General features: G+C 39.0%; 1 protein-coding gene and 1 pseudogene across 1 annotated transcript; both read left to right on the forward strand.

Moving 5' to 3' along the window:
- Nucleotides 1–34,212: 34,212 nt before the first annotated feature.
- Nucleotides 34,213–219,842, forward strand: SVEP1 (sushi, von Willebrand factor type A, EGF and pentraxin domain containing 1). Its single transcript, XM_067743688.1, has 49 exons — nucleotides 34,213–34,322; nucleotides 34,967–36,448; nucleotides 66,130–66,385; nucleotides 69,597–69,773; nucleotides 99,696–99,854; nucleotides 100,690–100,869; nucleotides 109,272–109,451; nucleotides 115,647–115,844; nucleotides 118,646–118,764; nucleotides 121,197–121,326; nucleotides 124,842–124,949; nucleotides 125,716–125,847; nucleotides 126,476–126,670; nucleotides 128,156–128,277; nucleotides 130,641–130,749; nucleotides 134,225–134,389; nucleotides 134,913–135,146; nucleotides 137,389–137,550; nucleotides 138,859–139,020; nucleotides 144,432–144,593; nucleotides 145,280–145,371; nucleotides 146,424–146,520; nucleotides 148,113–148,226; nucleotides 149,457–149,570; nucleotides 150,375–150,576; nucleotides 153,460–153,617; nucleotides 154,891–155,092; nucleotides 156,942–157,117; nucleotides 160,119–160,243; nucleotides 161,199–161,322; nucleotides 162,103–162,273; nucleotides 163,653–163,826; nucleotides 164,291–164,410; nucleotides 165,987–166,163; nucleotides 166,388–166,472; nucleotides 167,308–167,499; nucleotides 169,152–169,319; nucleotides 180,930–181,602; nucleotides 183,267–186,058; nucleotides 188,187–188,412; nucleotides 190,128–190,283; nucleotides 195,405–195,468; nucleotides 196,840–197,013; nucleotides 199,941–200,117; nucleotides 204,270–204,440; nucleotides 207,819–207,914; nucleotides 209,704–209,799; nucleotides 214,090–214,183; nucleotides 219,564–219,842. The coding sequence occupies exons 2-49, from the start codon at nucleotides 35,912–35,914 to the stop codon at nucleotides 219,583–219,585; spliced, it is 10,719 nt and encodes a 3,572-aa protein (XP_067599789.1). The 5' UTR covers nucleotides 34,213–34,322; nucleotides 34,967–35,911; the 3' UTR covers nucleotides 219,586–219,842.
- LOC137228490 (U6 spliceosomal RNA) lies at nucleotides 214,410–214,509 on the forward strand (annotated as a pseudogene).
- Nucleotides 219,843–242,842: the final 23,000 nt, after the last annotated feature.

Raw genomic sequence — 242,842 nt, forward strand, 5'->3', positions numbered from 1 at the left:
AAAAGTAGAAATGATCTAATGGCCCCCAAAAGGAAATCTTTTGAAATTATAGGATTTTTGTAGAATATAATATTATGCAAAAATATTAAAAATCATGTTTTCAGAAATTCAGGCTATTAGATTTTGTCCGTTACTAAGTTTTAAAATGTAAGAATAAAACTTGCCATTTATAGTTGGCTTGCAACATGCATATATGTAGCAGGAGGAAATACACTGAAATGCTAAGATTTTCTTTTTCATAGGCAGAATTACAAATGATTATTTCTCCATACTTTTTTGACTCCTTAAATTACCCACCATAATTTTGTATTACCTTTTTTTAAAATTTATTTTATTGAAGTATAGTTTATTTACAATGCTGTATTACTTTTAAATATACATATGTATGACAAATTCATAAATAAATACAATTTTCATATTTGTACCCATTTTTGTAGCTATACTTACAACACTCTTTAGATAATTCTATATATTATTCATGAGCTTATCAGTTCTATGTGTCTCAGAATCATCTTGTGAATTTTGATTCATTTTTCGATTGAGTAAAATATTTTTCTTCTTTTCGAGAAGGGTGCATAGGAGGTGTGTTTGCTGAGGCCTTGTATAATCAAAGAATATCTACTGAAGGCTCTCCTGGTAAAAGGCAATGGATTTCACTGTAGACTTTTCTTCAGTGTTGTCTGACATCCAATATCACATAGAAGTTTGAGGTAAATCTAATTTTTATGTCATTAAAAGTTACCTGTTTTGTTTTATTTTGTTTTTGCCTAGTTAGTCTAACAGAATTTCATTTAAGTATCATCAAAATTCAAAAGCCTTTGGGTCCGTTGGTCACTAATTTTACCCCTAAGAGAGAGGCTTGTTTTAATTTGAGGGTCAGTGTCACTTGGAATATGGGAAGTTTGGTACATCCTTGGTGGATGTACCAAGGCTCTCAGAGGTATGCTTTCCCTAAGATCACACAAATCTCAGGGCAGTTGACAGAACTAGGGCTTCAACTCTGCAGCTGAAATGGTAGATGTTCACTCTGACTTGTTTAATAATCATTCATAAAAAACTACCATGTGTAAACCATGGGTGCTTCTTTTTAAATCCTATGTTAGCTGCTCTTAATCATACGCAGATGCTTTAGTGAAAAGACTTCTAGACTCAGGATCAGGATAATAGGATCTAAGGCATCACAAAGCATTGTGGCCAGGTGTGAACCATGGCTGTGCAAACCAATCTTTTGATTTTGCAAATGTAATTCCTGCCAAGTGGGTTACACTGCCTTTGCTCTGTCAATATTGCTGCCCCTCCCACCCCCAGCCCATAGAAGGATCCTGTATTTCCTAGGCTGTACTAGCAGACAGGTAGAAGTACGGCAATTTGTCAAGAAATAAGCAAAATCTTCTGCTTTTAACTTCGTCCCCTCCTGTAGAATCAGGTCTTTTCTGGACTCTGTCATATTCATTGCAAGTCCCCAGGGGGTGGGGGTGGGGTGCACTTGAATTCACAACTGAGTCTTGACCTGCGCCATCTCTGCTTCGGTCTTGCTCTTTTGCGCCAGCCCCTTCCATTGGCATCTTGTCAAGCCTGTTGTAAGTGCGCTTCATCACTGTCTTTCTATTGCTCACCATAATACTGTCGCCAGGCCTGCCAAAGGGACTGTCTTCTAATACTCCTTAAGCTGTCGAAACAACCTCCACTGTGGTTGCCGAGGTGCTGCCACCAGGCACCAGCAGTATTGGGCCGTACACCCTCATCCTACAAAGTCGTAAATAAAATCATCACTTTCAGGTTTTGCTTGCAGGCCTCTCTCTCTCTGGCTTGGTTGTGGAAATAAAACCACAAACTCAGATGTTTTTGTTGTGTGGGTTTGGATCCTGGTTATCTTACCTTGGGCAAATAACAATCTCTCTGTTCCTCATTTCTAAAAAGTTACAGTAATAATACAATAATGATAATAATAATATCTACTTCACGTAGATGTTTTCATTTATTTATTTATTTATGTCTGTGTTGGGTTTCGTTTCTGTGCGAGGGCTTTCTCTAGTTGTGGCAAGTGGGGGCCACTCTTCATCACGGTGCGCGGGCCTCTCACTATCGTGGCCTGTCTTGTTGCGGAGCACAAGCTCCAGACGCGCAGGCTCAGTAGTTGTGGCTTACGGGCCCAGTTGCTCCGCGGCATGTGGGATCTTCCCAGACCAGGGCTCGAACCCGTGTTGCCTGCATTAGTAGGCAGATTCTCAACCACTGCACCACCAGGGAAGCCCACCATGTAGATGTTTTGTTGAGTAAATACACCTATCCTGAAAACCCTGTCAGAGTGAATGCCATTATTTTAAAAAATCCATTGATTTACATGAGAAATACTCTATTCCAGTTAGGCAGCTCCCTAAACATTAAGTGCATAAGAGACAGTCACATCCTCTTTTATAGCATTTATATTATGGAATTCAAATTCTATTAATTTATAATATGGAATGACATAGACCTGTGGGACAGTTTGAAGGAAGCCATTGAAAAAACAGGAAACATTATGAGTAAAATGTTTAAAGCTACTGAAAAGATCAAACTTTTCAACCACTTTAGAAGCATCTCTTAACTGATATACAATTGATATATTAATTAGGGAGTATACCAAGTATAATTTGAATTTTTTTAAAGAGACAACTGAAATAGGGTAGAGGGCTTTCTTTAAGCTAAAATGCAAAATCCACACTAAAAATATGAGTTATAAGCTTTAATGCATCAAATAATATAATGATAAAACATAAAAAGAAAAAACAAATGTGAGTAAAGAGAAACATAATTGTTGAAAATTTTAGCATCTCTTCTCCATGAGAAATAAAGTGGTCAAAGATAAATAACATATAGAGAATTAGAGAAATATAACAGGATTGTAAAATTTGAATTCTAGAGCATACAGATATAGACTAACCCTTTCATAACCCCTGGGGACACTTATTAAAATTAATTATAAAATAATACTCAAAAAAAGTTAATAAACTTTACAAAGAAGAAATATTCTTTCTAAAATAAAATAATGCTCTCTTAAATAACTCTGGGGTTAATGGTATTGGGCTATTTAGTGGCAATGATAACCTTAATGTATAGAGTGCTTACAGAATAAGCAGAGAAATTATGACTTGCTCTATTTTTAAAAAGGGGTAAAAGACCTGAATACGAATTTCATAAAAACCAAGCAGATCATAAACCTATTAAAAGTTAAAAATATTTAATAAAAGACAACATTTGCTTTAAAGTTAACTTTTGTTCCTATTTTGAAGCAAATGCTTTTTAATATATTCAGTGTATGTGAATCAAAGCAAAAAGGAGTGTGTAAATTAGTATAGCCTTTCTTGTGACCAATTGGAAAACAGTACTTTGAAAATATAGATATATTTTGAAACAGAAGTTGTACTTCTAAAAATTTATCCTGTTGGGAGACAATTAAGTATGTGATGCTTATAATTAAGGAATTAGGCACAAGGATGTTCACGACAGTGTTATTTATGAGAATAAGAAATTGGAAATAGCCTAGATTTCAGACAACATGTTATTAGTTAACCAAATTATGATATAGTTTTATAGGCATAAAAAATCATGGTGCTGAGAAAGATGACATAGCGATTTGTTTATAATACATTATTCATGTAAAAAACCTAGTCACTAAGCTCTTGTGGGATATATTCCATTTTTGTTTCCATGTGACCATAAAAACTGGCGATGCATTAAAATATTCATAGTGAATTTACCTGTTATTTATCTGATTTTAAAATTTCTTCCATCTGCTTAACTTTATTTTCTCATTATTCTTCAATACACTTGTGTAATGAAAAAATAGTGACTGTTAATAGTTTTAAAAAGTCACATCTCCAAATTTTAGTTCATCTGGAATTGGTTCCTCAAGTTAGCAGTGCCATCTGCTGATCGTCTTGGGAGTGTTTCTTCAGAACAACACCACCAGCAAAATGTTTAGAACTTAGGGAAGGCGGTAGTTATCAAAATTAAACATTATAAAATTTTAAGAAAAAGAGGGATACATAAGGAAAAATCTTGTGGAATTTCCTTAGTGTAGTATATATGTGGTACCGTTAAGACAGTTTTCAGAATCTGAATTATGAACTTTCTCATTCTTTTATCCCTTCATTTTATTTATAGTTTTATCATCTTTAATTTATAGTCATCCCTTTTCATAGAAGTAATCAAAGAGAGAATATGAATTCCAGCCAAGCGTAACTGCTAGCCAGCAACTTGTAATGAGCAATAGTTCCAAGGCTCAAGTTAAAGTCGTAAATGGGAAAATGAATCAGGTCAGAAGTTGGGGTAAAATAAACATGAAACAAGCAAGGGAAAATTGTTTACAATATGGTAGTAAAACGAATGTGTTCTTGGACCTCTTTTATATGGTGGAGTGAGCACCTGACACAAAGATAGGTCTAATAGCTTAGAGGAAGCAAGAAAAAGATGATATTATAATACAGCTTATATTTTCCATTTTGCCCAAAAGGATATAATAAAAGATTTGTCAAATGTCTTCTTAATTCCAGATACATTATATTCACATAATTCCCAAATCTACCCATACTTTCAAAAAAAAAAAGGAGTCTAGCTAACCTGATAGTACTTCTTCACAAGGAACCCATGTTCAACCTGAGCTTCATCTGAGTAACCCCAAACGACCTCTTAAATAACCATCCTAGAACACTATTTGGGCTCAAAGTCAAAATTGCTATAGTTATCTTACATAATTCATCTTTCACATTGTGAAAATTTCAACAGGATTCACCCATTTGCAATATCCTCGCAACTGTTCTATGTCTCTTTGGTATCTCAAAGATCATTAGTGGTGATTCCAGCATCTCAATAGCAATTCTTTTTGGAGCACAGGCTTGAAGAGTTAGATGTGTCTTTCCTGTGAAGCGACTCATGCGACTTCGTAGGATTTTTTTTTTTTTGCTTTAAAAAATACTCCTTTTCGAAGTTACTTTTAATTGACAATAATATATTAAAATCTACCACTTAAAATAAAATTGGGGGAACTTAGGGAAGCTAAAGCAATGGCAGGGAAGCTAAAGCAAAGGAAGCTATCACACAGTGTTCCAAACTGAATTAAGTATTCTCAAACAAGCATTTGGGAATTTTGTTTTTAAGATTTATTTATTTATTTTTGTCTGCGTCAGGTCTTAGTTGCGGCACGCGGGATTTTCGTTGAGGCATTCAGTAAATTCAAATCTCCCAACATATCCTCTTAAAAAAAGTCAGAACAACAAGAACAAATAAAAGTATGCAAAATTCTAGTAGTAGAGAACATCCAGACTTCCAATTACTTGTAAAACTGGAAAAATAAAAACAAAATACCAGTGAACTACTCACATTCCTGACAGAAGTGTCCATGGAGAGCAAAAGCAGTCTATTAAAAGCTGCATGAAAGAAGAGGGAAACTGGCAGTGGGCCTAAGGTTAATCTAGAAATTACTTCCAGAGAAAGAAAACCAAACATAAGTGTAAAAATATTGGAAAAGAGTACTGATCTCATGGAAGGGACTGAGAAATGTACAGCGGATGCAAGGGGGCAATTAGAAAAGAGTAAGTTTGCGGGGATGTAGGGGTTAAACAGATGGGAGAGACACAACTTGGAAAATTCAGAGTGAATGAGAAAAAGAAGCAAACACAACTTGGAAAATTCAGAGTGAATGAGAAAAAGAAGCAAGAGAGGGAAATTTGAGATCCTAGAAAACAAAAGGAAATTAAAATATCAAAGAGCACATAATCATTCTCCTTATCCCCTGCAGAAAAATGAAAGCCGTCTAGAGAGAAGTTATATTTTGCTATACAGACTGAAGAAGATACTTTTGAACTAAGAATCTGGTAATCTACCCCAAGCAGGGATACAGTCTTTGTCTGTATAGATTACTATTAAAATAAAACAAATGAAAATCAAAACAGTTTTCTAATGAACTTTCCCTTAGAAGAAAAGCAAAGGAAAAGGAAACTAGCACACAATGTTCCAAACTGAATTAAGTATTGTCAAACAAGTATTTGGGATTATTTTTTTAAAAAATTTACTTACTATTTATTTATTTATTTTTGGCTGCGTCAGGTCTTAGTTGCAGCATGTGGGATCTTCGTTGAGGCATGCAGGATCTTCATTGTGGTGCCCAGGCTTCTCTCTGGTGTGGCATGAAGGCTCCAGGGTGCATGAGCTCTGTAGTTGGCAGCACGCAGGCTCTCTAGTTGAGGCATGCAAGCTCAGAAGTTATGGCACGTGGGCTTAGTTGCCCCGCAGCATGTGGGATCCTAGTTCCCCAACCAGGAACCAAACCCACATCCCCTGCATTGTAAGGCAGATTCTTTACCACTGGACCACCAGGGAAGTCCCTTGGGAATTTTTAAAACAGCACTTTGCATCAAAAATTCAAAAGTTGGGGCTTCCCTGGTGGCGCAGTGGTTGAGAGTCCGCCTGCCGATGCAGGAGACACGGGTTTGTGCCCTGGTCCGGGAAGATCCCACATGCCGCGGAGCAGCTGGGTCCGTAGGCCGCTGAGCCTGCGCGTCCGGAGCCTGTGCTCCGCAACGGGAGAGGCCACAGCAGTGAGAGGCCCGCGTACCGAAAAAAAAACAATTCAAAAGTCAAGAATAATAAGAAATGAAATAGGAGTTGATTGAATTCAGTGGGGGAGGAGGGAATCATGGAAGAAAAGATACGAGTGAAAAATTAATAAAGTGCAATGAATAAAAGTAAGACAACAACCATGGGAATGAAAAAATAGTTTTTAAATAGTTTTTTCTTTAACCACCAAAGAAAAGTGATTTAGATGGTATTCAAGCAAAAAAGAACTAATTTATGTATTATTGGAGTTTCAGAAGCAGAAAAATGAAACAGAACTAATACTAAAATGTATAATCTAAGTAAAGTTTCTAGAAATAAACAAAACCCATATTTACATAGTGAAATGATCTACCAGGTACCAGGGAAAATTGACCTACAATGATCAATGCTGTGACATATTCTAGTAAAACTATTAGACTTTAAAGATGAAGAAAAAAATTCTCAGGGCCATCAGGTTAAAAAAAAAGTTACAAGGACAAAATTAGACTAGCATCAAATTTCTTAGAAAAACATACGTAAAGCAAGGCATCAATGATGCAGAATTTTCATATCCTTTCAGGAAAGGATGTGCAAACCAAGAATTTTATAAAGCCAAGTTGTCTTTGATAGCAATGCTTTAAATATGCAAGAGATCAGGACATTCTGTACTCGGTAGGTAGCCTTTCTTGAGGAATTCACTAGAGAATGAGCATCTTCTAACCAAGATCTGACTGCTGAAACCAGAAAAAAAGACTATTGGTATACATTTCATACATTCAGTTGTATATAGATCTAAGTAAGACTATAGTACTATAAAAATGAGGACAATGGTGGTAAAATAATGTTATACACAATGTCAGTTATGTGTTGTATCTTTTACAAGTATAAATAACACAACCAACATATCAGAGGAGAATGGAGAACAAAAGAGGAAAGTAGAATAATTTTACTAATTTTTTTATACATATAGTGAACAGGTGAGAATCAATGATACCAGAATAAAACAACAGAGTATTGAGTAGAAGTTTAAATAAGGAAACGGGACTAAGGGCGTTAAAATATACATAAGGATAAAGTTAAATCACTTTGTAAATAGCAAAGTTTAAAAGGTAGAAGAGCAAAACATATCTATAGTGTGTAGAAAAAACTCAGCAAATATAACAATAATAATTATAAAATAAAATAATATGATAGACTTGAGACCACAAATATCAGACTTATAGTAAGACAGATCTTAAGGATATATAAAGCTTCAGACTCTGATAATAGAGTGTACCTACTTAAGGGCACATGGAAGTCATGAGAATTGATCATATATAATGTCACAAAGAAAAGATCAATAAGTACCATGAATAAGAAATATTATACATTTATCACAAGGCCAAAAAATGAAAAATTATTAACAATAAATAAATGTATGTCCAACTGGCAATTTAAAAGCCTTCCATTAAACAATTTCTGCTTCTTGGGTGAAAGGGGAAAAACAAATTACAGAATTATTGAAAACCAGTGACAAAACACTATATTTCAGAATCTTTTGAAGATATTTAAAGTACTGGTGAGAGGAAAACTCAAAGCCTTAAACACTTTCATGAATAAAAATGAAAGAATGAAGATAAATGAATTAAATGCCCAGCTCAAAAATGCAAAAACAAACCAAAAATAAAAACAAAGGAAAAAATAAAGGTAAACAACAAAATAAACCAAAGAAATAAATAATCAAAGATATCGTAAGGGTAAAAGCAGGTATTGTTGAGGTTCAGAATAGAAAACAATAAATCTAATTCACGAATAAAGTGCTTATTTTGAGGTGAAATAAAACAATAGACAAAGTACCCCTAACTTAAGAGAGAAAGTAAAAAATGAAGAACTGAGTGAAAACAAAATGAAGCAGAAGCAATTACAAATCCTAAGAGACTGCTTTATAGACTTCTATACAAATAAAAATTTAAAACCTTGATAAAATGGATAATTTCCTAAGGAAATTGTATTAGTTTCCTAGGACTGCCATAACAAACCTTAACAAACCACAACAAACCACAAACCTGTCTTGAAACAATTTCTCACTATGTTCTTGGTTCGCTTTTCTTGGAACAAGAATGGAAAGCATCCCAGTTTGGCTGTTTTCTTTTGTTTTTGTGCCTGTATCTCCATAAAATTTTTGGAAGTGTTTAGAAAATTATATTAAAGTATATGTTGAAGTTTAAGGCACATTAGGTTAAAGGCCTCATGAAGAATAATGAGAGTTGGGACATTTTTGGTTATAGATTCTTATGATAACAACCACACCACAGATAAAATCACTGTTAGTAGCTTAGAGTATATTCTTTCAGACATGTGTGCATATAACACATAAACACACATACACACAATACATCCATGCACATCCATTTCTAAAAATGGAAAAAAATACTTTTTTATATTTTAACTCACAAAATGTCCTGTAATTTTAACTTGCTATTTTATGGACTTGTAACAAATAAATATTTAAAGAAAACATAATTTTAATTAGTGAATATTATTGCATTTTATGATGTCACTGAATTTATATAACACATCTCCTCTTAATGGACATTTATTTCAGTTTACTTATTCTTTTTAAACGCTTCACTGTTATAAAAATGCTTTGGTGAGAAAATATTCTTAGGATTAGTTCTAAAAAGAATTTTTCTTTTATAATATTCCCAATATATTAACTGAAAACAAGTTGCAAAAGTACAGTGAAGTAAAAAGTAGAAAAATTACACAATTGTTAAATAAACCCGAGCTTATGAAAACATCAATAAAATACACAAAATTCTAATCTAATTGATAATAAGAAAAACACAAGTAGTATTATGACAGATAAATGGGACATACATATTACAGAAAAGGAAGAAATAACGTTTAAGTAAGACACATAAAGTAAGAGACTATGATTCAAGACGATAGATCGTAGGTGAGCAAAAAATGGAAACAATCACACCACCTAGAGGTATGGTGGCAGACTAGGAAGGAATTTAGAGACTTCCTTGGGTACGACTGAAAGGAAATTCCAGAAGAACTATAATAACAAGGGAAGGTAAACATTTAGAGAAGTCATCTAGGAGATAAATCAGTTGGAGATCATTATCTAAAGCCCCAGGACGAGGCCTGAAGCACAGGAGATCTGGCAGTTAGCTCCTAGCCAATGTCAAAAACTCCATATTTTTGGAAACAAAAGTTTTCTCCTGCATCTACTCTAGTAACCGGTTGGATTCAGGATATCACTCTCACAGACCAGGGCAATACAAAAATATAGTTCTGTAGTTCACCCGATGGCAGAACTGATATTTGTAATGGTATTTGCTGCAAAGTTAACATTTTTCTATCGTACTACTTTTAGATTACATGTAAATTTAGAGTCCCAGGCTGCTCATAGGGTATGTCATTTATGTGAACCCTCATGCCTAATAGCACATGGCAAGGCTATCACCTACTTTTTATAGTAACAAGAGGCCAGAGCTATTTCTAATAAAACAGTTGCAGTTGGTGTCGTCATTGACACCACTATTTCTTACAAGAAGTTTTATGTGATGACACGAAGAATCTCTGTAAACTGTGAACATACAAATGTTAGTGTTTATTGACACTACCTATTACTACTGCTGAAGTTTAGCCTGCAAATGGGAAGAGATGGATAATGCATTTGATCTTGGGGATTTAGTCTGGATCCGCCAAGGTAATATTTCAGAGAACAAATACAAAACTGTCCACGAAAAATACCAAGCCCCCAAACCTGGACATTCATGCTCCTCTCAAATAAGGATCTGAAAATGAAATGCAGAAAATGAAGTCTTTCAGAGTTTAACCTTTGAGCCACTGGAGGGCAGCAGAGACAGGATTTTAATACACAAACTTCATTTAACATTCATTGACCAATTCATAGATTTATTCATTTAACAGTTAATGAGTGCTCACTATGTGCAAGGCATTTCCGTTTATTATGACTAAAGTCATATGTAAACTTTTTCATTAATTATTTCTATCGTGATAGAACATTTCACAGACATTTCTAGTTGAATCCCTACTGTATCTAGTATGGATTAAAATCTACATGTTTTTGCATAGTACAATTGAGAAGCCATAAAATTATAGAATTTTAAAGGTAGCAAGAAAGTCACAGATCACCCATATTACTAATCTGTCTTTGGTACAATGTAATTATCTTCCTGTTCTTTCCTGTGTATAAAATATTTATTGGTTTCCTTTTTGACCTGCTCATTGTCAATGTTTAGGACAACATGGGAGAGTAAAAAATGAAAGTAAAAGTCAACCAGAAATAACTATTGTTAGTGCAACTCCTTCTTACCCTGCTTTAAAAAAAAAGAAAAGAAAAGAAATTTAAGTTGATTTTGGAGTTGCCTTGTATTTTGACTCATCATGATACATCAAAGCAAGACTAAGCCACTTAATCTTCTCAGTAGGAAAGACGGGAGCATTACTGATTTCAGTACAAAACATTTAATAATAAATTAAAATTAAAACGTGTGAAAAAGGAGAGTGTGCTTAAGTGTGTGCATTTACCATCAAATATTTCAATCCACGTAGTCAAGTAGTGGGACCAAGGATAATTTCCCTTACTTCACACACATGCCACTGTAAAATGGCCTCACCAAAATAAATGGAAAAAATGTATTTCAATTTTCCGTTTACTCATTCAGCCAATTATCACCAAGGCCCTATTTCACGTAACGAGATTTCCAGAACAAACAATTGTCCTTGAGGGGTAGCCAGTCCAGCAGAAGAGGCAGACAAGTGAATAACTTGCTGGGTTAGGTGCGAAGAGGTGGAAGGCATGGCATGTTAAACGTGGTTCATAAGAGACACACCTGATGGAGAGAGCTCAGGTGTAGAGTATTTGACTGCATAAGAGGCTCACCCGACCAGGCTTTATTCCTTAGAGAAGTTTTAGCCAAGGAGATATTTAGGCCAGAAACTAAAAAGCAAGGAAGGAGTCAGAAAAGGAGAGGAAGAAGATTATCTGGGCAGTGGAAATGCATGCAAAGGCCTGACTTCTGTGAACGCTTAGTCGTTCAGTGTGGCTGGAGGGCGAGGGCGAGCGCAAGGCCAGAGAGGTAGCAAGCGTGAAACCATCAGGTTTCTGTAAACCCCATTAAGGAGTTTGAACTTTATTATATAATTTTAACTTCACAAAGTTAATTCTGGTTAGTATGTGGAAAATGGACCAGAGAAGAAAATACAGGAGGAAGGGAGTCCAGTTCTATCTGTAAGATGATGAATCAATTTCATTTAAAATTATTTAGAAAATTATTGATTCATTACAGAAGCTTGTAGAGAATCTAGACACAGCAGGTGTTTGATGTATATTGAATAATGGTTGAAAGGTTGAACATATTTGTAAACAATTGAACATCCATATTTAGACTTCTCCGAGGAGACTGTTGGCCTATTGCTATTTCTTCTACCACAATTTCAGCATCACTATTTTAATACCACTTATTTCTATTTCTAAATCAATATCAGACTTGAGTTGTACACAGTGCAAAAGTGAGCCACTTAATCTTCCATTACTGCTGTCCCAAACTGGAAAAGTCTGATTTTTATCTAAACGTGTGCTTTAAGTTCATCGAGGAAGAGTCTATTTACTTTATCGGATTTCTTTTACTGGTATTATTGCTTGAGTCCATCAATGGCCCTTGGAGAATTTATTTTGGTAATCTAGTCATCTGTTAAATGTTTATCTATAAAATGAATGAGACTATATAGCAATTCATCATATTTAATGGTACAGATTATAAAACCAGATCTGCATATTTTAAAGAAAAATTATTGCACAAGTTGTGTACATAGCACATAAAATACTGTTTCCTCAGGCACAGCATGGTCATAAGGTCAGAGGGAAAATCAGAAGGGAAGTGTCTGATTGTGACAAAAATTATGCAGCTCTATGTTTCTTGAGTAATTTGTCTGCTGTTTGTTAAGAAACAAGCTAGGAGGAATGGAAATTCTTTTTCCGATTTATTTCCTTTACGAAACTTTCATGGAGGTATTTCAAGACTGCAGAGTCTGGGAATGAAATTTTAAAAGCATGACAAAGTATTACAGAAGCAGACGGCGCTAAAGGATTTTTTTTTTAACGTGGAGGAAAAATTACATAAAACAAGACAGTTAAGTCAAAGAAACATTTGAGTCATCTACAGCTATTAATGTTTTAGTTTGATCATTTGATATCTGTGATGTTCACTTGAAATTGCTTAAATATAAGCCTTTCCAAATTTTTCTCTTGAATTGCAAATTAGTTGTAATACACTCAGAAAAACAGAAAGGAAAAGAAATTTAGCAAATAGCATTCCTAAAGTAATTTTTAAAGATCAAAATCAGTTTCCACATATAATTATCAAAAACACACGACATCTCCAAGACCCAGATGGCTTGAGTAAAAATATTAATGCTTTCTAAGCCAAAAGTTACAAACTTACAAAGGTGAAACATTTTGCATGGTATATGTAAATACATTAAAAAATAGTCCATCATTTTAAATTCACAAAAATATATTTGAAAAGGCCTTAAAATAATTATAAAACCACTGCTGAGATAAGTAGATGTTATTCTTCCTACTCATATATGCAGAAGATGGTGATTAATGAGTAAAAAGACCACATGGATCAAAGAATGTAGGCGCTTCTGAATTTCACATGGATAAATTAATACCAGTGATTATTATGGGGTGGTGAGAAACATCGGAAGGTAATATTTTGGGGAGGTGAATGATGGGAGAGAAATGGATAGGATGAGAGATCAAAGGATTGTCGAGGATGATAACTTCATTTGGACATGTTGAGTTTGAAATGCCCATGGAAACCTGGATGGATGGATCCAGGTTGTACGTGACTGAACAAGTTGAGTTTGGAGGGAGGTCTGGACTGGAAATGGAGATTCGCATGGCATGAATACTTGAGAGTGGGTGAGGTCACCAAGGAGAATGTGTAGAGATGACAGTATGTGGCCAAAACCAGGAATATGCATAAAAGAAGCTTTTAAAAAATGATGGAAGGAGAAGGCAGAAGCCTAGAAAACTAAAAAGAGAAAGCAGATGATCACAGTGTGAGCAGTTTCCACGACCTATTGACATTAATTTTTCGTTACCCATTGACATTCATGACAAACATTTACCAAATAAGTTTGGAGTGTCGGTCTTTACCAAAATGGTGTCCTTTTCTTCACAACCTTGCAATGAACATTTTGAAGTGGTAATTTTCTAGCTAGTTTCATATTCAGTATGAAACCAGGATGAATGGAAAAGAAAACAAAGTACACAGGTCTAGAACATAAAATAAGGTTCAGTTTGTAAGCCACGTAGCAGGTTCTTGGCAAAACCCAAAGATAAGAAGGAAGCCAAATGGCAATGTTGGAGCTATGTCAGGGAGATGACAGTTCTGGTCAGAATGGCTGGTAGAAGGCTAACGTGGCCTCTGGCTAGCCGCCCCTAGTTTACCCTGTCCAGAGTTCCCATTAAAATATTGACAAAATCCAGACAATAGTGACAATCCAAAATAACAAACAGTAAAAATTAATATTAACAGAATGTTGCTAGAATCTGGAAGAAATTTCTAGTAATTATTGGGCCAATGAAGGTAAATTTGTTTTTAAAAAATGGTTTGTGTTCTACATGTTCTTCACTGCATGAAACAAATCTGTTCCTTGCTGGGAACAGCCTTTGGGGCTCTTGGGAGCTACCTGAAGTCTCAGCTTCTTCATTAGTAAAATCTTTTTATTGGGATTTGTTAGGATGAAATGAGCTAATGCAGACTAATTGCTTATCAGAGTGCTTGGTACAAAACAATTCATAAATAGTAGTTCCAGAATGGCTCCTCTCCCAAGTTGGCAAAAAATACTGATTAAAACAAAAAAGAATGAACATTCCAGATAACAAAAACTGATGATGAATATTGACAGACAGCCTGTTGCCAGAATCTGGGAGGAATTTTCACTAGTCACTAACCTGAATGAAAGTCCAGTTTTTTAAACATTTATGTATTTTTGTTTATGATTTTTGGCTGTGTTGGGTCTTCGTTGCTGCACGCGGGCTTTCTCTGGTTGCGGTGAGGGGGGGCTACTCTTCGTTTGCGGTGTGTGGGCTTCTCTTTGCTGTGGCTTCTCTTGTTGCAGAGCACGGGCTCTAGAGTGCATGGGCTTCAGTAGATGCGGCGCGTGGGCTCAGTAGTTGTGGCTTGCGAGCTCTAGAGCGCAGGCTCAGTAGTTGTGGCGCACGGGCTTAGTTGTTCCGCAGCATGTGGGATCTTCCCGGACCAGGGCTCGAACCTGTGTCCCGTGCATTGGCAGGCGGAATCTTAACCACTGTGCCGCCAGGGAAGCCCTGAAACTCCATTTTTAAAGTGTCTTTTTTTCCTCATTCTTCAACTCATGACACAAAGCTATTATCATCATCACCATCATTTATAACTTATGACATGCCAAGTACTCTGTGGGCTCTAGGGATCCTTACCCATTAGTCATCCTCAAGGATCTGGAATCTATGGAAATTGTATGCAAAATTCTGAATTTTTCTGGAGAGAGGATCCATAGCTTTCATAAGCTTCTCAAAGCATTTTGTGCTCCCCCCTCACCCCAAACAGACTAAGAAACAGTCTAGTAAAAACTTCTCGTTTTAAAGAGCCCAAATGGGCTGTCACCACATCATGCCATGTTCACTTGTGTTAGTCACCACCCGTAGCTTCTTATGCCTTCAGATATGAGCTCTCAGATTGGCGAGAATAATTCTAATTTGGAAGAACCAAATGTACATATTACTGATTTTATTATTTTTTACTAAAATCTGCTAAATAGCTTATTCGTAATTTTGAAAGATGACCTTATCAAATTCTTTAATATTTTCTGATATTTCCTCTCTCTTGTCACTTTTCATATCTGTCACTTCCTTTAAAACCTAGCATCTTAAATCTAGGATTTAGCTCTCACACTACAATGCCATTTTGTTTGGGTATTTGCATGTTGTCTTAGAATTTGGGAATGTCACATTCTGATGTTTCAAAAAATTCAGGAGTTCCTGAAACTGAAGCCATTGCTTTAATGTGTGTATGAGTACTTGATGGGAACCAAATGTTCTCTCTCCACCTTATCGTAAGACCCTCATCACCCAAGGCATAGAAAGAAAGTACTAAACAAACTTCAGAAACTGATTTGTCATTTGTGTAAAAACGGATAAGCACTTGCAGAGTAAAAAGAGTATAAAAATTATTAACCCTAAGTTTAAGCCTAGAAGTTAAAAAATATAAGGTGGTGAGCAGACACAAAATTGTTATATTAGAACTCTTTTGTGGAATTTACCCCCAAAACAATTATTCATGACCCTGGTGTTTCCAGTTCTTACTCCAACAGGCAATTTTCAGACACTGATTTTTTTTTTTTTTTTTTTTTACAAACTGCCATAAAAGTTATATTATTATTTCAAGATTCTTGGCATTTGGTTTTCTCTTCCAAATGACCTCACTTAATAGTGGATCATCAGAAAACCGTCAGGCCTTAATAGAGATCGCATTGTATTTTAGAGGGGCTGGTTGTACATTTTCGAGTTCAACAAAAGGCACTTACAGTCACGTAACCCTGTCACCCCAGGTAAGAAAATTGGGAAGCTCCACCAGTATGGTAGCAAACTAGTTCCATCACAAACAGAATCTTTTTTTTTTTTTTTTTTTGCGGTACGCGGGCCTCTCACTGTTGTGGCCTCTCCCTTTGCGGAGCATAGGCTCTGGACGCGCAGGCTCAGCAGCCATGGCTCACGGTCCCAGCCGCTCCACGGCATGTGGGATCTTCCCGGACCGGGGCACGAACCCATGTCCCCTGCATCGGCAGGCGGACTCTCAACCACTGCGCCACCAGGGAAGCCCAGAATCTTTATGTGTTCTTCTTACTTTTCAGAACAGAGTCAAATCTGAGACTGTTTATTATATACTTAAAAGCAGAAATGTGAGTTACTAGTTTACTTTTCCATTCTTGGTTAGGACTGATCGTTTGCACTTGCAAAAAAAAAAAAAAAAGACGTAAAAGCTGAACATTAATTTTTAAATATCACCAGAAAAATAACTATATATGTATTGATATAATGCTGATAGGATTCTATAATAGAGGACAGACATGATGCTAAATGAAAGAAGCCAAGCACAAAAGACCACGTATTGTGTGATCCCGTTTGTCTGAAATGTTCAGAGTAGGCAAGTTATAGAGATAGAAAGTCAATGAGTGATTGCTTAGAGCTGGGAGAGTAAGGGAGATGGGGAGAGACTAGCCATGGGTATGGGGTTTGTATTTGGAATGATGAAAATGTACTAAAATTAGATTAGGATGATGGTTGCACAACTCTGTAAATATACTAAAAACCATTGAATTGTACACTTTAAATAGATGAGCTTTATGGTGAGTAAATTATATCTCAGTAAAGCTGTTAGAAACAAATATTCATTCAATACTGTTTTTTCTGGAGGGGGCATTCTTGAACATTAGACACTTTTGCCTTAAAAATACTCAGGGTAATTTTGAATTTCTCATTATATGACATTATCCATTTCGGGGGTAATTTCTCAAAGATCATGAAATTTTTATCATGTATCTGTATAATGATATTGAAATTACTATTGAAAACTTCCTTCAAATCGGTGCTTTGGTACTAAATTTTTTCCTCTTTTCACAGAATCATATTTATTTAATGAATACTCTTAATAGTTGACTTCCTGTACTCTAATCTTTTGCTGTAAAAGTATGGTCCAGGGATCAGCAACATTGGTATCATCTGAGAGCATATTAGAAATGCAGAATCTTAGGTCCAATCCCACACCTACTAAAGCAGGCCTGCCTTTTCACAGAATCCCAGGCACAGAAAAGTGACTCTGATGCAAAGGAAAGTGCTCTGAAGCAGCGGTTCTCAAAGTAAGGCCTCCAGGACCACAGCATCAGCTTCAGCTGGGAATTCATTAGACATGGAAATTCTCAGGCCCGCATCCAATCCAACTGAATCAGAAACTCTAGCCATGGATATTTTATCAAACTCTCCTGGTGATTCTGATCCTGTGGAAATTTCCTACACGATAGAGTCCGTTTGGTGCACAGTACAGTCACCTGGGGAAATTTTAGAAATCTTGATGCCCAGGCTGCAACTCATACAAGTTAAATCAGAGTCTTTGTGGATGGGATCTGTGTATCAGTAGTTTAAAAAAATTTCTCAGGTGATTCCAATGGGTGCTCAAATTTGAAAATCGGTGTTCCAAAGGAGAAGAACTAAGCACATTCGTGTTATTGGTTACTCCAACTGGCTACAGTTCTCAGAGTTACTTTAAGCTATGGGATGACATTACGTTTTATCTGAAAATAATTGATCTGTCACAGGAGAGTTTTTTTCATTCTTCATTCCTCTCACACTCCATTTTTTTTCTTCACTTAATCTAATATAAATCCTCTAGTGACAGTCACGCTACAAGTGTGGGAAACATTTCAAAGTGAAAATCAAGTCCTAGCTTTTATATTCCTAGCTACTTAAGGGAAACAAGAGAACAAAAAGAAAACTGCCTGTTTAGAGAAGGGGCAGAGCATAAAGAAAGAGGTAATTATGTGAAAGAGGGGATGGTAAGCAGGACCTGCTACTGCCAAAAGAGAAGAGGTGAGTAGGAGTTACATATTTGCTTAGAAAGCAAGATGAGTCCTTGCCGATTCTGGTTCTGAAAAACAAACAGAAACAAAGATGGGGCAAGGGCTCAGCTCAGAGAGGCGTTGGTGGCAGCATTCGGGTGTTTCTGCAAAGGTGGGGAATCACTTCAATGAGAAATTGGTCAACATGTAACTAGGAGGAAAAGTCCAGTTTTGTTGAGACCACAAACACCATGACCTGCTGGTCTTAAGGGAAGGTCTTGGATGAGAGTTAACGTTCCCAGGGAGTGTGTGAGAGGAACGAGGCCCAGCTCTGGTGGTTTAAAGAAATCCATATTAATTATGGGGGGTGGCTCTTGGGAAGTTCTACATTATAACTTTTGGGCTTAACTGTTGAATCTATTGCACACTCCATTGCTTTTGTATTCTCTCAAAATGTTGCCAGGAATGCACCTTGTCACGCCTGTCAAGATGCTGGCAGACGCTGCCTGGAAGTATATATTTGTCCCTCACAGGCAATGTTAGTTTGGGAACACCAGCTCCAAAACTGTAAGAAATGGGTAAAAACGACTTCATCACTTTCAGACAGAGTTGAGAACTATGCTTTGGATGTGTGTGTTTTCCATTTTATAAACGAAGAGAAACTAACTGGAAAGCTGACAAGAGAGGAAGGGCCCTAGATGTTAATTCCTAAACCATAAATCTACAGACATAAGCTATACAGAAACACATTGAGTTCTCCCTTAAATTACAGTGAAGAGCTGGAGCAGATGTACTTTTAGGGTCCTAACCTTGCAACAGTTATTGGAACAAATAACAGTTAGTTCCTCTGAGGACTCTGTTGGTCCTTAAAAGAAAAAAAGCTCATGAGAAAAGCCACATACTACTGAAAACTAGTTGATTTGAGGAGTGTTGCTGGATGAAGACAGCCCCTTGACAGAGGGCTTGGCCATGTAGAGAGTAGCAGGCAAGTGCTTTGAACCTTCCTGAATGTGCACTAATACAGAGTACACACATGCTGCTGAGAAAGTTTTGGCAGAGGGCAGTGGGGACAGGGGCTCCTAAGAGAGGCTAATCAGATTCTTCAAATTTTTCTGCAAAACCTAAGCTATCCAAGGTTCCTAAAGATTGTATTAATTCTCCTCTCAATATAGATATTCTGGGAAGGGGAGAGGGATGGAATTAGAGGTTTATAGCAAAAAGGATGGACTAATGAAACAATGATCAAGATTCAGGACTAAGCTTTGATGGTAGCTGGAGTTATGGAGATGAGAACTCAGCCTGAGGCTGGAGAAACAGCATACTGGGAGCAGGCAGTGGTCCTGAATAAAGCCCGGAGAGCCTCCTGAAATAGATACCCTCTATTCCCCCCAAATTTACTTTGGGTGACTTTTGGTAGTTTGTAGTTTTCAAGGAATTGGTCCATCTCATAAAAGTTGTTGAATTTGTGTGATAGAGTTGTTTGTAGTATTCCTTTGTTGTCCTTGTAATGTGTGTGCGGTTTGTAGTGATATCTCCCCTTTTAGTCCTGATATTGGTAATTTGCATCTTTTTTCCCCCATGGTCTGTCTGACTAGTTTTAATCAGAGAACCATTCCTTGGTTTCATTGATTTTCCCTACTGTTTTTCTGTTTTCCACTTCATTTATTTCTGTTCCTTTATTTAGGGAGTATACTCCCCTAATAATGCATTCATTATTTCCTTCCTTCTACTTGTTTTGGGTTTAATTTGTTCTTTACTAGTTTCTTAAAATGAGGTTAGAAAATCAACTTGAGACCATCCTTCTTTTAAAATACAAGCATTTGATGCTATAAATTTCTCTCTAAATACTGCTTTAACCGCATTCCATAAATTTATGATATGGTGTATTTTCATTTTCATTCAGTTAAGAATATTTTCTAATTTCCCTTGAGACTTTTTTCTTTGGTCCATGGGTTGTTTCATTTCCAAATGTTTGGGGTTTTTCCAGATGTTTCTCTGTTTAATTTCTGATTTCTAGTTTAATTCCATTATAGTGAGCACATACTTCATATGGTTTCAATTCTTGTAAATTGATTAAGGCTCATTTTATGGCTCAGGATAGCATCTATCTTGGTGAGTGTTCTATGAACACTTGAAAAGAAGATATATTCTGCTATAATTGTACAAAGTGTTCTATTAATGGCAATTACTGTTGCTGAAGTCTTCTGTGTCCTTGCTGATTTTCTATCAAGTTCTTCTATTAATTACTGACTAGAGAGATCTCCCACTATATTTGTTAATTTCTCTTTCTTCTTTCAGTTCCGTCAGTTTTTGCTTCATGTAGTTTGATGTCTGTTGTTAGGAGCATACACATTTAGGATTATTATAGCTTCTTCTAGAATTCACCCCTTTGTCAGTATTTAATGTCCTTTGCTGTCCCTGATAATATTTCCCTGTTCTAAAGTCTACTCTGACTGTGATAATATAGCCACTGAGGTATCCTTTTGATTGGTGATTGATTTCACAGTGTATCTCTTACCTTCCTTTCACTTTTATCAATCTACTATATTTACATTTAAAATGGGTTAACATATAATTGAGTCCTTTTGAAAATCTAACCTAAAAGTCTCTGTCTTCTTATTGAAACATGTGGAAATTTAGAAGCCTTACATCCACATAGGTTCCTTACATCACTTTCTTTATGTTATAGTTGTAATACATATTCATATACTCACATTAAAAATACCATCAGACAGTGTTGTAAATTTTGCATTTGATAGTTATACTGATTTGAAGAGAATGTGTAAAAGGAGAAAAATAGTCTATTTACCTTGATATTCACCATTTCTGTTGCGCTTCCTTTATTTCTGTAGTTACATTTTACCCCTTGTATTATTTTTCTCCATCTTTTAAGAGCTTCCTTCAGCAGTTTTTTAGAGCAGGTCTGGTGGTTTCTAATTCTTCTAATTTTCCATCAGCTGAAAATGTCTTTATTTTGCTATTATTCCTGAAGGACATTTCGTTGGCTATTGAATTTGAGGTTGACAATTCCTTTCCTTCAGTGCTTGAATGTTATTTAACTACTTTGGCCTGCATGATTTTTGATGAGAAATCCTTAGTTACTCAAACTGTTGTTTCCTTGTATGTAATATGTCATTTGTCTCTGACTACTATATGTATAATTTATATATGTGTGTATATATAGAGATAGATAGATATAGATTTAAAAATACATATAATTTAATCTTTGGTTTTTGATAGTTTGATTATGATGTGTCTAGGCATTTTTTTTTTTAGTTTGTCCTGTGATGGGTCTCAGAACTTCTTGAATCTGTACATTTATGTCTTTCACTATATTTAAGGATTGTTCACCTGTTATTTCTTAAAAAAAATATATATATATATATTTGTACCAATCTGTTTTTTCTCTCTTCTGGGACTCTAATGACACAAAGTTAGAACTTTGATACTGTCCCACAGGTATCAGAGATTTTGTTCTTTTTTCCCCCCTAATCTTTTTTGACTCTTTGTTCTTCAGATTGGCTAATTTCTATTTATCTATTTTCAAGTTCACTGAATATTTCCTTTGTCATCGTCATCCCCTTCTGCCATTGAGCCCATCTAGTAATTTTTAAAAAAATTTCAGATATTGCATTTTTCAGTTTTTAAATTTCTATTTGGTTCATTTTTAGTTTCTCTGCTCAAAACTTTTTTTTTATACATTTTTAGAGTGTTCACCTTTACCTTATGGGACATGTTTATAATAGCTGTTTTAATATCTTTGATAATTCAAATATCTAAACAGTCTGGGGGTTTGCATTTGTTGATTGTCTCTTCCTGATAAAAAGTGATCAGATTCTTCTTTTTTCCTTTTTTGTTTTTTGAAGTAATTTTGAGATGTATCCTGGACATTTTGAATATTATATTGTGAGATTCTAGGTCCTCTAAAATCCAGAGGATTTTAACAGGACACCAATTTCTTGTCTTCTGTTTTGTTTTAACAGTGAATAAACCCAGTTAGGTTTAGACCACACATTCTGTCTCTCCTTCTGTAGCAAGTCTAAGGTAAGTTCAATTTTCAAAGCCCTTTCTGTGCTGTTTAGGTCTGCTCCACACACACACCTCATATGGGTGAGTCTAGAATAATGGATACAGGTTTATATTGTAGTCTAGTTCTCAAAGCTATGGTTCTTTGTGTCTGTCCCTGAATTTGCAGCTCATGACTGAGGACTTGTCTCAGTTCATACACAGAATTGGAGGATCTCTTTCTCCAGATCTTTTCTCCCTAGAATTTCCCCTACATACTCTGTCCCTTATGGTTCCTTTCCCTGGTTTTTGGACCAGAAAACCAGAGTTTCTTTCAAGTTGTACAGTCCATGCTACTGAGAAGGCCATCAGGATGAAGTAGCAAGAGAAAACATGGAGGGAAAATAATGGTGATTCCCTCCAAACTCTTTGAACCACAGGGGCCCTTTTATTTGTTCCTCTAGTCAGAGACATGAGTTTTCTTTATGGGCTTTAGGTGCCCGCATTGCTGCTGCCATGGTAAATTACCCTAAAATGCAGTGGCTTAACACAACAAACATTTCATATCTGACATTTTTTATTCATATCTGACATTTCGTATCTGACATTTCATATCTGACATTTCCAGGTGTTGCTAAGCTGGGTTATCTGGCTCAAAGTGTCTTGCAAAAAACTACAGCCAGGATGTTGCCCAGGGCTACGGTCATCTTAGGGCTTGACAGTGGCGGCTCTGCTTCCACGCTCACTCATACGGCTGTTGAAAGGTTTCAGAAGCCCCACTTCGAAGCTTACTACCTGGCTGTTGACAGACTGCAGGCCCTTGTTGGCTCTTGGCCAGAGACATCAGTTCCCTGCCCTGTGGGCCTCTCCATCAGGCATCTCACGACATGGCAACTGGCTTTCCTCAGAGGAAGAGAGGGGGAGAGTGAGCAAAATGGAAAACAGAGTCTTTTGTAACTTAATCTTGAAGGTGACATCCCAACACTTTTGCCGTATTTTATTGTTGGAAGTCGGTCATTAAGGACAACCCACATTCAAGGGGAAAGAATTACAAAGACACGCATATCAGGAGGCAGGTGTCATTAGAGGCCATTTCAAAGGTTGTCTACCACACTTTCTTAAATGCCTGGTGTGCATGATATTTTTAAATTGCAGTAAAATTGACTTACACCATTAGTTTCAGGTGTATAGCATAGTGACTAATATTTTTATAGATTATACTCCATGTAAAGTTATTATAAAATATTGGCTATATTCCCATGTGTATATTATATCCTTATAACTTATTTATTTTATATCTATTTGTCTATATCTCTTAATCCCCTTCACCTATCTTGCTTCTCCCCGACCCCTCTCCCCTCTAGTTTGTTTTCTATATCTGTGAATCTGTTTTATTATATTCATTCATTTTATTTTTTAGATTCTGCATGTAAGTGAAAACATACAGTATTTGTCTTTTTCTGTCTGACTTATTTCACGAAGCATAATACCCTCCAGGTCCATCCATGTTATTGCAAGTGGCAGAAATTCATTCTTTTGTATGGCTGAGTAGTATTCCATTGTGTGTGTGTGTGTGTGTGTGTGTGTGTGTGTGTGTGTGTGTGTGTGTGTGTGTGTGTGTATTACATCCATTCATCTGTTGATAGATACTTAGGTTGCTTCCATATCTTGTCTATTGTAAATAATGTTGCTGTGAACATTGGGGCACATATATCTTTCTGTATTAGTGTTTTCATTTTCTTCAGATACATACCTAGGTGTGGAATTTCTGGGTCATCTGGTAGTTCTATCTTTAACATTTTGAGGAACCTCCATACTGTTTTCCATAGTTGCTGTAACAGTTTACATTCCCACCAACAGTGTATGAGGGTTCCCTGCCTTTTCCCCACATCATAACCACCACTTGTTATTTCTGGACTTTTTGATGATAGCCATTCTGACAGGTGTGAGATGATATCTCATTGTAGTTTTAATTTGCATCTCCCTGATGATTAGTGATGTTGGGCATCTTTTCATATGCCTGTTGGCCATCTGTATATGTCTTTGGGAAAATGCCTATTCAGCTCTTCTGCCCATTTTTTAATTGGGTTGTTAGTTTTTTTATATGGAGTTGTATGAGTTCTTTATACATTTTGGATATTAACCCCTTATCAGATATGTCGTTTGCAAATGTCTTCTCTTATTCAGTAGGTTGCCTTTTTGTTTTATTGATGGTTTCCTTCACTGTGCAAAAGTTTTTAAGTTTGCGGAGGTCCCATTTGCTTATTTTTGCTTTTGTTTCTCTTCCCTAAGGAGACATACCCAAAAATATGTTTCTAAGACCTACGTCACTGAGTGTACTTCCTATGTTTTCTTCTAGGAGTATTATGGTTTCAAGTCTGAAGATACAATATACTCTTAAAAATCATGCACACCAGCATGATTTTTAAGACTATATTATGTCTTTGAGCTTTTTCCATATGGCATGGAAAAATATAAAGTGCTGTCACATGTTTTGTTTTCTTTCTTTCCTGGCAAACATAGATTCCATCTGAGTTCAATAGAAATTAAGGATGTTGAAAAATGCAAGGCAGATCTAGAAAGAGCCAAGGATATGGAAAATGAATGTGGGTATGTTTGGTGCATCCTTTTAATGCTAGAATGGTTTTCTAGTCTGAATATTGTTAGGCAAATTAAGTATAAGAAACATCTGGCTGGAGGAAAACAATGCACAAATTAACAGGATAAACAGAAATTAGTGGAGTATGTTGCTTCATTTTAAACTGTATCAGTTTGCAAACATTGTAAGTCTGAGATCAAATCACATTCCACAAGGGATAAATTATGCCACTGCAAATTGTTTCTTTATAAAGTAGTGAAATAAGAGAGAAGTTCCTATTTTTTAGACCTACATCAGCTGAAGACCCACTGAATATATTAAAGCTCTCTGAAGAGTTAGAATTCTCAAGTATGAGACTGGCAAGTTGAAGAGCAGGTAGGAGATTCCCAAAAGCGACAGATTTGCTTCTAATATTGAGTGGTAGAATGTATTTTCCAAAGAGGTCCACAATAATATTTTTCTTCCACATGATCTTCTGCCACGTGATCTCGCTACTCCCCTATCAAGAGGTAGAGTCTGTTTCTCTACCCTCTCAACATATAATGAATGAAATAAGAATTGATAGTTATTGTTCTACCTAAGATAAATATTATTACATATTTGTATGTTTCCTTTTATCATGGTTTTCTATGTGCATATTTTTTAAAACAATTCACATGACACCAGTGGGTTTTTTGCCTCCCCCATCCCAATTTAACAGGATGTACTGAGTATTTTTATAGCATTAAATTTTTTTGAAACTATAAGTATAATGACTAAATTTTCTTTTTATGTATTTAATATGCTTCATCTAACCATTCTCTTATTTTTTTTAATTAATTAATTTATTTTTGGCCGCGTTGGGTCTTCATTGCTGCAGGCAGGCTTTCTCTAGTTGCGGTGAGCAGAGGCTACTCTTCGTTGCGGGCTTCTCATTGCGGTGGCTTCTCTTGTTGCAAAGCATGGGCTCTAGGTGCGTGGGCTTCAGTAGTTGTGGCATGCAGGCTCAGTAGTTGTGGCTCGTGGGCTCTAGAGCACAGGCTCAGTAGTTGTGGCGCAGGGGCTTAGTTGCTCTGCAGCATGTGGGATCTTCCCGGACCAGGGCTCGAACCCTTGTTCCCTGCATTGGCAGGTGGATTCTTAACCATTGCGCCAGCAGGGAAGTCCCCATTCTCTTATTATTATACGTTAAGATTATTTCCAATGTTCCTAGCATTTTACTTTTATAATTAGTACCGTAAATTCCAGCCTTGTACATAAAGGTGTGTACTCGGCTCTGATTTTCTCCTTAGAAAGGATTCCTAGCTAAAGGATATGATCGTTATCATACCTTTAAAAAAAATCATATTATTGAATTAGGCTGCCAAGGGCTAGCCATGTAGAATAGCTCCACTTTCATTAAACTTTAGGAATGGCAAATACATTCCATTGGAGTACTAGCATCAGTTAGTTAGTAGTGGTGACTTGGTACTCCTTGATGGGAAGGACTGCAAGACCACATCTGGGTCCAGCAGCAGAGAATGCTGAGATAAATTAGTGGTGTTTAACCTCAACGAGGGATTGGAGAATGAAAGCACATGTGCTTTGTTTCTGCCAACCCAGGCTTAGCCACTTCCAGGGTTGAATATATATTCATTAATTTTTGCCAACATGAAATGCAGAAAAAAAAAGTTTCTTGTTTCTGTTATAATGCATATTTCCATAATTAAAAATGTGGTTCAGTAGTTATTCATATGCTTGGTGTCCATCTGAATTTATTCTTCTCAGAATCGCCTTTCCATTACCCTTTGTCTATATTTTCAGTTGTCTTGCTAACGTAGACTTAAAAAGAATGCTTTTTATACATAAGGATGATAAAATTTTTTCTGCCATTTTCCAGTTTGTCATTGTCCTTTTAATTTGTTTATGATATTTTATGATGATAAGAGTGTTCATTGCTACGTGGTCAAATTAATGTTTCGCTTTGTGATTTCTTCCTTCGTTTACATGATTAAAACCTTCCACACGCTACAATCTTATAAATGTTCATCTGTGTATTCTTCTGGCTTCTTTATGATTTAATTCATATTTGTCTCTTTAATCCATCAGAAATCTAATATCCTCCTCCTAAGACATTTCAAAGAGAGACAGAGAAGGAGATAAAAAAGACTGAGTAAGGAAATATCAAGCGAATTGAAAACAGTGATATCGATAATGATCATGATAATATAGTTGTAGTAAAGCTGAGGTGCCATCCAGACATAGTAAAATTCAAGGTAAATATATTAAATGAATAAAGCTGATTTTATGTTGTTGAAGTTATGAAGTTAGCTTGTTAATGATGTTATTCACAGAATATAACGATTACAAACATTTATGCATAAAATTTAATATATCACAAAAATATAAAGCAAACCCCCAAAACATAAGTAAAAAGTGTCAAAAAATGACTGTACCAGATTTTAACGTGCTTACAGTCTTGAACAGATGGAACAGATTAAAGTGAATGCGGATATGGAGTATTTGAGTAATGTATACAATAAAGTTGATTTATAAGATAGATGAATTTATATCTTACAACCAAAAATGCTTATTTTTTTCCCCAAAATCTAATGGTATGTTTTACTGTATCCTAAGAAATTTCAATAAGAACAAAAATGTGCAGTCCTGTTCTCAGACCTCAATGAAAGAAACCTGAAAATTAACTTAAAAATAGTTTAACAAAACGTAGAAACACTGAGTTAAAATAATAACATTAAAATAAAATAAATTCCCCACTTCAATAATTTATGGGCCAAAGAGGCAATAAAAGTCTAATTACATGTTGTTTAGAGAACAATAATGACACTACACATGAGATTGAGCTAAAGTTATGCTCAGTGGAAATGATATCTGCAAGAACTCTATTTAAAAAACAGAATAGGGCTTCCCTGGTGGCGCAGTGGTTGAGTCCGCCTGCCGATGCGGGGGACACGGGTTCGTGCCCTGGTCTGGGAGGATCCCACATGCCGCGGAGCGGCTGGGCCCGTGAGCCATGGCCGCTGAGCCTGCGCGTCCGGAGCCTGTGGTCCGCAACGGGAGAGGCCACAACAGTGAGAGGCCCGCGTACCGCAAAAAACAAACAAACAAACAAAAAAACAATAAATGAAAACAAATAAAGAAAGGACTCAAGTTTTGGAACTACAAAAAAAATTATTCAAGATAAAAGCATAAATTAATGTATCAAAAAGCAAAGAGTCCAAGTGTTCTGTAAAAGGCACCACAAAATAGATTAAATGTTTGTGAGAGTAATCAAGAGAAAAAAAAAGTCAAATTACCAATATATAACATTGGAAAGAAACTAATACCATACATATGGAGGAGAATATAATAATTGACAATGTATGCTACTTAAACCTTTACGTTGATAAATTTTAAGTCTACATTTAAATTAAGGACAATTTCCTAACAGAATTTAAATTACTAAGACTTTCTTAAGAAGTATAAAAATTTAAATGAACAGATAACCTTGGAAGAGTAATGAAGGAAAATAAAATCGCTATTCAAATATAAAGTGATGGTACTAGTTCTAAGTAAGAAGGTGTAAATACATTCCACCCTGTCTAATGACAACTATAAAATCTATAGGGTGCGTGGAGCCACTATTTGAGGACTCAGAAAGTTAACAGTAGCAGGTAGCTTGGGGAAGAAGACCAGAATTTAAAGTACCACTGAACCAGCAGTGAGTTTACCATTTTCTTCCCCTTCTAGGATCCTCTGGGACTCCGTGCAAGAGTCTGAAGCCCATAGGTAGGCATAGGTGCAGAAGAGTGGGAAAGAGAGAGTGTATGTGTTTGTTTTTCCTCTCCCTGTTTTTGTACAATATTTCCCAAATCTCAGGCAATGTCTTGGCAGCAGCAGTGATGGCAGAGGCTGCAAAGCAACATCAGGACCCAAAACTTGGAGGAAGAAGCTTCCTCTCTTATCAGTGGATTTGTAAACTCAGGAGGATGGGGCAGAACCTCACTGTCCTCCTACCATTTGGCCCAAATGCAAAACATAGTCACAGAAGTAAGCAGGAGAGTGAGGCAACTAAAGTCTCAGTTTTTCGGGGCAAAGGACTGAAAAGGGGAACCCCCAGAAAAGTGGCGTGTCATGGGGGAGATCAGGAGGAACAGATGGCTTTGGAGCTTCTGAGCTGCCCATGCAGGCATCTGAGCTCAGTTAGCCGCTGAACTATAAAAGAGAATACCCCCCAGATCCCAGATTGACCGCTGGGGCCTCACACACAGGAAAAATCTTAATAGCATTGCAAAAACTTTGAAATCTGAACTAACACTGGAGCCAGATCCCACAGAACTGCCAGCTCAAAAAAAAAAAAAAAAAAAAAATCAATTCTTTCTATAGGACTTAAATAAGACTCAGAATTTCATAACATGATATTCAAAATACTCTGGAAACAATTCAATTTGCCATCCAAAAAAAAAAGAAATCACAACTTTTATGGGAAAAGACAATGCCAGCTGACAGATATTGGAATTATATCACAAAGCAGCTATCATACAAATGCTTCAACAAGCAATTATAAACTCCCTTGAACAAATGGAAAAATAGAAATGTTCTTCCAACAAATAGAAGATATAAAGAAGAATCAAATTAAAATTGTAGAACTGAAAAATATAATAACTGAAATTTAAAATTTGCTGAATGGGCTCAATAGTGGACTCAAGATGACAGAAAGAGGACTATCAATCTAGAATTATATATATTATATATATATTATATATATGTACCCATACAATTATATGTGTACACACACACACGCAGTACCGGGTGCTGGATGGGATGCAGAACCACTAGAACTGATACATTTCTATTGTGAATGAGCAATGGTACATGCACCACTCTGAAAAACATTTGTGCAGTTTCTTAAAACATTAAACATACTTTACCATATGATTTAGTAATCCTATCCCTGGGTATTTATTCTAAGTCAGTAAAAATTTAACTTCATATAAATACCTGTACACAAACTTAGATGAATTTCAAAGTTCTTTTGCTGAGTGAAAAAAGCTAGTCTCAGAAAATTACATACTGTATGATTCCGTTTATATGATTCTTGAAAAGACAAAACTATAGTGATGGAGAACAGATCAGTGGGTTGCCAGGGATTAGGAGTGAGGGGAGGGTGTAACTGCAAAGGGAGTTTTTTGGAGTGATGGAACTGTTCTGTCGCCTGATTGTGGGTGTGGCTACATGAATCTGTATATGTGTTTGAATTCATGGAGCTGTACACCCACAAAAAGTTAATTTTACTGCATGATAATTTAAAAATAAATTTTATAAAGTAACTATAGTTATAGCTGCCTCCAGAAGGGAGTGGTGGTGTCATAATTTGTCAACAGGAAATTATCTTTACTGATCTCTTTGTATTCCACACACTGGTGGGAGAAAGAAAAGATAAAAAGAATATGCCTTTTAAAAACTTTTATCATTATTATTATTTGTTTTTAGCAGAGCAACCTCAAGAATTACGGTGAAAATCACAAATGGAGTTTGGTTCAAGCCTTGACCTTGGATATAATATCTAGAAACATAAATGATGCTATTTTATTTTTTACAGGTTGAAGATGATGAAAGATGAACACACTATGCTGTACTTCTAAGTGGACATGAGGGCTGGTCCTGTCAGTGAATCTAAGAGTCCTTCAATGCGTGTCCTGGAAGAGAGCACCTTTGGAAGGCTGGTTCATAAATTCAAGAACACAGGCAATGTTTTGGGCACACTGTTTTGTGGATGACTGTTTCTGAAGAGGTAAAGGAAATGGTCACTGCGGACATAATAGGCAGCTCAAAGAGCGTTCTAGAAACTGGGGGTACTTCTCAGTACCACATGAAAAATTCTCAATCCACGTGCCTTTCACCAGTTCAAGATGTTAAATCCTACAAACTTTAGCTGAGGATAATCCCAGTTGTTGTTTGGAAATGTGCCCAAGGAGCTCAGATCTCCTGGATAAGAATGCCAAAGACTGAGACCAAGCTACTTCTTATGTAAAAGGGGAGGCAAACAGTAGAGGCAATGCTGGGTCCACAGGTCATCAAGACAAGCCACACTGAACTTCAGCCACCCAAACACAGGGCAAAGGTGATGGTGTGGTGTGACCTGTGGAAAGCACGTGTCTTGGGACCATTTTTCTTTGAAGTAACGTGTCTGAAAAGATGTATTTTATCATGTAACCAGTTAATGCCAGCATATGACAGGCTAGGGGAAGGGTACCAGGAGTGGTTCCAACAGGCTGGCACACTCACCACCCATTAAGCCAGAAGGTGAGGGACTGGTTGGATAATTTCCAAAACTGGTTTGGCTGACATGGTTGTGTGAAGGAAGCTGTCAGCTCTGAACTCCCTTGATTCCTTCCTCTGGGGCTTGTTAAAGGCTCAGGTTTTGTCCACAGAAATCAGAGACCAAAATTACCTGAGGCAGTGCACTGTACATACAAATGCAGGGACGGACACACGTGATGTGTTAATTGCCACCTTCACTGCAAGCTTGCGCTGCTAGCAAGGGACAACACGTTAAACACACCATGCATTGAAATGTAATAGCAATAAACCATTTTTATTTCCAGACTTTATGGCTACCTCATATAGCTTTATTTCTTCACCCATAAAAATGGAGTACCCACTATATTTCAGGATTTATGGCAGGATTAAATGAGACACATAAAATGATATGTATTTAAAACCTTTATCTGTATCTAGCGTTAGAACATTTTCTTATGTTTACTGCTTTTTAATTGTTTACAGTGTCCACTGCTAAGACTTTTCCATCGTGAACTCCATCTTCAGGTACTTCTACTTAAAGAAACAATCTGTGCAGGGGAGAATGTCTTTGTTAAATTCACAACTGATAGTCTTATAAAATACAGTCACAAGGTGGCATCTTCCTACTGTCCCTACTGCCTGTCGCTGTGATTCACTAACACTGTGTGATAGATTTTAAAACAAAACAAGATACTGTGCCCAACATGCATGGAAACTGAAACTTCTCCTGCCTCTGCTTCCATTTACGGGACTTGATTCTTGACATCTCAGAAGGACCTTTGCCGGCACCACTCTCTTCTTTCTTCCTCACTTCCCCTTCTGTCTCTCCCCCCCTACAATCTGTCCTGTCTTTTTACAGCACCTGCTTTAATGTAGGAAGGTGGTTGCAGTGAAGGGTGGGGTGAAGGTGGGTGTCCTTTACACAAGTCCCATTGGATAGACAGGGATTGAGGTTCACTTTCTTGTTGATCAGGGTGCAGGTGGTGAGAAAAATATAAGGCATGCCCCATCCCTTACACCACCAACACACGTTTTGTTTTGTTTTGTTTTCCACGTAAGTCTTTATGTCATGAGATGAATCCCAGGTAGTTTTCTCTCAGTCTGGCTCCATGTTGTCATTTCAGTACCTTTAGGTTGCTTCTGGAACATTTTTCATGGGATGAAAAATGTAGAAAAGAAGAATTTAATCAAATGTCCATAGCTTCTCAATTACAAACTCCTGCTAGAGTCAACCACTGCTACGTAATTCATCACGGTTATATGTAATACAGCAGGCATCAGGTGAATTTACTATCCCAAACTAAAGATCAGAAAGTCCTTGCAGAAATTGATTTATAACTTTCCTATAGGAACCTCCTCAATTTTAGGGCAGACTAAGCTTCCCAGGGTTTTGTCTCCACTTTACTTTTTGAACTCAACTGTCTTCCCAATTCAGGTGACTCAATATGGTCATTATTTGCTCTGTTCACTAAATATTTCTACTTTCTGCTTTCTAGGACTATGGTAGGATTGTACTTCCCAACCTTTGGAATTGGACATGGCCATGCATCTTTTTTTGGACAATGAAATGAAGCAGAAGTGATGTGTGTCACTTTTGGGGGTAGTGAGTAACTCACTATGTATGTCCTCTTTTCTCTGCCGTAGCATTTATGAAAGCATATATTGAGAGGATAGCTTCCATGGCTACAGGTTTGAGTTTATTATGCAGGATCAAGTTCAGCTGAATGTAACAGGAAAACTCAATTAAAAGGGGTAGATAGGCAATCTGAGATGACTGTGGTGGTTTTCCTCCGTGAAGTCTGCAGGAACCCAGGCTCGTTCTAGATTACTACTCAGCTGTTGCTATAATGTGACCATTATTCTCATGATCCAAGATGGCTGCTAGAGGTCTGACACCATATTCATGTTCCAGGCAGAAAATGGAATAAGGGAAGAAAGGAGACAACCAACAAAAGAAGCAGCTGTCTTTTAAAGAGGTTTTCTCAAAGCTGCCACACAGAACCAGGATTTATATGTCATTACCCAGATTCTAGCATCATGGCCGTATTCATCTGTAAGGGAGGCTGGGATATGTAATCTTTATTTTGGGTACCTTTGTGCCCAGCTAAAACTCAAGAGCTCTATAGCTATTCAAGAAGGGGAGACCAGATATGGTAGGTAGGTGACTAGGAGTCTCTGCCACAGTGAGCATATGACCTAAGTTAGGACAATTATAATGGCCCATCCCCTTCATCACAGTGCTGGGCTAAGGAATGGGCATATACCCCATGCTTGCTTTAGTGGAGTCTTTCTTTAGGGTCATGGGGGTGGTGGTTTTTCTTGATTTTTTTTTTTTAACTTGAGCTTAGGGGGAAGAGTCTTTCCTTCTCAGGTCATAAATCCAAAGACAGAAACTTAATCCAACATGCAAAGAGAAGCAGAAGAGAGAGAAAAATGGAAGACTTACGTAGTTCTTGATTTCCTTTTCCAAGGCTTTTTGAGACCAGTCCACCACTACCTTTTGTCCAGTTTAGTTACTGAGCAAAGCAATCCCTTCTTGTTTACAGCAAGGAGAAGTTGGGTGCCTATTGCTTGCAACCAGAAAGTCCTAAAGCAATCGTCTACATCCCTGGGTTTCTTTGGGAGCATATGAGCAAATACACATAGTGGCTGCCACAGTGCCTGGCACATAAAGGTCCTAAAATGTTAGCTCTTAATGATGTGTTCGAAATAACACCGAGTAGATGAAATTTGGACAGACTGTCTCTTTTTTTAAAGTCTCAGCTCAAATGAGGTCTTGCTTGTTCCCGGGGAAGATCGAGAACTTTCTCTTCTTGCTCTCTCCATCCTTGCAATCATCCTACTGCTCTGTAATTGTTTGCAAGTCTGTGTTCTCTTCTGATATCCTTTGAACTTCTGGAAGACTGGAACTGAGTCTTATTCAGCTTTAAATCCTCAGTATCTAATATTCTAGCATGGTAGATGGTCAAATAGAAAAATCCTAGAAAAATGAGGATTTGAAGAGTATTTATGGTTAAATGTGGCAATAATAGCAACCAGCATTTGTAGAGTACATGCTATAGTCTAAGCACTAGCCTAAGAACTTTGCTTTTATGATTATATCCTCACAATAACCTTTAATATGCTATTATTATTACTCCATTTTACAGATGAGCAAACTAACGTCAAGGTCATACCACTACTGAATGGCAGAGCCAAGACTTCATTCTGGGCAAACAGACTCCAAGAGCCCTAACATTTCAACCAATATACTGTGAAGGTATTTCACTAAATATAGATGGAATTAAATCATCTAATATTAGAGACAAAGGAAACTCTGAGATCATTGAATTCCATCATGAAACAGATGTGGAAATTGAAGCCAAGCGTTGGAAGTGTCTTGGTTCAGAGGATTTATATAATTGCAGAGGCATATCTACACTGGGCTCCTGACTCCTAGCTAGAATCATTTTTACAAAGTTTACTCCACCTCTTATGCAAAGTTTACTCCTTCTTTGCACTTGCACCGTCCCTTTCGGGGTTTTGTTTTGGAAAAACTACCCCCAGGTGGCAACTTGTGTTTCAAAGTAGCTATGTGCCAGGTACCATTCAAAGCCAAGGAAATAGCCCTCTATGGGTCTCACCTGTTGAAACAGACCACCGGGCACATGAAAGAGGACTGGGGAAAAGGGACCCTTGTTCATCATCAGATTTCAGCTCAAACTTTATGTCCTCCGCAAATGCTTCCCTGGTCTTCTAAGGTCAAATCTATCTGCCTAAGATCTCCTTCATAGCCTTAGCATGGTCAGCTGTAATTATATACATTATTTGTGAAATATCTGGTTAATGGTCACGTCACTTGTTACCCTATAAGTTCCTCGGGGACAAGATCTATATCAATTTGTGTTCCTCCTTATATTCCAGGTGTCCTGGCACACAATAGGTGCTCAAAACTATTTGTTGACTGAATGAAGGAGTGACCAAATGGATGAATAAATAAATGCATGAATGCAGCACCATGACGAATCATCCCTATGGGCTGCATAGGGGTAGATGCAACCCTTATATGGTGTGATCTGAGGCGACCCTCAAGAGGACACACTCACACAACCAGAAAGCCCCACCAGGAAAGTCAAATAAACATCCACTTGGTGAGGGCTTTGAGGAACCGGAGAGGGAAAAAGAGACACAAAAGGTGAGCAAGCAATTTTCAAAGGATGCTTTCAACTCCCTGGCCAGTCCGTGTGTGTTTCCTCTACGAAGTGTTTCCAATTACTGTGGCACTCTCGGTATCTGGATCCATCTCCAGTGAATTCCTCTGCAGCTCCTGCCAGACATATGGGATCAATCAGGGCTTCGGCGCTAGTGCGCTTGCTGCGGGAATGTTGACAGCCTGACAGACGTGGGGTTCTGGTGTCATGGAATCTCCGAGAGTCTTTGGCTTGAACTCGGGAGGAGAATGAGAAGGGGGAGGAGAGAGATAGAGGCAGAGATAGAGGAAGGAGAGGGGAGAGGGAGAGACAGAGATAGGAGGGAGAGAAGGAGGGAAGCGGGAGATTTTTCTTGACTGCCCCCTTTCCTTCAAACATTTTATAGGCTTCAGGGGGAGCGAGGAGGAGGAGAGAGGGGAGAGAAAAGACGAGAGCGAGAGGGGTAGCGAGCGCGCGCCGTTCCATCCCTTGTCCCCGGGCGGCCGGAGGAGGTTGGACTGTGTCCCCAGTGTCAGATGAGAGGGCGCTGAGGCTCGCGGCCTCCGTCCCGTGCCCCGAGCCCCGCGCCGCGCACGCCCCTCAGCGAGCCGGGCGGCTGAGCATCTCTCCGCGCCGGGCCGACGCCTGCGCCCCGGGCGGCCGCTCCGTCTCCAGCGCAATGTGGGCGCGCCTGGCCTTTTGTTGCTGGGGTCTGGCGCTCGTTTCGGGCTGGGCGACCTTTCAGCAGCTGTCCCCGTCGCGCAATTTCAGCTTCCGCCTCTTCCCCGAGGCCGCGCCCGAGACCCCGGGGCGGCTGCCCGCTCCGCCCGCGCCCGGCGAGGACGCGGCGGCGGAGGAGAGCAAAGTGGAGCGGCTGGGCCAGGCTTTCCGGCGACGCGTGCGGCGGCTGCGGGAGCTCAGCGAGCGCCTGGAGCTCGTCTTCCTGGTGGACGAGTCGTCCAGCGTGGGCCAAGCCAACTTCCTCAGCGAGCTCAAGTTCGTCCGTAAGCTGCTGTCCGACTTCCCCGTGGTGCCCACGGCCACGCGCGTGGCCATCGTGACCTTCTCGTCCAAGAACAACGTGGTGCCGCGCGTCGATTACATCTCCTCCCGCCGCGCGCACCAGCACAAGTGCGCGCTGCTCAGCCGCGAGATCCCGGCCATCACCTACCGCGGTGGCGGCACCTACACCAAGGGCGCCTTCCAGCAAGCCGCGGTAAGGTGCCCGCCCCTCCCGGCCCCGGCCCCAGCCCGCGCCCCGGCCCTGCCCACCCACCGCTGCCTCTCCGGCTCGAAGCCCGGCTCAGCCTAGGGCAAGCCACAGCACCCTGAGTCAAGCGTCCCCATCCCCAAAGTCAGAATCATACCTACCCTTCTATTGTTGGTGGGTGGGGTCCCTTGGGATGATGGATTTTAAAGGCTTAGGAAGATGTCAGGCTCCTTATTAAGTGGTCTTTGAGGACCCTCTTAGGAAGAGGTCCTTGAGATGCCCTTCACAATTCACGCTCGTAGGGACAAACCGTGGCCAAACTGGAACAGGTGAGTATGTTTTATGAAGTGTCTCTAAAGGTAAGAGGTGAAGTGACCTGAGCATTTCGCCAATTCTCTGGTACGTGACTTTATGCTTTCAATATGAATTTCGTTGCTCTGAGTCTTTTACAAGATTTTTAGCACCTGGTAGAGGAAGTCAGTTTAAGATGCTGGACTTTTACTTTTCCAAAATTTAACTTTTTCTAATTACAACGTGACACATGTTCAGTTGAAGAAAATTTGGAGCATACAGAAATGTCAGACACATGATAGCAAGCCAATTTTTGTGAAATGAATGAAATCAGAGGAGGAAAAGGGGGTGGGGGAACGAAGCCTCTGATCCCATCACCCTTATAAAGCCACTGTTTACATGTTGTTGAACATTTGCCCAGTATGCACATCTGCACATACTTCAAACCAAACTGGTGTCTTGCTCTTTTGTAGTCTACATTTTTCATTTGTTATATCATGAAATGATCTACATCATTATATATGTAATATAATATAGTTATTATATACCTACCTAAGTTGCATACTAGTCTAATGGGTGCATATAACTATGATCTATTTTACCTGTCACCAGTTGTTGGACACTTAGGTTTTTATTGTCATGGTAAACACAAATATTTATGGACCCCTTTGATTACTTCTGTAGGAAGAATTTCTGTAAAGTTGCTGAATTAAAGATACGGACATTTGTAAACTACTTGATACATATTTCCAGTTCTCCCTTGGAGGCTTGTATAGATTAACATTCCCACCAGCAGAGTTATCACAGCAGTAAGTTTGCCACATGGTCACCAATAACATGTGCTCATATTTTTAATGTCTTTGCCAATTTGGTAGGTGAATAGAGGTATCATTTTAGCAAATTCAATTGTTTTAGTTTTACTGGGGAATGAACATTTTCTGATACATTTACTGGGCATTTGTATTTTTCCTTTGATAATTACCGGGTCATAATTTTTGCCCATTTTGCAATTATGGTACGTGTTTGTTAGTTTATTTTAATGATTTGTAAAAGCTCTTTACATAGTAAGACTGGTAACTCTTTTTTATACATGCTGCAAATGTTTCTCCAGTTCACTGCCTTTTACTTTTCTTTATCACAGTGTTGTTAGATGGATGATTTAAATTTGTATATAGCCAAATCCATCAAACTTTGTCTTTAAGATCCTACATTTGCTTATGTTCTTAGAATGGCTTTCTCATTTCCCAAATCAGAGAAATATTTTCCCATCTAACAGTTTAATCTGTCAGGAGCTTGTTTTAGTGTATGGTATGACAAAGATGTCTAACTTTATTTTTTAATAACTAGTTAACCAATCGTCCCAGCATCATTTGTTTACTAGCCATTCATCCTTTTCCAATTTAATTGAATGCCACTTTTATCATACACTAAAAGCTTATGGGTATTTGATCTCCTCCTGGCTTTCTATGAATTTTTTATTATCCTGGATGATAGGATAGTCTATCCTATTATCTATCTATTATTTTTAAGCTTTCAAAAAGTGATTTAATTATTATAACCTTACAATATATTTAAATATCTGGTAGTGCAAATTCTCCTTTTTCTTACTTTTTCTCTTTAAATCAGTTTTTGTATATTTATTACTTAATATGAATTTTTAATTCACTTTCACATATTCGAAATGAAACCAGCCAGGATTTTGATTTCAATATAGAAAATATAGAATTAAATTGGGGATTATTTACATTTTATAATAATAGTCCTTCCAAGTCAAAAATATGGTATGTCCATTTATAACCAGTTCTTTTTGTATCCTTCAGTAAAGTCATAGATTTCTAGTAATTAAGTCCTGCATATATTTTTCAAATTTAGACCTAAATGTATTCTATTCAATACTGCTATCATGAATAGCATCTTTTCAAATTAAATTTCAAACAATTATTCCTCTTTTACTTTTTAAAAATTTAAAAAATTTTATTGAAGTATAGTCAATTTACAGTGTTGTGTTAATTTCTGCTGTACAGCAAAGTGACTTAGTTATACATATATATCCTTTTTCATATTTTTTGCATTATGGTTTATCACAAGATATTGAATATAGTTCCCTGTGCTATACAGTAGGACCTTGTTGTTTATCCATCCTGTATATACTAGTTTGCATTTGCTAATTGCAAACTCCCAATCCTTCCCTTCCCCACTCCCCCTCCCCCTTGGCAACCGCAGTCTGTTCTCTATGTCTGTGAGACTGTTTCTGTTTCATAGATATGTTCATTTGTGTTGTATTTTAGATTCCACATATAAGTGATGTCACACGGTATTTGTCTTTCTCTTTGTGACTTACTTCGCTTAGCATGATAATCTCTAGGTCCATCCATGTTGCTGCAAATGGCATTATTTCATTCTTTTTTATGGCTGAGTAATAGTCCATGTATTTAGGTCTTATTCCCATTTTTCGATTGGGTTGTTTGTTTTTTTGTTATTGAGTAGTATGAGCTGTTAGACAATTATTCTTGATGTAGAGAAACGTTGGTTTTTTTAAACATGACTTCTGTATCTGAATTCTTGTCCAAGTCTCTTTGATTCGTTTTTTAAGACTACATTTTATTTTACTGATAGTGTTTATTGTAGAAGATAAAATAATCAGAAAAAATTTCTGTAAATACACTGTAATATTTTGGTACATATCCTTCTTTTTGCAGTTGTCAAGGTAGTAGGTGTGTTTTCATATGTGTACATATATCATGCATAAATAATGTTTACTCAAAAAAGGATTGTATTGTATGTTCTCTTTTTTAACTTGACTTTTCCATCATATTTTGCAGTCTTCTTTTCATAATAAGAAACACACTTCTACTTTGTCATTTTTCATGGTCACACAGTATTCCATTACAGGATGTGCTTTTATTTTTATCATGTAATTACCTATTATTGTATATTTAGGCTGTTACAAACAATACTATCATATTTCTAATAATTTCCCTAATACAAATTTCTGAAGTGGTAGGTATTATTCCTTCAAAGAGGATGCCTGTTTTTTAAGGCCTTTGATACGTGTGCCAAGTGGCTCTGTAGAAAATGGGTACCAAATTGCACTCCTACATGTAGTGCCTGGGTCCGTATATAGGACACAGCCAACACAGGTTAGTATCATTTGAACATGACACCCCTAATTTATATGTGAAAAGGAGAATCCCTTTTTTTTTTTTTTTTTTTTTTTTGCTGCGTTGGGTCTTCGTTGCTGCGTGTGAGCTTTTCTGTAGTTGCGGTGAGCAGGGGCTACTCTTCATTGCTGTGCGCGGGCTTCTTGTTGCAGTGGCTTCTCTTGTTGCAGAGCACGGGCTCTAGGCACGCGGGCTTCAGTAATTGTGTCACACGGACTCAGTAGTTGTGGCTCGTGGGCTCTAGAGTGCAGGCTCAGTAGTTGTGGCGCAGGGGCTTAGTTGCTCTGCAGCATGTGGGATCTTCCTAGACCAGGAGCGAACCTGTGTCCCCTGCATTGGCAGGAGGATTCTTAACCACTGTGCCACCAGGGAAGTCCCTAGAAACCCATTTTATATTGTTTTTCCTCATTAGTGAGGCTGAACACTTTTTTCATGTACTGTTGGCCATATATAGCTCTTTTTTTGAATACCTCTTAAAATATTTGGGGATTATTATCCATCTTTCATTTGAGGGTGCTTCTTTTTCTTAGTGATTTGTAAATGCAGTTTAAATCTTAATGATATTAACCCTCCTGCTGCCAAGTCTGCGGCAAGTATTTTTTCTCTGTGTTTCACTTGCCTTTGAATTTTGTTTATGATGCTAGCATCTACCATTTTATCAATCTGTTGAATCTACTTTTAATTTGTGCTTTTTTTCCCCTTTCCTATGAAGTTTGAAAGGCTTTTGCCTTTAAGACACAGAAGAACTCCCTAAAGATGTCCTCTCTTGATTGAAGTAGTTACGCCAGGCAGGGTTCAGCTTTGTAGACTCAGTCCTCTGTTGGCCTCCACTCCGAGTTCTCATGAGGTCCCAAAGGCTGGCCTTATTCCTCATGTCACTGCCCACTCCATCAGGGAAGAACCCCTCTGCATCAGGGAAAAACTTGCCATAGACCAGCTCCTCTGTTTGGCTTGGCCAGGTCTGCCCAGGGCCTCTCAGTACTGTTGATCCAAATCAGTTCAATGGGTAATGAGTTGAGTATGAACTGCTTTCCTCAAGACCTGCTCTGTCTTCAGCTTTCTCCTTCCAAATACTACATCCTGTCTTGGAAAGTAGAATTGCCAATAGGGGTCCCAGTGCCTTTCTTCAGTCTGGATCCGTTTGTAATCTAACAAGCAGAAATTTCTCAAAAGTTTGTTTTAACTGAACTTTCCCTTGACTTTATTTCCCTTTTCTCATTTTGGTTGGGTTATGAGAAGGTACAGCAGAGGGTCAGCTGGACTCAGTTCCTGTCTAACCTGGAAACCTACATGTCTTTATTGTAACATTGCCAAGCCTCTGATGAGTATGCTTAGGTATAATTAGAATATGATATTTATGGAGAAAATTGGTAGAAGATGACTGGTGTTTAGAAATGGTATTAGTAGAAGTTTGAATGTGAATTTTGGCAAAGAGATCAAGCAAGCCTGTTTTATCACAGGATTAGTTTGAAAATGATAAACTGTGTGGTTCTGTTTGGAAATTTAGACATTTCTTCAGGGAGATGAAACAGTTCATCAGATTCCCATGTGTGCATAGAATGGTAATATTGGAACTGATTGTGATCTGGCCTTTACGTGAAATTGAAAATCATGGGGACATTTTTGAGGTTATTCATTATTTTCCCCAGAAAAATGAGTTTTTCAAACCTTTTCCATTTGACACTGAATGACCGCACAGCTGTCTGCAGCCACAAACACAGGCAGACAAATATGCAAACACATAGATACACACTTGCAAGTACATGGCTACCCCTCCCAATTCAGACATCTTCTCCTCTTATGTAAAATTTCAAGATAGAGAATTTCCTTTACCAACATGAAATTTGCTGTTATCTACTCAGCACATATGATCGACTAAACAAAAAGGGTAACAGTATTGCTTCATTTTTTATAGGGTGTCAGAATTGTACCACTTGATGGGGGGAGTGTATGCACAGACACACTTTATTTGAATGGATGAACTTCAATGTAGATGTTTTCTTTTGGGGCGCCATCCCGACGTCATCAAAGAGTATAGGGCAAAAGCAGTGAAATCTGTAGTTAGTACAGTTCCCTCCAGAGACACAATCGATAGATTGGGGGAAAGATTTAGCACCTTGAACTTAATTACATGAAAGCCTTTGACAAAACAAACGAAAAGCTCTTCAGCTTTTCCTTTCCAAGAGATGACTGTTTCACAGTGACCTTTCTTTTGGTTTTTCTCCCTGACATGTAGTTATAAATTGCCTTTCCTAAAGTGCATATTTTGGACTGGCCCCTCTATGAATGCAAAACTCTTCAACTCCTAAGCATTTCACATCATAATAAAATCAGAGCCCCTCATCCCACTTCACTTTTGCTAAATAGCTCTTACACAAACATAGCATGGAGCTTCCGTTGGAAAAAACTGCTGCTTTCTTTATTGTTCCAGAGTTCCAGAAATATGATCTGATGGTGGGGAACGTGCTGCCTTGCCAAAAATCTGAGCTTTAGGTGTGGCCCGAAGACTGGGAATAGACAGGCGGAGACTCTTCCTAGCTTCCAGGGAAGGGCATCGTCATTATGTGTCCACGCTGCTACACGTTCACACCTTTACCTTTTAAGTGTTCTGATAAAACCTGGAGTTGTGTGAGATGCCACCAGATTAAAACCCTGATGAATAAAATTAAGGCTATTTTATTTCTATACGATGAACCAATAATAGCCTATGAAGCAGTCTTTCTGATGGCCCAGATGCTGAAGGAATAAGCAAAGTTTGGGTTCTCCTTCCCTATTGGAAGAGGTAGAGGGGAGTCATACAATCTGCAGTGGATTCAGCTGTTCCAAACTCAGAGCATGATTTAGATGTCAAGAATTACTCACCGTTGAAGGAGCTAAGTTCTTTTTTGATGCTGGAAAGATGATCTTGCTAAATACAGCTCTGGAAGTGTTCTCTCTTTTGTGCTTCTTAAACTTTAAAACAATTCTCCTGTTGCCTTGGTCTTCTGTAGGAACTTCTTTGGTAATCCCATCTGTACTTTAGAAGTGTGAATGAGGAATGAAGGAATGAATGAATCCTCAGTGCATAAAATAGATCCAGACCTCTCGTATATTTCCCAGGCAAAGATGGTACTGAAATTTATTTGGAGAGAGAGCAAATAATTGTCAGATATTGAATTCTAATTTCTTCTTAGTCTGGTATCTGTGTATTTTATTTATTAGTTTTGTTATGCCCAGCATACAGGACACTGTGATATGTATTAAGAGGGTGCAGTATGCTACTGTTAAAGACACTTATCACTGTTGGCTGCCAGTATTGTATGGTGTTTGGTTGGAATGCATCATGAGGGTACTTGGTCAAAGACTGAATGCTGAAACACAGAGGAAGGGCAGACTGCTCTGTCCTACTTCACTTCTGTGGTCAGAGGATAGGAAAGCCTTCCCCAGTGTCCTCTTGGTACAATGTGCTAGAGAGGATTTCTCTTAACAGTGACCATGAAGTAGAATTATTAAATGTATTCATTCTTGACCAGATACACCTTTCATTTGTAAAGTGATCTGTAATTTATGAAGCGCTTTCATGTTATGATTTTACAGAATCAGTTTTACAGAAAAGGCCTGGATACTAGGAGAGGTTAGGTAACTAAATGGTACTGACGGGGCTGAATAAATGCCGAAGGTAGAGTCAATCCAGTGTCCATTTTGTCATCTGGTCTTTCTCCTCCCCACCACCCCTCACCCCACCCACATCTTACGTATTACCTCCATTTGTTGAGTTGTGTCAAAAGCCAGGGAGAAGAAGGAAATCCCGTCTCCAGAGCTTCTAAAGTGTTACATAAGATATAATGCCAGTTTAACCCAGAAGACAAAAACCATGGCTTTAAGGCCATAGTCATTCTGTGGGTGCTTTTCAATTGGCCCTTAATGTGTGTGATATATATATGGCCTATGTGTGTGTGTGCAGGTGCATATATATATATATATATATATGTGTGTGTGTGTGTGTGTGTGTGTGTGTATGTATTTGTATATTTTAAAATACACATGTATATTTAATGTATGTTTTAATTTTGGCAAGCATTTTAAAATCAGGAGATAGCATTTTTTAAAAATCTGAGTTTGGGGCTTACTCTTTTTTTTTTTTTAACATCTTTATTGGAGTGTAATTGCTTTACAGTGGTGTGCCAGTTTCTACCCTACAACAAAGTGAATCAGCCATACATATACATATATCCCCATATCTCCTCCCTCTTGCATCTTCCTCCCACCCTCCCTATCCCACCCCTCTAGGTGGTCTAGAGAGACCAAGCTGATCTCTCTGTGCTTTGTGGCTGCTTCCCACTGGCTATCTATTTTACCATTTGGTAGTGTGTATATGTCCATGTGGGGCTTACTCTTGACAGATTGGGGTGTGTAACAATTCTGGGTGTGATTTCTCTCCTCAGCGTCCCCACCTGGCACTTAGAATTCCATTTTGTGATCCTTGACTGTGTTCCACGCTCTAACAGGGACCAATCACTGGCAGAGCCTGAGATGGTATAATCCCTTCTGGTTTGTCCTCTGAGCTTCCTTTTTAACCCAATATTAGCTGAGATTAAATTTAGCTGGATGTAGTAGAAAAATCTAAAGTACCACTAGCTTAAACATGATAAACAGTTGTGTCTCTCTCAAATTAAGTCTTGAGTAGAAAAGTCAGAGCTAATATGGCAGCTGTCTGATGTCTTCAGGGACCCAGAGTCCTCTCTTTCAGACCTCTGTTCTATCATCTTCAGGTCACCTCATGGTCCAAGATAGCTGTTGGAGCTCCTACCATCAGGGGCTCATTCCAGGAGGCAAGAAAGGATAAAGACAGTCATATTGCTACTTAAGAAGACTCTGTAGCAGTTCACACAATACTTCCACGTGGATCTCACCGAGGGGGACTTGGTCTCAATCCCGTCCTTAGCTTTCCAGAGTTTTGTTACTGAAGAGGAAGGAGAGTGTGGATACTGAGGAAGTGATGAGTGGCCTTTACCAAACCAGTGTGTCAGGAAGAGTGTATGTCTAACCAGAGAAATATCTGGAAATCCCATTTCGTTTCTTCCTCAAATGGCCCAGCTCAAGATGGAAGAGTCAGGCCTCGCCTAACTAAAAAATACCTTTAGATCATGCTTTTTGTTTTAGAAAAACTATCAGAGTTCCTGAGCAATCTATTTAAATTTTGGCAACAGAAACTTCCTATGTTAGTTTCCTAGAAGCTTCTAAATAATATGGCATTCACTCCCAAATAAAAGATTATACTGAGAGAGACGGGGGGAAAAATGCATCCCACAAAATATAATCAATATTTTGTTGTCAGTTAGTAAATCCAAATGAACCTTTCTCAGGAAAACATGGTTCTTCTTTGGCTTTTCAGAGGAAGCTGTCAGGTTAAGAGACTTCTACATTAAAAGGAATTTCCTGTTCTGTATTATCTCTGCCTTTCCCGTAGGTTTTTAACACTATTCTTTGAATCTCCCCCGGCCATATGAAGAATGTATTTCTGGCATAGAATCTGCTTACATGCAGTAACCTGCTTTGGTTTGGAGGCCAATTGTGGATAGGAAACATTCTGGGAGATGTTGTAGCCCATGAATGTTGTTACAGCACTTCATTTGAAATGAATGATAGTGAGAAGGAACTGAAATACGCAGTGCATTAGTAGGTGCATTTTCTTATCAATCTTGATGAAAAGATTTTTTAAATATTCATCTTCTTTGCTGTCTGCCTTTGTCATTAGGTCATTCAACCAGTTGCGTTTTATTTGTGTAAAGTGTCAAGCAATAACAATGTTTCAAATTCAGAGCATTCTTTCTTTCCTAGTTGCAGTGAACCCGAAAACTATAAACTTGAGGAGCTGAGTCTAGTTGCGACATATGTTGAAACAGTGATGGCTACCTTGTTTTGTGTGAATAGATATCATTCAAAATTAAGGGCAAAAATTCCTACAAGAGTAATAGAGAAAAAAATTTTTAAGTTCTTAGCAGGGCTTATTACAAGATTGAATCATTTACAGAGTAAAATTCGTTTACTTAGTAAATTTACTTAGTCATTTACTAAGTAGAGTCCAAGTTGGATATTTTTCCAGTTGTAAGTTATCGCTAGGGTGTATAAAATATATTTTGAGGTACGTGAGTTCGATGCACTATTTTCTTAATTCCCTCTGAAACGCTCCTGGTAGCCGTCGTCGTTTAATGCCCATCCTACTGCACCTAGTTATAGGATATACTGGTTGCTAACGTAAAGTATAGTTTTATAAGATTTCAAAGGTGATATTTAAAATGTATATATGTGTATATGGTTAAAATACATACACTTCTAATTTTCTCAGATATGAACTCTCTCAAATTTCCACTAGTTCCACCTCTAAACTTGTATGCATCTCTATTTAACCACACTTCCTCACCTTTATTAGAGTAATGGTCTCTTCCCTCAGCCCAGGAATACCTTCTACTGAATATTTCTCCTTCTTTCTTCTATCTTCAAGGTCTTCCTCTTAACAGACTCCTTTCTCGTAATGAAGAGCATTCACAATACATCTGTGTATTTAAAATCGGTAGCATGTTTCCAGAGCAATGTGGTAAATTGTCAGTATGTTTGCAGTCTTAAAAGTATAAATCGTAAAACTAAATTACCCACCAAGGAGCTTCTCATAAGAAATAATTCAAGAAACACACAAAGATTCCTGTAAAAGGATGTTCATCCCAGCATTCCTTGGAATAGGACTTTAGAAACAATTGGCTATGGTTTGGGAGGGCTTAATAAATGACACCTTTCTTCACCTCTCCCGAGTTCTAAATCAGTTGAATTATAATACAACAGAGAAGTCAGGTGGAGAATCAAGCATGCCCGCATCTCCTGCTTAATGCAGGCTTAGGTGCACAGCAACCTAATACTGAATCTCTAAATTAGATTGACTTGCATCCCCTGGAACAGGCAGTGCTGGACACATGGAGCCTACCTCTGTAAACTACAGACTGGCAGCCCAAGGCCAAAGAAAAGGGGAGAGGGAGGAGATGAGGAAGCCTTCCTCCCCAGGGGCAGGGTGAGAATGGGGGTGTCAGGGGACCAGAGGGTAGCTCTGATGGCTGACACTCCACCCAGAAACTAGAGGCAGCAACAACCAACTTGCAAGGTTAACAGAATAAAGACACATCCACAGTGAATATATTCAGTAAAATCATGTCTTTAAAGATTATTTAATGACATCGTAGATTGGCCAAATAACATATGAAATGAGCCAAAACTCTCTGTGTGTTTACCATCACTGTATAAAACTGTATATATAAAAGTCCAATTTCATAAAATTATGCACTCAGGAAAACAACTGAGAAGAAAAATGTCAAAATATTAACAGTAGTTGTCTATAGGCAGTATATTTACCTGTTTAAATAAATCCATTTCTTCTGCTTTTGAAAAACTATTTATAACGAACATGTATTACTTACTAGGAAGTGAAATATCATTGCTCACCTGGGTACAGATGATTGAAGACATGCCTTTGGGGCATCTGGAGGCATAGCCTGAAGCGGTCGGTCTGAAGTATAAAATCCTTTTGAATCTCAGCTTTTATCTAAATTGTCATGCGAACTTTGTATACTATCCCACGAAACAGCTCTGCTTTAAGAAATAAAATAATGCTTTAGCTGATCATCAGGAAATCGAAGTGAAACAATTCCAATCTTTTTTTTTTTTTTCCCGAATGCCAAATGCTGTTGTACGGAGTCCATCAGGACTGGAGAATTGTCCTGGGTTGAAAGCACCGACCCTACAGACCCTGTTATGCCCTCCAGCTGTCCCTTTCCTCCCTCCTAGTGTCACCTTGCGTCTTCAGGATCCAAACTCACATAAAAATCTGCACGCAGATGACAGTGGTTGTCTCACCACTTGGCAAGCTCCCTGTGGATATTCACTCAGGAGAGGAGCCCTGATGGCTGGCCACAGTGTGACGCAGAGTAGAGCGTTGAGGCTGCAGATGGTGGAAACAACTGACTCCATCACCTTGCTGAGAGGCTAGGGAACGTGGCCTTCCTTTGGCTTGTCGCACCTGGAGGAGGGATGCTGACCCACTGCCCTGTCAGTCCCTCTTACTCTCACTGATCAAAGACATTCTCATAGCAGAAAGGTATTCTCTAACCCATTAATATCATCACATGTAAATGAAAAAATTGCCTCAAAGGACCCATTTTCCACAATCGATTCTTCTCTAGCTCTCAGGGTTCACTTTGTTTTGTGTGTGTGGTTTTTGTCCTGGGCGGAAACAGGCAGCCTATTTGCCTGCTGTTGTTGGTGGAGAGGGTTCAGGCACAGTCAGCTGTGTTGTTTGATAGTGTATTTTGATAATGGTACCTCTGTCAACTTGGCTCACTCATTTTGACCTACACCAATCCAGTTGTATCTGCAAATAAGGCCTCATTGTCTTGATCCTATTTTATAGGCGTTACCTTTCCAGATGAATCTGCAGTGGACTTAGAAAGAAGTTAAGCAATTTTTATTTGCTTGTTTGTGTTTTTCACAGTACTGTTTCTAGCCAAGACTTCTCTCTTTTTAGTCACAATTTCCTTCAAAATATGCATGCTTGGCTTTTAAATGTTGCTCCCAAAGTGGTGATTTCAGGCAGTTATTGTTGGAAGTTTCTAGCAATAAAGATACCAAAGTTTGGGCTATTTGTAGCTAATCGGTAGTAAAAATCTGCATTTTAAGTACTCATCGGCAGCAGGGCGTGATGTAGGACTTTCACTGTGGTCTCAGATTTGGCACTGGGACCTGTGGCTTAAACTAATGAGCGCTGAATATTCCACATTTTAAAGAGCGCCACCAACAACTTTGATGCGTTCCCTCAGAGGAAATGGTTGGATGCTGCGCAGAGCAGGCCCTACACGATCAGCCATTTCCCTCAGCCTCCGCCTAGCACCCTGGTCTCGTTTATCCCGTCAGAGGGCGGAGAAGCGAGGGAAAAACTGAGACCCAGAAACAGAGCAGGCATTGGGGATCTTTGCCTTTGGGGAGAGCAGAGTTCCTACTGGAAGGCTGATCTCTCCTGGCCCTCCTAGAGGACTTTCCCCTTCCAGCAGCTAAGTGAAGGGGAGACCAGCATTCTCTGTACTGGTTGGAAATTTACTTGGGCAGAAGCCTTGATTTGCTCCTGTGCCGACTGAATGGAGACAATGCAAGCCAGAGACAGAGCCAGTGTCTCCGTTTGGGTTCTGCCTGAAGCGGAACTGAGATGAGGATTCGAGTGCAAGTAGCTTGTTTGGGAGGTAAACAAACCTAGTAAACATTGCTAGGAGAGTCAGGATGTGAGCCAGGAAGGGAACCAGCAGTTACAGGAAAGGTAATTTGTGCTTAATCCCAGTAGGAGCCGGGGTGGAATTCAAGCCTTTGAGTGAACACAGCAGAGAGGGATCTGGGGGCATTTATAGACCTACTCTCATCAGTCACTGTTGAGGGCTCTCTCTGGAGCATGGCCTCTAATGCTCTCTCTGGAGAGCATTAATTCTCTGCCGCTCTCACCTCCCCTGCCGGTGAATAGAGTGGTCTCCAAAGGAAGCCCTCAGACAAAGAGATACAGATGCTGGGATATGGGACGGGGCGTTATTGACAGGGTCGGGTGTTGCGGGCAGAAAGAGGCCTCAGAGGAACAGCCTGCCCTGCCAACGTTTGGCAAAGCAAGGGTGCGTGACTTTTCCATAGGGGAAGGAGAACAAGGAAAATAACTGGGCTTGCGTCACTTTATTGCCTGCTAAGCAGACAACTGGCATAGGGAGAAGTTACTGGGTGTACTACTGGAAGTGGGATCTGAACATGGGCCAGAGGTCGTTAGTCCACAAACACAGGAAGTACCAATGACTTTTTCTCTATCACCTTTCACTTTTTCCTCTTTTGAAATTTCCTGTTTCTCCTGTGGTTTCAAGGTATGAGGCCCAGTATCGGAACCTAGGAGGCAGAGGTAGCTGAAGTCCCAGCAGTACAGTTCTGTTCAGAAATTTTGCAGAGTCATCTGTGTTCACCTATTTGATACTTTCCCAAATGTGGGGAAATACTGGAGGGAGTTATCTAATTAGATTGGGAAATTACAGGGAAACATGGTACATACTCTTTTGTAGCACTTGTTGTCTGGGTGATGTCTGTCTACCCTCTGCTTGTTAAGGACAGAGACCACATCTTATTTGACTTTATATCTCCTGAAGGACCTCGAAAATGATATTTATTATAACCTTAGTATTCAGTATTTTAAACTTTAGTATATCAGAGATAGTATTGTGCTTCTATGATTTCTAACTAAAACAAGGATGGCTATGACGTCTTCTTAAAGGAATATCCAGTGAATGCTTGGTTTCTTAAATGATAGGTTATAATAATTTTAGCAAATTCACCCTTTAGACCACTTTCCCAGGGGAGAAATAGAAAGTGCTGAGTAGCATCTTAGGCGTGAATTCTTACCTTTTTTCCCTAAATCTGGTCCAGGAGGCAAACCCCACAGCACCTCTAGAAGAGACCATCCAATGAGTTCAAAAGAGAACGTGCAGGCATCTGAGGTTTTAAATTCATGTCTTCTCTCCATATCACTGTCAGCACTGCCCTTTAACCACTTCTGTAGTGGCATCCTCATAACAGGACAGGTTCAAGTGGTTCTTTTTTTTCCCTCTACCTGGGGCATCATCACCCCCTTCTCGGCTCAGGTGGAGTTGTACAGGTTTTGGTTATAGAGTCATAATTTTCCCTAATCCCCTGATGTAGCTTGTCAGGCTTCACAAATATGATGACTTATTTTCATTCACCGCTTCAAATGAAATATGGGTTTCACTGTCATTGGTTTACCTACTTGATGGATGTATCCTAGCAACACGTTAAAAGTTTCTTTTACGACTAATGGTAGTGAGTAATTGCTACTTGTCAGGTCCCACACTAAGCACTCCCCCTATATGAATTCATTAACCCCTTGCAACAGAAAAGTGTCCTCAGGTTGTTATTATTTCCCGAGTACAGATGAGGAAACTGAGGCACAGAGAACGTAAGTAACTTGACCAGAGTGGCACTGCTGATAGGTCAAGGTGTACTGGATTTCAGATCCAGGCAGTCTGGGCCAAAGTCTAAACTTTTAACCACTGTGTAATACTGCCTCTGTTAGAGGATCCAGTAAGGGCAAGACCCACTGATACATACTCAGCAATGAAGTTCATTGCAGAGACTTGAGGCAGAGAGGGCAGCTGTGAGGAGGACTTGAGTATGTGGATGCCCACGCAGAAGACCAAGCAGAACAGGCACAGGGCTAAGAGGAGGGAACATTTGCGGAATGTCATTTGAGTGGACACTCTCTGAAGCATCTGATAATCCCAAGTGATGATCTTTAGCCCCCATCCCCTTCACCCCCACTCAGTACAGGGAATTGCCTCTCAGATGCCATTTTTTAAAAATTTATTTTATTGAAGTGTAGTTGATTTACAATGTTGTATTAATTTCTGCTGTACAGCGAAGTGATTCAGTTATAGATATCTATACCTTCTTTTCATATTCTTTTCCATTATGGTTTATTACAGGACATGGAATACAGTTCCCTGTGCTATACAGTAGGACCTTGTTGTTTATACCATTTTTATACAATTTAATTACACTGGCCAGCGTCTCCCACCTCGTGTATCTTAACAGATGTCTCCACCAATCCTTGCAGAGACCAAGCCACTGAAGCAGTGGGAGATTGTATCTCCTGTTTGCAACACATCTGCCTCTGTCCTCTTTATTTATCTACTTTTCTGAGCTTTTCAGTTCCTCTAATCCAAGGTCAGCACTCAGCCTCACATCTTTTGTTGAAATGAAAATGTGACTCAAGCAAAGTTACTATTTTTTAGTCCCAGGTACTTCTTGTCCACGTCTCAAAATGTCATACAGTGTAAACTTAAGTTTATAAATGTACATGCCAAACCTCAGTGTAAAACTTGGTCTTCCAACTAAATCCAGTTTATCCTGATCTGGGATACTCAGTGTTCCCCTGCATCATAACATTCCCATTTTTTTATATGCCATTCCATTTCACAAAAGAAAAATATCTCCATTATGACTATTTTAGTATTTTCTTCAGATAAGAAAATCTCACTTTAGCAATCGGCTCCGTGATCCCCAATGCTTAGAAACATCTTTCTTCAAGTACCTTAGGTAATGAACTAGATTCATTTATATATCCAGTGCATATGTAGGGAACACTGTCACTGTTCTAGGTGTAAGCATGTATTTAAATGATAAGAATTGTTTAATTCACTAGAGACTGTATTATAGTAATTTTAAAAATCAGCATGTTTGAATGATGATGGATGTAAATATTACTACAGTCATTGATTGATAATTTAAGTATATACATATAATAAGTCTTCTAATCTATGCAAACTCAACCCTAAATTGTTTGGGGTCTAATTTCAGTTTTTTTAAAAAACATGATACACAGAATCTGTTGCCCTATAATGGAATTAATATAGTCATTCATAGAAACTAAAATACAAAACAAAACAAAGGAAACAAAAGGAAAACAAAATGAACTTCCAAATGTCATTCATTTGGAATGCTAATAAATGTCACAATTAAATGTGGTTTTTGATAAATTTAGGATAATTATAACATACGCAATAAGTTCATGAACTGAGAACCTCCACTCAACCTCCACCCTCTTTGAATCTCCCATGTATCAGTACACTTGATTTGAAATACATCTGGCTTTTTGAAAAATTGTGTTGTTCCTGAATCCCAAATATTTACAATATAATGGTTAGATTCTCTGTGTCTTGTATATTCTAAACTCCAGCTAAACTTTTCCTTCATAGTTACTATTGAAATACCTGGTAAGAAGACATAGTTTCTTTCCTGACAGCTTTGAATCATCAATAATGTGTTTCTCTACCAAATGTCAAACAGATAGCTAGTGGGAAGCAGCCGCATAGCACAGGGAGATCAGCTCGGTGCTTTGTGACCGCCTAGAGGGGCGGGATAGGGAGGGTGGAAGGGAGGGAGACGCAAGAGGGAAGAGATATGGGAACATATGTATATGTATAACTGATTCACTTTGTTATAAAGCGGAAACTAACACACCATTGTAAAGCAATTATACTCCAATAAAGATGTTAAATAATAATAATAATAAATACAAAGGAAAAAAAATAATGTGTTTCTACTTTCTCAGTTATATTTTTACACTTGAATTCTTCTAGTCTATACACCATGTTTCCTAACATTTGGTGCTTTTTTGGAAGAACAGTTTGACCTGTTAAGTGTCCAAAGCAGTTTTTCTGCTGGATAAGTCTAGGCATAGCATTAAATTCTTCCTTTCTATTGTAGCTCATTTCTTCTGTGGTCCATGTCAATCAACAACCATTTTCCCCAAGAACCATACCCATCGTCCTCCTCAATCCTTTGCCCACCTATAGAGGTTGTCCCATTCTGGATGGACTGAGGGTGGTGATCCAGTAGTTGAGATGGATCATTTATATTCTGTCTCCTGGAAATTTGGACTCAGGCACAAAGAGCTCTGAGAGAGGAGAATTTTTTTCCCAGTGTGTAGAGAATAGAGGTAGGACTATACACAGGTAACCAGAGGAATCCCATCAGTGTGAGGAGGGATTTGCATGCGTTTCTCTAAAAATAATTTTTGCTTCTTTTCCTTGTTATGTAAATAAGAGACCAATTCATAGTTTTAGGTGAAACAGAAAAATATAACTATTTTAGTTTTTGTTTTGTACTCTTTTTTTCTATGTGTGAGTACATATATAATTATGTATAAATATGTAGTAAAAGTATGTTTTTAAGTTTTATTTTTAAAGCTTCATATTGAGAATTTCCCCATACAATAAAATTCTGAAATTACCCTTCAAGTTTATCCAATTGAACTTTTAAATATTACCAGTCAGTTGTCGCTACAGAACTTTGCAATTAAAACATTTACCCTCGTGCACACCTCTTTCTCAACATCTCTCAATATTTCCTTTTTATTTAATTCTGTTTCATCTGAAATTTTTGGATTATTCATTTCCATTCCTTGCCTCATCATATTAGCTAGACTTTCCACATAGAAGTGATGGGACAGTCTAGCTTTGTTATTAAATTTAATGAGACTGTTTCAAGCATGTTTTTGCCCATTGGTTTACAGTAGCTCTTTCTGTCATATTAAGTAAGTGCCCCTGTATTCTTTGCCTAAGTCATTTGTAAAACCATAAACTGATACCCAAGTATCATTTGAGGTTACTTTCTCCTTTGACCACTTGATGTGAAGCACATGAACAGACTCCCTAATACCTTTGACTTTATGGGCTGCTACTCGGTCATACTGTATAGACATTTAACATGTTAGCTGAAATCATTTTATAAATTGATTGATAACGATATTAATCATAAATTTGAATTTTTATTTTGTTGTCAATTAGCAGTTTGAGTGACATGTCATTTAGCCCTCTTTCATTGTCATTTGGATTCCCATGACTTCACTTTTTGCTCTCCAGATTTTCTTTATTCCTGGCATGTTTCTAGAATGGATGGTGGAATTTGGCATTATTGGAAGACTGTTTGGTCTTTTGCATGTTTATTCTGTTGTTTTTTTTACAGTCTGGATTAAGTCTGCTACTCATCAACTCCCGTGCACACCATTTCCCAATTTGATGTACTGTTCCAGTGGGTCCACTTCAGAATGTTTTGTGTCTGTGTTTAATAACTAAAGCATGTACGTGGGTGGAGAAATTCTGTGACCATAAATCTGAGATTAAGTTCTTTTCTGACCCTCTGGTTCTTTTCTGATTTGGCTAGACTGTAAAAAATAGCCCAAATGTTACTCAAGCCAACATTGTTTTTTCATTCTAGAATTTCAGTCTAGAAAGCCTGAGTAAATGCTTAAATAAGACATATTAAATGTAATTGATTTGATATCACAATATAAATAGGAAAGCTCAGTTACTGCAGAATACTCTTTCCAGCTGTACTTTTGTCATTGTTTTACTTTTTGCTTGTTTGTTTTTAGTGAATGTTTCTGTTGTATCATCAAGTAGTACGATTAAAAATCCCTAGCACAATGCTTGGTATATAACAGAAGCTCGGTATAGGTTTGGTGAAATAAGTTTAAATATAGCATTTATAAGATTTTTTTCATTTCACGATTGCATAACGAGACTACTGCCACAAAAGTTTTGGCCTAGAATTTATTAGTTTATTCTGCATGTTGGACACATATCTAATGAAAATTAAGGCATTTACTTGTTTATTCTTTCATCCACTTATTTCATAGTTATTTTTTGATCTTCAATGGAATAAAAATATGAGTCAACCTTGCCATTGAGTGTCTTGCTAGCCTGGGATATGGCCAGATATATAAGTGTCAACTCTGTTGGGGTTGGTGTGTAGTGGGGGGCATTGAGGTGGATTTCATACTTGGGAAAGTTTCAATGAGGAGATGAACTTTGATCTGGATTTTGAAGAACTGGTAAAAGTGGAGGTAGACATAGTGGGAGATAAGAAAGAGTTGTTAATTTCCAGGTGGAGCAAACAGAAGGAAAGCATGGTGTGTTTCAAAACCTCTGAATAGAATGGTGTAGGGAGCATATGGTGTAAGAAGTAGGTTGGGGAAGTAGGAGATAGGGATGGGATAAGGGATGTGACTGGAAGCGTTACTTAGGACTAGGTGATAAAAGGGCTTGTAAAGAAATTTATGCTTTATTTTGTAGATGGAGGGAAAATCGTGGAAATTTTAAACATGATTAGATCAGTCTTTCAGAAAGGTAAGTTGGATGGCAGGTCAGACAATGGATTTGAAAGAAGAGCAACTTCAGCTAGAGATGCTTAAAACAACTGGTGTTTTTCAATAATCCAGACAGAACCAATATCCTGTACCTAAACCGAGGCTGGGGCAATACAATCGTGAGACTCCTAGATAGTTCAGAGGTGAAATGTATAGGTCTGGATCGGTTACTGAAGGTGATAGATTAGAAAGGAGGCATCATAAATTACTCCGAGATTGCAGATTTATAAAGTGGGATAGATTATGGTGCCGTCGTTGACCTATTTTAAGAACAGAAGGAAGGAAACCTTATTTGTGCATCGTGAGGATAAATGGAGTTTGAGGGGCATGTGGCACATTCAGGCAGAGGTGTCCACTGGACTGCTGGAACTTCATACTGGGAGTTTGAGTTTATATGGCATACATTTAGCAGTCATTAGTCTATAGGTGAGACTCAAAGTTCTGAGTTCACGTGACGTTTCGTAGGGCAAGAATAGAGGAAGGAGAAAGAGAAAATTCGGAAATGACATAAAAGGACAAAATAGAGGTAAATAAAACCCTGTAAATGTACTACCAAGAGATAGTCAACATTTTGAGGTACATGCTGTTAGTCATACTCATACATACATGCACATACATGTAGTATTGAATACATTTACACACACATGCACACTAATGTAAAAAAAATCATTGTTTTTGGTTACCTACTTTTTACATTTAATATTATTCAGTATTATTATTATAAGGATATTTCATGATTGCCCTTTTATTTATTTATCCAGTAACCTATTGTTGCAATTTTATATTGTTTCCATTTTCTATTTTGCAAATTATTCTAGGATATTCATCCTTTTGATCACTTTTTATGTGTATCCATGGTTATTTCCTTAAGATATTCTTAGATGTAGAATTGTAGTTCAAATCACATGAAATTTTGGGGGCTATGATCACTTTGTCTCACTGTACTCACAAATATTAACAGTCTAGGTGGCGTTTCCAGTAGAAGTAACTGTTTCCCCACATATTTTACAACTTTTACCTTAAAAAAAAGAAAAACTTTGACCATTTGAGAAGTGAAAACATAGTATTTCTATTATTGAACTTTCATTATTTTGGTTGTTAGTGAAGTTAAATGTTTTTCATATTTTCTGACAAATAGAATTCCTTTTTTTTTCTTTGTTTTGTTCAAACATCTATGTTTCTGTTATTTTTCTCATTCTTTTCCTTTAGAGATATATAAAAGTTCTTTATATTTTAAGGACCTTAATACTCTATTTGACAAGCATGATGAATATATTTTCCAGTTTATCCCTTGCTTTCTAATTTTGATTTTTTGAGACAGAGCAGAAACTTTAAGGAATGCAGTACTAATTATGGTTTTGTCTTACTGCCTTGGCTAGAAGTTGCAAAAGGATTTTAAGTAAGAGTGAAAATACTTAGAATTGCTGATTTGCTCCTTATCTAATTGGGAAATATGCTGAGTCTTCACAGTTAAGCATAATTTTACAGTGTTGCTTTGAGATAGATACTCTGTCATATTACTGAGTATCTTTTTATTTCTAATTTTCATTCATAAAAATCTTAATTTTATTGAATGCCTTTTTAGTATCTTGTATTATTATTTTCTTTTAATTGGCACGATTATGTTGTGTTATAGCAAAAGACAATTTTAATCTACTTTTGCATTTGAGAAATGAACCTTATTGAATAAAGGAGAAAGATCTTTTGAATCTTATTTTTTTATTTAGATTCACTTTATTTTTATTTTTTATTGAAATATGGTTGATTTACAATGTTTCAGGTGTACAGCAAAGTGATTCAGTTATATATATATTCTTTTTCAGATTCTTTTCCATTATAGTTTATTACACGATATTGAATATAGTTCCCTGTGCTATACAGTAGGACCTTGTTGTTCACCGATTTTGTATATAGTCGTTTGTATCTGCTAGTCCCAAACTTGTAATTTATTCTTCTCCCCTTTCCACTTTGGTAACCATAAGTTTGTTTTCTATGTCTGTGAGTCTATTTCTGTTTTGTAAATAAGTTCATTTGTATCATTTTTTTAGATTTCATATATAAGTGATATCGTATGATATTTGTCTTTCTCTGTTTTGAATATCATTTGAATTCAGTTTGGGAGTGTTTATTTGGAATTGTGCATTTATGTTTTACCACCAAGGTGTATTTCTGTCTTTCGTTGCCTTTTTGGTTTCCCGGCATTTTCTTTTCTTTTCCAGTCCCTCGCCTCCTGCACATCTCTGTTTTCTTCTTAGCCTGCTCTCTTTCTGTGGCTTTCAGTTCCTGTTTTCATAGACGCTATGGCTTTCTAAATCCTAGTGATGCAAGTACCATTCTATTGCATTGCTTTCTTCTTATTTCAGTATTAAATTGTGTATTCTTCCAAATCTTCAAGTTGATTTTGCAGTTCTTGAGTTGACAGAATATTTTTATGGGCCTGCTTAGACTTTCTGTGTTTTTCCCTCCAGGGACAAGGCTATATCTAGTTTGACCTGCATGGTCCAGTATGGTAGACACTAGCTAGATGTGGCTATTTAAATTTAAATTAATTAAAATTATACACAGTTATGAATTCACTTCCTTAGTTGCAGTAGCTTCCTTTCAGGTGGTCAGTAGCCACATGTGCCTAGAGGCTACTCTATTGAACAGAGCAAATAACATGTCAATTATCACAGAAAGTTCTGTTGGACAGTGCTTATTTAGACCCTCTGTTTCCAGATGCAGTGTGTGGCTTATTTTTAACCCTCTTCACTGATCACTTGGGTAGGTTTTCGATTTGTTTTATCAATAATAATAATAGCAGATGTTATAGCCATGTATTCCAACACTGATTTTACGCACTTGTTGATTGTGTGCTGCAAACACTTTCACTGGACATACCATTTCATTCATGGTTGAGGAAGAAGGAGGACACAAAACTCCTATCTGGCTTCTTTGAAACTTTTTTGCTAAATAAAGATAGAATGTAAGGTACAGATAAAGTTTAGGAATTCACTGTGAAAAACAGAACTAAATCCTAGAAAGCATTTATTATGTGCACTTACCATAGGTAAATAAAACACTGAAATGGTGATGAGAAATGAAGTAAACAAAGGACTGAAAGGAAAACAAAACTGGCTGAGAAGCTAAAGGGAATAAAGAGAAAACTGTGTGAGACAAAGAAGTATTGTAAAAAGAAAAATAAATGCAATGCCAGGATTAATTCTTTTTTTTCTTAAGGTGACAATTTTTAGGCGATTTTTAAGGTACTTTTTTAAAATAGGAAGTATAGTCGATTTACAATGTTGTGTTAGTTTCTGGTATACAACAAAGTGATTCTGGTATATATATATCTATTCTTTTTCAGATTCTCTTCCATTATAGGTCATTACAAGTTGTTGAATATAGTTCCCTGTGCTATACAGTAGGTCCTTGTTGTTTGTCTGTTTTATATATAGTAGTGTGTATATTTTAATCCCAAACTCCTAATTTATCCCTTCCCCCCTCCCCTTTGGTAACCATAAGTTTGTTTTCTATGTCTGTGAGTCTGTTTCTGTTTTATAAATAAATATATTTGTATCATGTTTTTAGATTCCACATATAACTGATATCATATGGTATTTGTCTTTCTCTGTCTCCTTACTTCACTTAGTATCATAATCTCTAGGTCCAGGATTAATTCTTTTTTTTTTTTTTTTTTTTTGCGGTATGTGGGCCTCTCACTGTTGTGGCCTCTCCCGTTGCAGAGCACAGGCTCAGCGGCCATGGCTCACGGGCCCAGCTGCTCTGCGGCATATGACATCCTCCTGGACCGGGGCATGAACCTGCATCCCCTGCAACGGCAGGCGGACTCTCAACCACTGCGCCACCAGGGAAGCCCCCAGGATTAATTCTTAATTGGAAGTAGAAGGGAAGAGAAACACTGTGTAAAACCAGTGATATGGAAGAAAAGCTTGAGACATTTCCACCCAATTCGGAAGGAAGTAGAATGAGATAAAAATGAAAAAAGAATAGAATATGTCCAGAAAATGATGAACCAACAGATGAATATGAATATATAAGAATATGAATATATCCTTTTCCCAGATATACTATTCACAGATATAAAGCAATAAACATTCCTTGAACTAAAGAATATTTGAGTATTCAAATTAAAAGTATTAACTAAATAGCAGATGAAGCTTGATGAAATTTTGGAATTTGAAGAATGAGGAAAATATTACAAGTAGCTTATGGTGTCTTTTTTTAAATTGAAGTATAGTTGATTTACAATGTTGTGTTAATTTCTGCTGTGCAGCAAAGTTATTCAGTTATACATATATATATACATATTCTTTTAAAAATTCTTTTCCGTTATGGTTTATCACAGGATATTGAATATACTTCCCTGTGCTATTCAGTAGGACCTTTTGTTTATCCATTCTGTGTATAAAGGCTTGCATCTGCTAACCCCAAACTTCCAATCCATCCGTCCCCCACCCCTCATTCCCCTTGGCGACCACAAGTCTGTTCTCTATGTCTGTGAGTCTGTTTCTGTTTCATAGATAAGTTCACTTGTGTTGTATTTTAGATTCCACATATACGTGATATCCTGTGGTATTTGTCTTTCTCTTTCTGACTTACTTTGCTTAGTATGATAATCTCTAGGTCCATCCATGTTGCTACAAATGGCATTATTTAATTCTTTTTTATGGCTGAGTAGTATTCCATTGTATGTGTGTGTGTATATATACACACCACATCTTCTTTGTCCATTCATCTATCGATGGACATTTAGATTGTTTCCATGTCTTGGCTGTTGTAGATAGTGCGGCTATGAAGATACAGACGCATGTATCTTTTTGAATTATAGTTTTGTCTGGAAATATGCCCAGGAGTGGGATTGCTTAATCATATGGCAACTCTATTTTTAGTTTTTTGAGGAATATCCATACTGTTTTCCATAGTGGCTGTACCAACTTACATTCCCTGTGGTGTATTCTTTGTACTTAATGTTCCCTAACATGGAAAAAAACATATGTGGAAAACAAGTTGAAACACTGGCATAATTCACTAGTTTTCTGCCTCCTGGAGGAAAGTGGCTCTGATAGAGCCACAATAGGTATCAGTTCACAAAATCATATTTTTTTAAAGATGACTTATGAGTTTCTCTAGTTACTATCCTCAGTCAAAGTTGACGACAGTGGGTAATTGCAGCTAAGGTTGTGCTGAGGTTGGTATTATATCTACATGTAGTTTAATTAATGGAGCCCAAGGGCAAATATTGTCCCCATGTCAGCTTTCTTGTAACCTCTGTTTTTCTTTCAAGATCATTTTTCAAAACAGTTCCCTTGTGGCCTGACTTGGAGGGTGTGGGGAGGGGGATTGCAGTCTTGTGTAATGGTGATGGATCTCGGGTGTTAGAACAATGTTACACAACCCTGCATTTTTATCATTCTAATGACTCTTACTGGACAAGGGGAGCTTACTTCTCTGCCAGATATTTATACAAGCTAATCAGAGGCTTGATACAATACAGATGGTGATAACCTCTTGCTATACAAAGTTCACGTCAAGTTTTTTGTTGGCCACAAAGGGTTTGCCTCATTCAGTATTCTGGACCAAAAAATTCTATTTCTTAAATACCTTTCAAAGGATTGCAGATGATGTAAACTATTTCAGGAACTGTAAGAGGAGAATCAAGAGTTGGTCCTCTACCACATTCCACCAACATTACCACAGCTCTATTTACTTCTTAGATCTGTGGGATGAAAAAATTGTTTTTATTGAATTATGTTCTTATTCAAGTATGATGAAGCACAGAGATTGGGGGAGGGGGGTAGGTTATTTTCAGTAAATCATCCATTCCCCGCTCTATCCTTAAAGTGCATTCCAAACCCAGATCTTGTGTAATTCTTTGCTTGGACTACTAGTCCTGCTATTCTTCTTACTATTTTAAGCTTAATATATTGTCTTGCCAACAGATATAATGGTTCCTGTAAATACTCAGTAGTTCTCTGCAAGAAGAGAAGAAAAATAGAATCATAGCTTAAAGTGTTTTGTACCTAATGAGTAGTACAACCAGAAATCTCTGCAAATCCTAACCTGGATGTCAAGGAATGTTATTGACAGGAGTGAAGATTAATATTCCAAGATGGTATTTGTTTATGTCTAAAGGACAATAAAGGCACAAAAAGAAAACTTTATCTCTTTTTGTGCAAAACTCTACAACATACAGCACACACACACATTCTGTATATTCCCACTGCTCACTTAAGACCAATGTACTCAAGCAACTCTCTCCAGTGTATCCTAGAGTTTATCCACTCTAGATTTCTAGATGTAGAATTGCTGGATCAAATGGTTGGATAGAAAAAAAATTAATGAAGAATTTGATAAGCTGACTCTCAAGCTCAATTGGAAAGGAGAATGTTCAAGGTTAACTACAAACATTTTAAAAGAGAAAATAAAAGGATGTTAGAGTTTCCCTACCAGATATGAAAAAAAAAATACTATGACAGTATAGTAACCAAACTATGTGGCATTGGCCATGAATCAGCAAGTAAGTCAATAAAACAGAATGAAGAGACTTTAACCAGGGAAGAAAATTGCTTATGAAGTTGGATAAAAGTAAAGGGAGTATCTATTTCACATCAAAGAAAAATGTATGGATTTAATAATTTTTAAAAAACAGAAGTGTTAGAGAAAAGACTATGAGAATATTTTAATAGACTTGGGGAGGGGAAGCTTTCTAAAGCAGTATATGAGGAGAGAGAGATAAGGGTGACTCCAAGGTTTTTGGCCTGAGCACTGGCTGCATTATGGGCTGCTGTTTATTGACTAATATTTATTGAGTGTGTACTATTTCCCAAGTGCTGTGCTAAACTTTGAGAATTAAGAATTGAAGAACTAGACAAAAATATCTGCCTTCAAGGAAGTTACATGTGGGGAGGAGACTAGGTTTTTGTCTGAAGTTGTCCTTGCCTTTGTCACCTCGGAATATCTTTGAGCTGTGCTGCAAAGAGGTTGAATCAAGTGACCTCCTTCTCTCTCCCCCCGCCCTTCATCTCTAGCCTTTGCCTCTCCCTCTAAATAAGGTGGGGTTGTCGGAGTTCCAAAAGACTTTATTCTACCTGTTTTCCAAGATATCACAAGGTTCCATCAGTAAGAGAAGCTGTGTTTGTAAAAAAGAACATATTTCACTCTCTGCCGATTAAGATTTTTTTTAAATTCTTCATGTTTCTAATATATTTTTCTAGTTGTCATTTCTATTTTGAGACTCCAATCCACCTGATGAGAGAAAACTCCACCCAGGTACTTCCAAGCAAATTCAAAATCAGAAATTTCTCAAGTGCTTCACTTTTGAAAACGGAGCCACATTCAGGAATGTTTCCCTCTTCCGTTTCTCCCTCTAGTTGAGTCTAAACTTTGGAGCTTCTGCAAAGCTGCAGCAAAGGAGTGGATGTCCACCTCTCAGCTCTGACACTCCCTGCATGTCCATCATCTGGAATTGTCTCAGTTCTCTCATCAGTGGTCATGATGATCATCCTTGGTCATCTGCATATGGGTCTGTCAGCTTTGCCACCCTTGGTGCAGTAATCTCCTGGGGATTCCAGGATTTCTTCATGTTGCTATTGCCTGAGAGAGACGTAGCTCTCATGGTCCATGCTGTCAGCCACTCCCACATCCTTAATATTGCAAAACTCCCTAGGAGTCTTGATATTGCACCAGCTCTCTCTCCTAAGCCTCTCCAGGAATACACAAGACTCATCAGGTCTTCTCCCCTTCAACATCCCACATAGTTATATTCTATTGCCCCATGTCACTGTGACCAGCAGCACTTCTGTGGGACTTACCATTATCCCAAATATCCACATGGAAAGAGGACTCAAGGATCCCTATACCCATCCCTATAAAGGAATGTCAGTCATCGCTCCTACGGTGACTGAGTTGGGGTGTGTGGAGGGATTGGTATAGAGCACAGCGCCTCACAGCAACATCTAAATCTCCTCCCCTAACTCCTCTTTCTCTCCCTCTCCTCAGAGGTTCTTTTTTTAAATTATTTTTTATACAATTTTTAAAGGTTACACTCCATCTACAGTTATTATAAAATATTGGCTACATTCCCCATGTTGTACAATACATCCTTGTAGCCTATTCTTATACCCAGTAGTTTGTACTTCCTACTCCCTCACCCGTATATTGTCCCTCCCCTCTCTCTCCCCACTGGTAAACACTGGTTTGTTCTCTGTATTTATGAGTCTGCTTGTTTTTTGTTATATTCACTAATTTGTTGTACGTTTTAGATTCCGCATAATAAGTGATACCGTACAGTATTTGTCTTTCTCTGTCTGACTTATTTCACTTAGCATAATGCCCTCCAAATCCACCCATGTTACCACAAATGGCAAAATTTCGTTCTTTTTTATGGACGAGTAGTATTCCATTGTGTATATATACCACATCCTCTTTATCCATTCATCTTTTGATGGACACTTAGGTTGCTTCCATATCTTGGCATTTGTAAATAATGCTGCTGTGAACATTGGGGTTCAGGTATCTTTTCAAATTAGTGTTCTTGTTTTCTTCAGATATATACCCAGGAGTGGGATTGCTGGGTCATACTGGTAATGCTATTTTTAGATTTTTGAGCAACCTCCATACTGTTCTTCACAGTGGCCGCACCAATTTATATTCCCACCAACAGTGTACAAACGGTTCCCTTTTCTCCACATCATCACCAGCATTAGTTACTTCTGTTCTTTTTGACGATAGCCATTCAGAGGTTCTTTTCTTGTCTGGAGTGAGGAAATATCTTACACGTACCAAATATTCACCCCAGATCTTCTTGTCATTCATCAAGAGGGCGGCTTTTTAAGCTTTAAGAGCCATTAGTATCTCACGTTATTCTGCCACATACACCTGCCCTCTTCCTGTCTTCAGTACGGTCCTTCCACACTGTTTGTTTTCCTTTATTTCACTTGGTTTTCGAGAAGAAGTGGAATGAAGTGTTTGAATACCTTTTCTCAAATTGCTGGCTTTCCAGATGTTTTCCAGAGTAAATTTTAGTTTAATTTAATTGTCTTTAAATTCGGATTTAACAGCTTTATCTTTAGCTCACAAACTCTGAAACTAATTGGCAGGAATTATTGAATTAGAATAAATACCTATTAATTATATACTAATGAAATATGCTTTCTACAGACATGAATCTTATGAGAATCTGGGTCTTATAGCTGAGGCTGTCCTCTAACATGAATTGAGGCAAAGTTATTTTTAAAATCATAATATCTCCTTTTAACTTTAACAGAATGTAGGTTATAATGTTGCTCTTCTTCTGAATGTAGTATTTCTTGAATCATTGCTTAAGAAACATTGGATTCCTGCTAAGAACTTGCGAGAAAATATACCCTGGTGCCTCTTTACCTTTCCTAACCATTTCTAATGAAAAGCAACAACGGCAAATTTATTTATAAGCCAGACTCACCATTGGATCTCTTGTGCCTTTACAGTATGACGTTACAAAGCATCAGTGGCAATGAATATACACTTTAAAAAAAAAAAAAGGTTTCACCTTTTTCCTTTTATCTGTAGAGAAGGAACAGCATATAACATTGTAAAGGATAACTCACTTGTCCTAAAACAGTAAAGCCCAGTTGTCACATTGAATGAATCAGTATTTTCTCATGAAGATAGGATACCACCAAAAAAACAGCTGATTTGGTGCTAATACTGGGTGGTCCAAAAAAGATGAAGTGTTGAATCAATTCTCCAATTTTGGAGGAGCAGTGGAAAAACAAATAGAGGAGGCAAGTGAGTCATTATTAACTCTGGAAAAGACACGTTCTGTTAAATTTTCTTCTCGTCCAGCTTTTAGTGTATGATCATGAAGTGGTTCAGCTAGGTAGGTAAGTGGGTAGCTAGGTAAATATGATAGGAAGTAGGTACATAAGACTCAGATTTGGTCCATATTTTGAGCCTGAAAATCAATAGAAATAGTTTAACAATAATTGATAATATTAATACAAATTCATTCCATAAACTTCTTTGTGTGTGTGGCTGTGCTGGGTCTTCGTTGCGGCACGTGGGCTCTTCACTGCGGTGCGCAGGCTTCTCTAGTTGTGGTGTGCGGGCTTAGTTGCCTCGCAGCATGTGGGATCTTCGTTCCCTGACCAGGGATTGAACCTGCATCCCCTGCATTGGAAGGTGGATTCTTTACACTAGACCGCCAGGGAAGTCCCCATAAACATTTGTTCCTCTCAGTTAGCAAGCTCTATGGCAATGATGATGATGATACATTTTAAACGCTTTTGAGGTTTATTGTGGTTCTTTGAGAAGACCATTGTAGGCTCTCATCTGTGCCCGTTTGTGTTTTCCCTTCACTGATCAGTGTTCCATTCCTCGCTCTTGTGAAATGTTAATGATCTTCACCAGCACTCCCTTACCTAATAAGGGAGGCTCAGAGTAGGCCAACACAATACGTACTCATACTAACTTGCCCTATTTCATTACAGCAAATTCTTCGTCATTCTAGAGAAAACTCAACAAAAGTTATATTTCTCATTACGGATGGATATTCCAACGGGGGAGATCCAAGACCCATTGCAGCATCACTGCGAGATTTTGGAGTGGAAATCTTCACTTTTGGCATATGGCAAGGAAACATTCGAGAACTGAATGACATGGCTTCCACCCCAAAGGAGGAGCACTGCTACCTGCTCCACAGTTTTGAAGAATTTGAGGCTTTAGCCCGCCGAGCGTTGCATGAAGGTAATGGAAACCTACTGGCATCACGCAGTGCCTTTAAACAGGGTTTACTTCCTGCTTATTTCTTGAAACCCACTGTGGGGATAATACCAAGCCCTATGAGGTCTTCGCTGAGCGTGATGCCCATGTGTTCTTCGTGTATTATGAGCTGCGTTGAACTTCATGAGTAGAGATGACATTCTGGCCTTGCAACAGAAGTATTTGTTTTGTTTTGTTTTTTAATAACTGTGATACATTTTCACTAAAATATCCATATGCTCCCACCTGGAACCATTAGAATCAGTGGAATGAACGAGGTGTGTTTTGAGGCCACACACGGAGTCAGAAGGCTTGACTTACATCTCATCTTCAGTTATCTGGAAGGATGAAGTAAACATTCAGAGACGTGCTTAGTGAATCTAACCAGAGTGTTTCCAGAAATATACATGAAGATTCTAGGGACAATAAATACTCAACACATACTTCTTGACCCGACAGTTTGAATATAGATATGCTTATGGATAAATTGAAGAGCAGTGACAGCGACAGGGAGTAGCATCAGTAAATCCATTCATTAGAGTTCTTTGTACACCATTTATAAGGATGTTTAGTTGGGTGACTTAAGTCAGATGAACTTCCAAGTGTAGTATGGGCATGTATCTTGCAGTGATCCAGGAGAGAAAGTGCAGATTGGGAGGAGGAGATGGGGATCTAGCCTCAGACCAACGCCATGGAGCAAATTAGGCTTGATCTTTGCAGGTGTCCACATGAAAGATTCAGTTTGATGGGCAAATCATGGCAACATGAGGTTTCCTCACAATTAGTGATGTTCAAAATAAGTGGGTCAGCCTTACTGTAGTTCCAACAGAAGAGTTTAGAGCAGCATCTCAGGCTGCCTATGGATACAGCAAAAATTCCCAATTGGTCACCTACTAACTGGGTGGCTTTGGGAAAATTATTTAACTTTTGCACTCCCTAGATTTCTTGTTAATAGAGTAGGGTACAAGAATAGTACCTACTTCATAGGTTTATTCCAAGGATTAAATGGATTAATACATATAAAGTAATTAGAAAAGTCACTGAGGGCTTATTATACTAAGCTCTCAATAACTGTCCATTGGCTATTACCTTAGCCAATTTATCTAACATCTATGAGCTTCAGTTTCCTCTACTTTTAAAATAGAGATATTATAACATGTACCAAATAGCTTTGTCAGGAGGATTAAATAAAATATTTAAATTTCACCAGCACAGTGTTTGGCATATGACAGAAGTTCAGTAACTGGGGCTTTTTTTGTTTCTCCCTTTCTCTGGGAAAAGTGATATATATGCTGAGTAGGAAGACAGAGTGGCTGTTGCACTAGATGGGATTATGAAATTGTGGGTGTTATTAGCTGTGTCATAGAGGACTCATTTCCAGTCCTACCAACCTTCTGTTTTGTAGGATGGGGGCCTTCTGCCCAATGCAAGTTGAGTCAGAAACTGGATGGGACAGAGTCTTCAAGGAAAGGATTTTGGTTACCCTATCACAACAGAGTTTTGAAAGGCATCACTTTTATTACAAAATACTAAAATCTAAAATGTGTAATACTCTAATCAAGTTTCCAGGTTCCGTAAGAAAAAATTCTGTTTTTACTGAAAAGAAACGATGGGGGCAAAGGAAGTGAACCTCATTTCTCCTGCCTCCATGTTCTCTGAAGCAACTTTCTTTTTTATATATGTAGTTTTTTAATTTTTATACAATTTTTAAAGTTACTTCCAATTTACAGTTATTACAAAATATTGCCTATGTTCCCTGTGTTGTACAATACATCCTTGAGCCCATCTTATACCCAAGAGTTTGTACCTTCCACTCCCCCACCCCCACACTGCCCCTCCCCTCACTGGTAACCACTAGTTTGTTCTCTCTATCTGTGGTCTGCTGAAACTACTTTCAATTTGGATGGATCCACTTTTGGTCTCAAGGCTGTCCATGTTTGTGGCCAGTCTCAATAGATGTAGATTCCAGAATAATAGCTTTCCACATATGCAGCTTGTTCACTTATCTCTCTCCCCGACCTAAATGCCAGTGCACCAGTCTTAAAGCTACGTTTTTCTTGCTCCCTCAACTGCCAAATAAACCTGTGTCTCAGAGCTAAGTCCAAGATGCCCATGTTGCAGACCTTGTACCCACACCATAGTCTATTAGATGGGGCTTTAGGGTACTTGGTTGTACAAGTCTCTTTCTCTTAGGGCAGGGGTCTTCCCTTTACGTTGTCCCTGTCCATTGTTCAGGGTCTTAATGCATAGAGACAGATGTTCCATAACTGAGGCCATCACCAATCTCCTTTCTGGGTATTCAATGGCAGTTCATGTGTCTTGCTGAAACTCACTCATTTGAGTTTCTACCGTGGACCTATCACTGTATCTGGGCCTAGCACTGTGGACCTAGTGCTGGAATTTAGGCTAAGGCTTTGGTACTTTCTCAGCAGGTAAATGGAACTTACTGTGTGCCTGATTGTAGGCCATCCGTTCCTGATAAGTCATAGTCAACCTTACCCTGCCCCGTTAAGTCACTTTCAGAACAGGACAGCTCTGCCTGTGTTGTTGAATTCCCAGCATGGCTCACTTCAGAGCATGGCTCAAATAATCCGTATGGTCTCCTTTTACACAACAAGTGAACATTTATTTAAAATTGAGAGAGAAACCAGATCTTGGTTCTATTCTTCAACTTGTGTGGTACCATTGTTTCAGTTTTTAATCGACTAATTATAGAAGTAATGGTATTTATTCTTAAATCAGTAATCACCATCAGCACCCTTTGACAGCAGTCAGGATTGCAGCTTTATTTATTTATCTGAACAAGGATTCTGGAAATCTGGTTACTGCTGCCTGACCTCATGCTGGTGTGGAAGCCTGGGGACTGACCTGGAGAACCGACTGCATTACTTCCTGCTGCATCTGGAGGTTCCTCGCTGAAACTACTTAATTTCTGCCTGACCCTGCCTGGCCTTGAGAACTTAGGATGAGGTCCAAGACTGAAATAGCTTAACCAGCTGAATCAAATTCCCAGTCTGTGGTCCTGCAAATCACACACCTTCATATTTGGATGGGAGTGGGGGAGCAGTTGGGAATTTGATGGAAATGAAAAGATATTTTCTCTGTCTTGAGCTTCAGTTGTGGTAACGAGAGAATGTAACATTCAACTGCTCATTCATTTTTTTTTTATGACCGCCCTGTCATATGTGCTTGGTAGATCTGCCTTCTGGGAGTTTTATTCAAGAGGATATGTCCCATTGCTCGTATCTGTGTGAAGCCGGCAAAGACTGCTGTGACCAGATGGCAAGCTGCAAGTGTGGGACACACACGGGTCATTTTGAGTGCATCTGTGAGAAGGGGTATTACGGGAAGGGTCTACAGTACGAATGCACAGGTGAGTGCCCAGTCTGTGTGTAACTGTGTCGGTTGTCTTTTCCTGTGTAGGAATCTGTCCACATACTACATGGGTAAACACTAAGTGTTTGGTACTGCTCATGAGTCTGTGGATCGGTTGGGCAGCACTTTTGGTCTCAGCTGTGTTGGCTCAAGCATTTGTCGTTGGCTGTGAGTAGGGTTGGCTGCCCCGCTGATCTTACTTGAGTTTTCTCACCTGTTTGGGGATCAGCTAGCTGGAGGCTGGTCTAAAAGGGCTTGTCTAAGACTACTAGGCTGTCCTTTATATGGCCTCTCAGACCCCATGAAGTAAACCCAGGCTTGTTTACATGGTAGGGGCAGAGCTCCAAGAGGAAGAATGGCCTCTTGAAGCCTAGGTTCAGATCCGGAAAGGGAGAAGATTTGGGAACTTTTATTTGTAATCCGTCAATAGCCAAATCGCCAAAATATACCTCAGCCTCTGTGAGATATTGCAGCCCGTGGGATTCTGGTCCTCAGGCCACATGTAACTTGTAGGATTGTCACCAAAAAATGTAACTGATGGTCTTTTAGCTCTTCATAAGTCTCCACGAAGGGACATTAGAAAGCTCTAAAAGTGACATCACTTCAAAATGGAATTCACTTCTTCGACACTTATAATTTTATCTCCTCTAGGTTTTCTTACCACAGGATCTTCATGTTTTTAATACTGTATTAGAAAGACAAGAAGAACAACTTAGGATTCTTGGGTTCTAAATTATATTTTAGCTGTGATACAAAAATAAATTATGTTTCAGGAAATATCAGATATACAGAAGTACTGTATGGTTTTGCTGTGATAGCATTTGGTTTGCTCTGTTTTACTTAAAAGGTAACACGGTTTTTAGAACTAACAACTCTTCCATGGTTTGCTGTTTGGGAAAAATGTATTCCCATGGAAATTAATACCCACCAGGAGAATTTGGGGGCAGTAGGTTTACTTTATACTGGCCGGTGTGGTCTTTCACTGCTCGTTTCACGTGAACATTATTTCATTCTGCTGTTGGGAAGGTAGGTGGGTCTGCTCTATAACACAGAAACGTGGTTCTCCCAGGGGCGAACCTTCCAGGTCTTTGACCTGACCTGCTTTCTCTCTTTTCTTCTCCTCGTGGGACATTTCTTCTCAGTTTCTTCTTTTACTCACTTTTACTTTGTTTTTTAAATTGAAGTATAGTTGATTTATGGTGTTGAGTTCGTTTCTGCTGTACAGCAGAGTGATTCAGTTATAATATATATACATTCTTTTTTTTATGTTCTTTTCCACTGTGGTTTATCCCAGGATATTGACTATAGTTTCCTGTGCTCTACGGTAGGACCTTGTTGGTCCATGCTGTATATAATCGTTGGCGTCTGCTAGTCCCAGCCTCTGACACTTGCTTTCATTCGTGTTGCTCCCTCATCTCCCTTCCCTCGATTTCTCCTCCCCCCACCACTGGCCCTGATCCCAGCTGGCGGACATCCTTCCCGGGTCCGAGCGTCCATGCTCGCCCAGCAGAATCATTCCTTTCTTGGCCCTGCTCCCACTCCATCAAGCAGGATTTCTCATTTAAGCAGAAAAAAGGGAGGGTGGGATCTGCCCAACTGCCTCTGAGTTGGCAAGATGCCTCCCCTTGAATCTTCCCACACTTTCATGAACAGCCCAGCTTGGCACTCTCCCCGACGCCCCCTCCTTCCCTCTCCCGTCCAAGCCCACCGAACACAGGCAGAAGCTCTCGTTTTCTTTGCTGCATGCTGTAGTCAGCATGTCTGCTTTCCGTGTGGTCCTAGACTGAGCTCGCTGCCAACAAGCCACTGCCGTGTGGCTGCCCAACAGCTCAGCCATGCTGTACCCGGCCTCTGCCGCTCCCGGGCACTGTAATCTTGCATCCCCGGGGATAAGCTGCAGGAAGAGAGGGGGGCAGTTCGCAAACCCACTGCCCCCAGTTACCCAAGTCGCTGTGGCTGCTACCAGTCGTGCATTGCAGGCAGAGAGGCACAGCCATCCATCTGTAAAATGTACACAGTTGGGTGGGCCTGTCAGTGGAGCTGCAGTAGAGGGGACAACAGCACTTTGGCTGCTGGTTCTAGGCAAGAACACCAAGCACAAAAGGAATCGTTTTTCCATCCCTTCTCTTAAATTAGTAAGCCTTCCTTACGTGCAGGATTGCAGTTAGGTCCAGTTCATTTATATAACTGTTTTTTGGTTTGTTTTTTTTTTTTTTTGGCTGTGCCACGCAGCTTGTGGGATCTTAGTTCCCCGAGCAGGGATCCAACCTGCACTCCCTGCAGTGGAAGCACAGAGTCTTAACCACTGGACTGCCAGAAAGTCCCTGATATAAATGTTGATATCGTCATCTTCAATATTTGTTTCTCAGGGGTTAGAGAAAGTGGTGTTGGAACTCTGAGCTGTGATTTTCACACTTTCGGGAGGCAGTGTTCATCACTGGCTTCTCCTTCATGGTACCAGCTAAGAGAAAATAAATAAATTATAGCCTTCTGATGACATGAAAGACTCATTACTAGACTCGTATCTTTTGGAATGGCAGAAAGAAATATTTGCTCTAAATCATCCAATACTGAAAACCCAGCAGCTGTGAGCCCCTTTTCAAATCTATTTAGCTGACAAATGTTCCTGAGCACTTTCTCTGTGCCAGTGGTTCAGTAGTTCAATGTGCAGGTAGGTGTTCAGTGGTGAACAGACAGACATGGTGCCTACCTTCTTAGAACTTACAATCTGACTACACAAATCAATTTGTAATCACAAACTGTGAAGTGCAGTATGAAGAAGGGACTGCCGAGAAGTTTAGACTCATATTGTACTCTCTAAACCGAGATCTGCAGGATGACTAGAAGATAGTTACTTTATTCCTTCAGGAGAGGATGTTACCTTTCATTAAGAAGAGTTGGCATTCTGGGTATTTATCCTCATTGTGGAAACAATGCCTTTCCGAAGCAAATCATTTCTCTTTAGAGCCAAAAGAAACCTTAGGGAGTATCTGCTCTAAACCCTTCATTCTACAAGAGGAAATTGAGGTCTCAGGGAAAGACGAGTATTTTGCTCAAGATGGCATATCCCGCCATCAATCAGCAGGACCGGGAAGGGACCCGGGACACTCTTCTCTAAATCCTGTTTTCAAGTTATCAAACTGCTTATTTTGCACTTTTGAAAAAAGCTTCTTGGGTACATTGCTTTTTGGAGACCATAAACACTGAACTGAAAGTGGTTACTGAAAGTGGTTAAAAATGCAGAAGGATCAAGCTCCAGTTCAGCCTCTGACATAAACTATGTGGCTTTGGGTGATTCTTTCTGATTCTCAGTTTCTTCTGTACAGTGGGCTTAATAATGGTATAGTTTTATGTGTATATATGTATGTATAGTTTTATGTATATATATATATTTTTGGTATAGTTTTATGTATATATATACACATACATATATATATATAGAAGTATACCTATAGATATGTGTGTGTGTATACAGTCTTGTGTACATGTGTGGATAGATGGTTGGGTAATTGAGAGAATATACTTAGAATGCTTAGGACAGTATCTGGCACATCAATTCTTGATCAATGGTAGCTTTTATTGTTAATCATTGTGAGATAATATAAATGTTATGAGAAAGCTAATGAATGAACGTTAAAATAATTATCTCAAGAATGAGATATTGAAGACAGGGGATCCCATTTATTTTGTAAATTCCGCTCTTCTGGGCTAGACTAGTGGCCCTAACCTGAGGAATTGTGCTATGGGGAGGATAAGGAAGGTTCCTGCATGCAGGTGAAGCATCGGGAAGCTTTGCTGCTACTAAAGATGACCATATTGACATGACGAGTATCCAGTGAAAATCAAGAATCCTGTGTGAGAAAGGGCAGTGGGATAATGTGCCATTGGATTTTGAAGTAGAGGTTGTTTGCTTGATTAGGGAAGCAAATTGTATTTGTATTTGCTGAAGCAAATTGTATTTGTTAGTTTCGTAGAAAAGTAGAATACTAGAGCTAGCTGTAAGGGTTTTTCTCACAGTTCACTTGGGAGATGACGAAACTGCATCCCATATAGGAAGTTGTTTTTTTTTTTTTTGGTTGTAAATCAATGCTTTATGAAAGGCTGTTGATATTTTGTTTTTGTTTTTTAAAAAAACCTACATAACTCGCTTTCATTTACTGCAGATATTTTGTATAATTCAGAAATCCAGGTATGGGACTTTAATACTACACGAGCAGGTTTCAAGGGCTGAGAAAACATCCTTCTAGGATTAGTTATTGAACGTAAGGGAAGAAAAAACTGTCGAACCTAATGAAAGGGAGTCGCTTCCAATTTCTAGCTCTAGGATTACTTTCCTCATTCTTCACATTTAACATAGACATTTGGAAGTGGTGATGCTACTGATGACAGCAGTAAATGACTGATGATGGTGATAATAATAATGAAAGCTAATATTTGAGTAGCACTTACTACATCCCAGACACCATTTCAATCCTCGATGTATATAAACTCATGTAATGGTCACAGTAACTCTCTGGAGTATTGTGAGACAAGGAAACAAAGTCTGAGAGGTAAAGTAACTGGTCCAGGGTCACACAGCTAATAGAGCTGATTTATGAACCCAAGTTGTCTGGCTCTGGAGTCTACCATCTAGCCATAGAGATAGACATTCAACAAATAAACACAATTGAAAATATAATTTCAAATTCTGTTAAGTATCAGTTTGATCCTTATGAGATCATCAGTATTGGATCACTTTCAACCCACAAGGTAGCAGCTTCATGCAGCTCAACGTGATATTAGGCAGGAAGAGAAGAGAATGAGTTATATAAAGACAAACCCAATCATGCCACACACCTGCTTACTGTTTTTTAATTATGACTCATTTGTTCAATAAACTTCAAGCTCTTCAGCAGAGCATTAAGGTTGTATTATTTGACCTCTTTACCCTTTGACCTAAAAGCTGGAGCTAGTTATAGTTTCCCCCAAATACCACTCTATTTCATTTCTCAGACATTTCTTCCTGCTTCTGCAGGTTCCCTTTCCCACCACACCCAACTATTCGCTTTTTTTAAAAAACATTTTTATTGGAGTATAATTGCTTTACAATGATGTGTTAGTTTCTGCTCTATAACCAAGTGAATCAGCTATACATATACATATGTCCCCATACCTCTTCCCTCTTGCGTCTCCCTCCCTCCCACCCTCCCTATCCCACCCCTCCAGGTGGACACAAAGCACAGAGCTGATCTCCCTGTGCTATGCGGCTGCTTCCCACTAGCTCTCTATTTAACATTTGGTCCAACCATTTGCTTTGTTCCTGCTTCATCAGACTAGTGATTTAATGGGCAGTGATTTTCTAGTTCGTTCTGTATCCTCACTGCCTGCCTTCAGAGCCCATCAAGGAAAAGGATGTGGGCTTCCCTGGTGGCGCAGTGGTTGAGAATCCGCCTGCCAATGCAGGGGACACGGGTTCGAGCCCTGGTCCGGGAAGATCCCACATGCCACGGAGCAACTAAGCCCGTGCGCCACAACGACTGAGCCTGCCCTCTGGAGCCCTCAAGCCACAACTACTGAAGCCCGCACATCTAGAGCCCGTGCTCCGCAACAAGAGAAGCCACCACAGTGAGAAGCCCACGCACCACAACGAAGAGTAGACGCCCTCGCCGCAACTTGAGAAAGCAGCAACGAAGACCCAACGCAGCAATAAACAAACAAACAAACAAATAAATTTATTTTAAAAAAAAGGAAAAGAAAATGGATGTAGGTAAGAGGCCAGGTTTAATACCAGAATCTTAAATGGACAAGAACTCATTATTGAAATCTTAAGCAATTGCCTGGTTTCCACCTCTGCCTTGGGCACCACAGGGTCCTTAGCACAAAGGCATGTGCTAAGACATTTTTAAGAATGTACTGAATTTGTTTGAATGCACAATATTTACATTTGGTTAAATTTTGTCAGCAATAAATCAAATACAGAGTATGGTTAATTCACTAGATGAGTCACTTTTACATGGCTCGATCATCATAATCAGTTGTGAATAGCTAGTGAATTCCTGTTGTAAATCCAGGCAGCTGCAGCTGTTCTGAACTTCACCAGAAGGGATTTGAGAGACGCAGAGACCATAGACATCTTGAGACACTGCTTTGCAGGCATCGACTCCATTTCAGTGAGTTTGGAATGATTAGCAGATTGAAAATTATAGCTGGATGGGGGTCAAGGCTGAGGACCAGATAATGAGCCAGAGCCCCGGTTATATTATTTTTCATAAAAGGAGGCTACACAGTAGAAATGGTAACAATGGAATATTTATGTGGGAATATCTTATTACACATGTAAATATATACACACAATTCCCCACCCCCACCCGGCACACACCTGCATACACACACACACACACACACACACATACACACACACACACATTTTCCTAACATTTCTTTGGAAAGAGAAAGGACAGAGAGCTCTAGAAATTCTTGAATAGAAACCAGAACATTTGGAAATCTTGTTCTCTGAGCAGAGCGTAGCTGGGTTTTTTTCTCCAAAAAACCTCCCCAGTGGTGCCTAATAATGGATTTGTAAGGTGTAAGGAATTTGTACAATGTATCCCTATTTGCTTTTTTATGAGGGAATATTGCTGGCATGTTGACAGTGGTTCCCATCAGCTTGAGGAGGATGGGTCACTGCTGCCTGCACTGGGCTAGTTTGTTCAGTTTGCCACTGAATGTGGTAGGAATTCAGTCCTGATGTTGCATTTTCCAGTCTATCATAATTTTTTTTTTTTTTTTTTTTCGGTACTGAGGCCTCTCACTGTTGTGGCCTCTCCCATTGCGGAGCACAGGCTCCGGACGCGCAGGCTCAGCGGCCATGGCTCACGGGCCCAGCCGCTCCGCAGCATGTGGGATCTTCCCAGACCGGGGCACGAACCCGTGTCCCCTGCATCGGCAGGCAGACTCTCAACCACTGCGCCACCAGGGAAGCCCTATCATAATTTTTATAACAGGAAAATGCATATCATTAGACCATAGGTGTGAAACATCACCAAACTCCAAAGTCAGAATATTGTATTTCAGTTAAGTTATTGTATTCTTCAGCTCTATACCTTCTATTTGGTCACTTGACTATATTTTCTGTTTCTTTGTTGAAGTTCTCACTGTATTCAGTCTTCTCCCAAGTTTGGTGAGCGTCTTTATGACCAGGACTTTGAACTCTTTATCAGGTGAATTACTTATCTCTATTTAATTAAGGTTTTTTCCTGAGGTTTTGTCTTGTTCTTTTGTTTGGAACAGCCGTTTCTTCATTTTCCTTGACTCTCTGCGTTGCTTTCTGTGCATTAGATAACACAGACACCTCTCTCAGTCTTGAACGAGCGGCCCCGTGTAGGAGATGGCCCTTACCGTCCACCCCTCCCCTAGCTCTTGGTTGTCTCTTGAACCTTTGTGACTGTCCACGCAGCCTATTTTACTTCTAATTTATTTTAGTTGAGGCTGTGCCAGGACCTGTCAGTGTCCCAAAGGGGAGGATCTCAGTCAGCACCTAGATTCAGGCTGTTTGGAATTCACACCTTCGGGCAGCAGCTTCTAAAGTATGCAGATATTTAAAGTATGCGATATATGCAGTCCTCTGGGACCCCAAGTGTAAAAGACCTGTTGGCCGCCAGAGCCGGGTCATCTGGAGGTGTCCCCTGGGTGGCAGTCACAAGAACTGGGGCTCCAGATGCGTGTATAAACTTTCCAGGAGGTATCAGGAAGGTGTGGCGTGGCAGAGCATGCATGCCACTGCCTGGGTTCCCTGAGGGCACCTCTGTAGGCCTCTGTTTGCTTGGCAAAGCTGAAGCCGCCCCTCCAGAAGCCTCCAGAAGAAGAAGATAGGCCTCTTTCACGGAAGCAGAGGGGCCGTGGTTGGTTTCAGTCTATTGTCTGTGCAGTGCCCTGGTGGGGAGTAGCCTGCCTGGAACTGTCTCTCCGATCGTTCCAGGGGACCCAAGAACACTGGCCGCCCCCCAGCCCCGGCCTCCAGAGACAGGAAATCCAGGGACATCTCCTGGGAAGCAGTCGCAAAAACCAGGGCACCAGACATGTGGGAAAGCCCCCCTCTGGGAGATATTGGCATTTTGGAGCACGGCCAGGGAGAGCGTGAAGATAGCACCTCCTCTTGGAGATCTCTGGAAAGGATCACGGTTAGCACTTACGTGTGTGTTTAATTGAAACCTGCCCCACCTCGGGCTGCAGCTGTGATGATTTGCTAATAGGCCACTTTCACAGAAAGTCTGAGCTCCTGTGTCTGTTGCCTCTTCCTGTCTCTTGGGGGCGGAAGCTGTTTAAGAGCTCTTTCTCCATTGGTTGCAGTCCTGTGGGACCCACGAGCATAAGCCCTGCCGGCCTCCAGAGTCAGGCAATCAAGGGGTATCCCCTACTCAGCAGCCGCAAAAGCCAGGGCACCAGCCATGTGTGAAAGCTCCCCTTCGGGAGATACTATGGCTCTAGAGCACAGCGGAGGGAGAGAGTATAGATGGCATCTGCTGGAAAAAGAAGAAGAAAAAAAGATGCTACCCACTGGCTAGAGTGAAGAAGAGGAAGGGGGTGAAGATGGTGTCCGCCAGTCAGCAGGCCCCTAGGTGTGTGCTAATCTCAGATGCTTTAAGATGAGCAAATGGCTTCAATCACGGCAAGTCCGGATGCCCCTGGACCCACTGCCTCTGCGCTGAACCCTGGGGCAGGTGAGTCATGAAAGAGCCCATTAAGAGGCGTTTCTCAGTTCCTTATGGTCTATGGGTCTCGTGGACTCGAGCCCTGTTGATTTTCAAAGCTAGAGGTTTTGGGGTCTCTTCTCTCAGATGCAGGTCTTACAAGTTGGGTACTCACGTGGCATTCAAACTCCTCCTGCCTCAAGGAGCAGCTTCGGGCTTTGAGTTTTCTCTGGATTGTGGGTGGCCACGCTGTTATGGGGTTTATGGCTAGGTTGTGTCCCAGCCCCTCCTGCCTGTTTTGATGTGGGCCTTCTGTCATTTGCCCAATGTGTAGGGGTCGCTCAGAGAGCTTTTAGTTTTTTTTCAGAGGAAGTTGTCTCATATGTAGCTGCAGATTCAGTGTGTTGGGGGAGGTGGTGAGCCCAGGATCCTCCGTCACCATCTTGAACAGAACCTCTCAAAGTCAGAATGTTGTTTCCTTTAGAGCTACTCATAAATATACCCAATATTTGAAAATAGTCAAAAGAAGGATTATGACCAATTTCTGCTTCTCACTGTAAAATCTTCCTCTCTCCCTTCTTCTTTTCCCCAGCCCCATTATAAGTAACTCTTTCCAATAACAATGAAAAGGAGACAAAGGGAAAACAATTAACATCTGTGAAATCAGTAATCTTCAAATGTGTTTGCTCACGTAACCCCTAAAGAAAGACTGAAAACCCACGTGCCCCTCATTGATTTTTAAGAGGCCCCCTAAACTTTTCAATGGGGTTTGTAAAGATGGCATTTCTATAGTACTGTATTGATGTTTTAAAATAAAACTGTTGCAGCACTATTAAATGTACCCACCGAAATCTAAGTACTACAGCAAATTTGATTCCTTCTAGTGGTATGCATTGATGAACAAGCACCTTTTTAAAAAATGTTTTATTGAAGTATAGTTGATACAGTGTTTTGTTAGTTTCAGGTGTACAGCAAAGTGATTCGGTTTATATATATATATACATTTTTTTCTTTTTCAGATTTTGTTTCCCTTATAGGTTATCACAAAATATTGAGTGTAGTTCCCTGTGCTATAGAGTAGGTCCTTGTTGGTTATCTATTTTATATATAGTAATGTGCATATGTTAATCCCAAACTCCTAATTTATCCCTCCTCCCCCCCTTTCCACTTTGGTAAACATAAGTTTGTTTTCTGTGTCTGCAAGCAATTTTTTTTAATGCCGAAACTTTGCATGTTTTCTTAGATCTCTTTACTCCACTTCTACCACATAATTCTATTCTTTTTTTTTATAGTTCTTTTATAAAAAATATTTTTTTATTTATTTGGTTGCACTGGGTCTTAGTTGCAGCAGGCAGTCTCCCTAGTTGTGGCTCGCCGGCTCCTTAGTTGTGGCATGCAAACTTTTAGTTGCGGCATGCATGTGGGATCTAGTTCCTTGACCAGGGATCGAACCCAGGCCCCCTGCATTGGGAGAGTGGAGTCTTAACCACTGTACCACCAGGGGGAAGTCCCCACATAATTCTCTTCTAATGCAACATATTTTTATGTCCTAAAGGCTTTTATTGATTGCAGAATTCTACTTCTCTGCTACAAAAATTGTTGATATCTATTGAAATTTTTACATTTTCTGTGACCAAAATTGCTAACAGATTGAGTTATTATTGCAGTTGTTACTTGTATATAATTTGTCAAACATTATTACACATTTTGATACTTGTTACATATAAAAAATAAGATACTATTGGAGATTCATCTCTTAATCAGACGGGTTGTTCATTAATTCATGGACCCATGGATTTCTGTTGTTCACTATTAGAATAAGAGCATACAGCATTCATTTCAATGCTGTTTTTCATTTTTATAGGTTTTAGTGCTGAAAACCTTCTTCATACAAATATGTAGATGGCATTTGAAAGAGTTGTGTTAAATTGATGTCACTCAGTTCTTGGAGTTCCTCCTGAGTTACATGTCAAAAATAACATGAGTTATCTATTGTCAAAAAAGGATTGTAAATGATCTCTCAGCTGACAATTCCCTTAGGTCCTCTTTCAATTTTATTGAAACTAAGGAACTGGAAAACTTTTCACCAGCAAAAGGGGTTAAAAACCCATCATTCCAATCATTCATTTTCTCAAATTTCTGGGAAGCCCCCCCCAAAGACTAGAACTTTACCAGGACTTATTAAAAGACTACCTGTTACTATTTCATTTGGAAGCATTTTGTTTAACGTTGATCTTGGGAAAAACAAAATAGTATGAATTTTAATAAACTTTTTAAAAAAATAAATTTATTTTTTTAATTTATATATTTTTGGCTGCATTGGGCCTTTGTTGCTGCACGCGGGCTTTCTCTAGTTGCGGTTTGCGGGGGCTACTCTTCGTTGCAGTGTTCGGGCTTCTCATTACGGTGGCTTCTCTTGTTGCGGAGCGCAGGCTCTAGGCATGCAGTCTTCAGTAGTTGTGGCACACAAGCTCAGTAGTTGTGGCTCGTGGGCTGTAGAGCGCAGGCTCAGTAGTTGTGGCGCACAGGCTTAGTTGCTCCGCGGTATGTGGGATCTTCCCGGACCAGGGCTCAAACCTGTGTCCCCTGCATTGGCAGGCGGATTCTTAACCACTGCACCACCAGGCAAGTCCCTGAATTTTACTAAACTTTTAACAATTCAATAGTCTTTGATAAAATTATTTTACCCTAAACTGTGCGTTAATATCTTCTTATCAAAATCTTGGAGCCATAGATTTAGCTTATTTAGTTTCTGGACAAACATCTACCATATCACCTATCTGTGAAAATGTTTCTCACAGTCAAACCTATCCTCCAAATCAGATTTATTTTCTGAGAGAAAAAGCCCTAAATAAGCCAGTGCACATTCCAGTGGCAATCATATTACTTTAGAATTCTACAGTTGATAAACGAGGCAGAGAGCCTGCCCTGAACTTGTCATCTGGGCGAAATAAGCTGCTGCCACCTTCGGTATTTCTTATGGACATTTTCTTCCTTGCTTTGCCCTCATGCGACTCTTCTAAAGAAGTGGCGTGTGCTTCGACGGTAGTCAGGGGGTTGAAAAGGAAAGGGGGTAAATGAACGATGCCTTCCCTCCCCCGTCCCCACGCAACCATGTATCTGAATTCAAAACATCGCAGAAATGAGCCAAAATACTCCATTTCCAATGTCAAGAAATATTGAAAGATACTTAACTGAAATATGTGAAAGACTAGAAGAGTTTCTTAGAGGACCTGCTTATTGTGCCTTGATCTGAAGGGTCTCCAGACACCGGAGATTTATTGCCTTGGGGCAGTGCATCAAGATTTAGAAGGGATGAAAAGTACACATTTCTTTTGAAAAATGAACAAAGGGCAGTTGTGTAAAGGTGCCGTAGATGCTTTCTCTGGCACATCACTTTAGCTAAGAGGACAAAGGAATGTCGAGGTCCTGGAAATTGGCTCTCTAAAATGATTCATGCCACATCCACATGCCTCTTGCAGAGTCTTTGCCCGCTTATGTGCCTCTTTGGCAGAAGAGGAAACAGTGTGAAAGAATTTTGAGTTTTCCTAATGGCATTCATCTCTAAAGAAGTTAGTGAGCAGACCCAGCTCTCTCGGAGCCCAGAATCCACGCTGTCTCTGTGCCATTTTATTGCCTACAGTGATTCCATGGCACTCATCGCACCGTCCTTATCCATCAAGGAAATGATCCAGAAATATTTTGCTGCTCTTTCCGGACTACATTTAAAATAAACAGTTGCTTCTCAGCTGTAGCTTAGCATCTCAAGTGTTTGGCTCCATGGGCTCTGCATGGAGATGGTGCTTACTAAATATGAGATGATTGGCCAAGTTTGGATGGTAGCCAAGGTTAGCAATTTGAAAATGATAGCCCAAGCTAGAAAAAAATCAGGCTCAGTAAAATGATGGGCGCTGTGAGTGTGCTAACTGCTGGTAATGCCGAGATACATGATTCAATCCTTATACAACCTTGTAAATCCATAAATAAATCTATAAATAAATAGTTATGGATTACCAGTTAGTGGCATGAATGCTAGTGACGAATCCTAGTTCTGTCACTTCCTCACTGTGTTTTTCTGGGCAAGTTCTTTGACCTCTGTGGGCCTTAGTTTCTTAGTCTATGAAATGGGGTTAATACCAGTAGGATTGTTATAAAAAGGCAGTGAGATAATACGTGTGAAAAGCTTGCTGTGGTGCTTGGCATATAGTTAAGTCCTTGATGAATTTAAATTGTTACGCTCTAGCAGTGGTGGTTCTTAACAAGGAGAGATTTTGCTCCCTTGGGGACATTTAGCAATGTCTGAAGATGTTATTGGTTGTCACAGTGGAAGGGGCTATTGTCATCTAGTGGCTCAAGGCCAGGGATGCTGCTAAATAGCCTACGGTGCACCAAACAACTGTGACAAGTTCCAAATGTCACCCTCTACTGAGGTTGAGACACCTGCTCTATATTGACAAACTGAATTAATGCTTTAACGTAAGATTCAGAAAACATTACTGTGTCTCTTTTTAAAGTTTGAGAATAAACATCAAAGCCGTGAGATCCTGCTAGACTTAAATGATCTCTTGGGTATGAACACTGCAGCATCTTATGCTCCGGCCACCCCAGGGTGCTGGTGGCCGCTCAGACACTGCAGGCTCTTTCACGGCTCCACACTTGGCATTTTTGTCTTCCTTTGCTTAGAATATTCCACATTTTGTCTGTCTGTTCAGTTCTTACCTATCCATCAGGATTCATAACAAACTCACTTCTCTTATGAAACTTTCCCTTTCATTCCTTCTTGCCCTGGCACAGATAGATCTAGATTTTTTGGTTCTCATAAATATCTTTTTTTTCTGTTAACATTTACCACACAGCATCATCATTTTTGTTAGGTTTTGTCCTCCTCTGGTATCCTATGAATCCCTTTAGGGCAGGATTATGTCTATGTCTCTCTCTCTCTCCCTTTCTCTTTTTTCATCGCCTCTGCTACATGGCCATGAACTTGGAGTAAGCATTAATAAACTTTGAGTGAATGAATGAACGAGTAAATAAATAAAGCAAATTCCATGTTTAGATGTTAGAATACAGCATATGGAAACTCTGCTTGGTTCCCAACTTCCTGAGAATTTTCCATTCCTTTTTTAGAGAAATGAAGGTGAACAAGTCTACTGACCCTTAGAAGCACTGGCTTAGAATCAAAGTCAACCATCTGGAAGGCCGAGATCAACAGTAGGAAGTGGCTAATCACACATTTATCTCTTTCATGTTATCTAGTTACTGAGATTAGTTTCCAAATTTTGTTCTAAAACCATGGTATTTTGTGTGTGTGTATGTATGTATGTGTTTGTCTGTATGTGTAAAGCTATTTACATGTATTGATGATTGATGGTTTGGGGCAGTGTTTTAATTCATATCACAGTCAAGACAGCATTCCAGGATATTGTGGGTTTTTATCATTTAAACAATCATTTAACAAATATAAAACAAACCGTTATCACTATATGCAGCATAGTGTTAGTGGTTGGGAAATTTTTCATAAAACCTTGAAATGTATAGATTTTGTCAAAATATGGAAGCAGTTGTATTAAAATAAGTCATGAACTATAGAATAAGTTATGAGAAAAAAGTAATCAAATACACATTATATGTGAAACGTGAAATATGTAAAGATATAACCATAAAGATTAATAGGGCAAGGTTACACTTTTTCACCATCAATATTTAATATGTTAAACAAAAAAAAGAGCCGTTTTACTATTTTCATATGATGTTATTGTTAACCTAGAAAATCCAAAGAAATCCATGGAAAATGAGTAGAATTAATAGACTTGTAAGGTAGCAAGATAAAGACTTCAAATCAATGAAACGTTAAGTTTTAAAAATGTGATGAAATCCCATTTACAATAATAAGGAAACAATGTGTTTCCTAAGATTAATTTGAAAGAGAAATGTGTGACCCTCATTAGGAACCGTAAAATTTCAAAGAAACTGATGTATGAATAAGAGGGTCAATTTGTGAATTTCTGCAGGAGGAATACCCTCTCCAGTCTTGCCAATACTCACACATACTCTTCATCATATTCTGTTCCACGTATAAAGCAATGGTTAGGTATGAAGAAATATCCCTGACCTCCAACCAACTGCACCTCAGTAGTGACGTGGATACCCCAGGCTCCAAGATACAGTTTCTCTACATTGCATGTTTCTGGATACACCTTGAAATTTTGCTTCTCTGCCTTTTGCTTTTTAAATTTTTATTACATGTTTTCTTTTGAGATAATATTGTCACGTGCAGTTTTAAGAACTAATACAGAGAGATCCCCTATGTCATTTTCCTAGTTTTTCTCAGTGGTATCATTTTGCAAAACTATAGTATAATATCACAAGCAGGATATTGACATTGATACAGACAAGATATAGAACAGCTCTACCACCAGGAGATTCTATAACATGCTTTTTTAGAACAACAACCACTTCCCTCCTACCCTTGGCTGCCCCTACTTTAACCTCTTGAAACCTCTAATCTGTCCTCCATTTCTCCAATGTTGTCATTTCACGAGTGTTAGGTAAACATTCCTCCAGCAGAGGAAGAGGGCTGAGGGGCACTGCCAGGTGAACATAGAAACCCAGGTTCCTCATTTTGCTCTGTTGATTGACACTGATAAGTATGTGTGTGGTGAGGGGATCCTCATTACTGCTGCATGTGGGTGGAAGTCCATGCCCTTTGTTAAGCCTTCACTGACACCACCCTGGGTGGAAGGGGTAGGGATGCCTGATGATTGCTCCCCATGTGGCCTCCACTGACACTGCAAGGAAGGAACCTCTTTACTGCTTGGTGGTGGTGCAAGTCCTCACTCTCCACTGAACCTACCCTGACACACCACTCCAGTGGGGTGGGGAGGGACCTCTTGGTACTTCTGGGTGAGTATGGAAGAGAGACACCATCCTCACCTCTGTGTTCTTCATTGGCATGAAAGACCCATCTCTCTGCTTGGCCTTCTCCCATACCAAGTCTGGCAGAGGTGTGGGAGTGCTTTTCTAGAGCTTTGCAGGAGTGGAAGTCTAGGCTCTCCACTTGGCCTCTGCCTGGTATGGCTGGGCTTGGGTCACAGGTCTTTTTCTGTGGACTTTGGCTAGAAGAGAGGAGTCAGTTGTTTACTGTCCACAAGTGTTCCATCTTGCTAGGCTGCCCTTTTCTTCATCCTTCGGCTGAGAGAACTGTATTTTGTTGTTTTGGGGGGTTTTGTCCATCCCCATTGGTGTTTTGGGGGATGCCAGCTTCTTCAGCTCTATGTCTAGGATACGTGAGGAAAAAGGAAGCCCAAGGAACTGACTACCATGTTGTTCTTTGAATCTCAAGGTCCCTAGTTGGTCTGCCTTCTTGTCAGTGTCATTTCTTGTTTATTTTATATATAACGTCTGGGGGTTTTAGTTGTACTTTAGCAGAAGGACTAAGGAAAAATACATCTACTCCATCTTCCCAGAAAAATGTTCCTCTGCTTTTTGTGTGCATCATTTCTTCTCTGTTGACAGGTTTTTCCATGATGGTTGTATCAGTCCAACAGTGATATTGTTCTTTATGTGTTATGTCTTTAGGGTCACTCTTCGTAAAAGTGGTGATGTCAGTTTTTCTCATATCTTATGCCTGATGATGACTTTTATTTCTGGAAAACCAAAAAGACAATGGAAAAAAATGGTTAATGGCCAATCAATAAAGGATAACAATTTTAGCAAGAATTATGGAGAAAAAGACATTAAAGCAATTAAGCAAAAAAAAAAAAAAAAGCATTAATTAACTATAGCTCAAAGTTCTTAAATCATCCTTATGTACAGAGGTAGATGGGGGTGAGTGAATCTTTCCATGTGTTTGAGTATGAAGTGTTATTCACATTCAAAATCCTTCTCCAAAAGGCATCCAAAGTGATCTTTTCACACACCCTAACTTAACATGTTGTCATTGTTCTCATTGTCTTAAGAATAAACTCCTAGCTTTTGAAAGTGACCTATCCAGCCCCAATGGGTCTGGCACTCACCTTTCTAAGCCTCACCCCTCTGTCCTCCAGCCAGTGTGAACTCTTATATTTTCAGGATTGCCCTCTCTTACCTCTGGGTCTGCACATCTTATTCCCTCTGTCCGGAATGCTATCACCCTGGTTCTACACCCCTCTCCTCACTTCTATGCTTGGTCTTGGTCCCACCTCTGAAATCACTTTGACCAACAGAGCTTTCCTGACCACCCCACCCCTGCCTCAAGTCTGGATAACATCTCTGTCACGTGTTGTCACGTAGCATGGTACTTTGCCCCTTTTTAATCCTCTGTTGAAGACCACAGGCAAAGTTCTGTCTTATCCTTCTGTCTATCCCAAGTATCCCATCACCTGTCATATCCTTTTCATCCCTACAGAGGGTGATGACATTTTAGTTTCACAGCTACTTGGCTATAAACTTGATCACCCATGCATTGTGATGGAAACAACAGTTCTCCAATTGGTTACATCAAGTAGAGAAGGTCAGACAGTGTCACAGCCCGTAGTAATTAGTAGAATTCTCATCTGAGGATTCTCCCTTGATGCTTTGCACCACACCCTCCTTTAAGGGATGAGCTGGGAGAAAGGTGGTGAGGTGGTGAAATTTCACGTGTTGAAAGCATTGTAATTGCCAAAGTAAAATACTTGCAATTTTATTTACACACAGATTATTCAGAAAATAATCCAAACATTTGAATATGGGAATATGGAAGGGGAAAATTGACTAGATGAGTGGAGTATTTCAAGGTGCAGTAGAGGAGACCACACAGATCATCAGAATGAATGAATGCCAGGCAGAATGGGTCACTCTGAATCGGGTTTTATGGAAACTACAGAAGGAAATCATTTAAATCTGTCCATTGACTCCTTTAAATATTTATCGAATTATCTTTTAGGTACTTCAGAAGATATGATTCTTGCACAGTACTTGCCTTGAAGTAGCTTAATATGAAGTAGAGCCATAATTACTGCAAACAAGTCAGAATGTGTGCCATGAACCAAGAATTACGGTTAATCCAGTTCTAAGCAACTGAGATTGAATAAAAATAAAAATGATGTGACATATGTCATATGCAAAATGCTATGGCTGTTCAAAAAATATTTACTGTTAGTTATGGAGATGATGGGATTTGAAATGGGTTTGAAAGTTAGAATGAGGACAGTTAGAAATAGGGGTACTGTTGTGGACAACAAAAAGTACAGGCTTGTGATGGGGACTGAAGTTAGCTTGTATGGGTGGGTAAGTAGCCTAAATCTATGGGGAAAAGTGGGATTCATGGAAAGAATGGTAAGGAGCAGTGTACTAGATTGTACTGGGACTTGAATTCCAGGCTCTGGAGATGGCCTTTGGTCAATTGGCAACGGTAAGCCATTGAAGATTTTTGAGCAGGAAAGTGGCATGATGAAAGGCATGTTACAGGAATATGAATTCAGCATCTGTGGCAGAAATCACGGAATCTGAAGTAACCTAGAACAAGAGATGTATGTATAGAGGTTACAGATCGATCAAGTCATAAAATAATAAGGTCCTCAATTAGCACAGCAACCAATGGGCATAGAAACTGATATTATCCATATTTCTAAGCCCTCAAAGACCTTAAAGTCTTATTGAACTGAGGTAGAAGAGATGAGGAAAGAAAAATATCAAAGGCAACCGTGGCCTGAGACCTTACTCAAAACTTACCACTCTTTATATGACCCAAAGGGAAACAAATTTGACAACAAACACCAAACTATACTCAGAATCTTTCTCCTTTCTGACTGCTAAAGTCAAGTGTTACCAGATCCAGCGTGCGCCATTTCTCTTGTTCCTTAGGCCAGGCTAATTCATCAGATATGCATCAGTACAGTTGTAAAAGTTGTTAAAATTTTGAAATACAAATGTATTGGTTGGTAAACAGCTGCTGCCCCCAAGTCCCGAAGTGTCCCCTTACTGATCTCACCCTCTCTCCAGCCTCACTGGTCTGTCCCACAATCCAGCACCTACAGAGGTAACACCTGGCAGATTAGAGGGCATGCAGAACTCTGCTTGATGCTACAGCTCATGTCTGCTCTTATGGATCAGTGATCATGCCATTATGGCAACATTTTATTTATTTACTTATTTTTAATACTCTTTATTTATTTATTTTTATTTACCTTTGGCTGTGTCGGGTCTTAGTTGCGACACGCGGGATCTTCATTGAGGCAGGCAGGATCTTTTGCTGCAGCGTGCAGGCTTCTCTCTAGTCGTGGCGTGTGGGTTTTCTCTCTCTAGTTGTGGCGCGCAGGCTCCAGGGCTCTGTAGTTTGTGGCATGCAGGCTCTCTAGTTGAGGCACGCGAGCTCAGTAGTTGCGGCACACAGGCTTAGTTGCCCCGCGGCATGTGGGATCTTAGTTCCCTGACCAGGGATCGAACCCGTGACCCCTGCATTATAACGCTGATTCTTTACCACTGGACCACCAGGGAAGTCCCTCTGGTAACATTTTAAATATTACCCCTACCAGGGATAGAGTTTTCTCCCAGAAGGTTCTCAAGTTCCGTAAGAAAATAGACTTCTGTTGGGCCTACACGTGTCTGAATCTCAGACATAGATTCACCCTAGATTCAAGTTGAAAACCTGCTGCATTGGAATTCGTGGGACTTCACATTTAAATAATGATTAATTGGTAATTTAAAAAACTCATGAGAGTACAGTAAGATATGTACTTTTTTTCCTGATAATGGGAATATACAATAACTTGACAGTAGACTAATGAAAAGTTAATATTATTTTGCCTAAGGAAAAAAAATGTTAATGGGTGAATGATATAAGGGAAAAAGATGATTATAGGAACGTTGTTTTTAATTGTAAAACATTGGAATCAACCTAAATATTAAACATTAAATGAATAGTTAAACCAGAGTAGTCAAGCTTATGGTAAATTTTATTTTCTTCTTTATACAATTCTTAGCTATCAGCTATTTTAGAAGGAATAAATAAGTTGAAGATAATTCTAAACTCTCCAGAGGCCTTTCCTAAAAGTGCTTGCCCGTGAAGTTTTAATTGTAAAACTCAGGATGATCTCACATTTCTCACCCAGACAGTAAACACCTTAAGACAATTAAGAGTTTTCAGGGAATTCCCTGGTGGTCCAGGGACCCGGGTTTGATCCCTGGTCGGGGAACTAAGATCCCACAAGCCGCGTGGCACAGCCAAAAGAAAAAAAAAGAGAGAACACAGAGTTTTCAACTACAAAGACTTTGCCTAAGTGTTCTATACTCAGCCAGGTTATATTTGTGTGTAATATATGTGTTTATGTGTGATATATGTATTTATGTCTCTATGTGTACGTATGTGTGTACACATATATTCTTAACACATGACGCTTACTTCGCTGATGCATCTTCTTTTGGACACAGTCTTTTGAGAGTTTTGTCTTTTCTTTTTTGTTAGACTCGTCCTAATCCATCAGTAATTTCCTTTCTAGTTGGAGCAGATGTTTACATTTGCAACATGGTGTCCTGCAGCTTGGGTGCCATTTGCTGCTCTCCACCACACAGTTGCCTACATTCACAATTTTGCCCAAATAGTATTCTAGCCAGATGAGCTAACCAATCACAGGGAGGTTGGCAGGATGCTAATTCATTTTACACAGATTCAGATGTGCAGAATCCAGGTCAGTTAAAAAAGTGTCCTCTTCTAATTCCTTGAAAATAGAAAGGATCTTGGCTGTCTACTAAAAAGAAAGTCCCTCATATGTATACCTAGGTCTTTGTCCTGTACTTGTGACAAGGATTGACTTAGCCTTGGGGAAAGCTGGTTCTTTTCTAGTGCAGTGGACCCCTGTGCTCAAAATCCTAACACAACTGTTTGTAGGAACAGATTCCTTATTCAGAATGAATCCATAAAGTTGAGAAGAAGCATGATATTGTAATAATGAAGAGCCTTTTTTTGGGGGGGGGGCCCAGATAACTTGCTTGATGTCCTACCTAGATACAGCAGCAACGAGGGCTTTTGATTTGCACAACTCCTGGGTCCCATTATCATCTACATGAATGGGCACACTTGGAGTTGTGTACTTCACAGCCTGAATGCAGCTGATGCAACTTCCCTAAAACTATATTCTTTAAAGAGTTTCATTAACCTTTAAAGGTGAATTGTGCAAAGAACAGAGGCTCTTAGTATTTATAGAGATTTTTAAAACATTAATCTTAGATTATGTATAAGAAGGAATTTTGTAAAGTATAAGTTACTGTATAATAAATATTATTAACTAAAATAGTCATCTAAAGGATTGATATTTAGAGAACAGAGAGTTCTTTATATTCTACAAATTCCAAACTGGTTGATATTTTTATTTACTTGAGTCAAAAAATTGTGTTGACAGTTGAAGAAAAATCTAATGTTAGCACATGATAATTTCAAGAATCACAGTTCCAATAATAGTAGCTGATAACTGCTAAGATGTTTCTGAAAAGAGAAAGTGCTTATTTTAACAACAACAAGAAGAGCAATTAAGAAACATTATTTGGTACATTTCCAGGAAGGGAATCATTTCATATGATAAAGAAAAAAATTGTACCCTAGCCCTTTACCATCACTTGTGGAACTTTTTCAAACCACAGTTAATTTCATCTTTTCAACTTTTGCTCGGTTTTAGATGAGGAATTTCCCCCGTTGGGAATCAAAGAAGTTGATTACACCTCTCCCACTAGAGTTGTGCAATGCCTTTAAATAGTTCTCCTAAAATCTGTTTTCCATTACCATTATGAATTTCACAATACGTTTCCAAATGTATTTTTGGATATTTTTATCCAAAGCACTGTTCTCCAGTGTTGTAAATTCTTGATTACTCAAAAGGTTTTGGAGAGTAATGGTGTAAAATTAGCTCCTTTTTATGTAATATTATTTTTTAAATAAATTATAAAATCTGTAGGTAAAATCTGACTGTTCATATGAAAAGTTTATTTAACTTTTTAGTATTATTCTATTTATAGAATCATCAAAGGTTAGCATTGGAAAGGTCATAGCCATCATTAAATGTAACCTCTGTATTTTGTAGGAAAACTTTTTAAAAAATCACTTGCCAGTGACCCCGTAGCTTGTTAGTGGAGCAGCCAGGATAGCAACTCAGTTGTCTTGACTCCTAGTCTAACGTCCTTTCACTCCACCCTGTTGTTACTCCCTCTGACTTTGGTCCTTCCTCCACACTAACCCATCCTCCACTTCCAATAGAGCTTGTTTTCTCCTGCCCTCCTTTGACTGAGTGACTGCTGGTTCGGGCAATGGGATGGGCAATGGCTGGGTCAGATGACTGGAAGACTCCCTGAACTTACAAGAGTGTGTTCCCCATGGAGAGAAAGAGACAAGTGCGTATGTTACCCACAGTGTGATATGTGCCAGAACAGAGGTGGGGGTAATGTGCTCTGAGGCACAGAAATGAAGGTAACAATATCTGTCTGAAAAAGTTAGAGAAGCTTTGAAGAACAAGTTAGTCTTGAAGGATACTGGAGGTTCATTTAGAGAAAGGAAAGCATATGCCAAGGCAGAAGCTAAGTGGAAGATAGGAAAGGGAAAGAGAGGGAGATAATATTTACCAAGCACCAGAGCATCTACTGGGCACAGCAAGCCATAAAAAAAGTATAACTGTCTCTTTTATAGTTGAGAAAATTAAGAGTTGGGGACATTATTCTAACATTCACTGAATGCCAACTACATGCCCGGCATTGTTGCTTTACTCACATTATTTCAATTAATCCTAACAACAGATTTATAAGGCAAGTACTACTAATATTACACGCGAAGAAACAAAGTCTCAGAAAAATTAAGTAAATTGGTCAAACTCCCAAGTCCAGTAAACTGAGGTCGGGGAGGTGTGCTGCAAAACTAGTCTCTGCTTGATTCTGAAGCAGCTTCTGATCAGGATATGGAGTTCACTGGTTCATTGTAGCAGACAGGGGAAAGTTATAGATGGATCGAAGAATTACAGAAAAACCCAAAAGAACTTTTTGGCCAACCCAATAGATCAGAGTAAAGAGAGAGGGCCTCATCCTGTTGGTGCAGTTTTTGCTAGAAAATGCTTTGATCACATTTATATTTTAGAAAGATGTTCAGGCAGCAACATCTAAGATGGATTAAAGAGTAGAGATGAAGGTTGAGGGAACCAGTGAAAGGACTTTGTAAAAACCTGGAAGAGAGGTAAGGAGTTCCTGTCTAAGATAGGAGCGATGCAGATGGAGGGATAGGCGAAATGCTGAGGGTTTTTAAGGAGTAAAACCCAAACAACATGATTTCAATTTGGATATTGAAGGAGATGGAGGGAGAAGTAGGAATCAAAGTGATCTCTGAGGTCAGAGAAACAATAACTGTGAAATGAAATACAGCATTTGAGACAATGACTTTCTTTTATGCATAATTTTTATTTACTTTTAATGTTTTTGCACAATACCTATTCAGTATAACAAAACAAGAAAATGTAAATCAGCAAAAATAAACAAACTGGGAGGGCTCATAATTCTACCATGAATATATGTCATGTATTCATAACATTATAGAATTTTATGCATTCATTAGCCAGAAGATCATACAATACATATGGTGTTTGAAACATGCGTTTTTTTACACTCAGCTACACAATTTGATTGACCTTCCATGTCAAGAATTCTGTTTTTATGGCTAATATACCATTTGATGGATTTGTCCTAAGAATTTAACAAACCCCCCATCTCTTGCCATTTGTCTTGGTTTCCAGTGCTGTGTAATGACAGACAATACTTATACATACTTATATGTGTAGGTAAAAAATGTTTACTTTCACTTGGACAAATTATTAGAAATGAAATGCTATATCAAAGGGAAAGCTCCACTTGAGGCTTTTGGTGTCTACCCTCAGGTTGCCCTGCAGAGTTGGAGAGAGCCTGTTTGCCCACATGCCTGCCAGCAGTGGGTACTAACATCCATTAAAAATTTTTCCAAATTAAAAAAGTCATCAATTTGCATTTTTCATTATAAGTGAGGTTAGACAGTGTATCCTACTATTATAGGTCATTTTCATTTCTTCTTTAGTAAATTTCCAGCTTTTGTTCTTTGTCAACTTTTCTATTGAAGTATTCCCATCTTTTTCATATATTAGAAAAAGCTCTTTATGTGTTAAGCTTTTATTTCTCCTTAAGGTACTAATTTGTTTGCTTCCTGAAAATTTTTTGAAATATTTAACGTATATTTTAACATCCAACTATTTTTAACCTGTATCTCTGGCCTGTTTTTAAGTTTATATCTTATCAGCAGGGTTAAATTAACCCATTACTATTATTGATGATAACTGATATATTTGGTTTTACTTCCATTACCTTAGTTAATGACATTTTGTTATAAATTCTTTCTGCTATTTATCTTCTTGTTCTGTTTTTCTTTTTTTTAATTTTTAAAAATTTTTTAACTTTTTTTTTTTTTACGGTAGGTCCTTGTTGGTTATCTGTTTTAAATACAGCAGTGTGTACATGACAGTCCCAAACTCCCAGTCTATCCCTTCCCCGTACCTTTCCCCCCTGGTAACCATAAGTTTATTCTCTAAGTCTGTGAGTCTGTTATGTAAATAAGTTCATTTGTATCATTTTTTTAGATTCTGCATATAAACGATATCATACGATATTTGTCTTTCTCTGTCTGACTTATTTCACTTAGTATGGTAATCTCCAGGTCCATCCATGTTGCTATAAATGGCATTATTTCATTCTTTTAAATGGCTGAGTAATATTCCTTTGTACATATGTACCACGTCTTCTTTATCCATTCATCTGTCGATGGACATTGAGGTTGCATCCATGTCTTGGCTATTGTAAACAGTGCTGCAATGAACACTGGGGTGCATGTATCCTTTCGAACCATATTTTTTTCTTTCTTTTTTTTTTTTTTGCGGTACGTGGGCCTCTCACCATTGTGGCTTCTCCCATTGCGGAGCACAGGCTCCGGATGCGCAGGCTCAGCGGCCATGGCTCACGGGCCCAGCCACTCCGTGGCATGTGGGATCTTCCCGGACCGGGGCACAAACCCGTGTTCCCTACATCGGCAGGCGGACTCTCAACCACTGCACCACCAGGGAAGCCCCGAACCATGTTTTTCTCCAGATAAATGCCAGGAGTGGGATTGCTGGATCATATGGTAACTCTATTTTTAGTTTTTTAAGAAACCGCCATACTGTTCTCCATAGCGGCTGTACCAATTTATATTCCCACCAACAGTGTAGGACGGTTCCCTTTTCTCCACACCCTCTCCAGCATTTACTGTCCATTTGATGATGGCCATTCTGACTGGTGTGAGGTAATCTCATTGTAGTTTTGATTTGCATTTCTCTAATAATTAGTGATGTTGAACATCTTTTCTTGTCCCTCTTGGCCATCTATATGTCTTCTTAGGAGAAATGTCTATTTAGGTCTTCTGCCCATTTTTTGATTGGGTTGTTTGTTTTTTGGATATTGAGCCACTTGAGCTGTTTGTAAATTTTGGAGACTAATCCCTTGTCAGTCACATCATTTGCGAATATTTTCTCCCATTCTGTGGGTTGTCTTTTTATTTTGTTGTGGTTTCCTTTGCTGTGCAAAAGCTTTCAAGTTTAATTTGGTCCCATTTGTTTATTTTTGTTTTTACTTCCATTACTCTGGGAGACAGATCAAAAAAGATATTGCTGTGATTTATGTCAAATAATGTTCTGCCTATGTTTTTCTCTAAGAGTTTTATACTATCTGGTCTTACATTTGGGGCTTTTGAGTTTATTTTTATGTATAGTGTTAAAGAATGTTCTAGTTTTGTTTTTTTACATGTAGTTGTTCAGTTTTCCCAGCACCGTTTATTGAAGAGTCTTTTCTCCATTGTACTCTTGCCTCCTTTGTCATAGATTAAATGACCATGGGTGTGTGGGTTTATTTCTGGCTTTCTGTCCTGTTCCATTGGTCTATATTTCTGTTTTTGTGCCAGTACCATGCTGTTTTGATGACTGTGGCTTTGTAGTATAATCTGAAGTCAGGGAGCCTGATTCCTCCAGCTCTGTTTTTCTTTGTCAAGATTGCTTTGGCTATTTGGGGTCTTTTGTGTCTCTATACAAATTTTAAGATTTTTTGATCTAGTTCTGTGAAAAATGCCATTGGTAATTTGATAGGGGTTGCATTGAATCTGTAGATTGCCTTGGGTAGTATAGTCATTTTAACAATATTGATTCTTCCAATCCAAGAACATGGTATATGTTTCCATCTGTTTGTGTCGTCTACAGTTTCTTTCATCAGCATCATATAGCTTTCAGAGTACAGGTCTTTTGTCTCCTTAGGTAGGTTTATCTAGGTATTTTATTCTTTTTGATGCAATGGTAAATAGGATTTTTTAAAAAATTTCTCTTTCTGATCTTTTGTTGTTAGTGTGTAGAAATGCAACAGATTTCTGTATATTAATTTTGTATCGTGCAGCTTTACCAAATTCATTGATGAGCTCTAGTAATTTTCTGGTAGCATTTTTAGGATTTTCTATGTATAGTATCATGTCATCTGCAAACAGTGACAGTTTTATGTCTTCTCTTCCAATTTGGATTCCTTTTATTTCTTTTTCTTCTCTGATTGCCGTGGCTAGGACTTCCAAAACTATGTTGCATAAAAGTGGTGAGAGTGGACATCCTTGTCTTGTTCCTGATCTTACAGGAAATGCTTTCAGCTTTTCACCACTGAGTATGATGTTAGCTGTAGGTTTGTCATATATGGCCTTTATTATGTTGAGGTATGTTCCCTCTGTGCCCATTTTCTGGAGAGTTTTTATCACAAATTGCTGTTGAATTTTGTTAAAAGCTTTTTCTGCATCTGTTGAGATGATCATATGGTTTTTATTCTTCAATTTGTTGATGTGGTATAGCACATTGTTTGACTTGCGGATATCGAAAAATCCTTGCTTCCCTGGGATAAATCCCACTCGCTCATGGTGTATGATCCTTTTAATGTATTGTTGGATTTGGATTGCTGGTATTTTGTTGAGGATTTTGGCATCTATGTTCATCAGTGATATTGGCCTATAATTTTCTTTTTTTGTGGTATCTTTGTCTAGTTTTGGTATCAGGGTGATGGTGGCCTCATAGAATGAGTTCAGGAGTGTTCCTTCCTCTGCAATTTTTTGGAATAGTTTCAGAAGGAGAGGTGTTAACTCTTCTCTAAATGTTTGATAGAATTCGCCTGTGAAGCCATCTGGTCCTAGACTTTTGCTTGTTGAGAGTTTTTTAATCACGGTTTCAATTTCAGTACTTGTGGTTGGTCTGTTCATATTTTCTGTTGCTTCCTGGTTCAGTCTTGGGAGATTGTACGTTTCTAAGAATTTGTCCATTTCTTCTAAGTTGTCCATTTTATTGGCATACAGTTGCTTGTAGTAGTCTTTTATGATCCTTTGTATTTCTGTGTTGTCCATTGTAACTTCTCCTTTTTCATTCCTAATTTTATTGATTTGAGCCCTCTCCTTTTTTTTTCTTGATGAGTCTTGCTAAAGGTTTATCCATTTTGTTTATCCTTTCAAAGAACCAGCTTTTAGTTTCATTGATCATTTCTACTATTTTCTTGTTCTCTAATCCATTTATTTCTGCTCTGATCTTTATAATTTCTTTCCGTCTGCTAACTTTGGGTTTTGTTTGCTCTTCTTTCTCTAGTTGCTTTAGGTGTAAGGTTAGGTTGTTTTATTTGTGATTTTTCTTGTTTCCCGAGGTAAGATTGTATTGCTATGGACTTGCCTCTTTGAACTGCTTTTGCTGCATCCCATAGGTTTTGGATCATTGTGATTTTGTTTTCATTTGTCTCTAGGTATATTTTGATTTCCTCTTGGATTTCTTCAGGAATCCATTGGTTGTTTAGTAGCTATGTTTTTCTACCTTTGTTATTTGGGGTTTTTTCTCTTCCACTGATTTGGAGGTTATGCATTCTTTTTCTGTTCATAGTTATGTGAATTTTTTGTGTACAAATTGAACCTGTGTTTTTCTTTCAGTTTTTTCATATTGATATATATGAAAGGAAATGAGAACTTTATCTTTTCCTCTTCCCAACCATCCCCCGTTTCCCTCAGACTTTAAACGTTTTTTCTTTATAATATGTAAAGATTATTATTTTTTTCCCTTAGATCGTATGTCTTTCTCTTTAAGGGGCTTTATTTGCTATTTCATAATTTTTACAATTATTTTAGCAAGATATTTAGCAATATATGGTATGTCCCACTACTTTCTTAATCTCAAGTGATTTATTGAATACCATTTTTTTCTCATACTTGAGTTCTTTATGTTGATTTCTTTTCAATCAGTGAAATACATCTTGATTTCCAGAAGTCATGCACATTCTCAAATGTATTTCTCTTCCCTCATATTTACCAGTAGGTTGCCCAGATATAGAGTTTTGGGTTCATAATATTTTTTCCACATAGCTGTATATCTTATTTCATTCTTTTTTCATGGCATTTGTTTTTGCACAGGAAAAATGAAATGTCAGTTTGATTTTCCCATTTATTTTGTTTTTCTTTCCTAAACACTTGTCATACTTTCCCTTTGTTTTGGGTGTTAATCACTTTTTATTAATTTTGCTGGGAACTTGATGAGTTTTTATTGCCCTGAAACTTCAAGTAAGGAATATTTTCTTGCATTAATATCACAGCTTTTACTTGTGTTGTTCTGGAATTTTTTGGCTTCTTTTTACTGCCTCCAACAACAGTTTTAATCTTGCTGTTACAGTAAAGAACAGTAAAGAACATGGCCTCTGGATCCCAATTCTCTTGGTTTAAACCCCAGCTTTGTCACTTACTGTGTAACTTTGGCAAGTTAGAACACCTCTTAGTGCCTTAGTTTTCTCATCTGTAAAATGAGGTTAATAATATTTATTACTTCATAGGTTCTTAAATGGATAAACAGATAATATTTATAAAATATATAGAACAGTCCCTGGGACATAGTGAATGCTATGTAAATATCTGCTTTAAAATTCTAGCTCTAATCTTTATCTCAATTTTGTTGTAAACCTAAAAAAAAGTCTTTGAAAAAGATAAACAATCCAGAGCTTGTCTACCTGGAAACAGGCCTTAAACAAATGACAATAGGAAGAAGAAAGGAGTGTACTACCATTGAAAAATATTTGACTTACTAATTACAAACAAGATAAATGTGATTTTGAATTTCAGCATAAAAATGTAATAAACCAATGTTAAATGCTAAAAAAATCTCCTAGCGCTATCACCTGTTAACTGAGTAACTTTAGTCAAATCATCAAATTACTCTAAGCCTCCATTCTCTCTTTAAAATAGACACAATCCTAATAAAAGTAATGTACTTATTAATAAAAATATTAGTAATTATTACTACTACTTATTAATACTGTGAGGATTAAAGGAGATAATTTATATCAAGTATCACCACATAAGTGCACATTCCTTGGTTGCTACTATTTTTTTAAATAATCTAATGCATACTTGACTACACTACATTTGTTTGGCTTTATTAAGTATTGCAAGTCTCTTTATTCCACAGTTTCTCTGTTGTTGAATTCTTAATTGTGAGTTACTTTACAGATGTGTAACTCCAGGGAGAGTAAGTACAGATTCAAAGCTGCATTGTCAGTGCAGAGGGAAGATATGAAGCAAGGTCAATCAGGTCCTGCTTTTCATCTTTTTTTTTTTTTTTTTTTCCTTGAGCCTGGGAAAAGCAGGGTCTGTGATTCTTTTTTTCTTCAAAAGGCTTATTTCCCATCAGTAGGATCATTTCCCTCAAGCCCTTTACTTTCTCCTCACCCTTTGTCCAGTGCTTTGAACCGAAACAAGGGGCCCAGTGCTTTTTGCATATCTACAACTATTCTGTTCTGCTGGGAGTGAGTGTTGGGGGACACAATGGGGGAGGTGCAGCTGCACAGGTTGGGGGGGTTGATGGAATATGGGGTATACTGTCTTTAGCACCATGTTTTTACGCGTTGAGTATCATTGATGCCTTTTAGTCCATTTACGTACATTGCTGTTTTGAATTTTCCCACAAATAAGCCCAGCCATAGCATGCCATGATGTGTTGTGATTGTAACTAATTGTGGGACATCAAAGAGGCCACTTCGTTACCTGCAAATAGCCAACTATATCAGTCTTTTAAAAAAATCTTGGTTTCTCTCCTTGCTTGAATTATATGATTATTTCTATGAAAAGCTATTTGGGACTTTCCCCCCCTAATCAGTTTCCAAAATGTTGTTAACTGTCCATTGATGTACCCCACATAAAATGGGTTTCCCTGGCTTACCCACAGCTTGCCCATCCGGGACATACAAACCAGAAGGTTCACCAGGAGGAATTAGCACGTGCCTTCCATGTCCTGATGAAAATCACACTTCTCCACCTGGAAGTACTTCCCCTGAAGACTGTGTCTGCAAGGAGGGTTACCGGGCATCTGGCCAGACCTGCAAAGGTATGGATCCCACCACTGGCAGATAGGAAATATAAAAGCTGATCTCTTTTAGGGAAGTAATGCCGGTGTTTTCATCCAATTAATTGGGCATGGTCTTTAATATTCCTTCCTCTAATCTTATTTGGGGGGAATTCTTTGTTTTTATCATCTATCATTCCTTATCACTGAACATATCCACATCTTGCTCCAGAGAAAGGAGATCTGAGACTCCACAAGTAATGTGACTATGAAAACAGATTTAGTATCGGAAAAGATCTAAAATGAATCTAAGAGAGAGAAGTCACAAATTTAACAGCAAATTTGAATAACAAATGAGCTAGTTTGGGCTCTGGTGATGGTTACATCCATTTAAAGAAAATATTTTTATAAGTAAAGTACTTTGATATTATTCATATCAAAAATTAAAAGTATTTAATTAGTCAAAGCTGTGGCTCTTGGGATTTGTGACAGACATGCTTTGCTGGACTTATTTGTTCTTTACTTTATGCCACTCTAACTGAGAAGGAAAATAGCTAATGACATATGAGGGTCAAGAACTAGAAAATTTCGTATCCACATAGATATGAAGATTTTAAAATTTCTAAGCTTAAACCATAATATTTAGTCTGTTTTTAAACTTAACTGGAAGCAAATACCTAGTAAGCATGAGCTATAAGTGTTCTTCTTCCAAATGTGCACTTAGGAATTCATATGCAGTAGATGGGAATGCTGTTGATAATTTAGCTCTGTGTATACAATGTCCTCTTGACCGGAAAAGAAAAAGCGGGGGTGGGGGGAGGATGCTTTATAGACAGAGACTCACTTTGCTTTTTACTCTTCTCCCTGTAAATGTTAGTTGTCCGCTGCCCTGCCCTGAAGCCTCCTGAAAATGGTTACTTTATCCAGAACACTTGCAACAGCCACTTCAATGCAGCCTGTGGGGTCCGATGTCACCCCGGGTTCGACCTCGTGGGAAGCAGCATCTTCTTGTGTCTGCCCGATGGTTTGTGGTCCGGCTCTGAGAGCTCCTGTAGAGGTATGCAGACTGCCAATTCACGTTGTTTATTGATTGTCTTGCTCGACGTCCTCAACTTAAACTCTAATGGACTACTAGATTCTTTGTTTCTTTTGATTTCATAGACCATAGACCACAGAAAGAGAAAAAATTACAGGAGGTTTGAAGTCAGAACTACTAAGTTCAGTTGACCACATCATCATAAACTATGCCCTTTGTGTTTCTTTTATGAACAAGCAAAGGAAAGGCCTGCCTGGGAAAGAAATGGACAGGTTACCTTAAACCTCAGATTTCAAGCAGCCAAGACAGGGTCCAGGGAGAGTTTGGGGATGGTCAGTGTGCGGCTTTGATGTCTACTTTGATTGTAGGTCTCCAAGGACCACACCAGTATCCTGTGACAAGAGTAGTTAGCCAATGTATACATCCCCAGCCTTCACTTTGAATAGACAGCATGCCACAGAAAGTGGGAGTTTGCTAAAGTGACATCCCAAAGAGCCTCATCGGGCCAACAGAAAAGGGGGCAGTACCATAGATAGAACCTGAGGCTCCCACATCAGATACAGAGGAACAACAAGCAAAATTGAGAGTACCTTAATTCGCTTCCACTCTTGCCGTCTCCAAGACCTACTTTCCTACTTCTTACGACCACTGCATGGCCAGCTTCCTAGGGTTTCACAAATTGGGTTGAAAGAGAAGGCTCTCTAAGAAGAGAGGGGGACAAGCCAAAGGACTTGAGAATCCCTGCCCGTGAAGCTTCTGAATACAGTATTCCCCCCGTCACCTCGGGTTGCCAGGTGAAATACAGGACACCCGTTTAGATTCAAATTTTAGATAAACAACAAATAACTTTTTAGTATAAGTAAGTCCCATACAAGACTGGAGACCTTTTTATACAAAGAATTATTTGTTGCTTTTCTGAAATTCAAATTTAACTGGATATCCTCATTTGTTTGTTTTTATGCTAAATCTGGCAACATGACCCCCAACACATCCCCTAGGCATCCTTTGGCAATATAGTTTGCTGAGGCTTTGACTGTTCCAAGACCCTGTATCACCCAGCTTACTGGAGTAGGGTAAGAAGTTCTGTCTTCTAGTCTTCTCTTAGCTCCCACACCCATAAGGGAAGCCAACCTACTCACAACTTCACGGTCATTTGTGAACCCCAGGAGACATTCACTGTTTGTATTAATCGGCTACCAATACTGAACTCATCTATGAATATGAATTTGCTTAAATCAGGTCCCAGTCCAGACCCTTATCTCTACTTAACAAAAAGAGAAGGAATCAGCAAAGTGAACAAGGGAGACCTGAAAGAAGAGGGGAGAAAAATGGAATCACAGAGATTCAAAGGCAATTACATTGGTAAAATAAGATTAGGATTCCAAGAAATGGGAGAAATCTGAGAGGAGAAATGTATCTTAGGGAGAAGAAAAAGGTTGCTGGCACAATAAACAGACATAGTCAAAAGCCAAATTAATAAGTTAGAAAATCAACGCAAGAAATCCTTCTGAAAGTAGAGCAACATTTGAAAGATTAGAAAAAAGATGAAAGAATAAAATGACACAAGAATAGTCACAGGAAATAGACTCTTCACAGATTAGGAATCCAGAGAGAGAATGGAGTGGAGGAGAAGCACTAATAGAAGATCAAAGAATATAACCGCAACCTGAAATCTTGAAAATACACATGACTGAAATCTTTGATAGTCAACTTAAAATCACTTACTGGGTGCCAGGAAACAAATTATAGAAAACAGATCCATGTCTGGAGATAATCTTATTGAAACTTCTGAAAGCCCTGGAAAAATTAGAAAATTGGGCCTGTTTCACAGTTAGAAATAATATTACCTATAAAGGAAAGGGAATCAGACTTGCCTTGAGCCCGTTATTAGCCATTCTAAATGTTAGAAGATAAGAGTATGTTTCCTGAATTCTGAAAGAAAAGAATTAGACCCTAGATTTCTAAACTCCGACAAGCTATTGTTTATGTGGGAAAGCAAAGCAAAGACATTCTTAGTCATACAGTCTCAAAGGGTAAAAAGCCTGTTACTGAAAAGGTTGATCATAGGAACCTCTTAGAAATATTCCTGTAAAGTTACATAGTTATTAAGTTCTTTGTAAAACCTCTACCCCTTCTTCCAAATACCTCATGGCAGAAGGTAGAAAACATGACATTTTAACTTTCCACTTACTGACCTTCCAAAGAAGAGTGAGAAAATCAGGCAGACATCCCCTTTAGGATAAGGTCTGGCCCTTGCCTCTTTAACCCTCTACAGTCTCCATCCTGAGCCTCGAATCCTACACTAAAGCCTTAAGAAATGGCCATGCCCTCTCAGGAAGCCATCCGTTTGCAAGTTGTTTCAACAGCCTTGATTGTCCAGTCATTCCTTTGGTCCCTGTATATAAGCCCTCCCTGTCGCTGACCTTCTCATCTGGGATGGGATGACCCCTAACCTCTGTATGTGCATCCACAAACCTGTCCTACCCGCATTCTAGCCCTTGCGCTTTGTGTGTGAGGGTCAGTCAGGGAAGCCCAGGAAATACACCATCTGTGCTATGGGATAAGGAACTTATTTTAAGAATCAGACCTTACACGATTTTGGAAGGAGCTGGGAAGTGGAAGGGCCAGAAGAGGAATTGGAGGATCAGAGGAGTCACTACCAGTTCAGTCTGAGAATCCAAGCCCACCCAGCTGCTGAAGTGGAACCACAAGGGAGAAGTGCGTTGGGAAGTCTAAGAGAAGCTTTATCTCTCTGTAACCATGCCCTGATGCTCTACATCCAAGAACCCAGCAGTGAGCTTGGGGCCACCTTGGGTCAACAGGGTCAGCAATTGGGATGTGGAGTGGAGGTGACCAAAGACAAGCTGGAACCTACTGTGCATGTGTGCATTTGTCCATCACTGATTCTGCCTGCAGTGATCACTGCCTCTCTTCCGCCTTCCAAGATCAAGTGCAGATTCTTCTTTAGATCAACCCTAAACTGGCCCACAATAAGGGGATTCTGACAGTGTTTCCCAGCTTAACCAACTTGTTACAATACAAACCACCCTACTTACTTTAATTAATTAACTCATTGATCGCCTCTGCTGGTCTGTGAGCTCATTATGAACACAGAACGTATCTTCCCCCACCCCAGCTAATCCTTGGTTATACTTCTGGTAAATGATATGGATAAGTACATTGACAAATAGATACGCTGACAGTCTGCTTGTGTCACTTCCCATTGTGCAGTCCCATTTTTAAAAAGCAGGCTTGTTGTCTTTTATGCAGTTTGCATTGATGTCCCCGTATAAGTAAAATAACTTTAATCAAAATAAGAGCGATGCTCCAGGATGTGAACTTTTCTGAGCTCCCTTTAATTTCATCTCCAAAAAACTACTCCCTAACTTACCAGTGAACGAAGTTGTCCTGAATGAAGGTACTAAGTCAGGCTCTTCCTCTGGCTCCTCATTAAAGGATTTAGTTATAGACATACTTCGTTTTACTGAGCTTTGCTTTATTTTGCTTTGCTGATGTTGCAGTTTTTACAAATTGAAGGTTTGTACTGATAACAACCCCACATTGTCAGATGATGGTTAGCATTTTTTAGCAATAAACTGTTTTTAAGTAATGGGCGTATATTGGTTTTTAGAATAATGCTAATTTGCACACTTAATAGACTACAGTATAGTGTAAACATAACTTTTATATGCACTGGGAAACCAAAAAAATCGTGGGACTTGCTTTACTGCAATAGTCACTGTATTTGGTGGTCTGGAACTGAGCCTGCAATATCTCTGAGGTCTGCCTGTACTTGAGGTATTGTTCTGTGAAACATATACCATAATTCATTAATTCAAAAACACTTTTCCCCCCACATCTTAACATCCTAAAACTGAAATGTACCTCAACAACCATGGCGTTGAATCCTTTCACAGACATTACTGTTTCTTTATTAGCAGCTTATAAAATAATGTTTTGCCTTACAATTGGGGCGTCTGGGATTCGGTGAAATATGGCAGTTATGTGGGAATTCACTTCTGTTTCAGGAGGGGTAGTGTGGAGAAAGAAGCATTTTACAGGTCTAATTTAAATCTAATTATAAAGACAGAGGATAAGTTTATTTTTTTTCTTGAAAATCTTTCTAAAAGCGAGGCAGAAATGAAAGACCAGTGTAAAATAAAAAACGTTTTACAAATTTCATGTTACATCCTAAATGTTTTGTAGGGTTAAATAATAACTAATAGTCTTGATTCTTATTCCTCCTATACATTCTTCATTAAAACACTTACGCTCTGAATTTTATCTGAATTACACATTCCTTTCTAAACTAGTAAGGATTCCTTTGTGGTTTCTCAGTGATAACTAGCTAAACCACAACATGAAAGTAAAGTCAATTTTGTGATAGTATTTTTCCTGAGAAAAACGTTCAGGCAACAGTGAGAACCCTGCATTTCACATCAGCTTTATTTTCTTTTCAGTGTAGAAGCTGTCAAAATTGGGAGAGTGACAGGAAGTGGAAATCTGAGGAAAAAATCTAACGAGTCTTTCCACTGAGAACCAGATCAAGTTCTCACATTGTCTGCTACCTAGTAGACCATTCTCTTGAAAGACTAAATTGCTGTTTTCTAAAAAGACTAAATAAATACTTAAGGATTGCTTTAACATGAATGTCAGTCAAACGTTTATTGCAGAAGTTTTCAGCTTATGGAAATAAAAATATTTTTGAAGTTGAAACTCATAAATAAGCATGTTCCTATCGAAAATGATAAAAATGGTCATTCTTGGTTGAAAAGGAGTATAAAATGTTTAAGAACTAAATAGGAATTATTACATATGCTTTGTTTTCCCTGAGGAGCAGTGCAAGTTTATTAAAACCAACACTTGAGAAGCAATGTAATTTGCATATGTATGAAACACCAGCTCTAATTTACTATCAGTTCTCTTGAGAGATGTTGCAAGTTCATTTCCTCTCAAGTTGGAAAGCTGGAGTCATTTCAGCAGTTTATTGGATCAAAAGCAGTTGTTTAATATGGTTTTCTAGATTTTCTATATCTTGATCATAGTAATTTGTCTCATTCACTTTTAATCCTACCTGGCTCTTGGTATTGTGCTACGCCTGATGAGTGCCCTCAAGAAAAGTCAAAATATGGGCGGCAAAATATTTCTACACCCTTGATGGATACACTCAGTAAAGATTCTACTTACATGGTGGACACACTCAATAAAAATCGAAACGTGGAAGGCAAAATAATTCTGCTCATTTGTCATTAATAGTTGACTTTGGTCCAAACCATCCCAGTGATTGAAAGGCGAGGGCTTATGGTTTAACTTCTAATCTAATTCTTGAATTTTCTCTAAGGAGTAATCAATCCTAAATGAATATTTCATGCACCCAATGTTTATGTTCTGCCAACTAATATAATTTGAATGGGTTCCTTCAGAGTAGATTCTGTGAAACTGCGACTTCAGTTGAATATGCACTGAATATTTTACCCCAACTTCCTTTCCTATTATTTTAAAGTTAAGCTTTCATCATAAGTAACTTCATGCTTCATATGAAAAATTGGCAAATGCATAAAAGAAGGAAAAAGACATCTTACCCAGAGTCTCAACAAAGTTCTTGAGTCCCAAGTGATTTTGTTCAAAAATATTTAGAGATCTCTCTGTTGTCTTGTGGCCTTTAGTGTTGTAGGAGTGTTATCTGAGAGAAAAGTGAGATTTGTTCTTTGCAGGGGTTTTTGCTTTTCGTACAATGCCTGATGCTTATTGGATTATATCTGTAAGCTATTAAAATGAGTATCCGCGCCCACCTGTTGGCATATTCAACAAGAATCCACTGACTTGTGCTCTCCGTATCTCTGTTTATGACCAGGATGTACATGCCATCTGACTGAAAGGGTGCACGGCCGTGGGTCTCTGCAGCCCCCCACCTCTCCCTCTCCCTTCCCTGCACTCTCCTTTCCCCATCCTCTTCCATGTCTCCCGCTCCCCTCCTCTTCCTCTCTGTCACCTGCCTTTCTCCTCCCCTTCTCTTCCCTTTCTTCTCCCCTCTCCTTATTCTCCCCCTTTCTTTCCTCCTTTACTGTCCTTCCTCCTTCCTCCTTCTCCTGATTTGAAATCCTGATTTGAGTGGGTCTAAGCTAGAACTGGAGGAAAAGAAGTGTAGAAAGAGCATAAACTCTTTAGAGATAATTTTACCTAAAGAAGAACACATAATAGATTGGAGGCTCCAGTAGGGTATAGAATTTGATGGAGTTGAAGCTCTTGAGGGAATAATCTAGGAAGATAGGAGGTCGTTGTCAGAGGAGGGTGCGTGGATTGGTGCTGGCAAGGTCTAGAGGATAAGGCAGTGGAGGGGAGGCTGAAATAAGGTGAAGGATGTGGTTATTGGTGAAGAAGAGGTAAGGAATATGACTCTGGGGTATTGGAATGATCATCTACATAGATCATGAAATCACCAGCTTGTGTGTGGGTGTGTGTGCGCACGTGTGTACCAGAGAGAGAGAGAGAGAGAGAGAGAGAAATATAAAATCATTAAAGAATGAGAAGTGGCCAAAAGGTCAACAGGTAACTGGGGAGTGGGGGGGGGGGAAGGGATGTTTTTCCTCCCTCCAGGGAGCTGGAGGTGTTTAGGAAGAAGGAAGAGAATGATCTGGGAAGGCATTAAAGAGCAGGTCCTGTCTATAAGAGACAATAAGATTTTTTACTAGGATGAGAAAGGAAGGAAAAGTTCATAAGAGAAGTTTAGGATAGGACGGGATTTATTGAGGACTGATGATGTATTCCAGAGGGCAGGTGCATGAGTTTGTGAGTTAGAGTTGGATCAGAGCTGTGTGGGGATGACCCTGGTAGATGAAGCGATTGTCCTGAACAAGAATATAGGGCCTGCTGGCATTGACTGAGATGTGCTCTAAGGCGCTCTATGGGATTTGGGTGGGCTAGGCGGTGGTAGACTCTTGCCGGAACTCAGAGCACAGATGTCACTTGGGAACCTGCAGGAGCAGTCCGAGTACCTTCTTGTAGCTTCTCTGATGCAGCGTTGAGGCAGGAGTGGCAGCGCTGGGGAAACGCACAGTTCTCTGGACAGCCCATGGCACTTCTGCTGCTGGTGGTGCAGAGGCACAGGGCCCTCTCCAGCCTCCAGAGCTTAGTAAATACTCTTCTAGCTCCTTTTTCATGGTGGTTTCAAAGTCAATAGAGAAAGGAAGTGTATCACCAGTTGCAACCTGGTCACTTCTCAGACCAGGGGAACATGATCTGGGCTCACAGGCTCTACCCCTGAGCAAGGTTGGCACACATACAAATCCCATGAGCTGAAAGAGGCGAAAGAGATTCCCTTGGAAAATTAACAAAGGGAAAATGAATGGATGCTGGGCAGAGGGAATTAGGGTTTGCATATACCTACTGGTATCAGTGACCCAAATAACTAGGTCATAAGACAATTAAGGGTTTGTTTTTCTCTCACCTGAAAGGACAGAAGTAGGTAATCCAAAACTGCTATGATAGCTCATTGTCATCAGAGACCCAGGCTTCTTTTATTTTTTTGCTGTACCATCTTAGTGCATGAGACTTACCCTGTAATATGCTGGGGCCCTATCCTTCATGTCTGTATTTCAGGACAAAAGGAGGAAGAGGGGAAGGCAAAAAAGGTACTCTCTCAACTGAGACAGTCCCCACTCAAAAGCTTTTCCAGAAGTCCCATACAACCTTAGCGTATATGTCACTGGCTCTCGTTTGTTGCGATGGAGGTGGAGAATTGTTATCTTCTAGCTGTGCCTGTTACTATGCTGAATAAAACTGGGAGGAGTGGTTATTGGGTGGGCAACTAGCAGTCTCTGCTGCAGCAGCAAAAACAAACAAAACAATGGTAATGCATAAGTCAATATTATCTTCATGAGCTAGGATTTGCAGGAAGCGTCTGGGAAGAAAGGGGTGAAAAAGCTAAAAGGACCAGAATTGTGGCTAGAGTAGAATGCTGCAGTTCAAGATTGCAGAGGCTGAGCAGCTGTCAAGAGTCTGGGATCATTAAAAATCCCAGGATATGCCCATGAGGTCTGAAAACGGAAGTGAACCTGATCTCTGTCTTGGGAAAGACCCCTTCCTTTTGTTAGAACGTAGCCTGGAGAATCACAGCAAAGGCCCAGCTGAGGGCTGCAGGGACCTCCCTTTGTAAACCATCCCCAGTCTCCAGCCATCATTGTCCATTTAGGGCCAGACTCCTTAAACAGCTTAAGTTTCCCACCTGTAGACAGAGGTGGAACACAGTGATGTTGTTTAGGCCATGCATTTGATAAAACATAGGCTTTTAATTATCCCATACTAACTGAAAATATAATGGTGTGTTATTTACTGTTTGTAATGTGTAGGCCTTATTAAATTTATAATTATTATCTTTGTCCTCATTGAGTAGAATATGATCTAATTGTTTTCATTTCACATAGCGAGAACATGCCCTCGTCTCCGCCAACCCAAACATGGCCGCCTCAGCTGTTCTACCGGAGAACTGTCCTATAGGACAGTGTGTTTGGTCACCTGTGATGAAGGGTACAGACTAGAAGGAAGTGCTAGGCTTACCTGCCAAGTAAACGCCCAGTGGGATGGTCTAGAACCTCGGTGTGTGGGTAAGTTCTTAGAAGGCATGGTGCCTTGGATGGGTCATTTCTCTTGCTCTCTGGTTTCTCCTCTTTTCTGTGAAGACCTAGAACTAAAAACTGACTCATTATGGGTATAAATACACATCCATATGTATAGGTATGTGGCGCTGTAGACACATGAACAAATACGTAGTTTTATTCCCCTCCACTGGTAAAAAGACTTCTCACCACAATCCAGTTTTCCGAATCCCTAAAGTTTACAGCTTCAAATGGTAATGATTTTTGTTTTAATTGGGGCAAATTTGGATGGATTTTTAAACAGCAAATGCTGTGTAATTCCCTCAATTTTTAAAACACAATTTACCTTTACCTTGTTGATGAAAGGACAAAATTATGAACCAGTGAATGTTAAGATGGGCCGTAAAATTCTCTTTCATCAGAAGATTTTCTGCCTTGTCCTTCACTAAGAGTTGTGACATCTCATACCTGAAATTGGGTCCAGAATGAATAAACTCAGTAGCTCTTCCAGTTTGCTGCATCTTATACACTGTTGAAACATTAACGATGGTAATGATGATGATGAAATGATAATAACTACCATTAGTGAACCCTTACGATGTGTCAGATACAGTATACCTGGGAGTGCTAACAGGTAAGTCATTAAATAACCAACTTCCAAAATAGGAAGAAGAACTATATGTAGGGAATAAATTGAGGTATTCCAGGACCCTAGATGGGAAAACTAGGTACTATAACTATCTCTATTCTTTATAAATTGATTTACAGGTTTATTCTAGTATAATCTAGTATTGGATCCAGGGATGATAATAAGGGAAGGTGTCACCAGAAAGGATATTGGGCTTTACTGAGGGGTTCAGTAACAGTCCTAGAGTTGACCCTCATGGTGCAGGCTCAGAAAACTTATACGGGGGTATTATATATTTAAATAATAATTTAATAATAAAAATAACAAGTAAAGTTTATTAACAATGAGATACTTGTCATGACTACTGAAAGACATAGGCCTGACAGGCATAATATTTCCCTGGAGGCAGAAGCTACAAGGATTCCCAAACCACAAACAGACTTAGTTGGCATAAAACCAAGACAAAGGGAGTTAGCTTCTCCAGATAGTTCACAGAATTAAATGAAGATGATGGATCTATCCACCATAAAAAGGCTGCTTTGGCAATGGAACAAAAAATCTCAATAAATCCCTTTAGTTGGAACGTTGTCTCCCAAGATTAGAATTTGTATCTAGATATTAATGTTTACTCCTGAGAATCATCTATTTCACTGGCTCCATGGATGAGTAGGTTTTCTTGTGAGGGACCCAGTCTTTTATTAAAAATGTAATACATTTAATAAGGTTACTCTGGAGTTATTCTTTAAAGAATTTAAATTTAATTATTAAGTTTAACTTAAAATTTTAAAATTCTTTAAACTTTAAGAATTCTCTTTAAAATTATTGCGTACATCCCTGTAATGATTTAAAGTGTATGTCAATCTTGGTAGATTTGAAGTCTAACCATCAAAAGGAAATTATATCCTTATTTACAATTTATTGGGGAACAACTCACCGTAGCCCCCAAATTCTGACAATAACGATAATTACTATGAAATTTTCCACTTAAAAAATTGATAGACATGAATAGAAAGCGTATTGAAGAATAGATAGTTGCAAAACTGGAAAATTTTGAACATGAGGTACAATGAGGGAGAACTTATTCTCACCATCATAAGACAGATTACGAACCCACAGTGATTAAAATAGTACATTAATGGTACAAAGATGCACAGAACAATGGAAGCAAACATGGCTCAGAAACAAACATTATTTTTTGTAGAAGAATATAATATTCAGTAAGGGAAATTTTAGATATCCATGGGGGAAAGAAGCTTATCTAAAAATTAGTCAGTTTTGACTCACCTCATTTTTAAAAATCACTAAGTTAATTTAACTAATTAATTAAATGAGGCAAATTAAGGAGTGAAGTATAAGAAATAATATGGAGAAAATACGGATTTTAATGGAGAAGAACTTCATATAAATAAAAAGGACACTAGATTTGAATACATAAAGATGTAAATTTCTGTACTTCAAATGAACTCTCTGCATTATTAAAATGCAAACAAGAAACAGTTATTTGAAACACATAAAAAAAAAGTCAATGTCCTTAACATTTTCTGACGTATGAAACTAGACCAAAACACAAAAATGTGAAGACTCCAGTACAAAAAGAGATAAAGGAAATGAATTAAATGAACAAAGGAGACGTTTTAAAAATACAATTAAAAAATAAACAAATTGAGAAAATTCTAGAACCAAAGTTATGAGATATGGGTTAAATTATACACTGATAAAATTTCTTAGATATAAATATTTTCATTATTAAACAGGAAGAATGAAAATAACATTAAATTCAAAAGCTACGAAAATAATGATTGCAAGAGAAGTTGAAAGAAGTACATAATAATAATGAAGATGAATTATAAAAGGAGATGGAATGCAGTAGAGTGGATAAGAGGAAAATCTTTGAATAAAGTAATAAAATAAATTTTAAAAAGAAAGAAAAATGCAAAACTAGAATTTTTCCAGGAAGCTATCACAAAGGAATACATGAGGTCTGAGGTTTTTATTTTATTTTTTTAAAATATATTTATTATTCTTGGCTGCATTGGGTCTTCGTTGGTGCGCATGGGCTTTCTCTAGTTTTGGTGAGCGGGGGCTACTCTATTTTTTTTTAATTTTTATTTTTAACATCTTTATTGGAGTATAGTTGCTTTACAATGGTGTGTAAGTTTCTGCTTTATAACAAAGTGAATCAGTTATACATATACATATGTTCCCATATCTCTTCCCTCTTGCGTCTCCCTCCCTCTCACCCTCCCTATCCCACCCCTCTAGGTGATCACAAACCACCTAGCTGATCTCCCTGTGCTATGCGGCTGCTTCCCACTAGCTATCTGTTTTACGTTTGGTAGTGTATATATGTCCATGCCACTCTCTCACTTTGTCACAGCTTAGGGGGCTACTCTTCATTGCGGTGCACGGGCTTCTCATTGCTGTGGCTTCTCTCGTTGCGGAGCACGGGCTCTAGGCGCGCGTGTTTCAGTAGCTGTGGCACGTGGGCTCAGTAGTTGTGGCTCACAGGCTCTAGAGCACAGGCTCAATAATTGTGGCGCATGGGCTTAGCTGCTCCACAGCATGTGGGGTCTTCCTGGACCAGGGATCGAACCCGTGTCCCCTGCATTGGCAGGCGGATTCTTAACCACTGCGTCACCAGGGAAGTCCCAGAGGTCTGAGGTTTTTAAAAGAATAATAAAATACCGTACAATACATTTATTATGCATGATTTTCTAAGAAAATGAAAATTATTAAATGAATCAAGAAAAAAAGTAGAAAAGCAAGTATAGAGTTACCTATGGGTAATTTACAAAAAAATGGAAATGTTATCAGAGTTTAATTACTCCTCCCAAAATGACTGAGGGATCAATGAAACTCTTTCAAACTTTTAAAAAGTAGTAATTCTCATACCATGTAATTTGGCCCAGTTAGTGGAAAGTTAATCAGTTCATACTATCAAACTATTATTATTCTATTGCCAACCTGACAACTTTTACCAAGAAAGAAATACATCTATATAGAAAGCTATGACAGCAAATATATTAGCAATCCACATTCAAAAGAATGGTCTGCCAAAACGAGTAGAGGTTTATCCTAGGAATGTAAGGAGGGTTTAAAATTAGGTACTCTATCAACATAATAAATTACTTCATTATAAAAAATAGGAAAAATTCATATGGTTGCTCGGTATAAGATAAAAATGTATTATTATCATTTAAAACACATTTTTAATAGAACTCTAAGAAACTCATATTGATTACTGACATAATAAAAAAGTCCATCTTAAATCTGCATCCACTTATGGAAACAATGTAGACAGTCTTATTAAATCTGGAAAAAGAAAAGGATTCCAGATTCATCCGTATTATTTAGCATTGTTCTCTAAGCTTTAGCTCTTGTAATAAATCATAAGGTTAGAGCTTAGAGGATTCAGAATCATCATTTGTAAACTACGTGTCTACCTCCAAAAAAGAATGAACCTACTTAAAGACTGAGAGTTCATTAAAGTCATAAGAATATCAAATAAACAACTCTTCTATATAAATGATAAACAGAATATATAGAGAAAAATCACATTCAAAAGATCTATAGAAAATATAAAATATGGAAGAATAACCTTAAAGAGAAATGTGTGGAACCTGTGTTACACAAACTACAAAATATTACTGAAAGACAAAAAGAACACCTTAATGTTTTTATAAAATTTTATCAAAATGTAAGTTCTCTCCAAATATATGTATATGTAAAATGCAATATCATCCAATAGCCCAAAAGGGTTTTTCTTTTTTGCCCCCTTTTTGGAATTGGGGATTGACTCCAGGATTCATCTGGAAGAATGTGTAGGCAAAACTCACTGAAATAAGATTGAAAGGGAAGAGTAATAAAGAGTAGTAAAAAGAAAGTAGCTCTACTGGGTTTTAAAATATATACTAAAACTGCAAAAATGAAGAGTATGCAAGAATTGCATCAGATCAATGGGACTGAATAGATTCCAAAACTTACGAGTTTCACGTATCATTAGGGAAGCATCATAGCTCAGTTGAGAAGATAAGATTTATTCAACTGATAATAAAGGAAAATTGGCTAGCTCCTTGGGAAAAACAAAATGAAATTTTCATATGTTTTTAATACACACCAGACACATAAATTCTTCATAGTTTTAAAAATATAAATTAGGGCTTCCCTGGTGGCGCGGTGGTTCGGAGTCCGCCTGCCGATGCGGGGACGCGGGTTCGTGCCCCGGTCCGGGAGGATCCTGCGTGCCGCGGAGCGGCTGGGCACGTGAGCCGTGGCCGCTGGGCCTGCGCGTCCGGAGCCTGTGCTCCGCGGTGGGAGGGGCTGAGGCGGTGAGAGGCCCGCGTACTATTAACCCATGTATTAGGCATAAAAGCAATGGGAAAAGATTTACCATTAGATTAGAAAAGATTAGATTAGACTATATAAAAACTAAAGACATCATTCAAAAGGTCGTAAATAGTAAGAGAATATTAACAGGGAATAAAATCTTCAACAATTATGACAGCTAAAAGAATAGTTTTCTTAATTTATAAATAACATACCTGAATAAATGATTTAAAGTCCCATATAGTTGTTATATTTGAACCACAGATTTGGTCCTGATTTTCCTCTTGGTCAAAGCAAAATAGGAAGTCTGGGCAACCACGTGGTACATACTGTGCAAAAACAAAGAAACATATCAATTTCTCGGGAAAATTTGCTTTTGCTGACCGAGAGGTTTGAAAGCAGTCATTTCAGGGAGGAGGCATGGTTGTGGAATATTTTAGGAGCACACAGGTTCTGCTACTTACCAATTGGGTAGCCTCAGGAAAGTTAACTATGAGAGTTACTATTACGTTCCAGCACTCTTGTTTGTAAGTGGGAATAATAACAACAGCCCTTACTGCATATGTTTAAATGGGTCTATCCTTGTAAAGCCCTTAGAATAATGCCTGGCATATCACATGGGAAATACAGACTAAAGACGCCAGCAGTGCTCCCAGTAGAATCACTACTACAACGACAGACAAATGTGTGTATGGGGTCGTGTGTGTGTGTGTGTGTGTGTGTGTGTGTGACACACACAGAGACACATGCCCTGCATTAAGTCCTAGTCTGATTTTCCATTCTATCTCCAGTCTACCTAATTCTACCTAATTCATCTGGTATTCTTCATCTGTGCTGAAAATAACATCATTAAGAGTCAAGGCCCTAATTATGACATAGTGATTCTAGGGAGAGTATAAAAGATAGAACCTAATTCACTATTTTATACTTTGTAGCCATAACGTAACATTCTGCAAACTGAATGAAGGTGCTCTAAGCAAATGATAAAAGTCACAGTCGGCATTGATTTAAGTGCTAGTTAGAAATCTTTCAAGATTTTGATGCACCGGCAACATAGCATGAGGTAACTAAAGAGAGATGGTTGAGCATTATTTACAATACAGCATTTGTTTAGTGTCACATACAGACCTCATTTAGTGACTTATGTCAGTCCCACAGCAGACCAATTGTATTTTTCTCGAGTAAAGCGAATCTGTGACATTTGCAATCTGTGGGAACGCAAATAACATTTTCTTGCTCTCCTACAATAGAGCGCCACTGCTCCACCTTTCAGAAGCCCAGAGGTGTCATCGTGTCACCCCCCACCTGTGGCAAGCATCCAGCCAAACCTGGGACGATTTGTCAGCTAAGTTGCCACCAAGGATTCATTTTATCAGGAGGCAGAGAAGAAGTGAGGTGCACCACCTCCGGAAAATGGAGTGCCAAAGTTCAGACAGCTGCTTGTGAAGGTAGGTCCGTACAATGGTCAAGTTAAAAACCAAATTCTATATAATGACACATTGGTGCAGTGTGGGACTGTCCCTCTTTGCTACTTTTGCTGCAAATCTATGGTAAAAGGATAGATGTAACCCCAGAAAATGCTATGAAGATGTCTGTTACAAAATCATGGACTCACAAAATCCAATTACAATGTACCAGGCAACAATAGAAGAAATAGAAAACTAAGGATGATATTAGAGCTGGAAATCAGGTTAAGTTTTCCATTGGGAGTTGAAGATCTTTGGGGAATTTCTGGCTCCTATAAAGCAGGTGAGATTAAGTTAATTTTTTTTAAAAAAAGCAAGTCATCAGCCCTATGAAACCTGCATCTCAGTACTTTCACAAGAGAACATTGCCATCTTCCTAGCAACAAGAGCCGACTGCAGTGAAAAGGAGCTATTGAGAGCAAGAAAGAGTTCTTAGAAGTAAAAATATAAATGTCTCTAAGAGAAGGGTCGAAAAGTGGAGTGGGTGTTGTTGAAAACAATATTAGTGATTTGACAAAGCAAACTGAGAATTCCTTCAGAATGGAGAACTGATAAACAGGGAACTTGAATATCCCAATGGATCAAGCCCAAAAGATGGAAGTTAAGAGATACCTGTGATAAATCGAGAAACCCCAATAAAGAGTTCCAGAAGCAGAGAGAGGATAAGGGATGGAGGAGAAGAATTTCCTCCCAGTAGAAGAAAGTCCCCCTGAGCTTCAGAAAGCCTTGAATTTTTTTGATCCAAATAGCCTCAGACCTTGTTTATCTCTTTTATATAAAGTAGTATATATCTGTTAACCCCAAGCTCTTAATTTGTCCCTTCTCCCCAACAACAAGGTCCTACCAAGTAGCTCAGGGAACTATATTCAATATCTTGTAATAACCTATAATGGAAAAGAATCTGAAAAAATATATATACATATATATGTGTATATATATGTGTGTATATATGTATGTATGTATGTATAACTGAATCACTTTGCTGTACACCTGAAACTAACACAACATTGTAAATCAACTATACTTCAATAAAAAATAAAGTACCATTGCCAGAGAAATAGAGTTTATTGATCCATGTTCAAGAAAACAGTGAGTAATGTGACTCCAAAAAAAAATAGGGGCTTCCCTGGTGGCTCAGGTGTTGGGAGTCCACCTGCCAATGCAGGGCACACGGGTTCAAGCTCTGGCCCAGGAAGATCCCACATGCCGCTGAGCAGCTAGGCCAGTGCGCCACAACTACTGAGCCTGTGCTCTGGAGCCTGTGCTCTGGAGCCCGTGTACTGCAATACTGAAGCCTGCGTGCCTAGAGCCTGTGCTCCACAACAGGAGAGGCCACCGCAATGAAAGGTCCGTGCACCGCAACGAAGAGTAGCCCCCGCTTGCCACAACTAGAGAAAGCCCATGCGCAGCAACAAAGACCCAACTCAGTCAAAAATAAATAAATTAATTTTAAAAAAATAGCCTCTGAATGTTGGGCAGGCATACTTTCACTACTCCCTGTGAAATTTCCAAGGTCCAAAGTTAAGGAGAAAATCTGAAGTTTCCAGAGAGAAAAGAGAAATAAGGATCAGACTCACACTACACTTCTCATTTATAACTCTGAATGCCAGAAGGAAATGTAGCAGTGTTCTAAGAATACAGAGGGAAAATAGATATAAACTTTAAGTTCCAAATCTATTCAAGCTAATATTCAAGTGTAAAGGAAAAATAAAATACTGCTTTAGATTTTAAGAGTTAATATGCTAATGCATCTTTGTGGGGGAAAATTGTCTAAGTATTAGCCCCTCTGAGAAAAGGAAAATATAAATTGAATAAAATTTTAAAGGAACAAGAATGTGAGACACAAATTAGATCAATTCGGATATATTCAGCTGCAAGTTACAGAAGACCTAATTTAACGTAACTTAAGAGGATTTATTATACCATGTAATGAGAACTTAGCTGTACAGTGACTGATGTGGCTATGTGGAATGTTACCACATCTAATTCAGTATCTGTACTGCAAAGTTTCACACTGCAAAAAATATCATTGGCTTTAATTTGTTGTTTGTTTTGCCAGTACATTTTAGCACACTAATTAATTCCATTTGACAGCATTTCCAGTGCAGTTCCTTCCTGCCAGTCAACATTCATTTTTTCTGTTTCTTTATTTCATTCCAAAAATATTTATCAAACTCCTGTTATATGCCAGGAACTATATAATACAATGGGACAAGAGATATCCTGGCATTCAAAGAACTTAAATTCTTTGGGAGGAGAAAATTTAATTTCAAAATGGCAAAACGAGTTATGGTTAGGAAGGACAGAGGGCCATGGGAACTTGTGGAGTGAGCACCTAAAATGGACCAGTGGGGTCAGAGAAGCTTCCTGAGGAGCTTGTGTCTAAGCTGAGAATTAAAGGACAAGTAGGGGTTTCCTGGGTAAAGGGGGAAGAGAGCATTGATTCAGGCAAATAAAAGGACGTGGGCAAAGACCCAGGTATAAGAAGAACCATGGTGCTCTCGTGGGACTGAGAGTATTCGATGTGGAGACTGAGTTCTGGTAGGGGATTTGTCAGAGAGGAGGGGATTTGTCCCCTCTTAGGGGAGCAGGTGCCAGTTCAGGAAGGGCTTCATAAGTCATCCTGAGATACATTATCCTGAAGGCAGTTGTAAATTCCAAATCAGTCAGGAATTGGGATGTAAAAAGCGAGTCACAGAGTATTAATGTCTTTTTACCTCTGTCTTAAACGACTTAGAATTACACATTGATATGTTAACTGATTTGTGTATTTTCTGAATCAGATGTGGAAGCTCCTCAAATCAACTGTCCTGCGGACATAGAGGCTGAGACTCAGGAACAGCAAGACTCTGCTAATATCACTTGGCAAATTCCAACAGCTAAAGACAACTCTGGGGAAAAGGTAAGGTTTGAGCAAATATTTGCATCCTTTGTCAGATGGATTCTAAATACACTGCAAATATGTGTGCTATTGAAAACTTACTAATTAATGATAGTGCCCTCTCTAGCTGTACTCATAAATGTTAATGCCCCATCTGATAGAAGAATGATCAGCCTTGAATTTTTCATTAGAAATTTCAGATGAAAATCTCAAAACGGAAACCCTTCATTCTGCGGATTCGTTGGCTGAGAATTCTTTGCCCCTTCCTAGGCTCTGAAGATCTTTTAAGAAAAAGAAAGATGGGGAATCAATCTTAGTTTCTATTTTTAAGCATATGTTTTAAAATATGATCCTGAAATGATTGCATATTGGCCAGTCTGAAGAAGATAACATCAGTGTTTCTTACTCAGCTTTTTTAAAACCAGCATTATTCAGAACACAGTATTTTAGTCTAGTATATACAGTAGCTTGAGGTAATTATCCATCAGATGCTAGGAAAGGAATTAGGAATTTAACACCCCTTAAATCTATACTTTTACTGTTCACATACATGAAGATGCCCTTAAATAGTATATAGTTTTTACACTTGCATGTAAATATGTAAGTTGTGTCATTCAAGGACATGTGCCATTCAAGGACACACACACAATATGTTCTGATAATTGTGTTGAATAAACACAATATACTTTAAAAAATCAAGATAACTTTTTTAAAGTGTATTATTAAATATAGTCATCACTCTGTATATTACATCTCCAGGATTTATTTATCTTATAAGTGGAAGTTTGTACCTTTTGTCCACCTTCACCGCTTTTGAGCACCCCCATACCCCTCTTCTGGCAACCACCAAACTGTTCTCCGTATCTGTGATCTTTTTTTTTTTTTCCTGCCACTTATTAGCGAGATCATATGGTATTTATCTTTAGGTAACCAAAGACAAGGTAACTTTTAAATCTGATTTTAAAAGTGTAAATGTAAATTATAGTACTTACTATACTGTCGGTGATGTGTGCGTTGAGTGCTCCCTCGTGTGTAGTTTCCACATTCTATTAAGAGGCCCATGAAAACATGCACTGTCATCATCATCCTGGTCATTGTCATCAAATACTAAGAAGAGTGCAGGGACATACTTCAGGATCCATGAGAATTTAGACAAAATGTAGCACCTGTGTGTTGAAATACTTTTTCAGAATACAGTGGAAAAAACCAATGGATCTGACCTCAAAAGTATTTCTCAATTTTTTTAAATAAACTTATTTTTTTAATTATTTATCTTTGGCTGCGTTGGGTCTTCGTTGCTGTGCGTGGGCTTTCTCTAGTTGCGGCGAGTGGGGGCTACTCTCCGTTGCTGGCGGGCTTCTCCTTATGGTGGCTCCTCTTGTTGCGGAGCATGGGTTCTAGGTGCACAGGCTTCAGTAGTTGTGGTGCCTGGGCTCAGTCGTTGTGGCTCGTGGGCTCTAGAGTGCAGCCTCAGTAGTTGTGGCACATGGGCTTAGTTGATCCGCGGCATGTGGGATCTTCCTACACCAGGGATCGAACCCATATCCCCTGCATTGGCAGGTGGATTCTTAACTACTGCGCCACCAGGGAAGTGCCTCAATTTGTATTTTTAATAGTTCTCTAGCAAACTAGAGAAAAATGCTTCAAATATGTCAAATGTTAGAATGTTTATTACATCACATATTAATATAAATTTATCTTTATCACATAATTTTCAAACGGACTAAGAAGGCAAACATATGGTTCAAAAAGGGAAGAATATATCTATATCATGCAATCATATGAGAATTTAATCTTACCATAAGACATTAAGAAACTGCAAATTAAAACAATGACCTCATGCCATATTTTTGATTTACCAAAAGGTAATGATATTTAATATAGATCAGAGAACTTTGAATGGGAACTTTGACAATGATACTATCAATTGGAATGCAAATACTAACTAATACTAACAATGGGAATACTAACAATGGGAATGCAAATACTAACTAATACTAACAATGGGAATTCTAACAATGGGAATGCAAATACTAACAATGGGAATGCAAATACTAACAATGGGAATGCAGATTTTTACCGTGATCTGGGAAATAAATTTTGTATTATCTATCAATAAAATGCTAATGACTTTGAGGTTAATAATTCTGTTTCTGGAAATTTATTATAAGGACATAATAAAAATATTTTAAAATTATCTGTACAAAACTGTTATCGTAGTGCTGCTTACAACATTAAAATTCAACATTTCATATGTATCCCAGCTCTATAAACTATATAGATAAATAGTCTAGAAAGAAGTATACCAAAGGCTATGTCTGATTTTTTTTTCCTTTTTGCTATACATAAAATATTGTGTCTTTTTTACTTCTTTGCTAATAATATATAAACCAAAAAATAATAAAAGTACTATTAATATTAACTTTAACTTTCCTGATATTTCTCTCCAATAGGTGTCAATCCACGTTCATCCAGCTTTTACCCCACCTTATCTTTTCCCAATTGGAGATGTTGCTATCACGTACACAGCAACTGACCTATCCAGCAACCAAGCCAGCTGCACTTTCCATATCAAGGTTATTGGTAAGTCTTCAAATTACTTGGGTAGGTTTGTGAAAATAATCCAGTGCCCCCAAAGACTTTCCTTCTCCTTTATCTTCAACAAGTCCTTTCTCACTGATTCTTCCTTCTGTCATTGAAGCCACTTCCTCTTTGAAACCTACGTACCCTTTAATTATCACTCTGTCTCTTTGACCCCTTCCTATATGAGCCTTTTGAAAAGTTCCCAATGGTTGCCATCTCTTTTGGCTTAACTGCCGTTTATTCTCAAAGTCACTCAAGTCTGGCTTCTGTCTCCTTCACTCATAGAAACTACTTTCATCAAGGTTACGGTGATCTCTAGAGCTAATCCTACTGCACACTTTTTAGTCCTTATTTGACATGTTTCCGTAGATTTTACATTATTAACCGTGCTCTCTTTATCAAAACTGCCTCCTTCCATAGCTTCTCTGACACCAGTCTTTCTGGGGTTTTTCCCCCCATTATTCTCATTTTTCCTCCTTGATTGCTTTTTTAGGCTTCTCTTCCTCAGACCAACTCTCAAATGTGGATCGTCCCCAGGATTTCGGCCTTGACCTTCTTCTCTTTCTCTCTCTCTGGTTTTCCTGGTAATTTTGTTAACTGACAGCTCCCAGATTTCTATCTCCAGCTCAGATTTCTCTTCTGAAATTCAGAGCAGTGTATAATACTGCCTACCGACTTTCCCATGTGGATGCCCCACAGGTACTTCAAACTCACCCAAACCTAAAATATTTCTTAGCTCAGAAAATGGAGTGAAGACCTAGCTACCATGCAGAAATCTGGAAGTCATTCTTGATTCCTCTCCCTCCGTCACCAACATCTAATACCTCATCAGGTTCTACTGGTTTCATCTCCTTAGTATCTCTGAAATCTGTCCCAGTCTCTCCATCCTCACATCCCACTGCTATACATCACTCCTTCTTTTTAATTTTACTTTATTGTTTAGGTTTGGTTTACTCCATCATCTCCCAATTGGTGTTTGTGCTTTCAATCAATTCAGTAGATACCAGATACCCACCAGCAAGACTTAATACGTGGAGAATATATGAAGTGGTCTGTAGCACTCAAGAGCACAGACTCTGAACCCAAACTGCTTGACTCCACAGCCAGCTCTCCCACTTAAGGCAGCGTAACCAGTCACCTCTCTGTGCCTCAGTTTCTTCATCCAGAAATAGAATTAATAAATATATTACCTTATAGGGTTATTGTGAGATTTTTGGTTAGTTAAGATATACAAACTGCTCAAGGTAGTGCCTGACACATTAAGCTCTGTGTAAATATACTAACATTTTTGTATTTTGGTCTCAGATGTATTTTTAATGTTTATTTTAAAATTCAGTTCATTAAATTCATTTCATTTTAAGACTTTTACATAACCTCTTGAAATAACCAATGTGTATCAAACTGGCTTCTTACCCTAGAAGTGATAGGTTTTGGTGAAAGTAGATAAAAAGACTCATATGAAAGTCAGTCTAGTTCATGTCATAGTGCTTAGTTGTTTTTAATTGCTTTTTCAAGGTTGTTTTAAGCGTGAACTTTATCAGTCACATGAAAAATATGTTGGGTGTGTTTTTATGGCGCTGTGATTTTAAACATGAAAATGTGATTCAAGAGTTTGCCAAGTTTTCGTTTTTCACAATGAAGAGTCAGCATGATGAAATGTCAAAAGTGTACTCGAGTGTCTAGCTAGACACTAGCTGAATTTTCAAATTATGAAAGAGAGGAAATGGGAGGGAGGAGGGGACAGGAGAAGGAGGGGGAAAGAGAGAGTGGGAGAGAGCGGGAGGGGGAGAGAGAGACACAGAAAATATTCCAAAGCCTACATTTTCTTGTTTTCCTCAGATGAGGGGGGCTGTTGGTGTCTTGATGATAAATGAGAGGAAATAGGAACGCTTTTGCTTAACATTCCACAGAGTGCTGCCTCACTTGCTTTGAATGGACTTTCTCTCCCTCGTGGAGACAATGCATCTGGCTGGTCCCTCCAATTCTTTGACAGTCATTGGCCTCGTCTTACTGCTCTCCTGTCCCTGAACTTCAACTTTAAACTGTTTGGCTAAAATCAGATAAATTTAGAAAATCTTGGAACTATTTCATCTGCAGTTTCTTTTGGGAAAATAGTAAATACTGTCGGATTTGTAAATTTAACTGTGAATTGGCTTGATTCCGCATTCTCAAAGTGCACTGACCTCCTACGAGCATTCCTTCATTCTTTTCTTTATTCAGCAACTTTTTCTGAGCATCTGTTATGGGCCAGGTGCCCTGCTAGGCCATGGAGACCTAACTGTGAGCAAAGGAGGCTCCACTGCTGGTTGACAGAGTTTACAGCCTAGGAAAGTAGTAAACCAAAGATCCTGTACTAAGGAAATGACAAACATGAGGAAAAGAGAAAAACTGAACATTTATTCATAAGACTTAGCTTAAAACAAAAATCTATATATTCTCCAGAGGTAGAGCTCGTTTAATTTCAGAATTATATGTTTCCGTACGTCATTGATAGTATATCATCCTAGTCTTGAGGTCTATGACTACAATTTACCAGCTTAATGACCTAAGGCAAGTCTCTTAAATTTGCCTGGTTTCAGATTCCTTACCTATATAATTAGAAAAGTAGTATTCGTCCCTCAAAGGCATGTTGTTACAAATAGAAGGACATTTCAAAAGTGTAAACATTAATAGTTATGTTAAAATTTCCTCCTTTACACCTTCTTTGTTGTCCTTTACTGACATCCTAAAAATTCCACCACATTCCGTCAGAGCTTTGAAACCTGGCTTATCCGTGCCGCCACCTCAAACCCCTCCTTCAGTGTAGATTACAGTGCCCAGCAACAGACTCACAGTTCTTTCATTTCTACCATGGCTTTCGCCCCCTCTCCACTGTAGCCCCCCATTCCCATGTCCACACCTTGTTCTTTGTCTTTACCTGGAATTTATCAGCCTTAGGAATCTTAGACTCCAGTGTCCCATCTATGGACATAACCTCCTGGCCTTCCAACAATACAACATCCTCACTTACATCTTACGTATTCTACAGCATGACTCGGATCTCTGCCCATTGGTCCTTCCATTTAGCATCTATCAGCCCTTCCGTTAAGAGGAGGATCGTGGGAATGATCCCAGTGAAATGACTGCTTTGGTCATTTCACGCCTTCCAATTATCTGGGAAGGTTTTCTACACTTCTAGGTGGGTCGGCTGAACTACCAGTGGCGAAACTCACAAATTAAATGCTCACCGTGTCCTGAATTTGCCTTTCATACTGCTATGCTCATGGCGATTTTAGCAATCTGGTATTCCTTCTTCAACAGGCAGAGGGAAGTATAGCAAGAATCAGCTTTTTCTTTTGATGTTGAGGTCAGGGATGAAACATACCTCATCATCAAAGGGACCCCAGGGCCAGCCTTACGTCTAACAAGGTCAGGGTTCTCTGCCAGCACAAGTAGACTTTGGTTCTCTCTTGCAACCTTCCTCATCAGTTTTGAACATCAGTTGTGACTTCATTCTCTGATCTCATGTTCTTTAGATGTAGAACCGCCTAGCATAGACTGGTGCAGATCCCCACCTCCAGTCCAGGTCTCCGAGAAGGAGCACGCTGCCACCTGGGATGAGCCTCAGTTCTCGGACAACTCAGGTGAGAACGCAGAGATTGTGTTGTCAGTATGTTACCACCAAATGATACTTTATTTTAAAAAGCTTTTAAAAAGGTAAAAGAGAAATGAAAAGCAAATTACATCTAAATAGAATGAATAATTATATAAGGTAATACGTTTTAATGCTAGGATAAGTGTATATAATTTAACATTATTAATCTTACCTATTCATGGCATTTCCTTTCATTCAGTGTTCAGCGGACATTATTAAACGTGTACAAGGTGTTTTATTTGAAAGTGTTCTAATAAATTCATTGAGTCTCCAAGCTTCCATTGTCCTAAAGACATAAACTATGCATCCTATTGGTAAATCTAACGCAGTTCTATGTTTTCATACTCAGTTCTTAAACATTTGTCATAAAAGTTATAAAAATTCATGGGAAAACAGAAAAAAATGGGCTAATATAGCTGAAATTCACTTTAAAGCTTTGACCAAAACCCCAAAAGCAATAAGAATGCAAGTTAAATAGATTTCTTAATTAAATTTCCAGTATTCACAGTGACTGACCTATTCAAGGAAAATACTTTATTTAGTAAGAATGCCTTAATTTAATAGGTTTTTGAGTCAACAATTTCTGTGTTATAGCGTAAAATTATATCTTTTATTTTCTACTAGCGGCCAAATCAGTACAAATAGAATGCCCAGCTGGTTTGTATAAACAGAAAATGAAAATTCAAATCAAATAAAGCGACTGCACACACTAACCCTCAAATTGGATTCCTTCTTTCCGCTTCTTTCCTTTCTAGGGGCTGTGTTGGCCATCACCAGAAGTCATACACCAGGAGACCTTTTCCCTCACGGGGAGACGGTAGTGCGGTACACAGCCACTGACCCCTCAGGCAATAACAGAACATGTGACATCCACATTATCATAAAAGGTATACTCTGTATAAGCCTCCAAAAATCTAGTTGAACTTGATATATGTAATCGCTGTTGCACTCTATTTTGTGAAAGAAAATAGTCCATGAGCAGTAGATGTTTAAAGTTAGAATACTGACAGATTTTACTGAGATTTCTGATCATTATTCCTTCACTTCATGGTAAATAGAAATATTTTCTTCTGGGGTAGTCTTTAATTAACGACTTATTAACATTTTCTCCAAAGTTGTAAAGTATTGTTGTCATGATCCTATTTTGAATGCTTGAGGAGACAGATTCAGAAAATGTATTTCCTATGTAATGTTATCTGGTTTTCATTTTTCTTAAAGGAATGCCAAAAATAACTTGCAAATCAAAAGTACTTTATCTTTTCATAAAATATGCACAGTTACACATAGGTAATTAATTACCCATAATTACACATAGGTACAGTTTTTTAACTGTACCCACCTAGGAATCAAAAAGCAGACTTTGCAACAATCCCACACTAAGGATTTACTGTGAGAGTTTTTCTAGGAGTAGTGGTGGACAGGAGGAATCCTTTTCAAAATTCAGCTTAGACTCCTGGATTTTAATTTGTATTTCTTATACCACTGTATATGAGGAATACAATTTTTTTTACACAGGTTCCCCCTGTGAAGTTCCATTTACACCTGTAAATGGGGATTTTCTATGTACTCAAGATAGTGCTGGAGTTAACTGCACATTAAGTTGCTTAGAGGGCTATGATTTCACAGAAGGGTCTACTGACAAGTATTATTGTGCTTATGAAGATGGCATCTGGAAGCCACCATATTCCACTGAATGGCCAGACTGTGCTAGTAAGTTCTAATTCTTTTCTGGACTCCTTTCATATGTGTGAGTATGTATTTGTCTGCCTATGTGTATAAATTTCTAAACATTAAAGGGAAAAATTGCTTTAATATAGGGATTAGGTTTGGTGAGTGGAAAACGGTGCCGTGAATTTGAAGTGTTTGCAGCTAAGAGAAGTGCTTGTCCCTTGACTTAAGATATTAGCCCCCCAGAGTTTTGCTATTTATCGGATTGCTATAGGATAAGATTCAGTTTATGGCAAAACCATCTTGGCGCTCTCATTTTCATTTACCAGAAATATCCGAAGAGACTTGTCAGCATGGCATTCTTGACTTGTAAACTTCAACTTATAAAGTATAGTCTTACAGTCTTTAGAAGAGCTTATGTTTAAAGTGAGAGCCGATATACGTGATGCAGTGAGAGATCAGTCGCATTCTCTTTAGAAGTGATTCAGATTTAGAGCTATTCTGTAATCTTATATATTATTATAAAAATAACCCAATATCTTTGTCTAGTGTAAATAATATTTTCTGGAGTGAATCTTTGATCTAGTACTGTAGATGAAGTTTAAATGCCAGTGTCTTAGAAAAAGAGTAAAGCCCACTTACTTGAGCTATTTTTTTCCCCAAATTTGGGAAGCAAATAAAAGTGATATCACTCACCTCTATCAAAGATTTAGACAGTAGGATTTTTTTTTTTTTTTTTTTTTTTTTTTTTTTGCGGTATGCAGGCCTCTCACTGTTGTGACTTCTCCCGTTGCGGAGCACAGGCTCCGGACGCCCAGGCTCAGAGGCCATGGCTCACGGGCCCAGCCGCTCCGCGGCATGTGGGATCTTCCCGGACCTGGGCACGAACCCGTGTCCCCTGCACTGGCAGGCGGACTCTCAACCACTGCGCCACCAGGGAAACCCTAGACAATAGGATTTTAATGCTGATGCTATTAGGAGACATCGTCTCTGAATATTCTGAGACATCTTGCTGAGTCTAAATTCTAAGCTTCTGATCCAAGGAAAAATTTATCTTTGTGAAATTACACTTTCAAGAAATAGAATTTCACATAATATTCAGAAATTTTTCAATGTCTATTGGTTGCAAATATAATATAAACATATAAGTTATAAGTTTACATAAATATAAATTATAATATCTTTGATGCAGCTAGTATTTTTCAAAGTTTCCCAGGAATATAATTAGGAGAATTTTTATATCTCTTTTTCTCTTAAATACTCATTTTTTAATATGATTGGAAGGCAAAGAATAATATATCAAAGCAAACTTATCACCAGGTAACTGGGTACAGAGCTGCTTGGCTCATGGTTTATTATGACCAATTAATGCCTGGAAACGTTCCTTAACTGTCATCTTTTGTTTTTATAACAATCCCCAAAATCATGTCAGGATTAAAATACCAAGTTACAGTTATTCCACAGAAAATTAAATCGTTGTTTTGAAAACACTAACCAACTGGAGCTGTTTTTTCCAACATTTTCCAGTAAAACGTTTTGCAAATCATGGGTTCAAGTCCTTTGAGATGCTGTACAAAGCAACTCGTTGTGATGACACGGATCTGTTGAAGAAGTTTTCTGAAGCATTTGAGACCACCTTGGGGAAAATGGTATGTCAGTAGCATTCCTGTGTTGTTTGCCATATTTGAAAGGACGCTCGCTGTTGAGTTTTTTGTAACCTCTCTGGGTCACCTGCAACAAAAATTCTTTGTCCCGATGATTCCCTTCTTCTTTGTGACCCAAACTTGCTCCTCGTATTTAGAATTATTCATAGGATTTTGGACTTCTGGAGTGAATTATATGTAAATCTGTGTTAAAGCACTTTGAATTTTTTAAAACACTCCAAGTCAGAAAGGGAAGCTTAGGGTCCATGTGGTTTGAGCATGTCTGCTTTGTTATTTAAAGTATGACAAAAATGCCATTGTAGACTGTATTTCTTTTATGATGAGGAGATCATTGAACATTTAAAGGATTTTCTTTTTCATGTGTTTTCGTTTAGGACTCTTTCAGTGATTCCAAGAAAGCAAAACGATGTATTTAACTGTATTGAATGTCTTGAAGGCAGGAAATTATGACATATATATATATATATATATATATATATATATATTTGTATCCGTAACAGAGTTGAGTGGCTTAGATTTTGGATAGATTCTGAAAGTAGATGTAGTAGTAGTAGTAGATTTGATACAGAGTGTGAGAGAAAGCAAGGCATCAAGGAGGCGGAGTGTACAGGAGCATGGGTACAGGAGTGAGTCCACATGGTGATGTAAGTGTGTGAAGGAAGGATCTTTTGTGACTATTTGATCTGTGAAAAAAAGATGCGGAATGATCAGCCTGGAGTGTGGATGGGGAGGAGTTGCTGGAGGTTTGAGGAAACAGAACATGTATAAAATAATTTTCTAGGAGAGCATAAATGAATATTCTAGGGCAATGTAGTAGGCTTGGCAGTAAGCAGCATTGTGTTTTCTCCTAAGCTACGGTTGAGCATGTGGGCGCAAATGTGGAGAAAGCAGAGCAATGAATTTAACCAGGGTTAAAGGTCCTCCAGGCAAACATATGGAGGAGGGTGCATGCACAGGAGTAATTCGTGGTGGTAGACCATGGGATCCAAGATGGGCAAATAAGGAAGTGAAGACATCAGGAGCTGAGAGACAGTGAGGAGGTGGGTAGCATCAGTGGATTATAGATTCTGATGAAGTCAAAGAATTGTTGGATTCTTGGGAGTAGGAGAAGGTGCAGTTACTGGTAACAACGAGGTCTGAGGGTATGATCATGAGACATACCCTCAAGTGTATGTCTCATGTATGTCAAGTGACAAAGTAGAGCTGGGGGCTTCTCTGGTGGTGCAGTGGTTGAGAATCTGCCTGCTAATGCAGGGGACACAGGTTTGAGCCCTGGTCTGGGAGGATCCCACATGCCGTGGAACAACTAGGCCCGTGAGCCACAACTACTGAGCCTGCGCTCCGCAACAAGAGAGGCCGCAATAGTGAGAGGCCCGCGCACCGCGATGAAGAGTGGCCCCCGCTTGCCACAACTAGAGATAGCCCTCGCACAGAAACGAAGACCCAACCCAGCAAAAATAAATAAATTAATTAATAAACTCCTACCCCCAACATCTTCTTTAAAAAAAAAAAAAAAAGTAGAGCTGGAAGACAGAAGAGGAAGAGGAAGTGAGACTCCAAGGTGATAGAAGGATCAGCTGGGTGGGTGCAGAAATCACCGAGGGCTGTAACAAGGACGGTTACCAAGCGCTCTCGGAATGAGAGGGTGACTCAGAGTGGGGGAGGGCTGTAGGTGATGGCCACAAGGAGGGTCAGTGTGTGGTATAGTTGATTGCAGGGGCTTCAAAACTGTGAGGCTTCAAGGAGGTTCATGGGAGCATGATCTGGAAACAGCAATAAAGAGTGAGGAGGACACTTCCTCCATGCCCACCACCTAAGAAAACTAGGAAGTCAGGTTTCATTGAGAGCAAAAATGAAGAGAACATAAAGAGAGGAGGTTAAAAATAATAATAATAATAATAGGAGATTGGCTGATTACTGACTGTGTGTTTCAGAGGGCATCGAGGAAGATTTTGAGGACTTGGAGAAGGGTGGGAGATAGGGTCAGAGAAAAGGGAGCTAAAGAGCCATTAATAAAATGTTGTAAATCAACTGCACTTCAATTTTTAAAAAGCCAAATGGGGTGAAAGTTAAGAGACAAGAGATATCCCAAGAGTCCTGGTTTTCTTGTGGTAAGTGATACAAACCGAAAGAAAAGGCATGAGGCTAATCCTGGTGGTCCACAGGCACTTAGAGGAGGTAGGGCAGGGCATGGAGGAGGGTCAGGAGCCTTTTTAAGGGCAGACAGAGCTCTAGGGCCCTCCCTCCCCTCCTGCTGATGGAGAGGTGAAGGCCAGAGGAGCAAAGGGCTTATCCAAGGCACACCCAGATGTGAAGTACATTTTGTCCTCTTCATTTTTTATTTGCAGGTCCCATCATTTTGTAGTGACGCTGATGACATTGACTGCAGACTGGAGGACCTGACCAAAAAATACTGCCTCGAATATAATTATGAGTATGAAAATGGCTTTGCAATTGGTAATGAAATTATTTAGTGTGGGTAGTTGGCAAAACTGATCTGCAGACTAAGAAAATCATTCCAGAAGAGTGGGGCAAACTGGAAAAATGATCTTTCATTTATTTATTCATCAAGTATTTTAAGATGACTGGATAACTTGATACTGTGCTTAATGATCTTTATAAATATATTACATTTGGGGTATCAAATAAATTCTTTCAAAATATTAGCCAAAATGCCTCACGATGATAAAAACTAAGAAAACTAAGTCACATTATGATTGTAAAATTCAAATATTCATATGAGATCTTAGAAGAGAATAGTAATAACTATAAAGTACTAACAACAATTTTTATATGGCATTTAACTTAAATTGCAAGTAAGCCATTTATTCAAGTCTAATACACCTTCAAGTGGAATTCTGATGTTTTCTTCATGTAGAGTCTGAACACTTTTTTCTTGTTTTTTTTTTTTTTTTGAGATATAATTGACATATAACTTTTATTAAAGCTACTCCAAAGTGTGCTATGTGATTTTTTTGGCTGGTCCAACTGACCATTTAGCTTACTAGATTTCAGTTGTGTCCCTCAATTAGCAAAATTGTCCTTTCCAGTAATTATTTTTCTTTCATTCTTATAAAACTGTCCAGAACTTGCAGAGTAATGTTTTAAAATATAATAGTGATAACAAAATAGTGTCGTGTTTAAAGCACATGAACCCTACAAGCAACTAGTAAGGTCTGAATCCTGGCTTCCCCACCAACTAGGTGTGTGGTCTTGAGCCCAAGTTCTCAAACCACTCTGTGCTTCCATTTTCTCACCTATAAATTGGGTATATAAGAGTACTGAACTCATAGAGCCATTGTAAGGATTAAAGGAGGAAGTACAAGTATAAATAAAGTGCTTAGAAGGTTATTTGAGACAGTATTAATTCACATGACAGCAGACATCCTTTTTGTTTCTGACACTAGTCGTGTTTTTAGTGATTCAGCACTGAGTGATGTTGAATGTTGCTTTAGATTTTTAAATTTAAAAATATTATTTGTGCATATATGTTTATTGCAAAAATTTGAAAAATGCTAAGGAACGATATTGAGATAACCTGCAATCCCAGAAATAATTCTGTTAATATATTAATGAATATGTAACTGTACATGCATATGTACGCTGACCCATACTATTTTGTAAACGTGAGTTTTTAGGTAAGATTTTATTCAGGACATTTTTATGTCATAAATATTATACTTCAATACAATTTTAATATCTGCATATTATTTTATGAGTCAGTTTGCCATAATTTATATAAACAATTTCCTATTGGTAGGTTTAAGTTGTTTTCCAATTTTAACTATTATGTACAACTTCTCAGTGAACATATTTGACGTTAAAGTTTTAGATAGAAAAACACAAGGTGGCATTGGCAGGGGAGCTGGCAGTGGCACATCTAGAATAACAATGCCTCTTCTGTCACACATGACCCAGGTTTCCCTCAACCCCCAGATTGTTGAGGTAGGTTGCAGGGGTGCAGGGATACACACAGAGGGAGTCAGTTGTCGTCATGAGGCTTTGAGGTGGGTGATGTTTGTCATTCTAGAAGGATCCAGATGGCATGTGGTACAAGTGATCCTAAGAGACAACCCTTCCTTCCTGAGTGTCCTCACAACAGAGTCACAAGATCAGCGTAATGGTTATAACACCTTGGCAAGTCATAATGTATGGAAAATAAAGGGCCAATAAATATATTAAAATTGTTTGATCTTATAATAATCATGTAATTCAAATGAAAACTAAAATGAGATGCCATTTTTGACCTGTCAGATTAACAAATTTGAATAAGAATCATAACACCCAGAGTTGGCAAGGGTGTCAGGGGAAAAAAATCATATTCATATATTGTGTGTAGAGGAGACATTGAAGGGCATTTGACGATATGTATCTAAAGGATTAAAAATGCTCAGACCCAGAAATTCCACTTCTAAGGATATTTCTCAAGATAAAAGTCATGCTAATGTGCAAACATGTACCACTTCTTATAAATTCTAAGATGTACACTTTTCATTTGGGCATCTCTGAAATTGGGATGTGTCTTCTCATTGATGGTGTCTTATACTTTATGAAATAGTGTATGTACAAGGATGTTCTAAAATTTTGAAATAACCTAAAAGTTTGAAGATAGAAACCTGCTTAGTTTGTAGTATAGCTGTAGAAGAGAATATTATGAAACCATTTGACACAGAAATATTATATTTTTGAAAAAATTTGAAAAGCTATTACCAAATAATATACATATAGTATGATCTCGTTTTGTTAAAAGTGCAGTATGTTTATTTTTATTCTAGCTATATATATATGTATCTGTGCATAAATGTGTATGTGTGTATTTATATATTCATAGAAAAAATTCTTGCCTAAAATGTTATGGTCGTTACTTCCATGTGATGGAATTATAAGTAATCTTTTATATTTTTCTCTTTGCTAATCTGTTTTTTTTTTTCTATCAACATAATGGCTACATGACACTTGTGGGACAAATGTTTAAGTGAAAAACAAAAATATTGATCCCAGTTCTTTTTAATGGCCCAAAACATGAATTAAGCTAAAAAAAAAAAAAAACCTCAAAAACCAACTTACTTAAGTGGACAAGTCTGTATAAATAGAATTTGATGTTTAACGCACCTAACTAAGCAACAACAGCAGTATGGCTAGACCAATATTAATATCATTTACTATCACTGAGGTTTTAGAATGAGTCAGATATGAGCCAGTTGTCATAAATTAGCTCAATTATTCCACAGACAAACCTATGAGGTAAGCACAGTTATCTCAGTTTAGACACAAAGAAACTGAGATTCAGAGAGATGAAAGGAGCCTGACTAAGACTGTGCAGCCGTACACCATATATGAGAAGCCACAGTCTGAATCCTTGATCACAGTGATATGGAGGGCATCCAAAGAATCACGTGCAGCCGTGCTGCCTCCAGCATAGTTTCCTAACTACGTAATCATGTAACTTACATGCTGCCCTCAGAAACTACCCCCACCTTTGAAATATAATGCAGCTATGCAGACACTTGAACAATCTTCACAAAAGGAAATCTGTTTCCATGCGTTAAGTTTATAACGCTGATACAAAAAAGCAAGAATGGAGCAAACCCTGAAGGGAAATAGGAATTGATTAAAATCTGTACCTCCTCCCATTTCCTCTAAAGTTAAGGTAATTTATTATTAGGTCAAGGATAGAATGTTTTAAATGCCTGTATAGCTCTACAGAGACTTTGCTTTATACTTTTAATGGAATTCATTGGTAAGCTAAACTTCATATGAAGCGCCTACAGCTACAGTATGATACTACAGACGAAACCTTGTATATGGTGTATTATTATGGGCAGTTTAAGCGATGATCAAGGACAGTTTGATTTGTGGACTCACATTAGAACCTAAACGCTGATAAAGGTGCAACTGTAACATCTTTTGTCTCTCTGCCCCAATTGTCCAGGACCTGTCGGCTGGGGTGCAGCTAACAGGCTGGATTACTCTTATGATGACTTCCTGGACACCGTGCGAGAAACACCCACGGGCGCTGGCAAAGCCAGATCTTCACGGATTAAAAGAAGTGCCCCGTTATCTGACCACAAAATTAAGTTAATTTTTAACATCACAGGTAAGGATAGACTATCTATTTGAAAAGGTTAATATAGAGAGAAATTCTTGATTGGAGACCTGTTTTTCAAATTTTCTGTTTGTTACCATTATTAGGAAATGACCCTGGAACTGAAAATTAGGGCAAACGCAATCAACCAAGTTTTGTCATTTTTTTCTTACTATCACAGATGTACTTTATAGTTGCCATAGCAATAAGCCCCCTGCTTTGTGCTCATCTTGACATGATGAACTACGGTGTGTTTTTAAAAAGCGAGAGTTTGCAGGAATTTAATATGTAATCATGAAGAACTCCACAAAAGGGTGATGTAGATCCAGCATAGGAGAGAAAGGTTAAAACAAATCGTGTTGTTTTTAATATTCTCCAGGTACTAGTTGCTCAGTAAGTGGTGTTTAAGTTTCAGTTTATTTTTCCTGGAAGATTTTTAATATGCTATTTCTCTTTGGTAAAAACTCAGTACAAATGGCTTCCTGCAACACCGTGTGTGTGTGTTATGTTTTCTCTTGTTTCGTTTTTATCTCAGCTAGTGTGCCCTTACCTGATGAAAGAAATGATACCCTTGAATTGGAAAATCAGCAACGACTCATTAAGACATTGGAAACTATCACAAATCGACTGAAAAGGACCCTTACTAAGGAGCCCATGTATTCCTTTCATCTTGCATCTGAAATGCTTGTAGCTGACAGCAATTCCTTAGAAACCGAAAAGGCTTTCCTCTTCTGCAGACCAGGCTCCATGCTGAGAGGGCGTATGTGTGGTAAGACTTCTCCCTGTAATCAAAAATATTTGGTGCCTATTGGGTCAAATGACACGGATAGAGTCGTTTTACAACTCTAAAGGGATATTGTGATGAAAGCTACATTTTCTTATTGTTACATGCTTAGTGTCTCAAAAATCTAGATAACCACTATTGGTCACAACAAGAAAATTATTTTAGGTGAGCGACTCAAATCTTCGTTTTATTTATAGATCTTTAGACCTCACAGCTTTCAGCAGCAACTCCAATAACAGAAACTCATACTTTCTGACCACTCATGTGTGCTGGCTGAGCCCGTCTCATGTGTTTAATCCTGTTTAGCTACTCTATGCGGTACCATTCTTATTAAGTACATTTTATACATGAGAAAACTGAAGCCAGGGAGGCTAAGAACTTACCCAGTAAGTCTTACCATTTAAGACAGTAAGTGGTGTAGCCAGGCAGCCAACATGAAATTCACATAGCATAAAGTGAACCATTTTAAAGTATACAATTCAGGGACTTCCCTGGTGGCGCAGTGGTTAAGAATCCGCCTGCCAATGCAGGGGACACGGGTTCGATCCCTGGCCTGGGAAGATCCCACATGCCGCGGATCAACTAAGCCCATGTGCCACAACTACTGAGCCTGTGCTCTAGACCCCGCAAGCCACCGCTACTGAACCCACGTGCCACAACTACTGAAGCCTGCGCGCCTAAAGCCTGTGCTCCGCAACAAGAGAAGCCACCGCCTTGAGAAGCCCGCGCACCGCAAAGAAGAGTAGCCCCCGCTCGCCGCAACTAGACCCGTGCACAGCAACGAAGACCCAGCACAGCCAAAAATAAATAAATAAATTTATTTTAAAAAGTATACAATTCAGTGGTATTTAGTACAACCGCAATGTCATTCAACCGTCACCTCTATCACAATTCCAGAACATTTTCATCACCCCCAAAGGAGACCCCAGACCCATTAAACTTCCCTTCCCCATTCTCCCTCCCCCGAGTCCCTTAGCTTTTACCCCTAATTTAGACTGTCACCATCTGGATCAGTTCCAGTCTCTTTCCCTAACAAGTCATCATTTATAGATGGCGGGATCTCCTCTGACTAAACTCTGTACACTCAGTGGAACCAACTGACGAGAGTCTTCTGTTAACCCCTCCGTAGGTTGGGGCTCTTGTGTCCTGGTCGGAAAACCTTCCTCAACAGTTCTTATTGCTATTCCCAGAGCTCAGCTGAGTTTTTCACAGTGTGATAAACACAGTCCATCCAAAGCACATTAACGTCGTCTTTCCGAGCCTCCTCTTGTTTCTTTCTCAACCTGTGAGTGAAAATCAGGAATTGCCTTGGCCAGCGTTTTGCATTTCTCCGTGTGGTCTTCAGGCTACCTGTGTCAGCATACCCTGAAGTGCTTTCAAAATGCAGCTCGATTAAGGCCCCATCCCAAAACGGATGCATCTGACCCCTTGGGGTTAGGGCATTGGAATCTGAAATGTAATAAGTTGCCAGGTAATTCTTACATACCTCACCACCTCAGAATCACCCAAGTGATTCTTTCAAGTGTCCTCTCTATAAAAATACTAACTTTGATAGCAGCCTTTCAGTGAATTTAACATCCCACTTTGGTCTCAGATATTCTGCACTCTAGGCGTCCAAATAGTAGAGCAAATCTTCAAGGAAGGAAGGTTCTAAAATTGGCCTGTTTCCTCGGAGACTTTGGGTCTGAGGATGCCTCAGACTTGCCTTCAGTGGACAGTAATTCCTGCAATCAGAGACAAGGGTCGACTTAACTCTCTTTTTTTAGGCTCACCACCTTTGCCCGTTTTTATTTCTACAAATAATGCTATAATGGACACTCAATTTCATAAGGGAAACCATTCAGAAGAACAGCTATGAAATCATTTTTCATATCTCGAAGCCCCAAATTAACCTAAACATTCATTGTTTTATCCTCTTCTTCCACGAACTGTGTGTTTCCAGAATAATCTGGTTTATTAGAACTTTAACCCACACTTCAAAGCCGCCATCATATAAACACTAAGCTTGGTCAACAAGAATTTGCATTTTCTCAAAAAAAAAAAAAAAGAATCTACTGTTGGTTTAGAGGAATACATTGCTGGAAGGTTTATCATGTGAGTAAGCCTCTAGCAGTAAAATTTAACCCATAAACAATAGTATCTGGAAGCAGGCTTTATTACTCTCATGCCTTAGGGAAAAAGCACATTCCATACTATATTCAGTGTTTCCTGCTTGTTTTCTCTTCAGTCAATTGCCCTTTGGGAACCTACTATTCTCTGGAGAATTCTGTCTGTGAAAGCTGCTTGATGGGCTCCTATCAAGATGAAGAAGGACAGCTTGAGTGCAAACCCTGTCCAACTGGAACTTACACTGAATATCTCCATTCAAGAAGTAGCTCGGAATGTAAAGGTAGGGGCTTAGTGCTCATTTTGACCAGAAGCCTAAATTTTGTTTCCAGTTATAAAATCTCAGTGGCAAATAGGATGAAATATGAGCATTACCAAAAGCAATTTCATTAATTGATTTTTTTTCTTTCTTTTAATTGCAAACTGTTACCTGAATGTTTCCCTCACTTTAGAGAAGTCCATTTATCTTTCCTTTTGCAACAGTCCATTGCTCTAAGTCAAACTCCACTGTCAAGAACTCTAATCCACATTCATCAATGAACCTGGTGTTTTAGTGAATCTCACTTTAATTGGTGGAAAGGACTTTCATGGCTCTTAGCAAGCATTAGGCTGCTTTTTGTTAGAATAATATTTGATGTGATGAGATTCACTCTCCATTTACTTGGAAATGAATAACTACAGGCCCATATGCACCTATTCTTGCTACTAAAATATCCAGTCCTTTCAAAATATTGTTACTGTTATTCTCAATGAACATACCTGATGGAAACATTTTCTTTCACATTTAAAGTTACAGTAAGACACACCTAAAAGAAGGAGTTGCAGAATTGTTCCTCCTTGCCTATTGTTGCCAATGCAGGTGTGGGTACCTCATGACACGTAAACTTGAGAGCAGTGCTAGGTGATTGCAAATGCACTAAAAATGTTAGCAGCGCTGAAAATGAGAGTCATCTGGAGGAGAAGGGCAGGAGGAAAGGACAGTGCACCGGGAATTGGGGAATCTGGCCCTAAGCCCGCTCTACTACAAAACCATTGCTATGAGTTTGTGAAAGTTGCTTAATTAACCTCTCTGGGCCTGACGCTAAGACTACTTTTACTTCCTCTCTGCCAAACCTCAAATGAAATGGTGTCTGCAGGCAGGAGGAGGTAAGAGGGCCTGTTCTTATTTAGAGTGAAAAAAGGTGCCGGTATAGTCATGAGACTCTAGCTCATTCGGGGGTTTTGTTTCAGTCACTCAAGGGAACAGTGCACAAGCTGAGAACTTGTACAGAAACAAGCTTCCCCGTGACAGCTTGATCTTATGAGTGTGCCTTTCTGAGGTGCAGGTTTCTAACTTCACCCAAAAACTCTTTGTCGACATTTTCTATGTGTCAAACACCGTGCTAGGTCATAATACAAGTAACTGGAAATGAGCCTAAGACTTAGTATACGGAAGTACGGGGAGTCTAAAATATGACGTGTATGCTTGGAGTTCTTCGTGACCCTCATTCTATCCTAAGTAAATTAAAATGTGGAAAATCCTGTTGTACACAGTGCTAATTTTGTATAGCTGACGTCATCGTTATTAACCATGTTACATTTTTCGTTTTAGCTCAGTGTAAGCAAGGCACCTACTCATCAAATGGGCTTGAGACCTGCGAATCTTGTCCACTGGGCAGCTATCAGCCAGCGTTTGGTTCCCGGGGTTGCCTCGTATGTCCAGAAAATACTTCAACAGTGAAGAGAGGAGCCGTGGACATTTCTGCTTGTGGAGGTTAAGTCTTAGACATCGCTTTTTTCCCCAAGCCTCCTAGGTTCTACGCATGGAGGAGTGGAATCTTTTTAGCAAAACCACATGTCTACTGCATGCAAAGAATGTAAATAACTGTCTCTTTATAGAGAGTTTCCTTCTATTCGGCCAGTCAATACTTAAGTGTAAACACCCATAATATAAACACCGTGCTGGTACCGTTAGGAACACACAAGAAGCACAAGGCTTGGTCCCAGCCCTCAACATTTGTAACCATGTGGCCACATGATATGATAGAAATACATCTCAACTAGGAACTTAGATTCCTCGGGTTAAAATGAGGTCTTATCTAACGTTCCTTGAAACTCTAAAAATACAACCTCTGAATTGTAACGTTCATTCCCTACAGTTTGAAGATCTTCATGAGTGATTATCTGGCTGCACACTAGAATCATTGCACGTTTACATCAGTATTTTTAGAATACTGAAACCCAGTCTCTGCCCCCCCGGATATTCTGATTTAAGTTTTCTGGTTTTCTTCTGAAGTTCCCCCAGGTGATTCTAAAGTATGACTAATTTTGGTTCTCAAATGTCACCATGGAGGGTTTGTTAAAACATAGATTGCTGGGCCCCAGCCCCAGAGTTTTTAATTCAGCAGGTCAGGTGTGGGGCCTGAGAATTTGCATTTCTAACTAGTTCTCAAGTGATACTGATTCTGCTTGGTCCAGGGACCACACATTGAGAACCACTGGTTTAAATAGAAATATAAAGATTAGAGTTCTGTTTTTCAAATAGTTCTAACATCCCTACCAAGTACAGTTTTCCAGCAGTGAAAAAACTGGAAGCCATAAACAAAAGCAAAAGATGAAAACTTAGAATGACAGTGAAACTAGGTCTGACAGTCAAGGTCAGCCTATTGCCAGAAACTCCCATAAACTGCAATGACTTTGCAATTTCAGTGGAACTTTGCAAAAAATAAAAATTTGTTGGCCTCTCTCTGCTACATCACTGGGAACAGAACAAGCATGCCTGGCTAAAAGATGACTTTTTTTTTTTTTTTTTTTTTTTTTTTTTGCGTTATGTGGGCCTCTCACTGTCGTGGCCTCTCTCGTTGCGGAGCACAGGCTCCGGACGTGCTGGCCCAGCGGCCATGGCTCACGGGCCCAGCCGCTCCGCGGTATGTGGGATCTTCTCGGACCGGGGCACGAACCCGTGTCCCCTGCATCGGCAGGTGGACTCTCAACCACTGCGCCACCAGGGAAGCCCAAAAGATGACTTTTTAAAAAATTGTGAGTCCTCCCCATTCTTTATACCCTTACTGAAAAACCTAAGGTCTATGGCAATCTGAAAGTTTAAAGTCTTCCCTTACTGTGTGATGTTTTTAAGAAGCCAGTCTGCTGGTTCCCCATTCCCTCAAGCTACACACACATCCCATCCTCATTGCACCCCAATCATATATACATCTGCATCCACTTAGAGGCTGAGAGTCCTAGAAAACAGATGCTTAGGATGTTTGAGTGTGGTGGTAGGGAGGGGATGGAGCGTGTCCAGCATTGCTTCCTGGGAGTCGTAGTCCTCATAACTTAAGTGCTACAGGTAATACATACTGTGAGTTATAGGTTTTATATGCTCCATCGGGTTGACTCTCAGAATTTCACAGTAGATGAAAGCCTCTTAGACCAGAGGAATTGGGAGAGCAGTGTTCATCGACCTAATGTTTCACTGATGAGAAGAGAATTTAACTAGGACCTATTTGAAACTCAGAAACCACGTGTGTTGTGTAATACCAGCTGTGGATTTTTTTTTAATTAAAAGTCAAACAAAACCTCACATTATGGTTGAAAGAGATCTGCCAAAGACTCTATTATTTTGTCAGTATACAAGCTAACTATGGAAGAAAGTCTGCAGGAAAAAATCCTCTCTCTCTCTCTGTCTCCCTCTCTCCCTCCCTCCCTCTCTCCTTCCTTCCTTCCTTCCAACCACAAAAGCAACTAGGATTCTTACAGTGAAACAAGTTCATAGTTGATAAATTTTTATCCTTTAACTTTCCAAATAATCCTTGAGGTTTTCTAATAGCAAATTACTGCAATTAAGTAATTATAATTCCCAGGAAATCTCTAAATTTCTGGTAACTGTTCCATTTCTCCTAATATTTCTAGCATATGTTTAACCACAGTCCTGAGTAGGAACTGGTAATATTTGGTAATGACACTTTCCCCTACGGTGCTGGGTAAACACCATTTTACTTTTACTTTAAATTTAAATGTGTGTGAGTTCTAAAACAGTCCCTTATATATTTTCCTTAGTTTTCCCTTTTCTGTCCCTCTCTCCCCCTCCCCTTCTTTCTTTCTCTCCTTCTCCTCTTTTCTCTTTCTGTACTGATTTATGTTTTATGGGCATGTTGTACAGTTTATCTTATTTTTTGCTGACATATCACTTTTTGCCTCCTTTGGCCTGTTGAACTGAAAATATCATTAATAAATATAGCAGTTATCTTTAAGTATATTGCTATGTTAGCATAATGTAACATTCTTTATACATTTCACCGATTGTCACTTATTAGGATATTAGATAGTCTTGAGTCCTTGGTTACAAAAGAGCCTGAAATTTTCCATTTTTTAAAAAGGATTTTTATCAAAATAATTAATCCCACAAATGAGTTTTTGGTGATGGTGTTGTTTACATATGGTCCCAATAGAAGGAAAGGTTATTTGTGGCACAGGAGGATAACACTTCTTAGTCCAGCCCTGTAGGATGAAGTTAAAAGGAGGCTCAGAATAAGAGGCTTTGACTTTTGGCTTTGTCATAGGAAACCAATGGCTCCAAGGCTGTATTTATTCCTTTACACTATCAGGGGACAGACATGTGAGGTTACATTTTTCCCTGGTCATTTCAGTGCTTTATTTTTAATTCTATTTTGATATCACTTTTGGCATATTTGAATACTTTTTTTCTCTTTCTCTACAGTAGAAGAGGTGAGAAGAGTTTTGTTCCATTTGTCTTGATTTAGAAACCACAGTTTCTGTGGCCAAGGTTCAAAATGAAACTTTCTCACATCTTTTCTTATGACGTTAGTCCATTAGGAACTGTGTCATGTGTGTATGCATGTGTATTTAATACTGTACTGTGTACTAGATAGTGCTATTATTATGTATATGTTTATACATTCATATATTATATGTGTGTGTATGTATATGTGTGTGTGTGTGTGTATATATATAGGTACTGCATATATAAATTATATATTAAATGCTGATTATTCACTCTTGGAAAGTATATTTGTGATGACAACTGTCTGCCCTTGGAATGTAATTTAAACTAATTTCCACATGAAAGTTTATTTTACACTTTCTAGGTCAAAAAGCAAAGTACAGACATCACAACACGATGTTTGCTATTTTGAGATGCTAATTGGCTTAATTTTAATCTTAAGATTTTATTATTATTATGTCTTAGTATAATTTTTGACAATTATAGTATAATTATGTGCTACAACTGACAGTATAATTCTGTCAGTTTTTAGGGGCACAGTCTTTTTTTCTTTTTAAGATTTCTTTTTCTTCTTTTTAAGATTGTACTGAAAAAAGTTATATGGAAAAAAACAGTTTCATTCATTATAGCATCTTGGGTTTAAGTGGCAGCATTTATATTTCTAGCATATGATGCACACTCATAGATATCCTCTCAAACAGAAAATTTATACTTTTATCAGTGGAAGATCTATGCTTCCAGTTAACTAATTAGCTATTTGGAAGGTACCTTTTCCAAATAGACAATCATTTTTGGAAACTTGGGAATCAGAAAACCCATTTTAAACTCCTATAGGTTTATAATATGTTTGTGCAAAACCCTGTCTACATCTAGTAACAGAGTAGATTATTTTATTCTTGGTGAAACAAAGATACTTGTAGTTTAAAACTCTTCTTGAATATAGCAAATGTAGCCACCAGAAATTTTTTTTTCTAAATATGCATTAATATCTATGTTATCTTCTGCCATCTCTTGATTCAACTCTCTACTTTTTGTCAGTTGGGTACGTAAAAGAGCTCTTTTACAAGAGATTCGCCTGGCTCTTTTTGCTTAAGAAATTTGATCAAAGCGTCTTGAGATTACGACAGATGTGTTGTCATTTACTTCATGTTTATTGTCATACCAATAAAAAAGAGATGCCATCACTTGGAGTATCATGCTCCCTTGAGCCTCAAGTGTATCTCTAAATTTTTCAACCATATTGGTAATTATTTCTGCTATACTAATTTTTATTATCAAGAATCCAAAACCTAAATGATAAGTATGCTGATATCCTGAGTAGCTGTTTCCCTGTGTCCTGTCTTCTATACTTAATTTTATGCAGACAAGTCTTAATAGTTTTAGTAGTTTTCTCAGTTTATAATGGTTTCAGGGCTCACCCAAATGACTCCAGTTCACACACTCCACCTGAATTTGTCTATGGGTCACAGTCTAAAACCCCAACCCAAGGATTTAATCATGGGTGCTCTACCCCACTCTCCCTCTACCAGATGTAACCAAAATTTATGTTTGGGGCTGTTTTCTTATATTCCACCAAATCTTGGCAAGAGAATTTCCAATTTGGTTAAAAGATAATATTCAACTGCATGTTGTTTACGAAAAGCATGTCTAACCCAAAATGACATTAAAAGTTTTAAAAATAAAAGACCCCCAGTAAATAATAGACAACTCTAGAGGGGAAATAAAAATTTCTGGGAAACGTAAAAAATGCAACTTCATTTATCATCAAAATGCAAATTAAAATAACAGCGTGATTCCATTTTTACCTTCAAGTAGGAAAAAAGTAAATAATCATTTTGAAGGCTGAGCATGCAGTGAGAAGGGCAATTTCATACGCTGCCAATGGGACTGTAAATTACATTATTTAAACATTTGGGCATGACACATTTATGGCTTTAAATTGTCATATCTTTAGCTCTAACTACTCAACTACTCAAAGTCAAGTATTATCCCAAGGAAATAATCAGAGCTATATTAAAAAATTTATAGAGAAAATTTCATGTCAGCATTATTTATAATAGCAAACTAGTAGAAACGAGCTAAGTGTTCAACAGGAGAGGAAACGTGAGCTCAGTTATGGTCTGCCAATGAGATGTAACATTTTTCATTTGTTAAACACCATGTTACTTAATGATTTGGGGAATGATTTGCTTATGATATAAAGTTAAGTGGAAAAATCATAACACAATATTATACGGCCAATTCTGATTTTTCCTGAGTTGCTGTGTGTTGTTAAAGATGGGAAGGAAACAACAATACATTTATCTAGGTGATAAAATGGTCTGGGTATTAAGTACGTGCAAGGGAAAATATTAGCAATGCGATAGCTTTCTTATAACCAAAGCTTCTTTTAGAGGTAGGGTATACTACTAGGAAGCACAAATGATTTGTTCTTACTTTTGCAGTGCCTTGTCCAGTAGGAGAGTTCTCTCGTTCTGGGTTAATGCCCTGCTATCCATGTCCTCGAGACTACTACCAGCCCAATCCAGGGAAGTCCTTCTGCTTATCTTGTCCCTTTTATGGAACTACAACCATCACTGGTGCCAGATCCATCACAGATTGTTCCAGTAAGATGATATCCTTCATTTCTCATGTAACCCTGTGTTGGAGACTTTTGTTTATCTCTGCGGTAGCTTCAATTCTGAATATTACTATTTTCAGTGCCTTTGGGTGTCCGGATGTGTTAAACTATCCTTCTGAAGGTCTTTTTGATGACAGTGACTCAGAGATTCTTATTTTGGGAATGTCGAACTTGATAAATTCCAAATTTCTGAAAGTCTAGAATTTAATGACATAATTCCATCCATCTCTGTGCTCTCTTTATATTACTGAAACAAAATATATGTGGCTTTGCCCACTCTGAGAATCAGAATCTTGACTATGGGATTTAAATAGAGTCTGCTCCTAGAGAACAGACTTGTGGTTGCCAAGGGAGAGGGGCTTTTGGAGGAGGGGTGGAGTGGGAGGCTGGGATTAACAGATGTAAGCTGTTATATATAGAATGGATAAACAAGGCCCTACTGTATAGCACAGGGAACTGTATTCAATATCCTATGATAAACCATAATGGAAAAGAATTTTTAAAAAGAATGTATGTATTTGTATAACTGAATCACTTTGCTGTACAGCAGAAATTAGCAGTAAAACAACTATACTTCAATTTTTAAAAAAGAAAAAAAAATAGAGTCTATTTATTGGTAATATCTACTACACACAAATATGTTTTTCAGTTGTTTTCCCATAATTTTATTAGGTTTTAGTTCAACTTTCTCAGCAGCAGAGGAAAGTGTAGTTCCCGTTGCTTCTCCTGGACATATCAAAAAGAAGTATGAAGTCAGCAGTCAGGCAAGTCCATTTTATATTTATAAAATTTTCTCTAATGGAATTCTTGGAAAACAACTTGTCATTATACGTGTCCCACAGAGGAAAAACTACCAGAGTTGAAACTTCAAGTAATCAAGACTCATGAATATTATCAATGAATAATTACATTTGCTTATGACTTATAAAATGAACTTTCCAAAAATGCAGCATTAGAAGTTCTAAGTACCAGAAATGGGAATTTTTCCCAGCAATGTCTGGCACAGAGAATTGTAGATGTGGGGAGTCTTTTGATTTGCTAATAATTTACATGTACCATGTACCGTGAGCATAACCCATCATTTGAGTAAGGGCGTTTGGATTAACCAAAGGCCTTTTCCGATTAGCAGGAAGAGTTACTCAACTTTCATGAAAGTTATGTAAATTTTCTGCCAGCAAAAATAAAAATCATTTATTGGAGTAAGTTGTGGGTTTTTTAAAAAATAAGAAACATAACTCATAAAACTTTTCCATTTATTTTTTTGAAGACTAGTTAAGAATAATTATTTTGGGTGATTCAGCCATTACTCTGAATGCACCTTGCCCAATGTCATAATAAATTCCTTGGCTTTAAGTATTTTTAAGGAGGATAATGAAGTTATATTTCTTATTTTAACTTCCTACATCCAAACATACTCACTTATAACGGCTTCGTAAGTCATATTTGAAACTGCACGTAATGGACGCAGACACATTAGAATCCACTGGCTTACTTTTAAAAACGATGCACAGATGCCACTTCCACAGATTCCTGATTTAGCTGGTCTGGGTTGGGGCCTGTCCTTAGTATACTTTTTAAAATGCCTTAAATGGAGCCAGCATGTAGCAACACCGCCTGGGTTTATCAGAACGTCTCTCAAGCATAACATATGGCATATGTGCCCATATATGGCAGGTACCAGCGTTATGCAGGCAGCCGTTCAGCTGGACTCACCTGGAAACCAAAACCTGATGTAAACCTTCTAACTCCCTACTCAGAATTGCTTTGAAACAAATAGTGTTTTGTCTCTGATAAATTTCTTTTCTGCCACTGGTAGGTTTTCCATGAATGTTTCTTAAACCCCTGCCACAATGGTGGAACCTGCCAACAACTTGGGCGTGGTTATGTGTGTCTCTGTCCAACTGGATATACAGGTAACACAGAGGAATGCAAATTTTCATGTGTTTTTCATACAGTGTCATTGTGACTCGCAGTATCAAACTTTGAAACATTAAAAATAAACGCCATAAGATACATTAGACTGTATAATTGCACAGAAGTTTGGTTGAACAAGACAAACCAATAAGTGAAAAAAGCATACATATCTTACGAGTGACAGTTTTCTTTGCACGTTTTGGGGGAAGAATAAAGAATCATCTTCTCTATGAAAAGTCACATCATAACTCACGATTTAAATTGGGATACGGTTCCAGAGGCCGTGTCCAAGGTTGCATTCTAACACAAATTAAATGCATGACACTCAACATAGAGCAGATTGTCCAGCATAAACATTTTTAAACAAACTCCAGTTTCTCTCATTTGCTTCACATGAATGGAAGTTCTCATGAATGGCCATGATTTGTTGCTTGCTTTCTTTCTGGAAGCTGTGCTTAGAAACACAGCGTGGCTTTGAACTTGATTACATAGGAATTATGTAAGAATTATGTTTTCTTGCAGTTTGGTTCAAATTCCAGCTCAGTCCAGAAATATAATTTTTGAGGCGAAATGAACTATATCTTAAAAATTGCAGTTTATTTAAAATAATTTCCTGTTTTCTTCCAGAAATGCAGTTTTTACATTTTTTTTCGAGTTTTATGCCGCCAACATGAAGTGTTTTTAATGAGAAAGTGGTATTTAAATAATTCACCGCAAGATAAGCAAAAGAGAAGTTGGAAAACAAAATACAGAATGTTGTCATTCCACTTATTTCACCATGTGCATATGTGCATGTGTGTGGGTTTCAATTCTTATAAAAATTTCTGTCCCAACATTCCACAAGAAATAATGAACTTGTCCTAGAATTTTATAAGTGAGAGGTGGTTGAGAAAAGCATAATGTAGGACAATGATTCTCAAATTTTGACGTGCATCAGAACCATCTGGAGGACTTCTTAAAACACAGATTGCTGGAGCCCAATCCCAGAATTTCTGATTCAGTAGGTCTAGGGAAGTTGTGAGAATTTGCATTTCTGTCACATTCCCAGGGGATTACTGATATTGTTGGTCCAGGGACCACACTTTGAGACCCCCTGGTGCAGAAGAACCTGGGTTTCGGCAGAGCTAGCCCATAGAAAGCCTGTGTGCACCCTATGGGAAGATGCACCCCATTCTAGGATACCTGACATATGAGCTGAGGTCTGGCAGGATTTAGTCCCGCCACCCCTCCTCCGCCAAGTGGCCTTGGTAGCAAGTATATATGACTCTGTATTTTTCACTTTGGAATTAAACTAATTCCTGGCTCTATTTTATGCTTCCAGATTTCCCTTTTTCCCCCTCTACTTCTAACTTAGGATCTTTTGCTATCTTTTATGTATCCTTATAAGGATATCTTAAAGCTGTTTAGAGAGAGGTAATACCTTCATTAAATACTTAACTAGATGGTAGCTCTTAACAAATATTGCCCTTTCCTTCACCACCACCACTCCGTATAAATTCAGATTATCGGGATAATTATCTTTAAATGATCATGGTTCTGTTTCTGTTAATCCGCTCTTTGATTGACCTTCAGTGTCTGGTTTGCATTTTAGGCTTAAAATGTGAAACAGACATTGATGAATGCAGCTCACTGCCATGCTACAACAATGGAATTTGTAAAGACCAAGTTGGGGAGTTCATTTGTGAATGCCCATCTGGTTACACAGGTAAGGGGAAAGTTTCTCGTTCTTAGAATATTAACCCTTGGAATCCTTAAAATAATGAGTTACCACCTCACACCTGTTAGAATGACTATTATCAAAAGATAAATGTCCATCGATGGAGGAATGGATAAAGAAGATGTGTGTGTGTGTGTGGGTGTGTACACACACACACACACACACACACACACACACACACAATGGAATATTACTCAGCCATGAAAAAGAATGAAGTAATGTTATTTGCAGCGACATGGATAGACCTAGAGATTATTGTACTAAGTGAAGTAAGTCAGAAAGAGAAAGACAGATATCATAGGATATTGCTTATATGTGGGATCTAAAAAATACGGTACAAATGAACCTATTTACAAAACAGAAATAGAATCACAGATGTAGAAAGCAAACGGTTACCAAAGGGAAAAGGAGGGGGAGGGATAAATTGGGAGATTGGGATTGACATATAAACACTACTATATTTAAAATAGATAACTAATAAGGACCTACTGTATAGCACAGGGAACTCTACTCAATACTCTGTAATGATCTATATGGGAATAGAATCTAAAAAGAGTGGATATATGTGTAACTGATTCACTTTGCTGTACAGTAGAAACTCACACAACATTGTAAATCGACTATACTCCAATAAAAATTAATTAAAAATTAAGAGAGATGAGAGATAACAGTGCTGGCAAGGACATGGAGAAAAGGGGACCATTGTGAACTGTTGGTGGGAATGTAAATTGGTGCAGCCATTATGGAAAACAGCATGGAGGTTCCTCAAAAAATTAAAAGTAGAATTACCATACAATCCAGCAATCCCCCATCTGGGTATGCACCCAAAGGAAATGAAATCACTATCTCAAAGAGATATCTGTATTTTCACGTTCATGGCAACAGTATTCACAGTAGCCAATGGCCAAGATATGGAAACAAGCTAAGTATAAATCAAGGGATGAATGGATAAAGAAAATGTGTGATAGGTAGGTAGGTAGGTAGATACATACATACATATAGATACATAGATAGATAGATAGATATCATATATATAACATATATTGGAATATTATTCAGCAAATAATTGTATTTGGCAAAGAGCAAAATTTTTCACAAACATGTTAGCCATGGTTTCCAATCGTTTTGCTCTTACGCCTGAACAACTTGCTTGAAAACCGATTAGTCTTAAATTCCTTTCAGTTTTCTCCAGCTCAGATATTCTATGATTCTTTGCAGGTCAACTCTGTGAAGAAAACATAAATGAGTGTAGCTCCAGTCCTTGTTCAAATAAAGGAACTTGCGTTGATGGCTTAGCTGGTTATCGCTGCACGTGTGTGAAAGGATACACGGGTAAGATGTTTCCATTCTTCCTAGTTGTCACAGAGTTCTGTAAAGCCCCAGAAATCATTACATTTACGAACATTCCATATATATATATATATGTAATATTATGTAAGTTAATATTAATTTTCTGATTTTACAACTGTGCTGTGATTTCATAAGAGAGAGTCCTTATTTTTGAGGAAATTCACACTGAAGTATTTAGGGGTAAAAGGGCATCATTTCTACAATTTACTCTCAAACAGTTCAGAAAAATAATATGTTCCTGTACATGTGTGTATATATATATGTGTATATAGAGACAGAAAGAGAGAAAGAAGACGTGAGTTTATATGCTAAGACAAGCACTCAAGAAGGAACTGGAGTTAAATTATATAAAATCATATTGTGAATGGATGCTAAATAATAGAGTTAAAATATCTATCTATCTCCACTTAACTGATAAAGAAGAAGTCCAAAACAGAAAATGATCAGTGAAGGAAAGAGGCAAGGTCAAAGAAACAGAGGAACATTTTGAACTAAATTTGCTAGTTCCATTTTTTAACATTATCTCAATTAGATATTCATTGCTAATGTTCGTTTCAGAAAGAGGTAAGATTGAAAGAGCAGATTTTCAAAAACGCAGTCCTAAAATTATGTAGAAAAGCCAGAGCTTGTTGAAGAATGGCTGTGAAACCAGTTTGGTAGGCCAGTGGCTCCGCAGCCTCCATTCCTGTCCTTTAGAAGCAGCGTGCCCTAAGGAGGCAGCACCTTGACCCCAGTTTTCCCAAGGGGTTAACATGCGGGCTCCTTCTCGTCCTCATCCATCCCCAGGCCTACACTGTGAAACGGAAGTCAATGAATGCCAGTCAAGCCCATGCTTAAATAATGCAGTCTGTGAAGATCAGCTTGGGGGCTTCTTGTGCAAGTGCCCACCTGGATTTTTGGGCAACCGGTGTGAAATCAACGTGGATGAGTGTTTCAGCCAACCGTGCAAAAATGGAGCTACCTGCAAGGATGGTGCCAATAGCTTCAGGTAAAAGACTAAGTCTGGCTCCTTTCACTATTTTTATTATCTTAACTGTTCAGTCATCCTGCAGTCTTTCCAGAGTATTACTTTGAATTCCAAGTCAGCCCTTCCCAAATCCTAGCCCAAGGATAAGCTATGGTAGAATCAGCCTACCACCTGATGTTCTGATTTCCTAAGTCTTGGGTAAAGTCTATAATTTTAAAATAGACAACCTGTATGTGTTAAGTTCCCCAGTGATTCTGATGCACAGCCAGACTTGGAAACCACTGTTCTATACTTGGGAAGTCATAAAAGATGAAAGGAAGCACATTTATTCGGAAGCAAATGCAGAGGCACTGTACAAAACCCAGTTTTAAATGCTTTATATTTTAGCTGGAGTTTTCCCACTAGCTAAAATAGGAATTGTGCAATTCTACTGTCACAGCGCCATTCTACATTCTGTAACCATGGTTTTCAAACTTTTTTTTTTAGTTTAGTAACCCTTGTTTCAGGAGAAATCTGAGTGTAAACAAATAAAACAATAAAAGCTAAGCTTTTGGGGTTGAAAATAGTAGTGTTTGTGGGGAGAAAGACTCTGTCTTCCTGAGGCAGCTCTTAGGGTGCCAGTAGAAAGCAGTTTGAAAACCAACACTTTTTTTTTTTATTACTATCAAGTCTGCCCTATTCCATCCCCTTCCTCTTGCAGGATCTGTGGCTTCTGCAGTGCAAAAGACAGACTGGTATTACTTGCAAAATTTTAGGAAACGTTATTGCCCTCAACAAGCAACTGGTTCTGTAAGTTTTCAAAAGTTAAAAGCAAAAAAAAAAAAAAAAAAGAATTCTACCCCAGTTGCAACATTTCCCAGTACTTTTCCGGTTCAGCCCCCTTCCATTACCGTCCCCTAACAGAGCTAGGATACTATCTGGAAGAAATAGGAAGCCAGTTCGGCCAGTGAGACTTTCACTCTTAATATGGAAATGAGGTCTTAGCAGGGTAGCATCATCTTTTCGTGGGCTTTTTTATATCTTCTGGCATACAGCCCCTAACCATAGGCAATGAGAATTTCCAAATGAACAGCAAGAGTTCCAAACTCTCCCCAGGGTCCAAAACAATTGATGAATACCAAATTTGTCTAAATCCTAAATAACTAGAGGAAAAGTGAAGGTAAACCCTCCTAATTCAACAGGAATGTTAGTTGCCACCAAAGTGAATCTGTTTCATAGACAAAGATATTGAACTGCCATAATGATATCACACATGTACATATAAAGATGAGTGAAATTCTAGCCAAAATAGATTTACCCTCAACTACACAGAACTCCATAAAGATGCACGCCAATTCCAACTGAGATTTTCTTTTAAACCCCCAAATACCATTTATTCATATTATTGCCAATATCAAAGAGGTCCCCGTATAAACATGCTGGTTAACAATACTCACTGCATTTATTGGGCAGTTCCTTTTTAATTAAAAATATTTCAGACATACAGAAAATTACAAAGAATAACAAAAGTCATACACTCATCACAGTAATTATCAAACCTTAGCCTTTTGCCTTATTTGATTTATATCTTTCGTGTTTAAAAAAGCAAATTCTAAAGATAGATTTGGAGTCCCCCCAAATATGCATACATACACGCACACATGCACATCACCCACACATATTTCTCTTCTTCCCCAATAGTGATCACTGTCCTGAAGTTGGTTTATATCTTTCTCATTCAGACTTTATGTTTTACTATGTATATGACTTCATAAACAGCATATAGTATAGTTTGACATGTTACATTAAGTGGTATCATGTTATATGTATATATATATATATCCCTTTGTATTTTGGGTTTTGTTTTTTCACTCAATACTATGCATTTTCAAGACTGATACATTTGGCTCTAGTCTGCTCATTTCAACTGCTGATTAGTATTCCACTGAATGGTTATACCTTGGTTTATTTTCCCATTCACTTCTCCATGAACGTGTAGAATGACGCTGTTGTGAACACTTGTTATATGCGTCCTTGTGCACCTGGGCAGTAATCTCCTAGAGTTCATACTAGAAATGGACATACAGGGCTCTGGGAGTACAAACTCTCCACTTCCCTTGACATTGCCAAGTGGTAGTTGTACTCACTGAGATTTCCCATTTCATGACACCTTTGTCAACATTTGACATCATTAGATGTGTTCTCCATTCTGAGGGGTTTAAAGCGTTTGTTGCATACCACAGAGACTCTGTGGCATACTGATTAAGAATAAGCCACTAGACTGAGATCAAAGTCCTCCTCCAGCACTTAGTAAAAAGAGGACTCAGGCAAATTAGCCTCTCTGAGCCACGGTTTACTCATCTGTAAAGTACCTCATTGTTACAGAGATTGGATTAACATATGTGAATTTTTGTTTTTTGTAGCACTTCTGTGGGGAGAGAAATTCCCAATGTATGAATAATACTTCACCTTGACCAGAACTGCTTTATACTCTATTTTTGCTACTACAATATCTCAAATATACGTTGTCTTAAATAGGTTTCTTTGAATGAATTAAAAAAATAACAGTTAAAGCACTGTTTTAATGGGGAAAATATGTTTCAGCATTTCAGGGTTTTTTTTAAAAATTCAATTTAGTTAAATTGAAAAAAAAGAAAAAAAAAGGATTCACCTATTTTTCCCACCTCCCACTCCGTGTCTCTGGCTTATGTTCTATAAGCTTGGGGTGTGTGTGTGTGTGTGTGTGTGTGTGTGTGTGTGTGTGTGTGTGTGTGTGTGTGTGTACATATATTTAGATTCCACATATAAGAGAGATCATAATAGCACTTCAGCTTCTCAGAGTCTTTTGAGACAATGTTGTCATTGGGGACTGCTTCTAATGCCCTTTCTGCAACTATTCTGTTACAATAGTTTGTTTTCTTTCAGGTGCCAGTGTGCAGTGGGCTTCACAGGGCCACACTGTGATTTGAACATCAACGAATGTCAGTCTAACCCCTGTAGAAATCAGGCCACCTGTGTGGATGAATTAAACTCATACAGTTGTAAATGTCAGCCAGGATTTTCAGGCAGCAGGTGTGAAACAGGTATATATGAACTTAATGTTATTAATAACGATACTAACCATAATGATATAATAACAGTGTCAATTTTTACCTGCACTGAGCACCACCTATATACCAAAAACTATGCGAAGCATTTTGTACTCATTCTTCACAGCCACCCACTAGACTGGTTCATGTTATCTCCAGTAGCACAGGAGGCGAAGCTTAGAGATGTAAGGGAGAAATGGAGGAAATCTAATTTAGCAGAACTCTTCACATTCTGCGTGTTTAGAAAGGATGCTTTGAAAGGTCACTTAATTTAGAAGGTCAGAATCCATGGATATGTTTGAGAGTCAATGCTAAACTGCTTTCTCAGAGCACTGGAGTCTTTTAGCTGTAGGACTTTTGTTCTATTGAGTGGGATATGCAGGATTGGGGCTCATAAAATGGAGAGGAGCCCGAGCCCTGAACAGGGCTGGAGAGTTGCCCTTGCAGCGACCCCATCCTTCTCTCCTGCAGTATCAATCGCTCCACACATGTGCTTAGAGTCTCTCATCTTTAATGACTCCCCAACCCCACCTGTCCTTCCAACTATTCCCTGTTTCTCAGCTTCCTTTCACTGCTGAGTGCATTTCCTGTCTTAGATACTCATGGATGATTTTATTTAAAAGAATTTGTTAGGGACTGGTTGTCCAGTGGTTAAGACTTCGTCCTCCAACGCAGGGGGTGTGGGTTCGACCCCTGGTTGGGGAGCTAAGATCCCACATGCCTGGTGGCCAAAACAAAACAGAAAACAGAAACAATATTGTAACAGATTCAATAGAGACTTTAAAAATGGTCCACATTTTAAAGTGGTCCATATATATGTATACATGCCACATCTTCTTCATCCATTCATCTGCTGATGCATATTGAGGCTGCTTCCATGTCTTGGCTATTGTAAATAGTGCTGCTGTGAACATCGGGGTGCGTCTATCTTTTAGAATTAGAGTTTTCTCCAGATATATGCCCAGGAGTGAGATTGCTGGATCATATGGTAACTCTATTTTTACTTTTTTGAGGAACCTCCGTACTGTTTTCCGTAGTAACTGCACCAATTTACATTCCCAACAGTACAGGAGGGTTCCCTTTTCTCCACACCCTCTCCAACATTTATTATTTGTAGACTTTTTAATGATGGCTCTTCTAACTGGTGTGAGGTGATACCACATGGTAGTTTTGATTAACATTTCTCTAATAGTCAGCGATGTTGAATATCCTTTCACGTGTCTGTTGACCATCTGTATGTGTGCTCATACTTTCTTATTTGTTGCAGAACAGTCTGCAGGTTTTAACCTGGATTTTGAAGTTTCCGGCATCTATGGTTACGTCCTGCTGGATGGTGTGCTTCCATCCCTCCGTGCTGTAACCTGCACGTTCTGGATGAAATCCTCTGACACCACCAACTATGGGACGCCAATCTCCTATGCACTCGAGAATGGCAGTGACAATACCTTCCTTCTAACCGATTATAATGGGTAAGCAGAGGTGTCAGGAGGGCTGTGCTAGGACTTATCCTGGCACCAAGTTAGAACTGACAAGGGGGTTGGAGTGGTGGGGGGGGTGCGGGGTCAGCTGTGCCGGCAGAACAGCAGGGTGACAGTAATCAGAGCATCTGGACAAGTCCTATAAGGAGGCAGAGTTTCAGTGGTATCGCCTTATACGTGTATTGTCTTTTGCTATTTGCTAAGTGTTTTCTTATGTATTATTTCATTTGAGCTTCACAATGACTTGAGGAACTGATGCCCCTTAAAAGGTAAAATGAAGTTTCAGAGAAACTAAACGCTTTGCCCCCAGGTCTCACACCCTGGGAGTGGCAGAGTTAAGTGTCAAACTGACTTTTCAGACCAGTGCTCCTTTATTTACATATCAGAGCGGCCAAGAGTCAAGAGATTTCAGTGGCACTGTTGACCCCTGGGAGACACTTGTATTGAATAGAATCCGTCTGTAATCTCAGGTGTGCAAGATGACGTTCCTCTGTGTCTTTTTGGATCAGTTCATTCCAAATGCAGAACCCCATCCCTCTGGGCAAGTCAGCCCCGGTTGTTTCTCTGATTTCTTTCTGCTGACTGCTTCTCCTGTCTTAGATGCTCACAGATCATCTAAAACCCACAGAGTTTTGCTAAGGAGTCACAGACTCAGGCAGGGCTCCCGTCATTGGTCATCTGTCGACCCTGCTGATCAGTGAGCCATCCACTGCCTCAGCCTCTGTGGTCCTTTCAGAACTACTGCTCTTCGCCGCACGTGGAGTCCTTGTCATGGCTGAGAGTTTACGCCTTCGGTCTAGAGAGATTCTGTGATGCACCACGTGGCCTTTTCCTCCCACATCCTCCCAAATGTGTGGCCTTTTGCTAGTGAGCAGGTTGCAGGCTTCAGGGACCCACTGAGCTCTCTTTCCTCTCGTCAATCCGTCAATCCGTGAGATTCTCACTATTCTGGTGGGAATCTTCCCATCCTCAAACCCCATTCTTCTTAATGGACTTGAACGTTCAGAAACAAAATCCCAAGAAATTTGCAAAATCCTCCCCTGAGGCAGAATGTGTAGAAAGAGAAAACCTGTCGCCTGCTTGAATTGGGGGAGGAAAATGGGAAAACACAGAGGGGAGACAATTCACGTTTTATCAATAAAAATATTTTTTCATACACATCTTTGAATAGGGGCTCAGAAGAGGCTGGCAGAGTCAGTCAATGAATTCTTACCTTCTTTATCAGTTTTCCCTAGTCTCTTCTTTTTCTCCATGTGCTTTTGAAAATATTTTACTTTTAACTGCTGGTTAACTTTGGCATTCCTCTAAGCGACATGGTTGTTGGAACCCTCTTGTGTTTGGTCACCTCTGTTTAGTTCCAATTATTCTTTTCTTTGGATCGATATACTTCGTCTGCCATGTGACTGTTTTGGCAACAGAGAGGTAGGATTGACTTCCTATGAGATCTCTGAAGTCTGTTCTGAGGTGTAGGAACGTACATCCTAGAGGAAGGAAGCCAGACTGACATTTACATAGCTCTCATTCCTTCTGTTCTTGACTCAGTCTCTCCAGGATAGACAGTTGGTGAATTATCTCAAGTTGGACTGACTTCTTTCAGCTCATCCTGAGACTTTTTCCTACCCCTCAGTGTTTCAGAAACACAAACCAGTTTTCCGTGAGCTACAATAAAGAGTAATTAGTAATCAAATCTGCTTCTATGAAACATGGCTGAAATGGCGAAAAAGAAGTAGCGGTTTTACCCGAAGTGCTTTACCCACAAAAAAGGAAAGATAGTAACATGCCCCACAGATGGGATTACGACATATGACTGATGACTGTATCCCCTGGAATCTTTCTGCAGCTGGGTTCTTTATGTGAATGGCAAGGAAAAAATAACAGACTGTCCCTCGGTGAATGACGGCAGTTGGCATCATATTGCAATCACTTGGACGAGTGCTGATGGAGCCTGGAAAGTCTATATCGATGGGAAATTATCTGACGGTGGTGTGGGCCTCTCTGTTGGTTCGCCCATCCCTGGTATGTCTTAGCAAAAGGAATATAATTCCATCTGATGCTAGAGGCGGTGGTGCTTTGATGAACATCAAGTTTGCTAAGTTCTCTCTCCCATGTACCACCCCCTGATTATCCTGACTGTGAATTATTAGAAGCGTTTCCTAGGTGAGCTGTGTGACTCTGTAAGAAATGCCTTCGGGGTGTATATTAAGACTACCAAGATGCGTGCTGAAGTAACAGTGGGTGGTTACTAAACTGTCTTCCAAGGAGAAGATTAATTGCTGGTGTTTTTTGTTGGTTGGTTTTGTTTGTTGTTTTTATTTTAGGTTTGGTTCGTGCTCAGTATACACGTAGATCCAGAATTCAAGCTGGGGCACTGCTAATAGCTATCCATCTTTTAGGCCCTTTCTCTGATAGAACTCAAACTCTCTTCTAAAAATACTTTTAAACAAATATTTAGAGAGTTTTGTTTGAAGGAATGCAAAAGTATTCAATGTTCCAGTGTTCTCAGCATTGTACCTGGCAATAAGCCTGCACTATCTAGGTCCTTCCGTGACACATGTCATATGAGGAGGAATGGCTGGAGGTTCTCTGTAGTAAATAAGGAAACATTAAAAGCGTTTCTGCAGGAAGTGGCATCGTCCTGGGAAGTGGGGTGGTGTGTTTAATTTAGAGTATTCTTGTTTCTAACCCTCCCTTCTCTGGGTGGTGGGATTGCAGGTGGCTTTTATTTTTCTTCCTTATTCTTTTCTGATATTTTCATAATGAGCATTTATTTCACTGATGGTAAAAAAAAAAGAATATTTCTATCTCAAAAAAAAAGGAATATTTCTATCTCAAAAGAAAATTACATCCTAATAGAAGAGTGAAAGTAAGTTAAAGGCATAGGAAAATAAAACAAGGGAACTGTAATAGTAGCCACCCAAGGAGATTGTTGTCTGACCATAGCAATAAGAATGAATTACTGTCCATAAATATTGCAGAGCTCCAACTGACAGACCCTAGTGAATGACTGACTGCAGTTTGGGTGACCAGATTTATTGGAGGGTCTGTTAGCTGAGATAGGAATTCTCTCGGGAAAGGACAGTTATCGGAGCAGGAATCAGGGGTGGGGGAAGATTCTGTATTTGGTTTTAGGCATATTGAGTTTGAATTTAATCCCAGGAATACGTGCAGCTACAAACATAGGTTGATACCACTTTATATCAAATTGAGAGTTGCTTTTTAGTGGTAAGATATGCTTGGCAAGGATTCAGCATGGTGAATGTTCTTACAGAGCCCTGGAGGGTGTGAAAACTGATCCCGACTTTCTGGGAAACAATTCAGAAACTTTCATCAACAGCCTTAGAGAAACCCTTTGCACGCAACCAACAATTCACTACCAGGAATCAATCGAAAAGAAAGAATCAATGATCTGGACAAATATCTACGTATCAATTTATCTATCTCAGTGTTATCTTAGTACCAAACCTGGAAACAACCCCGATATCCAATAAGGAGTGGTTGTTAAGTTAGTTAATGAAGAAAATTATGGATCGTTGTGCATTCACGTGATAAAATAGCTATTAAAACTCATGAAATGAGAACATGTTCAAGAAGAAAAGCAAGCTTCCAACGTCATATGTAGTAGGCTCCTGTGTTGTGTGTTTCAAAATCTCTCTCACACACACATACTAAACAAAATAATTAAAAGAATATAGAACCTAGAAAGAAATACACAAAATGTTAAATGATTGTAGAAGGGTAGAAGGAATTCTTTATACTTTTTTTTTCAAATTTCCTTCTATGTGCATGTATTAATTTTAATGATTAATTTTGTAAGAAAGAGGCGTAGGTTGGGAAATCATGAATGAGGGCTCTATAGACATGGATTGGCAGGAGTGAGGTCAGATAGGGGGAATAGCTGAAGGAAGAAGAAAGGAGGCTAGGGTGGAATGCTGGGTGCATCAGAGTCTAAGAGGCAGGCAGGGAAGGGAGACTGGGAATGAGCAGAAAGGTTCAAGGAGAACCAGGAGAGGCTGCTGTCATGGAAACCAAGTAGAATCAGTCGGGCTCCTGGCAGGAAACACACAAGGAGGGTAACTGAAGAGTTTCATGAAGAGATTGTTTTCAAAGTTGTGGGCATGCTTGAGGACCAAGATGTGGTAGTAAAACACACCATGACTAGCAACAATGGAAAATCACAAGAGCTGGACATGAATTGACAAGGATGGGGAGTTGTCGCCAGAAAGCAGGCAAACCTGCAGTGATGGGGAGAACTCACCCAGCGGGAGCGATGATGTGAGAGCGACGAAAGCAACCCCTACCATCTGCTGCCTGGGAGAAAGGTATCCAGGGAGTTAAACTTCTCTCTCATCCCACTTTCTTACCTCTAATTGGTCTTTCCATTGGCCAAACGGAAGCCAGAGGGCCGAGGAAACCAGTTGGTGTAGTCCATAGGTGTCAACCTTGGGGACACAAAGCAGAGTGGAGAAGGGGGAAGGGTAGTTCTGGAGGGGCAAACACAGACCATCAAGTATGCCAGGAAGGGCAGTTTAATAGAATGAAATGGTTAATAGGTGAATATTGAAGAGTTTCCATTGGATTTTGCAATTAGGTGGCCACTGGAATGTTCCTTGGAATTGATGATAGAACTTTAATCATTGTAAGCTGAAGAATAAAAAGATGAAGAGCAGCTCCTGGTAATCTGTCATGGAGGGTAATTTCCTAGAACAAAGGAGGCGAAATAGGACTTAGCTATTTTGTTGACATAAAATATTATATGCTTATATATGTATATATCTAGTTTTATAGTTAAATATATATAGAGCCAATATAATACTCGAAATTCTCTTTGACCATTTCTTAAGTTGGTATATAAAATATTGAATTCATCTTACTGATAAATCATGCAGCAAATGTAGATCATTTAGCTTGTCAATAACTTTCCCTGATACATTTATATAGGCTGTGCCTTCATTAAGTTAGCATTTTAGAAATAACGATCAGGCCAGTTTTCCTCCTTTTTTCTCTCCTTTCTCTTTAGGTGGTGGTGCATTAGTTCTTGGGCAAGAACAAGACAAAAAAGGAGAGGGATTCAACCCAGCTGAGTCTTTTGTGGGTTCCATAAGCCAGCTCAACCTCTGGGACTATGTCCTGTCTCCACAGCAGGTCAATTCCATTTTCAGTGTATGACAGTAATGAGATGCAAAGGTACAAACCTAGTACAAATGTGCACAGCCTAACGATGCCATATCTTATTGACACCTCTGAGTTTCCGGAACTTACCACCGATATCATTTGATGTTATGGTCGTAGACTAAGCCAGGCAGAGATTATCTACAGTAACTTTCAGCGAATCTCCTTTTCAATCTCTTGGTGATGTTTTACAATTTTATTGGACATGATTGTTTCATAAAATCTTGTGGTTTCAGAGCTAGAAAGAATCATAGAGAAGACTACTTCCAATCCCTCTGACTAAAGAAGCAGAAATTTAGGGCTGGCACAAGATTACACACAGAGAGTAACAGCTGGGCTAGTGGTTGAAACCAGTCTGCAGTCCAATGGCCTGGGTTCAAATACGAGTTTTACCACGAACTCACTCTGATGATTTTGAACGTGTTACCCCATCTCTGTGAGCTTCAGTTTTCTAATCTATGAAGGATAAATAGAGCTGCCTGTGGGGTTTTGGCAGGATGGAACAAAATCCTGCATGTAAGATTGAGACACTGTTTGGCACGTGCCTGCTCTTGTCATTATAGCGGCAGAACTTGCCTAAACCTCAGCCTTCTCAACTCCAGATGAGAGATAGAAGACAGGAGACTGGAAAGGGAGAGCCCCTATAACACCTGAATACACTGCAAAGTTTTAGACAAGAAATTCTATAGGTGGAATTTGAGAATTCCAGTTACAATGAAATATTTGGGAAAAGGAATGATGGGGGTGGAGGAGAGAGAGGGAAGGAAGAGAATTTTCCTTTGCCCCTGAAATCACACTCTACACCCAGAAGTCTGCTTCCCACCACTGCCCTCCACACTTCTGTGAAGGTTTTCAGTAGGAGATATAATAACTCTGTCTTCCTGAAAAAAAGTGAGGTTTATCTAAAGGTGTGTTTTTAAACTTTCAGGTGAAATCGCTGGCTTCCTCATGCCCAGAGGAACTCAGGAAAGGAAATGTGCTCGCCTGGCCTGATTTCCTGTCAGGAATTGTGGGGAGAGTGAAGATCGATTCCAAGAGCTTATTCTGTTCTGGTTAGTTTCCTTCTTCCATAGACTCTGCTGTCTCTTGACTACTCCGGGATTTTCTAGCAAAAGAAGACATTTGATTCTCTATTGGTCAAGTAGTATATGTCTGCCAGTTTATTGTTTACCTAGTAATTCATTTTACCCTACCTTCATCCGAAGGATCTATTATTTTTTAATAGTTAAATACATTCTGAGTAACAGGGTACAAAATAATTGTGCAGGAAACTTAAACAAAGGTAAAATAAGATAAGGAAAATAGGATGAGAGGAGGGATATAGTTAATTTTTTAAATGCCCCCCCCCCGAAGTCCCATCCTCCTGTTTGAGATGGGGTACTCTCTCGGCTCTGTACTTCCTAGCTGTCATCTAGGGGCAGGTGGCACAGAGAGAAAAGAAATGGATGTTAGGATCCACATACTGAATAGTCAAACTCTGAATGATCAAAAATGCCTCCTAAAATTCCGTGTGTTTAAACAAGTTTCTGAAGGTATCCTAGAATTCATGTTTTTGGATAACTCATAAGAACATTTTATTAACTCTAAAATACTATTTTTTCCTTAAAAAATATTCAGCAGACTTCTGCTGGAAGAGGGAAAGTTGTTTGTTGACTCCAATAGTTTTTTTTCCAGAAATTTTGCCTGCCAGTGATCTGGTTACATGTTATCTTGTTTTAATGTCAATAGAGTGGCGCTCGAACGCTGGTACAACATATGATTTGAAACCCTTAACCTGGTGATGCTGCCACTGTGTTACTGACAAGCTCTGAACCTGCATTCTCTGCCCTCAGATTGCCCACCTTTAGAAGGATCCGTGCCTCATCTGCGAACTGCATCAGGAGACGTAAAGCCAGGCTCCAGAGTCAGTCTGTTCTGTGATCCGGGCTTCCAGATGGTCGGAAACGCCGTGCAGTATTGCCTGAATCAAGGACAGTGGACACAGCCACTGCCTCTCTGTGAACGTGAGCTGCCTTCATTGAAGGCGTTTCAGTAGCTCTTGAAAAATGCTGGAACCCTAAGAACACTTTTCAGGAATGCTAGATAAAAGTGAAATACTGCATATGCATAGTAGCCAATATAGCAGATATTCATTGAATACTTCCCTTGTATAATGAAGTGTGCTGGGCACCATGAGGGAGGTGGGAGATGAGGATCCAAAGAGCCCACCACTTGTGAAGGCACCCGGGTGACCCAAGGAACTGGATGGAGGGAAAGACAGGTGTGAGGGCTGGAGCCCAAAGGGAGATGGGTCACTGCTGGGTGGGAAAACGGGAATAGATCTCTTAAGTTGGCTACACCCAGTTATTCATTTATTCAACAATTTTGAAAGTACCTGGTGTGAGTGTGTGCTGGACACTGAGCTAAGTTCTGGAGATGCAGCAGTTGGAGAAAAAAGTCTCTCTTCTTTTGGAGTTTACGTTGTAGTAGGAGAGACAGAAAGTAACAAGTAAATATAATATTATTTATTTATAGTAAATAAGAACAGCAAGGGCCAAAAGTAAAGGCTCTGAAGAAAACTAAAGCAGGGTAGGGAGATATAAAGTGACAGGGTTGAGTGGAAGCAGGACTGCTGTAGTAGATAGGGTGTTCAGAGAAGTTCCTCCAGTGCATCTTCTTCTACCTGATATATCATATATTTATCTGTTTCTTGTGTCTCTTCTCTGACTAGATAGTACACTTTATAAGGCAGGGATTTTGTCTGTTTGGTTCATTACTGCAACCTCAGCATCAGGACAGTGTGTAGCAGGTAGCAGGCTCTCCATAAATACATTTTTAAATGAATGAATTGCATGCCTACTGTGAGCCAGACGCTCTGGGCACAGGTATGGCTGTAGCCTGTCACCACTCCTAAGCGTTCTCAGTCTAATGTTCGTGTGCAATGAAAAGTGCATGCTTAATTCAACTACAAGTTTAATATAAGTAAAATGGGACTTCCCTTGGGGTGCAGTGGTTAAGAATCCGCCTGCCAGTGCAGGGGACACGGGTTTGAGCCCTGGTCCGGGAAGATCCCACATGCCACAGAGCAACTAAGCCCTTGCGCCACAACTACTGAGCCTGCGCTCTAGAGCCCACGAGCCACAACTACTGAGACCACATGCCACAACTACTGAGCCCGCGTGCCTAGAGCCCGTGCTCCGCAACAAGAGAAGCCACCTCAACGAGAAGCCCGCGTACCACAACGAAGAGTAACCCCCGCTCGCCTCAACTAGAGAAAGCCCGCACGCAGCAATGAAGACCCAGTGCAGCCAAAAATAAAATAAATAAATACATTTATAAAAAAATAAATATAAATAAAATGTTCATTGAGTATGTTGCTCCTAATGTAGTTGTCGCATTACAGGCATTAGCTGTGGGGTGCCACCCCCTTTGGAGAATGGCTTTTATTCAGCCGAGGACTTCCATGCTGGCAGCACAGTGACCTACCAGTGCAACAATGGCTACTATTTGTTGGGTGATTCAAGGATGTTCTGTACGGATAATGGGAGCTGGAATGGCATTTCACCATCGTGTCTTGGTGAGATGAATCTTGGCAATTACTGTGTGCATTTAATTACTGCATGCATTTAATTACTGTGTGCATTTACTCTAACTCTGTGGGAGACAATTATCCCAAATTCCTGAGGCTTTTATGGCATGCCTTTGTTAATTTCATCTCATCCTAGTGAGCTCTGGGCAAGCCATAGTGACAAAGCAGCTATCCATAGACATGCCAAACATGTTTTAAATTTTTACCAGGCTCAATATTAAGAATATTTATTTCTGTTCTTCTACTTATTCACCTATAAACTGGGGAAATAATAGCTTTTATTGTAGATCTGCAGTGTGATTATGACTATCATATCTAAATTTCGTAACAATATATATCAATATCTAGTGTGATGCATTAAATGATATGTAATTATTTAAAAGTAAAAACAGATGTTTGCTACATAAGACAGATCCATCAACTGTACTATCTGTAAACTGTCTTCATTTTAGATGTTGATGAATGTGCAGTTGGGTCAGATTGTAGTGAGCACGCTTCCTGCCTGAATACAAATGGATCCTACATCTGCTCGTGTATCCCACCCTACACAGGAGATGGTAAACACTGTGCAGGTAACTAGGCTATGTGTAATTGGGAAGTCTAGTTCAATTTTTTAATTCAAGTATATATTGTAAATGTACAGTAAGACAAATTTTTAACTTCAAAGGGGAGATGGAAAAGTAAAACCACCTTTAAAAGGATGCATAAGCAGAGAAAGACAAATATTATATGACATTACTTATATGTGTAATCCAAAAAAATGTTACAAATGAACTTATTTACAAAACAGAAATAGACTCACAGACATAGAAAACAAAGTTATGGTTACCAAAGGGGAAAACAGGGGGAGGGATAAATTGGGAGTTTGGGATTCACAGATACACACTGCTGTATATAAAATAGATAAGTAACAAGGACCTACTGTACAGCACAGGGAACTATATTCAATATCTTGTAATAACCTATAATGGAAAAAAATCTGAAAAAGAATGGATAGATATATATATGTATAAGTGAATCACTTCGCTGTACGTCTAAAACTAACACAGCATTGTAAATCAACTATACTTCAATAAAAAAATTTTTTAATGATACATGAGCAACAGTTAAAGGTGCTTTAAACTAGCATTGTGCTTTTGCTAACTTCCCAATTTCTGAAAAACAAAACTGAGAGCCAACTTTATCACCAGACTGTTGAAGAAATACCTACATGATAGAAGAATAATAGAGTGGATTTAGACATATAAGCAGTGACCTCTACTGCCTCAGTCAGAGCAAATAGGATGCTTCACCACCTCTTCACCTTCAGTATCTTTCCTCTGCCTCAGGCACACAGAATTGTATCATTGAAAAAACACAGACAATCCTGCCTCACACATCTCTATGTTTTGTGATAACCCATATATATCTTTCTACATGAGTTACGAGAAAGCAACTACCAGAAAACAATTAGACAGAAATTAAAGAGGAATTCTCAAAATCAATCTTATAATTGCTTTTACTTTTTGCAAGGGTTTCAGTTAAGGTCCTTGGCTTATAAGCCAAAAGGATCTTCAGAAAGATTAAATCAGTATATCTTCCCTTTTTGAGAATTTAAGTATTTATTCACTCCTATTGTTCAGCCCTAAATCTCCCTTTAACTTTTTTCCTTTCCTAGATGTAGTGACTCACCCCAGATCTACACATAGGAGGCTTAGGATCTGTAGGCTGTTTGGAAGGGGCGGCTGGGAACTTCTCCTAAATGTGCTTTGGGACAGCCTTCACATCAGCTTGAGAGAAGGTCCATTGCTCTTAAAAAGTGGGTATGACGTTGGGAGAAGGAAGAAGAGCTGAAGCCCTTATGAGCCATGCCCAGGCACCACCACTACTTCCTCGATAAACAGCTTCCTTTTGGGGCTGATAAATTTCGTTTCTTTTTCTTATACATTGCTGTTTCAAAATACCGTTTTTAAAATGCCTATTAAATGTATGTTCTGGTCTGATCAGCTAGTGTGTCCCTGGACTTCATGCCTTTCCCTTCAAAAGCTTTTTTTTCTCCTCAGGATTTAACTGGTACCTTAACTGTAGTGGAATTCTTTTGCTATGAGACCTTGCATGGTTGTGTGAAAGCCACCTATTGACCCACAAAAACCGTTTCTCTCTTTCAAGAACCTATAAAATGCAAGGCTCCAGGAAATCCAGAAAATGGCCGCTCTTCCGGGGAGATTTATACTGTGGGTTCTGAAGTTACATTTTCGTGTGATGAAGGGCACCAGCTGATGGGAGTGGCCAAGATAACGTGTTTGGAGTCTGGAGAATGGAGTCATCTAATACCATATTGTGAACGTATGTTGAGTAAATTCCCCCATGTTTATGGCGTTTGGCCACTCTAGAAAGTCAAGGTGGAGAGATGCCAAGTGTTATGTTGTCTCAGTATTCTTTGTATTTAAAGCCCAGTATTGGGCTTTTATTTAAACGTGAGCAAAAACCTAGAGCTGCCCTTGAGCTTTTAGAGATTTTTACACACAGTGGCTAAGAAAAGCAATGCCTTTTGGTTTTCCTCCCTTAAGCCGTTTCCTGCGGTGCACCAGCTATCCCGGAGAATGGTGGCATTGACGGATCAGCATTTACCTATGGCAGTAAAGTAATATATAGGTGAGTGTCTAAGATTAACACTACCTTGTAGAGTTCGTTGATGACATGCTGGTAGTGATAGAATACTGGAAGAAAAGACAAAGAGTAATCCCAGAGGATGTTTTCAAATTAATATGGAATTAATTGAATGACATGTTTGGGTTTGGATCCGGAGCTCCAGCTTATAGCCAAAAATATTCATTAACTTGCAGGGTCTTCTTCCATGGCATCCTAGGGACTCATTCTAGACAGCACCACTCTCAAACCGAGAATTTTCTGTTTGTCAGAAACAGACTCACAGACACAGAAAACAGACTTGTGGTTGCCAAGGGGAAGGCGGGTGGGGGAGGGATGGATTGGGAGTTTGGGATAGTAGATGCAAACTATTATATAGAGAATGGATAAACAACAAGGTCCTACTGTATAGCACAGAGATCTATATTCAATATCCTATGATAAAACCATGATGGAAAAGAATATGAAAAAGTGTATGTATATACATATGTATAACTAAATCACTGTGCTGTACAGCAGAAATGGACACAACATTGTAAATCAACTACAATAAAATAAATTCTAAAAAAAGAATTTTCTGTTTGCAACTTCTAATCCATGACACAAACTGGAGACAAGCCAAACCCTAAATCCGTCCTTCTGTTTATCACCCAGCAGGATCCCTGAGAGCAAGATGCAGAGTATTCAACCTTGAAAAAATTTTTTCAAAGCATTATTTCAGTAGGAAGAAAAAGTGCTCTAACAATATGTGTAAATTCTTGATCTTTTTGGAAGTTTTGGCACAGATAAACTTATGCAAAATAAGGCATTCTGTTCTGTCATTTTCTTTTATCTTCATCAGGTGTAATAAAGGATATACTCTGGAGGGTGAAAAAGAATCATCCTGTCTTGCTAGCAGTTCTTGGAGTCATTCTCCTCCCTTGTGTGAACTGGTCAAGTGTTCCAGCCCCGAAGACATAAATAATGGGAAATATATTTTGAGTGGGCTTACCTATCTTTCTACTGCATCGTATTCGTGTGACAATGGATACAGGTACAGTCCTAGACACCAGCCAAGCTTCCTACAATGCCCTGTTCCTCATTATTTACTCAGTGGGTTTCACTTGCGTGTGACTGGCCAGCTTGAAATACAAGTTTTTAAATGTAAGATATTCTCAAATGTGTGTACTTCTTGAGGCTCAGCCTATAGTAAATGCCCAGGGAAATATTCCATCTAATTTTGTCTCTGGGACCTCTAATTCAATGTTATAAACATTCAGACATTAAACAGGAAAGCAAAAAATGTTTATGAAGCGTAACACAACACCTAATAAAATGCTTTAGTGATGGATATTTTGGCAAACGAAATATTGCATAGGATGTCGTAAAAATCATGTCAAGATAAGGACCAGGGTCTTTAATACTGTTAAGAGGTTAATTTGATTAATGGGGTGTGTGTGTGTGTGTGTTCAAAAAGAAGGGACAATATCTCTGGTGGTCCTGTAGTTAAGACTTCACCTTCCAATGCCGCGGGTGCGGGTTCAATCCCTGGTCAAGGAACTAAGGAATTTGTTAATATTGTAACAAATTCAATAAAGATTTAAAAAATGGTCCACATCAAAAAAATTTAAAAAAAGGGGGGGGGGCTTCCCTGGTGGCGCAGTGATGAAGAATCCACCTACCAATGCAGGGGACACAGGTTCAAGCCCTAGTCCGGGAAGATCCCACATGGCGCAGGGCAACTAAGCCTGTGCGCCACAACTACTGAGCCTGCGAGCCACAACTACAGAAGCCCACGCACCTAGAGCCCGTGCTCTGCAACAAGAGAAGCCACCGCAATGAGAAGCCCACACACCGCAACGTAGAGTAGCCCCCGCCCGCCGCAGCTAGAGAAAGCCCACACACAGCAACAAAGACCCAACACAGCCAAAAATAAAATAAATAAAAACAAATCAAAACAAAAAGAAGGGACAATAGAGAGTCGGGCTGTGATCAAAAACGAGGCCAACAGGATCTGACATGAAACAGATCAAATGAACAGAAAATGGAGTGAGTTGTACAATCAAAAGCTGATTGGCAAGTGAAGGTGGATAAGGCATGCCGTAGGCCTGCGAGGTTTTTAAATTCAAAGGAAGACCAGAGGTCAGAGTGATGAGCAACACTGTTCAGATGCCCAGGCTAATGGCAAGGGCAGTTCCCTCTGACCTCAGTTACCCTGACTTCCTGGGTGTCTGTCTTCCTTATCGTTGGATCCTAACCAGCATGTTACCCTTTCTCATCCAAGTAATCTGCTAATCACAGCACCACCAATGAGCACATTGAACCATTTTATTTTGCACCCCAGTTATGTTGTTTTAGCCTACTCATAGTTTTAAATGAGTCTATAGCCAGCTGAGATTTCCATTTAAAAAAAAAAAAGTGATTGATTGACATTGATTGCCACACGCCATGTGGGATCTTAGTTCCCCAACCAGGGATTGAACCTGTGCCCCCTGCAGTGGAAGCGCAGGATCTTAACCACTGGACCGCCAGGGAAGTCCCAGATTTCCCTTGTTTTTATATAAAGCAATAAAATGGGAAGAAACTTTATTTTTATGTATTAAAATTCCTCAAGTGTCCCCTATTCTCTCCTAAGTTCTTCCTCGTTCACCTCCAGAGCAGTAAGTAAATAGCCAACAAAAGAGGTGGCACCATTCTTTCCTGTAGCTTGCAGGGCCCTTTGGTCATCGAATGCTCGGCCTCAGGCAGCTGGGATAGAGCGCCACCTACCTGCCATCTCGTCTCCTGTGGAGAGCCACCGGCCATCAAAGATGCTGTCACCACCGGGAGTAACTTCACTTTCGGGAACACTGTCACTTACACTTGCAAAGAAGGGTGAGTAAACCCGATTAAGGAAAGGAATTTTGGGAGAGGATGGGCCCAACCGCAGATGGGCTCCATTGAATACTAAATTAAATTTCCTGGCGGCCAAAGCCAAAGAGAGCTTTATGTTCTTTTCTTACAACAGAAAGGGAGCATATTCCCCTGTGGGAACAATGTTTTCCTGGAATTAGAGTAATTTATCAAATTAGGCCTTGAATAACGGACATTGGGCAATGCAGTGGAAAATATCTCTATACTTTAATTAAAGATGGAAAAAGCATATTTAAATAGGCATTTGTGTATTTATCCTCTGCCAAATCAAACGCAAGACGTAGGTCACAACATAAAGATGCCACATCTGCATGAAAAAAATATTAAAAAGTTCAGATTTTTAGATTTTTAATGATCTCATTTAATTCAGAGATAAAATGTAAAAAAACAGGAACAGATTACAAAGTGCTTTCATACTCATCTCATTTTATCCTCACAAAAACCGTGTAAGACACAGAGAAAGGAGAGGCTCCCTCTGGGATGGTGATCTGCTTAGGGTCTTAGGCAGGCAGTAAAGAATTGAGGGGTGATTAAATCCCAGATCATCTGACTGGCATTTCATTGCTCATTTTTTTCCGTTCTTCCTCAATAAATGTTTTCACCAGTAATAGTTTATAACTTTCACAGTCCAGATTTACCACAGATGCTTTTCATGCAGTTGGAACGAGTGACAGCAGAGGGGCTGCCATTTTCTGCATTTGTGTCTCAGCTCTATCTTTCACTCACTGTGCAGCCCGGGGAAAATGGTATAACCTCTCTCTGCTTCTATGAGTCATTAAAGGTTGATACTCCTTATGGGTATTGTGAGCAGTAAAATGATATACTGCTTGGACTAGGCAGAAAATAATAACTCAACAAGCTGTGCCACTACTATGATGTTAGGACAGAAGAGAGGACACAGTTTCATGAAAGTAACGTGAAAGTTGAAGTTGTTTTCACCTAGATAGAAGACCGTTCCACTAATACAGGCCACCAGGAGGTGGCAACCATATTTTCTTGCAAAAAGCTCTTGAGAGTCAAATACTCACGTAAATAACTGACAGAAATCCCGGATCTTAACACCTTCTTAAGTGAGAAAAGAAATCTTGAATATTAAAATGTCAGTGTAAGAATTGGCTTTTTAAAATTTATTTTGTTGAAGTATAGTTGCTTTACAATGTTGTATCAATTTGTGGGAATTAGCTTTTGATGGCCCCATCTCTCCCCTGTGGATTGACTCATTTAAAAATTGCTTCCTAGCGAACTACATAGTACTATTTAAGATTAGTCATTTAAATGTTTGTGAAACCTTATCGATATAAATGTTCCAAATAATAGCTACATATTGATAACTTCTGGGTTTTTTTCTGATTAAGAAGTAATGTATTATCACCATATAAAACTAGAAAATAAACATATTTTTTTAAATTGCCCGAAGATAAATGATACTTTACTATATCTCCTACTAGAATTTTGTCTTTGCATATACTTTTAAAGATCATGCTCTTATAAAAATCCCCATTTTTCTTTTTTTCGCTATAAATCATTCACTTATATCATAAGAAGAGTTCTATATCTGCCTAATGCTAAGTCTACGTATCATACAAAAAAGGTTTGTTAAAAGAAGCAATAAAGACAATAATGAAAATCACAACAAATCCCTGCATTCGTAGAGGGTTTTACATTCTTCAAAGGACACTCCTGTGAATTATCTCATGTGCTCCCTTCAACAAAGAGAGGGATTTTGAAGAAGATATATTATTCCCACTTTATAGTTAAAACATAAAGGCGTTGGGCCACGTTATCATACAGATCCCTTCTGCTCTAAGCAAATAGACACTCTGGGAGCTTTCTTCTCATTGAAAAGATGGAAACCAAATCTGTCATCTCAGTCATATAGCTGTTAAAGGGTATGAGGCCATTTTTATAAAAGTGCTTTACATGTGCGTGAAGGTACTATATAAATATGGCTTTATTAATATTTTCTGTGTCATCATTATTGTTATGTAAAGTGATGACATTTTAATAATATAGGGGAAACTATCTTAAGTAGTTAATCAAATTAATGGAAAGTACACATGGTCACAAATCACTACCACTCATGTTTTTTTCCTAAAAGAAAAATATCAATAGCTATTAGAAGATAGTTTCATTTTTCTGAAAGTAACAATTTTGGTGAGAGGAAGAACACTTTGCCCCTTTACATACACTTACTCTTAGAGTGTTAGGAGGGTGGCCAGACCGGAGAGCTCTGTCTTATTCCTTTTTTCTGGACAAATGCCTAATGAAACATTTAAATATACAAAAGAGCACAAAACCAAATTAATCTCTATTTAAAATTACCTGTGTATCCACTGCTGAGATAAAAGTACATGTTAAATTTTTGCCATAGTTATTGTAGATCTCTCTTTATAAAAGAAATACAATATTACAAAAATAACTAGAAGCCATTCTCATCACTTTCTCACTCCTCTCAAAGTAAATGTGCAATTTTTTCTGTGTTACATATGTACTCATAAACAAATATGCTGTTGATTTAAATGTTTTAATTTTCATGTACGTTGTTCATACTCTGAGTATCCTTTTGAAGCTTGATTTTCATTTAACGTCGTGTTTTTTGCCTTTGTTGATAAAGGTAAATCAACAGAATTCATTTTAACTGCTCTATAGTGCTTCCTTGTCAGAATGAGCAATCTCTAAGTTACCCATTTCCTTGCTGGTAGAGGGTTAATTGCTTTCCACTTTATTTGATGATACAGCAGTGCTGAAGTAAACATCCTTGCACATCTCCCAGTCCATAGAAGGAAGAATACCTCTGGCCTAGACACCAAAAGTGAGAGTTGTTGGGTCATGAGGCATGCATATTTTTAACTTTATACTAGATAGTCCTTAATATTTATCAATTGTTTCCTTTAGAGTTTGTTTTTTGTATGTGTCAAATTTAAGAAGTTTTTCCTACTCTGAGATCATACTCAGTTTCTTTGCCTTTCTGCTGAACAACTCAAAGATCGTAGAAAATATTTGTTTCTGTCACCCCTCTCATCTTAAATGTCTTATCACTATCTACATTTTACTGCCCTCTTATTTTACTTTCCAAATTAGTCATTTTTTTGATATACTCAATGCTTATTTAGATTTACTAACATTTTTATGAATCTTTCATAAAAAGCATTCATTTTTATGAATTGCTTTTTCCATCCCACTCCTTCCTTTGGGTTTAATGCTTCTGCTTCCTAAAGTACATCCTTTATATCTTTCTTTTGGCAAGAGTCAGTATGTTACACAATCTTTGTCTGAAAATAATAGTATTTTACCCTTGCTCTTGAATTATAGTTTAGCTGGGTATACAAGTCTACATTAATAGTTTGCTTCCATAAACATTTTTGAAAGATATTTCCATTGCCCTATGACTTCTAGTGTTCCTGTTGAGGATTCCATCAGTCTAATTTAGTAGCCCTCAACCAGGGGCAATATTGCCCTCCAGGAACATTTGACAATGTCTGGAGACGTTTTGGTTGTCCCCGTTGAGGGAAGGTGCTATAGGAACAGAGTCTGGGGGTGCTGCTAAAACATCCTACTATGCATAGGACAGACCCCCACAACAAAGAATTGTCTGGTCCAATATGTCAGTAGTGCTGAGGTTGAGAAACTGGTTGAATTGTTGTTCCTTTATAAGCAATGTGTCTTCCCTTTATTTATTTTTTTAATTTGTCTTCGTTGTTTTGGTGTTTCTCTGTGGTATGACTAAAGTTGTACTAATTGCCATTCATCTTGTTCAGGGCTCATTGTACTTCTTACATCTGAGAATTTGTATCTTTCACCAATTTTAAAATAAGCTATTTTCACTTTAAATATTCTTCTTAACTTTCACTTTTCTCTATTTCTGTAAGTTTTATTAGATAAATATTGGAGCTTTTATTTCTACTTTACATGTTTATTAACCTGTCACATTTTCCATCTCTTTAAAAACTTGGGTTGCATTTGGATAATTTCCTCACATATATCTTCCAGTTCACTAATTTTCATTTCTACTATCTGTAATCTGCTTTTGAAATGTGTCCCCTTTTTTTGAATTTTTATTTTCTATATTTTTATTTTTAGAATTTCTCTTTATTTTTCAACTATTTCTTTTTACAGTCTCTTCTTTTTAAATAGGATTTTAAGAGTTTTTGTCCTTAATTATTTGAACATATTTATTTCATTTTTTGTTTTAGATTTTAGACCACTTTTTCTATCATCTCAATTTATTGGTGCCCTCATCTTGCTGTTTGTTCTGCCTACTGACCCATTCATGATGGAAAGCGTGCATGTGTGTTTTGTAATTTCAGATTCTGTCCTTATAGTGTTTGGGACTTGTTTGATCTGTGACAGTTCTTTAATGGTCTGAGTATAAGGATTATTTTTTCTTCTAGGTGCCCCAGGAGTATCACCATCCAAAAACCTAATTTTACATTTATTTATCAATTCAAAGTCTTTCCATACAAAATGAGTGGTATAAACCCTACCCTCAAGTCCACATGACATGCAGTCCTGGGTTCTGCTACCTTAGCCAGGACTTTGTTTTTCCAGCCAGATTCCCAGCAAATACAGAGATCTCACTTGTCATCTCACTAGGCCTCTAGGTGGAATTTTTCTGGTGAATATCCTTTCAGTGTATGTCCTTCTAGGACATAGATTCTTGCCAGAGACTCAGCTATTACTCTCTATTTCCCCTTTCCTGTCCAGTCCAGGGGCAGCCATAGCATTCATTCACAGGCTTACTTTTCTGTTTTTAATTTCCTCTTCATTTCTGGCACATGGAGATTTCCTTTCTGGTCAGCTAAGCTATGCATTTAAAATAATTTCTGTTGTATTTCATCAAGTGTTATATAGGGAGGGTGTTCAGACAATATTATAGCCAGAACTAGAAGTCAGTGCTTGTCCTCTCTCTCTTCACTCCTTTTCTATCTCTCCCCACCAAGGGATTGATTAGCATAGGTCAACATGCATTAATGTCTGTTCTATTCCAGGATGGAATCACTGTGTTCATGTCATGGCTTTTGTGTAATGGCTTTGGCATCCTGCTGTCTCCTTCCACTTCCTAAGATGCTTTTGGCCTGATAAGAATGTTAGGGCCTATTTCCCTCCCTAGCCCTTTCAATTCCCTCTTCTCCCTTGGGGCTGCCTAACACAGACCACTGACCTACACACCATTTAAGCTACCCACTCCTGGTTATTGGGTATACATACACACATTCTTGTTTTGGTCTCAGTATTTTTGTCTTCTCTTATTGGTGGTGTGCTTTGCATGGGCCTTTCCTTGGGTTAAGAAAAGAAGACACCCTCTCAAGATTAGGATAGAAGAGTAGAGACTTTAGGAGACTGGAGTAGTAAGATGAATGCCAGAGAAGAAAAGGAATAAGTCTGATTTCTGTCTCCTGCCCTGAAATTGGCCTTCCAAATTCACCTTTTTTCAAAACATTATACTGGTTTTCAGCTTTTTGCCTCAATGAATAAAATGTTCACTTGTTTCCCATTTTCCTTTTCATCCTCATGTATACTCTCTTGGTGAGAAACTCAGTAGGAAGGAAGGGTCATTGACATTCGAACTTCCTGACAGAATGTTTCCCTTTTGAGTCTTTTCAAATATAGACTGTTAAATGCAATTAGTGAATATACTATGATAACATTTTTGTAATCTTTTTCAATTGAAAACAGAACTAATTACTGATACAGATTTATACTTTCTATTGCTCTTATTAAATTGCAGCCCTTTAAATATCTAGTATGCTGCTCTTTTAAGACTCTTTTAAGGTTCTTTTTCGCAGAAGAGAAGAGCTAATAACCCACTGGGGAGCCTTCTCACAAAGCTTCCCAGGCCCATGCCTCTTAGTAGGCGTTCACTCCATGAATCAAATCACTGAAAATTGCACCTGGAGATTACTCTGCCCATTTCCAAAGGATTTTTGTTATCATTCCAGAAGTATGATAATGTATTACAGCCAGTGTATCCTAAAATGTGTCATTCTATGACATCACTGTAATATCGATGGGACAATTTTCCTTGGAATTATGGAGGAAAACAACTTGTTTTATAATACATATGGCCTGATTTTTTTTTTTTTTTTTTTTTTTTTTTTTTTTGCGGTACGCGGGCCTCTCACTGTTGTGGCCTCTCCCGTTGCGGAGCACAGGCTCCGGACGCGCAGGCTCAGCGGCCATGGCTCACGGGCCTAGCCGCTCCGCGGCATGTGGGATCTTCCCGGACCGGGGCACGAACCCGTGTCCCCTGCATCGGCAGGCAGACTCCCAACCACTGCACCACCAGGGAAGCCCCATATGGCCTGATTTTTAATAACAGACTGCAAGGGTGTCCCCAATGTCTCTTGAATGAGAATACAAAAGGTCACACAGAGTAAAATTAAATATTTCAATGTTTTAGATTTGTACCAATTCCACTTTTTCCTGTTTTAGTAGCCAACGCATATAGGATGTATCTTATCATCTGTACAAAACTTTATCATTTTAAGTGATTCTTTTACATAAGCAGGTGGAATATGTCTTCCAGAAATCTTAACACTCATTTAGATTTCTAACATAATGAAATGGTGTGGCTGTTTGATCAGAGACCAGTTATAGTTCTATCTAGGCAATAACTACAAATTAATTCCTCTTTTTTTTTGCCATTCAGAGAATATATCCTTCTTTAGCATCTTAAAAGACTAACTGATATATATGTTTCAGGAGACAGTTATTTTTGATAGCCTCTGTCCCCATCTTCACTGAATATGCTGTCTAGTCTAAAGCACTGGCCTTATTTATTTATTTTTGAAGCCACTCAGTGTAAATTCCTCTGCTCCTCTGAAATGCCAGCCATTCAAGTATTCATAGCTTGGCCCCAAGGTTCTACAAATGGATCATTAGAGCTAATTGAGAGGTTTCAGTAAGGGATCCCAGCCCCTTCATAACATTTCCATGACTAAAAAATGATCCTACACTCTGGTTAAGATGCCAAGCTTGCAGCTTTGGAAGTGAAGGTGTAGGGAGACAGACGTTTAGACAGACGTTTCAGCCAGCTCAACCTCAAATCTGCCTTTCTCTTTCTCATCAATGGACATGATTCCAAGTCTGTTCACTCTCAGAGTCACTGTCCTCTGAGCCTATTCCAATAGGTCTATAGCCCTTTTTGAACTGTGATACCCAGAGCTGAATGTGCAAATTAGAATGTAACTGCAAGAGAGATAAAAACACCAAGTCTAGGGACTGACACGTGGTACTTAAAACATGACAATTTATTTCATTTCTCTTCTTCTCTTTCCGGATAAATGAGTTTCTAAAGATGCAGTAACCCTTTTAAGGATGTCACCATTGACTCATTCAAGGAAACTAAAGTCTTTCACATTGGCTGCCACTAAGCCAGGTTTCCCTTTGTGCAGTTTTTCTTTATTATCTATATACAGGACCTCCCATTTTATCTTTGTTAAATATTACCTAGTAAGATTAGAAACATCGAACTGCCCTGTTAAAACCCTTATCCTTCACCTTACAGTTATGTGTTGCTTACAAACTGATGGGCTAAGGACAGAGTTTTGTGGCATTAGAAGATACGAAACGCCCAACTAGCTTACTTCTATTAACCAATAATACTCTTTGGGTCATCCAGTTAATAAACCACTTAAATATCTTTCTGTTCTAGCAGCATTTCTTCTGCTAAAATCTTATGAGAATCCTTGTCAAAGGAACTGTCAAAAACCATTTCCAGTTAATCTGTGCCTGCCACATCTTCACGCATTAACCATCACAACTGTCAAAAACACACAAGATCCTAGTGACCACTGCTTCCCTTTCCAGATGTTCATAGGCCATTCCTAACTACTTGTAAGTCCCCACAAGCCCCCAGCTATGTCACACTCCCATTTCTTTGCTCCTGTTACTTTTCTTCCTTTTCTGCTTCTTTCACGACTCCCCTCAGAAGCTATTTCATCTGGGACACAAAGTACATGCACTGCCATTGCCTTAGTACACCAGGGAAGGGATTCTTGCACACAGCATGGCCTAATTGCCTAATGAAGAACTAAATGTTGATTGAGAATCATAAAGAAAAGTCAAGTTCTTAAGTCAGAGAAAGGGATGGTGTCAATTCTAGGAAAGTATGGATAGTATTGAAAATGCAGTCTTTAAATTCATTTAATCAAAATACATGTATTTAGTGGTAATCTTCCATTATATTACAGAAGAGCTTTTTGCTGTGATTTTCCATTAGGGAAGAGTCATTGGTGGAGATTGTCCAGCAGATCAGGGGTCAGAGGCCTAACGAAGTGCTGCCAGATTACAAAACTCTGTTCCTGGGTCCTCAAGAGGCTTTGAGGAATAAGGAAGGTTCTGGAGGCAGAGGCTTCTGCCTCAAAGCAGTCAGTCCCATTACCTAAAGGAAGCACTCTATAGATGGCACAATGGATCCTAATAAATCAGGGATGTCTCAGGTGATGTCTATAAACTTCAGCCAATGAAATACAGTAGCAACATCAAAGGACCCCATGAAAATAATGATGCATGGTTCAAAGTGTGCAAAGGATGTAAACTGTGCTATGAAAATATAAAACATCAAGAGCCTCTATAGGAAGCATCCTAAATGCCCATCGACAGACGAATGGATAAAGAAGATGTGGTACATATATGCAATGGAATATTACTCGGCCATAAAAAGGAACAAAACTGAGTTATTTGCAGTGAGGTGGGTGGACCTAGAATCTGTCATACAGAGTGAAGTAAGCCAGAAAGGGAAAAACAAATATCGTATATTAACGCATATATGTGCAATCTAGAAAAATGGTACGGATGAACCGGTTTGCAAGGCAGAAATAGAGACACAGATGTAGAGAACAAACGTATGGACACCAAGGGGAGAAAGCTGGCGGCGGGGGGGGATGAATTGGGGACTGGGATTGACATATATACACTAATATGTATAAAATAGATAACTCATAAAAACCTGCTGTATAAAAAAAAGATTAAACCAAGGATGTGAAAAATCTGTACACTGAAACTACAAAACATTGATAAAATAAATTGAAGGGGACCCAAAAAAAAGAGCCTCTATAAATGGAGCACATTCCACACAGGAATAGCAGAGTCTAGGCACTCAGACCTAGGGCAATGTATTTTTAATAATACATTATTATTTTTAATAATAAAATTATGCTTGTGACATACTGTCTTTGTATATCTTCCTGGATCCTTTAAGACAGAAGCCATCCAAAAATTTATTATATATTCTTATACAAAGAACTGAGCTTTTCCACAACAATGAACTGCAGCAGACCCTAACTGGAGACTGTGCTTAGCTATTGGGGGAGGCTATGAGTATTCGCTTTGAGACCACTTCTATCCATAGCACGATATATGACTGTAGATAGGGTAGGAACACATATCTCTGATGATGCTCTATCATTTTTTCCTTGATCTTTCTGTTTCCTATAGATTTCCTAAATCTTGCCAGAGTGGGTGAAGGAATTCTAATCTCTCTGTAAGAGCCGATTCCTTATAAAACGAAAAGGGACCTCAGTAGAAATTTTTGCTAGTTAATGACTTAAGAATCTTTGCTGAAGGGCAGGTCAGATAAGTTGTACTAATGACACTGCCATACAGTTTCCACAGAACATCCACCGATTGCAATCTAACCGACCTCCTTTTAAAAAGAGAGAGGACATTGCAGCACTATTTACAATAGCCAGAACATGGAAGCAGCTTAAGTGTCCATCGATAGATGAATGGATAAAGGAGATGTGGCACATATATACAATGGAATATTACTTAGCCACAAAAAGAAACAAAATTGAGTTATTTGTAATGAGGTGGATGGACCTAGAGTCTGTCATACAGAGTGAAGTAACTCAGAAAGAGAAAAACAAATACCGTATGCTAACACATATATATGGAATCTAAAAAAAAAAATGGTTCTGATGAACCTAGGGGCAGGACAGGAATAAAGATGCAGACGTAGAGAATGGACTTGAGGACACAGGGAGGGGGAAGAGTAAGCTTGGACGAAGTGAGAGTAGCATTGACATGTATACGCTACCAAATGTAAGATAGATAGTGGGAAGCAGTTGCATGGCACAGGGAGATCAGCTCGGTGCTTTGTGACCACCTAGATGGGTGGGATAGGGAGAGTGGGAGGGAGACGCAAGAGGGAGTGGATATGGGGATATATGTATACATATAGCTGATTCACTTTGTCATATAGCAGAAACTAACACACCATTGTAAAGCAATTATACTCCAATAAAGATGTTAAAAATAAATAAATACATACATACATACGTACAAAGGGAGAGTCATCTCCTAAAAAAAAAAAAAAAAAAAAGGAAGAGAGATAGAGCAACATCATGGGAAAGATAGAAGGGTTGGAATCCAGTAAACCAAATTCCGATCCTACCTCTGCTGCTTGCACCCATGTGACTTTCAGCAGATTTCCTAGCCTGTCTGAACAACCGTTCACTCATCTGCAAAATGAAGAAATTAATATTTCTAAACAGGGTTCAGTTGGTGCCAAATTATTTTAGTCCCCTTACGCTTCATTATTAAGACGACGGACTGATCGGATGTTAGACAGTCCTTTCAAACTCCCTGTCCTCTTTCTCTTCAGTACAAAAGTGAGAATGAAAATCAGAATGACTCAAATGTGATTATTCTAATACTGCGTATCCTAATGTTTTGTTCTGCTTCATTAAGAGAGCACTTGAGCATAATTAAGATTTTTGTAAGTCATCGATCTATCATCATATATGGGGAAATACCTGTGCATAAACAAAGCAAAATTTATTCGTGCTGGTTGAATAGCAGAGCCATATGCAGACACAGCTTTTAATGCTAACCACATGGTTAAGGGTTTAGGAAACAATGGAGACTGAAATTATAATCCCTCCTTTAAAGTTCATTGATTATAAGCAAGTGGATACCTAGGAGTTATATGCAGGCTACCTGTGGTTCATCAGAGCTTTTGTTTCAAAGACTAGTGATCAAATTAAGCAACGGAAATCATCTATAGCTAGATGAAGTTCCAACTTTGAATTGAGTCAGACAGGACCGTAGCTTAGTCCTCATTTTTATTTTTAAAGAAATGTGTAACAATTTTTAGAGGTTTTTTTTAACATCTTTATTGGATTATAATTGCTTTACAATGGTGTGTTAGTCTCTGCTTTATAACAAAGTGAATCAGCTATACATATACATATATCCCCATATCCCCTCCCTCTTGCGTCTCCCTCCCACCCTCCCTATCCCACCCCTCTAGGTGGTCACAAAGCACCGAGCTGATCTCCCTGTGCTATGCGGCTGCTTCCCACTAGCTGTCTATTTTACATTTGGTAGTATAAATAGCAAAATCCACTTCCCTTTCTGAACAAGCCCTAATATTAATAACAAGATGTATATCTTAAATGAAGGTCATTTGATCAATAAGCTCAAATTCAAATAGTAAATATTGTTTTAAAGGATAAAAGTAAAGTTATTGGTGGAAAGATTTAAAAAATAAAAGCAGAATAAGAAGATGCAAACAGCTTTTCTCAAATAATGTGCTTAGTTACTGTTCCTTTCTCCCTAATCTCATAGCTACACCCTTGCCGGTCCTGACACCATTGAGTGCCTGGCCAATGGCAAGTGGAGCAGAAGTGACCAGCAGTGTCTGGCTGTCTCCTGTGATGAGCCCCCCAGTGTGGAACATGCCTCTCCAGAGACTGCCCATCGGTTATTTGGAGACATTGCATTCTACTATTGTTCAGATGGTTACAGCCTGGCAGACAACTCCCAGCTCCTCTGCAATGCCCAGGGCAAGTGGGTTCCCCCAGAAGGTCAGGCCGTGCCCCGTTGTATAGCTCATTTTTGTGAAAAACCCCCTGCTGTTTCCTACAGCATCTTGGAATCTGTGAGCAAAGCAAAATTTGCCGCAGGCTCAGTTGTGAGCTTCAAATGCACGGAGGGTTTCGTACTGAACACCTCAGCAAAGATTGAATGTCTGAGAGGTGGGCAGTGGAACCCTTCCCCCATGTCCATCCAGTGCATCCCCGTGCGCTGCGGAGAGCCGCCCCGCATCATGAACGGCTATGCGATTGGATCAAACTACAGTTTTGGAGCCGTGGTGGCTTATAGCTGCAACAGGGGCTTCTACATCAAAGGGGAGAAGAAGAGCGCCTGCGAAGCCACGGGACAGTGGAGTAGCCCCATACCCACATGCCACCCTGTATCTTGCAATGAACCACCAAAGGTTGAGAATGGCTTTCTGGAGGTAAGAGACTGATTCACAAGTGTCCATGGCTTTCATCGTTTACAGGGCCAGCCCATTGGAGCTTATTCAGAAGCAGGGACATGAATAGACTAATAGGTGAATAACAGAAGCTGCTAAATCTATTGGTGGTAAATATTGGAGAGAATTTGATAGAGGTCATGAATCCTTTTAATCTATAGCTTTCTACCTTCTACTAGCATATAGGCACTTGAAACACTTTATAGCAATATTTTAGCCCAGCTATGACGTTAGAATGAAATAGTTTTAAGAGATACTATTTTGATTTATAAAAAGTTACTCCAAGATGGATGTATTGTTTATTTTTATAGAAATCAAGGTCTAAATGGAACCTGGAGAAGTCTGTTACCATTTCTTATTTTTAGACAAAAGATGGGGGTAAACCATCCATTCACCGTAAGGTGGTTTTTGCAGTTTTCTTTTAGGGAACCTAAAGGTAATTTCATCAGGACAAAGGGTTTTGTCAGATCCACGCATATCCTCCTTTCTCGTTACTATGTGTCTTCTCATTAAATCTATCAAGAAAACAGGAATAACAATCTATTCCCCCAAATCAAGGGTCACTTTAAAGAGACAGTATTCTAATTAAACACTTTTTTAAAACCCACGCCTACATAGTACCTTTTCTCCTTTATATTCTAAAACAACAGTGAATGCCTTTTATTTAAGACTTTTGCTCAGGTGTATTAGCTTTCCATTGGAAGAAGGTGTCTAGGATATGTAAGGGGGCTTTCTTCATTTATTCATTTAACAGATATTTCTGGAGCTCCTACTAGGTGCCAGGTAAGTACTGGAGATCTAGTATTTAATAACACGGATTAGGTCTGTGATGCCATGGTGTTTATATGCATGTGGGGTGCCCAAGGAATAGATAAATAAACAAAGCAAATAATCATGTCCAAATACCAAGAAGTTCACTGCACCACAGAAGCTAGACGTACCGTTAACAGAAGAACCATTGCAATCTTTTTTAAAGTTTTCATAAGTAATTCATCTTTGGACTGCCTAAAAATGACCTCTTATTATGTTATTCACTTATATAGTTGAATGTTGAGAGTATGAATATTGAATTTTTTGTTTAAAAGGTAAAATGTTACTTTTTATTTTCCACCCTTGTGTCATGGCAGCAATTTTTTAAAATTATATTAAGGATGAACACAAAACTCTGACAGTAGGTCCATATCCATAAAAACATCTGTTTTTCTTATTATCTAACAGCGTAAACAAATGTACGTTTGTGTGTGTTTCCTTTTCTGTGAGTAAAACAACACACTCTAGCACTGCTTTGGTCGGTGAGATTTTTTTAATTTACCAAGTAATTTATAATTTTTGGTATTGCTCCATCAACTCATCAATCGTTTTAGAGACTATTGATCTTTGGTTATTATGGGCTGACCGCTGTGGCCAACATTTCTGCTGTAGGGATTACCTAATTTGACCTTCTGCCATCCTTTTTGTTTATTTAAATAAAAAAAATAGAGTGGACCTATTGGAAAAATACAAGTCCTCATTTGCTTATGTCTTAATTGATACATTTTAACATAGGCATTTTAGTTTAGTTCTTCTTTACTGTGATTTGCTGTATTTTGTCAGTTATATTCCGTGTTATACAAATTGTACTTCATTGTTTTCTCCCTGTTACGCAGCATACAGCTGGCAGGACCTTTGAGAGTGAAGTGAGATACCGGTGTAACCCAGGCTATAAGTCAGTCGGAAGTCCTGTCTTTGTCTGCCAAGCCAATCGCCACTGGCACAGTGAATCCCCTCTGTCGTGCATCCCTCTCAACTGTGGAAAACCTCCCCCGATCCAGAATGGCTACAGGAAAGGAGAAAATTTTGAAGTAGGGTCCAAGGTTCAGTTTTTCTGCAATGAGGGTTACGAGCTTATTGGTGATCATTCTTGGACGTGCCTGAAATCCGGCAAATGGAATAAGAAGCCAAACCAAAAGTGTGTGCCCGCCAAGTGCCCAGAGCCACCCCTCTTGGAGAACCAACTGGTTTTGAAGGAGTTGCCCACCGAGGTGGGAGTGGTGACATTTTCCTGTAAAGAAGGGAACGCCCTCCAGGGCCCCTCTGTCCTGAAATGCTTGCCATCCCAGCAGTGGAATGATTCTTTTCCTGTTTGTAAGATGGTTCTTTGCCTCCCTCCTCCGCTGATTCCCTTCGGTGTCCCTGCTCCTTCTTCTGCTCTTCATTTTGGAAGTGCTGTCAAGTATTCTTGTGTGGATGGGTTTTTCTTAAGAGGAGATGCTACCACCTTCTGCCAGGCTGATGGCACCTGGAGCTCTCCACTGCCAGAATGTGTGCCAGTAGAGTGCCCCCAACCTGAGGAAATCCTCAATGGCATCATTGACGTGCAAGGTCTTGCCTATCTGAGCACAGCTCTCTATACCTGCAAGCCAGGCTTTGAGTTGGTGGGCAATTCTACCACTCTTTGTGGGGAAAATGGTCACTGGCTTGGAAGAAAACCAACCTGTAAGCCCATTGAGTGCCCCAAGCCCAAGGAGATTTCGAATGGCAAATTCTCTTACACAAACCTACACTATGGACAGACCATCACCTACTCTTGTGACCGGGGCTTCAGGCTCAAAGGTCCCAAAGCCTTGACTTGTTTAGAGACAGGTGATTGGGATGTGGATGTCCCATCTTGCAGTGCCATCCACTGTGATCCCCCACATCCCATTGAGAACGGTTTCGTAGAAGGTGCAGATTACAGCTATGGTGCCATGATCATCTACAGCTGCTTCCCTGGGTTCCAGGTAGCTGGTCACGCCATGCAGACCTGTGAAGAGTCGGGATGGTCAAGCTCCATCCCAACATGTGTACTCATAGACTGCGGTCTCCCCCCTCACATTGATTTTGGAGACTGTACTAAGGTCAGAGACGGTCAGGAATATTTTAACCAAGAAGAAGACATGATGGAAGTTCCATATCTGACTCCTCACCCGCCTCATCATCTGGGAACAGTGGCTAAAACCTGGGGAAACACAAAGGGATCTCCTGCTACACATTCAGCAAAATTCCGATACAACACCCTGGTTTCGTACACCTGTAATCCAGGATATGAACTCTTGGGGAACCCTGTGCTGATCTGCCAGGAGGATGGAACTTGGAATGGCAGTGCGCCATCGTGCATTTCAGTGGAATGTGACCTGCCTGTTGCTCCCGAAAACGGCTTTTTGCATTTTACAGAGACTACCATGGGCAGTGCCATACAGTATAGCTGCAAACCTGGGCACACTCTGGTGGGCTCCGACGTAAGACTTTGTCTACAGAATAGAGAATGGAGTGGTACTTCCCCACTCTGTGAGGCCATCTCGTGCCCCAAACCGAATCTAGTTATGAATGGCTCCATCAAAGGGAGCAACTACACGTACCTGAGCATGTTGTACTATGAGTGTAATCCTGGGTACGTGTTGAATGGCACTGACAGGAGAACGTGTCAAGAAAATAAAAATTGGGATAGGAATGAGCCAATTTGTATTCCTGTGGACTGTGGTTCACCTCCAGTCTCAGCAAATGGCCAGGTAAAGGGAGAGGAGTATACATTCCAAAAAGAGGTTGAGTACACTTGCGATGAAGGGTTCTTGCTGGAGGGGGCCAGCAGTCGTGTTTGTCTTGCTGATGGAAGTTGGAGTGGGACGACTCCCATCTGTGTGCCTGTCAGGTGTTCTCCCCCACTACAGGTGGCAAACGGGGTGATGGATGGCCTGGACTATGGCTTCGGGAAGAAAGTGGTGTTCCATTGTCAAGACGGCTACGTGTTGCACGGTGCCCCCAAACTCATCTGTCAATCAGATGGTAACTGGGATGCCCAGGTTCCTCTCTGTAAACCAGTCAGCTGTGGCCCTCCTGAAGATCTTGCCCATGGCTTCCCTAATGGCTTCTCCTTTTATCATGGAGGGCATATACAGTATCAGTGCTTTCCCGGTTATAAGCTCCACGGAAGTCCTTCAAGAAAGTGTCTCTCCAATAGTTCCTGGAGTGGCAGCCCACCTTCCTGCCTGCCTTGCACGTGTTCCCCACCAGTCATTCAGAATGGAGCAGTCAACAGGACAGATTTTGGTTGCGGGCAGGCAGCTCGGATTCAGTGCTTCAAAGGCTTCCAGCTCCTGGGACTTCCTGAAATCACCTGCGAAGCCAATGGCCAATGGAGCTCTGGCTTCCCACGCTGTGAACATACTTCTTGCGGTTCTCCCCCAACGATACCAAATGCATTCACCAGTGAGAGTGGCTCTTTGGAGGAAAATGTGATAACTTACAACTGCAGATCTGGGTATGCCATCCGAGGCAGTTCAGATCTGATTTGTACAGAGAAAGGGACGTGGAGCCAGCCTTATCCTGTCTGCGAGCCCCTGTCCTGTGGACCCCCACCACCTGTCTCCAGTGCAGTGGCAACTGGAGAGGTACACACCTATGGAAGTAAAGTGAAACTCAGGTAAGACCTGGCTCTAGAGTCTCCAAGGGGCACAGGCAGGAGGGTTGTAAAATGAAAAGTGATAGGTCAAAAATGTAGCTAACTGGGAAGAAAACACCCTCTCTGGGCTGCTGTCCAAAAGCTGAAGCTTTTAACACTTGGCTTTATTCTGTCCACAATTATGCAGAAATCCATTGACTTGTAAGAATAAATTTCTACACTTTCAGACTGTAGTTCCTAATATAATTATCATATTCTGTTGCACTTCATGGAACAGCAAGATCCTCTAGCTAGCTTTAATATCTCTTAAATCACAGGCTCTTTTTTAAACATTATGCTGATAAATTTCTTTGTTATAACCTAGTGATTATATTCATATATGCAGATGTTGGAGAAATAAGGCAAAAGCTGAAGAATTCAGGTCAAAAGTCACATACTTTTTTTTTTTTTTTTTGCGGTACATGGGCCTTTCACTGTTGTGGCTCCGGACGCGCAGGCTCAGCAGCCATGGCCCACAGGCCCAGCCACTCCGCGGCATGTGGGATCCTCCCGGACCGGGGCACGAACCCGTGTCCCCTGCATCGGCAGGTGGACCCTCAACCACTGCACCACCAGGGAAGCCCCCAAAATCACATACTTTAATTGGTCAACATTAATAGGGAGATAGTCTTGAGGGGACATCCAACCTATGCTGTCTGAGCAAACTAAGCATTTAATGCACAGATAGTGATTTTTGCTGAAAAGTTCTCTATTTAAAATGTATTAAAAAAAGATGAGAAAATATGGAATGAATTTATAAATTAGACTTTTATTGGAATAAATGCCTGTAATGTGTAAATATATCTCAACCCTCTAAATCAATTTAGATTTTATTGATATCTCTGAAGGAATTGTGGATTAGCCTTCACATATTGGCTTCTTAGATTTTATTAATAATTTAATAACTCTTCTTAAGCTTGTCCGTTGTAGACATTTTAGCTCTACCTTCATTTTCTCTTAATTACAGTAAGAAATAGACCCAAGGGAGGATTGTCACTGTAATGAAACCTAAAGAATAGTGGATTATGCACCACGAAGAAAAACAAAAATTATTCCTCGCTTTTGACATGCATTTTCAATTTTCTATTTGGACATTGGTGTCTCAGATAGCTTGAGAAATCACAATAAGACCTGCTTCCCAAGACTCTCCTGTTTGTTTTTCCTTGTGTGTTGATTGTCTTCAGATCTTCACTTATTAGTAAACAGATCATTCCAAGTTTGCAAAACCTGTGACTGCTACCTAGCCTGGTAATTTGCGAAATTTAAAAAATATATCCACCCAATAAATGTTAGTTAATTAAAAAAGCAGCATAGTATAGTGGTAAAGGCTAGTGGTAAAGTATAGTGGTAGACGCTCTCTAGAGCCAGATTCCATAGGTAGGAATCTCAGCTCTGTCGCTTCCTGGGAAAGTTATTTAATCTCTCTGGTGTCAGTTTCATCATCTGAAAAATGGGCATAAAGAAAATAATCACATCTATTCATAGGGTTGACATGAGAATGGGTTCATATTTGTAAAGCAATTAGAACAGTGACCAGAATTTAACAAATGCTCCGTAAACATTTGCTGAATGAAAAAATGCAAATTTTAAAAATCATAGAGGGTTTTAGAGCCAGCTTGACTTGAGTTTGAACACCAATACTACTGTTCCATGATACCTACCTACTAAACAGCATTAAAAGACACACTCTATGCAGAGGACTTCATTTGGCACAAAGTAGATTCCCCAAAAATGTTAATTGTGTTATATTCTTACTAGTATCTGAGTCTATTTTGGACTTGGTCTAGAGTTTCTTGAACTGTTAGATATTTTCATAATAAAAATAAATTTAATAATGATATTATCCAGAACAAAGGTAAATCATGTCAACAACATTTAAAGCAACTTTAGATTTGGCTAATCCTTAATGTGGATAACTAAGGATTCAACTGGTTGTCATTGTTTTCTTGGTGTTTTTGCAAGGCAGTTCCATCCCCCTGACATTTGAGTCATTTTTAATACATCACATAAAATGTCTACTAAGCTTTGTAACAGCTTCTTGAATCCAAGAATAAGTCACCAACTATCTTGCACTCTCTTTAAGGCACTCATTTTTACTTTTGCATTGCAGGTGTATAGAAGGTTATATGATGGATACAGAGATAGACACATTCACCTGTCAGAAAGATGGTCGTTGGTTCCCTGAGAGAATCTCTTGCAGTCCTAAGAAATGTCCTTTGCCAGCAAGCATAACACACATACTTGTTCATGGGGATGATTTCAGTGTGAATAAGCAAGTTTCTGTGTCATGTGCAAAAGGGTATACCTATGAGGGGGTTAATATATCAACATGTCAGGTAAGATTATCTGTCTTAATTAGAACATGTAGGGTATAACTCATTTATATATTATACTATGTGTGTGTGTGTGTGTGGATATATATGTAAGTGTATATTATACTATATGTGTGTGTGTATATAGATATATGTATATGTAAGTGTGTGGATATAGATATACATATACATATATCCACACAGGCAGTATCTTGCTGTTCTGAAAAGAGAAAATGTCTCGTTTCCAACCATGTCAAAGAATTTGAGAAGTTTTTTGGTAGAAATATAATAAAATATATCTTTCTTTCCAATGATCCCAGTTTTAAAAGTAGGAAAGTGCCAAGGGCAGGTGAAAAGTCCCAAAGGTAAATAAAACGTTAAACATCTATAACAAGAAATTCATGACAGATGAACTATGTGTATGGTCTACACATAGACTCTCTATGTGTAGAAATGAGGCCTAATTGTTACCAAATATGTTTCCAGTTTTAGTAGAAGAGCAAAGGTAGCAGAAACAAAAATTGGAGTCAAATTCTGCCTCTGCTTACTACTTGTGTCACTTTAATAAAGCTACTTGGAATTGCCAAACTCCTATCAGTGTGGTATTAGTGTAAAATTCGGTAGAAGGGGAAATGAATGGAATGGAAGAAATAAGTCAAAAGTAGATCCTGATAAAGGAATCGTCACAAGTCAGTGAAGAAAGGAATCATTAATAAACAAATCATTCTGATACAATGAAGGAACCACTAGGGAAAAAAATTAATATATACCAAAATAAACTCCAGATATATCAAAAGAAAACAATACTATGTAGCTTTTAGAAGTTAATAGTAATACCCAGAATCATTTGTGCAAAAGATATATTTATTGAAGCATTATTTACAGTATTGAAAAATTAGATACAATGTATATTTCTGACATTAGGGGAATGGTTAATTATGAGGCAGGCATATATATATATATATATATATGTATATATATATATATAAAATTATTTCTGGCTCATCTGTAGAAGAAAGGGCTTAGCCTCAAGTCTTGTTTTAGACAGCTATTCAACTCATATGCTATTTCCTCAAAGAAAACAAAACAACATTAGCAAGAGAAAAACAGTCTTCAAGGGAAACGTCTGGGTACGCCTCACTATACCTGAAAAGATGGCTGGAAAATGTTAATTCTAACGGTGGTGGTGAGGAAATAAAGTAAATGTATGTGTGTCTTTTTTTTTTCTTTAACTATGTGACTTGCTCACAATATATGATAGAGTGTTTTCAAGTATTCATGTTGGGAAGGGAGAAAAGGAAGCCATCTTTTTAAACTTCGGATCGTATGCCTGAAAGTTGCCGTTTCTCATCAACTTTAGATGAAAACGCAGAATTATGTAAAATATAAGGGTGTATTACTATAAGTCATGGAATATTTGTATCTACCATCCAGTCCTCATGCACCATAATGAAAACATACTTCTTGGTGTTCTTGATTTTTTAAAGGATTCTATGAGGAAGAAAATGCTTGTTTTGTGAGTTTCAGAAATGTCTAAAATTGTTTAGTGATGACTGTTAAAGCCATCTGATAATTAATGTGCGTTTTTTAAGGCCAAAGAAAATAAGTGGCAGAAGTAGGACCAAGTTCTAGGTCCTCTGACTATCATTTGCGGATTATTCTGTTTTACAACCAATATTTGCAGACTTCTTCATTCATGTGTACTAATTTCTAAGTGTAACTTATAACTTGTTATTTAGATTGATGGCACCTGGGAGCCACCATTTTCTGATGAATCCTGCAGTCCAGTTTCTTGTGGGAAACCTGAAAGTCCAGAACATGGGTTTGTGTTTGGCAGTGAATACAGCTTTGAAAGCATGATTATTTATCACTGTGAAACTGGTTATGAATTAGAGGTAAGCGAACAAATTGTTTAACTAGCATTAATTTGTTTTTCCAATATACTTAGGAATATTTTTAGTGTTATGCCATTTTGTTTCACTGATTTGGGTCCTAAAAGGCTTTTCTATACTTTGTTGCCTTATATTTTAGCACTCTCTGAGAAATATTTAAAGTGACTTACAATTTTACAAAGCAAAGTAAGTCTCAAATTAAAGAATCAAAGCCATGAAAAAAAGAGGAACTTTGTATACCAGCCACGAGACTTTAGTCGGTCATTTAAACCTGTGCTTTCGCCTCCTATTAATTGTATTCTACACAGTCCATCCGTCACTGTGGGGAGGCAACCATAAGAATTTAGTTATACAAAGCTAGGTTTCCTCAAGCAATGGGCCCAAATACCTTGGAAGGTTTTTGATTGAGATTCCAGGTTCCCACAAGGCAGGTGTGGCCTGAAAAAGTCCCCAGAGCAGTTCTAACCAAATACCATGATAGGTCTCAAGACCACGCTTGCCTGGTTTGTAATATTAAAATCCCATCAGCAGCACCTATTTACTTTGGTGTGAATGCTGCAGTCAGTTTTGCTAAAAGCATGATCACATCATCAAACTTGAACTTTAAGAGGCCTGTTTTATATTACATAATGTTGTCCTTTGGTTTTTCGGGAAACTTCTTTCCTGTTTTGCTGTTACAGTGGTATTAAATGTAGGTTTTGCAGAAATATGCATTGCCAGTGATTTGTTAAATGTGTATAGCATGTTCCATTTTTTTTCTACTGACCATAGAACCAGAGAATTTCCATAAGATGGGTCCATGAAAGCGGGAACTAGGCTTAGGTGGATCTTGTTTTATTTCCTCATCCAAGGATTTTTTTTTTTAAAAAAGGTGGGGGTGGGGAGCTTCCCTGGTGGCACAGTGGTTGAGAGTCCGCCTGCCGATGCAGGGGACACGGGTTCGTGCCCCGGTCCGGGAAGATCCCACATGCCACGGAGCGGCTGGGCCCGTGAGCCATGGCCGCTGAGCCTGCATGTCCGGAGCCTGTGCTCCGCAACGGGAGAGGCCACAACAGTGAGGGGCCCGCGTACCGCAAAAAAAAAAAAAAAGGTGGGGGGGAAAGAAGGATGGTAATGTAATGGTTATTGCAGTTGAAGAGTTTTTCTGTTTTTGAAACTCAGTTGCTCTTCATGTGAGAGTACTAATCTTGCAATTTGTTAAGAAGGAAAGTGGTATAAAATCTAAACAAATATATAGCAAACTGATGGGTCATTAAATTTGAGGAAGTAGATAATTTACCTTAAAAATTTTGGAAATATCCCAGTGTTAACCACAAAATTGAGAGAGATGCTATAACAGTTGTTCTTATTCCAAGCTACATGTTTGCATCACCTGAGAAAGTTTTTCTAAATATTAATGTCCAGTTACTTACAGAAATAACCAAGTCCAGGTCTGGAACATGAAATGTAAAAGATTAGCCTAGAAAAACTTATCATATGAGTTAGGAAGGAACCTATCAAAGGTGATATGTTAAAAAAAAAAAGTCAGGGGCTTCCCTGGTGGCGCAGTTGTTGAGAGTCCGCCTGCCGATGCAGGGGACACGGGTTCGTGCCCCGGTCCGGGAAGATCCCACATGCCGCAGAGCGACTGGGCCCGGGAGCCATAGCCGCTGAGCCTGCGCATCCGGAGCCTGTGCTCCGCAACGGGAGAAGCCACAACAGTGGGAAGCCCGCATACCGCAAAAAAAAAAAAAAAAAAAAAGTCAGGAGCCAATTGGATGAGGCTTCCACAGGCCAAGATGAGAGCGTTTTAGCATCAATAAGGGGTAATAACTTTAATGGACTGAAACACATCAAATACGTCATGAATGGCAGTAGACTCACAATGATACTAGAAGAAAATTAGCTGGTAACTTTTAGGGGATGCCCATGAGCAAATTCATTAGTTTGAAAACACAACGAAAGGAGGAAAAGTATCTTTTCAATGCTAACTGGATGACTAAGTAACCAAATAGTAGATGAAATCAGTCAATAATGATAGAATTCAAATCTCAGAATTTGCAACTTTTATGAATTAATGGATTTAGGTTATCATCATCCTGGCTACTGATGTCAGAAAAAAAAAATAGAGGCACCCAGACATTATAATGCCTCTGGATGGAAAAACACACCATTAGGGAAAAGTCTTACCAAAAACAGAACTGTTGAATTTGAATTTTTGCATTTTTAACAAGTGCCCCAGATACCAAAGGTCAATGGCTGGAAAAGGGGTTAAGAATAGGGACTTGGTCCCAGCAGACCTCTGTTACAGGCTCTCTGCTCTTGCTGGATGAAAGATGTTGGGGAACTGACTGAACCTCTCTGAGCCTCTGTTTCATCCCATCTGTAGTAGAAATGCCATAACCACCTTTGCAAAGTTACTGCAAGGACTGGAGATAAAAGGAAGTGGCAAGCACCACCCTTTATGCATTGTCTGAGTTCAGTAGAGGGTAGTTATTATCATTACTCCTAGTATGCATATTATTACCAAAATCAGACAAAGCAATTAATACAGCTAATGTAAATCATGTTAAAATTTTCTAATAGGTAAATAAATTATCATTTTTATGTAAGGTAAACAACTTCTTTGAGTCATCTAAATCTCAAAAATTTTACTACACATGCAGTCTTCTCGAAGCAAAAATCACTACAGGCGGGCTTCCCTGGTGGCGCAGTGGTTGAGAGTCCGCCTGCCGATGCAGGGGACACAGGTTCGTGCCCCGGTCCGGGAAGATCCCACATGCCGCGGAGCGGCTGGGCCCGTGAGCCATGGCCGCTGAGCCTGCATGTCCGGAGCCTGTGCTCCGCAATGGGAGAGGCCACAACAGTGAGAGGCCCGCGTACCGCAAAAAAAAAAAAAAAAAAAAAAACTTAAAAAAAAATCGCTACAGGCAACTGAGGAATAAATCAAAATAACTCAAAAATGAGATAGTCATGTTCTAAAATCGCTGGTAGTGAGCAATAAAGTGGTATCTATGATTCTAAAACTTACTATAACTATCTAACTTAATTGTTGATTAAAGATACATTATGTCAAAAATAGTAACTTGATGCTAATCTGGATCTAAAACTCCAGATAAAAAACAAAACAAAAGCAAGATAAGTAAAGGGATAGAGAGAGAAAAAGAAAGAAGGAAAAACATGATAAAATTTGCAACTTACTAAGGAGGGAACCAACACATGGTGTTTGATTTTTTTTATATAGCAATAATTACAGAAAATAGAGTTGAGTTTTTATTGGAACAAAAATTGACATAATTGAAACAGAATATTATGTGAATTATTGGAAGAAAAAGGAAAATATCTTAGTGGGAAAAATGCTAACCTATTGACTAAAATTAGCTACTTGGGTGTAGTCCACTCTGGAAGTACCCAAATAGGGAGCTGGCTTTGATGGCTTGTCCTATACTTCCTCAAAAGTAATAAAGAGGGCTTCCCTGGTGGCGCAGTGGTTGAGAGTCCGCCTGCCGATGCAGGGGACGCGGGTTCGTGCCCCGGTCCGGGAAGATCCCACGTGCCGCGGAGCAGCTGGGTGCGTGAGCCATGGCCGCTGAGCCTGTTGCGTCCGGAGCCTTCGCTCCGCAACGGGAGAGGCCACAGCAGTGAGAGGCCTGCATACCGCAAAAAAAAAAAGTAATAAAGAATAATTCACAAACTAGAATAGTATATTTTCCTGTGCATACATAAGTATATAAACACAACAAAAGTACAGCACATGTTAACAGGGTTTATCTCTGAATGAAGAATCCTAGAATCCTTTGTACTTTTCTTTCATGTTTTCCAACCTTTCTGTAGTCAAAACATATTATTTTTTCAATAAGAAGAAAATAATGAATATATATTTTTTAAAAATTTAATTTTATTGGTTCAATTATTTTCTTGGAAAGTCAGGAGAGTATCCTTCCATCAAAGTCAATGGATTTTTTATACGTAAAGATTTGTCAGTAATTAAACTGATAGCTCAAAGTAAATACCTTTGAATAGAAGATTAAGGATAAAAGACATCAATCAGATAAAAACCAAAGTAGAGGCAATTGCTCCTTTTCAGACATCTTGCTAATTTAGAACACAGCTTCAAGAGGATATGTATCCAAAGAGCTCTGAGGATTGAAAAGCCATGAGACAAAATCCATGTGCTAAGGTTCATATACTTGACTTAGGGTCAAGCCCCTTAATACATTACTTGGAACCTAATCTTTTTTTTTTTAACATATAATGTTAGAGAATTTTATTTATCTTATTATTCCATAGTAAATTAGGAATTTAAAACATGGGAAAAGGTTATCATTAGGAACACTGATGATTACAGTAAAAGATAAACAACAAAGAAAGAGGCAGCAAGGTCGCATAAAAATTATATCCAGAAATAAAACCCCAGTAATCTTAGCCTAGCTCAGCCCATAATAACTCTAGGGGGCGCAGACAGCCTGTATAGCCCCCAAGGGCTATGGGATATTGGAAAATATACCAAAAGTGCATTGAATAACAACTATAAATATTTTTTTAAGTAAATTACATTATTTTTACTCTATTTCTGAAGGCAGGGAAATAAATTTTAGAAAGATTTTTACTCAAAATATGTAAAATTTTACTTGTTCGGGACCTTAATAGGGTACGTTTATCTTTAATGGATACGTTACATTGTCAAAAAGTCAATCCTGATACCAATAAGATATCTTGACATGTTTCATGTCCAAGGGTATAAATAAACTAATTCACCTTCTTTGCTCTACCTCTCAGGTATTAAAAAATAAATTTAAGTCAAAATATTTTTAAGTGTCCTAAGCAAATATACCTCTCTGACATTTCAGACACATTCTTCATCAGTCTTTGCTATTGGTTATAATTAGTTATCATTTAAACAAAAAGTGAAACCAAGCCTGCAGCTTAATTACACTCATCAGCCAGAATACGAATTTTGAGGTAATTTGATGAAAACATTTTTGAAAGTTTAAACCTCCCTCTTAAACTATATTTATTTAATGAATTTATTTAGCATTCCAGTGCCAAGAGTTTCAAGTTCACATCTGAGGTGACTTTGCATTCCCTTAGTTTTTCATTATAGAGGTACCATCTTGTCAATGACCTGTTTTCATTGATTCACAGGGGAACAGGGAACGGGTCTGTCAGGAGAACGGACAGTGGAGTGGAGGGGTGGCAACGTGCAAAAGTAAGTCAAATGACACTTGGTCCCCAAAACGATACTAAGGACACAAAATAACAATGTGGCCACATTTTCTTTATAAGTCATTTTTGTAATTAAAAAAAAAAATTGACTCCGTGAACTGCATGAGAACCTTTTACGGGCTTTTGCTCAAGGGCACCAAAGCAATAGAAGGGTGAAACACTGTGGTAGAGATTAATGATTAAACTGCAATAGAGCACAAGATTGCTGACCCTGGAATGGCAAACATTTTGCTTAGAAACTAGTTAATTATTGAGTTTACCTGACTTTGTATGGGTTTTTCCCCAAAATAATAATAAATTAGAAGGCTTAGAGCTGTTGCCTTGGTAACAGTCCTGGGCAATACTAACATCGTCTTAAAATGATGTTGGTACCACTGTCCAATAAATGACTATTCACACTGTCTGTGGAACTTTCATTAACTCATTGTATGAGAACAGTCAAGTGTATTTAGCAGGATGTGGGTGAATACAGTGACTCTGTTCCTAGGATATGGCTCATATTACTCCTCTGCCGAAAGACAATGTATGTAAATACAATAGTTACAAACCAATCAAAACGGCAGGCTAAAAAATGTTTTTCTCTTAATAATTCTGGAGGAGTCATCAAATTTTCAAACTAGAAGGGGCCTCTTGAATAATATAGTCCAGACCCTTGAGTTGACCAATGAGTGAAAACGGGCTGGGAGGGGGCGATGTGACCTGCCCAGTATCAGAAATGAAGTTAGTGACAGAGCTAACACTAGGACTTGGGGTACCTGAACCTTTGTTCACTGTTGTTTCAACCATACTGTCTAGTATAGATTAATCAGTTGATTTTGTATGCAATAGGAATCTTAAGTCTTTTAAGCAATATTATATGGCTGAAATTCAATGGGGAATATGACTTTTTAGTTCTAAAAAAGAACCGTGTGTGCGTGTGTGTGTGTACATAAACACATACATAAACATTGAGTAACATCTCAAGTCACAGAAAGGCATCATTGGGCATTCCCAGTAATAGCATTTTTTTATCTCAGTTGTTCATTATCAAAAAGTGTGTGAATGTACATGCAGGGTGAAAGGAGAGGAGAATGAAAAGGAAACACCTATGTCTGGAATAGGAAACTGCTATGGTGTCGGTGAGGGGATTGTTTCTGTTTTGCAGCAGGTTTAATTCAAACTGCAATGATGATGGTTTGAATAGTTTCTATCTCTGAAATGCAAGATAGTAAGAAAATGTTCTGTATGGAACGTGTTACTCTGTGGTTTTCTTTTCTTTTTCTTTCTAAATTATTAAATAAGTGATAAAGTTCTTTGCAGAAGGAAAGAGGACTGGGAAAATCACTTAAGATGAAGCTTTTCTTTTTCTTTTTAGAGACCAAGTGTGAAGCTCCACTTGGGTTTCTGAACGGGAAAGCTGAAGTTGAAAACAGTACTGCTGGACCCAGCGTGGTGTATTCCTGCAACAGAGGCTACAGCCTTGAAGGGGCGCCCGAGGCCTCCTGCACAGAAAATGGGACTTGGAGCCACCCAGTTCCTCTCTGCAAACGTGTGTGTTGACCTTAGGAGGGGATTAACTCAGATTCAGTTTCCTAATTAGTTTCCCAAATGTCTAAACCATGGTGGAAAATTCACCTATAGGTGAGATTGGCCCAGAGAAAGAAATCTGTGCATATCCAAACCAAATATTATGGGGTATTTTTTTTAACATCTTTATTGGAATATAATTGCTTTATAATGTTGTGTTAGTTTCTGCTGTATAACAAAGTGAATCAGCTATATGCATACATATATCCCCATATCCCCTCCCTCTTGTGTCTCCCTCCCACCCTCCCTGTCCCACCCCTCTAGGTGGTCGAGACTGAGCTGATCTCCCTGTGCTATGCAGCTGCTTCTCACTAGCTATCTATTTTATATTTGGTAGTGTATATATGTCAATATTACTCTCTCACTTCGTCCCAGCCTACCCTTCTCCCTCCCCATGTCCTCAAGTCCATTCTCTACATCTGTGTCTTTATTTCTATCCTGCCCCTATGTTCATCAGAACCTTTTTTTTTTTTTTAGATTCCATGTACTTGTGTTAGAATACAGTATTTGTTTTTCTCTTTCTGACTTACTTCATTCTGTGTGACCAACTCTAGGTCCATCCACCTCACAACAAATAACTCAGTTTTGTTCCTTTTTATGGCTGAGTAATATTCCATTGTATGTATGTGCCACTTCTTCTTTATCCATTCATCTGTCGATGGACACTTAGGTTGCTTCCGTGTCCTGGCTACTGTAAATAGTGCTGCAGTGAACATTGTGGTATATGACTCTTTTTGAATTATGGTTTTCTCAGGGTATATGCCCAGTAGTGGGATTGCTGGGTCATATGATAGTTCTATTTTTAGTTTTTTAAGGAACCTCCATACTGTTCTCCATAGTGGCTTTATCAATTTACATTCCCACCAATAGTGCAGGAGGGTTCCCTTTTCTCCACACCCTCGCCAGCATTTATTGTTTGTAGATTTTTGACGATGGCCATTCTGACTGGTGTGAGGTGATACCTCATTTTTGTTTTGATTTGCATTTCTCTAGTGATTAGTGATGTTGAGCATTCTTTCATGTGTTTGTTGGCAATCTGTATATCTTCTTTGGAGAAATGTCTATTTAGGTCTTCTGCCCATATTTGGATTGGGTTGTTTGATTTTTGATGTTGAGCTGCATGAACTGTTTGTATATTTTAGAGATTAATCCTTTGTCAGCTGCTTCATTTGCAAATATTTTCTCCCATTCTGAGGGTTGAATTTTCGTCTTGTATATGGTTTCCTTTGCTGTGCAAAAGCTTTTACGTTTCATTAGGTCCCATTTGTTTGTTTTTGTTTTTATTTCCATTTCTCTAGGAGGTGGATCAAAAAGACTCTTTCTATGATTTATGTCATAGAGTGTTCTGCCTATGTTTTCCTCTAAGAGTTTTATAGTGTCTAGCCTTACATTTAGGTCTTCAATCCATTTTGAGTTTACTTTTGTGTATGGTGTTAGAAAGTGTTCTAATTTCATTCTTTTACATGTAGCTGTCCAGTTTTCCCAGCACCACTTATTGAAGAGCCTGTCTTTCCTCCATTGTATACTCTTGCCTCCTTTATCAAAGATAAGGTGACCATATGTGCGTGGGTTTATCTCTGGGCTTTCTATCCTGTTCCATTGATCTGTCTTTCTGTTTTTGTGCCAGTACCATACTGTCTTGATTACCGTAGCTTTGTAGTATAGTCTGAAGTCTGGGAGCCTGATTCCTCCAGCTCCGTTTTTCTTTCTCAAGATTGCTTTGGCTATTCGGGGTCTTTTGTGTTTCCATACAAATTGTGAAATTTTTTGTTCTAGTTCTGTGAAAATGGCCCTTGGTCGTTTGAGAGGGATTGCATTGAATCTGTAGATTGCTTTGGGTCATTTTTCATTTTCACAATGTTGATTCTTCCAATCCAAGAACATGGTATATCTCTCTATCTGTTCGTATCATCTTTAATTTCTTTCATCAGTGTCTTGTAGTTTTCTGCAAACAGGTCTTTTGTCTCCTTAGGTAGGTTTATTCCTAGGTATTTTATTCTTTTTGTTGCATTGGTAAATGGGAGTGTTTCCTTAATTTCTCTTTCAGATTTTTCGTTGTTAGTGTATAGGAATGCAAGAGATTTCTGTGCATTAATTTTGTACCCTGCTACTCTACCAAATTCATTAATTAGCTCTAGTAGTTTTCTGGTAGCATCTTTAGGATTCTCTATGTATAGTATCTTGTCATCTGCAAACAGTGACAGTTTTACTTCTTTTCTGATTTGGATTCCTTTTATTTCTTTTTCTTCTCTGATTGCTGTGGCTAAAACTTCCAAAACTATGTTGAATAATAGTGGTGAGAGTGGGCAACCTTGTCTTTTCCTGATATTAGAGGAAATGGTTTCAGTTTTTCACCATTGAGAACGATGTTGGCCGTGGGTGTGTCATATATGACCTTTATTATGTTGAGGTAGGTTCCCTGTATCCCTAGTTTCTGGAGAGTTTTTATCATAAATGGGTGTTGAATTTTGTTAAAAGCTTTTTCTGCATCTATTGAGATGATCACATGGTTTTCCTCCTTCAATTTGTTAACGTGGTGTATCACATTGATTAATTTACGTATATTGAAGAATCCTTGCATTCCTGGGATAAACCCCACTTGATCATGGTGTATGATCCTTTTAATGTGCTGTTGGATTCTGTTTGCTAGTATTTTGTTGAGGATTTTGGCATCTGTGTTCATCAGTGATATTGGCCTGTAGTTTTCTTTTTTTGTGACATCTTTGTCCGGTTTTGGTATCAGGGTGATGGTATGAAGTTCTATATTTTTAAGCCTTATATTATCATTACTGAGAACCCAGCTCCAGCAGGGCTAATGCTCTGCCTTCAAAGAAACAAACTCAGAAAAGAGGGAAAATACCAGTACACATTTTCTTTTATTTTTAACAGCAAATCCATGCCCTGTCCCTTTTGTGATCCCTGAGAATGCTGTGCTTTCTGAAAAGGAGTTTTATGTCGATCAGAACGTATCTATCAAGTGTAGGGAAGGATTCCTGCTCCAGGGCCAAAGCATCATCACCTGCAACCCTGACGAGACGTGGACACAGACAAGTGCCAGATGTGAAAGTAAGTCAACACATGGGATCCAGTGAATTTCATTAGTGGGAAGTGTTTTCTCATCTTTGGGAGATTATTTTCAATCAGGCAACTTACATGTAGATATTTAGAACTCTATCTTATCATGGTCATCAACTTCTGTCTTGCTACTTAAAAAAATTTTTTTTTTAATTTAAAATCCAAACATAAAAACACGGTCCAGAACTAGACTAAAACCTGCCTGACCAGAATTTACTGAACAGGTTTTCAAAACGTGCTCTTCTAAGAGTGAGCAGGATATTAAATCTAAAATACCTTTTTTTCTCCACGCTGTCAGAGTCCCTAAACTCTCCTTTAATGGGATATGCATGATTTGCAATACAAAAATTATTTCACCGTGGTTCTCCAGCTAGAGCAGATATCAGAACCACCTAGAGGGCTTGTTGAAAACAGATTGCTGGGGCTTCCCTAGTGGCGCAGTGGTTCAGAGTCTGCCTGCCGATGCAGGGGACACGGGTTCGTGCCCCGGTCCGGGAAGATCCCACATGCCGCGGAGCGGCTGGGCCCGTGAGCCATGGCCGCTGAGTCTGCGCGTCCAGAGCCTGTGCTCCGCAACGGGAGAGGCCACAACAGTGAGGGGCCCGCATACTGCAACAAAAAAACAAAAAAACAAAAAAAACAGATTGCTGGGAGACTTCCCTGGGGGTCCAGCGATTAAGACTCCATGCTTCCAATGCAGGGGGCCCGGGTTCAATCCCTGGTCAGGGAACTAGATCCCACATGCTGCAACTAAGACCCGGTGCAGCATGCATGCATGCATATGTATGTAAATAAATAAATATTTTAAAAAATTTTTAAAAAGCAGATTGCCGGGCCCATCCTAGAGTGTCTGATTCAATAGGTCTGGAGTGAGGCCTGAGAATTTGCATCTTTAAGAGTTTCCCAGGTGTTGCTGATGGCAATACTGCTGGTGCTGGAACCACAACTGGAAAGCCTCTGGGCTAGCACCATGCTGATACCTAACACACAGTCTGGCAGCATCTCTTGCTGCCTTGTGATAACTCTTGACATTATTCTGCTTTTTTAAATATTTTAATTTACATAAGCATTTGCTATTTTTTTCTTTTATTGAAGTATAGTAGATATACAATGTTGTGTTAGTTTCGGGTGGACAGCAAAGTGATTCAGTTACAAATATCTACATATATATTCTTTTTCAGATTCTTTTCCAGTATAGGTTATTACGAGATATTGAATATAGTACCCTGTGCTACATTATATATAGTAGTGTGTATCTGTTAATCCCAAATTCCTAAGTTATCCCTCCCCCTCCTTTCCCTTTAGTAACCATAAGATTGTTTTATATGTCTGTGGGTCTGTTTCTGTTTTATAAATAAGTTCACTTGTATCATTTCTTAGATTCCACATATAAGTGATATCATATGATATTTGTCTTTCTCTGTCTGACTTAACTTCACTTAGGGTGATAATCTCTAGTGCTGCAAACGGCATTATTTCATTCCTTTCTATAGAACTCTTGACATTTCTTAACACACATAAAGCATCTTTCCTGCCCAATATCCTGCCCTCCTTTGTGGTCCAGGCTACTCCCTCTACAGCAGTCAACTAACAAATATTCATTGAGTCTAACCAGATGCGAGGTAATGGGCTACATAGTATAAAACTATGTTATGCCTACAGTGGTCTTCATCTTCGGAACACTTGCACTTTAATTAATGAGATTAAAAATGTGCATATGGGGGCTTCCCTGGTGGCGCAGTGGTTGAGAGTCTGCCTGCCGATGCAGGAGACATGGGTTCGTGCCCCGGTCCGGGAAGATCCCACAGGCCGCGGAGCAGCTATGCCCGTGAGCCATGGCCGCTGAGCCTGCGCGTCCGGAGCCTGTGCTCCTCAACGGGAGAGGCCACAACAGTGAGAGGCCCGCGTACCGCAAAAAAAAAAAAAAAAAAAAAAAAATGTGCATATGAAGGCAATGGGGATTCTGAAATCAGAGAAAACCTGGGTTTGAGTTCTGTCCTCAAAACTTTCTAATTCTAAACTTATGCTAGTGCCCTAACTTCTCTGAACTTTGGAGTTCTCATTTGTAAATAGCACCAATAATTCCTATCTTATAGGTTTGTTTTGAAAAATGAATTGGTATATATTTGTGATATGTCCTGATAGGAAGAGCTGAAAAATAGCCCCAAATCCTTGAATTTTCAGCTAGCAGCCTACTGCAGCATTAGAATTTTGATTTTACTCCAGAAAAGTGTGTATCATACTTTTAGCTGGGATTTGGGTCCCAACTCCTTATGAAATCTACCCCTAGTGAAGTGGGAAGAACTAAGTATGTATAAGCCTTGACTGTCTAGGCTCCTTTAAAGCCATCAGCCTGAACTAAAGCAGGCCAAGTGGCCCGATTCTGCCCACATATCCTCACGTTGGCCTTAGCTCCCGGAGACTTACCACTCAGGGGTCTGGAAGCGAGAGCCAGGAGAGACATGCATTTATTACAAATGTCCCTTCAGTGCATGCTTAATTATTCCTCAGTATTCTTGAGAAGATCCGGGGTTGCCTAGGAGAGGAGACAGTTTCCACAGTTGTTGTCCTCAATCCCTCTTTTGCATTTTCTGTTAGACAGGAAGTCTTTGGCTTAGAACAAATATCCTTCCTGAGGGACCAAAGCAGCCACCTTCCTCATTCTTTTCACCTCATCTTGCTATGTATCACTACAAATCAGTGATTAAAATTTAGTGTGTATGAGAATCCTCTGGGGAGAGTATGTAAGATGCAGACTCAAAAGCTAGAAAGCCCAGAAGTTTGCATTTTTAATAAGAACCCAAGCTGATTCCCACATAGGTGGCCTGAAATCCGTGCTTTGACAACCACGTCTGTGAACCGTCAAGCTCACTGGTATCTTTTTACATGCTGTTCCCCCAGCCTGGAAGCAGCAGTCCTCTGATCCACTCAGGCTTTATGGCCTGGTCCAAAGGCCACTGTCGTTGTGATTCGTACCCTGACAATCGTAAGCATAATTAGTTACATTCACCTCAATTTTTCTACAGTATGGCATCCGGACCTCTAATATAGCTCTTTTTAAGTTGTACGACAGTATTTCTTTGTCTATCTTCACCCATTTGTCTGAGCAAAGGTGCAGCATTTTCTCCATTTATTTCTTTCCAGTTTCTGGTACACCGTATGCATTGATACATATTGGATATCTGACTGATTGAATTAATGTTTTTAACTACCTTAGAAGGAAAAGAAAATTTAGAAGAATCAGACAAATTGATCATCCCCTCTGGCAAGATTTTAATAGCATTATGACCACAAAGTGACCTTTTAGAAGCCAGTTCATGAAGACTCATCTAAAAGTTAGCCTTATACGAACTGGATACTAATGAGAGTCCTGACTCCAATCGAGTCCTTGTCTTGTGAGACACCACAGAAAAACTCTAGTTATCTAGTTTATTCTCTTGTAAAGTTCTCAGAGCAAAATTAGTTATAAACATTTTTATTTAAATATTCAGTACATGCGCTTTTAAAAGAGAGGATTCGCCTTCAATCTTACACTTTCCAAAAGAAGAGAGTCACTGCTTTACCGTCTTGGAAGGAGGGAAACTGATGTGAAACCTTGAATTTCATAAACCTCATCAAGCTGTGTAAATGGAGTATCTTTGGGCTAGAGACAGTATTCATTCATTTACTCATTTTTCAAACATGTATCGAGAGCCCATTGTACGCCAGGCACTGTTCTAGGCACTAATAAAACAGCCATGGTGGAATCTGCAGTACTACAATTCATGATCTTTACTCTAAAGTGATAGACTATAAATAATCCCCATGCTTCTTCTCTTCTTATTTGACAAGCATGCTGCATTGAAGTTCTTATACCTCTTCGACGAGGTATAAGAAGGCAAGACTTACTGCCTTGAGTATAAAATAGCTCAGCTTCAACATATGAATCAGAAGACAAAACCTTTGATTGTACATCTAATTTTTCTAGAGAGCAGCAGGTGATGCTTTTAGTTTCTGGTGTCTTTTAGATATTATGTAAGTGAAAAGGTTACCTTTGTGTATTTTGTCTTTCCTCTTTAAGTCTTAGAGGTGAGACTGTGTCCTCTCCCAACCACTGGCTGGGTTAGTAGCACAAGCTTAATTATATTTTTGGTTTTCCTATAGAAATCTCATGTGGTCCACCAACTCACGTAGAAAATGCAATTGCCCGAGGTGTACATTATCAGTATGGGGACATGACCACCTACTCGTGTTACAGTGGATACGTGTTGGAGGGTTCTCTGAGGAGTGTTTGCCTAGAGAATGGAACCTGGACATCACCTCCTGTCTGCAGAGGTAAGGAAATATTTGAATGGTTAGTTCTTACTGAAGCTGTAGGAAAATGTATATGGCAGTCTGATATGGCCAACAACTAGTATAAATGCTATTTTATCTTTCCTTGGCTTTCAGTCTTCTTTTAACATGTGTGTCATTTTCCTTAACTTTATGAGTTTGATTTTTGAAGGCTTGCACACAGACCTCTGGCCCAGCACATGGCCCCTTTCTGAGTCAATCGTGGCTCCTTACGCAAGTCTTCTCTCCAAATCTTGGAAGTGTTCTCCAGCTACTAAGGGGAGCTGTGTCATGTCTGGGCAATGAGGGCACCTCCTGGACACTCAGGTGTTTCAACACAGATTCCAGTTCTACTCGTCCATCCTGAGCAGACCCCTGAGCCCCATAAGGGATGAGGCAGCCCACCCAGAGAGCAGAGTATGAGACAAGAGGTACTGGGTGGCCCCAAGGAAGCAGAGCCCACCACTTGGTCTCCGTGGACATGCCAGGGGCTGGTGGCGAGCATTCCATGTTTACACAAGCTGTCTCTTTACTTGCTGGATTGAATTTGCAAACCTAAGGATGAATTTTGTGAGTGCATTCAATAATATCTTCTCGGGGACTTCCCTGGTGGTGCAGTGGTTAAGAATCTGCCTGCCGATGCAGGGGACACGGGTTCGAGCCCTGGTCCAGGAAGATCCCACATGCCGTGGAGCAACTAAGCCCATGAGCCACAACTACTGAGCCCGCAAGCCACAACTACTGAGCCTGCACGCGCCTAGACCCCAGGCCCCACAACAAGAGAAGCCACCGCAATGAGAAGCCCGCGCACTGCAACGAAGGGTAGCCCCCGCTCGCCACAACTAGAGAAAGCCTGTGTGCAGCAACGAAGACCCAACGCAGCCAAAAATAAATAAATAAATAAAACTAAAAAAAAATAATAATAATAATATCTTCTCGGTGGGGGGAGGTTTCTATGTTGAAAATTCTGCAAAATGGAATGAGGTAGATAATGAGACATCCTAGTATGTCCTTCTAAAACTTACATTTCTCTAATAAGATAGGCTACTTTTTTTTACAAATCATAATAATTATTCCATTCATTCTACAAATACTAAAAGTGAGGAATTCTGCTACTGAACAAGACAGACATTACCAAGGAACTAAAAGAATAATCAGGTTGTTAGATGGGTTGTCCACATGGCCATGAGGACAGTGGTCAGATTTGGATTTGGGGTGAAAAAAGGCCAAAGTCTTTTTTTATTATTTTATTGTTGATTTTTCAATTTTATAGTTGATTTACAATACTGTGTTAGTTTCAGGTGTACAGCAAAGTGATTCGGATATATATTCTTTTCCAGATTCTTTTCCATTAGAGGTTATTACAAGATATTGAGGGAATTCCCTGCCGATCCAGTGGTTAGGACTCTGCACTTTCACTGCCGAGGGCCCGGGTTCAATATCTGGTTGGCAAACTAAGATCCCGCAAGCCCGCATGGTGCGGCCCCCTGCCAAAAAAAAAAAAGATATTGTATATAGTTCCCTATGCTATACAATAAATCCTTTTTATTTATTTTATATATAGTATTGTTCATCTGTTGGTCCCATACTCCTCCTCCTTTCCCCTTTGGTAACCATAATTCTGTTTTCTTTATCTGTGAGTCTTTTTCTGTTTTGTAAATAAGTTCATTTGTATTATTTTTTAGTTTCCACATATAAGTGATATCATAATATTTGTCTTCTCTGATGTACTTCACTTAGTATGATAATCCTAGGTCCATCCATGTTGCTGCAAATGGCAATATTTCATTCTTCTTTATGGCTGAGTAATATTCCATTGTGTGTGTGTATGTGTGTGTGTGTGTGTGTGTGCGCGCGCACGTGTGCATATATATATGGACACTTAGGTTGATGGACACTTAGGTTGCTTCTTGGCTATTGTCTGTTGTCTGCTATTAGATATTGGCTATTAGCAGCTATTGTCTGCTAATAGCTATTGGCCATTGTCTGCTAAGAACACTGGGGTGCGTGTATCTTTTCGTATTACAGTTTTTGTCTTTTTTGGATGTATGCCCAGGAGTAGGAATGCTGGATCATACGGTAACTAATATGGTAACTTTTTAAAAATTTTTAAGGGACCTCCATACTCTTCTCCTTAGTGGCTGCACCAATTTACATTCCCACCAACAGTGTAGGAGGGTTTTCTCCACACCCTGTCCAGCGTTTATTATTTGTAGACTTTTTGATGATGGCCATTCTGACCAGTGTGAGGTGATAACTCATTGTAGTTTTGGTTTACATTTCTCTAATAACTAGTGATGTTGAGCATCTTTTCATGCGCCTGTTGGCCATCTGTGTGTCTTCTTTGGAGAAATGTCTATTTAGGTCTTCTGCCCATTTTTAAATTAGCTTGTTGGGTTTTTTTGATATTGAATTGTATGGGCTGTTTGTATATTTTGGAAATTAAGCCCTTGTCGGTAGCATCATTTGCAAATATTTTCTCCCAGCCCATAGGTTGTCTTTTCATTTTGCTTATGGTTTCCTTTGCTATGCAAAAGCTTATAGGTTTGATTAGGTACCATTTGTTTAGTTTTGCTTTTATTTCTTTTGCCTTGGGAAACTGACCTGAGAAAATAGTGCTACAATTTATGTCAGAGAATGTTTTGCTAATGTTCTCTTCTAGGAGTTTTATGGTGTCATGTCTTAAGTCAAAAATGCCAAAGTCTTCAGTGACTTTGGGGGCAGGGAGAATTGAGGAAATCAGTGAGTGAAAGGCATGAGCCTCAAAAGAGGCAAGGGTTATTGCAAGAGAAAGGAGATTAATTGTCTGGAAGCAGCAGTGAGAAATGAGATCACCAACACATGGGTTGTAAGAGTGTGTGCAAACTCCTCTTCAGAGGGAGGCTGAGGAGGTGGTATCCTCAAGGAATAGCCCAGGTGTCACTTAAAGTCAGAAGTCAAATGAAAGTTGTGTGTTTGTTTACTTGTTTGTTTGTTTCTTCACTTGTTTAAGATAGTGTGGGACAGTGGTATCACCAAAGAGCTACCGGCCATCAAAGGCCTCCTTTGGAAGAGAATTTTCGCATCTTCTAGAAGGGCACTTCCCCTGGTCCAGATCAAAAGAGACTATCTTTTTATATAAACCGCCTTGTTCCCTCCTGCCCTGAATCCTCAAATTATGAAAACGTTGATAGTTACAGTCTCAGAACTACCCAAGCTTGTTTATGCCCCTCCTGAGCCCCTCATGCTCATCCCCAACCGAATCTTGAGATTGGGTTTTGTTTCTCTTCCTTAAAACTCGATTCAAGGAAATACCATGAAATGTAAATAATCGGTCCTATTTTCTGACAACCACCCTTCCATAATTCCCTAGATTTATGACTCATTCTGCTTGTTTTCCAGCTGTATGTCGGTTCCCATGTCAGAATGGAGGTATCTGCCAACGCCCAAATGCTTGTTCCTGTCCAGACGGCTGGATGGGGCGTCTCTGTGAAGAGCGTGAGTCTGCCCTCAAATCTTACTTTGAGTCCCAGTGGTTAGTCTAGAAATTGCCAACTCAGGGGAGTTACCAGGAGCTGGCTTTACTAGTGGCAGAAATTCACGGGCTTAAATCCCATAGCAGACCAGACAGAGGGCCAAGAGCTGACTTACATATGTCATTTAGTTGCAGAACATCTAGAATATCAGTGATCTTGAAAAATACAGTTATCAAGATCCATCCAAAGCTGTCTTCATCTGCCTCCTGGCACAGATTTCCAAGAATCTTCTTGGGAAGGAGCTTATAATAGAGGGTTCCACAACCTTGGTCTTCCTTTATCTCACTTCTGTGTATGTTCTGTGCCACTCATTGCTACAGCTGGTATAAATTCATGGCATTGCATAACATTGTACTTTTCAGGTAAGATTTGGAGCCCACCATTAATTAAGTGTAGCTCTTCCCAATTAAGAAAGTAAGGAAAGTTGGTACTCTCATATCTATGCAGTGCTTGGTAAATTAACATAGAATTTCGATCCTCATGGAAATGCATTTAAATTTGAATTTCCAAAAGCATGTAAATGAATAGTTTTAATTTCTTTTAATGTCTAAACTACACTTTGTTTCAATCTCTTAAAAAATATATATGTATGGATAAAATGATTTCATGTTTCACTGGGAATGTGTGAATCACATTGAGTCACTGACATGATGGCCATTGGTCTATATCAGTTCTTTTTAAGGCCAGACATTTTATAAGAGATTCTAAAGTGTAACTATTTCAACTCATCTAGAAAGGAAAATATAGGATGGAAATCAATTTAGGCTGCTAACAGCTCACCAAAGCAAGTGTTCTCACAGTGATTCAGAAAGAAGAGAATTGCATCTTTCCTTCTCCTTCTCTCCAATCCTGCCTTCCCACTTAGGGCTCCCACACATGGCCTGCTATAACGCCAAGGATCCAGAGACTCGGAAGCATCTACCCTGGGGTAACAACAGGCTGGGCTTAGTTCACTGAGCATGCGCTGGTAATGCCTTAGAGCAGGCCTTCCCAAGCTTTACTGTGCATACAAAACACCTGGGAGAAGTTCAATGCAGATTCTGATTTGGTAGATCTGGGTTGAGACCTGAGATTCTGCATTTCTAGCCAAGTCCTACATAATACCAACGTTTTGGGTTTGAGAACCGTGCTTTGAGTACCAAGCCAGTAGACAGTCTCACGCCTTTGAAACAGACTACACCTCTTTACAGAGCTCAGTAATTTCTAGTAGGAGAAGTGATTGCCGTGGAGGGTGTAGGGGAGGCCTCATTCAATCACCATCGGGCCTCAGCTCCAAGAAAATAAAGGCTGAGCTGTCCCATCACTACTAACGTGTTGCCAACACCAGCCCACGGAAGAGCTTATCTGACTCCCATTCTCACATTTAATTAAAGGCAAGAAGAGAATCTCGAGGTAGCCAAACCCTCTTAGAGCATTTTATGTAATTTGTAATGGAAATTTGAAACGATAACAAATGGAGAACATTCTGCTTAGTTTGTGAAGAGAAAGCAAAGCACTTAGCAGGCATCGATTACGGTGTGTCCTCTCGGAAAGAGTGCATTTGGCACTAGAGTCATTACATCAGGTAGAGGGTCCAGACTGACTTTCTGGATTGTGTCTTCCCAGTGATACTGATTAATAAACAGAGCACATACGGAAGATTATCTAGTGGGTCATCCAAGGTTTTACTCCTCCTGGAAAATGTTTTTTGAACACTTGAACATATCCGAGTGTGTGTGTTTTGATCAAATCCTTTTTGATCTCCTTTCTAGCAATCTGCATTCTTCCCTGTCTGAACGGCGGTCGCTGTGTGGCACCTTATCAGTGCAACTGTCCATCTGGCTGGACAGGGTCCCGCTGTCACACAGGTAGGCCTCCTCTCATGGTTTGTTTTCTTGGTGACTTGACTCCGTGAAGCCCTAGAGGACACTGATGAGTGTGACTTAGATTCAGAGGTGGCAGTGAAACAAACGGGTATCAGAATTTCTCAAGAATTCCTCAAGGGACTTCCGTGGCGGTCCAGTGGTTAAGATTCCATGCTTCCAATAGGGGTCATGGGTTCAATCCCTGGTCGGGGAACTAAGATCCCGCATGCTGCATGGGATCTTGGTTGAAAAGATCCAAAAAAAATAATAATTATATATATATATATATATATATATCTCATTCCTCAAGGTGGTCCCTTGAATGGCGGTCTCAATGCTGAACCTATGGCTGCCTCAGAGACACCTCTCGGGGTCGTGTGACAAAAAAGAGCATCTGAGTCGACTCACTTGTCGGCCTTCTTCATGTCATTTGCTCTATTTTGCAGAATGTAGAGGAAACATAATGCGGAAGTTTGGAAGAATATTTATTTTAATCTCTATGAAGCTAAATCACTAAATTCGCAGTACCTATCTAGAAAGAACTACGCTCTAAATAAATACAATTTAAGTTAAAGTGAAAAAACTCAACAAGAGATGGTTCCTTATCATGGAAGACAGTAACAAACTGTTGTTGATTTGTTGGTGACAAACATGTCCCCTTAGTAACCCTTGTCTATCTCAAATACGGGCATTTATCCCACTGTACTTTGATATCTGTTTAATTGCTCGCTTATTGATCTTTCCCTGCCCTCACTAGTTTGTATGCCACCTGAGGGCAGGGGTATTCCTTTGTGATCTTTGTATCTTCAGTACCTAGCATAGTGCCTGCATATGATAGGATTTTCAGTAATTGTCTAATAAATCAATCAGTTTAAAATGATAGATTTTTTTACCTTTTTAATGTCCTAATTTTCAGGCAACTATTAAAAGCAAAGAACTTGCTATATTTATTTAACACTCCACTATTCCTCCTGTAAATAATATGTATACCACCTCCTAGTGAGGTTAATTGTGAAGTAGAAGAGGCTAGCTGACACCAGAGCTTGTCATGAGCTCTGAGGCTGGGGTGACCATATAATTTAGCCTCCAGACTGGGACGTTTTTGAGAATGAAAGGGGCACTATTAATAAGTAAGCCAGGGAAATGGTAGTGAAAGGCAAAATCAGATGTGCGTCCACCCCACATAAAGCCAAAAGTGAGGCATCCATGAGTGTAGAAAAGGAAGAATGTGATACCGGAGGCAAAATTTGAAGCTTTTATTTGAAACTCTTACAGTGATCTATTTGGTATTTCTTTATTACAAGTCACCCTTGGTATTTATCTGTATTTCTCATGCATACAAAATTGAACCTACCTGCAAACCAGCCTTGCCCTTTCCCAGGCATCTTCTCTCTGCAGGTGGTGGCGTCATGCTTCCAGATGGAGACATCCTCCACTCTCCCTCCCCTTCATCTGAGATTACCAGTGTCAGCACTCCTTCTGTTCCTTCCTGCACAGTATCTCTTGCATCTTACTCTATCCCCACTATCACCAGCTAGTAAAAGACCTCTCCTTTGGATCACCGCCAGAGTCTGCTACTTGACCTTCCCATCTCCTCTTCCAAAACAACACCATTACACACTACCTTGGGCATGAATTGCCCTTTTTAAGAACCTAAGATGGTTGCCTGTTGTCTTCACATCCAGCCCAAATTCTTCTGACTCTCAGACTGGCGTCAGCACACCTGATACCCCTTACTTCCCATCCTGCCAGTCACATCCTGTCCCCTGCAGGTGTGGCTTCCTCTACCTATTGGAACTTGACCCAACCTCCAAAGCCCTGCCTAAGTTTCCTCTTGTCCCTAAACTTGCTCTCTACCACGACTATCTTCTAACATCCCATGTCTATAGATATTACACAATTAGCTAGAACCATGCCATTTAAAGCTCAGTTGATCTGATTTATTTGTATTTCTTTTAGCTCCTTAGCTCCCTAACTGACATTAAGCACCTTAATGACATGAGCTGTATAGTCTTTTTTTTCAATCTTGCTGCAGCTACCTCAGCCCATATCCCACTTATACCCACTAAGTATTGATATTAAATATACAAAAGTATATAAAACAGGAGCTCCTGCCCTCCAGAATCCAATGTAGAAAATAAGAAGGGATACAGAGTGGCCTATAAGTAGGTGACTAGAGGCTAACTGAATTCTCTAAAAGGACAACAGCGAAGATGGGTAAACTACCCAAGTGCAGACATTCAGAAAAGGCTTTCCAAGCACAGAATCAAAGGAAGAGGAGTCACCAGGAGGAGCTCGTTCTAGCCAAAGGCGTAGAAGTGCAGCACAAATGTGATCAGCAAAATAGAGCTGAAGCCACCGAGGCAGTGGAGGGGTGTGGCTGGAAATGAAGCTGTAAAGATGGGCAGAGCCAGATTAGGAAGCGCGTCGCATGCCAAGTTCAAGATGCTGGATTATGTCTTCTGAGCCACAGAAGCCACTAAAGGGTCTTAAGCAGGAAAATCATGTGATCAGATTTTCTTTTTGAAAAATGATTTTGGCAGCAGTATGGAGAAGGGCAGAAAGCAAGACTTAAATTAGGGAGACTTGTTAGGGAGTTATCAAAGCAGAATTGGCAAGAGGTTATGAAGTCTAGAGAAATGAGGACGACCAAAAAGGATGGATTGGAGAGAAGTTAGGGAGATGAGTCAACACTACTTGGTTATAGATGTATTGTAGGAGGAAAGGTCTGAAGGGAGTCAAGACTGATATTTCCAGTTTGGGCCCCTGAGTGGAAGGCGGTGCCACTTCTACCCTTGAGATAGAGAACCCAAGAGGAACAGGTTTGAAGGTACAGAAAAGGAGTTAAGTAAGTAAGGACATGCTGAGTTTGAGAGGCCAGTGGAACATAAAAGGGAGAGGTCTGACAGGCAATTGGATGATGGTTTAGGTTCCCAGAAGACTCATCTACATTGAAGATAGAAATATGTCAGTCATCATTGGAAAACATTTATGGGGGAGAAAAAATAAGTCTTTGCAGAAGACACGTAGCGTGAGAAGGTGGCCCAGAATAGAACGTTGGGGACACCCATGTTATAGGGAAGGAGGAAAGTGTTAGGCTTTTAGACAGAGAAGTGAAAATAATAAAAAAATTTGTTAGTACAGTCAGGTACCACTAAATCATCATGCTTTTGAAAAAGAGTAATTTTTTAATATACATTAGCAAGCAGATATGGAGAATTAGTTGTGGATGATTGGGTTTTATTTTTGCTATTTTTAATCCTGCTTTATTTCATAATTTCCTTTTTGTTATATTGCAAATACGCTCATTCTGTTAGCTTGCTCGTCAAGAAAGCTAAGGGCAAAGATTGATGTTTTCCCTCTTGTCCTCTCTCTGTGCTTATCCAGTGCCTGGATTGCTGACGTTTTCCCCATATTTTATGAATGAGTGATTAGAGAAGTGACATTTCTTTATCTCTCACCGAAGATGAGTTTTTCCTCTGGGGAAACCTGCCCTTTCCAAGCTGTAATGAGGCTGAAATCATGAGACTTAAATGTGTCTCGTTTCCAGCTTCCTCCCAACAGACTTTTTTTTTTTTTCTTTGATAAGTTAAACTGCCTGGTCTTCATCGGTTTTTAGTGTCCTTAGGTTTTTTAACAGATAGATTCATGCAGATGAAGTGTTTGACTCTGAGACTAAGGACTTGTGAGAAAGTTGTCTGCGTAGTAAATCTCTGGGTGTTCACTCAGGGTTTCACCTGTGGCTAATTTTTAACTCTACCCCAGGTTCTGTAATTCCAATGGTAAAAGCCATGAAATACGTTTCCTAGCAAACACAAAGGGCTTTTGAATCATCTGTCATGTTAGACAATCTGCGTGACTGATCTGTTGTCGTAAGAGTTGATGTCTGATGTAATGACTTCATCGGTCATAGAGTTCAGTGCTGGCTCCCTCCAGAGACTTACAGTCTCATCAAGTATTTGAATAATTTACAGTTCAAAACAGTATGTGTCAAATTGGTTGAACAAATAAAAAGATTAAAGAGAAAAATCAGTCGACTGAGTTATCAGCAAAGGTTTCAGTGTGTAGGTAGAACTTAACCTGGGGCTTAAATATGAAAATGGACTCGGTTGGAAGGAAAAAGGGAGGTGGTACCACATAATGACATGAGGTTGAGCAAAGTAGCAGGATGCAGTCCATGAGGAATGGTGGCGGCTGGAGCAAAAAGAGTCAAATCTTATTCTGCCTGCCTTCATGGGCATCTTCAGAATTGCTCAGTATTCATTAAATAAATACATGAATTTCTCATCCCAGCTGTTTGCCAGTCTCCCTGCTTAAATGGTGGAAAATGCGTAAGACCAAACAGATGCCATTGTCTCTCGGCTTGGACAGGACATGACTGTTCCAGGTAAGACAACCAAAAACTACTATTTATCTGTAACTTAATTAAGGAGACTGAAATTCAAGTTAGTTAAGTTGTCTCAGGAGCCAGAAGGTACCTCTAGTTTGAATGTAAGCATTTTGTATCCAAAACTATCCATTTTGAGATATTCCCTAAATTTGAACTAAAACCAAACGAAGAAGTATTAGTTAAGGATTGACAAATAAAACAATGATTTCTCAAAAACACATATGTGTTACAGCACATATACTAAAATTGGAACAACACAGAGAAGATTAGCATAGCCCCTGCATAAGGAGGACTTGCAAATTTGTGAAGTGTTCCATATTTCCCCCCCCCCAAAAAAGGAAAAAGCGTTAATTAAACAAATAAATTAACTGCCTTCTTGAACAGAAGATTTCACCCTTTATATGCAAGGATGCAAATAAATAACAAACTCAATATGTTTTATTGATGTTCATTTCTATTCCTGTTTATAATAAAAAATAGAATTGAAATTGATGATAAGGAATGTTTATTTTTAAAGTCAAAATTTTTGTTTCATATTTTTTATGGTATATATAGTCAGTATTTAATGGATTACAAGAAAATTTATGTAAAAATATGTTCTAGCAATTGGTTTCTCATTTCTAACCAGATAAATATAGTTGAGAAAAGATTATCACAAAAATAAATCAAAGGAGAAATAGTTTGAAATAATTTTTTAAAAATAATAATTTAAACTTTTTTATTAAGGTATAATGGACATACAACATTATATTAGTTTAGTATATTAGTACAACATAGTGATTCAATATTTGTATGTATATATTGCACAGTGATCACCGCAATAAGTCTAGTTAACTATATAAGTCCATGTACATAGTTATAAAATTTTTTTCTTGTGATGAGAACCTTTAAGATCTACTGTCTTAGCAACATCAAATGTGCTATACAGCATTATTAATTATAATTGCCATGTTATACATTACATCCCCATGACATTTATTTTATAACTGGAAGTTTGTACCTTTTGACTCCTTTCACCCATTTTGCTCACCCGCTACCCCCACCGCTACCTCTGGCGACCACCCACCTGTTCTGTGTATCTGTAAGTTTGGTTTGGGTTTTGGTTTTAAATTCTACATACAAGCGAGATGATACGGTATTTGTCTTACTTTGACTCATTTCACTTAGCATAATGCCCTCGAGGTCCATCCATGTTGTCAGAGTTGCCAAGATTTCATTCTTTTTATGGCTTAATAATATTCCATTGTGGTGTGTAGGTGTGTGTGTGTGTACACACACACATATTTTCTTTATCCATGTATCCATTGATGGACACTTAGGTTGTTTCCATGTCTTGGCTATTGTAAATAATGCTGAAATGAACACGGGGGTGCAGATATCTTTTAGAGTTAGTGTTTTTGTTTTCTTCAGTTAAATACCCAGAAGTGGAATTGCAGGATCATATGGTAGTTTTATTTTAAATTTTTTGAGGACCCTCCATACTGTTTTCTACAGTGTCTGTACCAATTTACATTCCCACCAGTAGTGCACAAGGGTTTCCTTTTCTCTACATCCTCAACAATGCTTGTTATTTCTTGTCTTTTTGATAATAGCCATTCTAATAGGTGTGAGATGATGTCTAATTGTAGTTTTAATTTGTGTTTCCCGATGATTGGGGATGTTGAGCGTCTTTTCATGTACCTACCTGTTGGCCTTCTGTGTGTCTTCTATGGAAAAATGTCTGTTTGGGTCCTCTGCCCATTCTTTAATCAGATGGAGATTTTTTTGCTCTTGAGTTTTATGACTTCTTTATATTTTTTGGATGTTAACTCCTTACAAGACATATGGTTGGCAAATATTTTCTCCCGTTCAGTAGACTGAATTTTCATTTTGCTGATGCTTTTCTGTGCTGTGCAAAATCTTTTTAGTTGGATGTAGTCCCACTTGTTTATGTTTGCTTCTGTTGCCTTTGTTTTTGGTGTCAAATCCAAAAAAAATCATGCCAAGGCTGACGTCAAGGAGCCTACCACCTGTGTTTTCTTCTAGGAGTTTTAAGGTTTCAAGTCTTACATTCAAATCTTTAATTCATTTTGAGTTGACTTTTGTGTATGGTGTAAGATAATGGTCTACTTTCATCCTTTTGCACGTGGCTGTCCAGTTTTCCCAGTACCATTTATCGAAGAGACTGTCCTTTCCCCGTTGTGTATTCTTGGCTCTTTTGTTGTAAGTTAACTGACCATATACGTGTGGATTTATTTCTGGGTTCTCTATTCTGTTTCATTGATCTATGCATCTGTTTTTATGCCAGTAACATACCATTCTGATTATATATTGCATCATACCATTGAAAAAATATTTTCAGTATTAAAACATTGTCCTCACAAATATTGCAATGTTGGAACATCACCAACTCTATTTTAAAACTTTTAATGTACCTCATTGTATTACATCACTTAGATTTGTATTTTGTATATTTACTTCCATCTTATAGGAATCACTAAAAACAAATGGATATTTCCATATTGATTTTTAAAAGTTAACTGAAAAGAGCTTTTATTTTTCCATGTCCTTTTATTTCATTTCGATTGGAATATCAAAGTCAACTTGCAAAGACAAAAATCTATCTAAATACAAACTTAATTAACAAAAAAATCTGTCTCATGCCCATGAATTTCTTCATATCACCTCAAACATATGCCATCTCTGCAGAGAAAAAAAAAAAACTGAACCCAAAAGGACAAATTTGGATTGTACAAGTATATTTAGATGTTTCCAAGATAAAGATGATCATTTTACCTGAGAGCAGAGTCGAAAGAGCTTGAAGTCAAACTGGAGAGAATTGCTGGGAAAAAAGAGAGCAAAGAATAGAAGAGAGGGCTTCCCTGGTGGCGCAGTGGTTGAGAATCTGCCTGCCAATGCAGGGGACAAGGGTTCGAACCCTGGTCTGGGAAGATCCCACATGCCGCAGAGCAACTGGGCCCGTGAGCCACAACTACTGAGCCTGTGTGTCTGTAGCCTGTGCCCCACAACGAGAGAGGCCGCGACAGTGAAAGGCCCGCGCACCGCGATGAAGAGTGGCCCCCGCTCGCCGCAACGAGAGAAAGCCCTCGCACAGAAACGAAGACCCAACACAGACAAAAATAAAAATAAATAAATAAAAATTTTTTAAAAAAAAAAAGAATAGGAGAGAGAGAGAGAAAATAAAAGGAGTAAGAATGACAGTGACTCAAGAAGGAACAGGAAGTATTTGTAACATTCTTATAATTTTAGACTTTATGTTTCAACTACTTCATTTTACAGATAAGAAAAGGAAACTCAGAGTTTGCATGATTCCCTAATATCAAAATACAGTTGACCCTTGAACAACATGGATTTGTTTACCTGAATGCAGACTTTTTGCAATAAATCCACAGTACAGTGCACACGATCTGGTTGACTCTGTGGATACAGAGCCACAACAGCAGAGGACTGACCAAACGTAAAGTTGTACAGCAATTTTTGACTGCTGACAGGGTCAGCGCCCCTAACCCCAACATTGTTCAAGGGTCAAAGGAGCTTTTTCTTGACCAGGGGAAGGGTAGTTATCAGCTTATGTTAAAATGCTGTCTATTAATAAAGATAACACAATCTTCTAGATTTTTTTACGCAAAAGGTTGATAAAGGAATCCAAAAAAATGATGGCAAATTCACCTCAGAGGCATTTCCCACATTCAAGGAAAGGTCAACCCAGAGGCCTCAGTAGCCCCCCTGCCCCTCCTTATGCTGTGATGGGTTTTTCTAGGAGACCTGAATTAGCTAGGACTCTCTTACTGCAACTCTAACTGGCGTAAGCAAAGAAAGGAATCTGTTATCACAATAATGGGATCGTGTATGGAACCCAAAGACGTGGGTTCGCTCAGCATCAGGACGACCAGACTGAGTTCTTGAAAGCCATCTGAAGTCTCTCACCTCCCGTCTCACCTCCTCTCTCCAGCATCTTCTCCATGACTCTCTTGCTGCAGAGTGCTTTCCTCTGCTGTTCAGTTCGCATGGAAGGACAGAACTGCTTATAGAGCCCACATTTTACCTGTCACACTCCAGCATCTACAGAAATAGTGTGCTGACCCAGTTTAAAAATCCAGGAGAAGAACTCATGAGTCCAGATTGATTCAAGGGCCCACCATAGATCGATCAGTCAATGGTGATCCTAGGTTAGGTCATGTTATACTAACGGGAAAAGTCATTTTGCTAAAACTTTTACCATACCTTTGGGTAAAGGGCAGAAGAGACTGGCAAGTCACTGAAGAAAGAAAAGTGGAGTATAATTCCCTGAAATGGGACGGGGAGAAAGCTTTTCTGAGAAATCAAAATAATAAATGTTTACAAATAATATTTATTTCCTTCTCTCCCACGAGATTGAGTGCCTTAAAGATTGTCTCCCTCATACTTAGTATAGGAACAAAAATTGATGCTCAGTCAGTGCTGGTTGACAGAGCAGTTTCTGGGCATCTGTGACAGCTGGTGGAGAAACACCCTGTGGCATTCATTAAATCCCTCAACCTGCATCCTTCTCTGATGATGAATAAGACTGACCCAGTATTCTTCCTAGATAGCTCAATCCTTAAGGAAGAGACTGTTTCCTCTGATCTCTGTATGCAGAAAATGAATCCTAAACAGATGCCATAAATAAAAACCAAAGACGGGGGCTTCCCTGGTCGCACAGTGGTTAAGAATCCACCTGCCAATTCAGGGGACACGGGTTCGAGCCCTGGTCCGGGAAGATCCCACATGCCGCGGAGCAACTAAGCCCGTGTGCCGCAACTACTGAGCCTGCACTCTAGAGCCCACGAGCCACAACTAGTGAGCCCGCGTACCACAACTACTGAAGCCCGCACACCACAACAACTGAAGCCCGCACACCTAGAGCCCATGTTCTGCAACAAGAGAAGCCACCACAATGAGAAGCCCGCGCACCACAACAAAGAGTAGACCCCGCTCGCCACAACTAGAGAAAGCCCACACACAGCAATGAAGACCCAACGCAACCAAAAATAAATTTAAAATTTTATTAAAAAATAAATAAATAACACCCACAGACGGTTCACGCTGTAAGAGACCTTCAGATTCACCAAGTCCAAACCCCTCATTGTACAGATGAGCAGATTATCAAACAGGAAACTAGTGACAGAGCCAGGACTAAAACTCCAGTGTGCTGATTCTCACATCTTTTCATATGTTAGCGCTTTTCCTCCGTGTCCCTTTGTTTTCTCAAGGAATGGCCCCCATCCATCCAAACAACATCGCAGATGATGCCCAGGTATCTGAGACTTTCATTTGCGTTTTAATCAGCCCCCAAATAGCTGTTCCCCCTTCAATTCAGTCTTTTCTGTTGAAACTCTTTTTTTTGTTGTTGTTCCAGGAAAAGGAGGACTGGCTTTTAACCACTGCACAACCAACCAGCTCTCCTAAAATGCAGGATCATCTCTTCCTGGCAGTCCTGGACATCCCAGAACTTACACAAAGACATTCCAACACGGTGCTGGGTCTTGTCTTGTTTTAATCAACTTGTTACTTTTGGTTTACCTTTTTATTTTGTGTTATATTTTGTTATTTCTTGTGACATACTTTCTTTTTTTAAATATGCCTGTATTTTCTATATAAAAATATATTAAATAGATGCTGCTCCACTCTCACAAAATGTACATATTCTCCTGCCTATGGGGAAAGTTCCTGATACACATTTTTATTCAGTTACTTAAAATGATTTTTCAATTAAAATATATTTTGCTACTAAATACTGTTTTGCTGGATAGTGCCATTTTGTGAGGTGGCCCGGGAATAATGAAGAGGATTCATGATCTATGCCACTAGCATATTATGGGATTCCACGCAGTGTACTGAGAAATTACAATAAAGGAGACCCCTTCGTGCTATTTCCATCTTCTCTACCATATGTGTAACAGTAAAGGTTTCCTTTTATTTAATCGGAAAGTAACTATTGGACCTACTACCCTCCACACAAAACGCTGTCCTGGTGCTGAGGGCAGCCTGGCTAATTCCTTCACCAACATTTGGAAAGCTATAGGCATCAACTTAGTGGATGGGGGAAAAAAGCATAATGACCATGGTTCACAAGATAAAGTGCTCCCCTTCCTTCTCACAGCTGGAATAAGAAATGCAAGTACTGGAAGATCACTGCTTTGGGAGAAAGGAGATTGGAATAAAAGAACAGGGAAAGGGAAGGAAAAAGGCAAATGAGGAAAATTCCCAGACCTGTGCTCCTGGCTCCACCTGCAAAGAAAGAATTGAGTTTGCCCAAGGCAGAGCTGAGCTGCTTCTCAGACTCCGCTGCTTCCCCTAACTCCATCACTATCCTTCTACCAGGATAAAGACCTCCTCAGGCTTCTGGGGGGAAAAAAAGCCAGAACACTAGATTTTGTTTCAAGTAGGAAAATCCCAATCAACTCACCTCCATCCTCTGGGAGAACTGCTTCCACATAGGGCACGGGGGCACACTGTAGCACTCTGAAGAAACACAGGAACAATGAAAAAGATCTTGATTGTCCGAGTGGTTCTCTTCACCGCCTTCACTTCCCTCAGCCATTGAGTCTGCTTCCTTCTTTCTTCTGGCATTCACTCTTTTGACCAATCTTCCATGCTTATGAGTATTCCTTTTATTTAATTTATACCCCATCAACTTCCAAATTATATTGATTTTTGTCATTTATAATCATAAAACTATAAAATAAAGCTCAAAATCTACATAATAAAAAGAAAGATGGTACCAGAAATTTTTAGCTAGGAAAAGCTACTGCAGTTGAAAACAAAACACAGTTCTGAAAGTGTACCTACTATGTAGAATTTGTATTGGGTTACTCTGAATAGATTAAAAGATCTATACTGCACAGTAAGTCAAATTAGTTGCATTATGCAGACAGAATAAGGAAGTAAAGCACCACACGAGTGAGGTTTGCAAATGATATGAGGTTCTACATATCTAGAAATGTGATTCACAGGGAAATAATACTAAAAGTAGTTGAAGAATTTTTTTTAATTTTATTGAAGTATAGTTGATTTACAATCTTGTGCAAATTTCTGCTGCACAGCAAAGTGATTCAGTTTTATATATATATACATATATATGTATATATTCTTTTTCATATTCTTTTCCATTATGGGTTATTACAGGATATTGAATATAGTTCCCTGTGCTATACAGTAGGACCTTGTCGTTTATCCATTCTATGTATAATAGTTTGCATCTGTTACCCCAAACTCCCAATCCATCCCTCCCCCACACCCCCTCCCCTTTGGCAACCACAAGTCTGTTCGCTATGTCAGTGAGTCTGTTTCTGTTCATTTGTGTCATATTTTAGATTTTGCATATAAGTGATATGTGATATTTGTCTTTCTTTGTCTGACTTCAATTAGTATGATAAGTATGATAATCTCTAGGTTCATCCATGTTGCTGCAAGGGCATTATTTCATTTTTATGGCTGAGTAGTATTCCATTGTACATATACCACATCTTCTTTATCCATTCATCTGTCGATGGACACTTAGGTTGTTCCCAGGTCTTGGCTATTGTAAATAGGCTGCTATGAGCATAGAGGTGCATGTATCTTTTCGAATTGTAGTTTTTTCCAGATATATGCCCAGGAATGGGATTGCTGGATCAGACAGCAACTCTGTTTTTAGTTTTTTGAGGAACCTCCATACTGTTTTCCATAGTGGCTGTACTAATTTACAGAACACTATTATTTTTTAAATCTCCAGTACTAAATATATTCATAGTGAATTCTTAAATTTCTTAAAGAAGAAATAAGGGTGTTTGTCCAGCATTACTTAAAGCATATCTGTTTCAAACCAACTATAACCAGTTCTGTAGTGAACCATTAAATGCTTCCCTTTAAACCAGAAACAAAGCAGAAAGGCTATCCCCACTGATCTTGAACATTATTCTGTGAGTTCTAGCCAAAGTAATAATACATAAATTTATAAATAAAGGGTATAAAAATGAGAAAATTAAGAGTCACAATTTTCGTTTTGGCAGAAAACACGAAGATATACCTTCTAAGATAAAAACCAAAGGCATGAAAATCTATTAGAAACACTCAGTCCCGTAAACTGGATGGTTACAAGATAGAAAAATAGTTTTCCTGCTTGTCATTTATAAATAGAAAGTACAGTGATAAAGATCCTATTCACAATATATATACATATATAAGTAAGAAATCTATGTGACCTCAAGGAAGAATATTATAAAATTGTATCTATAAACATTTATAAATGCTAAAATAATGAGAAGCATGCCATCTCCTGGATGAGAGAACAACATGTCTTAAAGATGTTGATTTTTCCCAAATAAAATTATAGTCGTAATGTAATTCCAATCACGCTTAATATATTGGATTTGGGGGGGGGAACATGACCAAATTATTTACTCTAATGTTCATTAAGAAGAAAAAAATGGAAAATTAAAATATTTTAAAGAAAAATAATGAAAAGGACCATCTTTACTAAAAATCAAAGCATAATAAAAAGCTGCAGTAATTAAAATAGTGCATGCTGGATCAAGAAACAGGAAAGCATCAATATGAAAATCTGTACCTACTAATTTAAATATTCTATTTAAAAACTCAGAAGTCATGAAGAAAACATCAACAACCAGTGGAATTTTTGTTGTAAAATATTAGAAAGTAAGAGAGTGACTGGCATTAGACAATTGGTAAAAATTTGAAAATCTTTTAATTTGTATTCTCACCACATAAAAATAAATTCAAGGTGGATTGGGGAGTTAAATATTGATATTAAAACCATAAGATAGTTTTTACAATTAATTTTTCTCAAAAATTTAAAGGCTTAAAAGAACCTTCTAAGGACTTCCCTGGTGGTGCAGTGGTTGGGAATCTGCCTGCCAATGCAGGGGACACAGGTTTGAGCCCTGGTCTGGGAGGATCCCACATGCCACAGAACAACTAAGCCTGTGCACCACAACTACTGAGCCTGCACTCTAGAGCCCGTGAGCCACAACTGCTGAGCCCACGTGCCACAACTGCTGAAGCCCGCCCGCCTAGAGCCCATGCTCCACAACAAGAGAGGCCCGCGCACCTCAACGAAGAGTAGCACATGCTCGCCGCAACTAGGGAAAGCCCACACGCAGCAACAAAGACCCCAATGCAACCATAAATAAATAAATAAATAAATGTATCAAAAAATTAAAAAAAGAACCTTTGAAACCTAGAAGTTACAGAAAAATTACAGTAGGAATAATAAACAGATTTGATAGCATAAATAGAAAGTTTGGGCTGTCATTCAGAGGATGATAATCAAAATGGAAAGATGGAATTCCCTGGTGGTCCAGTGGTTAGGACTCTGCACTTTCACTGCCAAGAGTGTGAGTTTGATCAATGAGGAGCTAAGATCCCACAAGTCATGCATCCAAAAAAAAAAAAAGATAAACAAAATGGAAAGAAAATTTTTTATGACAGACCAAGTACGAACATTTTATTATAATGTCTTTATTATATAAATTGAAAAAAGGACTTACAGAACTCCAGAACACAGACAACTCACCAAAGAAATGCCATATATTCATATTTGTGTGAGAAAAAGTACAACCTCACAAATATGGAGAAAACATTTTGTTTACCAGATTAGCAGTGACTTTTTTTAATGTTAATAAATAATGCTGGCAAGTGTGCAGTAAAATAGGAAATTTTATATATCGTCAGTGAGAGTGTAAATTGGTATAATTTAGAAAGCACTATGATGATCTATATCCCTAAAAGTATTTTTATATGCTTTGAGCTAATATACACAAGTTTTAGACATAATAAATTTCATCACAACGTTATTATTGCTGCAAATGTGGACATGGATGAAAGGCCCAACAATAAAGAACTCTAAACTATGCTACCTCAAGCACATTTCTAAATCATATATTACACCAGCCTTCAAAAAGATAATGCAGTAACATGGAAAATGTATGTGGTATAAAGTTAAGTGAGGAAAAAAGCAGGATATAAAATTTTCCATACTCATATGATTGAAAATCTACAAAAATTATACAAAGTGAGGATGAGAAGGAAAATGCCCAAGGTCACAGGATTATGAGTATTGGAACGTAAATTAAAACTCAGGGGGCTTCCCTGGTGGCGCAGTGGTTGAGAGTCCGCCTGCCGATGCAGGGGACACGGGTTCGTGCCCCGGTCCGGGAGGATCCCACATGCCGCGGAGCGGCTGGGCCCGTGAGCCATGGCCGTTGAGCCTGCGCGTCCGGAGCCTGTGCTCCGCAACGGGAGAGGCCACAACAGTGAGAGGCCCGTGTACCGCAAAAAAAAAAAAAACAAAACTCAGATATGCTGGCCCCAAATATCTGTGTTTTCACTGTATTCAAACACTTATTCTCAACTTTGGAATATCCACGTGGCAAACATAAAATAGTTAATGATAACAGATACAAACAAATTCAACAATCCATGACAATCCATGTTTTTTTACCACAAGAATCAAAAAATTGTCCAACTGTAGTAAAGTTACTCCTACTGTATATCATAGGAATGTCAAGTACTAGAAGCCATTTGATCATTTCAGTAGATGTAGGAAAAGCTTTCAGAAAAATTTAATATCTATTCTTAATAAAATCTCTAAAACTCAGACTAGAAGGATACTTCTCTACTGTAGTAAAGCTTTTCCTTTTCAAACAAATACCCATCATGCTTAATGCTCTGATGTAAGAAGCAGTAGAAGCTGAATGGCAAATTAACTAAAGCCAGTGGGTTAAGGTGTACTATGGCCAAATAGATTTTAAGTTCCTGTGGTTCCTCAAAAAAGACAAAGGATGTAGCAAAACCAAACAGGGTCAAAAGGAGACAAAAAAAACAAAGACTGACATGAAGCTTGGGAACCTTGAAAACATTATGCTCAGTGAAAGAAGCCAGACACAAAAAGCCATGTATTATATGCTTCCATCTATATGAAATGCCCAGAATAGGCAAATCTATAGAGACAGAAGATGAGGGAGGAGAGAATGAAGAGTAATTGCTAATAGGTACAGGACTGATGAAGTATTCTACAATTTGTTAGTGGTGATAGTTGCACAACTTTATAAATAGTATGCTAAAAACCACTGACGTATACACTTTAAATTTTTTAAATAAAATTTTAAAGGACCCACAAAAGAAATATATTTAACTACAAAAATGTGGAAGCTTCTCTCACAAGTTGAAATTTAACACAGGGCTTCCGTGGTGGCACAGTGTTAAGGATCTGCCTGCCAATGCAGGGGACACGGATTCGAGCGCTGGTCCAGGAAGATCCCACATACCGCAGAGCAACTAAGCCCGTGCGCCACAAATACTGAGCCTATGCTCCAGAGCCTGCAAGCCACAACTACTGAAGCCTGCGCACCTAGAGCCCGTGCTCCACAACAAGAAAAGCCACCCAATGAGAAGCCCGCGCACCGCAACGAAGAGTAGCCCCCACTCGAAGCAACTAGAGAAAGCCCGCGTGCAGCAACAAAGACCCATAAATAAATAAATTTATTTTAAAAAAAATTTAACACAAACTGCATTGTAAAACCAAGCAGAAACATGCATGACAAAATAGTAATATTCTAAAATATCATGATTTAACAGACAGCCATAAGAAAACATTTTGTTTTGGGCAGAGATACGAACAGGCAACTCACTAGAGAAGAAATATGGGTAGAAAATGAGCAGTTTCACTAATGATAAAAGAAATGATGAAAATTTTTCACCTACCCACTTGGCAGGGGTTTTGGTAGTGGTGGTAGCAGTGATGGTAGTGTTTGTTTTAATGACTATATGCAGCTGGCTACTAGATAAAATCATTTTCTTGAACATTTGTAGGGAGTACAAACTAGTACAACCTTTCTTCCAAACAACTGGCAACCTGAATCGAAAAATTTTTTAATGCGAACGCATGCCTTTTACTTCAGTGATTCCTTGCCCGAAACACAATCTCATTAAAAAAAAAAAAAAAATCTAACCTAGGGACAAATATTTATGCACAAAGATAATTATCACAGCATTTTTTGTTTTTGTTTTTGGTTTTTTGTGGTACGCGGGCCTCTCACTGTTGCGGCCTCTCCCGTCGCGGAGCAACAGGCTCCGGACGCGCAGGCCCAGCGGCCATGGCCCACGGGCCCAGCCGCTGCGCGGCATGTGGGATCCTCCCGGATCCGGGCACGAACCCGTGTCCCCTGCATCGGCAGGCGGACTCCCAACCACTGCACCACCAGGGAAGCCCATCACAGCATTTTTAATATTAAAAATCAGCAACAAATTATATGATGAAAAATCCTGGAATTCGTTATGGAATTCATGGTATTGGTTATGGAATTCATAGGGTTAAATATTACGAAGCCATTAAATGTTACATTTACAGAGTTTTAATAACAGAAAAAATCATGGCATAATGTTCAGTGGAAAACAGTATATAAAATGTATTTATAATGTGCTCTTAATTGCCTAGAAATGCATACGCAGTATGCATAGAAAGAGATTTACCTAACTTTGTTAATAATGATTTTCCCTAAGACATGGAACTATGGGTGATTTTTATCTCATCCAAATTTTCCCTTTATTTCTGACAATTTTCAATGAAAATATATTAGTTTTACATTCATAAATATACTTTCATATTCATACAAAATAATCTTAAATTTGTAAAAATGAGTTGAAGTGAAAGCCCCACGTGAATGAGTATATCATCTTTCCGTTTACCCTAATTAATCTGGCATATGCATTGGCATGTATAAGTTTAAAGATTGTGCCTCCACATAATTTTGTTTAAACACTCCTTCAGGAGTCTTTAGAGAAGAGTTCAGATCAAGATGATTAATAGTTTAACATAAAAGTGGAAACTGTTACCAAGAGGAGATATGAATCATGAGCTACTTGTATACACCAAAGGAAAATATTTGCTGATGATCAAATTAAGGAACCGAAATTAATTATTGAAACTCTCAGTGTATTTATACAGTATATCCTTGTGCTTTATGCTCCAGTGAACATAAGAGCCGGACGCTTAGAATACCTGAAATTTACCAGCCAGGTTACATCAGAATTACTTTGTTATGCTTCCTTAACAACCAACCTAGCAGCAGCAGTATTTTTTGTTTGAAGGGATTATACCTAATTACTCATGATTCTCTCCTAACGCTGACCTAAAAGCAGTGACAGTAACTTCAGACCTTTTTCCCCTAATTATCTTACCAACCAGCCATTAAAGGTCACCTGGGCTCAAAGTGTCGCGTTGGATGGAGCCTGAAAGAAACGCACTGTTTTGAAAATAATAAAAAAGCCACAAACATATTGTAAGGTCCACATGTCTTCAGCTGGTCTACAGCTACATATTCCAGCCACAGTAATCAGCAGGCAAAATCACTTAAAATATATGATCCTTGGTGGAATACTTCTGGGCTGTTAAATTTTGTGCACGCAGCCAAGCTGCTTTAAAGAGACACACATAGGGCTTCCCTGGTGGCGCAGTGGTTGAGAGTCCGCCTGCCGATGCAGGGGACACGGGTTCGTGCCCCAGTCCGGGAGGATCCCGCATGCCGTGGAGCGGCTGGGCCCGTGAGCCATGGCCGCTGAGCCTGCGCGTCCGGAGCCTGTGCTCTGCAACGGGAGGGGCCGCGGCGGTGAGAGGCCCGCGTACCGCAAAAAAAAAAAAAAAAAAGACACACACATAGACCAAGGCCGTTGGGATGTCTGTAAGCGTTGAGGTACAGACTGCTGTCCCCTTCTCTTCAGAGGAAATGCTGATCACACCCACTCCTCATAGAAACCACTTTCTAGTGTATTCGCTCCACCCGCATGATTCCTGACCGGTCTAATTACACACCTGATCCTCGCCCTCCTAAATCATTAAGATTCTTCCTTTCATTATGTCCACTGAATCTTTTACTTTCCCAGCAGTGTTCAAGATTGTTTATACTTCTCTAAGTCAAAGTGTATTCAGTCAGCAAGGGTAATAAAGACTAACTGACAAACTAGAAAAACCTGAAAGAACAGAGCAAAGTGAGGACCACAAAAAAAGTAGCAAAAACCACCCATATGCATTTCTCAGTTACATCACATTCTTCAAAAGAATCTGAATCCTTTATTGAGAATCTATGAAATATACAGTCAAAGGGGAAATATTTCCAAACTGTTTTTGCACACCTTATAGTTTGTATTGTGCTTTGTCATTTAAAATGTATTTTCTCCTACATTGTCTCCTAAAGTTGTGAGAATTGAAAGTCATGTGGGTGCCTAGTATTTAGCAATGGCTGGCTGGATAAATATCAGGTCCCTCCTCTTCTCAGCCCCTCCGCAGCCCATCTCAGCTGATTCTGCAAAGCTCCCTCTTTACACTTAAGAAAACTGAGGTAGGGAAGCAATGCCTACAAGATCTAGAAATTACTGCCTAACACCTAAGTCCAAGGCTAAGGTTCAGAGTAACCAACCACAGCACACTTTCTAGAAAACAAACCTTAGCTAGAATATGGCTGGCATTCTCAACCCTCAGTAAGCTTTATTGACTATAGTCCTTTATTATTACAGCCTATGTTTCTGAGGTTTGCAAAAGGAAATGTTCCTAATTACAAAGCAGCCTTTGTTTTTGGAAGTGTCCCATCAAGTAACTCCAGGCAGTGTTTGTGTTCCATAAGTCATAATTGCAACATTGAGAGGACCTCATGACGAATGGCTTTCAGCTCTCTGAATATCCATGGGCTCATCGTGAAGCCTTTGCACAAGCCATTTCCTTTATCTGAGTCACTTTCCTCTACTCCTTGTTCTCCCCTCACCCCACCATCATCATCACCACTTGTTCTGAGCCCTCAGATGCTGTTGACTTTGTTCTAAACCCCTCTGCCTCCGCCCCAAGGTCAACTTATATAGGACATGAGGAGAACGAGCTCTGCCCTTTCTCATTCCAAGATTCCTTCTAGTCAGCAATGCCAGTGAGTAGAACAGACAGGGTGTTTGTGGGTGTGGGTGTGAAAGAAGTGTTACGATTCAGAAGGAGAAGCAACAGGTGAGATATATCTGGAAGCTGTATTACACGCACACATACACACACCCCACAGACCTTTTTATCCCTATCAAAATAGTTCATGATCTTGGTCTTAAGTCACTGCCCAGCTTGCTACACTTGAACCTTGAGTAGACCCCAAAATTCAGAAATGGACCCCAGAAGCCTGTAAGCATGGTGTCACAGGAACGTGCATACACTTTAACAGTGTAGACTCTTGCCTGCTAAGGTGTCTCCTATCAAACTAAAAATAGAACAGGCACTGAGCTCCTGTTGATTCCTCACTGCACAGGCTGCCGAGATGATCAAACTCTGATAACCGCAACAAGTGGATTGAGGGGGGCAACTGGAAGGCCCACCCACTCATCTGTATTCTTGCTCTCATGTACATCATTATATGAATATTTGGCTAGTTTTACAGTAAACTGAAGGAAAACAAATCTAGCCAGCTCACAGTCACAATCATCCTGGTCCCTAAGAAACAGAACCAGTCCTTGTGTGTTCTCTCCTCATTTCACCTCTGATCTAGAGCACACTTCAATCTACTAACTCAGCTCCTTTTCTGTATACTGCTAAACTTGACGCTTTTTCTCCCTCCTGTGGAGTAGATTCCCCTTCTTATTTTTCCCATGACCAATAGTTGCCCCCCACTGCGGTTCTGAGGTTAGCCCGTAGCGCTTAGTTATCATTTGTCTGCCTCCCTCCCTCTGTGAAGACAGAAGTTATATCTTATTTATCAATATATCCTTGGTGATATTTGCCATATAGTAGGTGCTCAGTAAATACTAAGGAAAGAATGCAATAGTAAGTACTCGTGGGGAAGAAACAAAAAAAGTATTTAGGGGGATATAGTATTTTAGATGATGTGTGTGTATGTGTCTGTGTGTGTGTATATATATATATATAAAATACATATATATCTACATATATACACACACACATATATAATTTTTCTCAGAGGCAAACAACCAAATTTCTCAATCCTGTTTTCATAATCTGCCTTTCCAAAGTCAAAGACAAAAGAAATCTAAAAGGTGAAAATGATGATAGTTACCTTGAATGCTGGACTGATTCAGAGCATGCCGAGAGGGGCCCAGCATCCTGAACAGTTGGTGTCCTGATGAGGTTTCGGAAGACATTTAATAGTGACAGAAGTTCTTCCATTAAAAGCATGTTTATTAATCAGGAAAAATTAGACATAAACTAGGTATTAGGTGAATATTTGGAATTATTAATTTCATTAGTTGGCATAATGACATTTTAATTATTTTTTAAGGCTTGGTAGTTTATATAGCCCCACCAGAGTATTTACCAATAAATTATATGCATGCTTGGATTTGCTTTCAAGTACTCCAGAAAAAAAAAAAAGTGGGGAGGGGGAGGAGAGGTAGGTATAGCTAAGGCAAGAACAGCAGAATGTTGCTAATAGCTGAAGCTGAGTTAGGGGTACTTGGGAGTTCTTTATACTCATTATACTCTCGTCTCTACTTTTGTGTGTGTTTAAAATTTTCCTCAGTCAAAAACTGTGTTTATATCACATTTATTGGCTATTCTCTGACGAATCTTGTGTTTGATATTCAGGGGTCTTGTGGTAAATGCATTGCTGTTCGATCCACAAACAAACAAATGCATGGTATTTTAGATATCCATGATCTGAAATTATGGAGTAAGAAGTGTCCCTTCTTTAAAAAAAATGTAGCTGACTAATTCTCAGGCTCAGTTTCCTTATTAATATGTAAGATGCATGAACTTAATTGCTTCATCCTCTGGGCTGTGTAGCACTTTGTAAACATGTCTATTAAAGCACTTTTATCTTTCTATCATGGCTAATTTATGTCTGACTCTCCTTAATGGCAAGATTTAGTTCTTATTTATGGGTGCAGTGATGAAAAGCACAAGCTCTGGAATTCAACTGCCCACGTTCAAATGCTCGTCCCTTCCCTTATGAGCCACGTGAGTTGGACAAGGTGCCTCCTGTCCTCATCTGCATGATGAAAAGGATAAGACCTACTCCAGTTGTTGTGAAGACTGAGTCTCACAAACAAGTAGGTACTCACACAATTTACTGAGTCCATTTTTCTCAATCAAGTCCATTTCCTTGTGAGTTTCATTATTATGCTTATAGTCCGTGAGACTGTAATCCAGGCTCTTTTATCTCCTAATCCCATATTCTCTCCAGGCAACTGGGCTAGACTAGAGGAAACCTCACAACAATACTGAAAGCCGGGCCCTTCAGAGGAAAGTGCAGGCAACGTTAACCCCAACGCCACATTGCTGATGCTTTAGACAGGTGCATGAGACATGCTGTGGACCTTATGGATTTGATGCCTGGATGGCCCCAAATCTCTCCCACTAAAGAAAGGACAATATTAGGACGTATATATATGTAGATGTGTGTATATATATATGTGTGTGTGTATGTGCGTGTGTAACTGAATCACTTTGCTGTACAGCAGAAATAAATACAACGTAAATCAACTATACTTCAGTGAAATAATTTTTTTTTAAAAAAAGAAGGGACAATACTAAGATAAGGGCACTGTCAGCACTTGGAAGTGGAGTTGAAAAGCTTATAAATAAAATAAAATTTAAAACTTAAAAAAAAAAAGCACTGTTATCCTTGGTCTCTTGTGCTATGCAATCAATTTGCCAAGAGAATCAGTTTTCCTATTACCACCCGGCACCCCTGCTACCAACATACCACCAGTGACCCTCCCCACTTAATTCTACCAGCTTGGTGTTCAGGATTCTGAGCCAGGTATCATAACAAGGCCCTGAGAATTAATAAACTCTTGGCCAGAGTTGCCTTACCACATCCCCGGATAGGATAACAGTGTTTGGGTAGCAGTTAAAGTTAGACTTACATAGAAACCACAGTATTCAACAGCTAGGATATTAAACATGCTTCATTCATTCAAAATATATATTTTTTAATATCTCCAAAATAGGAATGCCTCTTAACAATGGCATTGCATGATACAGTTGGCAGTTTAGTAGTATACCTTGCCATCATCGTATCTTAGATTCATGATCAAATGAAATCTTCAGCTCCTGGCATTGTATCAATATAACGTTTGACATATGGAAACTTACAGGCTTAGGTGAATTACTGCCTGAAGCTCTAGAGGTATTTTCTGAGTCTATGAAATTTCTTATTGAGTCTCTGTGTTCTCTAAACCCTGGTATTTCTAACAAAAAATAAACATCAGGATAGAAGGAACACATGTGAGCTCTTTGAAACCCTGAACTTTGATTTGAGAGAGGCTCTTTCCTAAGCACCATTGTTTGTATGAGTCATCGTGGAAGGTCTCTCTAGGTCCTGACTGCTCCCCGCCCTGGCACCCTCCCCCAACAATTTCTGTCGGTTTTCCTAACAGCTGAGTGGAGTCTATGGGGAAAACTAGTTGGCTAAATCCACCATCTTTCCCCCTAAGATGCCACTTACAAAGTCATTCCCTTTCACATACTTGGAGTACCTTCTCCGCCCAGTATCAGCCTTGTCACCAAGTTCCTGGGTGATTCACATAAGCATGCACTGGAGGGCTTGTCTGTTAGGCAGCAGTACCTGGACTACACCCCTCTACCCTGAATAGGAACGCTTGGTCTTCCTATTGCTGATACGATCATTTTCCCCTTTTCTCTTGGTGTGCTGACCTTCGACTTCATATTCCTCTTTCCCAGAAAAAGTGCCTTTCCTTAAATCAGCTTCTGCAGTAACAATCACAACCAATCTGTCCTCTTAACAGCACAACTCCCCACAAGGTTGTTGTCACTGGAAGGGATAAGGACCTTAGTGAAGTTCTTAAGGTCCTTAGGGGATCTCTTTATCTTTAGATTTTAAAAATGAAGCTCAGGGCTTCCCTGGTGGCACAGTGGTTGGGAGTCCGCCTGTCGCTGCAGGGGACACGGGTTCGTGCCCCGGTCTGGGAAGATCCCACGTGCCGCGGAGCGGCTGGGCCCGTGAGCCATGGCCGCTGAGCCTGCGCGTCCGGAGCCTGTGCTCCGCAACCGGAGAGGCCACAGCGGTGAGAGGCCCGCGTACCGCAAAAAAAAAAAAAAGAGGAAGCTCAGGGCTGAGGGACTTACCCAGAGTGACGTCATCATTGGCAATAGAGTGAAGAATAGAATCTTGGCCACTGCCACTAGGGAGTATGTACTTCTGCCCTGTTTAGATTCTCTACAACTGCAGTCTTTTTTTTTTTTTTTTTTTTAATTTTTTTGAAGTTTTTTTGGCTGTGCCATGCAGCTTGAGGGATCTTACTTCCCCAACCTGGGATTGAACCCTGGCCCTCAGCAGTGAAAACACAGAGTCCTAACCACTGGACAGCCAGGGAATTCCCTCTCCAACTGCAGTCTTTTTGTGTATGTGTGTGTGAAATTAGAAAAATATTTATAGTAATATGGTAAAGGATTCATGCACTTGATATATAAAAATGTTCACACTAATCAATAAGAAAACCCTAAAACTCTAGTGAACGCAGTGAGAAATTCACTGAAGAGTAAATACAACTGGCCAATTAACAAATTAGCCGTACTAAAGTTAATTAAAACAACAAGGTGAGTATTTGTTTAACCTGTTAAATAAACAGAGATTGAAGATAAAAATATTAGCCGGAGCTATGAGGCTCCAACTGCAGTCTTAAGAAGAGCAGGTAGATTGCAGAACGGGAGAGCTATCATCCGCTTCATAATCTTCCTGGATTACGGTAAAAGGGTGTGAGAATGCAGTGGACATCACTATTACCACCCAGACTGTGGTGACTTAATAGATGCAGCAATGTGGTTGGAAAATGGAGCTTGGCTCGCGTTTGACTTTATGTTAGATCAGGAACGAATCGATTGTCCACATCAAAGAGTGGAGGGTGTGTGGAAAGGGTTAAAGCAAGTCCCACACTATCACCTCGGCACCCTTACCTCAACCAGGCAGTAGGTCCCTAATCTTTGGCCCCTTAAATGCCTTTGCCATTTGAGGATCTTCCCTGGCTGGATTCGTTCATCAACATTCTTTCATTACAGTCAAATTATATAACATGAACTTGGGAATGTATTCTCCTCCCCGTGCTGTTGAAGATCTTGGCTACATTCCTTCCTGAGCAAAAATACGCAAGAACACACACACACACACACACACACACACACACACACGCGCGCGCGCGCGCGTGCACGTGCGCCATCCAAGAAGATTCAGTACTTTTGTCTCAAATACAGGTGATAAAATCAAAACTTAACAGACCTAGTGATAGGAGATAGGGGTAAAAAGAATCAGGTATTTGTGTCTCTTAGTCTAACTATCTGGTCCCCTTATCTAGAGAAGTGTAAGGCCTCCCCGCCCAGACCTTCATGAGCTCCCCTCTTAGATGTTCCCTCACATGGTGGAGAGAGGCCCAATCTAAACCTTCCCTTCTCTCCTTTTATCATTTTTTTCCTCCAGAAGTCCCACCTCTCTGTCCCCATTGCCAGACACTGTCCCTTCTCCAGAAGGTGTAAAGTCCTAAGACTCTTCATGTGTACTGTGAACATTCACAATCGCCAGCTAAGCTGTTTTCTCCTTCATCTTTTGAAAGTGCTGGATATAGCAGTAGGAGCAGTTTTCAAGTAGGGAAGGAGGACATCTTGACTAAAAGCCTAATTTCTCCAAGCACTGACTTGGAGAGAAGGTGATAAATCTGATCTCACTCTATCCAGCCAACATAAAAGAACTAATTTAACCTGGTGGCATTCAGCAAGAAAGCCTCCTCTGAGGGTGTGCTGGGTCCAGCTTTTGTTTTTTGGAAGCTCATGAAAACACTCTACTTGTATATTGTAGATGTTTTTTCTACTGAGCATCTATTGCTGTTGTAAAACCTCTAGCTCACCCCTCCCTAATGTGTTCTCAACCATTTCTGGGGGTCCTGAAACTACTGTACAGTTTTTCCAAATTAGTAACATCTGTCATTCTTTTTCTCTTGGGCTCTGATTCCTTAAAATGAGACATCTCTGGAATGTACATTGTGAAATTCCTTTGGAAAGTTGCTGCCTTTTTCCTTCCCATCACGAGGTATCCATGGCCCCCAAGGTTGACCTGCGCCCATCACACTGGCTCATAATACTCTACTAAAGAGGAAAAATTCCTTTTCCCACACACCCATTGTTGCAATAATCTAACATGATGATTGCCAGATAGCACTGCTCACGTTGCCAACATCTTATGAAAATTCTGTGTGAAATCCCGTTCTTTTGTGACGAAATTCCCCAGGGTAGGTCAGAGGACCATTCTCTGAGACTCTGCCCCCCAAATCCTCCTGTCTCTCTACTCCCAGTTACTCCTAACCTGCTCCCAAGCCTTCCTCCAATTAGCCCAATTACATAAAGCCTTGTGTTCTATTTTGAAACCTTCAATTTATCTAGTTTCAAATTTTTGAAACTGGTACTATAATCTCCTACGCCTGGCTGCATTGGCTTTTCTCTGTGTCTTGTCTTTATCTCTTAGGGGAGGAGGATGGAGGGAAGAAAGGAAGGCATCCAGGGATAGGGCAGTCGGTGTGGATCAAGCACTAAACTGTTTTCAAGTGACAAGGCTGGGTGACTGACTAAATTTAGTAGCGATGGAAGCCTCTTACAAGGTGTTTTTGTCCCAGAATTGTTCATCTTGGACAAGCTAGAAATTGCAGACCATGTGCCTTTCCTAAATCCTGTAGACTGTGTAGCACCTTGTGGTAGAGTTCTCAAATTAGATCATGGGCATATGTCGAATAAGCATCAACGAAAAGAATGACAGTGGGAAAGGTCTAAGGAGTCCCAGGTGATTGAACTATATACCTGATCATCCAATAGCTTCTAGAAAAATGGACTCACGTACACTGAAATCTACCTCTTCTAGGCCTCCCACATACTCTTTCTACTCCCTGTACAAAAGCATGGTTTGAAAGCCAAAACAAACATGCTTTTTGCCCCAGTATAGGTGCCCAGTAATGTTTGCTCAGTGTTAAATGAATGGCAATTACAATCTCATGGATTTGTGGAGCAATTCATAGCTTTCAAAGCCAGATTCCACATATAATCTCATTGGATCCTCACAACAACTCAGTAAGGCAGGCAGACCAAGTTGTCTTAGCCTCATTTTATAGATCGGCAGTTCTCAAACTTGTGTAAGTTTGGAGCAATCAGAGGTCATGGTGCCCTCTGAGGAGTCATGTGAGCTACTGACATTTTAAATTATGTAGTAACTAATTGTAGATTCTGGGCAGCAATGTCCGACTACAGGCCAGGCAGAAGCCATGTGGGCTGTTGGTGGAGTAGGTGCGGGGGTGGGGGGAAGCAGAATGGTTCTGGAAGGCAAAAGCAAGGACTTTTCTACTAAGGTGATCTGAAGGCTTTTTAGGGATAAATTCAAGGAGAAAGATGAGGAACCTAAGCTAAGCAATGCAAGAGGTTCAGAGTTACAGGCATGAAAACATGGGTTCCTGTTGGTTTCGTGATGTTCAAACAGAGAACCAAAATTAGCCAAAGTCACCTTATGCTCTGATGAGATGGGCTGAATCACGCTGGAGGGCTCTTCTCTGAGACCTAGATGAAGGGAAAGGGAGGTTTGACCCTTTTCCTCCTTTTACATAAACTGATCTTAGGGACCTCCCATGTGAAGAGCCCCTATTAGAGTTTGTCCTGCACGGAACTCGGGGAGAGTGGAAGGAAGCTAAGACCACCTGTAAGTCAGAGCGCGTGAACGATAGTCACAACTGGACTCCCCATCCAAGGATTGATGGACTGAAAACAACAACAACAACAATGCTTGGATTCCCCTTGGGAGTTATCATAGAGAAAAATGATGAGGACAGAGTCTCTTGGGGGTTAGTTACGGTGAGTTGAGTGGAAAAAGGTTATCCTGCAGTCCACACAGTACGAGAAAATGTTCCCATTTTGATCAGTGGTATTACTATTTCTTTTGGTATAAGGCTCACAATGGTAGCATTCTCTTACTCTTTCTTGTCCCTTATAGACCTAGAGTATATAGAAATGACAAATATCTATTGAGCCAGTGCCGTCTTGTCGATTTTACATATGGAGAAACTGTTGCCTTCTGCTCTGTTGCCACTCTTGTAAAACTCCTCATTCTATCATGGATGATTTTCTGCAATTCCCAACATGCTTCTCTGAATCAGTGTCTGCCACTAGCCTGTACAGCGTTTGTTGCCAATCCATCCTAAAGCATGTCTTTCCCCCATCACTGTCCCTGCTCAAGAGCCCTTAATGTTTCTTCTAAGTTGCTTATTGACCTCAAACTCCTCTCTTTAAAGTCCCTCCATAATCTGACCACAGTCTACTTATCCAATCTTAGTTTTCTTACACCTTGTCTCCAACCTGCTCTACATAGGGGGGATTCAATGTTCAACATTCAACTTTCATACAACTCACATTTCCACATGTCATATATTAACACTCTATTGTCCTCCATGTGCAAAGGCTATTTTTTTTGCTTTTTTTTTTAATTGAAGTAAAATTGATTTACAATATTGTGTTACTTTCAGGTATACAACAAAGTGATTCAGTTATATTTTTTTCACATTCTTTTCCATTATAAGTTATTATAAGATATTGAGTATAGTTCCCTGTGCTATACACTTGTTGGTTATCTTTTTTTGTTTCCATTTACTCTTTCATATTTTTTTGACATCTTTATTGGAGTATAATTGCTTTACAATGTTCTGTTAGTTTCTGCTGTATAACAAAGTGAATCAGCTATACGTATACATATATCCCATATCCCCTCCCTCTTGCATCTCCCTCCCACCCTCCCTATCCCACCCTCTAGGTGGTCACAAAGCACCGAGCTGATCTCGCTGTGCTATGCGGCTGCTTCCCACTAGCTATTTTACATTTGGTAGTGTATATATGTCCATGCCACTCTCTCACTTCATCCCAGCTTACTCTTCCCCCTCCCTGTGTCCTCAAGTCCATTCTCTATGTCTGCATCTTTATTCCTGTCCTGGCCCTAGGTTCATCAGAAACTTTTTTTTTTTTTTTAGATTCCATATATATGTGTTAGCATAGGGTATTTGTTTTTCTCTTTCTGACTTATTTCACTCTGTATGACAGACTCTAGGTCCATCCACCTCACTACAAATAACTCAATTTCGTTTCTTTTTATGGCTGAGTAATATTCCATTGTATATATGTGCCACATCTTCTTTATCCATTCATCGGTCGATGGACACCTAGGTTGTTTCCATGACCTGGCTATTGTAAATAGTGCTGCAATGAACATTGTGGTACATGATTCTTTTTGAATTATGGTTTTCTCAGGGTATATGCCCAGTAGTGGGATTGCTGCGTCATATGGTGGTTCTATTTTTGGTTTTTAAGAAACCTCCATACTGTTCTCCATAGTGGCTCTATCAGTTTACACTCTCGCCAACAGTGCAAGAGTGTTCCCTTTTGTCCACACCCGCTCCAGCATTTATCGTTTGTAGATATTTTGATGATGGCCATTTTGACCGGTGTGAGGTGATACCTCATGGTAGTTTTGATTGGCATTTCTCTAATGATTATTGATGTTGAGCATTCTTTCATGTGTTTGTTGGCAATCTGTATATCTTCTTTGGAGAAATGTCTATTTAGGTCTTCCGCCCATTTGTGGATTGGGTTGTTTGTTTTTTTGTTATTGAGCTGCATGAGCTGCTTATAAATTTTGGAGATTAATCCTTTGTCAGTTGCTTCATTTGCAAATATTTTCTCCCATTCTGAGGGTTGTCTTTTGGTCTTGTTTATCGTCTCCTTTGCTGTGCAAAAGCTTTGAAGTTTCATTAGGTCCCATTTGTTTATTTTTGCTTTTATTTCCATTTCTCTAGGAGGTGGGTCTAAAAGGATCCTGCTGTGATTTATGTCGTTATTGTAGGTCTTTTCCTGCTCTTCTGTTTCCTGCCTAGAGAAGTTCCTTTAGCATTTGTTGTAAAGCTGGTTTGGTGGTACTGAATTCTCTTAGCTTTTGCTTGTCTGTAAAGGTGTTAATTTCTCCGCCAAATCTGAATGAGATCCTTGCTGTGTAGAGTAATCTTGGTTGTAGGTTTTTCTCCTTCATCACTTTAAATATGTCCTGCCACTCCCTTCTGGCTTGCAGAGTTTCTGCTGAAAGATCAGCTGTTAACCTTATGGGGATTCCCTTGTATGTTATTTGTTGTTTTTCCCTTGCTGCTTTTGATATTTTTTCTTTGTAGTTAATTTTTGATAGTTTGATTAATATGTGTCTTGGCGTGCTTCTCCCTGGATTTATCCTGTATGTGACTCTGTGCTTCCTGGACTTGATTAACTATTTCCTTTCCCATATTAGGGAAGTTTTCAACTATAATCTCTTCAAATATTTTCTCAATCCCTTTCTTTTTCTCTTCTTCTTCTGGGACCCCTATAATTCAAATGTTGGTGCATTTAATGTTGTCCCAGAGGTTTCTGAGACTGTCCTCAATTCTTTTCATTCTTTTTTCCTTATTCTGCTCCCTAGCAGTTATTTCCACCATTTTATCTTCCAGCTCACTTCATTCTTCTGCCTCAGTTATTCTGTTATTGATTCCTTCTATAGTATTTTTAATTTCAGTTATTGTGTTGTTCATCACTGTTTGTTTGCTCTTTAGTTCTTCTAGATCCTTGTTAAATGTTTCTTGGGTTTTCTCCATTCTTTTTTCGAGATTTTGGGTCATCTTTACTCTCATTACTCTGAATTCTTTTTCAGGTAGGTTGCCTATTTCGTCTCCATTTATTTTGGTCTGTTAGGTTTGTACCTTGCTTCTTCGTCTATAACATTTTTTTGTCGTTTCATTTTTTTTTTTTTTTTTTTTGATGGGTTGGGCTGTATTCCTGTCTTACTGGTTGTTGGCCTTTGACATCCAGCACTGGAGTTTGCAAGCAGTTGGATAGAGCCGGGTCTTGATGCTGAGATTAGGACCTCCAGGAAGCCTCACTCTGATTAATATTCCCTGGGGTCTGAGGTTCTCTGTTACCTATTTTATATATAGTAGTGTGTTTATGTTAATCCCGAACTCCTAATTTATCTCTTCCCCACCCCTTTCCCCTTTGGTAACCAAAATTTGTTATGTTTGTGGGTCTATTTTTCTTTCGTATATGAGTTCATTTGTATCATTTTTGGTTTAGAGTTCACATATAAGTGATATCATATTGTAACAGGGAAGAGCCAAATCTGACTACATGTTGGACCTGTTTCTTTTACTTTAACGTTTGCTTTCCACTGCTTTTGTTCACTCAGAGGATACTACTGTCTATACATAATGGCCTACCTTGGGGAACCCTGCCCCTCTGCCTGAATGTTAAACCAGAGCGCCTTTGTTCAGGGAAACATCCAGACGCTGTCCACCTGTGGATGGCTACAAGAAAGAAGAAATTAACCCATCCCCTCCCCGAGGCTGGCCATTCCAGGTGATATTTGCCAAACTTATGGCCTATTTACTTCACTTCCTCATCTCCTCCCCATCTCTGTGCTATAAAAGAAACTGGCATCCAAACCCCGATAAGATGGTTATTTTGAGACTTTAGTGTGCCTTCTTCTCAGTCTGCTGGCTTTCCAAATGCAGTCGTATTCCTTGCTTGACACCTCGTCTCCAATTTATTGGCCTGTCGTGCAGCAAGCTGAGTGAGCTAGTACTCCATAACAGTATGATATTTCTCTTTCTCTGTCTGGGTAACTTCACTAAGTATGATAATCTTGGACTTCCCTGGGGGCACAGTGGTTAAGAATCCGCCTGCCAGTGCAGGGGACACAGGTTCAACCCCTGGTCTGGAAAGATCCCACATGCCACGGAGCAACAAAGCCCGTGCACCGCAACTACTGAGCCTGCGCTCTAGAGCCCATGAGCCACAAGTACTGAGCCCGCGTGCCACAACTACTGAAGACCACGTGCCTAGAGCCCATGCTCTGCAGCAAGAGAAGCCACCGAATGAGAAGCCTGCACACCATAACAAAGAGTAGCACCCACTCACTGCAACTAGAGAAAGCCCGCACGCAGCAACGAAGACTCGATGCAGCCAAAAATAAATTTATAAATTTATTTTTTAAAAGTCTTAAAAAAATGAGTATGATAATCTCTAGATCCATCCATGTTGCTACAGATGGCATTATTTCATTCTTTTTATGGCTGAGTAATATTCCATCATATATATATGTACCACATCTTCTTTATCCATTCATCTGTTGATGGACATTTAGGTTGCTTCCATGTCTTGGCTGTGGTAAATAGTGCTGCAGTGAATATTGGGATGGATGTATCCTTTCAAATTATGGTTTTCTTTGGATATATGCCCAGGAGTGGGATTGCTGGGTCATATGGTAGCTCTATTTTTAGTTTTTTAAGGAGCTGTTTTTTATATAACTTAACAGCATTGATTTTTTCCAGACTTTTTTTTCTTTTTCTTATTGAAGTATAGTTGATTTACAATGTTGTGTTAGTTTCAAGTGAACAGCAAAGTGATTCATTGATATATATGTGTATATATGTATGTATATATATTCTTTTTCAGATTCTTTTCCATTATAGGTTATTATAAGATATTGAATATAGTTCCCTGTTCTATACAGTAAGTCCTTTATCTATTTCATATATAGTAGTATGTATCTGTTAATCCCAAATTCCTAATCTATCCCTGCCCCCCCTTTTTTTCATACCTAAGAAAAGTTTCCAGTGGACAAGTAATATTAGCTTTTATATTTTAATTAAATGTGTAATAAACAAAAGTGGGTCTGGTGCAAGAATAAAAACGCAAATCACTGGGTGAAAAACAGAAATGCTTAAACATTGCCATGTCAGATATTATCTCAACAGGTTGTATAGGAAACATCACAAAGCAACAGAGATAGATTGATGTCCCATAAACTGAATCGAGGAAAATGTACGTATACCCTCATCTCTTCCCTCAACAATAAAATAAATAGTGAAAATATTAAAGAGTAAAATGTTCATGGATACAATGGGGGAGGAATATATATAATATTTTATTTGTTGGGGGGCGTACATCCTTTATCCTTTCTGTATTTTGATTGTCCTAGGTTTTTATAATGTGTTTTGATCATTACAGAAAAGGTTTAAAAAGTAAAGTTACTTTTTGTTATTAGGAAACATATGACTATACACTAATAACCATAAAAGGAGAGGATCTTTTCAAGTATGCAATCAATGGAAAAATGACAAAAGACATGATCAACAGATTTGACTAAAAAATTAATTTCTGTGCCTAAAAAACTATTAATTACCAAAAAACTTAAAATATAAAGAGACTCTCACAAATTGAAAATCAGACCTCCTGGGCTTCCCTGGTGGCGCAGTGGTTGAGAGTCCGCCTGACAATGCAGGGGACGCAGGTTCGTGCCCCGGTCCGGGAGGATCCCACATGCCGCGTAGCAGCTGGGCCCGTGGGCCATGACTGCTGGGCCTGCGCGACCGGAGCCTGTGCTCCGCGACGGGAGAGACCACAGCAGTGAGAGGCCCGCGTATCGCAAAAAAAGAAAATCCTAATAAAAAATTAAATACTAAGACCTCCTAATAAAAAATTAAATACTAAGTAATTTTATAAAAAATACAAATATGTTCAACCATATTAGTAATCAAGGAAATACAAATTAAAACTATAATAATATAACAGCTTTCCTATCAATTTAACAAAGAATAATTAAAGTC

This window comes from Pseudorca crassidens, chromosome 7, assembly GCF_039906515.1.
Source record: "Pseudorca crassidens isolate mPseCra1 chromosome 7, mPseCra1.hap1, whole genome shotgun sequence".
Taxonomy (NCBI): Eukaryota; Metazoa; Chordata; class Mammalia; order Artiodactyla; family Delphinidae; genus Pseudorca; species Pseudorca crassidens.

Coding starts and splice junctions, on each gene's coding strand:
- SVEP1 (XM_067743688.1), top strand. CDS start 35,912: ATGTGGGCGCGCCTGGCCTTTTGTTGCTGGGGTCTGGCGCTCGTTTCG. Junction 125,848..126,475: donor CATCCACATTATCATAAAAG/GTATACTCTGTA, acceptor TTTTTTACACAG/GTTCCCCCTGTGAAGTTCCA. Junction 161,323..162,102: donor CAAGAGCTTATTCTGTTCTG/GTTAGTTTCCTT, acceptor CTCTGCCCTCAG/ATTGCCCACCTTTAGAAGGA.